At 38.8% G+C, this 288358-nt stretch overlaps 1 non-coding gene across 1 annotated transcript; it reads left to right on the plus strand.

Annotated features, from left to right (window-relative positions):
- Nucleotides 1-96573: 96573 nt before the first annotated feature.
- Nucleotides 96574-96706, plus strand: LOC142438361 (small nucleolar RNA SNORA63). The gene has a single exon (XR_012782746.1). It is a non-coding gene; the product is annotated as a small nucleolar RNA SNORA63 (small nucleolar RNA).
- The last annotated feature ends 191652 nt before the right edge of the window (nucleotides 96707-288358 follow it).

The raw sequence follows: 288358 nt of genomic DNA on the forward strand, positions 1-288358 counted from the left end.
TTTTATAATATTCTACTTCAGGGAATTCAGGTGATAAATAATCCTTTATAGTACAAGAAAATAATATATTCAAAATTCTTGTAAGTATGCATTTTGTACCTTACAACTTTTATGTAACATTTTTGGGCACATAATTCACATATCTCACAATTCAGTCACTCACTTCAAGAAGAATTATACAATCATCACCATAGCCAGTTTTAGAACAATTTTTTCATATTTTTACCCTATTTAAAAATTTTATCAACTCAATGACACAGTAAATTGGACAGCTAACCGCCACTTTAAGTGAACCAAACCTACCAGCCATTTCATTGGAGGAAACTGAAGCTGTCTGCTCCCACAAAGATTTACCATCTCATGACCATCTAGAGGAACGCGGTAAGGAAACATCAACCTGTGGGCAGAAGATTTGAGTTTGCATTCCTCCTAAAGATGATAGTGGTGGGAATTTCTCCAAATACATATATTTATTGAAAGAGAAAACTAAATGTCGCCTTAAATTTATCTTATTCTAAAGAGTAGTTTCTTTCTTACTTTCTTTTTTTTACTGAAAAATGTGGGTGGGTGTTGAAATGGAGAGTCAGGGTAGCCCACCTACCAAAACCACACACCATGTCTCCAGTGTGCAGCTAGATGGCAGCTGGGCTGTTTGGACTAATTTCCCGGTGCTCCAGTATGGATACACATTCATGCACTGGATAGAGCCTTACCACAGTGTGGTAGTCAACTTTAGTTATGTATATATTAAATAAGTAAGGAAGCCATTGATTCATAGATTAACTCAGAAATGATTTAAAAGGCAGCACTACAGTTTTCCATAAAGTACTGCTCATGTGTTGGAAATATTGGAGTTGCAGAAATAATTATTATGACCACCATTATTTAGAAGTGCTCTAATCTCATTTATCCCTGTTGTGTGTTCCCCCAGGAAGATGATTTCCTATTCTATTTCTAGGACCTAAGGTTCTCAAATAGTTTTTCTAAAATCTGTCCTAATATTATAGCTGTTGCTATTTAAACCTAATATACATTAATAATTTAATAGTAGTAATTTACTGTTCTGGAATGCATGAAAATCATTTGATTAATTTACTTTTCATTAAATGGGAGCTCTCCCTTCCCGGGAAGAACATCGGTTATATTTGGAAACATATATGGCTTTGCTTTGACAACTGCCAGAGCTACCGTATTCAAAGGCTTGATGATCTACTACTGAATGTGAAAGAGAGAAACCACAAAAAAAATTACAAGAACACTACAGAAAGATGTCAAAATTTCCCAGAAGAGGTAGAAGTGACTGAATAGTTTAAATGTACTGTCATGAAATTCTAGACACATGGAAGTTAATGCAAACGAGTAAACTCATGAATTGAAATGAAGTTACACTTCTTAAAGGATGCAAATTAAAAAGAAAACATCAAAATAGTGAAATATGCCATTTTTTCCTCCACTGAGGAAATACTTTACCATATCTCAAAAACAAGCCAGGCTTCTCTGAAAACAATAATAGAAAAAGGTATTTGATATAGAAATGGGTATTGTGAACTCTCCCAAGATACTTCAGTTAATGTTTTAATAATCTTATAAGAAGACTTCTGTAATTAGTTGTATTTGTTACACATAGTTAAATATTCATTAAACCCAAGCAATTTCAGAATAAAAGTGCATTTACTTTTAAACAAATGCAGAAATCAATGTCACTGCTTGATTATCTCCACAGATTGGAATGATTCCTTCGCTTTAATATATGTGTGTATCAATGACATTTTCTATTGAATGATGCTTAAGGATTGTGTGTTCTAAATATTTTGAGAAATTATGAAATTGAATTTTAGTAATCTTTTAAATATGTCCATTTTGGGAATACAAAAGTGATATTATGGGCACATAACTGAGTAGTGGAAACCATATGAAGCTAACATTAGGAAATAAAAATCTCCATAATGTCATAATTTATAAGTAACAATATTTAATGAGCTGACATATTTCCTTTCAGTTTTTTCCTATACATGAAATATGCAGTTATACAGTATATAGGACTTCCATCTGTTTATTGTAAATGAATTTAATATCACTTTGCACTCACAGTAAAAAGTTTTATTTAAATCCCGACCTCCTCATCAACTGTGTTCCTTTCCCCTAGGGTGAGTATCTGGAAACAATTATTAGGGAGAATGCATGCAATGGATGGGGTCAGATAGGGTAGTGGAACTTTATGATGTATCCATAAGGTTTTTAGGCAATGGTGCTTCTTGAAATCACAAGGGGCTCACCATGTCTTTTGTTAGTCTTTTCTTAGCCACAGGGCATACGATATCTGCATTTTCTAATGTATGGTCCATCTGGCCACCTGAATTGCATCTTCCTGAGTGTGTTCGTAATACAAATGCCTCGGACCATCTGACATGTACTAGGACAGTGGGATACTAGTTGCTACCAAGTTGATTCCAACACATGATGATCCCAATGGGTAGCAGAGTACAAGTGGCCTCTGTCAGGGTGATTTCATAAGCAGGTCTCAGAACTTTCCTCTGACATGTCTCAGGGCAGACCTAACCCTGTCATCCTCCTGTTCACAGTAGAAAGCATTCGATCTTGGGCTCCAGAGACAGGGAGCCCGTGGTGGCTGTTGTCAAGGTCCGTCGAGTCCATGCCAGTGACAGAATAAAGCACCGCCAGCCCTGGGCCATTGCACAGGGGCGATGTTGGAGCCCATTGTTGCCGCCACTGCGACAGTTTACCTCCTTGAGGCTCTTCCTCCTGTTTTCCTGACCCTGTGTCATACCAGGCACAATGTCCTTTTTCAGGAACAAGTCTTCCAGCTAACACATCCAATGCAGATGAAGCAAAATCCTGCCATCCCCAATTCTAAAGAGAATCCTGGTGGAACCTCTTCCAAGGCATGTTTGTCTGTGCTTCTGGCAGCTGAGTGCTTTCAATAGTCTTGGCCACCACCATAATTCAACTGCACCAATTCTCCTATTGTCTTTCTTTTTTATTGAGACTTGGATAGTACCCACTCTTCCACACTCTGGATTAACATGCATTTTAAACAAATTCTCTTGATATTCACATGCGATCTAAAATTTGAGAAACACTATTGGTACTACTCTGGTTCTCCTTAATTAATGGAAGGAATCTAGAGTCTGATTTTTTTCCCGCGTTCTTTTTCTCTCTCTCCTTTCAACTAAAAATATGAAGCAGTCCATCCAAAATTGGGGTTGAATTCCAGATTCAGCATGAGTTGTAAGATCTTGGTCAATTTTGTCTGAATTCTTTCTGTCCAGGTAAAGAAGATAATACTGGCAATCTTTATTTTAATAATAAAGTGAGATGATATATGTGTTTGGTGCAGTGAAATTGCTTGGTATATATTTTCTATCCATATTTTTGTAACTTCTATCAAATTATTGGTGGAATCATGCTAACAAAGTGTAGAGGACGCTCTCTCAGGGAATAGTCAATTTTGTCATCCCACTGGGTATAAGTAAGCCATTTCAGAAGCAAAAATTGAGGATTCCACAAGTAACAAGGAGAAACCAGGAGTGAAGTGTAACTGATATCCATTTGTGGAGAAGCAGCAGAGTAATTGCATCATGACCAGGAACCCACGTAGAGAGGCAGAAGAATACTCCCTGCAAGGAGTAAAGCAGAGAGGCTTTCAGCATGAGGCTGGCTTCCTGAGTAGGGTACCACTTCAACACTTACTATTGCTATGAGCTTGTAACACTTGTCTGATTATGACAGAGGACATGGGACTACATGCTTATGGACCAGCATGAGATATGGCTGCTGGAATGACTGAAAGAAGCACTGCAGACAAAAGGACTGTATCTTCAATATTCAGTGGTCCTATTTTCTAACATGTTAGCTTCCCTAAGCATTTGGAACCAACTCAAGGGTGGTTAGTTAGTTAGTTAGTTAGTTAGTTAGTTAGTTAGTTAGTTAGTTAGTTAGTTAGTGTAACTTCCTAATAAACCCCATAATCATAAGTACTGTCTGTGATTTTTGTGTGTGGCCATTGCCATAAAATAACAAACGAAATAGAGAAGTAGAGTTCTATGGGAGGTAAGGATGGTGGAGTCAGAATAACATAAAGAATTTCAGAGAGTGGAGGCATGTCTGAACTCTGTCTCACAGAAATTATCCTTGTAGAGATAACAGTTTGGATTCTCCTCCCTTCTGTATCCAGATGAGGTCACAAAAGGCTTCCGTATATTTTCTTAGAAGGGCAAATTCATAAGTAGTATAAAGTAGGCACTCAAAAATGTAGTTGCATTTTTATCATCATTAGAAGTGAAAGAAGACAATTATATTTCTGATGGAGAGAAGACTGGATGAGGCACCAACCCTTGAAACAATATCAGAGAGCATTGTAAAATGGACAATTATATTTCTGATGGAGAGAAGACTGGATGAGGCACCAACCCTTGAAACAATATCAGAGAGCATTGTAAAATGGATTTTAGCTGCTGCTGTTAAGTTGAAGTGTAACCTCTTGTGATTGGATTTATCTTTTTACCCTTTTCAAATTTATTCAGGATTTTCAATATTCTCTGCTTTCTTTTATTTTTTAGCAGTGTATTGGCACGTCATCCACATATCATACAATTCATTTGTTCAATTATATCCAGAAGAGTTGAATAATCATCACTACAACCAATTTTAAAACATTTTCTTCTTTCTCGAATTCATTGTTATTTATGTAATTATTTTTCAACTGTGGCAAAAATATACTAAAACAAAAACATTCTCCAATTCAACAACTTCTACATGTATAATTCAGTGCCACTGATTATACTCTTGGTGTTGTACAACTATTACTGATATCCATCTCTGAATTGTTACACCACCAATAAAATAAACACAATGCTCCTTAATCAAATCTCTTCCTCCTCACCCACGTTAACCATTGGTCGAGTTTGATTTCTTTTTAGTAGATTTTTGGATATGATATTCACATGTCATGTATTCCATAGTTAGATCCATTTTACAAAGGGCTGTGTATACATCATTACCATCAGTTCTAATGCTATCTCTCCCTTCCTGCATTCATTACATTCTCCCAATTCCCCTCAAGCTCCCCACCCCGACTCCCCTTCCCAATAAACCATTGCATTGGCTATTGTGTCTTTGAATTCTTCTGTGGTTCTTAAACTGGGAAGCCTAATAGGATCAATAAGAAAACAGAACAAAAAATGGAACGGAAAGAAGAAAATGATAACAATAATATAAAGAAAAAATAAATAGTAACCAAGAGGTGACCACCAACAATATTTAAAATGCCTAAGAAGATATTTCTGTGGTGGGATAAGTGAGAAATATTTGAACCTATAGAAAATTCAGGTTGAGTCAAGAGAGAGAACAACTTGTTAAGTACCATATTATACCATAGTCTAACCCACCATAATCAAATTTATAATAATCTCTGTCTGATAGCAACGTTATTTGAGTCCTTTGCCTGTGAGCAGGGGGATCTACCAGAGGCTTATTCTGATGAGATACTCTGCACATGGATTTTTGCAATCCCATTGTTCTCCGTAGTTTTCTACAAAGTAAATGTTCACAATTTAAACTCTGATACTTTTTCCCTTCATCATATTTGGACTTGGTTACTGCCATCATTGGATTACACAGGCTACTGTGCTGGTCCCGCTGGTCTTAGCTGATGCCTCCTTTAGATGGGTGAGTGTCTGAATACAAGCCCTCAAGACCCCAGCCATTATTCCAAAGGAGAAGGGGGCGTCATCGGCTTTCCTCAGCACACATTGCTGCAGCATCCTTATCTTCTGTGATCTCTGCATGAAGATGAGTAGCAATAAGGTCATCTTATAAGAACTAACTATTCTTGGATCTGGCTAGCCTTATGTGGAACCCCCAAATCCATCGGCTCGTCTCCAAGTTATGGACACTTTTATTTTGGAAGTCATTTTATAACACAAACAAACAAACATCCTCCATAAAATCCCAAAAGAAACAAAAAAGAAAATTGCTGTCAATTATCCCCCTAGGATATAAGACTATTGCATTGATAACATTAATAATTTATCCAATGTCATAGAATTTAAGGTACCATTGATACGAGGAGCTTATGCGAGGATAGTCTAACTGAAAGCCGCACTCCATGAGTTGGTCCTTGGTATGGATTGATTTCTTACTTGATTGAGGTCTGTTTCCCTCGAACATGGGGGTGGGTCCAAGGGTGAAATTTCCTGTATCATTTCTTCCAAGGGTAGACTTTTGCTTTTCAGATTAAAATATGCCTGTCCTATTTATATAGGGGGAGACTTAAGGTACTAACTATATGATGGTTCTGGCTTTCCTTTCACTGGGCATTCACTAAGCCAGGGGCACCACCACAGGTCCAACAACCACCGTTTCCACAGTCTGGGGTGGCTACTCTTTGCTTCCTCTCTCAACAGGGTATTTCCCTCCTAAATCTACATGGTATATGTAATTTTGAGGTAAAGCTCAGTTTGTTCAGCCAGGTTCCACATTGTGTCCTTCTGGTGTGGCTCTTGGGGAAAGCCATGTTCCCTGTAAGGTCAGCTTCTAAGGTCATCACGGTGCTTAGTTTGTGGCACAGTTTATAGAGGGCTGGGTAGTTACATAATCTGTGTCAATTTGGGATTTGAGAGGATTAACAGTGAAGGTGTGGAGTCTAGTCTGTCAATAGGATCATCACCAATGAGGCCTCTGTGTGAGCGTGGCTTTCTCCTGAAAATTCTGGAAACTCCTGGATTTTCCTCCTTGGAGACAGGAGACAATTTCTCTCTTTGTTGATTCCCGGAGAGACATCACTGAGGAGAAGCCACATGGACCTACCCTGATGCCGCGCTGGAAGCTGAAGAAGCCAAATGGAGACCCCTGCCGGTGCTGACATGCTTACAATACAACTGGATCCAAATACTTTGTACCCACTGGCCTGTGATCATCCTGCTCTTGGCCTCAGTGTATGTGCTTCATGAGTCTGAAGAGGACTTTATAGATTGGTATCACATATATAGACTAATATCCGATTTATGGACTTTATCTGGACTGGGCTGAGATGTTTTTCAATATTCAATTGCTATTGTATATAAACCTCTTTCTTATACAAGAATTTGTGTCTCTAGTCTACCCAGACTTGCACAGGTTGAAACCTTTTCAAAGTGTTTACTCAGGGCTGTAGATAGAACCAGGTTCTTTGTTCACTTAGGGTCCCTACAATTATTGTTTGGCATTCCTTTCAGATGTGAGGTTGCTCCTCCCCATTTAGCCACCATCGCCAGCAGTAGAATTATCAGTGTCTCCTCAGAGATGTAGACGCATCCCTTCCTCTCGTCTGAACTTGGTTTTCCATTAAGGTGCTCCTCTCATTCCTGTGGAGGGCCTGTGGCTTTGTGGCAGCTTTGTCTGAATGTTGTTTAGCATCAATGGATGGTCTCCCTTTTCCTGTTCTTGACGGGATGGCCCCAGCCATTGTGAGTTCTGCTCTTTCAAGATGGTTCGTATGATATACATATAAGGGGGGTGATGAATGGTTCGTGATCAGTAGGTAGACGTTCTACCTCTTTGTTTGGGAATTGGTCTCTAAGATTTGTTAAATTTGTGTTTCTCTTTATAGTAGTGGATTCATACAATATTTGCCTTTTTTGTGATTGACTAATTTCACTCAGCATAATGGTTTCCAGGTCCTTCCATGTCATATGGTGTTTCTTGCTTTCATCACTGTTTTTAGGGATGCACAGCTTTCCATTGTGTGTATGTACCACAGTTTCATCAGGCCATTCTTCCACTGCTGGGCATTTGGGCTGCTTCCAGTTTCTTGCTAGCACTCAGGCTATAAATAGGAAGACCTCCCTTCGCAAAGTAGAGTCTCCCATAATGAAGTTAATACTGTCTTTGGGAGCTTAGTTTTCAGAACTTTCATTTGCTGATGGGGCACAGTTCAAATTGAGAAACAGCAGCTGCAAACATATTAATGATTGGAACTTGTATAAAGTATGAATCTAGGAATGTTGGAATCATCAAAACTGAAATGGAACACATAATCATTGATATCCTAAGCATTAATGATTTGAAATCAACTGATATTGGCAAATTTTTAATCAGAAAATCACATAGTTTTGATTCTGGGAATAACCAATTGAAGAGAAAGATGTTGCATTAATAGTCAAAAAGGACATTCAAGATCTGTCTTAAAGCTGTGTGGGACAGAAATATATTGGTTTGCATATATTGCAATCCAGACAAGACTATTATTATTACAAGTCATGGAGCAAGCACTATGTCTAGTGATTAAGATATTGAAGAATTTTAACAGTCTTAAGTCTAAACATGAAATCAAGGTGCATTGTTAATTACTGGCAATTGAAGTGTAAAAGTTAGAAGAGCAAGGGACAATAGTTGGAAAATATGGCTTTGGAGATAGATGCAGCTGGAGATCACATGATAAAATTTTCTTCTTTGAAAATAACTTTATTCAATAACATAAAATTAAACTAAAAACATAGACATCTCCAGATGTAATACACAGAAATCAAATTAACTACATCTGCAGAAAGAGATGATGGAGAAGTTCAATATCAGCAGCTAACACCAAGCTAGGGGTGGACCATGGAACAAATTATCAATTGCTCATATGCAAGTTCAGGATGGAGCTGATAAGTTTTCAAACAAGTCCACGTGATCCAAAATGCAATTTAGATTATATCCCACCTGTATTTCACGAATAGATTAAATGCCATAAAAACTAAAAATAGAGACTTGATGGGCTGTGGGGTGTCATACAGAATATCACAAATGAGAAAACAAAGATCATTTAAAAGGCAGGAAAAAAATAAAAGATTAAAATGGATATCAGAGGAGACTCTGAAACTTGCTCTTCATTGTTGAATAGCTGAGGCAAATGGCAGAAATTTGAAATCATCTTCTGAGCAGAAATGAATGTCAAAGGACAGCTCCAGAAAACAAAATCAATTACTGTAATGAAATGTGTGAAGATGTAGAGTTAGAAAACCAATAGGAAGAGCAAGATCAGCATATCTTACAGTGAAGGAGCTCAAGAAACAACCCAGCATCGAATTGAAATAGTTAACGATTCAATGGGAAAAATATTGAATGATGCAGAAAACCTCAAAAGAAGATGCAGCACATACCCAGCCTCTCTTCAAAAAAGACTACTTGATATTCCACTATTTCAGGCGACAGCTTATGATCAAAAATCAATGGTACTGATAGAGGAAGTCCAGCTGCATTGAAGACGTTAGCAATAAACAAAGCTCCAGGAGTTGATAGAATGCCAATTTAAATGCTTCAATAAGCAAATGAAGGACTGAAAGCACTCGCTCCTCTAGGTCTGGAAATTCAGAAGACAGCGACTTTTTCAACTGACTAGAAGAGATCCATATTTGTACCCATTCCAAAGAAAAGTGCCCCAACAGAATGCACAAATTACACAACAACATTATTAATGTTTACTAACAGTATATGTTAGTAAAATTTTGTTGAAAATCATCCAACAATGGTTGCAGCAGTACACTGACAAGGAGCTGCCAAGGGATAGCACAGCTGGTGTCAGAAGGATCTTGGCTGAAAGCAGAGTGCCAGAAGGATGCTTACTTGCCTCTCTGTGTGTGCATGTGCATTTGACTATGCAAAGGCATTAGACTGTGTGAATCATAACAAACTATGGATAGCCTTGAGAAGAATGGGAATTACAGAAGACTCCATTGTTTTCATGTGGAATTTGTGTATGGATCAAAAGGCAGTTTTGAAAACAGAACAAAGGGTTATTGCATAGGTAAAAATTAGGGAGAGTGTATGTCAGGGTTTTATCCTGTGACAACATTTATTTAAACTGTATACTGAGCAAATAATCAGAGAGCTAGACTACATGAGGAAGAATAAGGCATAACAATTGGAGAAAAGCTTATTGAAAACCTGAGATATGCAGTTGGCACAACCTTGGTGCTGAAAGTGAGAAGGACCTGAAGCACTTGATGATGAAGTTCAAGAATTGCAGCTTTCACAACTGGACCGATAGGACCATAATGATAAATGGAGGAGAGGGTGAAATTGTCAAGGATTTCATTTTTCTTGGCCCTGCAAATTAATGTACACGGGGCCAACAAAGATCAAAGGAAACATTGCATTGGATAAATCTGTTGCATAATACCTCTTTAAGTGTTATAAAGCAAGGATGTTACTTTGAGAAGTAATATGTGTCAGTCCTCAGTCATGGTATTTTCAATTGTCTCATATGCATTTGGAAGGTGAGAATAAATAAGGAAGACTAAAGAATGATTGATGAATTTTAATTGTAGTGCTGGTGTAGAATAGTGAAAGTACCTCAAACTTCCAAAAGAGAGACAGTTCTGTTTTGGAAGTCCAGGTGGAATGCTCCTTAAAGGCAAGGATGGTGAGACTTTGTCTCAAGTACTTTGGACATGTTATCAGAAGAGACCAGTCCCTTGAGAAATACATGATGTTTGTCGAAATGAAGTGGCAGTGAAAAAGTGGAAGAGCCTTGATGAGATGGATTGGCACATAAGAATAATTTTGAGGATGGTGCAGGATGGGAGATGTTTCATTCTGTTGTACATGTGGTCACTATGGGAACCAAATCATGGCCTTTAACAACAACACCCATATATACGTATGTATGTATATAATACACACAAAAGTTTATACTACTATATACATTATATATCTCTGTGAATTTTATATAAATATATAAAATATACATACATGAGGGGATATGAAAAAATGGATTTTTTTGCATAGCTATGTATTTAAATTTTTTTTACAAACCAACCTTATCACATACAAAGTACTCTCCATTCCACTTAATACATTTGTCAATCTGTGATTCCATTATTGGAAGCATTTTTAAAACTCATGTGTTTGGATGGTTAACAGCACCTCTCTCATTTCCCCCCCCCCCACCTCTCCTCCATTGTCAAATCGCTGCCTTCGTGTCCTTCTTCATTCATGGAAACAAGAAGTCACAAGGAGTGAGGTCAGGTGAGTAAAGTGTATAGGAAAGAGAGGAATGCTGCTTTTTCACCACCCCCCCCAAAAAAACCCCAAAATTGGCATCTGAGATGGCTCTATGAGCAGGTGCATTGTTGTGGTGGCAAAACCAGTCCCCTGTATGACACAAATCAGGCCTTTTTGTCACACACTGTTACCAATCTTTTCAGAACCTCTAAATAGAAAGCTTGATTAACAATCTGACCTGGTGCAACAAACTCCACATGCACTAAGAGTTGACATTTTCATTCATTCAGAAAGTCGACAGATATCCAGAATGAGGTTTGTCATCAATTGACTTTTCTCCTTTTTGGAAACAAGAAAACTACTTGTTCACTTGAGTTTTCCCATTGCACTATCCTTGTAAGCTGGGTTGACCATGACAATAGTTTCTGAAGTATTTTTCGTGATTAGGAAACAAAATTTCATAGATGCATGCTGTTCTCTTAAATTGCCATCACAAAAAAGGAGGTTCAAAAGAAACTGCTTTCACAAAAAAGTGTACTGTGACCAGAGAGAACCTTCCCAGGTGATGCCACTGGGTGCAATCACTGTGCAAATTCCTTGATGTTTGCCTAGCAAGAAAAATGGGTACTATGAAAGTTTGGCTTTGTCTACTGCAATTCCATTTTGGGGGTATATATATTGAACCTCAACATTTTATTTTAGTGGAATTTTATAATATCTCCTGAAATTAAAAACCTACTTTTCACTTCAGCATTTATTTTCTTTGTATGCAAACGCTCATGATATTGGTCAGTTGGATAAGGTCCTCACAAGGCAATCCTTTTTCACTTCAGCAGCATTTACTGAGTGATCTACTTCACAGCTTTTATAACATGAGCAAGAAACCCAAAGCTGCTCCTGGGGATCACAGGAAGTAGACACAGTAGAAATATAAAATCCTAAAGTCAAGTCACAGAATCACCTTCCACGTATAAATCTTCAGCTACAGATGCTTTTATCTGTGTTCAGCATCCAGGGAACTGGACATTACAGAAAGAAGTGTAGAGGTTGGCATTAAAAGAGATCAAATGTGGTTAATTTGAGATACCTTTATATGAAGAAATACAATTTTTATTTGTTTATATAAAACATAATCTGGCTGCCCAAAATCTTTCACTTTTTGTGGTACTTGAGTTAGGGTCAATTAATGTAGCCCTACTAGCCATGGCACCTGCTTGGATTTTCGCTTCCCGTTTTGGAGGGTGTTTTCTGCTAACCTGATGGGCAGCAGTGCAGTGGGATTGAGACCTGGTCTTGGAGGAGGATGTGACTAAGTCACACCCTTTGTTTCCTTGATGGCATGTTCTTGCAATGCCAAAAAAAGGAGGAAAAGCCTCCAGGAATCGATGGAAAACCAATTGATATGTTTTAATAACTGACGAGACTGGAAAGACCTGTGCATGCCAGGAATTTTTTTTTTTTTTGCAAAGAAATTTTTAAGACAACTATTTGGCCAACTGACTGGAAAGGATTCTCCTTTGTACCCATTCCAAAGAAAGGTGACTCAGCAGAATGTGAAAATTATAAAATGATATCATTGATATCCCATGCAAGTAAAATTGTGCTGAGAATCATCCAACCTAGTTGCAGCAGTTCGTTGACAGGGAGCAATCAGAGTTTCAGGCTGGATTCAGAAGAGGATGTGGAACAACGGATATTGCTGATGTCAGAAGGATCTTGGATGAAAGCTGAGCATATCAGGAAAATGTTTACCTGTGTTTTGTTGACTATGCCAAGGTTTTGACGATACTGATCATAATAAACTATGGATAACCTTGAGAAGAATAGGAATTCCAGAACACTTAATTATGTTGATGCCAAACTTGTTAATGGATCAAGAGACAGTTGTGTGAACAGAGCAAGGAAATAGTGCAAGATTTAAAATCAGGAGAAGTATGCATCAGAGTTGTATCCGTTCGCCATTCTTATTAAATCTGTATGCGGAGACGATCAACAGGGAAGCTGGATGATGGTAAAGGAAGGTGGACTCAGGATGCAAGAAGACTTGCTGAGACTTTGGGGCATTTCTGGCTGCTGGCTCTGGACCTGGCATTTGGCTCGCTTCTACCTGACTCTTGGGCTTTCAAATAAATAGCACCCACCACCACAGGAGACACGTTCTCAGAGCTCCTGAATTTCTGTGTGAGGCTGCAGTGGCTCACAGCACCTAGGGGCCTGCGGGAATGCATTGCTGGTGGAGTAGGGAAAGGGAGCCCACTAGTGTCTTGGAAGTGTTGGACATTTGGGACAACTGTGATCCCCAACTCCCTGGCACAAGTCTAGTCTTAAATCTTACAAAAGAGATTATTCCTACAGTGTTCTCCAACAGAACTCTCCATTCTACTTGTGTGGCTATGTCTCTAGGTTCCTCATTTTTATCCACTCCATTTCCTTTAGGGAGTAGCTTGGTGTCATGGTCACAACTGTATTGATTAAATCTCCAAAGCATTTTCATAATTTATTCCATGCATAAACATGAATGTGCACTCAAATAAGAGGTCTTGATTACAGAACTCTCTTCATTTCTGGTCTACTCCTAAACCCTCATATTTCCCCTCTGTCTTACACCTGAGGCTACTCTCCTCACAAAATCAGAGCGTTTATCCAAGTCTCTCTTCGCTCGATCTTCAGTGCTTAAACAATGAAATGCAGGCAGTTGTTTCCCTACCCTTTACAATCTACAGGGGAAAATAAATAAACAGTGAGGATCACCCATACAGTGAATTTGTTTTGTCAGGAGACGAAGCTGAAGCTATTCAGCTTCCTCAGAATCTCCTTTCCTGGATATTCATGAAATTTGGAAGCAACCACCATATTTATTTTGTAGTTGAAATGTCATAGCAAAGCATGGGACTTTGGAAACCCAAACACATCCTTGTAAATCCCCTGGTTGATATGGGCACCCGTCATAGCTATGGCTCCTCTAGTAACCACCTGATCATCTCTGTGTCTCTGGGCCAGGTGCAATTTGTCCCTGTGAGAATCTGCGTGAACTTCTCCAAAACCCTCACATCGCCAGAGCTGGGAGCTTGTAGGCGGTGATAAATAACATGTCACATTTTAAAATCATAGGTTCTACCCAGTTTATTTTAGTGAGTTTCAGTTGTTCTGGACGGTTATTTATGTCATAGCTTCCTTCCGTTCCTGATTGACTGCCTTTCACCACGTGCAAAGACAATCATCTCTCAAAGACAGTTAAATGAGCTCCACAGTTGTCAAAGAATAAAATCCTCCTAATAAATCTACATACCCTTACACGCACGAGTATGCGCGCATTCACACACCGACGTTATCTATCATCTATCTAGCTGCTGGTCTATCTTTCTATATTTATCTATCCATTGGTTTTGATTTATATACATTTTTTCGGCTTCACATCTACGTGCCGACACAATGTCTTTTAAATTTTGGACTAGATACATGAAGAGTGCAGAAATATTTGGCCTCGTTAGCTCCTTCCCATTCCTCATTCTGTATGTTTACTCTGCACCAATAATTGCCTCCACTAAGCCTAGCACCTGAAACATTCATTTCTAAACTAGCTCTTCTTCCTTACATAAGAGTCTGCCACCTTTGACATCATCATCTCCAGGTACACCTGTTCCATCTTTCTTCCTTTGTCTTCTGACTGTATATCTGTGTCCACAGTATTACTTTCTAGAAAAACCATCCATTATGTTTTATATATTCATTTGCATATGCATTAATTCAACAGAAAATTCTTAAAGTGTTCAGAAGTGCCAGGCCTAGGCTTTTTAATACAACAATGGGGGTCTAGATTGCTAATTTTCTGTGTCAAGCTGTCAATCTTGAGTTAGTTCCGTTTAACTCAAGCAAGGAAAGGTGCCTGGGTGAACACTTTCTATGCTATCACCCTCTTCTCTGGAGTTCCTGGCTTTAGATTCTTCATGCACATCTTAATGCACATGAATTCCAAAAGATGAGATTGTTTATACACATGGTATTTGTATGAGCTGGGAAAAATCGTAAGGCAGAGATGACTGAAATACTACAGAGGCTAAATGCAGTTAATTATTAATATTACCCCCATTAGAATAGAAAAAAATAGTAACCATAGTCAGCATCGACTTGATGGCAGTAAGTTTGAGCCTTGAGTATACTTTCTGTGCTGATCTTGAATTTGTACATCTGGTCCAGCAGACCCCCTTGGAAGCAAGTTTTGCCTGGACTGGTTCATTGAAGGCATCCTGAGGAGTCTGTGTCTTTGTTATCATCTCTTCTCTTTATGAAAAAAAAAACACTAATTAAGTTCAATAGGCTACTTTCTTCCCTTGCACCAACACAATATATAAATGTTTCACCTTTTATAATGCTTAGTCTTCGTGAGGAGGCAAGGAAGGATGTTCTCAAATAGTATGAAAATCCTAAGCTCCCTCCTTGATATCAAATTAATTCTGACTCACAGTGACCCTATAAGACAGAGTAGAGCTGCACTTGTTGATTTCCTACACTGATCATCTTTATTGGAGTAGAAAGTCTCATCTTTCTCTTGCAGAGTGGTTCGTAGTTTTGAACTGCTTACCTTAAAGTTTAAAGCAGGAAATCTGCTATACTACCAGGACTCACAAACCACTCTGAATGGAATGTAAATTACTATAATGTTTGTGAAAGTTAAATTGACAGTAACAACCAAAACTTGAAAATATTTTTACTATAATTTCACTGGGAAAACTCATGTTTAAATGTACTTAAAAGAAGATTGACACAAAATATTTTTAAAATTTAAGGTATTAATAATAATGTAAAGTATTAAATGACTGCCAACAAAGAGTGATGCATATTTATGATATGTGTATACAATGATATACTACATAGACAGTAAGTATAATATAGAAGATATATATATGTATATATATATGTATATATAAAGTTCTGGAGACACTTAAATGTAGCATATTGTGATATTATTTGAGTCATTTTAAATAGTGTATATAACACAAACATTTCTTTAATGAAATATAATTCAATAGATAATTTATTGGTTATCTTTGGAGTAGAGAGGTTAGTGGTATGAAATTAGATACTTTGATTATTTTATAATTCTACTGTTTTTGCTTTTGTTTTAATGTTGCATTGGCTTACATGGGGGGAAGTACAACTGTTTCCATGAATATTTACAGTGTTGGAAATCCTACTCAGGGTCTCTATGTGTAGCAATCAACTCAATGGCGGTGGCTCTTGTTTGGTTGATTGCTTTCTAAGGGGTGATGGTGGCACAGTGGGTTAAGCACGTGCCTACTAACCTACGGCTGTTGGTCCCACCAGCGAGTGAGTCTCTGGGAGAAAGAGGAGGTAATCTGCTTTCCTAAAGACTTACCATCTCTGGAACCCTGGGCATTCGTTCCATTCTGTTTGCAGTGCTGCTTCAACTCGCGACACTGACTGTGTGGATGGTGAAAAGTTTGGCAACAGTTAAAGGTTTCTGAAAGGAAGGATAAAACAATAACATATATACTCAACTATAAGCCGACCCGAATATGAGCCGAGGTACCTACTTATTACCTGGGAAACCAGAAAAACTTGTTGACTTGAGTTTAAGCCTAGGGTGGAAAATGTAGAAGCTATTGGTGAGTTTCAATAATCAAAACAAATGAAAATAAAATTACTAAAGTTTGAGACATCAGTGGGGTAATGTATTTAAGTATTTATTTTAAATAAAAACATAAATAAAAGGAAAAAAGTCCTTTAACAATAGTAAACCAGCACAGTAAAGTGGAAATAGGTTCAACAAAAACAATAAGGTATCAACAATGATACCTGAAAAGTACTATTCCCTGAGCTCAATCAGCAACCAAGCTAAAATACAAAGAGTTAAAATCCTTCAAAACTAGATCCCTCATCATCATCTGTATCCCAATGCGGAGCTTCAGCTGGCGTGAGGTCATCATAGACGCTGTCCTCACTGATATCACTGTCATCACCATCACTGCTGTCATTTTCATACAAAGCGCAGTCTTTACTGCCATCCATAACATTACTAATATTACATTTCTGGAAGGCACGTCTCACCATGTCTTCTGGAATGTCTTTCCATGCATCTCGAACCCACTTTGCTATTAACTCAATCTCAGGCTTCATGAGATTTCCTCCTTTTGGTAGTTGGGCTTGACCAGATGACATCCATCCATGCCACATCCTTCACACACAGTCTTTAAAAGGCTTATTCAAAGATACACCCAGAGGCTGCAGTACAGATATAAACCCACCTGGAATAACAGCTAAAGTAACTTTACTAGATTTTACCAATTTTTTTTTGTCATTCGATAGGTGGGCTCTGAACCTATCCCCCACAAGTAGCGATGGCTTTTTCTGTAAGGCTGTTCCTGGTCATCGGTTCCAAATTTCTTCCAGCCATTTTTTTGTTCCGTCTTCATCCATCCAGCCTTTAACATGTGCACACACAATAATTCTTGGTGGGAAATTGATCTTTTTAAGCAAGATCTTTCTTTTAAAAATAATGACAGGACGCAGCTTAGTTCCATTAGCCAAACATGATAGAACAACTGAAAAGTGTTTTGTTTTTCCATTCCTGTGGTTTTGAGAAAAATGTTTTATTCTCCTAAACTTGCCACAGTTCTGTTGCTTGGAAGATCAAAAGTCATGGCAGTTTCATCCATATTCCCAATATCTGCCAGGTCATAATTATAAATCCTTTTGGTTTTATAATAAATGACTGGAATGACATAATTTTTTCTTCAAAGTCTTGTGGCAATCTCTGGGAAATCTTTGTTCTTTGTCTCAAACATAGTAGGCCGAACCTATTCATGAAGCGGGTGCACCATCCTGCTGACGCAGCACATATTTCAATGTCTGGTGCTTTATATTTGTCATCCGTAGCCATTTGTAGAGCACGTATGCAGATTCCCAGGCGTTACATAGTAACTATTTTGATGACACTCCATAACCCATTTATGAAATTCACTCTTTTGAGCCCCGTAAAAAGATGTTAAACCACGACGAGCTTTTTCAGCTTTTGGAATCTGTTCCAAGTCAGCCTTCATTTGCTGCCACTCCCTCACTTGCCTTTCATCAACACAGAATTCCCTACTTGCAATACTGTTATTGCTCTCTTCTGCTCTTGACACAACCTTCATTTTGAAACCAGCCTCCTATGACAGGCGTTTTTGTTTTGGTTCAAGAGTATCCATTTCTAATAGGATAAAAAACAAGACTTTGGAAAAGAACTTTCATGGTAATGCCTCCCCACCCAGTGCCATGTGTTAGCCGGGAGGGAGCAGGGGAGTTCATGCAGGGGGTAGATGCAGGATGTGAATTAACACAGAGACCAGAGGGGAGAGACAGAGTGCAGCCACAGACACATCCTTACCAGTTCAGCTGCCGGAGTAAGTGAATCACTACAGGGTGCTTCTGTGAATTGGAGCCATCCACATCACAGGACAGCTCTGATTGGTTAGATGTGAGTGAACAAACATTCAAAGTCCTGCAGTGTCAGTGGGGCTTTGAATGAACTTCGGAGAAACGACAATCACCCGCAAGATAAAGGACGCCTGTCCAGTTACGGGGGAGGGGGGCAGCGAGATGTTACACCTTGCTGGGGTACAACTGACCTGTGTATAAGCCGAACCCCAGTTTTTCAGCACCTTTTGTGCTAAAAACTCGGCTTATACATGGATATATATGGTAATTCAAAATCAAATGCGAAATGAATACACCAGTATTGTATCGTATCACAGGATTTCTTTGCAGCCTTGGTTCTGAAAACACAACATCTGATCATAGCCCCCAGATGTCACCAGAGTCAGACCTATCAAAATTATGAATTTCGTCCAAAGCATGTTTTTTTACAATAATATTTTATATACTGATCTACCAAAGGTCATGTGAAATTGTCTCAGTCAAATAGATGTCAGATAAGAGTGGGGAAAAGTTTAAGCAGCCCCGCTATGTGTCAGAATTGACTAGATAGCAATGGGCTATCAGGAATTCAGTAAATTGACACTCAAGCTTTGATCTGGGAACACAGGTCCCAGGGGGATGAGGTGCTGTCATGAACTGGAGTGCGTGTTGTGTTCAGAGGCAAGGTAGCAATGAACTTGTGGGATGCAACACTGGCAAACCCTGCCACAAACTCCTGCGATTTATTACCATTTGATTTTGAATTAATTTTTGTTCATTGCTCATTTATAAACCTCAGTGTTGCCAAATTCCCCACACACACACACACACACATCAGCGATGCAATCACAATGGAAGGGTCAGAAGCACAGGATAGGACATTTTGAGGAGGGAGGGAGTCAACCGTCTCGTTGGGACACGCCTCCATTTTCACAGCAGTTTCACATTCATATTCATTTTTCTCCACCCTTCTCCCACCTGCTGGCCTATAGAACCTTCTCTCATTTCTAGTCGGTCCCTCTCCTCACAGTTTATTCCTAACTTCCTATAAGCTGTTGATTTTGCTTCCTATTCATTAAAAGATAATCAACACCCAAATGCAATCATCTTGATTAGTATCCATATTTTCTTCTGGCAACTCTGAGAGCATCCCTCCGGGCTTCTGTTACTCTAGGAAAAGGGGCTCCAGCCCCTGCTCCAGGCCAATGCAAGTATGTTTGTCCTTCATCCGACCTATTGCATATGAGGCAGCCTTGGTGGGGCTGTGCAGAAGCACTCAGCGGCTATCCAAACACTGGTGATTCAATTACACAAGCTGCTTCTCAGGAGATGGTACTTTCAAATGAACTTCACAATAACAGATATTACATAAAATACCCCCTTCCCTTCTCTCTCCCAATTGGTTGATTATTCCCTTATATTATCATATTTAAGGCTTTGCCTTCTTAAAGATCATACATAGATAAATCCGATTCTGACTGTGTGTTACTTTGATCTTTATTTTAGTCAAAATTGATGACACATGTTACCAATATTTTCCAGATTAATAAACAATTCTTAATTAACTGACATGTCATTTTATATTTCTATAAAATATACTAAAGTACACGTTTTAAAATATATAGATGAAATTCAGTTCCTTTCCATGATGTTAGAAACTGTTTACCACCATGGCTGTCTGAAAAAACTCCCCTCAGTTTCTTTCATTCTTGAATGTCTCACTATTACTTTTGCAGCTATTTCATAGATGCTCTGTCTTTGAAAAAAAATTTCAATCCAAAGTGCACCATGGCAGCCATTTCTTTGGATATGTAGTATTTAAGAAATATTTTAAATTGGGGAAATATTTTTAAATCATTAGATTTTATGTGACCTCTTAGACTTTAGACTTCCTCTTGAGAAATCAAATGATGGCAAACCTGTCCATATCCCCCATGACTACATTTTGTAGAACTGAGTGAACATTACCTTCTTATTCAAGCCAGACCCAACCCATTGCTCCATGGACTTAACTTGACATCAATGCATGCCATTTACTTATGCTAATTATAGAACAGTTTCAACATTGAGTCATATAGGGAGTGATCTTTACTTCACTATTACATTTGCAATTTTTAGACGTCCTCTTTGGTTGTTTACTTTTTACTGTATTTGAGCTCTGTATTTTGTTGAATGTTTGTAACTACATTTTTTTAAATCGAAAAGATGAATCTGATGATTTTCTGGAGTCACTCTCAATGGTGCTGCTATCTGAGGTTTGTAGGAAGCCTAGCTCTTCTGTTTATAATACTTGCTACTTTTGTCAAAGTTAAATATTTGTCTCCCATTAAAAAGACAAAGCCAGCTGTCTTTAAGAAGTAAGGCCAGAGTACTCTTGTGAGGCAAGGATGGTGAGATTTGTCTTACAAACTGTGGACATTGTTCCCTGGAAAAGGACATACTCTTGGTAAAGGGGAGGGTCAGCAAAAGACAGGAAGGTCCCCAGGAACGGAATTGACGCAATGGCAGCAACAAGAGGCTTAAGCATAGGAACAATCGTGAGGTTCGCCCAGGACCTGGCCTTTTTTTTTTCTGCTCAGTATAACATCTCTTTGGTTCACAACTGATTCCATGGCACCTCAAACCGAACACAATGAAGCCTTAATTTTATGACTGTCTTCAATGAAACTTTTTTGTAGAGTCCCATGAAATTTAATCTTGACTGGAAATAAGATAATGCCAGACAGGCATTTATATGTCTTTTATATACTGTATATAGATCCATATTTGACTATGTGAACCCTAACAAACTATGAATAATGCTGAGAAATGTGGGAATTCCAAATCACTTCATTGTGTTCATGTGGTGCCTGTACATAGAACAAGAAACAGAAATAGAAAAAGGTAGTACTGTATGGTGATACTGTGTGGCTTAAAATCAGGAAATGTGTGTAGCCTTTCACCATACTTATTCAGTTTGTAGGCTGAGCAAACACTCTGACAGGCTGAACTACATAAAGAAGAAAGAATATGGAATCAATACTGGAGAAAGGTTTATTAACAACTTGCAACTAGCAGATGACACAACTTACCTTGGTGAAATCCAGGAAAATTTGTAATGCTTGCTCATGAAAATCAAAGACTACATCCTTTAATATGGATTACAATACAATGTAAAGAAAGCCAAGTTCCTCAAGAGTGGATCAAAATAAAGGGGAAAAAGTTTTAAAGAAATTCATTTTACTTTTATCCACAATAAATGTTCATGCAAGCAGCAATGAAGAAATCAAACATCACAGTGTATTTGGGTCAATCTGCTGCACAAGACCTCCTTAAAATGAGAACTGAAGTGAACCTAGCCCAAATCATGGTATTTCAATTCTATGAATGCTGGACAATGAATATGGAAGACTGAAGAAGAACTGATGCATTTGAATGATGACGTGACAGAGTATTGAACGTGTTGTGGATTGCAATAAGAAGAAATAAATCTGCCGTGCAGGCAGTGTAGCCCAGAAACTACTAGAAAGGAGAACCGGGAAAATATGTCCATGTCTTCTGAAAATGTTATCAGACAAGATCTTTCTCTAGAAAAGTCCATCATGTTCAGTAAAATTTAGGGTCAGCAAAAAAGGAAGACTAAAAATAACATGGGTGGATAAATGGGCTGCAGGAATGGGCTTAAACCTAACATCGTTGTGAAGAAAGCGCAAAACATCCTGTTGTACACAGGACCCCTAGACGTCTGAGCCAACTTGATGAATCCTAAGAAGAGCCTGATGCTTCAGTGAGAAGCGTGGCTCTCCAAGGTCGATGGCCTCCGAATCTGCCCTGTTCCCAGAAGATGGCTGGCTTTAGAAAAGACCTTATGCTGACTTGTTTTCGTAGAGGATTCAGGGATTGTTGTGACTTGTTTGTTAGGTGCTGTCGAGTCCCTCCCAGCTCCACTACCCGTGTGCAGCAGAAGGAAGCCCTGCTGTATCTTGTGTCACCTCTTTCCTTTGTTTCCACCCATTATAACAGTCAATGTGTCAACCCACCTCCTTTGGGTCTTCACTGTTTTCCATTGTCCGGTTTTCACATACGTTTGCACTGATTGAAAAGATGTCTTGGGAAGGTTCGCCTTGGCTCTCACGGTGGTGTCTTTGCATGTAAGCATTTTAAAGAGAGCATTCCCAACAGTTTTACCCAACGCAATGCACAGTTTAATTTCTTGACAAGTGCATTATCATTGATTGTGGATCCTGAAAAGAATAAAAGCATTGACAACTTCAATATTTGGTCTAGTTTTCAGAATTTTTGTTTTAAATTAATGCAATACAAAGTGAAGGTGATAGTATTTGATTTTCATCAGTCATGGATTGGGCTTCAATGCAGGTTGAGTCCTGCAGTAAAGAAACAAACGTGCTGCCATTGAGTCAGTTTCCTGACGACCCTGGCAGACAGGGTAGAACTGCCCCTGTGGGTTTCTGAGACAGTAACTGATACAGGAATAGAAAGCTTCATCTGTCTTCCGTAGAGCTGCATGTGGTTTTGAACTGCTGATATTGCAGTTAGCAGCCCAACAGTTAGCCCTGCCCTACCAGAGTTCCTAAGCATAGTGCAGATTCTTAAGGAATTTTCCTCTAATCTTCATAACTTTTTCATTATATATTCCAGTTTCTCACATTATTTGCTCAACATAAAGATTGGATAATTGGGCAAGGTATACAATTCTTATGCACATTGTGGTAGTTACGTAATCTGGTGTCAACTTGTGGAGGGGTGGAGTCTAGCCTGTCAATCAGGCCGCAGCTTGATGGCCTCATTGGGAGGCACCCTGGAGATAAATAGCCCACTGGAGGCCAGATACACTCACTTTCTACAAGACATTACTGAAGACAATCCAAATGGAGCTACACTGGTGCAGCCAGAGCCCTGGAGCTGGAAGAGACACGTGGAGACCTGCACCAGGACTGCGATGCTTCTACAACCACAGGCTCCATCCATTCTCCACCCACTGGCCTGAGCTCCTCCTGCATTCCACATCATTGCATGTGTTTCATGAGTGTGAAGAGGAATTTATAGATTGGTATCAGACATATGGGCTTCTACCAGACTTATGGACTAGATATGGACTGGACTAGGATGTTTTCTGAATATCCAGTTGTTATTGTATATAAATCTCTTTCTTATACATACATGAGTGTCTATGAAAAAAAGGTTTTCATGTGGAAGATTTTTGGAAACAGCTTACAAATGATTCTATTTCTTACTTTTTAAGGTGTTCAGATAGGGGAATTGTAATGAGAGACAGACATCATTATCATTACAAAGGTCTTTGAAAAACAGTTTCTGACTTGTTGCCAAAATTTTATCTTTCCCTTGAAGGGAAAGATGGAGTGTATTCATTTTTGTTTTCTCCAAAATATTTGCTTGGATACATGCTCTTGACAACTACTTATTATAATAAATGTCAACCATTTTGAAGCCTAGTCTTTTGAAAATTAAATGTTAAACAGCTCTATTTTACAATTCTATATTATGAAAAAATTTGGACTTTTATAAAGTAAAGAGAATACTATAAACAATACCAATGTATCATTCACCTAACTTCAATAATTTTGTCTCATTTATAACTTCTCCCAGTTGAATCAAACATTTTATAGTAAAAAATCAAGCATCATTTATTTATAAATAATAAGTATATTCAAGAATAATTCAGAAATATAAGTATAAAACCATAGCACACTTTAGTAAACAAAAATATCAAAACATGAAGCTTTGCTCTTTGAAAGATTTTTTATTTTTGGATATAGTTTCCGAATATCATGTTACCATCTCACTAATCTTTTCCTGAAGAATCCTGGGCTTTTCAATTTACAGTACATTGAAATAGCAATTTTGGTACCCTTCAGGGACTCAAATCATGTTTCTTTAAATTTTTCTTTGAATTTGGGGAGTAATTGGATGTTGGAATTTATGAAATTTATATTGCTGGCTATACACACAGTTAATTGACTAGGAATCAGTTTAATCCTTTTAAAGTTTGTTTTCATATGGGCACTGTAGCCATAATTTTTATGTGATTATAAGTTGTGACTTCTATGCCTGTGGTAGAAGTTCTGTTAGCATAGTGGGTTACACATTGAGCTGCTAATCACAAGGTCAGTGGTTCAAACCTACAAATTGCTCCACAGAAGAAAGATGAGGTAATCTACAACTGTAAAGATTTGAACCCTTGTTAACCCAAAAGGGCAAGTGTATTCTGTCCTACAGCATCACTATGAGTGGAATTGACTTGCAGTAAATTTGACCTGCAGTAAAATTGAATTACGATAAATTTGGGTGTTTGGATGTCAGTGATTATAATCCCATATAGAGAGTTCTCTGTTGTGCTAATAAACAGGATTAAGGTGGGATGTATTCTGAGTGTCTACCTTACTAGAGAGTATGAATCAAGCCATTCCCTTTTGATTTCCTGGAGAAAGGACCTGCTAGAGGATAGAGTGATACCTCCACCAAAGCTATCCCTCTGTGTATAGAGTCATCTAGGAGATTGAGAGGGAGAAATAATCCCAGGACCATCAGGAATAAGAACCACCAATGGAGCAGGCTGGAGATGCGTGAGTGAAGTGGCAGAGGCTGAGACCAGAGAAACCAGGGGCTTAGGCAAGGAGAACATGAGACAGAGCAAAGGAGCCACATCTGAGACCAGAGGCTAAGGCAAGGAGATCAAGAGACAGAACAGAGGAGCAGTTCTGAGGCTACAGGGTGGTGACAGATACAGAAGCCGAAGCCAAGGGACCATGGGGCTGAGAGGCAGGGCATCAGATAAATACTTGACTGCCGGTGGAGAAGACTCATTGCATTAAACCAATGACTATAGCCTTACTGCTGACTTACCCTGACTTGTGGAAGCACATTAGCTTTCACAATATTCAAACCCCAATGAATGTGAGTTGTGTGTGGCCTCTCTAGTGAATTACTGAACCAGGCTGTCTGGGAGAATGACGCAAGGTTGCTGTGAACAGAAATGTCAGCATTGACTTACCGTAATAACAATTAGTTGAGTTTTTTTGGAGTAAGAAGGTAAAAATGATCAGGAAACAACTAATGGCCAATGGTTTAAGCATGAGACAGCTAACTACAAGGGCAACTCTTCAAATCCCCCAACTGTTCTCAGGTGGAAGATGAGGTGTTCTGCACCAATAAATATCTGCAGTATCAGAACCCTTAGAGAACAGTTGTACACTCTGGCCTTTAGGGCCACTGTGACTCAGAATCACTAATAGTAGTGGTAGCAAGATCAGAAGGAGTCAGCTAGGGGTCAGAACTCAACTCGGCAGCAATAAGGTTTTTCAAAGTTGGTTGTATCCTTTCACTAAAGTTAGTCAATGCCTATGCTGAGCAAAACTCCCAAGAAGATGGACTATTTGAAGAAGGATATGACACCAGGATGGACAGGAGACTCAGTAACTATTTGCAACATGCAGACGACACAGCCTTCCATTCTGCACATTAAGGTGATTTGAATCATTGGCTGTTGAAGATCAAAGACTACCACCTTTAGTATCAATTTCATTTCAACATAAAGGAATTAAAATTCTTCACAACTGCACCAACACCCATCATGACACTTGGAGAGAAAAGACAGAAGTTGTCAAAACATTCAGTTTACTTGGCTCCTCAATCAGGGTTCTGGGAGCAGTAGTCAATAGATCAGATGACATATTGCATAGGGAAAATCTATTGCAAAAAATTCTATATAATATTAAAAAGCAAAGATGTTCCTTTGAAGCCTAAAGTGTGTTAGACCCAAGCCACTGTCTTTTCAATTCCTTTATATACATGATTGTGCCCATATGCATCATACCTAGATAGTGATTAGAGAAGACCTAATAAGGTTGATGCTCTTGAATTATGGTGTTGACAACATTGAAAGTACTTTGGACTGACAGAGGGATAAACACAGGCTTTTCAGAAGTAGAGCCAGAGTACTCTTGTGAGATTTGTCCAAGTACTTTGAACATGTTATCAAGAGAGAAAAGTCGCTGGGAAATTATATAATGCTTGGTAAGGCAAAAAACATATAAGACGGTTTGACACAGTGACTGCAACAATGGACATAAGCCTAGTAACAATTGTGATGACTGTACAGGGCCAAGCCTTATGTTCTGTTTTACATGGAGTTGCTCTAGGCTGAAACGAACTAGCAGGCACCTAACAATACAAACAGCAACAACGCTAAGTTGATACTATTATATACATGCTACTTGGAGAAGCATGTGCCTTAAGCCTTTTAACTCTAACTTTTGAGAATAACTCTGACTTTTTGAGAGACATATGTGAGCTCCAGACATTGCTTGACTAACTTCTTCTCGGTTGTTCAAATGTTATCTTTTTTTCTGAAACTTTTAATTGTACCAAAAAGCAAATAAATACAAGAAAGTCTTTTGCTGTTAATATTGACTCAATGACTCCATGTGTGTCAATGAACTGAGAAGGCATCTTCTTTCGAAGTAACATATTGATATGCACTAACATTTATTTTTCTATATTCTACTCAAGCTGATTTTATTTTTATTCACATAGCAGCATCTGACACTTTGAATTATAAATATTAATATTAAACAATATTATGAGTGCAAGTTTTCTATCATGACATCATCTAAAATACCTGGGTGGTGCAAATGGTCAGGGTGCTCAGTTGCTAACTCAAAGGCTAGAGGTTTGTGTCCACTCACAAGCAGCTCATAAGAACAGTCTGGCATTCACTTGGGAAAAACAATCAGCCATTGACAACACTATGTAGAACAATTCTACTTTCAAAACCAACTTGATGTCATCTTAATGGATTTTCAGTAATTCTTTGATGTTTCTAAATATAACTGTTCATTTACTACTTCATATTGATAAAATATAAGGTTAACTGTCCTTTCAATTTTTTCCTCTTGAATATATTCATCTTTTCTAATACCATTGGTTAATAATTCAGGTATATTAAATGGTGATGGGGATCGTTTGCATTTGAGTCTTAAAAAATTAAATTACAGTAAGAAAGTCTTTAGTATTTCTTCACGAAGGTAATTTTTCAGTGGAATATTTTTCTACTCTGTTGAATGTTTTTAAATAAATGGATGATTCATTTTATTAAATGCATTTTTGGCATCTTGGGAGGTGATAATATTTCCCTGTGCTCTCTGAAATGGTAACTTATGTTAATGGATTTCCTAATATTGAGTCACCTCCGCACCTCTGGCATAAACTTCACTTGGTAATGATTCAACAGCTCTTTTTTTCAGGCCTATTCCATGAGGTAACTTGAAAACTTCTATTACTACAATCAATTTCAAGGTCACCCTTATCTCACTGGAAAGTATTATACTTTTGTTTTTTAAATAATATAATCTAGAAATGCACATAACAAAGAAATATTTTAGATTATGCTGAAATTAAATAAATGAGGGCAATTTCTATTGCCATATCCTATTCTTCTTGGAACTTCCTCTGTTCTACCAAGATCCTGACGTGGAGTTCCTGATTTCTGATATAGACACCAACTAATGGGTGGGAGCACAATATTCATATTAGAGAGCACCCACGGGATGTAAATATAATCTTCATCACTACTGGTGCTCCATCGGCCCCCCCTCATCCCTGCTTAAAACCCTTCAGTTGGTCAGAACCCTTCCCTGCATTTGCTGATTCAGCATACGATAGCAGGCCATCCAAATGGGATCCAGAAAAGCTTCTCAGTCTCTTTTCCCATCGTTTCGTGTTTCAGCTTCCTATCATCTCGAAGAGATTCATTCTAATCACACATCGTTTTCCTTCACATATTTTCTCTCTCTAGATGCTCTCCCCTCTGCCTTCCCCTCCCTGAACTGTCATCATACTACAACACCCCGTCTAGGCACTGTTGCCTCCACAAAGCCTTCAGATGAACACATTTGAAGACATTGCTGTTGCCTGGCTTCCTCACCATACTGTAAATGCCTAGAGGGCAAGTACACATTTTATTCCTGGTTTCAAATCCCTCACACAGTACTGGTTCATAAGCACTCAAGCTCACTGCCACTGAAAGATGCCAACTCATAGTAATCCCCTCCATGGGTTTCTGAGTCTGTAACTGCTTATAGGAGTAGAAAGCCCCATCTTTCTCCACCGCAGAGGGCAGTGGTTTTGAACTTATGACCTGGAGGATCATACACAACACATACTCACAGCATAAACACTAAGTATTTTAATAGAATTTAATAGAACTTGACATTTAATAAATATCTGTGGATTTTATTTTATTTGTTATGACACAACATTTATGAAACTATCATTTAACTGAGGGGGAGTACTCCATAAATACGGAATTTTTTGGCTCCCATTTTCACTGAACATTTGCTTTTAATTGACTAATTTAAAGCTTTCATTTGGGGGTTATTTGCTCTAGAAAATCAGGTCCCTTGACAGCCAGATTCCGTTCATTTCCCCCCTCTAAGTCAAGGGGAAAGGAACGTTCTTTATTTATGAACCTTACAAAACATTGTTATAGCATCTGATGCACAAATATTGATCCAGGAAGGTGTTGCCTCCTGTGGTTACTCTGTGGGTTTCCTCTTTGAATTGCCAGGGACTCATACTGAAATGGGAAAGCAATGGCATGTTACATGTCCTTTTTCTGATTCTTAGCCCTGAAAGTCACAGATTTTAAAATATACAATACCGTCTGTAGTCATCTACCATCACAAAAACAAAACAGTAGCATTTAAGAAAGCTCGTGCTTTCTTTGAAATCATTGTCTGAGCTGATAGAGGAAAAATGTTGACTAATTAATTTATGAATACTTGATAAGACTACAATTTAAATTTGAAAATTGCCATATTTGAAAATTGCCATATTTACTAATAAAAACTGTCTTGGTGGCTAGATATTCCATTGTTGCCCTCTCAAAATGTGTGCTTCCTTTTTCAATCCATACACTTCATAAGGGGGAAGAGTACAAAGAATTATGTACAGAGATAAAAATAGAAATAACAGGTTTTAACAGTTTCTGATCTAAAGCCAAAAATCCATTTGGTAAGTATTTGGACTTTGCCCAATCCATGTAAGGAAAGTTACATTATTTTAAATTTATTTCTAGATAACAATGTTCTTACATTATTACTTTAGTAAATTTTAGAGAGCGTAATATAAGTTCCAACTAATTCTTGTTATATATTTACACATAGCAGCTTGAGATACTTATTCAATGAAATACTATTGGATCATAAAAAAATAAAATTTTACATGTAATATCAAAAACCTAAATTTATAAATAGAGAAAAGTAAAGTTATCCAACAGTTTAAAACTGGTCAACAATGCAAGTACCTGTCTAAAAATTATTTTTTTCAATTAAGTGTTATTAACTTTAATTAATTCAGGAATACTCTCCTCTCCTCAAATTGGCAGGATCTAGAGCATTAGTTGATAACTTTAAGGGCCAGATTTCCAGTAAACTTGAAGATATAGTGAGACTTTGCCTCTTGTTCTTTTGGACATGTCATTGGGAGGGACCGGTACCTGTAAAAGGAAATCGTACTTGATAAGGTAGGTAGCTCACAAAAAAGGGAAGATTTTAATGAGATGGTTTAATATGGTGACCAGAACTAGATGTTCCAACATAACAGCAATTGTAAAGATGGTGCAAGAGTAGGCAGTGTTCCGTTCTGTTCTGCCTTACAGAGTCACTATTACTGAGAACAGCAACAGCATACATAAAGGGGGATATACCTACTTTTGGAAGAGTTAAAGTCAAATAAAATAAGAGAGAGAAAAAACTCTAGTATAGTGGGCAGAATTCATCATATTGGTTAAGTTATTTCATGAGAACAGTGTTTTTCAAATTACCGTATATACTTGAGTATCAGCTGACCTGAATATGAGCTGAGGCACCTAATTTTACCACAAAAAAACTGGGTAACCTTATTGACTTAAGTATAAGGCTGGCGGGGGGGGGGGGATGCAGCAGCAACTGGTAAATTTCAAAATAAAAACAGATACCAATAAAATTACATTAATTGAGGCATCAGTAGGTTAAATGTTTTGAATATTTATTTCAAAGAAAAACAGTAAACTAGCTCTGTAAGTGGAAAAGAGGGTCAACAAAATCAATATGGTAACAGCAATAACTATACAATATCTATACTGTGTTACCACATGCCCTGCATTAGTATATGCACTGCCTTACCACAGGTACACAACGCAGCTTGTATAGTTGGAGGTCTAATGTAGGCTGGTGATACTCCAGAATGTGATGACATGACAGTTTGCATAGAGCTCATACTATACTATACCCGCTGCGTGTGTACGCACTGTGGTACTGCATGTGCCACGTCACTGCATACACGGGGTCACCGCATATGTATGGGAAGTGCTAATGCAACGCATGCAGTAACGAGGTGCATACACAATGCAGCGTGTGTATTATGAGACCTAACACAGGCTGTTATCTGCATGAATAGTCAACACTGGATCCAGATAGAGGTTAATAAGAAAATAAAAAACAAAAGTACTAAGTACTAATTACAGACTAAGTACTGTAAACAAATGTACTGTATATCCAAGACCAGAGATATACTAGTATTTGTATTCAGCAATGCTTGGGCAGAGCAAGAGGGAGTTACCAAGCATCATTGGTCATGGCCCTAGAGAAGGGTGGAAGAATAGTGGCCCTCGACATTCATCTGACAAGGATGCAGTGAGTCCCAGGTACCAGCACACAGGAGAGGGCGGCTGGACAACACAGAGGCTGCAGGTGTCCTCAGATGAGTGGGAGAGACGAGAACACCCGCACTGCACCAGAGAACAGGTAGGTGAGCCCCTCACTTGAGTATAAGCCGAGGGGGTACTTTTTCAGCATAAAAAAATGTGCTGAAAAAGCTTGCTGAAAAAGCTTGTCTTCTACAAGTGTATATAGTATATCATCGCAGGGTTTTTACAATTAAAAGTTATATAACTGTTTCATTGTTTCATGTATGAGCTATCTTTTAATATTTGTGTTTCGGGAAGATTTTCTATGAGACTTTGGAGGCTTTTATTTATTCCCCCCACCCAGACACACACACAATAAAAGGAGCCATGTCAATCCACAGGATCCCGAGCAGCCGTTTTAGATCCTCTGCAGAGTTGGGTGCTTGGAAGGGGAAGAGAGCTCTGTGGTCTCCCTGCTCTCAGCTCTCAGAAAAGGAGATTTGAGAGGGAACAAAGCAACAACTGTCCCCATTCGTCTCAGGAGAGATAAAAAATAAGAGCCTATGAAATTACTGGACTAACAGACTATTTTAGCTTTTTTCACTCAAGACAATAAAACTTTGTTTTGAAAATGCTGCTAAACATGGATGCCGACGGTGTGTTTCTCCTGCAAGTGACCAAGCAGGTCATTAGTCAGCAAAGGGCAGCGAGCCTGTGGGGGTCGACGACAATGTTGCACACACTGTGCCCGGTCGAGCATGACAGCTTGATTAGGGAAACAAATATATATATATATATATATCTTTTCGAAAGATGCATTTGATGGGGTGACCATAAAATCTAGATACAGAAATAATGCTATTTTGTTGCACATGGTAATGTCATATACCAATAAACAATTGATTGAGTTGTCTGGTTAAAAAAAAGTTATATGACTTTTGCACATATAATTTATACCTATACTTAGTATATTGTAAAACAAAACAGAATTTTAAAGCTTTTCCTTATTTATTCACTTAAAATAATAATAAAAACAAATAGCACCTTTAAATGTCTCTGTTTCAAAGATTTAGTGAAAAGTTTGTCATTAAAGTTCAAGGCTAGATGGTTTCACTGGGGAATTCTAGCAAGCAATCAGAGTAAATCTGACACCAATTTTGCACAAACTATTCTACAATATGGAAAAAGACAGAAAATTTTCATACTCATTTTATAAAGCAAGCATAATCAATAACCCCCCATAAAAACAAAACAAAGAATAAGAACCAAATGATCATTATGCCTAAAAGGCATTTGACACTGTCTAGCATCCATTCCTGATTAAAACAAAAGACAAAAAACCTTAACAAAATGAGTAGAAGGGAGGTCTCAACATGACAGAGACCAGATATTAAAGACAATGGCCATTATCTCACTCAATGGGGAAAACAATGCATTCCCTTCACACAGGACCTTAGTGGGGATGTACATTATCACAACTCAATCATCATTATCTTTGAAGTCTTAGTCAGAGATATTAGTCAACAAAAAGAAATCAAAGAAATAAAAATTAGAAGTAACAGACTTTTTGTAAATGATATGACTTTATATATAGAAATGCCCAAATGTTTAAAAACAACAAAAATTGTTGGAAAATGATTTTTCAAAGTGGCATGTTATTAGATAAACATACAAAAGTCAATTAGATTTTGGTATCCTAAGAGAGGTCTGAAAAAGACACAAAGAAAACAATATAATTTACAATAGCCACATAAAAGATGAAATACTTAAGAGTAAATCTAACAAGAGAGACAAAAGATTTGTATAAATAAAATTATAGAACACTTTTAAATGAAATCAAAATAGAAATTGAATATTCCACATTCATGTATGAAAAGATGTACATTGTGTAAAATCAATACTACCCAAGGTAATCTATAAATACAATGAACATCCAATCCAGATTCCAACTCTATTCTTTAAAACATGGGGGAAATTTTTCTAACTTTATGTGGAGAAAGAAGAGACCCAAAGAAATGGTTAAGAAGAACAAAATAAGAGGTTTCTTGCTATCTGACTTCTAAACCTTTTCTACATCCACAGTAGTCAAAACACACTGGTACTGATACAGTGATAGATAAATACACCAATGGAACAGAATAGAAAACCTAGAAATATATCCATCCACCTACAGACAGCTGATCTTCAACAAAGGTCCTGAGACCTTAAATGGGGCGAACAAAATACTGTCTTCAACAAAGGTGCTAGGACCTTTGCAGAAAAATGAAACAGCACCCATTACCTAATCCCATGTACAAAGCAAGCTCAAGATGGATCAAAGACTTAAACGTAAATCCCAGAGCTAAAATGTGGCAAACAACAACAACAACAATAATAATAATGATAATATATATAATATAATAATAAGTGTCCCTGGAAGGTAGGGTGAGAGAGGTAGAGGATAAAGGGGAGCGGATATCAAGGGGTTCAGGAAGAAAGAAAATGTTTTGAAACTGATAGTAGTAGCAATTGTAAAATTACACTTGATCTTATTGAATTATGGATTGCTACAAGATCATTAAGAGCTCCCAATAAAACAGCAGTTCTCAATCTGTGGGTCACGACCCCTTTGGGGGTCGAATGACCCTTTCACAATGGTTTTAGGAACCAAGACATTTCTCCTCTAGCCGACTCCAGGCGGGCCTGCCACATGCAGATTCGTGCACATATGAGTACCAGGCATGAAGACTGTTATCCATGCGACACCATGCTTCAAGACAAAATTTCACTTATTTGTCATTAGAAATAAATATTCCCCAATATATAATTACATATTGTTTTTGTGATTCATGACTATGCTTTCATTATGTTCAATTTGTAACAAAGAAAATACATCCTGCATGTCAGATATTTACATGATGATTCATAACAGTAGCAAAATTACTGCTATGAAGTAGCAATAACATAATTTTATGTTTGGGGTCACCACAACATGAGGAACTGTGTGAAAAGGTCACAGCAATATGAAGGTTGAGAACCACTGCAATAAAATTATTAATAAAAAAGAGAACATTTAAAAATATTAATCATCTGTGGGTGAACAAGTAAATGTGGTGAAGAAAGCTGATGGTGCCCGGCTATCAAAAGAGATAGTGACTGGGGTCTTAAAGGCTTGAAGATAAACAAGCGGCCATCTAGCTCAGAAGCAACAAAGCCCACCTGGAAGAACACACCAACCTGTGTGATTGCGTGGTCCCAAAGGGATCAGTTATCAGGCATCAAAGAACAAAAAATCATATCATTGGCTGCACACCTCCATGATACGATCTCCGAAGACAAACGGGTGCATAAGCAGATGTGGCAAAGAAAGCTGATGGTGCCCGGCTATCAAAAGATATAGTGTCTGGGGTCTTAAAGGCTTGAAGGTGAACAAGCAACCATCTAGCTCAGAAGCAAAAAAGCCCACATGGAAGAAGCACACCAGCCAGTGCGATCACGAGGTGCCAAGGGACCAGGTATAAGGCATCATTAAAAAAAACAAGAATATATATATATATATATATATATATATATATATATATATATATATATATATATATATATATACACATATATACCATATTGAATGAAGGGGGAAGTGCAGAGTGGAGACGCGAGGCCCAAGTGTCGACCACTGGAGATCCCCCTCATAGAGGGGTTTAGGAGAGGATATGGGTCAGTCAGAGTGCGATGTAGTACTGATGAAGAACACAGCTTTCCCCCAGATCCTGGATGCTTCCTCCCCCCAACTACCATGATCCAAATTCTACCTTGCAGGACTGGATAGGGCAGAGGTTGTACACTGGTGCATATGGGAGCTGGAGGCACAGGGAATCCAGGGTGGACGATACCTTCAGGACCAGGGATGTGAGGGGCGATGCTGGGAGAGTGGAGGGTGAGTGGGTTGGAAAGGGGGAACTGATTACAAGGATCCACATGTGACCTCCTCCCTGGGAGATGGAGGGCAGAGAAGGGGGGGAGGGAGACTCCAGATAGGGGAAGATATGACAAAATAACAATCTGTGGATTATCAAGGGCTCATGAGGGAGGGGGGAGCAGGGAGGGAAGGGAAAAAAAAGAGCACCTGATGCAGAGGGCTTAAGTGGAGAGCAAATGCTTTGAGAGTGATGAGGGCAAAGAATGTAAGGATGTGCTTTATACAATTGATGCATGTATATGTGTGGATTGTTATAAGAGTTCTATGAGCCCCTAATAAAATGTAAAAAAAGAAAAGAAAAAAAAAGAAAATCATTAGGTCAAAGAATGTACAGATGTGCTTTATACAATTGATGTATATATGTATGGATTGTGATAAGAGTTGTATGAGCCCCTAATAAAATGTTTTAAAAAATATTAATCATCAATGAGAAAATAAGGACAAACCTAAGGGCCTTTTTGCATGGCATAAATACACTATCAAATATAATGAAGCACACAGAACAGAAGACAAAATCAATGACTTACACCTACTAAAAATATTATATGCTTCAAAAATTTTATCAAAAGTGTAAGAAGTCAAAGACTGAGAAAATAAAATTGGCAATGACACAATGTAGGAAGGACTAATTTTTAAAATCTATAGCAAATAGAAATAACTCAATTTTAAAAATCCAACTAAAATGGGCAAAGGATATGAATAGTCCGTTCATCAAAGATGACATCATGACATCCAAATGGCTAACATACAAATGAAAAAAAATTCTTACAATCATTAGCCATCAAGGAGAGGCAAAACAAAGCAATGATTAGATATCATCTTCCACTAACAATGAGCCCAGTTTACAAAACAAAACAAGAAACAATAAATTCTGGAGAGGGTGTTGAGAGGTGCGGACTTTCCTCCATTGCTCATGGGAATGTAAACAAGCATAACCATTGTGGAAAGTAATATAGTGCTACATCAAACACTGAGAATAGAAATGTCATGTGACCAATAATAACACTGTTGGGTTTATAACTTAGAGAAGTAAGATCCATAAACATATGCACATCCAGGTATATCACACACAAAATGATTTAGCTTATCAAGGAGATGGAAACAACCCAAATGCCCATCATTAGGCAAGTGGATAAACTGGTAAAATTATGTATTTGCCACATACACTCAGTGAAAGACTTCAGCTTGCTAAAAGCAAATGCTACAAATTGTGGATGAGCATAGCTGGAGAGCAGCATCTTGAGTGAGATTAGCCAATTACAATAACACACATATGGTATTGAAAATGACAATGGCAGCAATTGTACAATTATGCCTGATTTAATGGAAATGTGGATTGTAATAATATCTGTAAGAATTCCCCAAAAAAGTTTTAAAAAAATACAAATATTTTCTTAAGGCCATTGTTATAAGAAAAAAATTTATAAGGGGAAGAAGCACTGTCATAAGGAAGAAGAAGAGCAACAACAAAACCATAGACTTCTAGTCAAAAGAGCAAACAGACTCTGGAGGCTATCAAGGGAGGGAGATAAGAGAAGCAGATAGAGCAGGTATGCACATGAGGATGATGAGGAATCAGAGAGGAGGGGAGGGGAAGCTCAGTACATAAACTGAAAAACAGGGAATCCAGGACAGATGAAACCCTCAGAACCAGTGGTAAGAGTGGTGATACCAGGTGGATGGAGGGAAGGTGGGGTAGAAAGGGGGAACCAATTACAAGGAGGTACATATAACTTCCTCTCTGGGGGACTGACAACAGAAAAGTGGGTGAGGGAGACGTCGGACAATGTAAGACATGACAAAATAATAATAATTTATAAATTGTTAAGGGATCATGAGGGACGGGGGTGTGGAGGGAGAGGGAAAAATGAGCAGCTGATACCAAAGGCTCAAGAAGAAAGCAGATGTTTTGAGAAAGATGAGGGAATCAAATGTACAAATGTGCTTGATACAATGGATGGATGTATAGATTGTGATAAAAGTTATATGAGCCCCCAATAAAATTATTTTAAAAACTGAACACAAACAGATGTTTGAAAAAGTAAAATGTCCCACTTGATTCAAAATAAAAATAATATGTAATAGACTGTAGAGACTTTGATGGCCTGATATTATGCATAGAATGAATTAAGAATGGCATTTATAAAGCATTAAACTATTAGCTTAATAAAGGAAAGAAAAGAATGGCATTGCTTCCATCAGATTTTCTTCAAGGCGCTTTGGTATCTGGCTTAATAGATGACAGGTGGAATCTTGTATCTCTTTCCACATGCAATCTGTTGTGTTATCACACTTCATGGAATCTCTGGAAGACTCTACTGTTCACTTGTAAAAGAGAGTGAAAAAGATAAACTATATTTTGGTTTTGTTATGAAAATAGTTTTGACATTCATTTTCCCTGAAATTGTCTATAGGTCTCCCAAGGAAAGCAGAGCACCCTTTAAAAGCCACGGCACTTGAAATTCTCGACAGTCTTTCCATGGATCTGCTTCTATTCCAAGGAAGTCACCCTCCTACCTTTGATTTCTAAGCAACAGTAATATGTGAGTTTTTAAAAGTTGACTTAAATATAACATTGGATATTTTTCCCTGCTCTGTTTCTTTGATCTATGAATTTAGCAATGAAAAAAATATAAATAAGCATGCACCAACATATCTCTTTAATTGGTGGAGTTGATTATGCCTCAGAAACAGCATTCTGTCGCAGAAACAATATTCTGAGTTATATTTCAGCCTTCAAAATGTTTCATGAATGCAACCTTGGGGGAAAACAACCCTATGTTTTTCAGAGCAGAATTGTATTCCATGGGGTTTTCAATGGCAATGGTTTTGAGCATGAGATCATTGCTTCCAAGGTGCTTCTGAGGGGCCTAGAACTGACAACATTTTAGGTATCAATTAAGTGCTAAGTCTTAGAGAATGGAGCTATGGTAGTGTAATGTTTAGTGTCTGGGTGGGATCTGCATGTCCATCAGTTCCAAACCACCAGCAGTTAGTTGTGAGAAAAACTGGGGTTTCTACTTCTGCAAACATTTACTGTCTCACAAACCCACAGGGGGTCACTATGAAGCACCAGTGACTCGATGGCCATGAGTTAGTGGAAAGTCTTAGAGACGTCTTTTAATCTCATTTTTGGTAAGAAAAAAGGAGCATTTTTTCACTTACAAAAATAAATTTTGTATATAGATATATATCTGCCCTTTAAGTTGAGTCTGATGCCTATTTATCCTAGAGAACAGAGTAGCACTGCCTTACAGGATTGTAAATATTTATAGAAAAAATTGCCACATCTTTCTGCCATGGAGAAACTGTTGGATTTGAACCAAGGACCTCTCAGTTAGCAGTCAAATGTTTAACCCCTGTGCCACCTGGAATCCTTTATCAATAGAAGATCATTTTATAGATGTTTTAATTTATGAGGGACACCCACCAAAAACCTGAGATATTTTTTCAAAGCTATGTATTTAATTTTTATTACAAAACAACCTTATCACATTCAAAGTACTCTCCATACACTTAATACATTTGCCAAATTTGAGATTCCATCCTTGGAAACATATTTCAAACTCATCTCTTTGAATGGCTGATAACAATTCCCTTTTTGATGAAAATCAGCTCTTCTGTGTCTTCAAATGCCTGTCCTGTCATGTTCCTCTCCATGTGCAAAAACAAAGAGAAGACGCACGGAGCAGGGTCAGGTAAGTCAGGTGTGGGGAGCAAGAGAGGCATGCTGCTTTTTGCCAAAAACTGGCACATTGAGATGACTGTCTGAGCAGGTGTTTTGTCGTGGTGGCAAACCAGTGCCTTGTCAGCCACGGATCAGGTCTTTTTGTCATCACATACTGTTACACAATCTTTTCCAAACCTCTAAATAGAAAGCTTGATTGATCACGCATTTTGATCATTTCCGTGTTTATCTTCTAAAATGCCGTAATCATTTTGTAACTTGTTAGCTAGAGTTGCCTTTTATATCCTCGCTTTGGTAGATGTGAGTATGTGTTTATATTTTTGGAATTTTTCATCTTGCCAGTGAAAACTCAAACAAAGAATGACATGCGATCTAGCATGCTGTCTAGCATAGGAAATTATTGAGATAGCCCATGTTGTTGTTGGGTTCCAGTAGGTTCTGCCTCTTAGGAACTCTCTGCACAATAGGAAAATCTTAAACTTGAGCTATCCTCACAATTATTATTAGATTTGAGCCCATTGAGATAACCACTGTGTCGATCTATCGTGTCTGGGATCTTCCTCTTTTTTTTTCTGACCCTCTAATTTACCAAAGATGATGTCATTTTGGTCTCTTCTGATAACATGTCTGAAGTATATCAAATTCTCAATGACTTCCCTTCAAAGGACTATCCCGGCTGTCCTTCCAAAACAGATCTGTTTTTTCTTAAGACAGTCCACAGTACTTTCAACATTCTTCCCCAGCATTATAATTTAATACACCAGCTCTTCTTCTGTCTTCCTTTTTCATTATCCAGCTTTTACATGCATGGGAGGTAATTGAAAATGATGTTTTGAGTGAGGCATGCCTTAGTCTTTGTGATTCAATACTTTAAAGATTTGTTCACGCAATGTGTTGTTTGATTCCTTGACTGCTACTTCTATAAGCATTGTTTGTGGACATAAACAAAATTAAATCTTGAAAATATCAATATGTTCTCTATTTATCATGATATTACCTATTAGTCCAGGTATGAAGATTTCTCTTTCGTTTACACTGAATTTCAATCCATACTTTGTTTGTTTGTTTTTAACAAGTGCTTCCATTTCTCCTCCCTTTTAGCAAGCAAATATGCATATCACAGATATTAATAAGACTACCTCAATCCTTATATCATAATCTTCTTCATATAGTCAACCTTCTGAGATGGTTTTCTTAACATGGGGATGGAAAATATGGTTAAAGGATAAACAGAGATGCACAGCTTTCTTGCTTTTAAATGACTCAGTTATTCTTTTTCCTCCTCAAAAGACTGCCTCTGGGTCCACACGGAATTTCTGCATGAATATGGTGGAGTATCTCAGACTTCCCATTTTTCTCAATGCTTTCCATAATTTTTTATGATCCACACAGTTGAATGCCTCTGCTTAGTCAATAAAATACAGGGAAACATCTTTCTGGTATTCTCTACTTTCATCCAACATTCATCTGACCTCAGCAAGGATATCCCTTTTCAACAGTCTCTTTTGGACCTGGCTTGCACTTCCGGCACCTCCCTGCTGCAAATTTTTGTGACACATCTTAGCAATGTTCTACTGGCATGTGAAGTGATATGATATTGTTCAATAATTTCCGTACTCTGTTAAGTCATCTTTCTTTGGAATGGACACTAATGTGGGTCTCTTCTAGTAGGTTGGTCCAATAGTTGTCTTCCAAGTGCTTTTGTGTTTCATCAAAGTGTTGAAGCATTTCAATTGGTATTTTGTCATAATATGTCCACAGCTTTATTTTATTTTACTAGTACTAAAACACAAAATATACTTTATTTAGCATAAGCGCTTTGAGGACAAGAACCTCCTTTATTTTATATCATGCTAGGTTCCTTGGAAGAAGCAAGCACAGTTGCTCAGTCCATTAAGTGGGGGGTTCTTAACTGTCGTAGATGAAGTTTGTGTCATCTGATAGAACAGGATTCCGAGTGATTTGGCAATTATGACCTAGTAATTGCCCATGAGGTGATCTAAGAAAAGGCAACTATCTCCATAATGGGGTATAATTTGAGCAGTATCTTCTTATTTTAAAATCATTTTATTGGGGGCTCATACAACTCTTATCACAATCCAAACATCAAGTGAATCAGGCATGTTTGTATATATGTTGTCTTCATTCTTTCCTAGACACTTATTTTATTTGAGTCCTTGGTATCAGCTCTTTCTTCCCCTGCCTCCACCCTCCCAACCCCCTGATAGATTATACATTGTTATTATTTTCATCTCTCACACCGACCGCTGTCTCCCTTCCCCCCATGTTTTCTGTTGTTCTTCCCCTTGTAGAGGGGCTTATGGTTATGTGTTGATCATTGCGATTGGTATCCCCTTTCTCCCTTCCTCTCCCCCACTTGAGCAGTCTCTTCTTTGTGAGAAGAATAAGGTGAGACATAACACTGTTACTCAGATCACAGACAATATCCAATCAATCGAAAAGAAATATGTATGGGGGGTGGCTTGTTTCCGTATAAGTGGATGCAGTGCAAAGCTTGCTTATTTTTTGTAGGTCTGTATCCTACATCTAGCTATCCTCTGACATCTGATTTTTGGGGGGGGCTTGAGTTAGTGTCCTGACCTGTTGTCTGTCGATTCTTAGAATCATCAACCACCTGCTCACCATGGATTCATTGGCCTCTGCAGTCAGAAACCTGCCACCTGACCTGCCAGAATTTGAGATCATTTGCTCCTACAGCAAGAGAAGGATCCAGCCTGACAGCTGAACCATGGACTCGATGTTCACCTGCCTCGACAACTGTGTGAGTAATTTCTTTGATATAAACGTCTCCATATGTAGACATATATAGATTTCACTGGTTTTCTTTTTTTCATTTGTAAGGAACCCAGCCTAATACATTAACTAAAAGGCTGTTGGATTGAAATTGCCAGGACACTCTCTAGGATAAGGATAAGGCAGTCTGGTCCCATAACGGTTTATAGTCTCAGAAACCCTATGGGATATTTCTACTTTCTCCAAACCACTCAATGGCAGTGGGTTTGATTTGTTTCACTTCTAACCACAAGCCTGGCAATTGGAACCCACCAGGCACTTTGCGAAGTATTTTGTAGTTCAGGCCAGTAAAGCTCACAGCCTTGGAAGCGCCACGGTGCATTTGAAACCTCGCTAGAACATCTCCACCTGTTGAAATCCACTCCACGGCTATATGGTTGTGGAACTACATGCTTATTGAATGAATGATGCTGAATCAACAAATCAATAAAAAATTCATTTATCAATCACTAGAACCCATAATATCTGATATTTTTGCATTGGAATTTAAAAGAATGATATAATCGATTTCATAAAAAGTGCATCTACATAGTACCGACATAGTGTAAGAAGGAACTTCAAAGGTTACTTGCATTTTCAATTCAAGAATTCTCTTTACAATACCACCCCAAAATGCTCATGCCTTGTTTTTTATTATTTGCTCCAGAGAGCTCTTCATAAAGTAGCTCATCCCACCCAGCAATATGTGCCATTTTTATGTTGATGAAATATTTTCTTTCCATTGTTTTCTCATCTCTAAATGTTAAGTATCTGTAATTTCAACTCTGGAATTCCTGAGTAGGTAGTCATTATAAACATAGCCCCCAAACCCAAATTGACTCCCTTGAGTTTGTTAAATTACTTGTTGCCTGATATGTCTGATCATCACAGATTGCCTTTCTGTGCTGGCAGCAGAGGTACAGTGAGCTACATAAGTCTTCCAAGTGACACCTTAGTTTCTGTTTGACCCTGTGGTCTCTCCTGAATTCTGAATATGTTTTCTTTCCTTCATCACTTATTATCATTATCATCCTGTTGATCTGGGTGACACATGTGAATTTGAAAAAGACTCAGAAGGAACTATGATCAATAAAGGTAACATTATTCTAGCTTCCCCATAGGCCAGAGATAGCTATATCAAGAGTTGTTTTTGTTTTGTTTTCTCTTAGAGTTTCTATTTAGTGAAAGGAAAAGACATGAATATTATACATTTTACATAAGTCAAAACAGACTTTGAGAAATACTGCAGGAGATACCAATATAAAGCACGCAGGGGAGAATGCTAAATTCATATTGAAAGGATAGGGAAAGAAGAGTATAAATGATGGGAAACATTGGAAATAATTATACATATAAAAATTGGACATTAATTAAAACAGAGATTAGTGGAATCCCTGAGACTATAGCCCCTAGAAACACTTCAGATCTGAAACTGAACCTATTTATATAGATCACCATTCAGCTAACTAGACAAGCATCCAAGTCAAACAATAGCACTATCTAAGAATATAGTTCTCAGAAAAAGCAACCACACAAAACCAAAAGGACAGGATTTTGGTTCAGAAGATTAACAGTAGTGGGAAAAATGGGCATAGGAAAACATGAACCCCAGGGAGTACAACTACACCACTTATATCTGATTGTATCATAGGGTGGTGACTTGTGTGTTGCTGTGATGCTAGAAACTATGTCACTGGTTTTGTAAACATCAGCAGATTCACACAAAGTGAAGAAATTTCAACAGAGCTTCCAGACTATTACGGACTACAAAATAAGAAGACTGCCCACTTCAGAGATACTAACCATTGAAAACCTTGTGCGTAGCAGCAAAACATTATCAGATACTAAAATCCTAATAAGTTGTTGTTAGGTGCCATTAAATAGGTTCCGACTTAGAGCGAACTTATGCACGGCAGAAGAAAACACTGCACAGTCCTGTGCTAACCTTACAGTTGTTCCCATGTGTGCGCCCATTGATGTAGCCACTGTGTCACTCCATCTCAGCAAGGGCCTTCCTCTTTGTCTCTGCCCTTTCCATTTTACCAGGGACTGGTCTCTCCCGACTGCAAATTCAAAGTATCTAAGATGACGTCTTGCCAGCACTCTGACTTTACTCGCTGATGAATAGCATCAGAAACCCATCAAAGATAGTTCCAGAAGATGAGCCCTCTGGCAATGATGTCCTCTCTTTCTTTTTTAAAAATTTGTTTTATTAGGGGCTCATACAACTCTTATCACAATCCATACATGCATAAATTGTGTAAAGCATATTTATACATTCATTGCCCTTACCATTCTCAAAACGTTTGTTCTCCACTTACGCCCCTGGCATCAGCTCCTCATATTTTCCCCTCTCTCCCAACTCCCTCGTCCCTCATGAACTCTTGATAATTTATAAATTATTATTTTGTCATATCTTGCTCTATCGGACGTCTCCCTTCACCTACTTTTCTGTTGTCCGTCCCCAAGGGAGGAGGCCACATGTAGATCCTTGTAATTGGTTCCCCCTTTCCAACCCACCCTCCCTCACCACTCATGCCACTGGTCCTGAAGGGATCATCCGCCCTGGATTCCCTGTGTTTCTGGTTCCTATCTCAACCAGTGTACATCCTCTGGTCTAGCCAGACTTGGAAGGTAGTATTAGGATCATGATAGTGGGGACTGGGGGAGGAAACGTTTAGGAACTAGAGGAAAGTTGTCGTTTTCATCCTTGCTATATCGCACCCTGACTGGCTCGTCTTCTCCCCCAAACTCTTCTGTAAGGGGATGTCCAGTGGCCTACAAATGGGCTTTGGGTCTCCAGCCCGAACTCCCCCACTCCTTTATTTTTTGTCATTTTCTGAATCCTGCCTAAGCCTCTGGAAGATCATTGTCAATGTTGTACTACAATGGTTGTTAGATGATCTCCAGCAAACTTTTACTTACAAGTGATATTAGTAATATTGCTCTGTAGAGTGAGCATTGCTGATGTCAGGTGGATCTTGGCTGAAAGAGGAGAATACTAGAAAGGTGTTTACTTGTGTTTTGTTGACTATGCCAAGACATTGAAATCTGTAGACCATAAAAAACTATGATAATCTTTATAAAATGACAATTCTAGAACACTTCATTGTGCTCATTCAGAAACTACACATGGTTCAAAAAGCTATTGTGTAAAGAGAACAAACAAATACTACATGGTTGAAAGTTAAGAAACCTGGGCATCCGTGTTGTGTCCTCTCACCATACTTTTTCATCCTGTATACTGAGCAAATCATCAGAGAACTTGGATCATATAAAAAAGAATATGGTATCAGTATCGGGGGAGAGCTTATTAACAATCTGCATGGGTAGATGACACAACTTTGCTTGCTGGCCGTGAAAACAACTCGAAGCATTTGCTAAGGAAGATCAAGGATTACAGTCTTCAAGAAGGATTATAAGTCATTGCAAGGATAACAAAATTCCTTACAAGTGGACCAATCACAATAAACAGAGGAAAGATTGAAGTTGGGAAGGATTGCTTCTGGCTTGCATTAAGACTCCCGGCGAAGAATATTGAACGTGCTGACAAGAGAACCAATGAGTCTGCCTTGTAAGTAGTTTAGCCCTAAATTCCCTTATCATGAAGAGTGGCAAGACCTCATCTCATGTCCCGGGGACATGTTGCCAAGAGACACCAGTTCCTGAATATTGACCTCATGCCTCGTAGAGGGACAGTGAGAATGAGGAAGACCGAGGACAAGATGGATTGACTCTGTGACTGTGTGCTCCAATGGGAGAAGAATTGTACGGATGTCTAAGGACTTCGGTTTCCTTAATTTCTACATAAGTTTTGTATGAGGCAGCACGCAGCAAACACAAAAGGAATCCCAACTAATGTCACGAAACAAAATGTACATAAATGGTTGAATGGGAAAATAATTTGCTATGTACACTTTCATGCAAAGCACAATACATGTTCTCAAAGGGAGGAAGCCATACTCTTTGACGTTCAAGTTGATAGATCCAAAGAATTTCATATTTTTATGCAGTTGCAACTGTTTGCATGATTTGACACACTCAAATATTCTTCCTTCTTTGTTCTTGAAATATTCCTCCCAGTTTGACTCCCATATCACCCAATTCCTTTAAGCCCTTTCTTTCAGGGTTGTGGTAGATATATAATCATTTGTCAGTTTGAGGATTAAGAGTGTAGGGGTGCAGTCTAGCTTGTCAATCAGAACATAGCCAATGAGACCTCTGTGTGGGCATGGCCTTCTCCTGGGAGAATTCTGGGAAATCTAGTACTTCCTCCTTGGAGGCAGGAGACACTTTTCTCTCTCTCTGCCTCTTCCTGGGAGATATTGCAGCAGACAAGACACATGGAGCTACGCTAGTGCCATAAGTTGGAGAAGCCACATGGACCTACCCTGATGCAACCAGACCTCTGAGCCGGAGAAGCCATGTAGAGACCCTGCCAGTGCTGAGATGCTTACAACACCACTGGATCCAAAGACTTTCCATCCACTGGCCTGTGATTCTCCTGCATTTGGCATCATTGCATGTGTTTCGTGAGCCTGAAGAGGACTTTATAGATTGGTATCATACATATGAGCTAATGTTGAACTTATGAACTTGATCTGGACTGGACTGGGATGTTTTCTCAATGTTCAATTCCGCTTGTATATAAATCTATTTCTTATACATATACGTGGGGCCAAGGATTTTTTTCTCTAGTCTACCCAGACTAACACAATGGTAGTAATTATTTTCAACACTCTCAATAATTTGGGCATAGGAATTGTCTTTTTTAAGGAGTTTAAAGACTGATCACAACTCCATCACACTTGCTGTTGGATTTCATCGATATCAATATCTTTCTAGAATATATTTTAATGAGTTGTCAGCCAAGAAATTACTACTTGCAAATCTGATGACATCAATTAGATCATGTGCCACAAAGAATTCATTATGCTTAAGTATTTGAATACCAATATTCTAAAAATATTGTGGGCAACACGTGTCTATTCCTACAATGTTCTCAATTATTCATACTCTAAAATTCGACAGTGACTGGGAATGAAACCAGTGAGAATAACACACAATTCTCAACCTGCTTCATATTCTACTACATAATTAGTTTACTTTCCTCAACATTTTTTGGAAGATTCATCAACACAGTGGGGATGTTGCACACATGTGTTTGGCATTTCTCATGTGCACACAGCACGGTGGCATCAATATTCACCATCCTCTCAATATGGCTCTATGTTGAGCCAGCAATATTTTACATTACTTGTTCAGAAAGGGCTTAGTTATCTATTATGAGGATGATATAAATTATTTAGGACCAAGTTCATTTATTTGGGGGAGCAGGTGAGACTATGACATAGCCTAAGCCCATCATTTATGTTTTCCTATCTCTTCTTCTCAGCTGTCCCTGTTACTAAGTGCATCTCCTAATCCTTCTTAATTCAATTAAATGAGCTATTGGCCACCCAATTAGTCTACCAGAGTCAAAAGTCACAAACAGTCTGTTTGGGATCATTTGCTCATTAATAGGACTAACTTCTAACCAAATGATTAAAGGAAATAGGTCTGTAAGGAACACTTTCCAAAGCAATGTCAAAAATAGTCTTGAAAAAATGTAAAAGGATAAAATTAACTAATTGAAGTGCTTATAACTTCTAACAAAATATCAGTGATTTCCACTGTTCATGATTAGCTGGGTTTGTGTGACTGTGTATAGCCACTCACATTTGAAAACCTTTATAGAACTCAGTTTTGTAAACAATAGGCTTTTGTGCTTTGCTGCACCTTCCTTTTGCCTTATACGCACAATAGTGGATTCCTGTAGATGCCGTCTTATTTATAATTTAATAATTAAATATGAAATTATACATGGTATTTGGAATGTTTTTAAAACAGTAATTCCTAAGTGTCAGTTGTGTTTATAAAAGTTCAATTTGGGTTTCAGTAATACCTCTCGGTTACGTCATCCTTGGTCATGCCCTACCAGGCCTCCTATACTCTCCTCACCACCGATTTGGATCACTTACTGTTCCCTTGTCCCTGGGTTTGTTAACACCACTTCTTTTCCCACCACCTCCCCATCTCCCATGTCCCCCCAGAACTGTCAGTCCCATTGTTTTCTCCTCCAGATTGTTCATCCAGCCTATCTTATTTAGACAGACCTGCAGAGATAATAACATGCACAAAAACAATACAGAGCAAACCCAAGCAATGAAATAAAGCGAAACAGCAACAAGCCAATGACAACAAAACAACAAGAAAGAAAACCTTGTAGTTAGTTCAAGGACTGTATGTTGGCCTTTAGGAGTGTTTTCCCATCGAGTCTGATGTGGTGCCAAGGCCTAGCCCCAAATGAAGGCTGAACATGACAGTGGGATGCTAGGAAAGTAAATGTTAATAGAGGAAATACCCAGAAGGCAAACGGCATTTATAGAAGTCTAAATAACGGCATGTACATATGAAAATATACATATATATGAGGATGTGGAAATAGATTCATGTGCATGTATGCATAGGTTTAGTATTATGGTAACAGATGAACATTGGGCCTCCACTCAAGTACTTCCTCAATTCAAGAATATTTTGTTCTATTAAACTGGCATTCCATGATGCCCACCTTCCTGACACAAGTTCTGAAGACAAAACGGGTGCATAAACAAATGTGGTTGAAGAAAGCTGATGGTGCCTGCCTATCAAAAAATATAGCATCTGGGGTCTTCAAAGCATGACGGTCAAGCAGCTATGTAGCTCAGAATCAACAAAGCCTACATGGAAGAAGCACACCAGCCTGTGTGATCACAAGGTATTGAAGGGATCAGCTATCAGGCATCAGGCATCATCAGAACAAAAAAATCATATCATTGTGAATGAGGGGGACTGTGGAGTGGAAACCCAAAATCTATCTGTAGGCAATTGGACATCCCCTTACGGGAGGGTCTCAAGGAAGAGATGAGCCAGTCAGGGTGCAGTGTAGCAATGATGAAACATAAACTTTCCTCTAGTTCCTAAATGCTTCCTCCCCCACCACACTCCCACTATCATGATCCCAATTCTACGTTACATATCTGGCTAGACCAGAGGAGGTACACTGGTATAAATAGGAACTGGAAACACAGGGACCCAGGGAAGATGATCCCTTCAGGACCAGTGGTGAGAGTGAAGATACCAGGAGGTTAAGGGATGTTAGGGTAGAGAGGGGGAACTGATTACAAGGATCTACATATAACCTCCTCTCTGGGGGATCGACAACAGAAAAGTGGGTGAAGGGAGACGTCGGACAGTGTAAGATATGACAAAGTAATAATTAATAAACTATCAAGGGTTCAAGAGGGAAAGTGGAGTTGGAAGGGAGGGGGGAAATGAGGAGCAGATGCCAAGGGCTTAAGTGGAGAGCAAATGTTTTGAGAATGATGAAGGCAATGAATGTACAAATGTGCTTTACACAATTGATGTATGTATGGATTGTGATAAGAGTTGTATGAGCCCATAATAAAATGATTTTTTGAAAAGTTCAATTCTTGTAAATGTTAAAAACTTGATGTATATAGCAAAAAATAGCCTTTTAATGATGTAAATTTATCTTATTTTAAATAAATACTATGAAATTGAAGGTTTAAATATATCATTCTCTCTTTCACACAGCAAAATACCTCTCTGTGTTTACATCTAGACCTGTTTTAGTGTAACTGTTTCATAATGAGCGAATCAAAGAGTTGAGTGTAATAAAGAGCATAATTTTCAACATAAAAGACCTGTTTTAATATTCTTCATAGATTTTCTTAAACCATGAAAAATAGCTTAACTCCAGTGTAATAAGGTGGAATTTATTGCTAGAGAGTTGCTGAAGCTGAATATGTTGTTTCTGGAAACTGGTTATTACTCTGGAGCCAAATAAAATTGGGATTTGGATATGTCTACTCAGTATAACATGTCCTAGAAATATAGCCAATATATAGCTTATTTGATTAAGCTAGACACCTAATTTAAAAATGCAGGTTCTTTAGTGTCCTATTTAGCTTGACTGTCTCCAATGATCCCATTATAGGAGACCTGCCAAAACTTGACTTCATTTTGGGCTGTGGAGACAGCCGTAAGAAAAATGTATGGGAGTTATTTTGTTGTGAGTTTTTCTAATCTTTTAAGTTTTCCACTGAAACTTGTTTCATTAAAATGGGAGAAACCTGTCAGAGGGCTGCCTCTGTAGTTTATATTATTCCCTTAGATTTAGTCATCTGCTTTATGTATTGAATCCCCCCATGAAGGTTGATTGTGCTTTCTAAGCCATATGTTTTCCTGGCCATGTTTTGAATTTGTGATGACATTGATTTGGTTTAATTTGACATTTAATGTATGTTTTTGATTAGCTTGATTCTCACGTAAGGTAATATTTAATAATAGCCAGAGAACTTAAAAGTTTTTCACTAGTCACATGTATAATAATCACTAAAGATGCCAATTTATGCCACAAAGAACGCTATTTATTCTTTCAGTATCTGCTAAATTGGTTTTTTTTAAATGAATATTTTGATTTGAGGCAGAATCTGTCCTTTTCCTTAGTGAAAAGCTATTTTCAAATTTTACCTTTGATCCAATTCATAAATACCTTAAAAAGTAGACTAGAGTTTTTTTTTGGTATGGTAATATTTTTCTAAAAAATTTAAATGTGATGTTTCATTTTGTGGCATTTATTTAGGAATAGTACATTAGGGCATGGTAAATGGAAATTTCTGGTCTTTAGATTCCTTTATTTTCTATTGCCTAAAATTTGAGTTAAGACTAAGCTTGTGTTTTTTTTTTTATTTTTGTCCCAAGAATGCTCATTTATTTAGAGTTTACATTAAAACATGCCAGGTACATGACCTGTCTTTTTAAAAAATGATGTATGTATATGTATGGATTGTGATAAGAGTTGTATGAGCCCCTAATAAAATGTTTTAATAAAGAAAGAAAGAAAGAAAAATCAAGCATTCCAATAAAAAATTATGATCAACTTAAACGGCTTTTTGTTTCCTCACTTATTCAATTATTAATCACGATTGTATTTGATAATTTCCCACTTTAGAGATACTCAAAAATTTGTTCTCTGGATATCATTACCTGGTTGGCTGCAAGTCCATTCACCTCTCTGTGGTATGGAGAGTCCCTGAAAAGCCTTATTCCTGATCTGCCATCTTCATCCCCAGGCATCCCAAACCTGACCTGCTCCTCGGGATTCAAGTATCTCTTATCGATCAGATTCCATAGCTCTGTTCAGGTACCACTGTTAAGTTGATTGGCTGGGTTTCCCGTCACCTGTGCTAGGTAGGAAGCCAGGCAGCGTGCTGGTTGCTGTTTTACGTGACCTTCAGTTTATGCCAGTAAGCCTGTGTTTGTTGTACTTCCTTTCCGGCACAGATTCTGTCTTTCAGGTGCTAGGAGCACATAATAAAGCCTACGTGTCATCAAAGGTTTTTTCCAGCCATCAAAAGTTGTAAAAGTATGAATAATTTTAATAATCCTCTGTTACAGCATCCTTAACTCTTCAGGGGAAATATCAGATGACTAATCTGATGTCAAAGAGCAGCAAGGATGAGAAGTTAATGCTTAATAGTTTGCTGAGCTTAAAGAGCTTCCTCAAAAGTGATGATTAATAAAGTACATTCCTCAAACACGCAGCATCTACAGTAAATTGTTGCAGAACTTGGAATTTAGAATGAAGTGCAATAGATTTTGCCTCTATTTTCAATAAAAAATTAGGGACGTGGCTGAAGAACATGCACGCATGTCAATATATTTATGAGTATAACGTGAAGTAAGACACAATGCTGAAGACCTAGCATGCACAAACAGATGAGATAAGTTATAGCTTCTATCTTCAGAGAGACATATAAATCATTACATTAGAGGAATAAGATATGTGATATGATATATTTTGGAATGTACCCAAGACAAGTGGAAATGTGAAAAGACTCAACCATGTGAAAACCATATTATCTGCACTCCATCAGAATGGTATTTTATCTAGATGATAAATATACTAAAGGAAGCGTCTGCACCTCACCTTTTGTTGTTTTTTAAAAATCTTCCCCAAGATCTATATTAGTGCTATATTTGATATTTGCATCCTTGAACTCTAAAGAATGGTTCAAAATAATTTCAACTTCCAACTTTGATAGTACTCTTTCCAATATGTACACATATTTGCCACTAGAAATTAGTAGTAACAATACCAAGTATTCTCTAGCCAATGGTTCATCTCAATTATTTCACAAAGCAAAATACTTTTTTTAGACCAAAGATCTTTTGGTTTAGTTGTCTTTGTTGTTGTTGTTGTTAAATAGCATGAATTTTTTCCCACCCATAGAGACTCTATGCACAACAAGACAGATCACTATCTGTTCCTACTAATAATCAAGCTTAAATGTTGTATTGTTTTGTATCCAGATAATAGAAGGTCAGCAACATTTGGTAGTTAAACTAATGTAGTTCATTATAGACCACATTGTTAAGGAATAGGTCCATAGTAAATCACAAAAGTAGTGAACACATGAAATACCTATTGATGTATTTTGCTGAATTAGCACTCCTGGATAGTTTAAGACATTGTTGTTCTTAAACAATTCATTTCACCTGTATATTCCATGACACCCTAAGCACTGATGGTCTAGAATATTAGATCAATGTACCTGCCCTGCTCTCTCACAATACTAGAAACATTGCTCTCTGTGGCCTAGAAAAAAGGCGATTCAGATGCTTTAACCTAAGTACAAACCCAGTTCTGCCATTTGTTAACTGTGGGATCTTGAAATTGTAAAACTTTTCCTAACTGGCATAACCTCCTTATCTATAATATGCAAATAGTGACCTTTTAGCGCATCTGTGAAGATTAAATAATATAATACATGTTAAGTAAACAACAGAGTGTGTACTCATAATGGGTGGTAATTAATTTCTGGTACTGAGACTATAGAAGTGATTGCATAGGAATTAAGAAGATGGAGTATGTCACCCTGCTTAAAAAAAATTTCTTGATGTTCAGAAGAATGACTGAACATTTTTCTTTGAAACAAAGTAATCAATTGTCCTAATTTCAAAAAGAAACATGGAAAACTTAAAAAGTGACCACTTTAATTATATTATTACCAAGAAATTAATTTCACTCAAATTATCAAAATGAATGATTTTGTGTAGAACTTTGTAAATATTTTAAGGAAACTGCTTATGTGTTTATCTTCCCTGGAGATTCAATGATTGAATTTTGAAATTTGGAAGGTTTTGTAAACAGTGAAATGTGGGGCTATTTGACAGTGGTCTTTTCCTCCAGAAAACAGATTCTGTTTTTACATTTTTTAATTTAGCATGGTATCAGATTATCTCATTATTAGATTACCTCTAAAATTATATTATTGTGAGATTACATAGTTTTAAAATAGCATATTTTAGAGATAGGAAGAACAATCCCAAATTGGGAGAAAAATATTCACAGTTCCTATTATAATCCATCATCCAGTCTCCTTTTCTCTCAGGGTTCCAGATCCCAGGTACCCCTTACCGAATAACACATAGATCTTTCAGTCGTCATCTTCAGTATTTGTGTCCAAGATGCACACGTCCGAAAAGTCCCCACTGCTCTTCCTACAGTCAGGGATGGAGCACCAAGTGCTGCCACCCCACCCCATCCCAAATCAGAAGTCTACAATCGGGATTCCTCAGGGACTTCTTGGCTTCGCTCCCATCACTGGTGAGTTGCACTCCTTTCTGTTGGTGTTGTCTTTCTTTATCTTTTTATTTGTTTCTTTTCCTATACAACATAGGCAGGATATACACATGGACCGTCAGTTACAGGGATGGGGGTGAGGGTACGGGAGCAGATTGCTAAGGCTTCTAAAATGGATGGCAAGCAGGGTATATCTTTTCTAGTCATGTTTACTAAATTGAATTGTAGTTGAGAGGAATTACTGAGAGGCAAATGATGGGCAAACATGGCAATGGGGCAGGACAAAAGAAAAAAAGAGGAAAGTAGAAATAAGGAAACAGATGGACTTTGGTCCTCTGCTTAATTTTTACCTAAGAACAAGAGCACTTTTTTTCTAATAATGTAGATTGTATGAGAATCATAAAGTTGGACGTGCGCAGCAACACTGCATTGTTAAATGGAAATGGTATAAATGAGATCAGGCTAGAGTAGGACCTGAAGGTACAGGTAAACTGCATGAAGAAGTGGCCCAAATGTCCACAATCTCCACTCCTGTCAAAGCACTGTCTTTCCAGTCTGCACCTATGGCTTCCTGGGGAGTTCCTTATGACAATTTAACAGAAGAACAGAAAAGTCATGCTTAATTTACTGATGGCTCTGCACGATATGCAGGTGCCACTCGTAAGTGGACTGGAGCAGCACAACAGACCCTTTCTGGGATCTCCCTAAAGGACAATGGTGAAGGGAAGTCCTCCCAATGGGCAGAACTTCATGCAGTGCATCTAGCTGTTCAGTTTGCCTAGAAAGAGAAATGGCCAGATATGAGATTGTATACTGATTCATGGGCTATGGCTAATGGCTTTGCTGGATGGTCAGGGAATGGGAAGGAACATGATTGGAAAACTGGTGACAAGGAGGTGTGGGGAAGAGATATGTGGGTAGACTTCTCTGAAAGTTCCAAGAAAGTAAAGATGATTATGCCTCAGGTGAACCTTCACTAAGGGGTCACCTCAGAAGAGCAAGATTTTAACAATCAAGTGGATAAGATGACACGCACTGTGGAGCCTTGTCCTCCTCTTTCCTCTGCCACTCCTGTCATGGGCGCTCCCAAGGGCACATGAACAAAGTGGACATGGTGGCAGGGATGGAGGTTATGCATGGGCACAGCAACATGGACTTCCACTCACCGAGGCTGACTTGCCACTGCCACTTCTGAGTGCCCCATCTGCCAGCAGCAGAAACCAACATTATATCCAATATATGGGACCATTCCTCGGGGAGGTGAACCAGCAATCTGGTGGCAGGTTGATTACATAAGGCCACTTCCATCATGGAGGGGACAGCGTTTTATTCTTACTGAAATAGACAACTACTGAGGATATAGATTTGCCTTCCCTGCATGCAATGCTTCTGCCAAAACTATTATTCGTGGACTTACAGAATGCCTCATCCACTAACATGGCATCCCACATAGCATTGCTTCAGATCAGGGAACTCACTTCACAGCAATGGCAGTGCGGCAATGGGCCAATGCCCATGGAATCCCCTGGTCATATCACGTTCCTCATCATCCTGAAGCAGCTGACTTGATAGAATGATGGAAAAAAAACACAATTATGGCTCCAGCTAGGTGGCAAGAACTTGTGGGATTGGGGCAACGTTCTCCAGGAGGCTGTATATGCTCTAAACCAGTGGCCAATATATGATGCAGTGTCTCCAATAGCCAGGAATCATGGGTTCAGGAACCAAGGCTTGGAAGCTGGAGTGGCGCCACTCACTATTACTCCTAGTGATCCCCCTTGCATCATTTTTGCTTCCTGTCCCAGAAACCCTATGCTCTTTAGCCCTGGAGGTTCTGGTCCCGAAGGGAGGAACTTTTCTACCTGGAAGCACAGCATGGATTCCACTGAATTGGCAGCTGAAAATGCCCCGTGGACACTTTGGGCTTCTCATGCCTTTAGATCAACAGGTTAGGAAGCATGTTCCTGTACTGACTGGTGTGATTGATCCTGAAAACCAAGGAGAAATTGGACTGCTGCTACATAATGGAGGTAAGAAGAATATGTCTGGAATCCAGGAGATCCTGTAGGCAATTTCTTAGCACTACTATACCCTATGATTAAAGTAAATGGTAAACTATAGCAAACCCACTCCTGGAACCACAATGTGTTAATCTGGGTAGACTAGAGAAACAAATTCACAGATACTCATATGTATATGAGAAAGAGAGGTTTCTATACAGGAACAATAGTATATTGAGAAAACATTCCAGGGCAGTCTAATATTAGCCCATATGTCTGATACCAATCTATAAAGTCCTCCCTAGACTCAGGAAACACATTAAATGTTGCTGAATGTAGGTTAATCGTGGGCCAGTGGATAGAAAATCTTTGAATCCAGTGGCTTAAGAATCTCATAACTGTCAGGGGTCTCTACGTGGCTTCTCTAACTTCAGAGTTCTGGTTGGATCAGGGTAGGTCCATATGGCTTCTCCAGCTCAGGGCACTAGCATGTTTTCTCAGGTCTTTTCAGTAGAGCGTCGTCTCAGGAAGTGAGGAGAGAGAGATAGTGTCTCCCACCTCCAAGAAGGAATACTGGATTTCCCAGAATCCTCAGGAGAAGGCCAGACCCACACAGAGGCTTCACTGGCTATGATCAGATTGACGGACTAGACTCCACCCCTTCACTCTAAATCCACTCAAGTCCAAAATTGACACCAGATTATGTACCTGCCACACAACAAAATCGATGTGAAGGACTGTGGTTGTAGTGGAGACCCAAAACTCACCTGCAAGATAATTGAACAGTCCTGCTCAAAAGGGCCACATGAAAGGGATGATAAATCCAGGGTGTGGTGTAGCACCGATGAATCACATAACTATCCTCTAGTTCTTTAATATTTCCTCCTCTAACTATTGTGGTTTTTGTTGGCTTTACCCCATTAATCATGTAAGACTTGTGTATGTTTATTTGCATAATTAAAATCATTCAATACATAAAAACCAATATAGATAACCCTTCAGAAACAGTGACAGGAGTAGTGATTCCCTGATGGTATGGGAAGAGAGGGAAGAAGAGTGTGTGAGAGTTGTGTGAGAGGAAGGAAGAGGAGTGTGTGAGAGTTGACAGCATTGTTAACTCTATAAGCCCACTCTAGGGGAGCGAACAACAGAACTGTATATAAATGAATATATAAGATACAGCCAAAATCAATCAATAAATAATGGTTCCTGGTAGGTAGGTTGGGGAGGGGAGGGATAAATGGGAGCTGATATCAAGGAATTCAAGAAGAAAGAAAATGTTTTGAAACTGATTGTTGTAGCAATTATACAATAATGCTTGGTGTGATTGAACTATGGAATGTTATGATATCTGTATGAGCTCCCAATAAAATTATTTAAAATTTTAAAAGTTTCAGAGTTTAATCTGTGCTCTTGTAAGAGACAGAAGTGAGAAAAAATCCCAGCTTGTCTAATTCCACAACCCATGCACTTTACTCCATGTTGTAATGGTTAGGTGCCTTCAAGTCAGTTCCAGCCCATAGCAACCTCATGCACAACAGAACGCACTACTGCGCCCCACCTTCGCAATTGTTCCTATGCTTGAACCCATTGTTGCAGCCCCTGTGTGAATCCATCTTGTAGAGTCTTCTTCTTTTTTGCTCACCCACAACTTTACCAAACACCATGTCCTTCTCCAGGGACTGTCTCTCCTGGTAACATGTGAAAGTATATAAGGCAGTCTTGCCATCCTTGACTCTAAGGAGCATTCTGGACATACGTCTTCCAAATCTTTTTAGCAGTCCATGGTACTTTCAATATTCTTCTTCAGTACCACAATTCAGATGCCACTTGTCAGAAAAAAATAATCATCAGAACAAAGCAGAGATTTCTGGTCTCCGTGAAGGTTTGTTTTTAAAGACAACCCTCATTGTTATAAATGGGACATCTCATTACAACTACACAAAAGCCTTGTTATCATCTTTAAATTTAGTGCTGTCATGGTGAAAAAGACAATTTTATCTGTGATGTAGTGTTTGCTTTACTAGTTGAGCTAACGGGAAAGGCCAAAAGTGATGACATTGTTATTTATTTCTGACTTAGTTGTGAGAAGAAAATTAAAAATAGACCACACAAATTTACTGATGTTCAAATGAGAAGTTAAATTATATTCAAATATATTAACTTGACAAAGAAACAACTTAAAGCCCAACTTCAGATAATCATTATTTTTCCTATTTTAGAAGGAAATTTTGGAAATGGGTAGAAAGTTCATTTACCCTCCTGCAAAAAGTAGAGGTTAATGTTTCTGATCATTGTTATCTCTTGGGAAATATGAAATTTCAATGTGGCACAATTGATGTACAAATTTTAGCATTATATTTTTAAAAGCACTAAAATCATGCATAAAACATCTGTGTTTCCAGATTAAGCCATCATTTATTTTATTTCAAAATCCAGTTACATGTAGACTTCTGCTGGACTAATTCAGGAGAAGAACATTGATGAAGGAGTTTCTTGAATACAGAATAGCAAATGGCCACTGTGTTATCATGCTTGGGCAAAAAATTAATAAGAGCCTCGATATCGTCAAAGATGTAAAAGTATCAGGCTTGTTTTGAGCCTAATGGCAAACACTTTATTTGGATTAGTAATTTCCAGGAATAGTGGTGCATAAAAAATTTCAAATGTCAATACAGTTCTTAGCAAAATATCTTAAATATAGAGTCTTCAGTGAATAATTATTGAATAAATAATAGAACGAATGGAAAAATAATTAATTGAGAGAATATTTCTTTTTCTTAATGCATTTCAGACTATGTGGTGTGGTTCTGATCAATTTTTTCCCCTGGTGACATGTTTTGAATGTTTTCCTCTCTTTTGTGGCAAAAGAGTCCTGTTTTGATTTGTTTTGTTTTGTTTGTTTCTGAAGTTTGCACATGTTGAACATCTGGATGTCGAAGCTTCAAAGTCAGTTGACATACAAAGCCAATAGACACTATTTTTGCTCATAACCAAATGAGATGTGTGATTGCCTTTTATCAAGCTACTTCTTAACTTGGTGAGCAGAATCAGTCTCTGATCAATAAATAACAAATCATCTGTTTCATAAATCCGACCTGTCAAAGCAAAGCACTGTTTCATGCTGGGTACACTCTCCTGCGCTTACTCGGGTCCGCTAGCATCTGCTTAATAAAAAGGGCTGCTTCTGCTGTTGACAGTTGTTTGGATCTTCCATTTCCACACTGTTCACGTTGGCTCACTCTTTCTCTTCCTTCATCTCCACCTTTGAGCAAAGTTCCTCGTCTCACATGAAGGAAAAAGCAATAAAAAGGAACAGAAGAAGAATACATGCACAGATGTTCCATTGCCATTTGTTTCTTTTAAAGCTATACTTCTTCATCTAGTTATATATCCTTCTCTATCATTGAAATTGCCAATCATTAATCAAGTGGTAATAACTTGCTAATCAATTTTATCATTTTCTTCTATTTATAGTTACTTCTCTGTAAAAGTGACAGTAGTGGTAGTAGTAGCCATGGTAGTAGTAGTGGTGGTGGTAGTAGTAGTGGTGCTGGTAGTAGAGATGGTGATAGTGGTGTTGGTGGTAGTAGTAGTGATAGTATGGTGGTGGTAGTAGTAGTAGTGGTGGTGGCAGTAGTAGTGGTGGTAGTAGTGGTGGTAGTGGTAGTGGTGGTGGTAGTAGTAGTGGTGGTGGTAGTAGTAGTGATGGTGGTGGTAGTAGTGGTAGTGGTGGTAGTAGTGGTAGTGGTGGTGGTGGTGGTAGTAGTTGTGGTAGTAGTGGTGGTGGTGGTAGTAGTATTGTTGGTGGTAGTAGTAGTGGTGGTGGTAGTAGTAGTACTGGTAGTGGTGGTGGTAGTAGTGGTGGTGGTGGTGGTAGTAGTTGTGGTGGTGACAGTGGTGGTGGTGGTAGTAGTATTGTTGGTGGTAGTAGTAGTGGTGGTGGTAGTTTTAGTGGTGGTGGTAGTAGTTGTGGTGGTGACAGTGGTGGTGGTGGTAGTAGTATTGTTGGTGGTAGTAGTAGTGGTGGTGGTAGTTTTAGTGGTGGTGGTGGTGGTAGTAGTTGTGGTGGTGACAGTGGTGGTAGTGGTAGTAGTATTGTTGGTGGTAGTAGTAGTGGTGGTGGTAGTTTTAGTGGTGGTGGTGGTGGTAGTAGTGGTGGTGGTGGTAGTGGTGGTGGTGATAGTGGTAGTGGTGGTAGTAGTGGTGGTAGTGGTGGTAGTGGTGGTAGTAGTGGTAGTGGTGGTGGTGGTAGTGGTGGTGGTGGTAGTGGTGGTGGTGGTGGTAGTGGTGGAGGTGGTAGTAGTAGTAGTAGTAGTGGTGGTGGCAGCAGCAACATTAACAGCTGGCGTCCATCATTCCCGCTTGGTCGTTCATCATTCTTGATATTAAATTCACCACTAATTCTTCTTAAGAAAGGAGAAAAAAATCTGAAACAGATACCATCATTATCACCTTTTTTAGAGAATTTTGGAAACTGTAGTTCAATTACCTCATAAAGTTCTCATATGTATTAGGCATTTGAATTAGGAACATCTAACTCCAGCACTGATGTTTCAACCCCCTGACTCTGTGCACTGTCTTTTCATCTGCTTAGAGCAGGACACCCTCGGATCCTTTACAACTGAGATCTAATACTTCCTCCAATGCCCAGATTATTCCCTTGAAGAAGCAATCCCAGCCCTGCTATATACATCTAATCCCTTTAGCTTCTATGGATACAGTAAATACTCCACCATGTCTTGCTTTTGCTCTTGTTCTTGAATTTGTGAATACATTGATTCCGGTACATTAATCTGTACTCTCTTTTTGATGAAAGAATTGTATTTATTAACACTATCGGTGATGCCACATCACCTATTAGAGGCAATTGATTGTGTGTGAGATTAGTAGACATTTCTGTGGTTTGTATATTTCATATCACTGAAACGGAAATTTCTGCATGTGATGAACAGTTTGGGTTTTGGACTATATTATTTTTTTAATTTGTATGTGCGCTTTCTTCTATGTGCAAGTTCTCTCAGTTCTGGAGTACCCCACTAGACATGCTTGCCTCGAGTTAATTGTGACTGAAAGCAAACCTAGAGGACGGAGGAGAAATGCTTCAGAAAGATTCTGGGATGAAAACTATTTTCAGAGGCAGAGATCATCTTTATTCTGTTGAATGGCTGGTGGGCTTGAACTGCCATGTGGGGGGAGGGGTTTAGCAGCCCAATGACTAAGCCACTATTCAATGAGATATTACATTTAAACTGATTTTAGCAACAACTAGTTAGTGTTATAAAATGAAAAAATATCCCTGTTAACCCTCCTAAATTTCTCTTGTTATCAGTGCTTTATAGTATTCACTATGACTGAAGATAAGCTAGATTTTTCCTTCTTTTTCATTTCCATGAAGACATTGAATATATTTCTATGGCTCATCTTCAAATATTTAGAAACTGCAATTCGATAATAATTGGATACTCGGCTTGCCTGTCTTACCTGTTTGGGATGGCACACAAAGCTCTTGTGTGTTCACATCAAACCACTTGTTCACATCAAAGCACTTGTTCAGCTACATAACCCTGGGCAAGTTACAACACCTTACTGTGCTGCAACTCTCTTCTCGTGAAGAAGATGACAGCAATGTGCGCTTTGTAGCGTCGCTCTTGTTAGATGGCCTGGCGTCTGTTTCAACTGCTCAGGACAGTCTGCTCAACAGAAGGGACCAGTTAACCAGTCCTGGACCAACCTCACAATTGCTTTTATGTTTTAATCCCTGCATGCAGCAGCTATGTTGATCCATTCTGTCAAGGGTCTTCCTCTTTCCTGCTGCCTCTGTCAAGCATGCTGTACTTTCCCAGTGACTGGTCTCTCCTGACAACATTCCAAAAGTGTATCAGACAGTCTTGAAATCCTTGCTTTCAAGGGCATTCTGGATGCACTTCATCCAAGGCAGATGTGGTGGTTCTGTTGGCAGTTCGTGGTATTTTCCACATTCTTCACCAACACCGTAATTCAAATACATCAATCCTTCTTTGGTCATCCTTATTCAGTGTCCAAGTTTTATATTCATATGAGGCCAATGAAAATATTTTGACTTGTCTCAGGTGCACTTTAGTCCTCAAAGTAACAGCCTTGCTTTTCAACACTTTAACGAGGTCTTGTCCAACAGATTTATCCAATTTAATATGTCATTTGATCTCTTGACTGCTGCTTCCATGAGCATTGATAGTGGATTCAAGTATGACTTGAACTCATGAGAACTTTGACCTTTTCTCTGTTTATCATAATATTACCTATGAGTTGAACTGCAAGGATTTTGCTTTTCTTCAAATTGAGTATATTCCATACTGAAGACTGAAATCCTGGATCATCATCCGCAAATTCTTCAAATCCTCTTAACTTTTTGCAAGCAAGTTTATGCTCTCTGCATATCACACAGGTTTTTAATAAGCCTTCCTCCATCTCTGAGCCCACATTCTTTTTCACATGATTTTAATAAGAGTTAAAATAGTGAATCATTTTAAAGCAGTTACAAAGAGAATATGACACATTCTAAGTGTTCTACAAGTATTTGCTAAGTGAATAAAAATTTAAATTAGTATTGAGAATTGATCCAACCCCTTCTATGCATTTACAGAATAGGCTTCATAATACCACTGCTAAGTGATATTTATTTGACAGAAAGTGATGAAGTATAAATCTAAGAGGTTGCTTAAAAATAGATTCAGCTTTTTGCTGTCATTCTTCTACTTTAGCACTCATAGTTTGTGATTAAATAGTTATTTTCTGGAGCTATGGGGCACATCTTTCATTTTGCATGATATTCTGTCATTTAAAGAACGACTACTCTTTGCTTCTGCATTGTAGGATTTTTTGCACATGTATCTATCCTTTTTGAGTACACAGCTCAGAGAATTATGAGATTAAATGTTCAGTAATGTTTTCTGAATATCCTTTTTTAGTACACAGCCCAAAGAACTATTAGATGAAACATTCGGCAAATTCTACATACTCTGGCATACTTGGTACTTCTTGACTTGTTAGTATTCTGATTTTGAAATTATTGGGAGTGTATGTCCTTTCTCTCTTGAATATAACCCATCTTTGTAAACAACACAATGTAACTATTTACTACTGCTCATTGTATTGTTTGAAGTTAATTTACTTTTTATTAAAATTGGCTTCTTTCTAATTCATTCTATTCATTGACTATCCAAATAATCAGTGACTTAAAGAAACATATGCACTGTGTTTCAAAAACTGATCCAAACTCACTGTTAAGAAAATTCTAACTCAGAGTGATGTCATACAGGGTTTCAAGGTTGTTAATCTTTATGGGGGCAAACAACCTCATCTTTATCCTGTGGAGAAACTGTGAGTTTTAACTGGAAACCTTATGCTTAGCAGTCAAACAAATACCCAACATCATCACCATCATTAGGCTTAGATAATAGCAAGTGATAGTTTGTCTTCTAAAACATAAAATGGTACAGAGATTTTGTAGGTTTAGTTTTTGTTTAGTTTTGTTTGAATAAACTAAAGTTGATCCCAAATAACATTCACGTTGAAGTTTGACACAATTGGCTCTGACTGGCGCCTATAAATGCACTCTTTTGATCTAGTTTAATGAGCCAAGGCCAATTTTATTTATCACTTATAATGAGACTTTTTTTCTGAGCAGCAGTTCAGTATATGTTCATTTGGTCAGAAGTAGAAAAAAATTCCTCAATTGCCTGCATAAATAGTTTAGAAACAGCAGTCTTGAATCGATGGATGAATGGATAGATATATAGATGAATGTATGGATTTCACACACTTCAACTCTAGTGTACATTTTACTACATTTGAAATTTTCAAAACTCTTCATTGAAAAAGGAGCATATCACTACATGTTCCAGCTTTTTGTTTGGTTTTTTATATTAATGTTGGTCCATGATACATTTGAAGATTAGAAAGCCTGATTGTGGACATTTAAAAAAGGTGTAAAGGTCAATAATTCAGTGATGATTCTGGAGTTCAGATCATATTCTGAAAGAATGTAAACAAATCAAGACATTTGCATCAGAACTAGAAGCCAAAGCAAGTACTTAAATTATACTTGTGATCATTTGTTTGTTTTTGTTTATAGATGTTTGATTTTAACAGCTGCAATTTCTTTTCCTGGTGTTTTGGAAAGCCTTACATACCCTTATTGCTGCATTTTCTCCTCACCACAGTCTCTAAGCTCACTGGGTTGACTTTCTACTTTAATATTTCTTAGTATCAAAATTTCCAAATACTAGTTTAAGGAATAGCTTAATAAATGTTGTCATAATCATGATAAATCTTTGGAGAAATTAATGTTTATCATATTTTGGTTGGATAACTTTGTAAGAATAAAGCATTTCAAGTCTTAAATGTACTTTCTTTGTGATAGGTCATTTTATTGTGCCAACCTGGCCATTAGGAACATGTGGGATTAATAACATGATAGTTTGATTGGATGGCAAAGAGACAAATGGCTTGGCAAGCCCCACCTGTCTCTCTCTCTCTTGCTCTCTTGCTCTCTGGTGATCCAACCAGTGTTAACTTGTCCTTAGTTAGTTCTCTGCCTTAATTTGTGAGCTACACTACCTGTGGGACACCTAACCCGTGGATCGTGTCACTAGAGCTTGAGATTCCTTCGAGACCTGCTTCACCATGCTGCTGGTGTATATATCACTTGAGCTGGGGACTGTCAGATCCTGTCATTTTGCTGACTGTAGTTGACCTGCCCTGCCGTTTGCTGCCTATGGCTGGACTACCTGCATTGCTTTAGGGAAGACTCAGCTGTCTGCTTCCTTGACCTTGGACCCAGCAGCCCCTGTGAGTTGAAGGACTTCCAGTATATTAACTGTTCCACAGAAGTGAGTTGAACTGAGTCATTACTGTGAACTAATTAGCTGTTATATTCCTTCATACTGTACATATCTATCTTTATCTATATATAAAATCATAAGTGTCCTGGTTTTGTATATCTAGAGAACCCTGTCTACACATTCTTTAAATTCAATTTCCCTCTTCTTTCCTTCTTTATTTTGGATTTTGCACATAGCATTCCATATGAGTTTATACCGTATGTACTTGTGCAGCCATAAAGTACATTATTGATTTTCATGGTTTCACATTTATATGGATTTTATCACACTAAATGTATTATTTTATAACTTCAGTGAATGTGTGCAGTGCCAAATGGTTTGTTTTAATAGCTGTACAGTCTTCAATCACATGCTTTAAAAAGGTGACTCACTTTCCTATTGTGTAATAGGTGTTTTCAATTATTACCTTTAAACCAATGTTGTCATTAGTATTCTTGTATATCCTTTTGAAATGTTGCATTGATATTTTTGTAGGAGTAGGATTACTAGGTTGAAGCATGCACTCTGCTTTTGCTAAGCATAGACAAAATCCTCACTAGCGTGGCTGTGCTTTATGAATATATTCTTGAGTATCAAAGCTTGTGTTTTCCTACTCCTGTCTCATCTTTATTTTTTCTGAGTTGATGCCTATCATAATATTTTAATACATTTCTCTGATTAAAAGAGAAGCTTACCGTACCTTTACAATGACCTCAAATTCTTTATCCAGATTTAAATTGATTTGTCTTATGATTTTATCTTTTATGTCTTATGATTTTCATGATGTATTCAAAATAGTAACCTCTTGATAACGACATACTTTGGAAATATTTTCTCCTAGGCTAAAACTTTGCATATGGTGCATTAACACATGCAATTTTTCCTATACTGTTATTATTTTATGCATTTTCCCTTTGTTTATTTGTGACATCTGAGCCATTTTTCAAAAATCTTTCTCTACAATGAATTTAAAGAATGTGTCCTTAAACTATTGTAAAATTTTTAAAATTTGCTTTTCAGTTTATGAATAAAACCCAACATTATTTTGTGTTGGGTGGAACAGATTATCAAATCATCCCTAAGTGCTTATTTAGCATAGAGCCCTGGTGGTGTGGTGGTTATGTGGTGGGCTGTGATTTTCATGCTAGACAGTTCAAAACTCCAACAACTCCTTAGGAGAAAGACTGGACTTTCTACTCTGCAAACTTTTCCTGTCTCATAAACTCACAGGAAGTCTCTATGATTGAGAATTGACTCAATGGCAGAGGGAGTATTCAACATTTCGTGCTTCCTTTCTCACTGATCTGTAATACCACCGTCGTTAGACATCTAGGTTTTATATGTGCATAATTCTAGACCACTTAGGAGTACTTCTGGTTTATGTATTCATATCAGAAAAAAGCACAGTATGCTAAAGTAAATCTTATATGTTTACCTATGATAAAGGCATTCCCCTCCACTGAACTATTATTGCTATTAAAATCTATCTCATGAGTCTTATTTTTGTTCTTAGTGTAGAATTAAGAACTGGTTTGTCAAATTCCATGATATTTCTACAAGGATTTTGCTTGGAATTTCATAAAATTTACTAATTTGAGCAAGCATAATTATGTTTGTGCTTATAATTTTTCAACATGCGTTTTCATCAGCTCGCTTGGCATATTTCTTCAAATATTTTGGTCTGCTTTAATCTCAAGTGGAGCCTTAGTGGTGCCACGGGTTAAGTGTGGGACGGTTGAAACCCACCATCTGCCATGTGAAAGAGAGGGCCTTGTGGGCCTGGAGAGATGTTAGTCTCAGAGACTGCAGTGAGCAGTTCTACCCAATAGTTCTACCCAATAGTCTCTGACTTGGAGTCAATTCCTCCACAAGGGGATTTTTGTTTTCTTAATGTTGTACAATGTAATTTTACTATTTTTATTTTAAAATAAGCATATTTTAGTATTGTGTCAGATATTTTTAAGTATTAGATTATGTATTTTTTCTTGTTTAGTCCCAGTCCCCTGTGTACCTAGTCATATTAGATACATATTGCTGATTTGTATTTATTGAACTCATCTGTAGTACACTCACTGAATTCACTTGTTAGAGTTTATTTCTGTACATTTTATTGTTAAACAATCATTTCAATGGGCAGTTTTTTTCCTTTTCTTTTCTAAAAATTATACTGTTGGTTTTTTTTCCTTTGTTGTTTTTCTCTTGAATGGACTTTGACCATTGATACAATGTTGTCTCAAGGTAATGATTTAAAATCTCCTTTATCTTGCTGAGGATAAAATTTTAAAGTTTCTGAGATTCTGAGTAATGGTCTTTAAGAAGAAACTGGATTTCCCTTCCCCCTACCCCAACCTGGTGAAAAAGCTTCCTTTGGAATTCATCATTGTTGCTGTTATGTTGGTTATTTATTTTGTGACTTTCTTGAGCTCATTCTGTAACGTTTGTAACCACCCAAGTCTCTTTGGTTGACTTTCTGATCAGCTAATGGTTACTCAGAACTTTCCTTAACTGCCTCGAACCATTAAGTCTTCCCGCCTCCCCTGAGGGTCTATCTGATGGTTTCCTGACTTCCTATGTGTGTGGCAGCTGCACAGTGACTAAAGTGCACAAATAACCGACAGCACGTCTGAGCTATCGTGCTGGCCAGCTATGTTGACTTTAATAATAGTAGCTTCACAAACTACTTTGCCTTTGCGATTGCCTTATTGTGATGAGATATACAGCAAGGAAGAAGACCATTGTGTTTGGTAGAGTAAGTAAGAAAAACGAGCAACATTTTCAAGAAGATGAATTGGCACAGTGGTTCCAGTAATGCGCACAAACTAAAAATTGCACGAGTGGTCAGTGTTTTGTTGTCTTGTACATCGGGTCACTCTGGATTGGAACGGACGCCATGGCCCAAAACAATAACAACATTCAACCTGCAGACTCTACAGCTTTTCTTCACTCCTCACTGGCTCGGCAGCAGCAGCCGAGCAATCAGACAGCATTGCCTTGGGTGAAACTGCTGTGCAAGGCTTCTTTCCAGTGCTGAAGAGCAGGGATTGCACTTTGTGGACTAACACAGGCCCAGCTCAAACCAGGGCACGTTCTATCCCCTCCAATGCACATGACATTTGGAAAATGACTATGGAAGACACCCTGGAAGAATAGTTGGTTAATTTGAAATATGGTGCTGGTAAAGAATATTGAAGCCACCACAAACAAACCCATCTGTCTTGGGAGAAATACAGCCATCGTGCTTCTCAGAGGTTGGCAAGACGTCATCTCATGCACTGTCATCCGAAGAACTAGTCACCGGAAAAGAACACCATGCTTGGTAAAGTAGAAAGCAAAGAATGAGGAAAATCCTAAAGTCGATGGATTGACACAGTGGCTAAAACGATAAGCTCAAATATAACAATTATGTTCACGGTGCAGGATTGGGCAGTGTTTCAATCTGTTGCGCATGAGGATTCTCAAAGTCAAAAGCAAGCTGGTAGCACCCAACAACAACAGCAGCAAGAGCATGGGCACGGCATTCCCCAGAGCTTTCTTTACCTTTTGTCTAAGCTCTCCTTTGCTGAGCTAGATTCACAGCCTCAGACAGCTACAAAGTTAAGTAATTTTAATTTACAAAAATACGTCCTTTCTTGCAGAGGAAGTTCCAAGTCAGGTCAAATAATGACAATATTTTACAAATGGGGGATAGATCAAATAATAAAAATGTACTGAAGATGCACTTTTAAAAAAGTGTTCCAATCCTGACCTGTCTCCTCTAGAAGCATACCTTCTCATTTTAATATTTGCCATTTGAGATGCTGCTAGAATGTAAAATACTGCAGAGTTAAGAAGAGATAAAGTTATCACACTTTAAACTTTGTTGTTATGAAAATGACCAATATTTTTAATAAATAAGCATTCCTTAAAGTATTGCAAATCTTTAATTTATAGAGTCTCAGAAAGTTGATTATGAAATATCCTCAGATTTTTTTTGTTTTATGAAGAGATAAGATTATGGAGGAACTAAGTCCATCATTTCAGAAGTCTCAACTTCAACTCAAGGTTTTAAGAACACTGAAGATTTGATTTTGACTATACCTATTGGAAATTTACTATATTAAAAGTTCTTGTTCGGAGACTAAAGATATTATGCATATAGAATAATAATAGTAGCCTTTTTCAAACATATCTTTTATTAGTATAAATATATCCTGACTATAGTTAAATAGTAATATTATATAAATATACTTTAAAAATTATCAATCATATCCAATACATTTTGACTACTGGACTAGCATTGATATTTAAGCAAATGTTACACTGACATAATTAGGGTGATGGTCAATGAAAACCCAGGACACGCTTTAAAGAGAATAAATGTCACAATTCTCCTGAGGGACCGTATCACTTTAATGTAAAGATTGGAATAATTGTATTCATTACAAACACAATTGAGTTTTACCAAAACTGGACATTGAGTAATTTTTTGATACAGTGACTGCTCATCTCATGCTCTTGTGCTGCTTCTTTCTTTTTCACGATCTTACCCATGGACTCCTTCAATGTTACAACTCAATATTGGGCTCTTTTTCTTCAGTTCTTTCATCTGGAGAAATGCTGCGCATGTAGTTCTCTTTTCGTTTTATAACTTTAGCAATTGGCACATCATACATTGCTTGGTTGTATCCAGGTGTGAACTTTTATGTCATCACGTCCTCCATTCACTCTAGTTACGTTGCATTCAACAGCAGTTTTCAGACGCTCTGCTGGCATACATGTGGCATTTTGTTTGTCTCTTATCTTTCTAATTACCTTTGGCTTTCTTCAATATGACATCCTTGGTGGTATCAAATAGCCTGTACGTAGACCAGGAGGCAGTCGTTCAAAGTGAACAAGGGATATAGTATGATTTTAAATTAAGAGGTATATATATATATATATATATATATATATATATATATATATATAATTTCTCCATAGCTATTCAATCTACTTTTTGAAGAAAAAATCTGAGAATTTATGATATCAGGATTGGTAAAGACTCATTGACAAAATAATATAGTATTCACTATAAATTGGAACTAAATGTAAACAAAACAATTATCCTCAAAACGGTAGTAAGAAGTAACATCATGATAAGCTAAGAAAAGATTGAATTGTCATGACTTTTATTTTATTTGGATCCACAATCAACACCCATGTGAGCAGTAGTCAGGAAGCCAAACAATGCATTGCCTTGGGAAATTCTGCAGTCAAAGTCCTCTTGAAAGTGTTAAAGAGCAAAGACGTCACTTGGGTGCTTGGATGGGCCTTATCACAATCATGGTATTTTCAGTCACCTCAACTGAATATGAGAATTAGCCAATGAATAAGGAAGAATAAAGAAGAAAAGATGCATTTGAATTATGATGTTGTTGCAAAATACTGAATAAACCATAGAACGGGAGAAAAATGAACACATTTGTCTTAAAAGAAGTATAAACATTTTGTTGAAAGAGATACAACCAGAATTCTCTTTATGGTCGAGGTAGTAAGAATGCATGTGCATTGGACATGTTATCAGCAGAAGCCAGTCTACGTAGAGAACAAACTTCTCAGAATAACCAAGCAGAGAATCAAAGCAATGGAGGAAAATTCTCGGCGTGATGGGCTGACACAGTGAGGAACTGGCATGGGGGCCACATCTGACCTCTTTTGGAGTCACACCTCCACATCAGCCCAAGGCTGCATGCCCCGAGGCCGAAGTCAGCCATGCCTCCACTCGCCATACTTCTTTACCCTGTCCTGGCGCTAAGCACCCTTTCCACAGCGCTCTACTTCTCTACTGGGTTTGGTAATTCTTTGCAATGGCCACCCAGAACTCACAGACAATACCTAGCCTTTTGGGTACTGTTAGGGAACAGTTAAAGATCTAACCCTTTTGTCAGCAGCATCACTTCGGCTCTACATTGCCAGCAGACACAACCCTCCCTCGTCCTTAGCCTCTCCACCACTACACCCCTTGACCTCTGTCTTGCTTATGCAAGCGGTACAAACGCTCCTGAGTACCAGTAAACACCCAAAGGGCACCTCACTCTGCAAAATAGCCTCCTACTGAGGGCACGCCAGGTAGCTCATTCCACGATCCAGGAAGCCTGCCCCTTCACCTCCCAGCCTCAGTGCTGCTACTCGGTGCTGTTTCCTGGTCTCAGCTCTTTAACCTGCATTGTCTCTGCCACTTTAGGCAGTGATTTCACATGTGCTCCATTGGTGGTCTGGGGCTACCTCTCTTCCTTGTTCCAAGATGACTCATTTTTTTACCAGGAAAGTGGCAAACTGGCAAGTCCCTGAGTTAGGGGCCTCTCCACCTTGTTGGTGTGATCGTACACACTCACAGGTGCAGTGGTTACAGGCTGTGCTGCCAATGCAGGGTCAGGATTTAGAGCTGCCAGCCACTCCTCAATAGAAATATGGGTTTTCTACTCTCAGAAAGAGTTACAGTGGGAACACACAATTCTCCCCTGCCCCATAGGGCCATTATGTGTCAGCAGGACTCAGTGGCAGGGAGTGCACAGTCACTGAGTGAGAGTTATAAAGGCTATGTGTCTAAGAAGAGAAGAGCCATAACAAATAATTTCACTTCACCAAACATAGTGATGGCAACTATAGGTTCAAACACAACAATGATTGTGAAGAAGGTACACGGGCTTCTTTTTCTTTCTGCTGCCCATGAGATCACTAGGAGTTGGAACTGAGTCACTGGTCCTTAATAACATCAAGTGAAAAAGAGAGATCAGGCTGTGTGTGAAACTTGTAATTTCAAGAAAGCAGAAAAAAATATCCTCAAGTTCAATTTTCTGTTTCGTAACCAAATAACTCACAAAGCAGTGCAGGAAACATCAGGAAATAAGAAACAATCCCCAGTGAAAATCACTAAGAAAACATTTTGATCTTTACAAATAGCGAGATTTCAATAAACTGAATGCAATTTGTGTCTAATGCTTTGATATAACACTGGAATATTTTACCATAAGAAATGACTAGAACAAAGGTATTAGTCAAAGTTAAATTAATTTAAACACTATTTCTGCTACTATTTATTTTCCTAGAGCCTAGGGTGTCCTAACCTTGCAATGACCTACTCATTTCAGTTTATTATAGCCTTTCTTTCCCAATCAAAACCAATTTCTTGAAACAATATTTCCCTACATGAAATACTATTTTTCATTTTTTGAATACTCAGCAAGAAAACGTTGCCTAAATGTATATTTTTCAGAGTTAAAGGTTTAATTGAATCCAATATTTTTCTAAATGGTTACTTAATTGCAATTAAGCAAAATTGGGAGTGACCATATAACTGATATTTATCTTAAGGGTATGACTGTACATTACTTTTGCTACAATTAACCATATGTTGATTCCTTGGTGCTCAATTTCTATTCTTTAATTATTTCAGATTTCTCTAATTATCTTTAAAACATCTGGCAGTAACTTTTAAGAACTTATCATGCTCATGGAGTGACAAAATGATAGAATTTTGTAATTCAAGAGTTTTTATAGATCAAGCAAAATGTTTTGCTAATTTTATGTATAAGGTACTGCTGCAGAGAGCTTAAGAAAGATGCCCAAGAGTAGATTATGGCATTTTCAGGCTAAACCTTGTTATTCTATTTTTATGTAATTAAAAAAATACATTTTGATAAGAGTTATAGAAATGTATACATCCAGTCCAGTTCCACATCCTTTAGTCAGGTATTAAACTGGAGGCTTCTCCTGACCTATATAACTTCAGAGGCTGATAAATCCTAGATTGATATGAACACCACAGACTTGTGACTACAGAAGTGGATAAATGCAAGATAAGTTGGTTAGGCTTGTGACTGACAATGCCAATGAATACAGGGAGACAGGTCAGAAGGCTAGCTGCTGGTGGTTTCCAAGATCAGTTGATGCTATGCCAAAGAACTGGAGGTCCATAAGCCAGATGCAGGACAATGACCCAGCAAAAAAGCAAGCAAGTGTTCCCACAGCAACCACTTATATAGGCAGCAGGCCACACCCTCTGGGAAGGTTCTTTCCAGATGCATCCGGACTGTGACCCGAGTAAGGGAGCTTCACTCTAATATTCTAACAATTGCTTAGCATCTCACAGTGGATTCCATTATGGAGTTGATTACATTGGGTTCAATTACAACATGAGTGATTCGTACGCCTCAATGACTGAGTCACTTAGAATCCTACCACTTTTCACTCTACTCACCTATTCAAAATCAAGATTTTTAATGCAGTGTTAGTTAGCCTGATATAGAGTAAGTACATAGTGGCTTTATTTAAAATAATTTGTGTCATACTAGATATTTAGAACAAGTTATAGTGCACATGATGTCTTTGGCCCAGTGTAAATTTGAATAGTGCAAATTGTATGAACTTGTAATTTTCCCAAAGTATCATTTCACTTTTATAAGCAACTGAACATCAGGTAATTCTTAAAAAAAATGGAGGGGGCATAAATATGTCACTCTAAAATAAATAAGGAATCCTAGTGGCATGGAGGGGTATGTGTTTGACTGTTCTGCAAAAAAAAGATGACAGTTTTTGTTTATATAAAGATTTACAGCCTTGAATACGATAGTGGGACAAGAGGAAAGGAACAAGAAATAGAGTAAAGAACTAGGAGGCAAAGGGCATTAATTTAGATCTATATACAGGCATGTACATATGTAAATATATTTATATACGGCAAGAATGAAATAGATCTTTGTACATATATTTATAGGTTTAGTATTAAGGGAACAGATGGATAGTGGGCCTCTACTCAAGTACTCCCTCAACACAGAACACTTTGTTCTAACAATTTAGCAGTCTGAAATGCTCACTTTCCTGGCATGAACTTTGAAGACAAAGCGGGTGCACAAGCAAATGTGTTGAAGAAAGCTGATGGTGCCCAGCTATCAAAAGATATAGAGTTTGGAGTCCTAGAGGCTTGAAGATAAACAAGCAGCCATTTAACTGAGAAACAACAAAGTCCACATGGAAGAAGCACACCAGCCTGTGAGATCACGAGGCATTGAAGGTATCAGGTATCAGGATTCAAAGACAATAAAAAACCCAAACATCATAGCATTTTGAATGACGGGGAGTGCAGAGTGGGGACCCAGGGCCTATCTGTGGGCAATTGGCCAACCCTTGCAGAAGAGCCACAGGGAGGAGATGAGCCAGTCAGGGTGCAATGTAGCAATGATGAAACATACAATTTTCCTCTAGTTCCTAAGTGCTTCTTCCCCCTCACAATCATGATCCCAAGTCTACCTTACAAATCCAGCTAGACAAGAGGATGGACACTGGTACAGACTGGAAACAGGGAAACCAGGACAGATGAACTCCTCAGGACCAGTGGTGAGAGTGGCTATACCAGGAGGGTTGAGAGATGGTGGGATGGAAAGGGGGAACAGATTGCAAGGATCTATAACCTGAGGGACAGGCAGCGGAGAAGTGGGTGAAGGGAGACAGCAGATGGTATAAGATATGACAAAACAATAAAAATTTATAGATTAGGGTTCATGTGAAGTGGGGAGACTGAGAAGGAGGGGAAAATGAGGAGCCGATACCAAGGGTTCAAGTAGAAAGCAAATGTTTTGAGAATGATGAGGGAAACAAATGTTCAAAAGTGATTGACACAATGAAAGTGATTGACACAATGGATGTATATATGGATTGTGCTGAGTTGTATGAATCCCCAATAAAATGACTTTTTAAAAAAAGATTTACAACCTCAGAAACACAAAAGAAGTTCTACTCTTTCTTATATTGTCACTGTGAGTCATAAATGACTATCATGAATTTATTACAATAAATACACCTTCAAAAGTTGTGAAATGTAAAATGGGTCTGTCTGTGTTCAAACTCCCTTAACAAAATTAAAATGTTTCTGGTTTCTTGTAAGATGGCACAACTTCTCCACCTGTGCACAGTTTTAAGATCTAGAAAAAGAGGGTGAGAATCATTGTCCCACTTAAAAAATAGAGTCTATGTAACTTAATTGCACATGTAGAAATTGTTGCATTGATATATATTCTTCAATGTATGTTATCAACAATAACAACATAAATATATAGATCCCAGTCTCAGGATTTGGGAGATTAAAAAAAAATTTTTTTAGCAAGAAATTGGAGTCAACCTTATCTCAAAACATTTATGAATTTTCTATTGACTTCTATATACTAAAATGTTTTCTGAAATATTTACCGGATAATTTGAAGAAAAAATTTAGATCTTCAAAATATTTATGAAAATTGCTATGAATTTTTGAGGCACACACTTTTGTTATATGTGTCTTTTCAATTTTCTTTTTGTATTTCCCCACTGTTCTCAGGTCTCCTCTGGCTTTCCAGTATCCACATTGCAGTCTGTATATCTTGCACAGCCTCCTGTACCAAAATGACAAGCCTGCTACCATCCAATCATTTCTAACTCATGGGGACCCGAGAGGACAGAGAAGAACTGCCCCATTAGGTTCTCAAATCTTTATGCTTTAGATGCTGCAGAGTGACTGGTGGGGTCGATCCACTGGCATTATGAGTGACAGCTTAGCCTCCTTGGGTCCAGGTAGTTCTGTTTTTTGGAAGTCTGCTAATAATTAACTTTTTTCAAATATTTCTTATCTTTTTTCTTTTTTGTCTTATCCTGAAATTTGTGAGTCCGAACTGCTTAGATAAATTCATATATTAGTATATTTAATAGCATATCTAAGAAACCAGAGCTGATGCAGTCTATCCGATGCAATCTTCTAAATCAGCACTCCAAAATAACTATAGAACCAGGCTGACAAACCAGGACACCAAGAAAAAAATTATTTTTGATTATATGTGTTATCAACTTATAAATATTCATTTTAAATCTCATTTCAACAGAATTCAGAAATGGAAAAATAGTGTGAATAGGGTTAGCTTTTTACTCGGTTATTATTTTGCATGTAATTTACAAACGCGTTAAAGTGGAAACAGCAACAAATCTATACAACATGAAGAAATAACAGAACCAATGGATAGCGTTAACAAGGTTCAGATAACAAAGATACAGGACTCTTCATCTTCTCTCCTGTATCAGTTTCCCAATGACTGCCATAACCTATAACCAGTTTCCAAAATATACAATCAAGGCATTCATATCACTATGGTCTCCCTGAAGACTCTTGGGAAGAACTGCTCCTCGCCTTCTCCAGCTATTGGTTGGCCTGGGGAGTGGTGGGTAAGTCGAGCTTTAGCTTGTGGCATATTTGGCTCTTGTCTCTATGTGTCTTCACAAGACTCCTTTTAAGGACAATAGTCATTGAATGTAGAGCCGAACATTACAGTATGACCTTATCTTAACTAGTTATGAATGCACATTCCCTGTTTCTAAATAAGATCGTGTTCTGCAATTCTGGGTGGGCATACCATTTAGGAGCATTGTATTCAACCGTGTTTACTGCCTTATTCCTGGCTTTAAAAGAAAGTTCCTTTGCGTGACAATTGAAAGCAGTGAAGGCTTACTGAAGCCATCCCAGGTCTGTTGTGGAAAGTGCAGTTTGCCTTTGATTCTGGTTCCCGCGGGCTACTACAATCCAGAAACCTGCACATGTTTTGCTCTGGACTCAAAACCAGCATATGCTTTACAGGTGAGCTGGGTTAAGAGGAGATATTTCTGAATGTTTGATTATGTGGTCACTTTATTTAATCTGAATGCAAATTCTTGCATTTAAAAACACATTTTTCACTTTTTATTGAAATGAAAATGAGTGTTTATGAGAATGTACAAAGATAAAAGTGAAAAGATTAGAATGCTACCAAACAATCTAACTTGAGGTCTTTTCCCTTGTTTCCTGTGGAGAAGGAACTGTGCTCTGCTACTCATGTGTCATGTCTTAGTGGAGAGCGGCACGGCACTTTAAGTTGAACCATTGTCCTCCTCTGTCTCTTTTGACCTATTTTGTCATCTTTCTTGTAACCTCTATGAACAGTTCAATTATGTGTAGAAATTGAGCTCATCCTTAATTCAGTGCCATTGAGTATTCTATGAGAGACTGAGCTCTCCAATATCAGATAAAAAGGGGAATTCTAGGAAAAACATGATTACTGCCACCAATGTGTATATTCTATTTAAGGGTATTTAGATTCAATTTAATTATTACAAATTTGAGTGGAGCTAAAGAGTTATGATTTGACCAATCAATCTACCAATTACTACAGAAATGAGACAGTTTGCATTACTCTTTTCTAAAGTCTACAATACAACATTGTGTACACCTATTCCATTTCTTCCAAGGGATCTGAGAGCACTTGACAAGCATTTATTTCCATATCTCACTCCTGCTCCAATGACTACCATTTATAGACATAGGACCTGAGACCCCCTATAGCATCCTTGGGCCTCCTATGCTTCAATGTCTGAAACATGGCTACATGATAAGAGAGTCTTGTATGCATGTCTAGTGACTATGGTTATATATATTCTCATATGTAAGTTGCTGCTTTCAGAGAAACTTGAACCTTGGGTTTTTGCCAATCACACACACACACACACAACGTAATCAACCAGATATATTTCTGTTCTTTGAACAACTAGTAAGTTCTATATATCAAATGATATTTCATTTCAGAAGTTTCTAGAAAGAAAGTTAGAAATGTCCATGATATATTGACTAGCTTTCTTGGGAACTTGTTCAGGACCCAACTTCAAATTCATCTATTTTTGTGTGTTTTTTGGGTTACTCTGCAGTTAAGTCTTATCAATGTCTATGTCAAAAGCTGTTGAGGAAAAATAGAGAGCAATGCTTTCCCCTCCCCGTGCCACTCCCCCTGGAAATTCGACCTTCCTTTTTATTTGTTTGTTTTGTTTTAGTAAATAGCTACATCTGGTACATTACTGAGCCTGGTTCATTTTGGTAATGTTGGCATCATTAATAGGATTTTTCTCACATTTCGCAGTTTTCCACCCTACTGAAGGGTAATTCTCTTGTTTTCTCTGAACCAAATGTGGCGTCTTAGAGAACCCTCCCTGAGAAAATTGGCTTAACATAGATTGACCTATATTGAGACTTGCTGAGGTCCTCCTATTTAGAGGCATTGGATATGGAAACACTGTTTTGTGTTCTCAGGTTCCTTACAGCACTCCATTGTTGACTACTAGAAGGACTAACAAGGCTGGGGCGTAACGTAAACGCCACTGTGCCCAACCAGAGTCCTCAAGCAAGCCGGTGCACCAGCTAGATGGTCTTCCTGTTGCACGTGTAGGGAAACTCTCTCAAAGATGATGACGGTATAAGGACAAAAGAGTATTTTACGCTTGTTTAAGTGCTCACACCCGAATTACCCCTATATCACGGAGTACTATGGAAGAGGTGTTAGACATTTTTTAACGGTTCAGTCACCACATATATGGCCTCTTCCTGGTCTCCTTCACAGCACAAGTTAATATTTTACAGAGTACTAGTAAAATAATGGGCACGTCTTCAAGGACTGGTGCAAGAGCGAGCACCAAAACACTTTCATTACCAAAATTGGAAAAGAGACTGAAAGTGAACTGTTTTACAATGATGGAGACACTGTGAGCTAAATCCCCAGTGAGATGGTCATCTAAGAAGAATTCAAACTAATAAAACAAGCAAATCAAACTATCATGCTTATGCTTATCATCCTGTGTTAAATTGTGAAATAACACCTTGGAAAATAGAATTACCCCATTTGCCAGAATTCTTTCATTATTCATTATGATGATTTCACTACAAATATATTTTCACTTATATGAGGTTAAATGACGCTGGGCAAAGGTGTATAGCAAAACTGTTAGCTTTTAATTTTGTCACAATATGCCTTTGAAATGTAGCGTGAAATTCAGAATCCTTTCTCAAATTTCTTCCAAAATAGAGAAGTAAATTCTTCCATCTATACAAGAGCCTTTATAGGGTGTTATTTTTAGTCAGTAAAGTATAAATGTTTGCATTTTATTAACTATTTGATCATCATTGGAAATGAATTTTATCATATAAGTGTTTATGGTATTCATAAAAATTACATCTACAACTCTGTAAAAGCTTGCAGTAGAAAGAGTGCCTGATGTTTAACAAAATATTAATTATAATAATAATTTTTATGAGGAGATAAATAATTTGCACAATTTTACAATTTAATAAAAATAAATCCCTATATATATACACACACATAGATAGATTGGTAGATAGATAGATAGATCCTTGGGATAGACATATATAGATGAAATAGATAGAGGTAGAAATAGAGATAGATATACACCACTGCCATCAAGTTGATCTAACTCATGCGAACCCTATAGGTCAGGGTGGAACTGCTCCCATGGCTTTCCAAGACTCTAGCTCTTTATGAAAGTAGAAAAACTCATCTTTTTTCCTCAGAGTGGCTAGGGGTTTCCAACTGCTGACCTTGAAGTTCGCAGCCCAGTGTGTAGCCACTCCTCCACAAGGACTCTATATCTACAATTATTTTTAATAATTGACTCAATGGTATTGGGTTTGAATTTGGGGTTTCTTTTGACCCAAAACTTTGATTTCTAATTAGGTTTAATTTTCTTCTTGTAGTAGAGAAATTAGGTTTTCTTTAGGTCTCATGTACCCCAGATGAGAAAACCCAGAACTTCTTCCAACAGACAGTGACATTCCACCACCAACAGTCAGCTCTTTCTAGATGAAGGGCTAGGAAAGGGCTGCCTATGAAGACAGACACTTTTAGACAATATTACAATAAACAACAATAAAACAGAACAAAACCCAATAAACAAAACCCTCCAACACCACTAATGCTACCAAAAGCCAGGTGAGATGTCACAAAGCAACCCTCCCATCCCTGATTAGATAAGGTAACAAGAGTTTTCATGCCTGCTTCATGGTACTGCTTCATGGACTTGTCAATAAGACTTGTTGGAGATCCTGGACTTGAACTCCACCTAGTGGCAATGAGATTCTTCTCTCCTTAAATTGGGGGTGTATCAGGCAAGACTTACTGGAGGGTCATAACTTTCACCACTGACCTACAATTACAAGGCCAATCTCCCTCATCCTAAGAGTGGCGATGAAAGAACCTAAATGAGATGCTACAATTCCTCCCACTCAGGGAAGTATCAGAAGAAGTTGACAGAGGACCCAAAACTATTTGGTCCACCCAGTGATAACAAAAGTACCCCCATATATTTTAATAAAGCCTAGTGGAACACCTGGATTTCCTTCAACACCTATTTAAAAAAAGAGAGAGAAATGAAATGGTGAAATGGTACTCTACTCTCCTGCTGGAGTGTGATCAGAGGAATTCTCTAAAATTTAAGATTTAATATGACCTAGAGTCTTATCAAATGAAACTCAAAATTTTCTGTCCGCAAAAAAACACATTATTTCATAAACTAGGAAGATCCCAACCCAAACGGAAAACAGAAAACCAGCTAACAGATGCCAACACCAAGAAGATCAATAAGAGAAATGTTTGAAAATAGCCAGCACACAATGCTTTATCAAGCATGCTAGACATAACACACTAGGACGTCTCGCCAAAAGAAATGAAAAGTCTCAGAAGAGTTTTAAAAATCTATAGAAAAAAATGAACAGTTATAGAACTTACAAAGAAAAATAAGCCACGTTAAAACACTCAATGGATGGAATCAAGAGCGGAATGAAAGGCTAAAAGAAAATACGTTCACAGAAATAAAAGCTAATCACTGTCACTAAATCCATTTCAACGCACTCTGACCTTTTCAGACAGGGAAGAACTGCACCTGTGGATTTTCAAGACTGTAAACTTCTAACAGGTGTAGAAAACCTTTCTCCAGTGTAGCAATTGGTGGTTTTGAACTACTGACCTTATGCTTAGCAGCCCAAGCCCTACCCGACTACACCAGGGATCCTTGAACTAGAAGACAGAACAATAGAAATAAAATAACCTGAGCAGAGGGAAAACTGGCCGAGTGGCAGAGGGAAGAATATAAAAGAAACAAACATCAGGAATGTGTGAGCCTACAACAAAATATTAACGTTTGTTTATTCTGGATTCCTGAAAGGATAGAGTAGGGGGTGGAGCTAAAAATGTATGTGAATAAATAATAATATAAATTCATGAACCAAGAAATCCCTTAAGAGGTTTAAGCCAACAAAATTCACAAAATCTGAAATCTGAAGAGAAGGAACAAATGTTTTGAAATCTGAGAAATGCCACCTTACTTATAGGAGAAAAACACTTCCACTGACAAGTGGGTTCTCAACAGAAATCATGAAAGACAGAGGGCCGTAGCACAACACTGCTCAAGTTCTGAAAGAAAATAGCTGTCAGCGCAGAATTTTCAGTGACTATATCCTGACATTGACATGAGGAAGGAATCAAGCAATATTCAGGAAAACGAAGATAATTTATTGCATACACGCATTCCATAATGGATGGGGAAAGAATATCCTCTACAGAAGAATTAAAGAATAATAGAAATAACTCTGGAAAGTCAGAAAGAGCATGGTAAAGTAAAAATATAAATAAATACAATAGATTGTTTTCCTGTTGACTCTTCTAAATTATGTTGAATGAGTTAAGCAAACATAACACTGCCTGAATTGATTCTAAACACATGTTAAAATATCTAAAATAATTGTATTATAAATGATGGAGGCTAAAGGGATATAAAGGAAGCTAAGATTTCTGCACTTTATTCTTAGTGGAAAGATAAGAAGACCAATGAGTAAGATTATGCATAATTTCCCATGAACTTTTGAAACCTTTTATGTATACACACACAAACATACAGACAATTACCACTAGCATCTTACACAATGATAAGGTACTCTCGAAACACTGTAAATCAGTCAGCATTGAATTCTAAGGAATGTAAGGTAAACCGGGGGAAATTAGGGAACACTCAGCACACATGAAGTGAAGGAAACAAAAATGTCATTATCCTACTTTTGTAGATTAATGCTTTCACTCTAAGATTGAAATAAAAGCATGGGTGCCTGCTCTAGGCACGCCTATCCAATATAGATGTGGAATTCTAGCAGCTACCCCAACGTAAGTTATGAAACAAAAGATATTTATATTGAAAAACATGAGCTAAAACTATTTGCCCATGATATCATTACATTTAGAAATCCCAAATGACTCATAAAAATGTCCTAGAACTAATAAATAAGTTCGGCAAGATTGTAGGATGTAGGATAGAGACACAAAAATTCATGGTATATCTATATACTACCAATAGTATGTCAACATTGAATTTGAAAATAAAATGCCAGGGGGGTGGAGGAAAAAAAAGAAAATGCAATACCACCTATAATTTCTCCCAATGGAAACATATAAGTGGAAAACTAATAAATTATGTACTGACATTTTAAAATTAGATTAGAGAAACCAAAGATGATATTAATAAATTAAAAGCTATAGTGTGTTCTTGTTTTGGATGACATAAAATAGTCAAAATATCAATTCTTCCCAAAGTGAAATACAAATTTACCATAATTGCTATTAAAATGTTAACAAAACATTTTTCCATCTCAGACAAGGTAATTCTAAAATATCAATGAATTGATAAAGAAAACACAATCATTACAATAATCTTGAAAAAGAAGTATAGGTGAGAGGGAAAATCCTGAAAAAATTAATGCTTGATCAATAACTGCAGAAATCAAGACTGGTATTGTGGGAGACGGGTAGAAATGCTGATCAATGAACAGAATTGAGAATACAAAACTAGCCCCATTCTAGCTATGTTTTGACAAAGATGAAAATATAATTCAATGAAGGAATGACAGAATTTTCAATAAATGGTGGTAAGGGATTGGGCATTGATCAGCAAATAAGATAGAAGAATCTTTGAGTAAGAATCACATTTTATACAGGTATTAACTCACCATTTGACCTACAAAATTGTAAATGCAAAATGAAAAACTATATTGAGAAAAAAGTATAGATATAATTCTTTTACACCTAGGATTAGAAGAGTTTTTAGAGTTGACACCAAAAGCACAATTCATAGAAGGAAAATTGATAAATTAGACTGAATTAATTTATTTTAAGTCCATAAAATTCTATGTTAAGATTATGAAAAGACAAGTTACAAATTGGGGGGAAATATTTGCAAATATTATCCATCATAGTGGTAGGTCTAGAATACATGAGAAACTCTCAAAACTAAATAGCTAAAATCAAGCGAAATCCAATTCAAAAACATGTAAAAGACATAAATAGACATTGAATCAAAAAGGCCAAATTACATTCCTTAGACTGTTTTACCAAAGTATCAGAAACGGAGTGATTTATAATGAGCAAAAGGTATTGTTTCACAGTTCAGAGATGTGTCGTCGGAGCCGTGTTCTCGCGCAGCTCAAGGATTGAGCCATTCTTCTCTTCCGGGACTTCTGGGAGCTCCAGTGTTCGCTGACATGTTCACGTGGCTCTGTCCTGGATAAGTCGGTGTCTTTTCCTTTTTCACAGCATACTGCTCCAGCGACATTAAGATCGGTCCTACTCTGACGGCTCCAATTCAACTGGGAACATCTTCAAAGTATGTATTTCAAAAGAAGGTTTATTGTCACAGGTATTAAGGGGGGATGTTAAAAATCTCCTTTCAGGATATACAATTTGATCTACAACGGATGATAAGAAAACACTTGAACAGATTTTAAATAGGATTAAAGTCATGATGAAACATTACCGAAACCTATCAAAATGGCTAAAATTAAAAAAACAATGTATTAGCACTATTTGTTTCTTGACAGGAATACTGAGAAACTGTATCATTCAATACTTTGATACTAAGACAGTTTAAATGTTAAAGGGAGTATGGAAAACAGTTTGGTTGTTTCTAGAAAAACAAACATGCTACTACCATATGGTACAACAATTCCCCTCTTGGGCATAACCCCAGAGACACAGGAACTACGTTCACAGGGAAATCTGTGCATACATGTTTCTAGAAGGTTTACTTCCAGGAACCAAAACACTGGAAAGAGCCCAGGTATCCTTCATCTGAGGAAATTCTAAGTAAATCGAGGAACTTCTACAATATGGAATGTTGTTGTTGGGGTGCTACGGAGTTGATTCTAACACATAGGGACCCTACATAGCGTAAGATAAAACAATTCACAGTACTACATCATCGTCACAATTGGTCTTATGCTTGAACTCATTGGTGCAGTCACTGCATCATTCCACCTTGTCAAAGGTCGTCCTCTTCTCTGTTCCCCTGCACTCTACCAAGTCATGTGTCCTTCTCCTGGGACAGGTCTAGTGCTGGGAGTCATCTGGTTCCACTGGTTCAGCAGAACTAATACTAATACCTCATGTTTTGTTTGGTGAACCAATTGTTAAAATGGCCCTTGCCATCACGGTTCTCTCTAAGGTGTGCAAAAGCATATTCTAAGAGCCCATAGTAATGCCAGTTGAATTCATAGGTGTAAAAAATAAGACAGGACTGTGCCTGTAATATTTATGTATTCATTTCATAAAATGTAATATTTATTTATTCATTTCATACAACTTGTTATACTTTTGATGAAATACTGCATTTTTATCTAGGTCTGTTACTTTGGTAAACAGACATGTAACATAAAGAGTAAAAGAGCCTATAAGCCAGAGGATGACATGCTGTCGTTTGCTTCAGCCTCAAATTCTCAAGAGAAATTATTAGTGGACTACACAATTTCTGAATATGTTCAAAGAGCTGAAAATATTGTTAGAAAAATGTTTTTCAGTTTGGCAGAAGCAGAAATGATTTTTCCAAAGACGAATATAATATTTACCAGAATATTACAAAAAATGAATATTACTCAATAAATAGAAATAACTATTAATGCACTAAAACCTGTATTATCTATAGGGCATTATACCAAGTTTAAAAAGTTCAAATAAGTTACATACAGCAAAATTCCATTTATATAACATTATAGAATTGGAGAACAGTATAATGGTAACCCAGTGGTGTGGAGAAAGGTGAGTTAGGAGATCAGTGGGCCTCACTATTAAAAGAGAGTACCCAGGATTCATTCTGCAATGGAAATATTCTCTATCTTGATTATATCAATATTAATATCCTGGTGGTGATATTGTATCATAGTTATGTAAGATAGTATCACTGAGGAACTCGGTAAAGCAAGCAACCACTCACTATTATTTCTTACATCTGAATCTAAAATTACCTTATTATTAAAAAGTAAAAAAAAATAGACACAGAATAAAGTATATTACACACGCACACATGAGTGAGCAAATACTCAATGACAATGAATTTGACTTGGGGTTAACTCAGAAGTTAGTTTGGAGAACTAAATGACTAATTACTTAGAAAACACTTAGAATAGCATCTATCACATGAGAGAATTCAAACATGTTATCTATCTCTCCCATGAGATGGACATTATTCTAAATTCTTTATATGTATAAAATTATTTAGTCCCCAAAATTAACCTGTAATTTAACTCCAAACCAAATTCACTGCTATTGAATGGACTCTGGCTCATAAGGACCCTATGTAGGGTTTCTAACAACTGTAAACATGTACAGGAACAGCCATGCATCATTTTTCTCCAGTTGAGCAGTTGGTGGATTTGAACCACCAACCTCAAGGTTAGCAACCTGACATCTAAGTCAAAGCAGTATAAGGTATCTAATTTTTAAAAATTGTTTAGATGATTAATTGAATATTTAGTAACTTTCCTAAGGCCATCTGATACTTAGATTGAAACAGACAAGTGTAGTTTTTTTATTTAGGGAAAATAAATTTAATAATTCATCATCTTGTTTCAATAATCATTTATTCATGGTTATTTTAAAATAAATATCTATATTCTCCACAATCCGTCAAATTATTTTGAATCAAATTTTATATGTCATGTGTTTTTTTGTTAAGTATCAAGTAGGCGCTGATCCAGAGCAAACCTGTGCAAAACAAGAGGTACTGCCCAGTTCTGCGCCATTCTCACAATTGAGCCCATTGGTGCTGCCACTGCGTCAATCCAGCACATTGAGAGCCTTCTCTTTCTCAGTGCCCTTGTACTTTACATGATGTTCTTTCCTGGGGACTGGTTTGTCCTGATAATATTACCAAAGTATGTAAGACGAAGTTGTGCCATCGTTGCCTGTAAGGATCACTCTGGCTTTACTTCTTAAACAAACAAACAAACAATAAAAACAGATTGCTTTGTCCATTTAGCAGTCCTTGGCATTTTCAATATTCTTACCCAGCACCACAAATCAAATACATTAATACTTCTGTGGTCTTCCTTATTCAACATCAAACTTTCACCTGCATAATGATGCAATGGAGAAACATTAAAGGCGGGAAACAGAACAGCAAGTGGAGCAGAGCAACGAAGTCCCCAGGGAGCACCAAAAATAGACTTTGGGGCAAGGGCTTAGCCCCCCAACAGACTCGACTGGAAAACACTCCTAAAGGCCAACAAACAGGCCTTGAACTAACTGTAAGCTTTTCTTTCTCGTTGCTGTGCTTTGTTTTGTTTTGACATTGGTTTATTGGTCTTCTTTTATTGTTGTTGTCTTATTTTGTTTTCTTGGTTTTTTTCTGTCTTGTTTTTGTGCATGTTATTATCTCCGTAGTCTGTCTAAATAACATAGGCTGAATGAACAATCTGGAGGAGAAAACAATGGGACTGACAGTTCCGGGGATCCAAATCGGTGGTGAGGAAGGTGTAGGAGGCCTGGTAGGGTATGACCAAGGGCAATGTATCTGAGAGGAATTACTGAAACCCTAATGAAGGCTGAACATGATAGTGGGACAAGAGGAAAGGAAAAGGAAAAGGAGGAAAGAGCTGGGAGGCAAAGGGAATTTATACAGGTCTACATAAAGACATGTATATATGCAAATATATTTATACATGAGGATGGGGAAACAGATCTATGTGCATATATTTATAGCTTTAGTATTAAGGTAACAAATGGAAGTTGGGCCTCCACTCCCTTGATGCAAGAATACTTTCTTCTATTAAATTGGCATTCTATGATGCTCACCTTCCCAACACAACCACTGAAGACAAAGAGGGTGAACAACCAAATGTGGTGAAGAAAGCTGGTGGTGCCCAGCTATCAAAAGATATAGCGTCTGGGGTCTTAAAGGCTTGAAGGTAAACAAGCGCTATCTAGCTGAGAAGCAATAAAGCCCACATGGAAGAATCAAATCAGCCTGTGTGATCACAAGGTGTCGAAGGGATCAGGTATCAGGCATCATCAGAACAGAAAATCGTATCACTGTGAATAAGCAAGAGTGTGGAGTGGAGACCCAAAGCCCATCTGTAGGCAATTGGACATCCCCTCATGGAAGGAACTCGGGAAGGAGACAAGCCAGTCAGGGTGCAGTGTAGCAATGATGAAACACACAACTTTCCTCTAGTTCCTAAATGCTCCCAATCTCCCAACCCCCACTATCATGATCCCAATTCTACCTTACAAATCTGGCTAGACCAGAAGATGTGCACTGGTATAGATAGGAACTGGAAACAAGGGGAATCCAGCATGGATGATCCCTTTAGGACCAGTGGTGAGAGTGGCAATACTGGGAGGGTGGAGGGAGGGTGGGGTGTAAAGGGGGAACCGATTACAAAGATCTACATATAACCTCCTCCCTGGGGGATGGACAACAGAAAAGTGGATGAAGGGAGACATCGAACATTGAAAGATATGACAAAACAATAATTTATAAATTAACTAGGGTTCATGAGGGAGAGAGGAGGGGGAAGGGAGGGGAAAATGAGGAGCTGATGCCAGGGACTTAAGTGGAGAGCAAATGTTTTGAGAATGATGAGAGCAATGGATGTACAAATGTGCTTTACACAATTGATATATGTATAGATTGTGATAAGAGTTATATGAGCCCCCTAATAAATGGTTAAAAGAATGAGAATACAAAGTGCACCTTATCCTCAAAGTAACATCTTTGATCTTCAATTTTCTAAAGAAGTCCTGTGCAACAAATTAACTAAGGCAATACATCTTTTGATCTCTTCCAGGGAGCTTCCATGAGCATTGATTGTAGAACTAAGCAAGACAAAAATCTTGGAAAACAAAATTTTCTCCATTTTTCATGACATTTACCTATTGGTTCAACTGTGAAAAGTTTGGTCTTCCTTACATTCAGTTGTCATCCACACTGAAGGCTACAATCCTTGATCTTCATCAACAAGTGCTTCAAGTCCTCATCACTCTCAGCAAAAAAAGGTTGTGTAATTTGCATACCACAGGTTGTTAAGGACTTTTTTTCCATTACTGATGTCACAGACTTCATGTAATCCATCTTCTCTGATGATTTGCTCAATATACAGACTGAACATGTATGGTGAAAGGATACAACACGTATTTTAAACCATGTATCATTCCCTTGTTCTTTTTGCACAACTGCCTCTTGATTCGTGTGCAGACTCTAAGTGATCATAATAAAGTGTTCTGGAATTATCATTCTTCTCAAGGTTATCCACATGCATTTGAGTAGTCAATAAAACACAAGTTAACCACTACATGCATTTGAGTAGTCAATAAAACACAAGTTAACATCTTCATTGAATTCTCTACTTTGCGCCATGATCTATCTGATATCAGCAATAATATCCCTTGTTCCCTGTCCTCCTCTGAATCCAGCCTGAACCTCTGGCAGTTCCATGTCAAAGTACTGCAGCAACCATTGTTGGATGATCTTAAGCACAATTTTACTTGTGTGTGGTCTCATTCTATAGACTGAGGATTCTGTTGGGTAACTACTTATGGGCATAAATATGGATCACTCCCAGTCAGTTGGCCACATCATTGTCTTTCAAGTTTTCCTAGCCTAGATGGGTGAGTGCTCCCCGGACTTCTTGAGCATTCTGAAACATTTCAATGGGTATTCCATCAATTCCCTGGATTCTTGTTTTTGCCTAATTCATTAAGTGCCATTTGAAATTCTTCCTTTAGTGCCTTGGCTCTTGCTCATGTGCTACCTCCGGAAATGGTGGAATGCCAACTAATTCTTTTTGATACAGTGACTCTGTGCATTCTTTCCATCTTTTCTTGAAGTATCCCACATCATTCAGCATTTTGCCCAAGAACCTTTATGATTGCAATGCCAGATTTGAATTTGTTCTTGAGTTCTTTCAGTATCCAGTTTGCTGAGTGTGTTCTTCCCTTTTGCTCTTCAATATTCTAAAGAGGTCTTGTGCAGCAGATTTATCTAAGGAAACATGTCTTTTGATCTCTTGTCTGGGGTATCCATGAGCATTGATTGTAGAGCCAAGCAAGACAAAATCCTGGACAACAACATTTTCTCCATTTACCATGATGTTACCTGTTGGTCCAACCGTGAAAACATTGGTCTTCCTTACATTGAGCTGTAATCCACACTGAAGGGTACAATCCTTGATCTTCATCAAGAGCGCCAGGTCATCATCCCTGTCAGCAAGCAAGGTTGTGTCAACTAGATCCTCACACTTTTCATTATAATATTTGGCTTTGTCTTCTCTAACTGCCCTTTGACATTTTCTATTCATCTCCTTGACTCATCCTTTCTTCCATTTGCTACTCTACAATTCAGCTCAAGTTTCAGATTCTCTTCTGATACCCTCTTTGATCTTTTCTTTCTTTCTTTCTTTAATCTTTCCTTTTCTCTCTCCTGTCTTTTTAATGACTCTTTGCTTTCTTCATGAATGGTATTCTTGATGGCATCCCACAGCTCATCGTGTTTTTTGTCATTAGTGTTCAATGTGTCAAATCCTTGACACAAAGTCCTTGAGATATTCTCAAATTTCAGGTGGAATAAACTCAAGGTCTATCTTGACTCCTGTGATTTGTTTTATTTTTTTCAGCTTTATCTTGAGCATACATGTGAGCAATAGATGTTCTTTTCTACAATTGACCACTGGTCTCATGTTAGCTGCTAATATTGAGCCTTCCTATAGTGTCTGCTCACAGATGTAATCTGATTTCTGTGAATTCCACCTGATGAAGCCCATGTATATAGTCACCTTTTGTATTGTTTAAAAAAGGTATTTGTTATGAACAAGTAATTGGTTTTGCAAAATTATGTCACATGATCTCCAATTTCGTTTCTATCAAGTCCATATTGTCCACCTTTGTTGGAATATATATTTTAACTAAAAATATTTCAGTATAAATCCCTAAAAATAAGAAACCTTTATTAAAACAACCCCAGTACCTTTACTATCCCTATAAAAATAAAAAATATTTACTCAATGTACCAAACATTCTGAATAGATGTTTAAAATCATGGCTTCTGACTCTAGGTTGAAGTATGAATTGAAATGTGATCGAAGTACAATTTTACTGATCGAAGTACAATTTTAGGAAAATTAGAGCTAGAAACAAAACTGAAGATGGGTTTCATAACAGACTATTATGGGGAAGCATCATGTGTAAGAAAATAGACTCACATGCCATTTTATTGTTGTTAGGTTATAATGGTGAATTTAAGTCAAGTTCTGCTTAGATTCTTGATTTCTCATGCATCTGCCATTACTTTTCCCAAGTTAGATTCAAATGGTTTTATGCAAAAATCATTTCACTTTCAAGTGATATCTTCAGGTCTTCTTTTTGGCTGCTTTTTTGATATTTCTGGTCTATTGATCTTTAAGCACACAGTGCAGTATTTTGCTTTTCTATTCAATTTAGATCAGAGATGTGTTTCTTTATTTTCCACATGCTTAAAAGAAAGTTAGTTAAATATTTGTTATATTTGTGAACATTAATATTTTGCATTTTGAATATTCACATCCTCCTAATTGTTACTTTTACCGAATTTACATATCTATGATACTATATTCTAAAAGTACAACAATGAAAGTTAGGAAAACTTCAAACCTGCACAGCATTTTAAAACAGGATAAATTATGCGTGATGTTAAATGGCAAGTATTTTAGGCAAATTTCACAGCAACTGAAGTTTAGAATGTAAAAGAGACAAATTCCACAGGTGACAGAATCAAATGATCTGAGAACAAAATGCAGTTTTTAAAAGCAGTTTTCTTCATTTAAAAAAAAGACAAATCAAACTAAAAAAATGATAGTGACAGGACACACTGAAATATAATTTAAAATATTTTGATAACATTTAAACATATTTAATGTACTGTACTAAGAAGTTCTGGTTATTTTCTAGAATTTAATAACAATATTCAACATCTCTCAAAACTATCCAATAAGATCTATTTACTTTCTCTAATCAGGTAGCGTTTCTATTTAATAAGTGTAGTAAATTGGAGTCATGCTATATTTATGTATTTATTAAAGAACACACCATGTTGGGTTCAGCAATCTCCTTTTCCAGGACTCAGAGACAAAATCTACTGCTAAATATTTGATTATGATTTATTTAACCACTAATTCCCCTTGACCTTTTCTAAGTCTGTATTCAATTTAATGAAAAAAAAGTAAAGTTTACACTTTACTTTTGATAAGAGTTTTTAAAATGTCTTTATAAATTAACATGTTTCAGGTTCAAACTTTGTTCCTTTATACTAATTGAGGCTCAAGAGGGGATGATGCTGTCTTAACCTTTGCTCTCTATTTGCATAATTAGGCCTTGAAACATGTCTATGTCCCACAGCCTTTGAGATTTTAAATTGAAAGGTGAATGTTTTTGTTTTGCTCTGTTCTGTCTTTTCTTCACTACCTTGAGAGTGAACCTGGTGGTAGAGTAGGTAACTTGTTAGGCTGCTGACCACAAGCCCAGCAGCTTGAACCCACGCACTGCCTTCTGTTCCCATAAAGATTTGCAGCTTCAGAAACCTACGGGGGCATTTCAACTCTGTGCACGGGGTCACTGTGCATCAGAATTTACTCAAAGGCAGTAAGTTTCTTTTATGGTTTTTGCTACTTCTTTCTTGCTTTTCACTACTAATGTCCTAAAGAACTAGTTCAGAAAATGACCAAGAGTAGCATGGATGAGACATTGTAACATGACTAAAACAACAACAAAAATGAGGGGGGATCTATTCCACCAGAGGACTTAGGACATTGGCATAGACAAGAAAAGGACAATGATTCTAAGAAATGGGAAATAAGGAAGGGGAGTGTTATGCTAACCCCAGTCTGCTGACTAAAAAAATGGTCCAAATGTGGTACAAAGTAGGAAGAGACAGATCTGGGAGCCCAGGAAATACAGAGAGGTTCTAATTTTCTGGGAAGAGTGCTGGAGTTAAGCGACACACAGAGCAAGTTTAGCAAATCTACAGAAGGGCCTTCTGGAGAACTCAGTTGAGAACTGATCAACACAATTTTGTGAGGAAACGATCCAAGAATTGGGAATGAACTACCTAAAAAGATTAGCAAGAAGAATACCCAGTGCCAGAAATATCATGTGTTTCCAGCAAGAAATACTGAAAAACTCACAAATTAGTAGGTATTAGTAAGAATACTAAGAGTTTGTTTTGTTTTGCTTTCCCATTCCTAGAATGGAGGGCACGTTTTAACCCTAGATTAAACTCTAGTCTGCCCACACCTAGCAAAACTGAAAAACAACACATGAAAAAAATCAATATGAATCTAAGGAATAAACATATCCTAGAACAAAGGTGCATAATATTTAAGGAATTTTTAAATAGAAATATAATTCACAATGTCTAGAATACAATTAAAGATTACCAGGGAAGTAAAGAAGGGGAAACACAAACCCTAATAACAGTAAACCATCGATTAAAATTGATCCAAAAGAAATGTCTATGTTAGCAGATAAGGATAGAAAAATAAATATGATAAATGTGTCCTATAAGTTCAAAAAGGTAAGTGTAGAAATAGAAAATACCAAATGACAAAGAAAAGGGAGAAAGAAAAACAAAGCAAAGTGGGAGAGACAGAAGTATACTGTGTGTGATTCAACCTTCACTGTATGTGGCAGTTTTCAAGGACGAAAGGCTGGTGACTTGAAGATGGAGATAACAATGACCTAAAATGAAATGCAGAGGAAAACTATTATATAGTATCAGTGAATTTGGAGCCTAGTTCATAGTTCAACTATAATCTGACTCTCTAAGTAAAATTCCTTTAACTATTGCTTACGTAATAGTTCTTGTATTTTCAGTTTTGAGGAAAATTATAGTAAATACACAGACCCAATAATTGCAACAAACTCCAAGCACACAACATGGGGGAAGTTTAAAACTATACTGGCACATTTATAAGTCAATTACTTAAAATGTGTGATAAGAAAATAAAGTTTTAAGAGCATCTAGAGTGGGGAAAAAAAAGATGTTCTTTTTATAGGAAACAGAGGTAAGGACGGAAGCACGTTGTTTCCTCTTAGAAGCAATGAAAACAATGGAGCAGCAACTTAAAAGGATCAGAATTTAAACACAAAACAAGCAGCAATAGAAACAACAAAAGTTTTAAAAAATCGTTTTATCAGAGGCTCGTACAGCTCTTATCACAATCTATACATCCAGCCATTGTGTCAAGCACATTTGTACATAGTTGCCATCATCATTTTGAAAACATTTTCTTTTTACTTGAGTCCTTGGTATCAGCTCCTCATCCCCACTCCCCCAAGGAACACTTGATAGTTTTTTCCCATATCTTACACCGATCACTATCTCCCTTCACCCACTTTTCTGTTGTCCATCCCACTGGGAATGGCATTATGTAGATCATTGTGATTGATTGCTCCCTTCCCTTTACCCTCCTGGTATCATTACTCTCATTATTGGTCCTGTTTATCTGTCTCGGATAACCTGTGTTTTGAGCGCTTATCTGTGCCAGTGTACATGCTCTGGTCTAGCCCAATTTGAAAAGCTGGGGAGGGGGGAGCATTAAATAACTAGAGGAAAGTTGTATGTTTCATTGGTGTTATACTGCACCCTGACTGAATTGTCTCTTCCTCGTGTCATTTCTGTTAGGGATGTCCAATTGTCTGAAAATGGGCTTTGGGTCTCCACTCTTACTCCTCCTTGTCCACATTGATATGATTTTTTTGTTTTGGGTCTTTGATGCATGATACCTGATCCTATTGACACCTCATGATCACACAGGCTGGTGTGCTTCTTCCATGTGGACTTTATTGCTTCACAGTTAGATGGAAGCTTGTTTGTCTTCAAGACTCTAAGACCCCAGATGCGATCTCTTTTGATAGCCGGGCACCATCAGCTTTCTTCACCACATTTGCTATGCACCCATTTTGTCTTCAGTGATAGTGGCAAGAAGATGAGTATCATGGAAGGCCAGGTTATTACAACAAAGTGTTCTTGCATTGAGGGAGTACTTGAGTAGAGGCCCAATATCTGTCTGCTACCTTGATACTTAACATACAAATATATGTACATAGCTCTATTCCCTTATCATTATATATAAATATATTTATATGTTCATGCCTATATTTAGACTTCTATAAATGCCCTTTGCCTCTTAGTTCATTCATCTATTTCCCTTTACTTTTCTCTTGTCCCACTATCATGTTCAGCCTTCATTTGGTTTTCAATACTTCCTCTCAGCTACATTGCCTTTGATCAAGCCACACCAAGTATCCTATGCCCTCCTGACAATCCATTTTACATCACTTGTTGTTCCCTTTTCGTTGGGTTGGTTGACACCCCCCTTTATTTCCCCTGCATCCCCTTCTCCCATGTCCCCCTCCCCAAAATCATCCATCCCAGTTTTTTCACCTCCAGATTGTTTATCCCGCCTATCTTATCTAGATGGACATGCAGAGACAATAATAAGCACAAAAACATGACAGAGCAAAACAAAGCAACAAAAGAAAACAAAACAACAACAAATGAACAAAAATAACAACAAAATAAAGAAAAACCCCTAAATAGTTCCAGGTCAGTTTGTTGACCTTTAGGAGTGTTTTCTGATAGGCCAAGTGTGATGGGGTGCCACAACCTGGCTCCCAAGTCTATTTTTGTATTCCCCGGGACTTCATTGCTTTGTTCCCTTTGCTACTCTTTGTTATGCCCTTAGCGTATCACCCCGGTGGAGAATATAATTTTTAGCTAGCATATTCATTATTTTAAATTCACTTTTCCTCACTAGAAGCTCCACACTACAATAAATGTTAAATATAGTCCTTTAAGTAGAAGCCAAATCCAGGGCAAAAAACAGTCTCAGTTCTTGTCCTAATGGATATTAACTATCAGATATCTTGGGTGGCCCTGGTGGCGTAGTGGATTGCCATCTGGAAGAGCAGCAGTTGAAAACCCCCAGCTACTCCATGAAAGTAGGACAGTGCCTTTCACTCAGTAAAGTCTCTCGGAAACCCACGAGGACAGTTTTATGCTGCTCTATAGCTGACCCTATGAGTTGGCATCAACTCAATGGCAGGGAGTATGTGATTAGAGATCTTAAACCCCATTGTTTCAGGCACACCATAGTGTAATACCCAGGGAAAGCAGCAGCCGTCCCTGAAAGTTAACCACAGCCACAGGTGTCATCCTGACGGAAAGCCCCTGTGTTCCTGAATAGAAATGAAACGTTTAATGTCTTCATTATGGAAACTTCTCTCTGCCCGCTTGCAGACTGATTTGTTAAGGAGCCTTTGTGGCATCATAAATGAAGTCTTTGACTGCTAAATGTAACATTGGTGATTCAAACCCACCAGCTGCGACACAGGAGAAAGGTGAGGTTGTTTCCACCTATAAAAAGGGAGAGGCTCAGAAAGCCTTATAGAGTGGTCACTAGTGAGAGTGATACAATGGCAGTGGGTTTGGTTTTCAGGCTTTTATTTGCTCAACTCCTAGACAGTTCTAATAACACACATCAAAGAAGTTCTTTGAATTCCATTCTGTCATGATTCAACTCATTTACAACTTTAATTACTTTACTGGAACGTCCTTTTAGCTCTTTTTCTAACAGAATCTGACTGTCTCACGTTTCCTTACAATGCTCACCAAGTGGAGGGTGCCTTCTTTACCCTTACTCCTAGACTCCTGGGCTGGGTGCACACGGTGGGACCTTTCCAATGACTCATATCTGATTAAGAGCCATTCTCATATGTCTACCTTCCAAAGAGCTAGGGACTTGAAGTCTCAGACATTGACTTTGTATACTTGCTAACTATAGCAGTAACTTCCATGTACCAAACTTCAGGATCTTACTCTTCTTAATAACAGATGGCATTAACATCCGCTCCATTCTCTTTTCCAAAGCAAACCCTTTGGACTTTCATCTCTTCCAAAGATCTTTAGCTCCACCACACCTTCAACTATATATCTGTGAAATACTGTACAACAATTAAAATAAATTAATATGATACATGGATGAAAACAAATCCAGGGGGGACCCCTTCTTTTCATCTATACTGAATATTTCTTACTGATTTCTGTCCATAGTCTATTATTACAAGTTTAATATGTAATGAAGATGTGCCTTGCCGGTTCAGAATTTAAGGATCTTGAGTTTTTGAGTCATTCTTTGAAGGACATTGTTTCTAAGTTTTCTCGCATTTATAGTGAGAATATTCAACTAATATTCAACTAATAAAATGTTTCAAGTTTTGGGCCCACGTTTTGCTGGAAGCATACAATACTTCAAAATTTTCAAATTTCTAAATACCTCCGTGAAAGGTAAGTCCTTATCTGTTTTTCTTGCTTTAAAATGTCAAGTTAATAATTCCTGTTTCTAACAATCATTCTGTTGTGATTTACTGACTCCAATTAAAGTCTTCTCCCATGCCCAACCGCATGAACCATGGAACAAAATGCTGCCCAGGACTATTGGGATCATAGAATGTTTGGAACTATATTTCCATCTTTTCTTCCAAAAGTATGTGTGTGTGAAATATTACCAGAATGGGGAACAACAGACATGTTCCTGTTCATCATTGTTTTGATGTCTGGAGCTCTTCCCGCCATTCTGACTCAGAGTGACCGTGACAGTTAGGATTTCTGCCCATTTGACTGAGCCAGGATTTTCAGTAGTTTGGCAGTTAAGTCATAGTAATATTCTATGATGGAACCTCACACGATGTAATCAACCCTATAATGGGATCTACTGTGAGCAGCCAAAAGATTAGGAAGGAATATAAAGCCCGTACTTCGGTCAGCGCCCTCATGCAATGAGGTTGAAATTAAGTTTTGTCAGGTGTGTGGCCTACTTCCTCTATAAGACAACGCTGTGAACAAAGTATGTATGCTTTGATGGGTCTGGTCCCTGCACCTGGGCTACTGACTTCTGGTCCTTAGACTTGAGTCACTGACTTGGCATATTATCTGCTTCCCCCGGGAATTTTCTGATCTGCTGACCTTGGATTCATTGGTTTCTCCAGTCTCAGCCTGACATACTGATCTTGATTATTCCACTTCTCCAGGCCCCAGCTGCAGTCCTGCTGATGTTGGGTTCATCAATGACCAAAGCTGTACGAGTCATAAGAAGTGTCCAGCTTATCAGCTTATCCAAACTTAGAAACTACCAGTTCTTGCCCACATCTATAACTGTGTGAGCCGTACAATTGCATATGTAATTACATGTAAATATATACATAATTACATATGTAATTGCATGTAAATACATGGCTCACACACTTGTAGATGTGGGCAAGTACTGTCACTTTCCAAGTTTGGATAAGGTGTTTGTATATAACAGCAGGATTTAGACTACAATGTAGCTGTTTAGTGCTATTTTGTCATTCCCCCTGCTCAGAGTAAAGCAGTTTCTTATCTATTCCTCTCTGCTGGTCTCTTGCAGCAGCCCAGGGACACTTGGTCTCATACATACTGAAAAAAAAAGATGTTTGTATATAAATGTGTGTGTGTGTGCGCGTGTATGTGTAAAAACACATACATATATAAGTATCACTTGCTTTGCTTCTCTGGAGAACTCAGGCAAAGACACAGACCCTCTTGTACAACAGAATGAACACTGCTTGGTCCTTTGCCTTCTTCACAATCAGTGCCATGAGTGAGCCTGCTGTTTCAGCCATGGTGTCAATCCTTATCGGTGAAGGTCTTCCTCTTTTCACTGATCCTCTATTTTTTCAAGCATAGTGTACTTCTTCTGGGACCAATCTCTCCTATTTTTCATAAACCGGAGTCAAAAACTAGTGTCTGTACTTCAGAGCCAGTGAAATAAATGTTGGGTTACATAGACACAAAGATAATTAATAGTGAACCTAAAAAAATGATGATATAAATATCTTGGAATATAATTAGAAAAAAATGAATCTGGAAAAATCTTCATCTATTAAGCTCAACCATAGTCCTAAAATTGATAATATAGGAAAATATAGAAATATTATTGTGATTATTATTTTCTCAAGGGGGCAATGAAATGGGACTGGGAAGACAGATTAACTTGTCTAAAAGTCATTGGTATTTATTTATTTATTTATTTATTTATTACTTCACACAGGCAATATTTAATTTGCACAGTACAACGAGATTCTGAAAATGATTGTGTGAATTGAAATCCTGTAATTATAATAGTCAATGAGAAAACTATATGTGTTCTGTAATCTCTAATTAAAATTAAAAGTCTTGTCAGTTATAAATTTACAATGATATAAAAGAATTGTATGATAATTATATAGTCCATAAAAAGTGAAACCGTTAGAACCATTCAAAATTTTTTCCTTTCCTTGTGAAGTTATCGAGACTAGATACAGTTTCAGAAATGCTTACCTTCTTTTAAACAGGTAAAGTGTGATGCAGAGCAAGAACCTTGGCAAATTGTGATATTTCAAGTTTGGATCATCTTCCAGTGTTGTATACTATTTGCTCTCAAGGTCATAAATTATCTTCGAGAGGTCCTTTAATGTGGCATTTGTTCCTCCTCTCACTTACTCTAGGACATCTAATCTTTTTTGTCAAAGGTATTTTTTCTCATTTATGTCGATAAACTCACCTTCATTAAATTACTCTGGTTCCATTATCTAGAATCTCTCCGTGGCATCTCCGTCAATACAGTCAGCTTTTTCTTCTATCATTTCATTTTTGTCTTATTTGAATTCCAATATCAGCATTATCACATTAGGTTTCTTTGCCCCATTCTCATCTATGCTGACCAATTCCCTTTAGAGTACCTGGTTTGTTTTTGTTTGTTTGTTTGTTTGGTTTGGTTTTAATACTTGTCACTAGGAGACAAGGAAACAACACAAGTACAAACTTCGCTATTTGCACATGAACTGAACTGTAGAGAGGTAGTGCTCAATTAGTGGGTGACTTTGAGTAAAATAGCGAGGTTAGTTACTGATTATGATGTTCCTCTTTTATTTGTATAGTGATTTGTGCATTGAAGATGCAATATTAACAAAATATTTTCATGAAAAATTGCTTTAAGCAATTCTTAGATACTGTACTGAGGCAACTAAAATTTGAACCACGTTAGTGAAAAATTGATTCAATTAAGCTACATTGTTGTAACTACAATTTGGAGCCATACAAAATGAGGACTGCCTGAGATTATGATTGCATTGTTTTCTTTAATTATGTATCAATTCTTTTATTTTGGCTTGCTTGTTTTCTCTAAGTTCCAAAAGGTCAAGAACTATACCTCTTTACTCACTATTAACTGGCAGCTCACCTAGTACCTATACTAGCTCTGAAAATGCCTGTTGGAGAAATGAAGGAAAGATGTATCGAATGGCAAAAAAGTACATTCTGACTTTCCCCTGGTGGCAGCACACGGGCCACACAGGCCTGGAGTGGCTGGAACAGATCTGAACTAGCAGGACTCCATCTGAACTCCAGCAGTCTTCCCCCCAAAGCCTGGGGAGCTGAAAGTCCCTGTATGGGCAGACACTTTCAAGCTGGTCAAACATACGGAGTTTGCTCCCTACCAGGACAAGTGGTTCTACACAGGCTTCCACGGCCTAGCACCTGCACCTCTGAGCCATGCAGGGACTGGCTTCGTTAGCAAGATTGCAGGAGGGGGCAGAGAAACAGTATCATGACCAGACGCCTCAGCTGGGGCCTCCAAACTGGCCCCCGAGGTCCCCAAGTCATGGAGGGGCTCAAAATGGTGGAGAAGGATCAGGCTGCTGGTCACAAATGAAAACTTCAGGGAAAGAGAGATCTGAACAAAGTCCCCAGACGGGTGGCAGCTGCCAACAGGAAACATTACAAGAAATAATGCTGGGTTAATAAATTGCCTCATTCGGGCACAAACAAACAAACAGAAAAAACAAATGTGTTCTGCCATTATAAGAGGAGAGAGCTTGGTTGCCCTGTGTGAGTATTCCTGGAAACAATACAGTGCTGTGCTTCAGAACATGAGTGCTAATAATAAATGACCAGTACGAGAGCCCCAGCATTGCTTTATGACACTGGGCAAGCAACTTAACCACTCTGTGCCTCAGTTTCTCATTTATAATAGAGAATCATGAAACTGGCTATTTAATTGAATGTTATAAATAGAAAACTGTGTGTTGAAAAATAATAGTTTAACATCCAAAATAGTAACCACTATAAAATAATAGTTATTATGCTATAGGAGATATGATTTTTGAAGCAATAGTACTAATATTGCTATAAACAATATACAGTCAGCATCTACAATATCATGAATAATGGTTACAGGAAAATTAGGATGTTGTTTTCAGGAATGTAAGAACATGCATGTGTATGTGTGTGTTATGAAAGTTAAGGATATTTGGTGAATATGATTGCATTTTAAACACCTTTCTATAAACTGAAATCTGATACTCATCTCAAAAAGTAATATACTGGTAACTTATCTAAAACTATTTTCATGAGAAAAGTATACTTTTCTTCTTTCTCTGCTATTAGAAGATTATTTCCAGAACTTTTTGTTAAATAGCTGAATTAGAAGGTGGTAGCTAAAGATTTTTTCCTTCTTTTTATCATAAAGAGAGGAAAAAACAAATGTCAAGCTTCAGTTTTAATTAAGCAATTAACTAAAATGTTATATTGAAAAGACAAGAACAAGTTCAATTGTGTAATTTAATTTTAATTGAATGAAATAAGTTAGTGGAAACAAGCTGCTATTCCATGAGACTTTTCACAGTCTTGAGAATGGATTTTGACAGCAGAGACAGGGGGTAACATTGAGTCTAATTCTATTTAATTAGCAGTGTCCAACCTTTCTCAACAGAAAAGCAATACTCTTATTAAATAATACCAAGAGTGCAATGGATTTTGGCCCAAAGAAATGAAGAAGTGACCTCTACAAATAAACATTTCCTAAGACGGAATTCAGAAGGCATGCAGAAGGGGATATTCAAGATAAAAAAGAAAAGTAATTATATAGCTTTTAGTGACATTGGATGACAGAACCAGCATAGCTTGCCACCACCAGAGAAAAATTAGATATCCTTTGATGTAGCATATAGCTGCGCTGGAGCTGTAACCAGGCATTTAGTTAGTATTTGAGAGCAGAGACCAGCCATCTTTCTCCTCTTGGTACGCACAGGAGCACTAAGGAACAGCAGAATTTCTTTTTTAAGGGGATAAAATATGTATAAGATAAGATTTGCCATTTTAATTGTACGATTCATTATCATTAAATGCACACATTATGTTGTTTAAAGTTTACAACCATTTGTTTCAAAATCTTTCATCACCCTCCAGTGACCCTCAGTTCTATTAATCAAAGACTTCCCATTATCCTCTCCTCCAATCTTTATGCTCTGTGAATCTGCTTATTCTAATATCTACTGTAAGAAGAATTATGTACTATTAGCTCTTTTTTGGTCTGGCTTCTGTTATCAGCATAAAATTTCCATTATATGGTTAAATATTCAAAAGCAAAGGTGTCACTTTGATAATTAAGGTGTGCATGACCCAAGCTATGGTCTCTCTATCCACTAAATATGCACATGAAAACTGAAAAATTAATATAAAAGACCAAAGAAAAATGGATACTTCTAAACGATGTTGTCAAAGGATATCGAATATCCACGGTTTGCCAGGAAAGTGATGGGAGAAGCGCATTCAGAATGCTGAAAGGGAAAGACGACACGACTATCGCATTTGCTTTGGGCATGTGCTCTCTGGAGGGACCCGATCCTGGAGGACTTCAGTTGGCTCAAGTCGAGGGCCAGCATAAAAGAACGTCCTTCCATGAGACCACTTGCCAGAGTAGATAGGGCAGTGGCACCAAACCTAGCAATGATGATAAGGATGGGGCCTGAGCAGGAAGTGTTTCCTGTGATGTACATGAGGTCTTCATGGGATGGAATTGACTAGATGTCACAGAGCAGTAACAGTGATTTCAAGGTTCAGTGATGCATCTGTGTGCTTTAGAACTTTGCTTTGTTTGAGGTCTGAATAACATTCTAGTGTAGGCATATACATTTTATTTAATTCTTTATTCATTGATGAATATTTGGGTGGTTTCTACCTTTTGGCTATTGGGAATAATATTGTAATCAATATTGAGCTGTGCGTATCGCCTTGAGTCTCTGCTTTAAATTAGTGTATAGACCTAGAAGTAGAATTGCTCTCATACAAAAATGTTTTCCAATATTGTACAGTTCCTCCAGTAATGCATTCCTTCTACAGCCTTGAACATTTTTCATTTTCGCTTTATGAAAATGATTATTATAGCTACCCAAGTAAGTGTGAAATGAGCCCGGTGGCGCAGTATTTAAGCATGTTGGACTCATCAAATTTGCACTGTTTCGAAACCAATAGCCTCTCTGTAGGAGAGTGATGTGACCAATCTACTTCTCTGAAAGTTACAGTCTTGGAAATTCCCTGAAGCAAGTCTACTGTGTCCTATAGGGTCACTAGTAGCAAGAATCAATTCAAGAGCAATCATTTGATTTTCAGTAAATGGGCAGTATCTATCTGTAGTTTGGATGCAAAATTTCCCAATAACGAATGATATTGAACATCGTTGTATATTTTTGGAGACATGTTCATATAGCTTATTTTTAAATGGGTTTATTTGCTGGTTCTATAATTTTATAGGGGTTGTTTCTATGTTTAATGTCTTGTAAGATTAAATGGTCAACCTATGAGCTTAATCTATGAGCTAAATCTTTTTCGCTCATCTGGAGGGTTGATTTTCCATTTTCTTTATAAATTCTTTCATTCACAAACATAGTTGGTTTTTGTTTTACACTTAGTTCCCAAATACTCTATTTCATCCGGAAGGTTGTCTTTCTATTGTCTTGATGAAGTCTTTCATGGACGAGCATTTTGTGTTATTTTCTGCTGTCGTGATAAAGCCTTTCATGCGCAAAAGTGTGGTTTCTGTTTGGGTGCTTTCGAGTCACATGTGAGAATCAATTGATTAACACGAGACCCTGGAGTTTTGCACTTATGCCTTCTTCCTGGGGGTTATTGTTTCGGGTCTTTTCTTTGGGTTCTTGATACAGTTTTAGTTACTTTTTGAATGTGGTGAGATAGGGTTCCAACTTCATTTTTTTTTTTAAAGGAGAATACATTTGTCCTACCATCATTTATTAGAGACTGTTTTTCCCAATTGACTAAACTGGACTCCCTTGTTTAAAGTGAGCTATTTATAGATATAAAAATTTATTTCTAGTCTTTCTATTCTATTTGCTTGGTGTATGTGCTTATCCTTATATCAATACAACAGTATTTTGCTTACTATAACGTCATAGTATATTTGGAGATATGGAAGTCTTAGTCTTTCAACTATGTAAATCTTTTCCAAGAATGTTTTGGTTATTCCTAATATTTTGAAATTCCAAATTAATTTGATATTGGGATTTTCTACTTCTGTTAATAGATATTGTCAGAATTTGACTAGTTCGTGGAATTTATAGATGACTGTTTTGTTTAGCATTTACATATAATAACAGTAAGCTCTCCAATTTATTTATCCAGAATTTCTTATAGCAATATTTTATTTTTTTATAGCATGTGGGACTTTTAGCTTCTTACTTCAGTTACTTTCTAGATATTCTACTTATGAAGATGTTATTGTAGGAAGAAGTCCTTTTGTGATCCATTTTAAACCATGCATTGTTGGTGTATAGCAAATATAACTTACTGTGCATTGCCTTTCTAACCTGCGTCTCTGTTGAATTCATTTATTAGCTCTGGTAATTGTCCTAGATGCTCTTTTGGGTTTCCCTCTGATAGAATGGCATCATCTATGAACCGAGATGGTTTTATTGCTTTCTTTTGAATTCTTACATGCTTTTGAGCTGATTAATTAGGCCTTTAAATATAATGCTGAAGAGTAGTGGTGACCTGACCCCGATGTTTCATTTTTCACACCTAATTTGATTTCACCATAACTTTTTAATAAATACCCTTTAGCAGATTCAGGTGTGTCTCTTTTACTCTGTGTCCTTCGTTTAAATCATGAAATTACATTTGGTTTTGTCAAATTAAGATGTCTATGCAAGGTTGAGTCCTGTCATTCTACTATTGTGGCATGCTACATTAGTTAACTTTCTGGTATTGAACTACCTGTGCTTTGCTGTGACAAACCCCACTTGGTCGTGGAATATATTCTTTTTAATATGTTCCTTGATTTGCTTCCCTAGTGTACTGTTAATCATTTTTGCATTGATAGTTATAGAGGACTGTCATTTTCTTTTCTTGTATGTCCTTATCTGGTTTTACTATTAGGGTACGCTTAGTCTTGTAGTTTGAGTTACGAAGAGTTTCAAGAAGGAATGGTGCTTATTAGAAATCAGGAGTGGAATCATTTGGGCCTGGGTTTTTCATTTTGGTGAGATATTTTATGATTAATCCAATGTCATTGCTTTTCAGATATCAAGATTTTCAATTTTATGTCATTTTATGTGTCTCTCAATTTTTTATTATATGTTATCTGATCTGTGGTATAAGATGGTTCATAATATAAAAGAGCTTCAAAAAGTTCATTTAACTTTCCCCTTTTTAGAGAATCTAAGGACGTCTTCTCATATTTCCCTATGATTTTTTTAATCTCTGATAATAATGTCTACACTTCAGATTCTGGTTTTAACGATTTGCATCTTCACTTCTTCTTTGTCATTTTTAGTGGTCTTTTTAAAGATTCAGGATTTAGTTTCATGGATTCCATTGTTTTTCCATTCTCAAATTGATCCCTCTTCACTGTGTTCTTACTCTTTCTTTCCTTCTGTGAGCTATGTGTTTTATGTTCCTCCCTGGGCCTCTTCCCTCAAGCTGTAACATTAGGCTACTGACTTAAGACACTGTTCTGTTTGTAACATAGGAATGCTTAGCTGAGTCACTCTGGGCAGTGCCTTCCTCGCATCCATTCGTTCAAGTGCGCTGTTTTCACTTTCCTTTACCTCAAGCTACGAGGGGCCTTTAAAAAGACCATGGGAAGAAATGAATGGAAATGATCATCTGGTTTTTTCACAAACTTTGCAGTCTCTCATATTTTCTAATTTCTCTCATGATTTCTGTAAATGTATTATGGTCCTTGCAATGGACTATATTTTCTATTTATTTTTATGCCTTGTAATTTTTTTCCTTAAAAAGTGGATATAATATAGAATAGTTGTAATGTGTTAACTCTGGAAATCAATTGTAATATTTTTCCTAAGACTTCATTTTTAACAAATCTTAATTTTTATTATCTTCATCAGTGTTTAGGCTCTCAGTTTAACAATGTTTCCATTATATTTTCAGGCATTTCCGGAAGGGGCTTAAAATGTTTGCAGAGAAATGGAATGAAAAGATAGTGGACTTTTTGAAGCCCCCTTCTATTTTTGTTATGTGTTGCCACTGAACTCTTGGTTCCTTATCTCCTGTTCAGCTACTGTGTTTACAGAGATTTCCTGGAATGTCAGCAGGTTAAAACTAACAAGCAAATAAAAAGACATTTCTTGGAGCATTTGTGGATTATCGCTGGGTCTTTCTTCAACATTTAGCCAGGCTTGAAGTGAGCACAAATCCAGATCACCAAGGTGAAAGTGTAGAATCTTCTCAAGGCTTTTGGTGATATACATCTGGGCCTGCTTATGTGCAGGATTTTCTCATTTTTGGTGTGTACATGAGTGATCTTCAATTCTGCAATTTCACACACACACACACACACACACACACACACACACACTTTCCCTACCTTGCTACTCGGGTCTTTGGCAGTCTATTGCATGTTTCCATCATATTTCTTTGCCCTCAGCATGTGAAGCTGGTCTCCACACCTTACAAACTTTTCAAGCAGTGGTCATAGCTTTTCAGATATGGTGAGTTCTGAGTTCGGAAAAAAAAGAAAGCAGAGTGCTTGGGTCCTTTTGGTGGCCCCAGGATACATCAAAATAAGGTATGAATGATTAGAGCAAATACAATATGTGATGGATATATTTCACACCTTTGTCTCTAGAACCATTTAGGCAGTGATGTTCAAAAGTATCAGTAAGCCATAAGAGACATGGATGAAGTAAAAACAATATGACAACTTTATACTGTGATTGTTGTCTTCGTCCTGATCCGGTGTTCCCTGGATCATTAACAAAATTTGATTATTTCAGAATTCTGAAAAAGTTAATTATTGGTTATTTTGTTTTTATATGTTCCAATGGGAGATGGAAGTTGGCTGATCTCACTGTGTGTTTTTATTTTTAAAAACATTTTATTGAACCATAGCACGAAGCAAAGAGCATAAATTACAAAACAGCAACAACAACAAACAACTGACCACTGTATTTTCATGAAATTAACAAGTGTAACAATTTGTACTGAGACAGAACACAAATAGAAATAGAAATTGCCCACCCCAGTCAGTTTGAATATATACAGGAACACCTTTGCCTTATAACATCATAGATTTTAAATGGGTTTTAAATTATGTAAATATAACATACTTTGGGGGGTGGGGGTCTGGCTTTTTTTGTCGTAAATGTTACTTATGATATTCCTCCAAGTTACCACTTGTAGTCACAGGTGTTTGTTGACAAAGAAAGGAATGGTATCGGAGTGTAATTGTGACCATCTGGTTTTCAGAAGACCGTGGATGAGGGTGGAAGCCACTGTTGATTGCAGGGTCCCCGCATGGACAAAGCCTCCTGTGAATCCCCTCTGATCGTGGTCCGTGGATGTGGATCACCTTGTAAAGTCGATTATAGCATATGTATTTAGGTAAACATATAACACCCTATCATTAGATTCCCCTCTGGTCAATTTTTAAGCTCTTTCAGCTTTTAATAGTCTCTACTTTCTTTTTGATTGAGGATTCTCTCTCTTTGTTTGGTTTTCTATATATGAAATATAGGATAGTTAAATCTTTGGAGACAGTAAATGGATTAATAATTATTTAGGGGCAGGGCAGGAGGTTGGGGAAAATGGGGAGCTAACAACAATTAGTACAAGAAGAATATAAATGTACTGAAATAGATTGTGCTGGGGATTGCACATCCCTTCTTAATAGAACTGAACAATGATAACATGTTATATGTGGATCATATACCAATAAAACTAATGAAAAATTCATTTTCAAATCATCTATAACAGATTAATGTATTTGTGTTATGTAGATATATGGAATTACTGATTTTGCAAATGTACAGCTTTCTTAGATGCATCCAGAGAATTTTTAAATGCAATTATAACAACTTACTTTTCCACAAGAAGTATATAAGAGTTCAAGTTATTCCACATTTGGTCAAATGCTTGGCATAAAGAAATATCTATAATTTAAAATATTTTCTGAAAATGAAAATGCATTGCATCCGAGTTTCCATTTCTATTTTTGGGTTAAGTTATAAGTAGGTAGTTTATACATTTATTGTAAATATTCTCTTTTCTATGAGTCTATCTTCTATTTTTATTTGTAGAAGCTGTTCGTGTGTGTAGGGTAAATTGCTCTTGTCAGGTATAGGTATTAAAAATACCTTCTCCTCTATGTCTTGGATTTTCACTCTATTTAGCTTTCTTCAATGAGGAAAAGGTCTTAATTTTGGTGTAGAACAAGTTATTGAGTTTTATTTTCTTCTGAAGGCAGTAATTTATATATTATTGAAAAAAATCTTTTGTACCTAATAACTTAAAGATTATTTTTCTGAAAGCTATATTATGGCATTTTACATTAAGCGTGACATATCTGAAATTGATTATTGACTTTGTAGTTACATGAGAGAAAGGAGATAAGTATTCATATTAAAAAATTCACAGTTATCTCAGAAAATTTTATTTGGTTCTCTGATTTGGAAAGAAAGTCTCCACCAAAGAAAAAAAATGGTACTAGAAGAATCTGAGGATTGTAGAGAAGGAACCTAGAAAATTAAATGGAATAAAATCATATGTAATATGGAAAAAATGATCGGTTGCTTATGAAAAGACCAATCTATAAAAATATGCTATGTAAGCAAAGAGGAAATTGAAAAGCACCACCTTATAGTGCACGCTCTGGATGGAAACAGAAGTCTGTCTGGAACATGGCTTAACTTCAAAGTCAAAACGGTTAATTTCTTATTCCATTTAAGTAACAGAAGCCGCAATTGTTTTATTTCCTGAGAATTCTACTTCTATTACTCAAGTAAATGTCTTTTGCTTTAAATATAGAAATTAAAAAATATACTCAAGCTCCGTAAAATAGAAGAATATTCTAATTACATAACACTTGTCCAGCTAATAAAAATAAAAATGTACTGAAAAATGAGATAACAAAGCAGGAGAAAACTAATCAAATATTTCAAAATGAGCTAACAGATTAAGGAAATAGTGAAACATGATAAATCAGAAAATATAGGTATGTAATTTAACACTTCTTTCTCAGGTTCCTCATCTAAATAATAAGGAAAGCAATTAAGCCTTGACTAATCAGTCCAGCTTGTTCTTACTTTCACTCATTCTCTTAATATCGACATATCTCAAGACATTTTAGATACAGGTTGCTCACACACAGCCACTTGGTGATCTAATATCTTTTCCTTCATTGTCAATGCCATCAAGGTCGTTTCAGTGAATTCCAAATTTCTATTTATGATACAAAAATCTCACAAGTTCCAGACTCACACACATGGAATTGCCTAGTTGATATGCTCACCTTGTTTTTTTCCTCTTTCCACTTTTTTATCTTCTTGGATTAATTGTTTTTGCTACAAAGTGTGAGCATTGCCGTCGGGGGAAACTGCTGCACAGACAGGTGGGTGGTGTTGGGTACTGTCCAGTCAGGTCCCATTCAGAGCCAACCTGTGACTGCTGCTTCCTCGAGCACTGACTGGAGCCAAGCAAAACGAAATCTTCAACAACTTCAGTTTTTCCTCCATTGGTCAGGATATCGCTTATTGATTCAGCTGTACTTTGGTTGTCTTTGTATTGAGGTGCAATCCATACTGAAGGCGGAAGTCTCTGGGCATCATCACAAAATTCTCACGGTCCTCTTCGATGCCAGCAAATGAGATTGAGATAGACTGTGTAGCTAAACATTTTAGGCAGAGCAAACTGTCATTTCAAAAGAGCTACATCTTTTTCAAAGTGGTTTTCCATTAGTTAGATGCATTTTAATTTATTTTAATTTTATCTATGCAATATGGAATCACCTTATGTTTAAAAAGCAGTTTGCCTCGGGAGACTTGGTCCGAAGTCTGATGAGGGAAACATGGAATTGACCTTTGCACAGGTTATCTGGGGGCCTGCTCAAGGCTGATAAGCTGCTCAAGGCTGAGAACATGGAAGCACGTAGGGGCTCTACTGACTAACAACAATCAAGAGAGGCACTTCCCCTCGGGTTTGGAGCCTTGAGCTGTGACTTTCCCAGGTCGGTAAGCCTGAAGTGGCAACAGAGACAGTGACTGAAAGAGTAACGGACAAAGCAGAGCACCGAGTAGACCCAGAAAGAGTGTAATGACCAAACCTTGGCCAAGACCTAAAACTCTCTGAGAGCTGGGGTGTCCATGGCAGGGAGTTTGGAACCAGGGACTGCGTGCACACTAGGGCGATCAGAAGGTTACACTGGGTTGGGCGGAGCGAAGCCAGGAGCCAGCTGAGAGGAGTGACCTGACAATAGTGAAGCCTGCCAAATGACACCATGAGTTTCCTGTTTGACAATTTCATCATGAGTGAGAATGTCCATCAGATTTGGGAAAGAGTGAACAGGACCGTTTAGTCGTCAGAGCCTACTTCCTCCAAAGTAGACAGCTGATTCCTTCTTCTTGGTCTGTTCTTTGCCTGGAAGCTCCATGGAAACCAGTTCCCTTTGGCTGCCCCAGCTGCTCTTTGCAATGCCGGTGACATGACTGCCAGCATCACGGCAACTCACAAGCCAAGAATACTCTAAGCCAGTGGCTCTCACACTTCCTAATGCCATGACCCTGTAATACAGTTCCTCGTGTGTGGCGACTCCCCAGCCAGAAAATGATTTTTGTTGCTTCTCCATAACTGTAATTTGCTACTGTTATGAGTTGGGAAATCCCTGTAAATGGGCCTTTCAACCCCCAATTGGGTTGTGGCCCACAGATTGAGAACTGCTGCTCTAAACTATTTTAAACAGAAAGAAATACAGAGATAAATTATAATCTGGAGTAGCAATATTGAAAATTCTTCAGGAAAATTATTGAATGATGCAAGAAGAATGAAAAAAGATGGAAAGAATAAATGTAATAACAGTACCAGAAAAGATTAGTCAGCATTCAACCATGTCAGGCGATACAATCTGAGTGAGGATCAACTGTATGAAGGAAGACCAAAAGCAAGGTTGATGAATTATCAATTAAACTGTTTCACCAAGCTGAGGAAGCGCTGGTAGTGCTTCCCGTGGAACGTGTACATGGATCAAGAGGCAGTTGTGCAAACACAACAAGAGAAGACTACGTTGTTTTAAATCAGGAAAGGTGTGCATCAAACATGTATCCTCTCGTCAAGCTTCTTCAGTCTATAGGCTTCTCTGATGACAGATTCAATTAAGTACGGTGAGAAGATACAACCCTGACACACACCTTTCCTGATTCAAACCGGGCTCTATTCCCTTGTTCTGTTTACACAACTGCAACTTGATCCATAACAGGTTCTCAGTAAGCATAATGAAATGTTCTGGAATTGCTATTCCTTCCAAAGCTGCGGGGACAGGAGTGGAGGCTGTGGGCATTTGGGTCACTTTTTCATGCAGCTTACTTATACCTTCAGGCCCTGCTCTAGCCTGATGTCATATATAACATTTCCATTTCACAATGGAATATTGGTGTGCATGTCCAACATTATGACTCTGTGGGTCAGACAATACCCAGTTCACGATGGAAGCTCAGGCCTCATGGTGACTTGATGGCCCATGGTGAAGCATTCAATCTCCACTCAGGCCTGTATAATAATAGGCCAACAGCTGTTTTTCATGAGGGGAATCGTTGTCTGCAGAAGATTGCAGGACTTTACTCCAAAATCCCAACAGTCTATTCTGTGATTCACCAATAGGGGCCTAACAAAGATATCACACTGCATCTTTGTCTACAACTGCCACCTCTAGCACCATCGGGCCAGCTGGATCATATGGTCCCAGTGGCAAAGCAGCTTGCACAGTGGCCTGAACCTCTTGTTTTGGGGCCCATTCAAAATCAGAGACCTTTCATGTCACTTGGTAAATAGGTTGAAACAGAACACCCAAAAGAGGTATATGTTACTTGCAAAATCCGAATGAGGCCCACTAGGAGTAATAGTGAATGGTGCCACTCCAGCTTCCACCACTTGGTTCCTGGACCCATGAAACCTGGTTGTTGGAGACATAGCGCTATATATTGGTCACTGCGTTAGAGCATATACAGCGGTGGTTTTCAACCTTCTTAATGATGCAACCCTTTAATACAATTCTTATGTTGTGATGACCACCCCAACCAACAAATTATTTTTGTTGCTACTTCAACACTATAATCTTGCTGCTGTTATGAATCAGGCGACTGCTGTGAAAGGGACTTTCTAACCCCAAAGGGACCACAACCACAGGTTGAGAACCACTGGTACACAGCCTCCTGGAGAACATTGTCCCAGCTCCGCAAGTTAATGCCACCTAGCTGGCGCCATAATTGTGTCTTTAGGAGATGATTCCATTGTTCTATCAAGACAGCAGCTTCAGGATGATGAGGAACATGATACGACCAGTGGATTCCATGGGCATGGGCCCATCACCATACTTTGTTTGCTATGAACTGAGTTCCTTGACCTGAAGCAGTTATAAGTGGGATGCCATGCCGGTGGATGAGGCATTCTGCAAGTCCACAAATAGTAGTTTTGGTGGAAGCATTGCATGCAGGGAAGGGAAATCCATATCCAGAGTAGTTGTCTATTCTAGTAAGAACAAAACACAGCCCCCTCCATGGTGGAAGTGGTCCTATGTAATTAATGTGCTACCAGTTGCCAGTTGATCTCTCTGAGGAATGCTCCCATATCTTGGACTCAATGTTGGCTTCTGCTGCGGGCAGATGGGGCACTCAGGAGTAGCAGGGATGGAGGTTATGCATGAGCACAGCAACATGGACTTTCACTCACCAAGGCTGACTAATCCACTTGCAGCATTTTTGCTTCCTGTGACAGAAAATCTACATGCTTTAGGCCTGGAGATCCTGGTCTCAAAGAAAGGAATTCTCCCACCTGGAAACACAGCTTGGATTCCACTGAACTGGCAGCTGAGAATGCCCCCTGGTAACTTTGGTCTTCTCATGCCTTTGGATCATGAGGTCAGGAAGGGTGTCACAATACCTTCTTCTTCCAGTCTGCACCTATGGCCTCCTGGAGAGTCCTTTATGATAATTTAACTGAAGAACATGAAATTCAAGCTTGGTTTACAGATGGCTCTGGTGGATACGCGGGTGCCACTTGTTAATGTGATTTCATGAATGTCTGGAAATTATATATGGCTTAAAACTTGTGTACAGGTGCCAAGTTGGCCAGGGGTGAAGTGTGATTGGTAGGTTTATTGTGCCAACCTGGTCAATAGGAACATGTGGGATTAATAAGGTCTCAGTTTGATTGGAGGGCAAAGAGATAAATGGCTCAGCAAGCCCCACTTCTCTCTCTCTTGCTCTCTGGTGATAGGGCAAGCATGTGGCTGCTAGTTCTCTGCCTCAAATTGTAGGCTACACTCCCTGTGGGACTGCCAACCCTTGGATTGTGTCACTAGAGCTTGTGGTTCCTTTGAGACCTGTTTCGCCACCTTGCTGGTGTATATATCGCGTGAGTTTCGGACTGTCAGATACTGTAATCTTACTGACTGTTGGTTACCCGCCCTGCTGTTTGCTGCCTGTGGCCAGTCTGCCTGCATTGCCCTACAGAAGACTCAGCTGTCTGCTTCCTTGACCTTGGACCCAGCAGCACTCGTGAGTTGAAGGATTCCAGTATATTAACTGTTCCACGGAAGTGAGTTGAACTGAGCCCTCTGTACTGCTGTGTGAACTAATTAGCTGTTATATTACTTTGTGATATATATATATATATATTTATATTCATTAGCGTCCTTAGCTTTGTTTCTCTAGAGAACCCTGTCTAACACAGCTATCCAGAGTTTTTTATGGTCCACGTAGTTGAATGCCTGGGCATGGTCAATGAAACTCAGTAAACATATTTCTGGTTTTTGTTGCTTTGAGTCAAGACTCAGCTGACCTCAGTAATGATAGTCCTTGTTTCACACCCTATTCTGAATCTGGTCTCAACTTCTGTCAGTTCACGGACAATGTACTGCGGCAACCTTCATGGGATGATCTCCAGCAAAATTTTACTGGCATGTGTTATCAATGATATTGTTAGAAGGCTCATTAACAACCTGCAGTATGCAGATGGTAAATGCTTCTTTGCTAAAAGTGAGGAGGACTTGAAACACTTGCTAATGAAGATTAAGGATAGCAGCCTTTGGTATGGAAAACAACTCAATCTAAGAAACAAAACAAACATCTCACTGCCTTTAAGTCCATGCTGACTCATGGCAACCCCCTGTGGGTTTCCATAACTGTACTGTTTACAGGAGTAGAAACCCCAGTCTTTCACCCATGTGGATCATAGCCCAACTCATAATCAGTACACCACCAATGGAAGGAAGACCAATAGCCTCACAACTGGACTAAGAAGTAGCATTGTGAAAAATGGAGAAAAGACTGAGTTGTCAAGTATATAATCTTGTTTGTTCCACAATCAATTGAAATAGAAGACACAGTCAAGAGATCAAAGACTTCATCATTGCATGAGGTAAAAATGCTACACAAGATATATGTACAGTGTTGAAAAGCAACTATGGTACTTTGGGAACTAAAGTAAGCCTGACCGCAGTCATGATGATTTCAATTGTGTTATATGCATGTGAAAGTTGGAAATTCAACGACGAAGACCAAAGAAGAATGAATGCATTTGAATTGAAGACAAAAGAAGAATGAATGTATTTGAATTATGGTACTGGAGCAGAAGATTGAAATTACCAAGAGCTGCAGAATGAACAATCAAATCAATCTTGAAAGAAGTATAGCCAGAATAGAATGCCCTTAAGAGGCAAGGATAGTGTGACTTCATCTCACATTCATTGGACCTGTTGTCAGGAGAACCCTATCCCTTGGTAAGGACCTCATGCTGGGTAAACTAGATGGGGCCCGCATAAAAAAGGAAGGCCTTCAACAAGAATGATTTACCTAGTGGCTTCAACATGAGTTCACACATAAGGACAATTGTGAGGATGGGACAGGGTGGGGCAGTGTGTACAGGGTCGCTGTGAGTTAGAAGCGATTTGATGGCACCTGACAGCATCACCACCAAACAGGACACTGAGACATTTGTATGACCGTGAAGGCTTCAGACCTCTTACTTGGCCCTTCTCTCAAACTGTTCTGAGCACAATTATTTCAACTTATATCTTTTGTTTGTATCATTCCTTGTCATCATTGACAATGCTGTGACAGTTGTGCTGTTTTCAAAAGCTCTCTGTGACCATTCCCACCCTGAATTTCAAAGAGAGAAAATAATAAAGCACATAAAAAGATAGCAAACAGCAATGACAACAAAAAGCAGCAATGACAAAACAGAGAAAAATCTCAATAGAAATGCTTTTTATCTAATAACTAGTCTATTCATATCCCTGGCCTCTGATCAGAGGGGATTCACCCGAGGTTGAATTCATATGGGTCCTTTGAAAATGGATTTTGGGCTTCCACTGTCATCCACAGCCTTCTGAAAACCAGATGTTCACAATTACGCGGATACCATTCTTTCTTTTGGATTGGGGTTTTATTATTTATAATCCTTGGCTCACAAAGACTGGTGCGCTTCTTTCATGGGAACTTAAGTGACACCTCTCTTAGATGGCTTCTTGCTTGGAGACAAGCCGTTAAGACCCTAAATGTAATTCTTTCTGAAGCCTGGGAACCATCTGGGCTCACGTCTTACTAATTGTTCTTAGACCGGGGCTAATATTCAGTGTGAGCCCAAATTCTTTTTATATATCTATGGTTTATATATGTCTCCGTTTCAATTTAGAGTCATCATTATTACTTTATGATAGAGAACATTATAAATCATTGCCTGGGGCATAAGGTAATTCTATTGTTAGCATCATTAATTCAACCAAGGGTATAACATTTAAAACACTGTTGAGAAAAGGAAATTATACATGTATAGGCCAGCTTTGCCGATCAAAATTCATGAAGTGTTGCCTTGTACAGATTAGACACCCAAGGGACTCGACATTATTTATAGGAACATGGAATTATTTATAGGAACATGGATTACTGATAGGCCATAACTTTTAATAATTTTCATTTACAGAGGCATATACCTGCCTACCAAACTGATGAATGTAATCAGAAAGCACAGTGAGCATTAAAATGGCAAACAAATGTATGCTAGCCCTAAGCCACCATTCACTGGGCCTCCTCAAAGCAAGAGATCTGAACCAACAGCCAACAATCCCATCATCTCAGATTAGCAGTCATCTGCTTCTTCTCACACTAGTGAGTTTCAGCTTAAATCCAAGGGAAAATGTCAGTTCTTTCATTGTGCTACAAGTGAGTTTAAGGGAAACACCAGATTTCTTACCAGAGTCTCCTTCTGGCGAGGTCAAGGACTATTCCTGCCTTAAATCCCAGTACTCTATAGCACAAGGCCTGGTCCCCAATTGCCAAATAGAAACTCGGTCAGATGTTCCCATTAAGAGCACAGTGTGACATGTGTCTCCTGGTGGATTCTCTTCACGTCTCCTTCAGCTTTTATTCTCAAGGACAGGTTGCTCCTCCCATTTGCTACCAACCCAAGTATCATCCTCTTCTTTGAGCCATTCACGTCCCTCTCCCCAAACTTGACTTGAATTTCCACTTTGCCTATAACTCATTAGAAGTGCCTATTGATTTAGGGTGAACTGTTGTACGGTAGCAATGGAATGGTCTTTCTCTCCCTTCCTCTGGGCCCCGGGAGATCTCCTCTGTCGAAGTGGTTTTGGAGATGTCTGTGGAAAGGGGTGATCTGTGGCTCACAGGGACCAGGCGGGCCCTCTACTTTGTGCTTTGGAGATCATATTAGACCACAAAGCCTGCCTTTGTCTCAGTGCTTATCCTTACATTAAAGGACTCTTACCAATATTTGTCCTTTTGTGATTGACTAACTTCACTCAGCCTAATGGTCTCTAGGCGCATTCCTGGTAAGAGGCATTTTGTGATTTCATTGTAGTTTGTGAGGGTGCCTATTATTGCTTTGTGTATATTTAGCAGAGTTTCTATATCCATTTATCTGCTGACGTATGTGTGGGCTTTTTCCAGTTTCTTGCTATTGTGAACTGTGGTACAATGAACACAGGAGAGTATACATCCGTTCATTTTCTGTTTCGTATTTCTTTGGTATCTTTGCCTAGTAAAGCTATTCCTGGATTCTATGGTATTTCTATTCCTAATTGTTTTAGCTATCACTATATCGCTTATCATAATGGTTGTCCATATTTATAAGCCCACCAACAGTGTACAAGAGTTCCAATCCCTCCACATCTTGTCTGCCATTTGTTGTTGTCTGTTTAATTAAATTGGACTGTTGTGGTGGCTGTACAACTATATATTCTCTTCCAGAAATGGTGCTGGAACAATTAGATCTCCATCTGCATAAAAATGAGACAGCACCCATGATCTGCACCATGCACAAAATGAGCTGGAGATAAAGTAGAGACCTAAACAAATTTCTGAGGCATAAAAATGGTCAATGAGAAAAGCAGAACAAATGTAAGGGCCCTAATGCAAAGAATACACACATCACTAAATACAATAAAGAAAGCATACACAATGGGGAACAAAACAGATGACTAGAACTTATTAAAATAAAATTTTACATCAACAACTTTATCAAAATTGTAGACTGGAGCCTATAAATTGGGAAAAATCATAGCAGTGATAAAACAGGTAAGGGATTACTCTCTAAAATACATGGAATTCTGCAACATCGCAATTAAAAAAACCCTAATAATCTAATTAAAAGAGAAAAGGACAGGAATAGACAATTCAAACGGGGTTGGGGGGGGGTGGTCATTGAACGGCTGACAAGCACATGAGGAAAAGCTCACTATTTTTAGCCATTTGAGAGATGTAAACTAATGATTATTTTTACAGAATTTAAAGTTTTAAAGGCAGTATGACCATGTATAATTGACAAGCTATTATCACAAAACATTAAATGAGAAATAGTGTTATTGCAAAAATACAGCTATTTATAAAAATTAGGATGACTAAAGTATGCAATGGGAGAAAGCCATAATGACATTCAAGAATTTGATTCCAGTTCAATTTCTAATAGCTTGAGTAATTATGATCCAGTGAATGTAATGTTTCCATTAGATGCTTCTCAGTTGTCCGTTTCCATATATGAAAATGTAATATGGACAGAAGCAGGCACTTCCTATAGACAACAATCGCTTAATTGGACAGAGTCTGATTTTTGGGCATTGTCTGTAAAAGTGGTGTTGGGGTGATATCTGACCTCCTCTGACTCCACATGGGGAGAAAGAATCCCCATCATCAGCATCACTTACTTGAAGCGAATTTCTAAGAGGCTGAGGTCAGACTTAACCATGTCTGATACCAACCGGCCTTCCTACAGAACTCTATCAGCTAGGCTCGCACACCATGTCAATGGCCACAAATAATTCACAGACTGTACTCATGAGTATGGAATTTATTGGAGATGTGAACAGTTCCTAATTCTGTGTCAGAAAATATTTGGGACATGGTTCTTTCGTCAAGACAGCCACTTGTAAGCCATGTCTACAAGTAGGCTTCTTTGTGGTTTATAGCTTATTAGTCACATAACCTGCTGGCCTCTGCCTTGTCTGATGATGTTTCATAGATCTTTTAGTACTGATGATAAATATCCCCAAATCATTGTACCCCACCATAAGCCTCACCACCCAAACACTTTGCTCTAGTCCCACGTCTCAGCAAATGTTCCAATTGAAGGGCCTGTAGGCACTACAGTCAGCACGCTAACTCCTTGTCCACAGGCACTCAGATTCACCCACTGGGGGCTATGAAGTAACTGCGCTGCCTTTGTGCTGAGTACTAGCATGGAAGTCCATGCCCCTCAGCTGTAGCTTCCCTGGAGCCATAGCTTTCAGTCCCTGGATCCGGACGTTCAATGTGTAAGGGTCTTGAGTTCTGAAAGATTCACTCACCTCCTGGTTCTTCATTCTTGATGGTGGTCATTTCCCCACCTCTGAGATGATTCACTTTAAACCCAGCTGGATAGAAAAAGTGATCAATTCCTACGTTTGACATCCAAGAGTTAGCAATCACAATAAACAATGTTAACAATCACTGAATTATGTAATCCTATCTGTACAGTACCCCACCTGCTCTTACCCTGACCCATTAGCAAACCGTCTTTTGGTGGGAGTTACAAAGATTGTCTAGAACTGGCATATTAAATAATTCACAACACTTCTGTGTCTCACAAAAAGCAATAAATTCCTAGCTTTGTCTATCAAAAATGTAACCAAGTAGCAATAAATACTCTCGGCATCCAAATTATGGACATTGAACATCACTTACACACACACACACACACACACAGCGGGAAACAACAACAAAACACTCCCTATGATCAGTCATCAGTGTAGAATGAGCACTGTTCATGATCAGTGTTGAAATAAGTGATCCCAGATTTGGGGAGGAAATTTTCCAAGTTGAGTCCAAAATGCTTCTCTACTAGAAGGTAATAAACCTGTTTAAGACTTTTAGGATCTTGCTACAAAGTCCAATTGCTGACAATAAAAATAGAGGTATTTGGCCATCAAAGAGACAATAATTGCAATGGGTTTATACATCTATTATGTTGAAATTACTGGGTTTATAATATTGGAAATGAACTGTACTTAGGTTTACCTTTTTATATCTGGTTCCCTGCCTTGATCTTAGGGATACAGCCCCTTATTTTGAAAACTACTAAGATAGATTAAGGATCAAGCAGCTCATCTAGCCTTCTGAACAAACTCATTTAACAGAAATAAAATACATGATAAGAATTTTTTAGTAGAATTCTGTAAAATGTAGAATAAAACATTTGGTCATGCCTTTAGTCGTGTGATGTATTGGGGTACAGTAGCAGCAACATTTCCTTTCATTTGAAAACAAGGCTAAGATCCTGGCCAACTCATCCCAGGTGCAGCCACCACCTCTTAGTAGAGGTTAGCATATCGCTAGGTTTGCATAGGGTGCTGGCGCAAGTTTCAGCAGCATTTCCAGACTAAGACAGACCAATAAAGGCCTGATCATCTACTTCAAAAATTAACCAAGAAAACCGCATGTGTTGCAATTGTCCAGTACACAACCGATCATAGTTTGTGGCAATATTTTGTTCTATTGAGAATGGAGTTGCCAGGAATCAAGGAACAATCCAATGTCATATATGAACAACAGTGAATTCATAAGTTTTATACAATGATCCTCAATGTATCTTAAAACCCAGGGGGCACTTTATAATTAGTTGGTCAGACTGGCAACACATGAATGGAATGTTTCACATTAACATTGCTAAAAGACCTTCAAGCAGACAACACATAGGGTACCCAACACAGTGTAGCATGCAGTCCGAGGCACTTCTTAGAAAGTCATTTGCTCAAACAAAAGAAAGGACAGCAGACATTTTGCATTGCTACTGTTGCTGCTGCAGTCCAATATTCCAGGTCTAAGACATAGGATCACACCTTGTGCATAGTAGGCTATAAACTTTCATTGCATTGGTGATTGTTCAAATACAGGCAGAGGACAATGTTGGGACTATAAAAGCAAAATCAATAACTTTTGTTACTGATAACTTTATGCTTATGGGACTGTCTTAAAATGGAAAATTATAGACTAAATATGTAAATAGGGCCTCTGACTAGGAAGTATTTTTTTAAAGTTTTGTCATTAAATTCTCATGTGCCTGTTTACTTTTTAGAATTAGTCTTAATTCTATCCATGAAATGGATTGGGATGAAATGTTTCTAATATTTTTATATTAATGCCATTTAGCATACTGTAGTCTTACAGATATATTTTATTTACATCTTCTTTCTCATCATCAGGGATCTCATATTGACGTCCTTGGAGAAATTTAACTGCCTCCACAGCATTCCCTCTTTCAGCCTTTTGTTGAATTTGAATTAAGATTCCCGGCAGGAGCTTGCAAAGTGGTTCAAAATGGACTCCAGGCATCAGAAGAACCCTAAAGCTTCGGAGGGACCTGATGAAAACTAAGGCCCAGTGTCTCCTGAAGGAAAACCATAAGTCAGGCACATTCTGTGATAATGGGGGGATTGTAATTCAATTTGAATTAAAAACTAAAGTATCATTTCCTAAATAGTTTCTGAGTTATTTTTCATCAACATTGTTTCTCAAAATGAAGCTAGTCGAATGTGAATAATAAAATTAAAATAGTGTAAAATTCCACATGAGTTTTTGTCCCATGCCTTGTTTCCAAATAATAATAGCATTTCTCTCTGTTACACAGACACAGCTAAGACATTACTGTCGAGATAATAACATTTCTGAACATTGCTATAGATTTGTTCTCCACTTGAAAAATTCTTGTTTACCCTCGCATTGTTAGGAAACGAATATGATTATCTCTATTCGCAAATTACAGTAAAAAATCTTACTTGTTTATATAAAAACAACCTGACTTTCAATCTTTTCTAGATCTAAAAATAATAACAACGCATCTACTTTAAACTTAGAAGTGAAAGATTAAAGATAAGTACATTTTGGTTTAATCCTTAGTCTGTAGGTCTTAATGGTCAAAATATAGTGAATATCTGCTCCAGCTGTTTTGTTTTTCTGTCCACATTCTTTAAGAGGAAGTTACAAAAATATTTTAGATAACAGAATTAATCTTTTAAAACCGTTTCTCCTTTCTATCCTTATAACAATCATTCCCAGAATACCTTATACATTAAAAAGTTATAAGTCCAAATATGAAATTCCAGATAGTTCTTTTATGGTCTGGCATGAACTATGTTGTTATTATATGCCATTAAGTCAATTTTGACTCATCGAAATCTCATGTGACAGAGTAAAAGTGTTCCATAGGGTTTTCTTGGCTAGATTCCCAAGGCTCAAAACCTTTAGGGAAAAAGATGTAAATAATTATTTGTGTGTGCTACATAGATATCCATAAATATTTTAAAAGTACGTAGTGGGTAGAGTTATGGAGGCTTCCTAGCTATAGACAAACAATTCTTGTTAACTTGTTCATTGGGTTGAAAAACTCAAGATCATAGTTTCAAGGAATAATTGAGTCAGTTAGAACATGTTTCATAAAGTTAATGTGCTATACCTTAGTTTGGTAATTAATGCCAGGATCTCAAAAACTTGTGAGCAGCCCCATACGATATAACTATTGGTCTTTAGTTCTCTAGAGCAGTGGTTTTCAACATGTGGCTGTGACCACTTTGGGAGTCAAATGACCTTTCACAGGGGTTGCTACAGTTATGAAGTAGCAACGAAAATCATTTTATAGTTAGGGTGTCACAATAACATGAGGGACTGCATGAAAAGGCCACAGCACTAGGAAGGTTGAGAACCTCTGCTCTGGAGTAGGAGAGAAGGATGGAAGCTAAGGGCTGGAATAAGAAGTGGGTAGTCAGAGGCCGAACAGCCTCCTCTAGTCTGAGTCTCAAAGAAGTGGCTGATGGTAAGTTACCACGATGGCTTGCTGACCATGACACCACAGAAGGTCCTGGTTAAGCAGAAAAAATTTTAAAAGAAAATGCAGATTCATAAAAATGACCAAACTTATTGAACTGATAGACATTAGTAAAATCCCAAGATGATTGAGCTAAGAAACAGTTTTAAACTAAAACTGAAACAACCTCTGGAAGTCTTTTTTTTTAATCAATAGATTGTATTATAAAATAAATTTATCTTTAAAATTTGTCTGCAAGTAATGTGAGCCTTAAATATAGTCACAGTTTACTCAAAGGCAAAAATGTGCATGTTCCAGAGAAATCCAGCAAGATGCAGAAATTACCAAACGATGTTAGTACCCCATGCAAATAAATTTTTGCTGAAGATAGTTCAAAATCTGCTGCAGGAGTACAAAGTCAGAACTGCCTGAATTCAAGACCGATTTAAAAGAGGATGTTGAATGAGAGATATGATTGCTGCCATCAGATGTATCTTGGCTGACATTAGAGAACAGCTGGGAGACTGAGTGTCATTAATATAGGGATACCAGAAAGAACACCCACCGTACTGTGTATTCAAGGATAATTCCCTGCACGGACCACAAAAGCTACGAATGGCACTGTGAAGCATGGACATTCCGGGACTTTCTTTGTGTTCCGGCAGAACTTGTAAATGGGTCATTTGGAAGTTGTCCAAACAAAACAAGGTGATAGTGAATGGGTTCAATGACAAAAGATGTGCCAGTGTGGTATCCATTCACCATGTTTATTCGATGTGTATACTGAACAAATAATCTGAAAAACTGAGCTATAGGAAGAAGAGTGTGACATCAAATTGGAGGAATACTTCACAAACTTTGATTTGTGGATGACGCAGCTTGGCTTGCCTAGGTGAAGAAGACCTGAAGCAATTATTGATGAAGATCAAAGAATACAGTGTTCTGTATAAAGACTACAACTCACCAGAACAGAAAACTGCACCACTAGACAATAAGCATCATCATGACAAATGGAGAAAAGATTTAAGTTATCCAATTTTTCCCCTTTTTACTTAAACCAACAATCAATTCTTAAGGAGGGCGTCGTTAAGAAATCAAATAATGCACTGCATTAAGCAACTGGTCCTCAAAAGAGTACAGCCTTTCTGAAGAGTTACCATGTGGAGAGGTCACTTTGAAGATGAAAATGTGCTCGCCTTCCTTCGTGGCATTGTCAGCTCTTTCCTACGTGTGTGAAAGCTGGACAATTGAGAAGGAAGAATGAAGAGAAGCGGGACATGTGAGTTACAGTGTGGACAGAAATACTGACTACACCGTAGAATGTCAAAGCAAGATCAGCACAGCCTTCGAAGGTAGAGGAGGCTAAGTAATAATTCTAAAATACTTGAAAATGTGATTTCCAATCCAAAATTTTCAAATTGCCACATTAATTTTGCAAATTATGATATTACTAACTTCTTAGATACCCAGAAGTTAACATAAATTCAGTTATTTGTGAGAGATATGTATAATCTATGATGAAAGGTATATCAACTGCCTTGATTAATATGTGTAGCGTATTGTTTGCATGAGATATATATTTTATATTTAAAATATAGTATATATAAAAGTCTTTTAATTTGTTAAATTGTGTTCAAACCCACCTAAAATAGATAAAGTCCTTATGAGCAATGAATGACTAATTTATTGCTGGCTGTGAATAATGTAAATGATATAGAATAGCATCTCAAAAATAAGCATACAAGTTTATGTATATAATACAATGTGTGCATAAATAAAGTTTGTATACATTGATTATGGATTCAAATGACTTAACTATATCAAAGCACTATGCATGGACTAGATGAACATTCATCTGTATTCTGTTAGCTCATTGATTTTCCAATGTATACTTATATGCAATAGAAAGTAAAATACTTAATTAACCTAATAACATCACTTGAATTATTTGTATTTCAATTCAAATGCATTCAAATTAAGGGCATTACTTTTGTTTATTTCTTCTGCTACAAGGCTTTCTTAGGTGGCAAGATCTTGTTTGAAAATGGTAATGTTATATCAACTTGAAAATTTTTAAAATGGAAGCTTAATAGACTATAATCAATGAGAAAAAAAATCTAAGTTTAAAAATTGTTCTTGTGCAAATTTCTCTTCACCCGTGTGTCTCAGGAATCCAAAAATTGTTGTGAGTTGTAGTTCTCATTGACTTTGGAGAAAGTGGTCCACAACCAATGGACTCATCATGACAAAAGCTCCCGCCTCATGTGCTTACGGCCCCCAAGTCAGGCAGCAGTCTTAATAAGGATCAGGTAATTTACCTAACAAAATTCAGGCCATAGGCCTAATGAAGCTTAGGTAGTGAGATTCATGAAAACCTGGCAGTAGGCCTAATGAGACAGAGGCAACAGGCCCAATGAAAGTCAAGCAACAGGCCAAATGAGAAATGCCTTAGACTTCATTTGGTTTGTTTCTCCCTGGCAGTTTGCAGTGGACACGAAATGACTAACTCCGGAAAATACTTGAGGTATATTTGTCTAAGTACAAATTAGTTGCCGAGATCGTGGTGGTAGTACAGACAGTAGAGGCAGGGCACGGCTGACCTGTGCTATGGAATGGTTGAAGCCTAATGATTTTGTACACACATTAAGGCGGGCATCTCACCACCGCAATAACGTTAGGCTTGCCATAGCTCAAACTTGAGAGTTTTCTGAGGTCTGAGTTTGTGTCTTCTTATCAATCTCTTCTCAGATATTTCCAGCTGCTGTATTCATTCATATTAATTTATTTCATCACTCAATGGAAACACTTAGCAGAATCTACGACATGCCACCGCTCCTTGTTTGTCAGTTTATTGTGTTACGGTGGCTTGCATGTTGCTGTGATGCTGGAAGCTACGGCGTTATGATTTCAAATACCAGCAGGATCGGCCAGGGTAGATAACTTTCAAAGGAGCTGTCACACTAAGGTAGACTATAATGGAGGACTTGACAGATCTCTTCTGATAAAAAGAAAAAAAGAAAGAAACATGACCACGGAAAGCATTCTGAAGGGCAGCGGAACATCCTCAGGTCTAGTGCCAGCCTTAGGTTGGAAGGCACTCAAAGACAAATGGGCAAGAGCTGCTGACGCACAGTGAAGCTCACCTTAGTGCCACGAATTGAACAAAGCTTTGGGGATCTTCACTTGCTGACGTGGCTACTGGAAACAGGGAATGCATGAAGTGTTAATCTAGGAACACTGGAAGTTGTCCAAATGAAATGAAACACAAAAAATTGATATGCTAGGTCTTTAGAAATCAAAAACCCAACTCACTGCCATCAAGTTGATTCCAACTCATAGTCACGCTATAGGACAGGGTAGAACTGTCCCTGTGAGTTTCTGAGACTTCAAAACTTTACCGCGATCCTTGTGGTCAGGAGTTCAAAACCACCAGCATGGGAAAGGGAACGCTTGATAATGCAGAAGGTCAGTGAGAGAAAGACTAGTGTCCAGGAGATGAACTGACACAATGACTGCAAGAGTGCGCTTACACACAGCATTCACTGTGAGATGGTGTAAGATGGGGTTTCTGTTGTGCACAGAGTCGTTCTGCAATGGAATCAACATGACTGGACCTAACAGCAACAGCAAATTCCAGGTGAGGCTTCAGAAAATTAGATAAGTCTGTGAAAACCAAATGCGGACACTGATTATATCCTACACAGACTTAGAAATCATCACAAGATTAGATTTGACACATGGAATACTAATGACTGAAGACCAAAGTAGTTGAAGGAATTGATGTGATTGAAGAATTACAACTTGGAGGGGCTAAAGCAAAATAAAGAACTGATGAAGCAAAATATCTGAACAGAAGGTTCAAAAGGCGACTTTGGAAGATTAAGGAGCAAGTGTTACAAAGCAAGAGGGATGAACAAGCATGGAATTTCTCAAGAGAAAGCAACTGATGAGACACTTTCAAGTCTCTAGTTCAATTTTAAAGGATTTTATACGCAAAAATATTGAACCATGCAGAAAATTCCATTTTTTAGAAGATGGAAAGATAAAAGCTCTTGACACACAGAACCCAGGACAGATGGACCCCTTAGAAAGAGTAATCAGAGTAGCAATACCATGAGGGTAAAGGGAAGGTGAGGGGAGAAAGATGAGAAAGGGAAACCGATCACAAAGATTAAAGTATAGACATAAATCACTCCCGTCACTCTGGGGGAATAAGAACAGAAACATGGGTGAAGGGAGACAGCAGACTGTACGATATGAAAATAAATATAATTCATAAATTATCAAGGGTTCATGTGGGTGGGGGTGTGCAGGATGGAGGTAAAAGAAGAGGAGCTGATACAAGGTTTTAAGTAGAAAGAGAATGCTTTGGAAATGATGATGGCAAATGGATACAATAGACTTGATATAATTGAAGTACGGTTTGTTATAAGAGCTGTAAGAGACCCCCCCAATAAAATGATTTTAAAATAAATTAATTAATTTAATTAAAAATCATTTTGAAAAAATAAAGATGGGAAGAATACAAGTCATTTTACCAAAAATAATTGGTCTATTTTCTACAATGTAAAGAGGTGGCATATGTCCAGTTTCTTAAGCAACTAACCAGAAGGTTGGAAGTTCAAGGCACCCATCACTTCTCTTAAAGAAAATTATGTCATCTGCTCATTAACGATGTACCTTGTTGGAAATCCTAAATTCTATTCTCTTTGATAAGGTAGCGATGAGTTGAAATTGAATGGATGGCAGTGGATTTGGTTTGGGTTTATATGAATAGGAGCCAGCTGCATTACACGAGGAAGTCCAAGCTGCACTGAACACATAGCCCCCAAACAAAGCTCTAGGGATCCATGCGGTGCTAATGGAAACATTTCCACAAACAAACGTAGCGTAGGAAGTACTTACTGGTCTATGTCAAAATGGAATGCAGCTATCTAGTGCACTAGCTGGGAGAAATTTCAGTGCCTTTTCCAAAGAAAAGTGATTATCAGACTGCTAAAACTTTTGAACAATATCACACGAAAGTCAAATGCCGATGAAGACAATTTAAAATGGTTGTAGCCGCATATCAACATGTCACTGTCAGAAAATCTGTCTGGGTTCAGAAGATGTGGTGTGAGTGATATTGCTGTTATCAGATGGATCTTGGCTGAAAGCAAAGGCTTCAACTGTATTGATTATAGAAAATTATGGATAAAATAGAAATAATTCCAGAACTGTGCTCTTGTGAAATCTCTCCGTAGACTAAGAGGCAGCCAGTCAAAGAGAACAAAGGAATGAATGCTGCATGGTTTCCAGTCAGGAAGATGGCCCTCCGAATTATACCCTTTCCTCATACTTAGTGTATAAGCTAAGAAAATAATGGGAGTAACAGGACAAGATGAAAAAAAAATGCGGCATGAGGATAAGAGAACGTCCCACTAACAGCCCACCATATGAGAATAACCTAACTCCACTTGCTGAAACTGAAGCAACAGGATGATAAAGGGGGGAAATTGAGGTTGCCAAGAATTTCAAATGAAGAATTCCATTTGGAGCCATATTCAGAACTCATAGAAGTGGCCGGTCCGGAAATCAAACAACATATTGCATGGTTCAGTTTGCTGGCAAAGAGCTCTTCAAAATGCTAAAAAAAAAATAGTGAAGACTGTTATCCATGCTACATCATGCTTCAAGACAAGATTTCATTTATTTGTAATTACAAATAAATATTTCACAATACATAAAATATTTTAAAATAATAAATTTTAAAAGCAAGCCATGGCATTTTCAGTTGCCTTACGTGCCCGCAAGAGTCGGACAAGGAATGAGGAAGCTGACAAACTAAGAGTTTCAAAGGTGGTGTACTTGGAATCATTAGGTGTGACACAGACCGCCTGAAAACACACAGGTTTGTGTTGAGAAAAACCATCGCCAGAGTGGCCACCAAGAGTGGGGGTGTTCTGTGGCGACAGCATGGTGACCCATGAGTCCCTGGAAAAAGACATCATGCTTGGTAAAGTCGGGATCTGTGAACATGAAAAGACAGTGGCTGGACCCAAGAGTTCAAGCATGGAACACTGGTGAGGATAGGGCAGGCTGGGCTGTGCTTTGTCCTGTTGTCCACGGGAACATTGAGCGGGATGCCATCTACCAACAAAAACCCAAATGGCAGTTAGGCACTCTGGAAAGAAGATTCTTCAGTTTCTAAAATTTCATATATAGAAGACAATAGTTTGAGTTTCATAATTTCTTTGGTGCCGAGGTTTAAAAGAATATGTGAAATACTGCAGCTATATAAGCCCGGCATTAACCTGATATTTCCACCCCAGAAATTATTTCTATCACCCTGTGCAAGATGCTCAGTGGCAAAGGGAAGAAATAGAAATAGGGTTTGTTTTTTTTCCCCATTTAGGGCTTTCATTCCAGTGGAGGAGACTTAAAAAAAAAAAAAAACACCTCTGACCTTTTGCAGGAGAAAAAAAATCCTCATCTTTTCCCCAAGGCTGGCGTTTTTAAACTGCTGATCTTGTGGCTATCTACCGAACACATATTCCCCTAAACCACCATGGTGCAGCCAATCAAGAAGAAGTAATACTGTTGAAACTGTGAAAAGTTCTAGGGGTGAAACAAACAAGTATGTTGGTATAGGATACTGGTGCAGATAAACCAAGGCTAGATGTGGTGTTGGGGAAGGCTTGCCTAGGCTGGGAGGGTTTGCCTAGGCTGGGAGGGTATGCCTAGGCTGGGAGGGTATGCCTAGGCTGGGAGGGTATGCCTAGGCTGGGAGGGTATGCCTAGGCTGGGAGGGTATGCCTAGGCTGGGAGGGTTTGCCTAGGCTGGGAGGGTATGCCTAGGCTGGGAGGGTATGCCTAGGCTGGGAGGGTATGCCTAGGCTGGGAGGGTATGCCTAGGCTGGGAGGGTATGCCTAGGCTGGGAGGGTATGCCTAGGCTGGGAGGGTATGCCTAGGCTGGGAGGGTATGCCTAGGCTGGGAGGGTATGCCTAGGCTGGGAGGGTATGCCTAGGTTGGGAGGGTATGCCTAGGCTGGGAGGGTATGCCTAGGCTGGGAGGGTATGCCTAGGCTGGGAGGGTATGCCTAGGCTGGGAGGGTTTGCCTAGGCTGGGAGGGTATGCCTAGGCTGGGAGGGTATGCCTAGGCTGGGAGGGTATGCCTAGGCTGGGAGGGTATGCCTAGGCTGGGAGGGTATGCCTAGGCTGGGAGGGTATGCCTAGGCTGGGAGGGTATGCCTAGGCTGGGAGGGTATGCCTAGGCTGGGAGGGCATGCTACAGCCCCTGAGAGTGAGGAGGAATCGTCCACACATGAAGTAGCCTGGGCAGAGGAAGGCAGCAGGCCCCAGGATGGAAGGACTAAGAAGATCAATTGGCGTTGTCAGTCGTTGGTGACATGGGAGTTGAGATATAATGACAAAACATAGAGACAAAAATATTCCTTTCTTCTATTCCTGGCTCATAAATTTAGTCATTTATAATCTTTTTTATAAATCATCCTTTTTAGCTTTACATACTCATTGCATATAATTTAGCAGATAATAGTTGCATGGTTTTGTGAGAATGAAATATAATAAAGAAATATTGGCACATGGCACAAGTAAATAGTGTGTTCAGAGCATCTACTAATTAATTGTTAAATTTTAATTCACAGTTCATGCAAACTCAGCAAGTGAAGGGAGTTATGAAAAGAACTACTTTCTGGGATTCATCCTGACAACAAACAGTGAGTATGGAAATGAGTTTGTGACTGCTAATGGTGGTTCCGATGGCCTCAATTGCTCCACCGGGTTGTTAGGAGTTGGAATTGACTGAATGGCAGTGGCTTGGTTTGGGTATAGATATAGATACTTCTATCCCTATACCATGACGCACTCACATATGTCTTTCTAAAGGTATGTATTCATACAAGTCTATCTAGGCTATCACATAAACCGTTTTTGGTTTTTATTACCATTGTAGAAAGATGGAAGGTTATAGTATTCACCAAAGTCCCCCTTGATTGTATACTTCTTAGTATCGTCATTTAATTTAGACAAGAACTGTAGACTTCACCATTTTCTGGAAATAGATTTAATATCATAAAAAGCAAACTTCACATTTTTTCTTTCTTTTTAAGATCATTCTATTGGGGGCTCATGCAACTCTTATCACAATCCACACACACATCCATTGTGTCAAGCACATTTATACATTTGCTGCCATCATCATTCTCAAAACATTTTCTTTCTACTTGAGCCCTTGGTATCAGCTCCTCATTTTTCCCCTCTCTCCCCATCCCCTCCCTCACAAACCCTTGATAATTTATAAATTATTATTATTTTGTCTTGTCTTACACTGTCCAATGTCTCCCCAATTTTCTGTTGTTCATCCCCCAGGGAGGGGACTACATGTAGATCCTCATGATCAGTTCTCTCTTTCTCCCCCACCTTCCCTCCACCCTCCAGCTATCGCTGCTCTCATTATTGGTCCTGAGGGGTTAATCTGCCCTGGGTCCCCTGTGTTTCCAGTTCTTACAAGCTTCATCTTCTTTTGACGTGTCTGGTGTCACTCAACAGTTTCCCCAGAGAATTCTTCACTATTGCAACTCGAGGGAGGAGGTGATTTTTTTCCTCATTCCTTTCGACTTTAGAAATGCTGAGCAGGTTCTTTCCTTTGGGTTTGCTGACCCCCAGTCTTCGACCTTCTCCTCAGTATCCTTCACTTTGCCGTCTTCAGCCACTCTGAAACCTCCAGTGCAGCTCTTTTATTACACCATGTCCTCCTTTGCCTGGAGTTACTCTCCATTCAAGAGCAAGTTTCGGTCTCTTCCGACCTTCGCTTTTTTCTATTTCTTGTTCTTTTCCCCCTTACTAATTATCACTTGATTTATTCGTGAATGATGGCTCATCAAGATGCTTTCTTCTTCATTTCCTCCCACAGCTATGTAAGACCCAATGGCGAACATTCAACCCCAGCAAAGACGAGAAGGCAAAGGAGAGCAGGGACCTATGCCTATGGGAACAGCAAGAAGAGAATATGAACAACGAGAATGTTGGCAAATTGCAAGACTTATGAACAAGGATACAAAACAATTAATAGGAACATTTTAAAAAGAGAACCTACTTTTTGGTGTACACTTTTTCCAGAAACAATGACATTTTCAAAGTTGCTGATGTCATAAAATTAGTCATATTTAAAATTTTTCAATTTGAACATTTAAAACAATAGCGTCACTCATTCTTGAAAAGGAAATACTTAAATTCCCTTATCTGAGATGCTACCTTTGAATGAAACTTCATATATTTAAAATATAAAGGATTTCCCTCCTACTAAAAATAAGCATCAGATATAATAAAAAAGGGAAAATACTTATAAACCAGATGAGAGCCAAGACCCTTGTGCCTGGGGCACAAACAGTTCACGGGCTTCACTGCAAACCATGATATCATTGACACTTCGAGTCTCTCCAGAGGTTCCTCCGAAAGAAGGGCCTGGGGAGATCCAACTGAGAATCAGCTACGAAAAAACCCTGTGGGACATAGTCTTACCTTGATACACACGGGGACACCATGTGTTGGAATCAAATGTATGACAACTAGTGTATAGAACTTTTTTGTGTTTTTGTAAGTTGGAAATGATACATTATCATAGTTTTAGATTTAGGGTCAGCAATTAGTTACGAATTCCTAGTTAATGCACATTTGGATCATCTCTGTTTTCATCTAGAGAGCATGGTGAGACACATCTTTTAAATTTCCAAATGTTGTTCTTAAATAGCTTAAACCGTGTGCTAAAAGAATGGAAGGGTCTTCCTAAATGCAGGTTAGCATGCTCACCTGATGAGGTCTGGAGGCTCAAACCCTGTTAAAAACCCTTTATTTTATACACCCGCAGTGAAATCAGCCAGAGACCTTGAGAGCTTTGATCTTTAATTTGTCACTTTATTAATCACTTGCATGTGGGAAGCTGACATCCAATAACATTCTCTCTTGACAGTAGTGTTTAGATGAATTGTTCATTAAACATTGGGCACAGGAATTATGAGAAGCACATTTTGAAAGACATATTTTGACGAAATGTTTTATTGGGGAGATTCATGTGTCACCCATGTCCACATACATTGATTTATTCCTTGTCAAAACACTAGCTTGCCAACACGTAGTCACAGGCTTCTCAGGATTAAGTTGTATTTAAACTTCCTAGAAAAATAAGCACTTCCCTAAAATTCTTCTGGGAAGGCAATGGTAAAAATAGGGTAATTACCTACTGACATTTATTCTGACACTCACGTTGAACTGCGTATTGTGTACATCACGCTCATGTTGATTCAGAGAAGTCAGCTTGGAATAATCAGGCCCCTTTATTCACATAAACCACAATTTTTTTCCCCAAACGCCATCACCGTAAGTAGAAAAATGAAATCAGCCTCCTCTATTGTTTTTTTTTAAATCGTCCTATTTTTTTTTAAAAATAATTTTATAGGGGGCTCTTACAACTCTTCTCACAATCCATACATACATCCTTTGTGTCAAACACCTTTGTGCATATGTTGTCATCATCATTTTCAAAATATACTTTTTCTACTTGAGCTCTTGGCATCAGCTCATTTTCCCTGATTTCCCACTCTTCCTCCCACATGAAACCTTGATAATTTATAAAACAAAATTTTTCAAGTCTTATACAGACCACTGTCTCCCTTCATCCACTTTTCTGTTGTCTGACCCCTTGAGATGGAGTTTTATGTATATCATTGTGATCTTTAGCCCCCCACCGCCCAACTCCCTCTTACTCTTTTGGTATTGCTATCTCCTTACTGTTCCTGAGGGGTTTATCCATCCTGGGAGGAAAGTGTATGTTTCATTGCATTCCATGATGCTCACCTTCTCAACACAATTGCTGAAGAATTATCGCTGAAGACAAAGTGGGTCCATAAACAAATGTGCTGAAGAAAGCTGATGGTGCCCAGCTATCAAAAGATATAGCATCTGGGATCTTAAAGGCTTGAATAAAAACAAATGGCCATCTAGCTGAGAAGTGAAAAGGCCCACATGGAAGAAGCACACCAGCCTGTGTGATCATGAGTTGTTGATAGGATCAGATATCAGGCATCAAAGAACAAAAAATCATATCATTGTGAATGCGGGGGTGTGAGGAGTGGAGATCCAAAGCCCATCTGTAGGCAACTGGACATCCCTTATAGCAGTGTCATGGGGAGGAGATGAGCCAGTCAGTGTGCAGTATAGCACTGATGAAACATATAACTTTCCTCTAGTTATTTAATGCTTCCTCTCCCCGACATTCATGATCCCAATTCTACCATACATATCTTGTTAGACCAGAGGATGTACACTGGTACAGATCAGAGCTGGAAACACAGGGAATCCAGGACAGATAAACCCCTCAGGACCAATAATGAGAGTAGCGATACCAGGAGGGTAAGGGGAAGGTGGGGAGAAATGGGGAACTGATTACAATGATCTACCTATAACCTCCTCCCAGGGTGACTGACAACAGAAAAGTTGGTGAAGGGAGGCATCAGACAATGTAAGACATGAAAAGATTAATAATAATTTATAAATTATCAAGGGTTTGGGAGGGAGGGAGAGTGGCAGAGAGAGGGTGGAAGTAAGGAGCTTATACCAAGGGCTCAAGTAGAAAGAATATGTTTTGAGAATGATGATGGCAAGAACTTTTTGAATGTGCTTGACACAATGGATGTATGTATGAATTGTGATAAGAGTTGTACAGCCCCCAATAAAATGATTTTTTAAAAAGAGAAATGATGCAGGTAAATCTGGATATCCATTTGAAGGAAAATGATACAGGATCCCTATCTCACTACAAATAAAAATGTACTTCAGATGGATCAAAGGCCTAAATGGCAATTGGGAAAAACCTTCAAGACCCAATGCATGGCATACAGATGTTATCAAACACAATACAAAATATAGCAGATAACACACTAGATGAGTGGTATGTCTTGAACATTAGATACTTATTCACATCAAAATATGTTACCAAAATAATTCACATACGTTGGGAAAAGTTTTTGATATTGGACTAGAGATTAATCTCTAACATGTATAGAAAAATCTAGCACCTCAACAAGAGATGTAAAAATGATCCAATTAAAAATGGGCAGTGGCCTCTCTCTCTTCCGGTCCCACCACTCCGGGAGCAGCAGGCGTAGGTGCAGACCTGGCCAGGTCCAAGAAACATGTGCAACCAATCCAGGAAATGGCACAGAAACAGCATCAAAAAAACCCCGATCACAGTGACACGAATCTCTTAAGGGGTGGACCCCAAGTTCCTGAGGAACATGCACTTCCTCAAGAAGCACAAGAAGGACCTGAAGAAAATGCAGGTCAACAATGCCAAGGCCGCAGCTGATCGCATGGAGGCCATCAACATGGCCCACGGAGGTCAAGGCCCATGGAGGTCAAGCCCACGGAGGTCAAGGCCAAGATCCCAATGGACATCAACCACAAGCTCAGCCCAGGGGTCTGAGACTCTGCTGGCCCAAGGCCAAGGCCCAGAGCAAGGTTGATGCTCCATCCAAGACCTCGACTCCAGCAAAAGCTCCCAAAGGTGCCCACAAAGTAGAGCTCTCCATGTCAGGGCAGGGGACTGGTGTGAGCCTTGGGCTGCCGCCTGCGTGGCACTGGTGTCTTCATGTGCTGTTTGTACAAATAAAGCCAGACGGTGCTGCAAAACTAAACAAAAACAGGGCAGTGGATAGGAAAAAAATGCTTCCTGAAAGATGTTCAGGCAGTCAACCAACAAACAAAGAAATGCTTGGAATGCTTAACTATTTGAGGGATGCTAATCCAAAGAGTGTGCTATCACAATACTGTACAATCATAGCAAAATCCACAGAAACGGAAAGCCACAAAGGCAGTTGAGCAGTTGATGAAATTGGAACTCCTATACACTCTTGTGCATAACCCTTATGCCCTCTTGTGCACAACCCTTACACAACTCTCAAAGGGCACAACCACCGTGGAAAGCCATAGAGGGCTTCCTCACAAAGTCCGACTGGAAATGCCATGTGACCGATCATCTCTCTATTTGGTATATATGCTAGAAAAAGAAGAGTCGGAACACAAAGAGATACACTGTTTATTACTTCACTTTTTTACAACAGCAAGTAGATGGAAATAACCTAAATGCCCCGCTGTGAAAGAATAGGTAAATAAACTTTGGTACATGCACACAATGGAATACTACACAATGTTAAAGAATAACATCGAATCTGCAAAACTAAAACGCGATGAACCTGCAGGATATTTGACTGAGTGATAGTTGGCAATCGCAAAAGGATAAAGATTGTACATCACTGTTACAAAATATCAAGAAATGATTTCCACACCAGAATAAACCTTCTTTATTGGTTATCAGGGATGGAGGTGGGGGGTGGATGTCAAGGACTAGAGCGTGGATTAGTATTAAAATGGGCAAAGAGGAAGGGGAAAATGATCAAAGAAAAAATAATACAGACCCCAAATCGATACTTCCTTCTTGTAATGTCCTGGGGTATTTGGGGTTGTTTTTTTGTAGCCTGTTTTTCTCTTCGGTCACTGTGGTTGTCTGTTGTAGGTTTTCTTTATTCTATTTCCTGCCATCCTTAACAAGTTAGCAAATGACTACTGACCTTGAGCAACTCATTTCCTCTTCCGTGGCCATAAATTTCTATTCTCTATCATGATGACTTCTAATCCCTTGCCAAACAAAGACTATATTTCTCTCTTTTCCCCAAATATTGGAGAGACTCCCCCGAGGTACAACGCTCAGAGTTCATGCTCTCACCAAGCACGTATAAGTAACATCAGCCCTTATAAGTGCTTAAAAGTACCTTTCTGTAAATAACAAGTATCACGTACTAAAATATGAAGGCTCAACGCCTGAATATGCTCCTCTCTTAAGGAATAATATTTCAGCAGTGGTCACTAGCAGTTAAACCTATTTTGATGCTTACACTATAAATCCTTTGTTTTAAAAGTTAATGTCTCAGCTGTAAAAATTCTCTTTGTGGTTAAACTTGGCAGAAAGGTTGACACTCTGGAGTGATATTTCCCTCTACTCAAGTTTAGAGGAAAACCATTAGTTTATTTTAAAGATCTTAGCAGGAAGACAAAGGGAGGGGTGGCAAAGGAGATGTTTCAGAAATGTGTTCTTGCTAGAAAATTCAATAACCAGTGGGTTATATATTATTTGTAGCATACAAATTGAGTTTCACTTCTGAGTATTCTCTTCCATATAGAATATCACCGACTAGTCTAATCAATTGTAATTAAAAATATATATTTTAAAGGGATTCTGGATCAGGCACAATTTCTCATTTTCTTCAGAAATTTCATAAGGGTTTTTAGTATGGAAAGTTATTGAGCATGCAAGGTTCTGCGGATGAAAAGCTCCCCAAGCATGCATTGACAAGGAGGACCAGGGTTGTTACAGTTTGTTGTGTCAATGATTTGCAAATAATGGGTCTCTGGGAGATCTTTAAATTGCAGCTTTCACTCCAGGCCATGGTGCTTTTTAGGATGAGCTGAGTTGCTATGAGGCTTGGCACTCTTCAATGCACCTTAGGCAGGGGCTCTAATACTTCCATAGAGATCACAATAGCTGGCCATTACAATCAATCTCAATGACATATTTTCCTTGCATTTTTTCTTTTCATAAAAAACAAAAAAGTGCACTCAAAAGACAATATTAAAGTTGTAACTTAAGTCAACTAAGTGAAGAGCCTTCACTGAATGCCTTGAGCACCACAAATCAAGCCTTTACAGAACCATCTGTAAGGCACACATTGATTACACTGTAGACACTGGGGTACTTAGTCCTAGAGAGGATAAATTTGAGACTTTAAAAATGGTGTCAAAAGACATGACTGCTACATTAAAACATACCTGGAGATAGAAGACGTGGGACAGTCAGAGCAAGCACTGTGTCAAAGTGCATGAAGACCTTAATAATGTTGATAGTTCAAAAACCTGCAATATTTGAGCTAGGCTACAAATTAAAATTTTTCAAGGCCCCACTTCTGTTTTCACATAAACCAAGCTTGAAGGGGTCGACCTGTCCAACCAAGTATCCCAGAGTTTAAAGTGTTTTTCTAGAATGGAGGATAGTTCAAGAGATTCTTTCAGACCATTAGATCCCTTTTGATTTGAGCATTGAAGGAAGTCCTCGTGGGAAAGATATAATATGTGGAAGGCCTCATGATATTTCCCCATATGAAGAAAAATCTTATAAAATACCTTAGAGAAGACACTTTTACTACATATAATTTCACCCTTTGAAATATTTAAACAACTGACTTTTATCTCTAAATGTTATTTGTGAACATGAAAATAGATATGCAATGCTTATGATTTGTAAAGGTAACAATGCAAGTTGTTTTTACTTGGATATTGTAAATTCCCTCAGTGCAAAGATACCATCTTCTTTGTTGTTTACTCTGCTCTTGGCATCCATCATAAAGGCTGGCACAGTGGACAACAAATATTGGTTGAATTTTGAGTTATTGTTGAATGACTGCTGGGTCTGAGCCAAAACTTCTGTCAACATTTCCAAAGAGATCTGGTCAAAATTGAAAAGGGAATTTGAGAGTTATTTAGAAAGTTAGAAAGAGCCAGTGTGAATCAGAGGCTGACTGTTATCCACTGGGATATGAAATTACCAATAAGACATCTGAGACTGCATCAGCAAGTGAAGTTAAGTCAAGAGTTGAGGGATAAACATGAAAGTACAAATTGTTAAACTTTAACTTCCTACTGAACTAAACCAGGAGCCCTGGTGGCATTGTGGTTACTTGTTGGCACTGCTGGCTGCAAGATCAGCAGTTCAAAACCACCAGCCCTCCGAAGGAGAAACATCAGCCTTTCTACTCCCATAAAGCGTTATAGTCACGGGGCCGGGCAGGGGGTGGTCTGTGAGGGTGGGGTAAAAGGAACTGATGTCAAGAATTTCAAGAAGGAAAAAAAATATTTCAAAACTGAATATGGTAGTACTTGTTTAATACTGCTTGATGTGCTTGAACTATGGAACGATATGATATCTACATTCATTCCCAATAAAATGGCTTTGGGGGAAAAAGTAAAAGCAAATATGTGGTTTTTAAAAAAGTTACAGCCTTGGAAAGTCACAGGGGCAGTTCCACCCTGTGCTGTAGGGTCGCTGTGAGCTGGCATCAATTCCACAGCAACAGTCTTCAGCTAATTGTTTTCTGATAGGAAACAAGAAGCCTGATGTAGTGGTTACACGTTGGGCTATTGACTAGAGGATCAGCAGTTCAAAACCACCGCCGCTCTGCAGAAGACAGATGAAGGTTCTTTCTCCCTTCAATATTGACAGAGTCAGAAACTCTGGAAGCAAGTCCACTCTGCCTTGAATGGTCCCCACGAACTGGAATCGACTCGGCGGCTGTGGCATTCTTATTCCTAACACAATAACCAGGAGAAAGATGTTACAAATGAAAAAAGAAAAATAAATTTATTAAAGGGCTAAGGATTTTTCTAAGTGAAATATACTGATGGTAAGCTTATTTAAACCTTATAAGAAAAAAATAAAGAATTGTATTGAGTTAGCAAACAAAGAAAGGAGTTGTGAGTTGACTTGATTTATCCCTTTGCAAGAACATCCATTTTGTCTTTCACACTTTCAACAAATAGGACCTTTTTATTTACAGACAGACAGTGGACAGAGTGCCAGTAATGAGTTGAAGGCTGTTGCTGAGTTATGGAGACAGGAATTCTAGCTGGTTGTAACACTTCGGATTACAGTGAAGGCACAGAGGGAGGGGAAAGGCTCCTGTCTTGAGCTTCTAAGAGCTGAACACATAGTCAGAACAGATTGATGGACAGACTTGGAAATGTGACAGATAAGAGGATGAGATATTTTCTGAAAAACAGAAATTAGAACTTTGGGGAAGGAGGTTAAGAGAGAGAGAGAGAGAATAACTTAGGTTATGGTCATGCTTTGTTTTGCTTTCTAATGCACAATGACAAAGAAAAGAAAAAAATAAAATCAGAACTACTTTCCTTCAGGTAAGTGAGCAAATTCAAAGTTTCTCAGAAGTAAGAATTATGTAATTATCTCAGTTGCAAATTTTCAAAATTAGGCATGATCACAGTTTAATGTTAAATCTATACTCTCAGAGCAAAGTGAGGAAGAATTCTTTTGCAATCCATCTCTCACTTCTGGAATTCCAAGCAGGTACATCAGTCTTAGAGTCTCTTTTATTTTTCCTTTCTCTCTCTCTCTCTCTAAGATTTGTATGTCTTAATTCTACATCCTGAAATCAATCCCTAAGAATCAGAAACAGGTGAAAAGCCCTTTGTAGGGGGCTCCATGAACTCAGCTGCTTTAGATTAACTGTGAATAACGGCCCATTCAACACAATTAGCCCTAACAAGGTGCACGTGGAGACGAGGGGCTCGTGATGTAATGCTGTCATCTAAACTCCCTTACCTGCCTTCCTTCCTTCCCTCAGCTGCTTCCACCTGACCATTTGAGAGCTTTGGGAGCTCAGAGGACTGTTTGGCCCAGCCACAGACTTGCCCACAATTGCTACTGAAGAATTGATGGATCTAGTAGAAGGGCAGTCTCCGTAGAAACATTACTACCTATGGGATCTTATTGCTAACAAGGATGTGGCTTTTAGAGTTCGACTCTAGCATGAGAAGCGATTCCTGGGTGAGAACATTTCTCAGAGCTCAGCTAATAACCAAACTTTGCACTCTGAATTTACCTAGTAGTGGGAGACAGGTGTGGTGATCAAACTGAAATATAGGCTCTGTGTTAGTCTTACAGAGAAATATGCATTTTTCCTTTTTAGTATTTCAAATATTTCCCCCAAAACATGTTATCTTGGGGTCAGTTTCACAAAAGTAAATTTTGAAGTGCAGCAGTAGTGTAGATATAATAAATATTGAAACAAAGTAAACAATGATGCAGTATCAAGAAGAGGCAGATTTTCATGTTGATGTGAAGGAGGGGGAGGGTGGAGTGGAGACCCATAACCCATCTGTAGACAAGTGGACATCCCTTTACAGAGGGGTTACAAGGAAGAGATGAGCCAGTCAGGGTGCCATATAGCAGTGGGTTATTTTAAATGGTATTATTTTCCTGATTTATGTTGTATAGATGTATTTTTATCATAAAGGGATCTCACTGATTTGTATATGTTGATTTGCGCCCTGTTTTGCTGAATCTATTAATTCTAACAATTTCCTCCCCAAATTAGTGAGCTTGAAAATACAACTCTTAATAATAGTCTGTTAAAGAGCAATAAAAACAAATCTGAAGAAAGCCCAATTGCTATGTGAGATACCTTATGAGACATAATGTATGTGTGATCAGAATACTTATAAGAAATAATAGAAAGCATCGAGAAAACTATTAAAGAGTTGTTACTAAAAAACTTCTCTAACATTAAAAAAGACCAGAAGAATCTGAACAGACTATACCCCAAATGAAAATATATCCTAATCAAACTTTTCATAACCAAAGACAAAGACAGAATCCGTAGAGCAGTTCAGTGGGGAAAAGGAGGGTGGGAGTGGATTTGTTATCTACAACAGAGAACCAATAAGATTAAGCTTTAATGTCTCCCCGGAAATTGCGATGACAAGAAACCAGTGATGCGGCACATAGAAAAGTTCAAAGAGCGAGAGGAAAGACCCCAACCGAGAATCACATACTCAGCAAAAGTCTCTCTCAAATGCAATGGTGAGATTGGCACGTTGCCAGATAAACAGAAATTAAAGGAGATCATATGACCCAGACCAATCTTACAAAAAGACTAAGGGAAGTCTTTGGACAGAGACCCAACAACAACAGACCACACTTGAGCTTGACAAGCATGACACCACCCAGAAGTCATTCCAGGCACTTGCATTTTGCCTACTGCCATGCAGTCGATTGTAACTGATAGTGACCCTGCATATTAGATTTCCAATGTTCTAAATATTTATGGGAGCAGATAATCCTATCTTTCCCTTACTGTTTGGTTGACGAGTTTAACCCACAGGCCTTCTCATTGTCAGTCCGACACGTATTCAATAGCACAACCCAACCTTCCATGACCCAGGTATAAATTCACACCAACTTCCTATTCCTCATGCAGACACGTGCACAGCAAACAGAGGGAATGCTGCAGTTACAGAACTTTTGAGTGGAGAAGGAAAGTCAGTTTCAAAATAGAACAGACTGAATCAAATATGGGGAAATAATCAATTATAGGATCACCTCAAGAGAGCTTACTAAATCTCATCAAATTTTAAAAAGGAAAATCATAAGGTCTTAGTTAACACTGAAAGTACAGCAATAAAGTAAATGACAAGAAAACCTCCAAACAGAATAAATTCAGTACAGAAAAATTGCCTCATGGTGCCCGGCTATCAAAAGAGATAGTGTCTGGGGTCTTAAAGGCTTGAAGGTGAACAAGCGGCCATCTAGCTCAGAAGCAAAAAAGCCCACATGGAAGAAGCACACCGGCCTGTGCAATCACGAGGTGTCAAAGGGACCAGGTATAAGGCATCATGCAAAAAAAAAAAAGATATATGTGTGTATGTATGTATATATATGTGTGTGTATATATGTATATGTATATATATACATGCCATATTGAATGAAGGGAGAAGTGCAGAGTGGAGACCCAAGGCCCAAGTGTCAGCCAATGGAGATCCCCTCATAGAGGCGTTTAGGAGAGGAGATGGGTTAATTAGGGTGCGAGGTAGTACCGATGAAGAACACAGCTTTCCCCCAGATCCTGGATGCTTCCTCCCCCCAACTACCATGCTCTGAATTCTACCTTGCAGGGCTGGATAGGACAGAGGCTGTACACTGGTACATATGAGGGCTGGAGGCACAGGGAATCCAGGGTGGATGATACCTTCAGGACCAAGGGGGTGAGGGGCAATGCTGGGAGAGTGGAGGGTGAGTGGGTTGGAAAGGGGGAACTGATTACAAGGATCCACATGTGACCTCCTCCCTGGGGGAGGGACGGCGGGGAAGGGCTCAGGGAAGGGAGACTCCGGATAGGGCAAGAGATGACAAAATAACGATGTATAAATTACCAAGAGCACATGAGGGAGGGGGGAGGGGGAGGAAGGGTGGAAAAAAAAGAGGACCTGATGCAAAGGACTTAAGTGGAGAGCAAATGCTTTGAGAATGATTGGGGCAGGGAATGTATGGATGTGCTTTATACAATTGATGTATGTATATGTATGGATTGTGGTAAGAGTTGTATGAGTCCCTAATAAAATGTAAAAAAAGATAAAAAAAGAAAAAATTGCATCAAATAAAGAAACCAACCTCAACCACACACACAAATGACATACATTAACATTATTTCTCCCACTAATCCTTAAAATTCTACATTACTATCCTAGTGCTATCAATAAAGATCTGAACACAGAGGTTATTTGGATTATTGGCCCAGTTATAGATTACTATTAAATAGTCAAGTTACCTTCAAAATAAATATAATGATCTCATACCCTTTTAAAAATAAATCACTTCAATGCATATTTAATGTTAATTTGTGTCATCAAAGAACTTCAAAATCAAATTATAATTTTCTTTTCATTTCACTATTATTTTGCTTTTGAATCATGTTGGCACGTTTTAATTTTGAAAGGATTGTCATATTGGTTATCTCCCTTCAGCACATAAAAGACTCACACAGAAGATAAGGTAGGTATTACTGCCTCCATTGTACAGTTGCAATTGAACTAAGGCGGTTACAAACACTCTGTTTAGACTTTTGTTTCTTTAGGAAACAAATTCTTTTTTATTGGGACATAAAATGATAGAAACTATATCTTTGTATCTACCACTACTCTGTCGTTTCTTGGTAGTTCAGTTTCTGTGGTGCTGAAAGCTATGCCACCAGGATTTCAAATACCAGCGCCATGACTTATGGTAAGTGGGTTCCAGTGGCGCTTTGGGACCGAAAGCAGGTTATGAAGAATGCACAGGTTGTCCGTTTCTGAAGAATTTATGTACTGAAAACTTTATAAATAGCAACGGATTGCTGTCAGATAGAGTCCTGGAAGTTGAGCTTCTGAATTCAAAACAGGACTGTCAAAGAGAGCTGCTTCCTTAGGGTGCAGTTGTCCTTAATCTCGTGGCTGGACTGAAGGGTTCAGAACCTTCATGTCCTGATGTGGCATGGCACACCAAGAGAAGAAACAGCGGCAAACCTCCATTAATCCTTGCAATGTGGAATGTGCAAAATACGAATCTAGGAAAATTGGAATTCATGAAAAATGAAATGAGATAGATGAAGATCAATATCCTAGCCATTAGCAAGATGAAATTGATAGGTATTAGTAATTTTGAATCAATCAATGGTTTCTGATGCTGGGAGAGACATTGGCAAGAGACACACTCACATATGAGGTCAGTTGGATTCCTGTGTATTTCATCTGGCCAGGTTCAAGTATATGGTCGCCATTTATGTTACCGGGAAATAAATTTACAATAAGGAAGTTATTGGTTTTTCAAAAATTTCCTGTGTGATCTGTAGGTTCATTTCTATCAGTCTGGCAATGTTTTCCAAATACTTCTCTTTCTGTTTCCAACTTTCCCATTCCAATTACCAATAATTATCACTGCATCTTGATATTGTGTTTGATGAACTTATTGCATATATGATACATACCTGTAATTTCTGCTTGTTCTAACACTTTCCTTTTGTCTTCAAGCATCCCAAGCTGTTTAGGGTCCTATAATGCTATAGTCCAGGATCACGTTGCCATTCTTAGCTTTGAGATTAAGTTCTGGACCACTATCCAGAACTATTGAAGATCTACTGGTCCCCAGCATTCATGATCCACCAACATTCCAGTACTACTGTGTAAATCTAGGCTTGGAAATAAGTAAAGTTATGGCTTTAGTCTTGTTCCCTGTGTTTCTCTTCTATTATATGTAGGAGTTGGCGGGGGGGAGGGGGGGCGGTGAAGCACAGTATGCATTCGCTACACCATCTTGCCTGTTTCCCTACCTTTTTAAAAATTTAATTTAACTCATCAGAGTTCATACGTAACTTTTAGTGAAACTGTTTATACTTCATTTAATACACAACATGATGAGAGACCAAAGAAGGCAGAGAGAGAGAGTGAGACACTGAAACAAACTAATTGTATTGGAACCAACTTTGACTCTTATTACTAACTAGAGAATGAATAGGAACGTTCAGGGACTATTACACAGCTGATGAAAGCTGAGCAATTGCCTCTAGGAATGGGAAAGACGAAAAAGAAATACCGGGGCTTGCAATAACCCTTTCCTGAGTGGAGAAATAACTCAATAGGTTTTAGAAGCAAGTAGGGTGCTGTAATGGACATCAACAAGTGATGTTCTCTCCCTTAAAATACTTTTACATGTCACACTACTACTAGAGTACATCCACTTTACACAGCGAGCTGATGCTTCTGAACTACGAGGGCATGTATATCACTTTGATATGTGTTATATTTTACTTCTTAGATATTACTTTTGAAATTAATGTTGCTATTTATAAAATCATTCTACATTTGTAAAAAGCCCACATGAACACCTAGGAACGTGAGAAGGCCCACATAAAAAAATACGGTTTTTCTTTCAATTTTTCAGAAAGAAAATTGAGTGAGAGTTGGGAGGGAGGAAGCTTGAGAACTTTTCCAGATGAAGAGTCTGGATCTTATCAATTTCACAGCCCAGGAAAATTCTTCACTGTGGGGAGTTATATTTTATTATGGAGTTGAAACAAACAGTGCAAAGGTAGATCATATTACAGAATATAAGATATTTAAAATTTTTTCTCATGCTTAAGACCACATTTTCCTCCCTAAAATTATAAAATGAAGTTTATGCTCACCAAAGATGGCAAATGTATCTCCTGAAGAGTCCTGATTTCTATTTGAGGGCTGGTCTCACGTGGCCAGTTATGCCTCTCCTCCTCTCTGTCATGGGAATATTTTCCAGTGTTTGATTGTAACACATTAAAGAAACTAGGTAAACTCAAACAAAATATATGATTAATTGTCAGAAACTGCAATCCATGTACAGCAGGGTGGGTTCAACATGATCCTAGTACAGTTGGTATAACAACATTTGTTTGTTCCATAAAATACCAGATAGTAAGTAATTTAGGTTTTGTGCACCATGTGTTTGAATAACTCCATTCTGTAGTTTTACCATGAGAACAGTCATAGACAATGGGTGGATAGCGATGATTTTGTACAAATAATACTCTATAAACTCAGGCGCCGGATGGATTTGACCCGGGTTATAGTTATGGCCACTGTCCCACACCTCCAGTGAAGCTCACAGTGAGGTGTTTTCTATCTTTAGCCCCAGAGTCCTATCAGTCCCACAGGCCGCCGTTGTGCACTCCCCTGGGAGAGCGCATGCAGCTCATGGTGCCAGAGCGCAACGATGGCAATGGACACAGTGCTCCCGCTGCTGGTTTCCCTGCGACCAGTCTGAGACATCCCATTGCTACCTTTTGAAGAATGATTCAGAAGGTGAATGTTTTTAAACCATTCATACTATATCTACTGTGATATTTCCAATATTATGATCACCACTCTCTGTTTAAAATTGCCCCCTTTATGCAGATTTAGAGGGCCTGAAGTAATGTGGAGAACTGGCAATTTTCTGGTACACTGAACTAAGGATGGAAACCAATACAAGTAATTTAGGTCTACAGGTGACTATACTGTTCTCAAATTTTATAGTTTACTTAATAGTTATGAACTTCATTTTGTGCTTAGTACATTATGTAGTTGTTTCTATCAAAATGAAGTAAAGAAGTGTCCTAATTGCTCTAAGGATTCAAGTCTCTCCAACCACAGTGGGGTGTTAAGAATAAGACAGATTATGCTCCTCTCTCAGACATTAATATAAATTGTTTTGTCCAAACACTTGGACGGAGGGCAAAAGAAACCAATAACAATCCAGGCTAATTATATGACCCGCACAGTCTCAGTGAACTTAAGTCTATGAAACAGAATACAGAAACTTACTATCAAATGATGCACATTAAAATGCCCACCCTATTTCACAGTGCTTCTTGGGTGCCAGGTACCACAGAAAGAATACGTATTGCATAGTCTGGATTACGAGAAGAGCTCTGGTGATGTAGTCATTACGAGTTGGGCTGGTGACCGCAAGGTCAGAGTTTCGAAACTACCAGGGGCTCCTCAGGGAAACGGCGGGCTTTCTACTCCCGTAAAGAGTTACAGTTTCAGAAATTCACAATGGGAGTTCTACCAGGTCTTACAGGGTGCTCTGAGTCAACATCGACTCAATGGCAGTGAGTTTGGTTTTGGTTGATATTACAATAGCACACGAAAACAATCAATTTCACATATTAACTTTTTGTTGTTGTTGTTTTTCGAAGGGAGGGGCGGGAAGGGAGAGGGACAGGGAGAGAGACAGGGAGGGGGAGAGAGACAGGGAGGGGGAGGGAGAGGAGGAGGGAGAGGAAGAGGGGGAGGGAGAGAGGGAGAGAGAGGGAGGGGGAGAGAGAGGGAGGAATGGAGGAAGGGAGGGAGAGGGAGAGAGGGGGGAGGGGGGAGAGGGAGGGAAAGGGAGGGAGAGGGAGGGAGAAGGAGAGGGAGAGAGGGGGAGAGGGGGAGCCACATATTAACTTTTAAAACATGATTTTATTTTTATATAATATTTACTATTGTGCAATATTTGAAAGGATTAAAATATCTATCCCACATCTATGGCTCCTTAAGCTGATCTAATCAACATGCTTTCTTTTGGGAGGATTGGGTGCAGGTGGGTACAGGGAGGGCTTTCTAACACATCACCCGCCACTTGCCCGCATGGACCGGGCTATATCAACAGGTCGGGACTGTGCTCTTTTAAGGAAACATGAAATGGCCTGGAATGGCAAAAATTTTAGGAAAAAAAACAGATGTTAAAATGTTCCTTTAGGAAAACTACAATAATAATATGCCCTTTATGAGATTTACCTGGAAAATATGGAAATCACTCTTCTTCCATTTGGCTATGTTGACTGACAATGCCGCCCTCCATCATTACTAGGTTTCCCCCTCACTCAGTCTCACATTGCCTGTCCTTTAAAAGCTTCAAGTCTACCTCATAGTGCCGCTATTCAGATACGTGTTTTCTAGTGCATGTCTTTATTAATATTACACCAGAAAAACCGTTTAAACATTCCTTAGGTCGCTGGATGAGTGGCTCAAAACTTTGAGAGCGTCATTCGGCATAAACAGAACCTAAAGTATTCATTTCTACAGGTACCCACAGATACTGTACAGAGAAAGAAATATGGATGATTAATAACAACCTACAATTTTTTTACCATTTATCATAAGTATTCCAAGTAAATTAAATCTTTAGTTTATAGCTAGGTATAAACTTTTTCCCTCTTCAAATAACTGATACAAAATATGACTTTTTCTGTTATTCAATTTTTTATTAAATTGGTTTCATTGATTCACAAATTAGGTCAATGGATAACATGCCACATAATTGTGAAAAATAGAGGAAGATGGGAAACCATATTTCTTGAAATAACTTACTCTGACATCTTATGCTTTATCTTTCTAGATGAATAAAATATACACGCATATCCACAACAATGATCAGATTACATGAAGGATTATAAGATAAGCATGCACATCCATATCATACAGATGTAGTTAATATCAGAAATCGTTAGCAATCCTTTGAAATCTTCTCTCCCTTTTTATACAACACAGAATTTTTATCAAGTAACACTGTCACCTTGAATACAGACTTGATTATGAAGTTTGAAAACCATAGCTGGGTGTTGTCACATAATTGTGTTTCAACTAATGCCGATTAAAAATATAAATATGCTATTAAGTCAATTCAGACTCATTGAAAGTCATGTGTTGCCTTATAAAACTGAAGGTAATAGGGGTTTCTTGGCTTTAATCTTTACGGAAGCACATAACTTGGTGTTTTTCCACAGCAAAACTGCGCATATTCAAGGACCAACATTTCAGTCAGTAGCTGGGTGCACACTATACTAGCTACAAAGGTGTCCCTTAGTGGCAGTTAACATGTTCATTGTGAACCTCAAGTTTGGGCACTTGTTTTACTTGGAAGAAAGTTCTGTCAATCTGCTTCCTAAAAACAAGTGAAAAAGGAAAGTCCCCCCCCCATGAACCCTCCTACCCACCCCCCACTCCAACTCCCACCCTATGAACCCCTCCCCCCACATTCCTGCCCCAAGCACAGCCCCACCCTACACACACACTCCCACCCCAAGCACTATTCTACTCTGACCCACCTGGGTTGCCTGAGTGGAACAGGCTTGAAAGCAAGTGATCAACGGGATTGGCATACCGTGGAAAGTTAGCATGTGCCTTGTCCCCTTCTGTTCACTGTCAGCTGGATTGCAAAGGTACTTTCAGCAGCTAGATGAGCTAAGGGCCACCACAGTAAACCCAAAGCCTAGAGAGCCATGGGTCCCTGACCATTTGTAAACCACAACGGCCCCAAGCATCCAGAACTTTATTTGAAATATAACACTGCCCTCTTGGGCCTCTATTTTCATATCATTGCTAAAGATGTATAAATACACACACCATAAAAACTCACAAGCATCAATGGGACGTATTCTAAATAATATTTACAATCACTACGTGTTAAATATTCATGAATGAATGCTTACTTTCATAGCAATACCATTGCTACCTTTAAAGTAATTGATGTTAACGGTAAATGTGTAGTCTAGGGCTCCTAAAGATTACTTGGACCTCAACTTCTGAGAGAGAAGGTACAGGTTAACACATTGGTTAATACGGTTTGGTTCCCTGGAAATTATATACCCTCTCTTAGTTTGGGATTTTTTGCCACTTCTGTCTCATTTCCCTGGAGCCCTTTCCCTCCGTGTACTTCTGCATGCCTTCCTTTGTCCTCTCCCTTTGGTCTCTCTGTGAATTCGCTTTGTTTGTCAAGTCCACCCTGAATTTTAGCTCCAGATGACTTGGTTACTTTTGGCCTCTGGCCACCTCTGTTCCCCCTAACGTAGCATATGCCATAATATAATAAAATTTCCTAGTGACCCTCAGGAGAGAAGAAACTCCGTAAGAGCACAAGGGTCAGGTCCATAGTCCAGACTATAAATAGTGCTGGGGACTGTGTGGATTGAGCTACATTTGTTATCTCCAGTCCAAGAGCACACCATGAGCCAGGAGGACTTCTTACAGTACTTAGCATTGGCTTTCCCTTTCTCCCAGCCCTAGTGGCCCTGTCCGGTAAGTGTTAGCTAGTCGCAACACCAGTGATTCAAGCCTGCCAGCTCCTCTGTGGGCAAAAGGCTTGGCTGTCTGCTCTCATAAATCAACTGGATGGCAGAGGGATTAGGGGGTGTGAATATATTTCCAAATCCACTTTCAACTCTTCTCTCTTGTTTATCAGGGCACCCTTGGGGCACCGTGTTTAAAGTACTCAGATGCTTGTCGAGTGGGCAGTTGAACCCCACCAGCCACTCCACTGGGGAAAGATATGGCAGTGTAGGGATATAGACAGTTGTCGACTTGGAATCACTCGGGGGCATTTCTAGTCTGTCCACTAGGGTCTCCATGAGTCATACTCCACTCCACGGCTATGGACAGAAATAAAAACATCTTGTCATGGGTGCATTTCTTTTCTCAGTCCCCTCAAAAATAAAAATACCATTATTCTTTAACTTATTCTACTGGTTGATGAGTTATTTTCCTTTTGATAGATCAGAGAACAAATTTTAAAACCCAACTAAAATTCACTGCCATCAAATCAATGCTGGCTCATAGAAATATAATAGATAGATAATGTCATCCAAAGCTCCAGGAATTGATGGAATACCAACTGAAATGTTTCAACAAGCTGATGAAGCACTGGGCATGCCCATTGGAAGACAGCAACTTGGCCAACTGCCTTGAAGAAATCCATATGTGTACCCATTCCAAAAAAAGTCACCAAACAGAATATGCAAAAATTATAGAATAATATCATAGGCAAGTAAAATTTTGCTGAAGAACAGAAAGCAATGGTTGCAGCAGTACATTGACATATCCAGCTGACATTCGAGCCGGATCTAGAGGAGGACTTGGAACAACGGATTACTGCTGACATCAGATGGATCTTGGTGGAAAGCAGAATTTACCAGAAATATGTTTACTTGTGACTACCGACTGTACTAAGGCATTACACTGTGTGAGTCATAACAAGCTACAAATAGTCTTGAGAAGAATGGGAATCTCACAACAGTCCTTTGTGTTCATGCATAAGCTGATCAAGAGGTGGTTGTGTGAACGGAGCTTGGGAATGATACTGCATGGTTTAAATCATGTAAGGGTGTCGGCGTTGTATCCTTGGAACATACTTAATCAATCTGAATACGGAGCAAATAATCAGAGAAGCTATATAAGATGAAGAAGAATTTGGTGTCAGGATTGAAGGAAAACGTAACAACCTGCCATATGCAAATGACACAACCTTGTAAGGAGGATATGAAGTATTGCTGATAAAGATCAAGGATTGCAGCCTTCAGTGTGGATTGGCCTACAATTCAACGTAAAGAAGAGCCAGATCCTCACAACTGGACCCGTAACCTCATGGTGAATGAAGAAAGGATTGATGTTGTCAGGAATTTCATCTTGCTTGGATCCTCAATCAATGCTCATGGAAGCAGCAGTCAAGAGATCAAAAGACACATTGCCTTAGGTAAATTTGCTGCACAAGACTTCTTTAAAATCTTGAAAAGCAGGGAGTTTTCTTGGGGGATTAGTGTGCCTGACCCACCCCAGGGCAATCACCTAATAGGAGGTGGTACCCCAAAACTCCACTGGACAGATTTTTCATAGTACACAATTTCCTGCCCAAGGATCATTAAACAACTCGCTCTGAGTTAGTGCACCCAGTGTTGTCACCTGAGAAGTTTCTCTCTGGTCACAGTGAATTGTTTCATAGAAGCAGTTTCACTCAAACCTCGTTTTTCATGATGACCAATTTAAGAGAACGGTGTGCAGATGGAAAATTTGTTTTATGCTCAGGAAAAATGCCACAAAAACTGTTGTGATGTTGAGCACAACTGATAAGGACAGCACTGTGGGAAAAACTCAAGTGTGGTTTTCTCATTTCAGAAAAGGTGAAATATGATTGATGACAAACCTCATTCTGGACCTTGGTCAACTTCCCAAACAGACAAAAATGTCAACTCATAGTACATTTGGAGTTCATTCACAAGGTCAGACTGTTAATCAAGCTTTCTATTTAGAGGTTCTTAAAAGAAAGCATAATAAGGTGTGACCAAAAAAGGCCTGATTGGGGGCAGACAGGAGACTGTTTTTGCCACCACAACAATGCACCTGCTCATGCAGCCATTTCAGTGAGCCAGTTTTTGGCAAAAAAAACCCAGCATGCCTCTCTTTGACCCCGCACACCTTATTCACATGACCTCACTCTGTGAGATGTCTTTTTGTTTCCGCAGATGAAGAGGGGCATGAAAGGTCAACAATTTAATGATGTAGAAGAGGTGAAAGGAGAAAAAATTGAGGGAAGTACTGTCAGCCGTAAAAACAGATGCATTTGAAAAATGTTTAGAAGAATGGAATCACAAATTCGACAAATGTATTGTGTAATGGAAAGTACTTTGAAGGTGATAAAGTTGTGTTGTAAAAAGATTTAAATGCAGAGGTTTGAAAAAAATTGTATTTTCAGGGGTACCCCCTTGTATGCATGTAAAAGTTGGCCATTGAGTAAGGAAGACAGAAGATGAATGGATGTGTTCAAATTGCGGTGCTGAGGAGGAATTCGGAAAGTGCCATGGACTGCCAGGAGAGCCAGCTACGCTCTTGCTCCTTGGAGGCAGCACGGTGAGGCTTTGTCCCACCTGTTTGGGCATGTCAGGAGACACCCGTCCCTGGAGAAAGATATAATGCTTGCTAAAGCAGAGGGACAGTGAAAGAGAACACGCCCCTCAACAAGGTGAATTGAAACTGCCTGCACGCGGGCTCCAGCATGAATCCCACTGTGAGGATGGCACAGGACTGGCAGGTGCTTTATTCTTCTGTACACAAGATCGCTGTGAGTTAGAGAAGACTTGATGGCCCTTAGCAACAACAACCAACCAAACAAAGAAACAAAACTGCAAACCTCACTAACATTGAATGATGCAGACTCCTAGCAATCCTATAGGACAGGTCCTCACTCCCTCTTTTGAGTTTTGGAGACTTTAGTTCTTTTTATGTGTTTGTTTGTTTGAGACTGTAGCTCTTTACAGAGTAGACAACCTTGTCTTTATCCCTCAGAGCTGCTGGTGGTTTCAAACTGCTCACCTTGCGGCTCGCAGCCCAACCCCATGCGCCACTATGTCACTGGGGCTCCAAAATATGCAGAAGCAGCACCAAATGCATAGACTCTTGCGTGTACTTAATACTGATAGTTAATGCTGATGAAAGGGGAAGTTGTTATAATGAAGTGAATTTCATTGATAGTATCTCTCTTTCAAGAGCTATCAGCTGGACTGGAATCTCCACAGTTTTGCTAGTACAGGGACAAGCTGACCGAGTACAGGGACAAGCCGACCGTTTGCACCGCCCAGCACTGTCAGCAAAGGCACATATTTATCTTCTCAGTTTCTTAGTCAGGGCCTCCCTAGAAGACTCTGAAAATAATGAGCTTTCCTGAGAAGATCCTCAACAATTTTACTACAAGGACAAAGAACTCCTGACTTGAATGTCACTAATTATATTCCTGACGCCCCTACCACCATTTGTCCTTTAAAATGTGCAAAGCTGATCTGCCAATTTCTGACCCTCTGAGCTGCGTGTTAGAACTAAATCAACCTATTGTAGTTTGTAAAGTATGTGTTAGTACTTAATGGATTTTATACAATATAGCTAACATCTCAACAGTGATAGGGAAGTAGAGTAAATATTAATCTCCCAGGTCAATTAATCTAAACAGATTGTCACCCTAAAGTAAATGAGGTTTCATCCAGTGGTGTTGCCTTGTGTCAAAAGGAATGGCATAAATTAAATCCTCATTTATGGAGCCAGCAGAGTGTCAAGTGTCTCAGAAGCTGGGCCTTATGCCTGTTAAAGGAGCATTTGCCCCAGTCCAAATCATTTTGCATTTGATGCGAGTAGAAATACAAATCTATGCACAGAATTGGTGAGGTAACTGCATACCTGCGCAGTAGTAATTCAGCGGTTTGTACCTAAGAACCTCTGCAATGGCCTCTAATTCTCATTAGCTTGTGTTTAGGCTTGAGTGGTGTTGGTATGTATAAGATTGCCTGAAAGTGGAGCCAAGTAAGCTGGGAACAGTAAGAGGCAACAATTACAGGCAGGTTGCACTGAGTAAAGTATATAGAAATTAGGAGAAGGTGGTAGATAATGGGATATATTGATTGATTATTAACATGTTATTAAATAAACAGTATTGAATTGATTGGCAAGAATGGTCTATGAAGCTATGAATTGTCACACAAGGTCTATGTTAACCACATATTTCTATTGTCTCCTTACTAGTTGAAATTATTCATTAGTTCACCCCATGCTTTGTATGACACACATGCCTCAATCCCCTCTGTCAACCGGATGAAATCCAAACCCAGCCCCTCCAGAAGGACACAGCCATGTTGCGGTCCATTACACTGCTCTGTCTTTTGAATTTGCTGCAAAGGTTGCCCTTCACCATGCTTAGGGGAAATCCAAATACTTTTTTTTCTGCTCACTGTCTTCCACTCTATTTCTCTGCAACCATTATGCTTGTTTACCTTAATTAACATTCTGTGTGTGCCTGTCAGTAGTGTGTATGCCTATCTCTTTCCTTGGAGGGGAGCTCACAAAGGGCAGGAACCATCTAGATTTCATCATCACCTCTCCAGCACATACTAAAACGCAGTGCCTTCAAGTCGATTCTGACTCATAGTGACCCTGTAGGACATGGTAGTTACACGAGCAAAAAGCCTCCTCTTTCTCCTGCAGGATGCCTTGTTGTTTTGAACTGCTGCCCTTGCGGTTCGCATTCAGGAGAAAATGACAATGCCACCAGAACTTTGTTTGAACACATAGTCAAAGGGCGGGCCTTCGTATAAATACGGTCATCAGTGGAATGAAATGTTCTGTGAAAATTGGCCCAATTTGTGTTTCTTATATTTAGATCAGATTCAGAGACCAGCTTTCAAATTATATTATATAAATGCATATTATACAAGCACAATGAACAGAAATCTAAAGTAGATAATCAGCTGTCTCCATATATACAAACCCAAACTCTTTGTCATTGAGTCACTGTGGACACATAGTTCTCCTATACAGGGAGAGCTTCTGGGAGTGTATGCTCTTACAGGAGAAGACCGATTCACCTTTCTCTGGTGGATGTAACTGCTGGCTTTGCAGTTAACACCTAATAAGGCTTTCTTTATCCAATATGATACTCAACAGAATTAATTACCAAATGAAAGGCTAAACTCGGAACACGATTCCCACGGGTAGACCGGCGATTACAAAGGGTCAGGGGAACCAGATCTATCCAAAGGCAAGGAAGGAGGCAAAAAAACTGAGAAGGCGAAGCTGGGTAAACTCCGTCTCAAGAGTTGGGGAGCAAGAGTTATAAGAAGGAAACATACTTCTTCATAGATCTTTTGGTTCATGTGAACCAAAGGACAATCCCTACTTAACTAGACCAGGATGAAGGAACGTGAAACAAATGCTTCATCTGTTTCCCAGATGCACATGCTAATATTAACCTCTTATTCAGCAAACTTTATTGCTTTGTTATAAATGAGGGCTTTAGTTATTTTAAGATCTTGATCTCAGACCTTTTTGAAGCATGTTTGGAGGGAAGAAAAATGAAGATGGAAGAGATAAGATTTTAATATGTTGTCTAATATCCTAACTTAGAAGATATTTATATTTTTCCTCAAAACTTTAACTTGAAAACCGATACATAAAATTGTGGGAACCAGTGAGAAATGAAAATATGGTGCCCTTATTTGAAAATATATTAACTATTTTAAGACATGACATCAGAGCATTAAACCGAGCGTAGTTTCCTTCCTCCAGCAGAGGACTGACTCAGCTCTGCAGACCATATGCCAGGAAGCGTGGCCTGTCCCAGCCTTTGCTTTTTAACCACAACCACTCAGAATAACAATGGCTTTCTAGAACTTTTAAAGAATGAATATTATCCTTCATATCCTCCAGAAATTCAGATTTTTGAGATTGAAATGAACTGTTCCATCTTTATCACCTCTAATAACCATCTTACTATATAGAATGCTACGGAAAGCATTTGAATCTCATCTCTTATCCTCTACAGCTGGTGACCTTGGGAAACGCATCTGGGATTTAAAAGTATCGGTCTAATAAAATATATGTAATTCATAGAGCTTGGTGAAAATTAAATGAAGTAATAAGATATCGTGCATCACAGCAGTCCCTGGCATGTTACACGAATAGTTTACATGTGAGGAGGCAGTAGTTGGGTGTGGAATTCTGGCTTTCCATGCAGGAGACTCAGGTTCAAATACTGGACAAGGGACAGCCACCACTTTGCCAGGGGAGGTTTGTGTGTTGCATGAGGCTGAGCAGGTTTCAGGAGTTTCTAGACTGAGATTAGTAAGAAAAGCATGGTGATCTATTGATGAAAATTGGCCAATGAAAATTATGCATCAAAACATTCCAACCCATAACAGATCGTGGGGATGGCCTCGGTACGGGCAATGCTCCTTATGGGTGAGCATGGGATGGAGACCCAACAGCAATAATATTGCAATGTCGGTATCGTTTATTATTTACATTATGAAAGTAACCTCTCAAGATTTAATGGAGTTGCCTATCTGCCCTGCACTAGGAAGCTACAGAATGAATACCTCACTGAATAGAATTTTCCCCCCATATTAGGGTGTTCAGCTCCATAAAATTACTTTTAAGAAACCCAAAAATGGGTTATGTGGTAGAAAATGAGAAGCCATAAGTATTAACATAAAATTCAGATAGAACTTTTGAGACATGAAATTCAAGTCCTCGTTTCTTCATTATTATTGTTTCTTTCAATGTGTCTATTGGGTGCCTGCTTTGCACAAGCAACTGTGTTAGACAATCCTTAAAACTACAAGGTCTGTGTAATCAGAAAATGAATTAGGATGAAAAATACACGGGCGTCTACAATATCAGAATGTGAGATCCAGCACATCCAGGAACTGCAGATGGAAAGGAGAGAGGCATCTGTTGGAGGGGTCTGATTCGGGCTCCAGGAAGCAAGGGAGAGAATCCCAATAGCAAAGATCAGAATAAGAGGTTCATCCCGGGGGAACTGCATAAACCAAAAGCAGCGGCTGACAAATATATTGAAAGGCCACTAACCAAGTATCTTCAATGTTTTTAACTCTACCTTACTCAATAGCAGTGAGCCCAGTTGTTGAGCTGACTTCCCGAGACAACTTAACCTATCCCACAATGAAACAGGAATCACAACCTGGTAATATGATTAACTGCTTTATAAAGCAGCCAATTCAATTGTTTTTATCGCTTGAATTCAGGATGAAATACTGCAGTTAATTGTCTGATCTGATTTCAACATATGGTAACCCCAAATGTGCAGACTAGAAGAGACTTTTAGGGTTTTCAAGACTGTGATCTTTGGAAAGTGGGTAGTCAAGCCTATCTGGGACCTCCAGGTGAGTTTGAACAACTGATCTTTTGTCTAGAAAGCGAGTGCTTAATCCGGTGCAGCACCCAGAGAGTCTAACAAGTTGGAATAGTAACAAGCAAAGCTAGAAAAGTGAACGGAGACCAAACATAGCGGGTGTGAGAAGCTACACTAAGAAAGTGGTATTTCATGAATGGGCAGTCAGGAAACCGGATGTGGGAATGAGAGCTGCGTGTGATTGATGGTGGCCCACTCGCCAGGCCATTCAAGAAGCAGGCTCCGCAATCGTCTCAGTGAGCTTTCAGAAAAGGACTGCCGGAGAGGGAACTGGCTGGGAGAAGAAAATCATGACAAGTGAAAACATTTCGTGAGAAGTTCGTGGCAGTCCGGGATGAGGAGCAAGAAGCGAGGCATACGAATAAAAACATCCAGGGAAGGAAAAAAGCCAACCAAAAAGAACACGATGCTTTTGAATTATAGCAGGAAATAAATATCTACTCCGAGTAAGCGGAGTCCGTTTGGCTTGTACTTGCTAGTTTTCATTAAAGATAGATGGAGATTTTCTGGGTTCGTGCTTCTGTTGTTGCCTCCTTCTTAAGCACAACTGCCTCCAGCCATGGGAGGGGGGGAGGTGTACAAGCAATCGGTCTTCGTCTTCATTGAGGCGGGAACGAGAGACTTGGTGGAATACAGATGTGCGCAGTCATCAATCTCAGCAGAGCTGCCCCAGAGAGATTCACAGCCCAGGATTTGGGCTAGAGAGATGAAAATAATTCACTTTGGCACGCTGTAGCTATAAAGAACCTTTCAACTGAGAAAGACTGAATACATTCAACTTTCAATTAGCTATGCTAATCAACCTTCCACACTGCAGAAAGAAAACATAACAGAAGGTAGCAGAAACTCACCTTGGTTTTCCATTCACGGGACAATGTGGACCTGCACACCAGGCGACTCCTCATTTTCCCAATGGGAGGATATACGTGTGTGTGTGTCTACATGTGTGTGTCATAGAAATTTGAATGTATATGCTTTGAGATATGTAAATAGTCAAATGACTACTTATTATATTTATTAATTTAATTATACAAGTTTAGGTTCAAATGTTCCGCAAAACAGTATTTAGTGAAAAGCTGTTTCCACCCATACGATTTGTTGCATGTGAAACTGATGCATAAACTTTCCTCTTATTCACAACAAAATGTTTATAGGAAAAAAGACAGAACTTTGGGGGGGGGGAGGAAAGAAAGCGTTTCCACACCTGAATTTTGTGAAGTAACTACATCATACTCTCCACATGCTCCCTCCACTGAGGGACTTCTCCAGAACAAAGCTGCTTTGAGACATCTTCAATTTCCCAGAGCGCAACCGCAAAGATGATGAATTAATTTTGAACCCTAATCTGATGCTTTTGCTGGAAAATTCATCTCCAAATGCAACTACTCATTCACAGAACAATATAGCTTCATTCAGGGTCTTCACGGACAACATAAAAGGTCACTATTTATTGTTTGACGGGAGAAGGATGAGGCTTTCTACTCCCATAAAGAGGTGCAGTCTGAGAAACCCAAGGGGCAGGTCTGCCCTGTTCTACAGGGTTGCCATGAGTTGGAATTGACCATGAGTTGCATTTTGTTTATTTGTCTTTGAAAGTGATCTTTATAAGGCTTTAAAGAACAAACATACAAATAAAAACAGTGACATCCAACACTTAGAATTGTGTAATACTTTACCCAAGAATGATTAAATAATTTGGCCCTCTTTTATAACTGATTCTGTCATGAAATAAATGTAAACATAAACAAACTACCCTGAGTTTATCTCAGGCTGGGGTTCCAAATAAAATATTTGGGAATGTATCTAGAATTCAAATATATGAATTTTTAGAATGTGGTTTTCAGCATGGAGGAGGAGGGGTGCACTTCTTTTATATTTGGGTGTAGATTATAATTATTAATATGTCTAATGCCTTGCAAGTATACTTTTCAAATTCAAAAAACATGGAAACTTTTCATCCCAATTAACTTCTCTGACTGCCAACATGGAAACTTTTCATTCTAATTCACTTCCCTGACTGCCATTTTTCTGAGTTCCTTTTTGCTAGCTCTCTCTCTCTCTCTCTTGAAATGACCCTATCTACAATGTATAACAGGGCCATCGACACAGCACGAGTGAAAAAGAAACATGGGAAAACACCTGCTGAGAAAGTCACGAACAAGACGGCAGCGTAATAACAAAGCTCTAGGTCCTTCAAGGCGCTGTCTTGTCCGACGGCACAAGTCACGAGCCCAGAGGTCTCACCTAAGAACCACCGCTGCTGGCTTTGTCTATACCTGGAAGCTACTGGGGTAAATTAAATAAGGCGAGGACTTTGAAAATGCTTCGGCAATGTTCAAAGGCTACAGTTTTTAAAATCTGAAATGGCACGTGTAAACATTTTCTTTCACAATTTCTTTTTCACTTAAATTTATAAGCACAATTTTAGTGAAAAAGATCCCAAATAACTTGTAAGATATCGGTATCAAAATAGATATAGATTAGATATAAATAAAGGTATAGATTAGATGGAATGATAGATATGGCTATGAAGAGGAGGGAAGGTAAATTAAGCATAGAAGAGGGTGTGATCAATATTTCATATTAAAAACTCTATGGCTAATTGAAATTTGCTATTGATATTTTCGTGTGTGTACAGGGGAAAGAAATATAATGAACCACTATACTTTATTTGTATAAATTATGACGACACGACTGCATTTTCCTACAGAAACTAAGCAACCCATTGGTCAATAGTAATAACTCACTTAAACGGATTCATCTAAAAACCAAACTCAGTGCCATTTAGTCAATGCTGACTTATAACGACTGAGGATTATGAGATGGTAACTATTTAATATGAATAAAAAATTTTTTAAGTCTTCCTTCCTTTCGTGAATCTGCTGATGGTTTTGAACTGCTGACCCTATGGATCAGAGCCCATCATAACCAATATATCACTCGGACTCCTAAATGGATCATGGGAGCACTTATAGCTTCTCACGAGAAATTTAACATAATCTGAAAACAAATTTCATTAGATAATCCCCTCATTTAAAGGAACAGCATTTCCACAAAGACATAAAAGTCATTGCTGCGACTTCAGAAAGAAGGCAGGTCCGGTTGAAGAAGAATCAAACCATCATTTCTTGTTACCTGTAAAACTAGCAACCAGCTCCGAATTCAGATACAAAATCTCACATGGGAATCTCGAATGGGAATAACCAATTTAATTTCTCAGATGGATTCATTTGGGAGGGGGGGGGAGCTATAAATTTACATTGCTTTAATTTTGTTTTAATTCTTAAAATATGTGAAGCCATGCATTTTATAAAATTATATGGGCCAAGGTTTTTACTGATAACTTACAGCAGTGTACTGTAAAAATAAAATATCTTGAAAGAGAATATATGCAGGCGTGCAATACTTTCTTTATGGCTTCATTTATTTGGGCTAAATAAAGAGTAGTTAGCTTACCAAGCAAGATAGACCAGCTTGTTCTGCCAAAGAATGAAGTGAACCACTTGCATCTGAAGAAAGGTTCCACTAAACTAATTATAACATAAGGAATGGAAAAAGTGAATTTTCATGAAACTATAAAGAAAATATTCCATGCAGTGACATTATTAATTTTAACATATTTCTAAAAACTCAAGTTTTTCAACGACTTTTAAAAGACAATGCTTTTAAAAAATAAATCATATTATTGGGGGCTCTTGAATGAAATACATGTGTACTTATGCTGCCATAATTTTTGAAACATTTTCTATTTGAGCCCTTGGTATCAGCTCCTCATTTTTCCCTCCCCTCCCCTCCCCCCAACCCTCGTAAACCCTTGATAAATTATTATTTTCATATCTTACACCATCCACTGTCTCCCTTCACCCACATTTCTATTGTTAGTACCTCCTAGGGTGGTGATTATATGTCAATCATTATGATTTATTATATATAAACAGGCAGAAAATAGCAGCAAATCATACGTATCTCTTAAAGAGACTGACTCCAACCACTATAACTGAGTCCACTCAAACTTTTCAAAACTCAAACTCATCATTATTGAGTCGATTGTGACTCGTGAAGGACAGGATAGAAGTGTCTTTGTGGATGAGATAGTTTATTGTGTCAGCCTGTCTGATAAACACAAGTGGGATTAATTGAAGGGTGGAGAGATAAATAGCTCAGTGAGCCTCGCCTTTTTTGTCTCTTGCTCTTTGATCACCTGATCAGTGTGCAACTATCTTGCTTGTTCTGTGCCTCAATTTACAGGCTACACTACCTGTGGGATGCCTAGACTGTGGACTGTGTCGCTGTGAGTTGAGGTCCCTTTAAGACCACATGATTGGAATTTACATCTCTGGAGCTGGGGACTGACTGTTGGTGACCTGGCTGACAGTTGGTGACCTGCCTTGCTGTTTTGCTCCCTGTGCTGGGATAGCCTAGTTCTCTCTACAGAGGACTACCTGGTGGCCCTCAAGACTTGAAGGATTGCCAGTGTCTCACAACTCTCTCATGGGAGTGAGTTACACTGAGTCATTTGTACTGCTTTATAATGTAACTGTTCATATCTTGTATTATGTATCTATCTGTATATTATTTAACAGTTCATTTCTTGTGTTATATATCTATCTTTAGAAAAAATATAGAAAATTATCAGCAATCTGGTTTTATCTCTCTAGAGACCCTTGTCTAACACAGTGGATGTTTGAGATTGTCGATCTTCATAGGAGTAGAAAGCATCATCTTTCTCCTGATAACTGACCCATTAGGTTTCCAGGTTGTACATATCTAAGGGAGCAGAATGCCTCCTCTGTTCCCCAAGGAGCAGCTTGTGGGTTGGAAACTCTGGCTTTGTATTCAGTGGTCTAATGCTTACACAGTTTCAGCATAATAGGCTCTGAGTCTTTGTGTGTACCATGTTTTTCTCCCTAAATTTGGAGATAAATTTTAAATTTGAAAAACAGAAAAAACAGTCCTGTATTGGCATTATAGGAATTAATTATGCTATATCTCATTGATTCTGTATCAAATCAACCAATTATTGCTTTCACATTGCAGCATATCAGAAATGGGAATGCACCTTGAACAGGAAGTGAATTTAAATTAAATAGTTTGTGATTTTTTAAATTCCTAGTACTTGGAGGTACTCACTAGCTATCCATTATTTGTTTAGTCTTTTATCTTAATCCTTTTCATCTTCTATTTTAGAAATCTTGTGCATTTCTAAATCATCCCCTATATAAGGAAGATTTTCAAATATAATATCTTCAAACTCAACTCTTATCCTGAATTTGAATAGAGGGCATGTACTTCACCAGCTATGTGAGCTAAGAACTGGCTTAAGGCTTCTCAATTTTGGTTATCTAATATATAAATCTGGTAAGATTATTTTTCCCATAGTGCTGTTGTGATGACTATGGTTTAAGGTAAATGTTTTAACCAGAATACTCAATACAAGAGTGAAATGGTATAATATTTGGAAACAACCATATACTTGCCTGCAAATACAAGCGAACCATTGACTAAGTAGTAAATATGTGTAATTACTTTTTCTTTTGAAAACTAGCAATTTATAAATTTTCTCACTATTAAAATCAAATTCTAATGTAACTAGTATAAAAACATGTATTTATATGTAGTACATTATATTCTATAATTTATTATTTAAATTTCATTTGTTTATATATTCGAATATAAATTTAAGTTATATTATTTATATACAATACATTATTTATATAATAAAAGTATACATTTACATGCATTATTTTACATATATACACTTTCTCTTCTCTCCACACACAGAAACTCACCTGTTACATGTGGTATTAAGTACTCTCTGAACACTATGAATTTCTAGACCCTGGATTCAGACATAATATATGTAGGGTTCTTTGTAATCATGCTCTTCCTTGCTCTGCCTCCATTTCCTTATCTGCGAAGTGAAGAGAAAAATATTCCCTACACCACAGGATTGTTCTCCTAAGTAAATGAGCCAGTGTGGACAAGTGCTTGCATGAGGGGCTGACAGAGAGTAAGGCTCCACTATTGTCATAGTGATCAGCGAATAGGCAGGACTGTCCCTCCAAATTATGAAGTAGTTAGAAAACACACTCCAGCTAGGCTTGCTGGGTTAAAATTCCTTTGGCAACTTCCCGCTGTGTTATCGTTGACTACTTACATAACATCTCTGCTCTTCTGTGGTATTCTTTGTATAATTGGGATGAAAATACGCACCTCATGGTGGTTATGAGGGTCAATGGACACATTCGTGTATTGCTTTCTACATGGCACATAGAATGCTGAAACAAATACTTGTTAAATCAAACTGTTTCTATTTTTATGAAGTTCTAGATCTGGCAAATCTGATGTTGAGGGACATAAATCAAATCAATGATTCCCTGTGGTTTTAGGATGGTAGGTTTTTGATTTCTTTTGTTTTGCAAAAGAACAGGAAAGAAAATTATAGAGTGAAGAAAATGGTTTACATCTTGATTAGAATTGGGATTGTGGGAGCATTGGTAAAATTCAACAAGATGTACCCTTAAAGATGTGGGCATCTTATTTGTTGTACATTAAAGCACAATTACAAAACAAACACCATGCTTCCTTCAAGTTGATTCTGACTCAGAGCAACTCTATCGGAGAGAGTAGAGATGTCCCTGGGGCCTCCTGAGATGGTCAGTCTTTACGGGAAGAGAAAGTGCCAACCATTCTCCCCTGGAGTAGCTGGTGGTTTCAAATTCCTGGCCTTGTGGTTAATGGTCTAATACATACACCACACTAAGCCATATGTGCATTCAACTTCAATGAAGTGGTAAGAAAAAAGTTACTGACCCAAAACAAAACAAACAAACAAAAACAGCGGTCAGTGTAAGGCATGAAAAAAATATATAGATTATCAAGAGTTAATGAGGGAAGGAGGGTAGGGAAGGGGGAAATAAGGAGCTGATACCAAGAGCGCAAGTAAAAAGAAAATGTTATGAAAACGATGATGGCAACATATGTACAAATGTGCTTGACATGATGTCTATGCATGGGTTGTGATAAGAGCTGTAAGAGCCCCAATAAAATGATTTTTTAAATAAAAATAAATGATGATGGGGACAAACAATCCCCCCCCACCACGATACTTCTCTATTGGCTAAAGTTGAAAGGAGCAGAGACGGGTGTAACCTTGTAGAGATCTATGAGATGGCGCTATTTTGGATGCAGTCATCCACCTTACAGGATTAAGAGACCGATGGACCAAAGGATGCTCCCCGATACAAAAGAATAAACACTACAAATGGATAATGTGCCCTTGGGCTGATCTGAACATTAGTTTCCTCCTTTGTAAATTATGAGAATTGGACCATTGCTGAGGTCTTTCACTTCTAAACTTCTGTAGCTCCATTCCTTAGAGAAACGCCATGGTAACTAGTCAGTGACAGAACGAGAAATGCCTTCTTTCCTTTCCTCCGTTAACTTTAAACCTTCAGGATCAGCACTAATTGGGGAACCTTAAATGAAGACAAGAATGAATAATTTACCTTTGAGTCATCACGTGGCAAACCTATGGAGTTAAAAGCTTTATTTATAAAATGCTGTATATATGTATGTATATATACATATGATTATTTCTTAAAACTGCCATTGTCTGTGAATGCGATGCCTGTTTCAGAGAGGTTCAATGTGCTTTGGGGGTCTTGGAAAAATAAACTGCACAGCGGCACCATTAGATTCCTGAAATTCCATGTGATGTAGCATCATTATGGAAAGGTTAAAGCCACAAGTGAAACTCGCCTCACATGCCCATGGCTACGTGTTTGCGTGAGAGCAGGTGAGCGGCTGCTTGTAGGACAGACACCTTATTTCTGTTTGGAAAATGTTCGGAGAAGCATGCTGCATAAGTATGAAGATGCCATTTGTGGGGAGCATTTTCACTTATTCCACATCTAATTTATATTTCCGCAAAAATCAATATATATTTTTAAAAACAATCCATGTCCGTTATATATAATTAAGTTTATTTTTTAAGTGCACACAATTATCTGTATATAGTTGCTTTTCTCCACTTTTGCACAAATGCTTTTGTTTACCCTTATTTGCAGACAGGCTTTTTAGAATTGTGCAATACACGTTTTTGTGCAGATATTTAAGACAATTATGAAAAAGGTTTCCCTTGGTATATCATTATAACTGTATCTTACTATTGTGCAATATAATTGAGAAATTTTAGGAGGGTATAGCCTGGTACATGAGACAATAAATACATCCTAAGCACTCTCCTTTTTCCTTAATAGTTCCAATTACCTCATTAATATTTTTTTTTTCAATGCAGCAAGCAGAGAATATACTTTGTAACATCTGTTTGTTGAATGGGGTTTTCACTGAATCACAATTGGCCACTAATAGCGGCAACAAAGAAAATTATGAGAAGATTGTTTCTAAAGCACAAATGCTTTTTGCCATTGTTTTCCAGCAGCGAATATGCTTTTGGAAAGAAAAGAAATAAACATTAGCGAGAGAGGCACTGTTGCCTCCCCGGCTGTCTGTGTCACATATTCTGTGAATGGGAGCATCATTTTGTTACTGGATAGCAAAACAACTGCTTACGTGATCGATAAAGAACATTATCTTAAATCATAGCATGAATTCCCAATATTATACATAAAATCAATAAAACACACAAAGAACAGGGCTGAAATTTTCCACTAAAACATTGCCTGCTGCTTTGGAAAATAATATTTAGTAGGTTGGATTTTTTTTTTTGGTTTTACTAATTATGAGCTCAGTGGCAGTTTATTCTGCAGTAAATCTGCTGGTGTGAGATTAAACCTGTTATTGAACAGAGTTTTGAATCTACTGCAAGGCACTCATCACTGCTGGAGAGTGAACATTGCTGTTATCTCATTTAAAAGTTGGCCAGCAAAGCAGCCCATTTGTTTAAAATGCAATTAAGCTGGTGTCTTGAAGAGAAATTAGCAAGGAGTACTTCATTTTGGAGGCATAAGAGGTCTGTTCGTAGACACATTAATCCTGCGATCTGGGACATCATTGTGATCTGGGACTCTGCTCCGAAGGGCTGTTCGGGACACACAAGCACAACAGGGGAAAGTCCGGGCTGAGAAGGGTCGGCGCTGCTCTGGATCAAAGGAGATCGCAGCCACGTGCCCACGTCTCCCACCTTCAGCACAGCCTTGCATTTTACGTGCACCCATTGAAGAAATTTTAAAAAGCAAATTTAATGAATGTTGCTGCTGAACTGAATAAAAAAGGTCAGCCATTTTTCACATAAATGTATGGAATGATGCGACCCGGTTTTAAAGGAAAATATATCATAATTTCACCGCTGGATAATTGTTTTTAAAATACTTAGAATTGAAGCTGTTTTAATTTCACGATGCAATGATTACTGTGAAAACCATGGCTGGGTATCTGCAATGAAATTCTCATAGAACTGGTTATATGACACGGGAACATTTTCTCTTAATAAGTACACCTTCAAATTTCTTTGGTGAATGCTGTTTCTAATTCTGTGAAGAAGATGGAAAAAAAGAGAGAGATGGTTTATGTATTTGTATATTACCAAATACAGTCTTTTACCCCCCCCCCAAAAAAAGCAAACCACTTACAGTGTTCTATTTATTTCTTTAGGTAGTAACACTAACAGATTATAGCATGAGATTAAAAGGATGAAGCACAGGTTTGGGTAACTGGTGATTCAAACAAAAACAATCTAAATTATGCTGATTGTTCACAGAAACAAGAGACTTTTGTGGTTTCTGAAATATCAGCTGCCTCTCCTTACTTCTGTTTGACTTTTCCTAGGGTGGCTGTCATACAGGGTATTTGTGTGCTGTTAAAATTAAACAGACCCCCATCTCTCCCAATCACCCCTCTTTATTGTGGTCTGTAGTCCCAAAGGCAGCAAAATAAACTGCTCATTTGAATGGTTCCATCAATCTCCGATGCTGAAGAACCGTGTGCACAAAAATGTCAGCTCTGCCGAGCCCTCAGTTGACTCAAAGAGACCTTAGCAGATTAACTCAGTCTGAACCAGAATTATATTTAAATCAGTTTTGCCACAAATCTTTCCAAAACACGTCCTGTATCTCCCTGTTGTATTTGCAGGAAGGTACTGACTTCTGTTTCGTTTCTTCTCACGAGCCAGGATCGTCATCACCAACAACTGGTCCTGAGAGGAACCAAAAAAAAAAAAAAAAAAACCACGCCAACAGAAGGGACAGCTTGTGCTTTCAAGGGACCGAGGTTGAGTTGCCTCAGGCAAATTTAATAAAATCCTATTCAAGATGCGAGGTTGTGCCCACTTTAACAATATTTTATTCAAATTATCTGCTAACCTGCCTAAGCTCCTTGAGGGCAGGGGTAGGGTACATTCATCTCTGTCAAGGACACACTAACCCGAGTGCTGGGATCGTTTGTTACACTTAATAAATCTCCATTTCTCTCTCTCTCCCTCTCCCTCTCCCTCCCTCCCTTTTTCATATGCCTCCCCTCACCTCTGTACATTGACATCCATTTCCAATAATAATTAACAACCATTGTCTTGATTTTCCCCAAATTCTTTGTTGTATACACACACACACACACACACACACAATTTTTTTAGTTTTGTTTAACTTGCTCTTGACTCAGTCTCAACACCCACCTTCCCCATGCTGTCCCCAATCAGCACAGGAGTCCTTTCTGGCTGTAGAGGTGAGGGCGAGTGGGGGGTGCGGAGGGCGCTCACCTCTGCTTCTGCTCAATGGTTGGCATTTTGCTACAATGGAAGCTGGATTTGTTTCTTAATTCAAATTACATTTGAGTCTCCACATAGTGACTCTACTCAATATTAGCAATTCTGTTTTTAAAGGGATTAACGTGTATTTCTTTGACTATTTCTGCTGTTCTTTTAAAAAAAGTAAACTTCAAAAAAAGTTAATCGTCTGTAGCGCTTCCTATTTTATAGGGACCTCGGTCCTTATCCCGTATCCAGTTGTCCGTGATCTATGTCGCAAATACGAACTCTGGTTGTCACACTTCTTGAAAATATTGTTTGGCTTGTTTGCGTTTTCATTTTTTTGCTATTTAACTCAGGCTACTTCTAGCAGTTCAAAAGTTTCCCTTTGGAATATAGTTTTATCTGTATATCTTTTCTTTTGCTGTTTCCCCTAGCCTAAATGAATCAGAAAAATACTAACAAATAGTATCTTCGTTTTCTTCCTAGTATTTCTATATCTAATTTTCTATTCCACTTGGAGCTTATTTTCAAAAATTGCTTGAGATCAGAATTTGAATTCATCTTTATCCAAGTAAGCAACCAGTTTCCTCTTAAAAAACAAACATAAGCCATTGTAAATTAGGTGACGATTTACAGAGCCGATTAATTTTCTCTTCAACAATGTGTACATTGCTTCATTACATATCATTGAGTATAATCCCCACAAGGTCACATCTCTTGGCTTCCCTTCCTGTCTGGGTTCCGGGTTTCCATTTCTCCTTCTCTGCTAACCCTTCTGTACTTTATCCTTGGGGAAATGCTGCTATTTGATCTCCAAGAGTCCATTGTTCTAAGGTATGCATACCTCACTAAAGGAATGGTGCCCTTTACAGACTTGTCTACTGTTGGGTTGAAACTTGAGTCATGGGGATGAATTCCTTTCCAGACCTACATGGAGTTAAGAGCCACATTATTCATGCTTCCATTTTCATCGAGACCAGTGGTTCTCAACCTTCCTAAGGCCATGGCCCTGTAATACAGCTCCTTGGGTTGTAGTAGCCCTCAACCGTAAAATCATTTTCATTGCTACTTCATCACTGTAATTTTGCTCCTGTTATGAATTGGATGACCCCTGTGAAAGGGCCTTCCGACCCCTAAAGGGATCGTGGCCCACAGGATGAGAACCTCTGATCTAGTGAGTACTCGACTACTCATACATCACTCATTTAAGAACCTGATTAAAAGGAAGAAGGACCATGGTGATATAGACAGGATAACACATAAAAGTGTTTCCAATACCAGCATCACCTCAGATGCATTAAGAGCGCAATAAAGCTCTGCTACCCATGCAATTAGGCATCATTAAAAAAAAGACATTTAAGTGGTTTATCTAGGAAATGGGAAGAGAAAGAACATCTAAAAAGCAATTAAAATCAATAATCAATAAAAGTAGATAAATCAATAGAAATGAGACAAAATTGTATATAAAGTATGTATCAAATAGAAAACGGAAAGGCTCTCAACTTCATTATCAATAAAGTATTTAAAACACAAAATAAAAATTGTATATTAAAATATCGATGACATACCAATCTTACCCCCATCAGATTGACTAGATATAATGTGAATATCAGGTGGTCTTTTCATGAAGATATTAAGAAGCTGCAACTATTTTGTCTTTTAAAGAGTATAAATTATGACCATCTGAGTAGTTATCTGACAAAATCTATCTATTAAAACTGAACAAACTTAATAACCTATAAATCAGAGTATACTCCTGGGTATTACCTACAAAAATATAATTTTATCATCACTGGAAACTTACATTAGACTCTTCATAGCTATTTATGATCATTTTTAAACTGAAAACATCCCAGCTTCTCATCTACTGAAGAACAATAAATACCTTGTAGTATATATAGATAATGGAATACTATATAACAATATGTGTAAATATCAGTATATCCAGATTCATCTGGAGGATGAACTAAAGTACTTACTGGTTTACCCCGGCATGGCTTTCTGAGTCAGCACTGCTGGTGGTAGGGGAGGCTCACTGCCCAGGAATTCTCGTTTCTAATCAGTTCTCATAATGAAGATGCTACTGGTCAGGGACACATTTTGAGAAGCACTGCAGCAGAGCAAGGAGAGCGAGCAAACAGCAGTGACTGCAGAAATGTGTACGAGCATCACAAATCTAGTGCCTGGCAAAAGAAGCCAGTCTTCTGTTTATGATTTTATTTGGTTTGTATAAAATTGAAAATAATCTAAATAAATCCGTGGGACTAGGAAGGAGACTAGTGACAGGAAGGGATATAGCCAATGCTTCTACGGTTCTGGAACTGACATGCTTCCATTTTTACCCCCAAATCATTTTCTTAGGATATAACCTAGCTATCATAAAATTCAATAGTTCATTCACGTCAAGCCGTGTTGTACGAATGCTACCACAATCATTTCCAAGACACTTGAAGAGACTAGACATCTGCTACTATAATTATTGCTATCCTTCTCACTCCCTTCCTGCACTCCTTCAGATCAGCTTGTCGTTACCCTCTCTAGCCTCCGCATGCCCCTTAGGAACCTTTATTCTAGTTATTGTCTCAGAAGATCCACCCAACATTGGCTTCATATATCAACAGACATAGAAAGATGCATATCAACGTGTCCAGAACACTACCAACAATAACAAAATACGACAGCAAGGATAAGCACCAATTTGGGGAAAGCAAAGCAAACCAAAATAAACAGAAAATATAAACAAGCTGACCAAGCTCAACGTGTATCCAAAGGGAGACCATATGACAAGGTATTAACCCTTCAAGTCAGATTTTAACCCTTGTTATCTACTAGAATAATCTATATGATAACAAGGCTATTTCCATCTCATTTATGGGGGCGGGGGGTAGCAGGACACATATGTCCTGTATACTTTCCATGCATGGATTGTGGCTCCCATTGTTATCCATAGCTTTCTGCAAAACAGAGTTTCACACATTAAGCTCCTCTGCCTCCTTCAGATTGGATACCATTTCCACTCCTTGGATCCACACATTGGTGGGCTTCTTCCATGTCAGCTTTGTGGACATCTCCCTTTGAAGGCGGCTTTTTTTGGAAACAAAGCTTTTAAGACCTCAGTCGCTATACTTTCTGATAGCTAGGCACCATCCAATTTCTTCTCCTCCCTTTCCTGTAGCACCCACTGACAAGCTTCTTGGTTCAGGGGCCTATTATCTGGCCATGTTCTGTTTATAGAGGTTATCTATGTTGTGTGTTCACAGGAACTTCAAAAATTCCGTGGAAATATGGAAATAAAATATAATGGTCTTTTCCCATAAACTTTTAAAAGCAGTTTCATATAGTATGTGTGCATATCACAATGAAAACTAAATGTGAACAATCTCTATATTCAGCAAACAGTTATTAGTAAGTCAAGCAGCCTTTCTGGAATCTGACCTTTGGGAAGTAGATCACCAGGCTCCTGAGGCAACTCAGAACACGTTGAATCTGCCAAGCCTTCAGCTAATAGTCTGTCTGGTTCAGCAGACTCCCTTTGGGGGTCAAATGACCTTGTCACAGGGGTCGCCTAGGACCATCAGAAAACACATTATTTCTGATGGTGTTAGGAACTGAGACACCGCTCCTCTCTGTGTCTCCAGGCGGTTCTGCCCACGTGCAGATAGGCCCACATAGGAGGAATCAGCATGAAGACAGTTACTCACGCTACAACATGCTTCAGGACAAAATTTCATTTATTTGTCATTAGAAAGAAATATTTCACAATATATAAAACATAATATTTTTGTTATTCATCACTATGCTTTAGTTATGTTCAATTTGTAACAATAAAAATACATCCTGCATATCAGATACTTACATTACAATTGATAACAGTAGCAAAATGACAGCTATGAAGTAGCAACGAAAATAATGTTACGGTTGAGGGTCACCACAACATGAAGAACTGTACTGAAGGGTCACGGCAGTAGGAAGATGGAGGACCACTGGTCTAGTGTTTACCCATTTACATCTCTAAGGACTCACATAGATCTCTGCTGACAGAGTGGACAGTTCAAACCCACAGGCTCCTCTGTGGGAAGAAAAGGAAGCTACTTACACGTAAAGATTTACAGCCACTGAATCAACTAAGAGAGAATGGCTTCTCGTTATTGCTCATTGGTCCAAGATTTTCATGATCTTTACACTGAGATGCAATCCACAACTGAGGACAATGGTCTTTGATTTTTATCAGTAACTAAGAGTGTATCGTCTGCATACTGAATGTTTCCCTCTATTTCTAATGTTTCATTTCTTCTTCATATTTTAAGATGCTAAAGTCTATTTGCTCAGAACAGATATTGAACAAGTATGATAAGAGGATAGAACCTTTGCATATGCTTTTCCTGATTTTAAATTATTCAGTATTCCTTTGTTCTGTTCAAAGGACTGCCTCTTAGTCCACATGCAGAGGTTCTATAGGAGCATAATTAAGGGTTCTAGCTTTTCTATTCATTGCCTTGTTGTCTATAGTTATGATCCACACAGCTGAATGCCTTCTCTCAGTCGGCATAGTCAGTAAGAAGCTTTATTAAAGAAGAAATGACAACATTAAAAGGGAAAACAATTGTTTTTCTTCATGCCCCAGATGTAGGTCCATATACTTCCAAAGGATGCATTTGAATCTTTTTAATCTTTTCCTCAAGAATCCCTCATTCTTAATTTTACGCCAAGTCCAAACAGCAAGTAGGACATACTTGAGGGACTCAAATTGTGTTCCTTGTAGCTGTCCAGCGACTTTGGAAAACTAAAAGAAGTCTGGCCTGTCATGCGCAGGGCATGTGGGTGGTTATGGTAAAGTTTCTCAACCAAATTTTCTCAAGACAGCTCTTGTTAACCACGAAGAAGGGGCAAGTGCGTGGTCTTTGCAGCGCAGTAACTTATGTATGGTTAATCATTGCGACTCCCACCAAATGACTTCTCCCTGTGGGGTCTGAATAAAGGCTGTGAGGCGGAGATTAATTGGATTCTATGATTCAGCTGTGTGTGATTGCTCACAGGGGTAACTGTGATCACCATCTCAGAGGGTATAAAATGAGTCATTTCAGAAGCTGTGGGTGGGATTTTAGTACTGGCAAGAGAGGAGAGCCAGAATTAAAGATATCCTTCAGACCCTGCATCTGGTTTGCCTCTTTGCCGAACTTTAGGTTCTTGGTACTCAAGTTTTGACCTATCATCTTACCTGATTTCTTCTACTTTCTCAGCCCTAGGATTCTGGACTTACCAGTAGCTACAACTATGCTAGCCTCTTCTGTCCCTTCAGGCTGTGAGGTTTGTGTGGCCACTGCAGCAAAGAGCATCATTTGGGGATGTCAGGGACTGGGTTAAGAGGAGGTGTTGTGGCTAATCCCAGAGAAAATGGAGGGCTATGAACAGCTGTCCTGATGGTGCAGTTGAGGTCATGAGTTGGGCTGTGGTCTGTAAGATCCACCTGTCACTCTGTAGGAGAAAGGCAAGGCTTTCTACTCATATGCACAGTTGCCATTTCCGAACTTCACAGGGGTGATGCTCCACTGTCCTATGGGGTCACTATGCGTCAGCATGGGCCATATGGCCGTGAGAGTGATATTTCCCAAGCGTTGGATGTTTGAGACATCTTTCTTCTCCAGCTTCTTGAAACTAGTCTCATATAAATTTTTCAAAAAGTAATTATTTCCGAAATCTTGATGAAATAAGTAAACAAGCAAATAAATAAATAAAACCTCCCTGGCTTTTTAATATATATATATATATATATATATATACAATTTGCTATTTGGGGGTGAAAACATTTTCTCCCTAGCCTCCATTATTGTCTTGTGCCCTTTGCAAAAATACATAGAAATGACCCTTTTGATCCCCCAGAAAGAGTTTCCACCACCTTCGGATTAGAGGGTACTGCTTGAAGTGCACAGGCCTGGCAGGTCCCCTCACAGCCATGGCTTTGAGACATCCTAGAAAGACCAAGACAAACCAATGTGTTACGGAGAGAACTTCGCTCTAGCCATCCCCTGATCACAGAGCCATATTTAAACATATTATATTTGGAACATACACATGGATTAACTAGAATGCTAATAGCATTTTTTACTTAACTACATATGCATGTGTAGGTAGATTGGCGTGTGTATCATTACCCAAAATAGAGTAAAAGTGTACACCTACCTTCCAGATTAAATCATGAAATTGATGTACTGTAGGTCATGTAATTGAAGTCAGATTTTTAAAATCTCAAACAAAAACTTCTATTAATGAAGTTATACCAAGAGCTATGCGAGCATCTCTTGTTTCTGTTGTAGCCCTGATGTGGTGAGAGTCTTTCCAAATGAATCACAGAGCCTGGCAAAGGGCTACAGGACCAGCTCCACAGACTCTACAGTAAGTTACCTCCCCGCTTCCCTAGCTGCCGCAGGATGAAGTGGCAGCTGGGCATCTCCCATGCAGCTTTCCAAGGAATGAAGGCCCGGGAGCAAGGAAAGACAAAACAAGGAAAGAGAAGACAATGCAAGGAGAGTTAGGGAAAAAAACAATATTCTAAGAATGCTGGGAAAATGTCTTCCAGCTGAAGCAGGGCAGCAGAAAGGTCATTCACAAAGAATACGTGAACACGGAGCTCATTCTTAGCAGAGAGCGGGCATACTTTATTGCTCTTGATGTCTTTTCCTTAGGCGAGCATGCTTTAAGATGGCCCCAAACCAGACTCCAAAGCAGGGAAAAAGGCTCATAGGAGTTTATTGCCCTTACTCTTTGCTGCTGCTATTGTTTCCCTCCTCTCAGGGTCATTCCTCTTCAAAGCCAGGTTAACAAGACAAAAGTATATCTCTTACAAGGTTAAAGTTGCTTTCACTGGGGACAAAGGAAACCTTCCAGATAGACCCTAAATTTTCTCCATCCACTTTCCCTTGGTACTCAATATTTTTCAGTGGCTTGACGGTTAAATGCCTCCAGCTCCCGAGATGTAGCATCATTTTACCTCAGCCTCTGCAGAGTTCCTTTTATTTATCTTTTCCAAGATGGCCTCATCAGACACGGGAGCTAGAATAAGCTAACTTTTCAAAGTAAAAGCATAAATGCTGTGTATTTAGAGCTTAAAAATAGCATTGAAGTAAAATTAACAATGGAAACAGATCATGGGGGAAAAACAGGCTGAATGTGGGGATCCTCTCTTGCTGCTCGAAGTCTGGGCATTTTATGTGTAAACTAATAGTAACATTCCCCAGCCTCCTGTGTAGAAATGCTGGGTCTTTCACTGAAAAAAGATGCCCTTCTTTTATTGACTGAAAGGGAGAAGGACTAAATAGAAGGAAAACAAAATGAAGACATGCTGATTGTCCTTGTCATTTCCCATGCAAATGCTTGGGAAAACTACTTATCAGTTCTCCCAATAGGAGTCAACTATAAACAATGAATATTTTTGAACATATACAGTTGTATCAGGTGAACTCATATTATTTTTCTAGGTGTTCCAGGCAGGGAAGGAGCTTAAAAAAATAAGACAGATGAAAAGCAAGATGCTCGCCTTCAAAAGAAAGACTGCGGAATAGCTATCAGTTAAGAGAACAAAAGTGCCTGATTCACAAGTTGAGAAAGGAAAGAAATATGAGAGAGAGCATCTATCTACAGTCAAAAAGGTGCTCAATGAGGTGGACTAACGTGCTCACAGCTACTGACGGGTTCGAGCCCACCTCCTTTTTGTAAAGGAACAATCCGTGTTCATTAATTAACCTGTGAATACGTAACTCTATTTTTTCTTTTACTCAGAGCTATTTCTTCCCCATTCTTTCTCTAATATTTCACATATATTATTTATATTTTTCACAATCAAGATTGGTTCTCTTTGCTTTTAGATCATTAATCCCTCACTTCATTTCATAAACATTAATATGATTATAAAGACATGAACAAAAATTGAAAATGCTTAGTAAGAAAAATAGAGCAAAGGGAAATTAAAATGACTCTATAGTTAGAGACACATGAAATGATTGCCATCAACGCTCAAAGACTTATGAAAACATTGCGGGAAGATTTGTTCTGTGCTTCCTGGTAGCCTATTCAAAAATGTAGGTCCAGATTTTCAGAACACACATCTAATCATGTCACGCTCATATATGAAAACTATCAAAGGCCTCCACTTCTTCCCTAGCCACACACATGCAGCCAAGTCTCTTGCGATGTACCTTTATGGCACAATGGAATAAGCCCGTGAGACCATGCCAAAGCCATTACCTACTGACCAAAGTGACAGTGATTTGAATCTACCTGTGGCTCCATGGGAGAAACGACCTGAAAGTCGCTCGGTAAACACTGCAGCTTCAGGAATGGCACGTAGCAGAGATATTCTGTCCTGGAAGGTCACTGAAATGGAGAAAAATTTCTGAATATAACTTTTCTAGCCACGTCTCTCTAACTCCCACCAAATGATTGAATGGGACTATGAAAATGGGGCATGTGTAACACTACTAGAAGGGAGGGGTCAGAGTTCATTACCACTCCTTGGTTGTATGGATTAACAATATTTGGAATTGTAGCAGGGAGAGAAAGGCAGACCATGAAGTTTTAGAGCCTACTGAGAGCAGAAACCCCAGAAGCCGTGCTGGAGATTCAGAGGAGGAGAACTGGGAAGCTTCTCCGCATCTGGCCAAGACAATAGGACTGTAACACACAATGACAGGAGGCTGGAGCCAATGGTCCTCATGGCTGAGTGGCTGGGAATTGAGAGAGAGCTGGCTGCTAGCTAAGGAGACCAGTGGCTGTGTCCACCCTATTTGTTGATCCTAACCTGGTAACCTGGTAACTTCCCTATAATCCCTCTACCAACTGCCTGGTTCAATCCTACCTGCAAGAGCTTTTGGAGTATTGTCTGTACTACGGAGCGCCCATTACAAAGAGTATTGAAGCCAGCATAAATGTAGACTAGCATGGGAGGAACAACTGTCATTTGGAATTGACTCGATGGTAGAACAGCATGGACTGATAGAACTCTTCTTTATAGTACTCATTTCAGTTACACACTAACAATTTACGGACTAGCATATTGAAGGCCTGTCTCACTGACTTAGCAGTAAGCTTCATAGTGGTTTAGACCATGTTTCCATTGGCTCATCATTACATGCTGAAGACTTGTCACAGTGGTTAGCACATAGTAAAAATTCAATAAGAATCTCTTAAAAGAAAAATAAAAGCATTGTGTTGCCAGCAAGTGTCCCCAATATATCATCAAAACAAGGCAGGGCCAGGGTGGTACTGTCATCTACACCTCCCTCATTAAAATTAAATGCAAGCTTAGGAGTTTTCATAAACATTCTTCAATATCAATTTGACAATACTAAGGTATAATGTCATAATAATTTAGCTGTTTCACAATATTTTAGAAATATTCCAAAATGAAAAAATAAGACTGGGCAGTGAAAAATATAAGAAGAGTTTATATCTTTCAAACTATGCATCACAAATACTTCTTATAACAAACATAAATGTATGGCATCAAATAGAACAGAATCACCAATTAACTGTGGACAGATCTATAGCAATTACAATCAGTAAATAAATCTACGCGTCTCTCTCCATGCCCACCACCACCTCCCCCCATCCAACCCCCCCCAAAAAATCCACTGTCATCCACCTTGTCTGGAGTTTCCATGACTGTAAAGCTTGGTGAGTGGGTGGCCTCATCCTTCTCCTGGGGAGTGGCTGGAGATCACATGGGAAACTGTGCTTAATTCACAGCACCACCAGGGCCCCAGAAAAGCTACAGTATCTCTATCTGCTTATGGAAAGTTAAAAAAAAAACAGTGAAAGCACAGATAGAAAAATAGTTGGAGTAAAGTAGATGCAGTCAGGATTTGTGATAAATATTTGAAATATAATTATTATTGTTCAATAATTATTATGTTATAAATATATAGTTGTTATATTTCAGCGAGGGGAAGGAAACGCCCCTCACTGCTTGCAAGGTGACGGGCTCTGCCTAGCTCTGTGCATGGCGTACCTGCAACTCCTTCCCCTAAGTGATTTAGGAAACCTTGGTGATTCTGAGAAAGTTTCCACATATTCCCTTATAAAACTATTGAGTTAAAATGTTTAAAAATGTATCTCCTGGAAATTAAAATAGAAATAATCTTTCATAAGCATTTTATGGCAACTCAGGTCTAAACGGCTGGTAATCATAAAACGAAGCACAACGACAAATGTATGGATTTCAGCCTTAATAGGAAGGGTTGGTGTTGGAATGAATAGGAATAACTGACAAGAAAAGCTTGTTTCACCTGGAAATGAGGGATCACAGAATACTTCATAGAACCTAGAATTCAAAGCAAATAAAAGTCTTCAGGAAGTTGTGATAGATAAATGGTTATTTTTTCTGCTTAGCTGAAAGGGAAAAAATGGAAAAGAAGAAGGACCACAGAATAAGGGTCACTTTCCTCATATTAATGCAATAGAGTGAGTTATTGAAATACTAATTTCTGCTTTTGTTCTCTTTTTACTGATTAAGAATTTTTCTTCCCTTCTTCCAAGAAGGTTAGCAGGCAGAGTGAGAGGCCACGGTTCTGCGGAGGTGGGAAGCAGGAAGTGGAAGGAAATCAGGAGGGCTAAACTGTAAGTCTACCGATTAAGTGAGGAAGAGAACAAGGATGTATATAAAACTCACTGTTACCAAGGTAATTCTGGTCCACAGTGACCCTGGAGATGTAATTCTTCACGGGCATAGAAAGCATCATCTTTCTCACCTGGAGAGGCTGGTGGTTTAGAACTGGTACCTTGCACGTTAAAGTCCAGCAGGTAACTCATATTATCAGCAGGAATTCCCTCTATGCAATGGTATACTTGAGTCCTACGATAATTACTCTGTCAGTAGAATGGTAAAATTTTTAAAAGGGGTGGGGCATGTGGGGTAGAGAGGCGAGGAGGAGTGAGTGGCCCCACAGTCCTGTGGCATTTAACCTACCTCGCTGTTCTTGCCACTTGTTCCAAACAACTCACTCAGAGAAATATAGAAGACAGTGGTGGGAATGGGGGGAGCAGCATCCACTCATGTGTAATTCATCTCCTTCCCACAGATTGTTGATTTGGTTTAAAGCTAAAATAAAAGGCGTTTTACACTACCCCCGTGCGATGATTTCGCTGGTCCTTAGAATCACATAACATGCTAGGATTTGTTGGCAAGCTGAGGGGCACTGAAATATTTCCGTGTTCCAGGGAAATTGATGAGTTTCTGTATTTTTACATTTGAAAACGTCTGCATCGGCACCTGGAAAATTGTCAGTTCTTCGGAAAGGAAAATGCTCTAGGGGTGTGACACCAGGAATTCTCTGGCGTAACACCTGTGAGCTGGCATGATTGTGGATGAGGTAGCAGCAGCATGAAAGACTGGCTACTATATGCCAAAGCTTTGGTTGCAAAAGGGAAGGGTTGTCATGTGTAAATTTGGCACTAAGCAAGTTGATGCCACCAACGGATCCATCTCCATTCCACATGGGTGCCACAAACACGTGGCCAGCATATAACAGACACTATTCGTGGTCCAGCACAATTTAATTCTAGAAAGAGTGTACAGTTCAGTGGGGAGGGGGCAGAAGGAAATATTTGAATTAATGATATTAGAATTCTTGTCAACACTGATGAGTGGGTACTCAAAGCCAGATTTTTCCTATAACCCAGTGTTGTAGATACCTGTTGCACCGAGCGCCTCAGGGATTTCTGACCTTTCTTGAGATTGAAAAAAAAAAAAACCAAATGTGTTCTTAATAGGGTAATTAGAACTAGAATTAGTCCAGTTTATTTCATCATCAAAAGGCAGTTGGGAGATGCAGCCAGACCAAATAACGTCAAGTTATAGGAAAAAGAAGAAAAAACAAGACAAAGTTTAGCAGTAATTAATTACTACAAGAGTTTATGATAGGAAAGTACTTACCTTTACCAAGGTATTTCTATTTTTAATTAATTGTTAATCTGAGGGCTATGATTTGAATATGGTATATGTGATGATATTTTAATAAATTAATCCCTGACATGAAATTCTTTAAGCTCTTCTCATTACTTTGAGAATAAGATAATAGCCTCCTTAAGTAGTCTCCTTATTTTGTTTACTCTCTCCCCCACCCTTAGCAGCTCCTCGAAACATAAGTTGGAGCGATCAGTTTAAATGTGAATTAAATGATGTTACTTGGCTACTCCAAACCACTATTAGCTTCTTATTTCACTCAAAGAAAGAGTCCTACAATGTCCTAAATTAGTCTACATGATTAGATACTATCGCTTCCCCATATACTATCTTTCTAATCTAAGTGTAGCAGAGACCTGACCTTGCTCAAAGAGCTTAGCCTTTGCCTTTGGGAAGAAATCTGTCATCTCAGAAAGACCAACGAAGTGATGTAGAATGGGTCACCTATGATATTAACTCTTCTATATAGATGATTATTTAATTATACGAACATAATGAAACAATTAAAACTCAGGACACTGAAACTTGAGTGAACTTCCCTGGGTGGCGATAACCCATGTGTGTTGTTAGAGAGCGATGCTGTAAGAATACTGCATGTTGCAAACATGCATGGAACCCTGCTCGACTCTGTCCTTTGTAGCGCTTCTTTTAATTAAGTTATGTCTGCATAATTTCGCAGTAGTAAACTACAGCCAAGCACATAATAGATTCAGTGATTTCCATGAATCCTTCTAGAAAAGTACTTCTAACACACCACTTTTGAGTGCTTTTGAGAACTACTGACATTGAACTCAACAGAAGTGACAGTTCTTGGAAGACAGTGCCCTCAAACTTCACTTTGGCTAACCTGAATACCTAATTCCTTTCTGTTCTCTTCTCGGCTACTTGGGCCTGAAGACCGCCTTGTTGTTCTTGGAACACCTCACTTACGTTCTGGCCTCGGAATCCGTGCGATTGCTTTTAACTCTGCCGCCTTCTTTCACATAGAAACTCTTGGTTTGCTCTCTCATTGACTTTGCTCTGTGCCGAGTTCCCACTCGATTGGGAAATCCATCTCTGACCACCCTGTATTAATAGTGACCACAGCTCAATACTCAAGCTTCCATCTTTTCTCAGCCCGCCTCTTTAATCCCCATGGTTGAATGTAAATGTGGAATACTAAGAATGTGCTTGTTTATTTGTTTGCCTCCCTGATATATGCTCAACAAATGGATGATACTTGGAATTTTGTTTGAATACTTAACTTTTCTACTCCTTCATAAGTTCTGTGAAAGTGTATTTTGTATCTCTGAAGAGTTGAAAAAATGGCTAGCTCCTTTTGATGTTGTGACAGGGTGGTCTTGGGGGATTGGGAATGATGAATGGACCACAGAAGAAAGTGCATTTTGATAGAGAATTGTTTGAATTATTTGATTAATAGTTTGAATCCATTTTCAGAGTTACCTTTTTTCCCTCTATTCATATTGTAAGATCAACCAGGCATCATTTCCGGCACTAATGGCAACAAAGTTTCTAAAGGAACAAAAGTCAGCATTATCTGTTACAGAAACATGAGAATTATTTACATTTTCTCCCTAATGGTGTAAAAACTAGACATCGGGACAGTTTAAATGGAAGAAAACACCCATGTGAGTGGCCTGTCTAAGAAAGCTCTCTAAGAACATGGAGAGAGACCGAATGCCAGGGTTCCTCCCCAGGAGGACGACCATGGTGAATGCGCTTCATCTTTGAACTCTCGAGTCAGAAAATCTGAATTTACAGGCAAAGAAAGAAATAATGAGATTCATGGAAACAAATTGTAAATGCGATGTTTACTTGAAACTGGTAAGTGAACAAGAAAGCCCAGTTATTAATTTATCAGCAAAACTATCTTTCTGACAACTAAGGCGCTTATATCTTCTATTACGGTGTCATCTAAAGGGAGGATTAATCAGAATGCTGCTCAGCAAATGCAGGATTCAATCCAAGACATCGACAAGGCTGCATACTCGACTCCACCAGACCCGGTGTCCAGTGTGGGAAGCACTTCCTGATGGCTCTTCCCATCTCCGGTGATCTCCGGTGAGACAGCAATTGGACCCTCTGAAGCAAACTTGTGTCATGACTACTGCCTTTAGATGACACATACTGACTATCGATGTGTCAATTCCACTGATTAAGCAGTATTCTGGTATGGTTCCATGGAACAAGAAAACATTTTGCTACGTGTTGTTTTCATGCCATTTAACTCTCAGAGGGTAAGCTCATTTCCCTTTTCTCCAAGAACCTGGGGAGGTCTCATTACTCAAGCCTATGGGCTTAGAACTCCTTGGAAATAAACTACTTCTACCCCCTCCTAGGCAATGGAAATGTGCTATATAACTCAATAGCTACTACAGCGATATTTTTAAAAGTTGCTGTCTTATATTAACATTTTCCTATTCTAATGGGAAAAGATGCTTAGAAGCTGCCCTGTTCCTACTAGATAGCGTCTGGCAGAGAACTCAGGGGACAACTAAGATGGCAGAGCCAAGAGCACACGGTGAACCTCCGGGCACTCCTTCCACAGCTTCTTCCATGGGAAAGAGGTTGCTCTCTCTATCTCCACGAAGTGGGAAATGATGTGATGGTGAAGCAGCAACACGTATGTGTTCATGTGGTACAGGTGTTCACAGACGGTGACGGTGTGTGCATCTGTGTGATTTATGTGACCATTTCAGACTCCTGGATCACCATGCAAACTACTGCATATTCCCTAGCAAGACATAATAGCATTTCTTCTCCTCCACTTCCACTCAGCCCTGCGTGGTGGAGATCTTGGTGCAGCAGTAGATGCCTTCCTAACCGAGCCCGAGCAGTAAGAACAGGCAACGTCTCTGCCCGATGGTGGAGAAGGGGCGCTCATTGCGGGTCTGATAGTAGCTCTGGCCTGGAGGTTGTTGTGCAGTTCTTCTGGGTTTCGTGCTAGCAGTGTGCTCTTAACCGAAAGCTTTCACAAATAGACTGAGGAATACTATACAGAGGCGCTGTCTCTGTCCTTGCATAAGGGACAGTGACAGAACAGGGCATTTGAAAGCCTTTATGCGGCGCCTCCTGAGTCAGAATGAATAGCTCTCAGCTGAAATTGCCAATGGATAAAAGCTCTCTTTAGAAATACCCCTTCGATGAAAAGTTTTGGAATTCTTAGGATTATAACCCTTCAGCCAAATCCCATTATATTCCATTCCTGCCTTTGAACTATAGGAAACTACAGCGATAAAGCTATTCTAGAGCGAAGGGAGGGGGAGGGAAATGACTTAGTGGCCTATCCTGGCCGAAAAAAGAAGGAGAAGTCTAGTTTTTCTTTCTTTCTTTCTTTCCTTTTTTAGCAGAGGCTTAGATGAAATGAAAGCAAATCTCAGGGGAAAGTTCGGACACTGCTGTGCTTGGGAACTTGGCTATGACGGCCGCCTGGCCATGAAGCAGGTGTGGAAGACCCTGTTGTCACGCACCATAAAGCTTAGGCCATGATCGGAGTTATAAGATCAGGCAGTCAGCAATTAGTGTTAGGACTTGTCTCTCACTGCTTTCCCCAAGTAACCTTTAATAAACCTTCCAATTTTGGCTACAGGCCCGCTAACTGTCCGTTTTCTCCTTCTTTACTATTTTACCATGCATTTCTTTTCATTTTATCTTCTGAGAGCTTAATAGTCATTAATCGGGTAATTGTCACATTACTGCAAGGAAATTCACTACCAGTGTCATCAGATGCCAGAAGAAGGAAATGGGGCCATGCATAGGTTAAGTGAGTTGCCCAAATTCACTTAAGCTAGTAACCAGAGCAGAAGGGTGAACACTCTTTGTATATGATTCCATGTCTGTGATGAACCCAATGAATGGGTGGCCACCTTAATTTAAATTTTTGTTTGGAAGAATTTTTTTTGCTCACATTTGTCCCTAGTTATTATGCATTTTCTGGGTGACTGAGGTCTGTTCCCAGACATGTGTCATGATTGCCCAACTGAAGCATTGCCAGTCATCACATTTGGACAAGGCACATTTTAGAAATTGCTATTATAACACACAAGAAAATATTTTAGGGAAAATTTTGATACTTTGTACCCATAATGCATAACCCACAACGCATACCTATTGCAACCCACCATCATAAGAAAGGTCCACACAAACACATGTAGGAACATATGGTCTTAACAATCTCTCTCTATCACACACATGCAAATACATTCTTAATTTATCTTAAGTCACTGCTGTTGTTCAGTGAGGTCCCACCCTAAGACTGAATTCGTTGTTGCTCTTGTTGTGGTTAGTGACTACCCACTAAGTGCCAATGCAGAGTGATTCCATGAACAAGCTTTTCTAGGCCAGGCCTAACATCAAATTCTTAACAAACCTCATGTAGACATCTTCCCTAAATCACGGAAGCTTCGCCACAAATTTACTGGACTGCTGTTCCACATAAACCAACATGTTTTCTGTGGCTCAAGCATTTTAAGCATTCTGATTTCGGCTGAGAGCCAAAAGCCTTATGCAAAAATCACCTAGCTCAAACAATAATTTTTCATCAGTCTTCCAAGTAAGATCAAAGCTAATGAAGATGACTTTATGGAACAGATCAAAAGCTGGCATGAGCGTTTTATTTACCAACACGTTTCGGAGAACGAGGTCCAATCAAAACTGTGGCTTCCACGGATATCTGCTGAGCCAGGGAAGGTCAGGGCTGAGAGATCACATGAGAAAAGTATGGAAACTATTTTTTGGTGTAGCAGAAGGGTAATCATAATAGATTGTCTCAAAAGACATGGGGCACACCCTGGGGCTTATGATGTAAACATCTTAAGAAAATTGACAACTGTTACTGAGGCAAAGGAAAATAGCACCCAGGACTTGCTTCTCCATTAAGACGCTCACTCACCACCGTCCAGTCCATTTGGACTCATAGCAACCCTATTGGCAGTGCAGAGCTGCCCCTGTGGATTTTAAGCCTGTAACCATTTGGAGGAGTAGAAAGCCTCATCTTTCTCGAGTGGAGCTGCTGGTAATTTCAAATGGCTCTCTGTCGACAGCCCAACAGGTAAACAGTATTCCACCAAGGCCCAATGAATAAGGAAATAGGCCAATGTATTTGCCTCATCGTTGAGGCAAACAAGGGCTGCCCTGCAAGAATGGGCTGAATAATCCTTCCTCCATTCACCCTCCACCCTATAGCCTTGATATTACCTTCAGGCTTCTTGTTGTTCCCAAATCTCAATGAGCACTTCAAACAATGTGGTTTCAGTCCTTCAAGCATACCCAAGCCATGTCTGTTTACTTATTTGTTTGGTGTCTGTCGCAGTATAAATGGAAGCGTGAGTGATTATTTGAGAGAAGAGTTAGAGAGATGGATACACGCCTTTCAGAAATGAACAAACCTAGAGGAAGAATCCGGCAAGAAACAACAGCTTCACATGTTGATATTTGTATTGGATAAGGGTTTCTATAATTTTGTACAAAAACTTTTGAATTTACTCTAGTAGAAGAAATTCAGATGAATGTGCAATCCCATCTTGAGCCTGTATTTGAGCAAGATAAGCCGTCAGTTGCAGAGCCCGTAATATGGTGGAAACTCAGAAGTAGCTTTGCTGGTCAATCGAAATGGAGCCTTAGTTCATTTGTGAAGCTATCTTCTGTACAGATAGATATCAGCTTCTAGGACCAAGACTATCACCCTCTCCTAGTCTCGGCAGAGTTTTGATTCTAGAATTAAAGAATATCCCTGTTGACTTTACATCTATTCCAACCTTAGAAATCCCATGGCCTATTATAATTTTCCAAATATATCTATGTCAAGTCTAGCTTCATGGATGTCAGAAGTTAAGAAACTCGTGTATTTGGGTATAATGTTCTAAATCCACTATACTGTCGTACAATTTAGATACTTTTTGAACAAAGCACACTGTTTTCGGTTTGCACTGGCTTCTGCAAACTAAAAAGCTCTCGCCATGAAAAAGGGAAGAAGTACTTGTAGGATGGTATGGGCTATGCGCCGTTGATTTCATGCCAGCTCGTGGGTACCCTGTGCACATTAGAATGGAATGCTGCCCAGCCCTGCACCAGCCTTACCCTTCCTGCCATATTTGAGCTCATTGTCGCAGCCACTGTGTCAGTCCATCTCGACAAGGGCCTTCCTCATTTTCACTGCCCTCCACTTTACCAAACATCATGTCCTTCTCCAGACAACGGTCTCTCCTGACAACATGCCTGAAGTACTTGAGGCAAAAGCTACCATCCTTGTACTACTTCTCCTGACAACATGCCTGAAGTACTTGAGGCAAAAGCTACCATCCTTGTACTACTACTCTGGCTGTACTTCTTCCAGACAGATCTATTTGTTCTTTTGTCACTTCATGGTACTTGCAATACGCTTTACTGGCACCACAGATCAAATACATCAATTTTTCTTCTGTCTTCCTTATTCGTCCAACTTTTACTAGCTTAGGTCAGCTGTACTTGAATCCTCAAAGTAACATCCTTGCTTTTCAACACTTAAGAGAGGTCTTGGGTAGCACATTTGCCTAATGCAACACACTTTTTTTTAATTGTCTCTTGCTTCCATGCAAGATGAAATCCCTGACAACATCAGCCTTTTCTTCCTTTAGCCTTTTGTTACCTTTTGGACTATTTGTGAAGATTTTGGTCTTCTTCGCCTTGAGTTGTAATCCACACTGAAGTCTGCAATCACTGATCTTAAGGCAAGTCTGTCAAGGCCTCCTCCCTGTCAGTGTGCTTGTGATAGCGGAATGCTGTGGGCTCGCCTCTGCTAGTACAGAATCCTGGTTTCCTCATTGACACCAGACAGCCCAGGCACACAGCCACGATGTACCTAGTCCACTGTGCCCTGCAAACGACAGCTACAACTGAGCCTCTCAGTGATGAGTGTGTCCCTCTGACTTGTCTATGTTCTATTGCTTTAGTGAAGGCAGTGGATTTTGTATCTTTCTGTTTGAAATGGAATCAATTAGCTGGTGGGTTCTTGGGTCTAAAACAATAAATCCATTTGTATATGCTAAAACTCAGTCTTTTACCTCCTTCAATATTTAGCCATGGCAGCCCAAAGTTGTCTACTTCTTTCACTAGAGACCATCATTTTTTCTCCAAGCCTCAAGGAGCCATCCAGTAATATATTAGGCCTGGCTTCAGGCGTTCTTGCCAGGAAATGAAATTCCGAGTCACGGGAAAATGTCCCCATATCCATGTTCCTCAGTAAGCCTGATCTTTAATGTCTGCACAAACCCCAATACAGCACCCTCAACATGCACTGTTTTCAGACATAATATGACAATGTCATTTGCAATGTGTTTTCTGAGTTGTTTGGCTCTTTTAATGACTAATTCCTTCCTTTGCATACTACAGATGGGCTCACCATGAGACACATCTTTACATTCTGGTCTGAAAACAGTGAAATAATCAGGGACCAGAGCTTGAGGAGAGCTATCACCTTGTGGGGGAAGCACTTCATGTGGGGTCAGAACCTCTCTTATAAAAAATGGGTCACACACAAAAACTGGGCTCTAGGTTTTTAAGAACATCAAACCAGATGTCTTCATGTGAGGTCTCAGGGACCTCATCGACACCCTGATTTAACATAGGAAATGTTTGCCAGGGCTATGAAATTATCTATGTTTTCCTGGTTATTATTCAAATCCTGGTCATAATTTTCAAAACAGCCATCCCTCCAGAAACATAAATGTAGTCTCTTTAAATTCAGCCAGATATATTTTGGTTTTCACACCATGCCTTATCTAAAGAGCTAGAATACCTGAATGAGTCCTTTGCTTTCTTCAGAACTTTAATGGCAGTTAGTGAAAACCAACTACTTGATTCTCAAATATATAAACCAAGGCATTTCTAACTGCCTGAATCCAATTTCATATGTGTAAAAGTCTTAATACGGATGGCACTACAGCCTGGGAGGGGTTACCATCACCCAGTTCATCAATGGCAATGATGCCTGTGGTCCATACATCAGAAGAAGAGCCTATTCCTGATTTCCACTCTAAGATGTAGCTTCCTAAGACCACTTCCAGTGCCCACTGTCCTTATCTCATCCTTCAGAAGCAGAGCGTGGGACTGTAATTCAAGTTCCAATAGTTTATTTGGAAAAGTGACTCATGAAAAGGCTGTATGCAAGTGGGGAAGTGATTACAAAGAAAGAAAATCAAGAAATGGTGTATTATCAAGCATGTTATCATAGTGACAAAATGTGATCATACTGAGCAATATAGGAGCTAATATGTGACCCCTTGCCTCAGAGTCATACCACCTGAAGATGACAGAAGTGAGAGCGAGCAAGATGAGAATACTCATCCATCCCGCAGTGCTCATTCATCACTCATCTTTAGTGGAGTGCAGATCCCACAGTGCTACATGCCTTCCCTCGTACTTCTGTCCTACTCTTCCCACCCTAGTGACCAAGCTTACGTGCACACGCGTGCGTGCGCACACACACACACACACACACACACACACACACACACACACGAGACATCCATGAGGAAGCCTTCAGGCAAAGAGTAGCAGACATTCACAGTTGGATAGGGGGTAGGGTTTCACATAAATGCTGTATGGAAAAGGAACTAAGACTATCTGCTTCAGTTTGATTATACATATATAATAAAACATATCGTATATGCTCGTGTACAAGCTGAGTTTTTCAAGACATTTTAATGCAGTTTTGTGGTAAGATTAGTCGCCTCGGCGGACATTCGGGTCAGCACATACTCGATAAGGGCTTTCTATTTCCATACTCTTGATTATGTAAATATCCAGCTCCGGACTCACAGTGTCTCCTCTTGTCTAATGTCCCGCCCTTCTGTCCCCTTGTTTCTCTGATTCCAGTTGCCTACAAATAATCTTTCCCCTTTCACATATGTCTGAGTCTTTTCTGATATTGAATTACAGGCCATATTTTCTAACTAGCTTTCATTAACACTCCACAGTATAGCTCCAAGCACTTATGGCGAACTCCTCACTTGGCAAGTGCCTTCCTATACCCAAGAATGACTGAGAATGGAACCCTCAGGAAGAGGAAGGAACGAGAGGAAGCTCAGCTGAACAGGCTATTTCTCCCTTGGAGGAGCTGGTCGTTTTGAACTGCTGATCTTGTAGTTGGCAGCCCGACATGTAGCCCACCACATCACCAGCAGGGGGAGCTGTCAGGGAACCTATCTGATGGATAAGAAGGGGAGCATGGTGGATGGCATGTCTAAAAATGTTGACTGGACTCAGAATTGTAAGATTGTGAGAATCTGTAATATTGAATTTTGGTTTTTTTATGTAAGAAAAAGACTGCTTAATTGCATAAATGGCTTAATCATATTCATATTTTTTAATATTTGGAGATGAATAAGAATACTTAGCAGAGACCAATAAGACATAATTGGAATAGCTTTAGGTGACCAAGTGATAAATGTAGGAGATTGATATGAGACATTTTCAGAAACATCATTTTGAGAAGTTTAGAAATACCATTGAACAAGTGTATCTAATCTAGTTTTAATAATGCTATATCCTTTGCATGTATAACAGCCATGGGTAGACAAACCAAAATAAGTAACCAAAGTGATATAGTAGATTTTGACTCACAGCAATCTTAGAAGGACAGAGTAGAAATACACCATAATATTCCCAGGCTGTGAGTCTTTTTTTTAACATAGCATCATGATTTAATTTATATTGTCAATAAAACTTGATGAAGCTTAGAAATGGAATCAACTGGCCCTTTCTCTTCTCACTGCCTTCTACTTGAAAATGCTTGCATCTCTTAAGAGCAACATTGGCTTAGATCCGCAATTAGGCTCAACACACTCAAGACTCAACACACACTCCTTTTTACTTTTAGCTTCTTCTGGAACAGTGGCACAGTCTGCCCACCATAGCCAATCTAGTGTGTCCTAATGCCACATTCCCTGGATACAAAGAACCCTGTCCCTCTTGTACTGTGTCCCTTGGTGAGGCTGGTGCTGGCCACACTTTATAAAGAAAGTGCGACAGGTTTTAGGAACATGCGCCATGGTGGCAGGAGTGCCACCAGTACTGGAAGAAGCAGGATGTGAACATTTTAAAAAGCCAACAGCTTCCTCTTTCTTCTGATAAGTGGCAGATGGGTTTAAATGGAAGACCTTGTAATTAGCAGTTCAACACTTAAAGGGTTGAACCATCAGGACATCTTTCAGTCACACAATAGTTGAAAAAGTAAAAGGAAAAAAAAGACACTAAATGGTCATTCTTTCAAAATTTAATATAGTAGCCATGAAGTCAGTTATTTATATACTAAATGTGTATGAATTTTCTTAACATTCTACATCTTATGCAGTGCTTGGCAAAAAGTTTTAAAGATGCTAATACACAGAAAGAGAGTCCTGATTACACATCTGGCTGCTCGCCACATGGTCAGCAGTTCAAATCCATCAAGCCAGATATTTCTTGGGAGAAATGGAGGCTTCCTATGCCTGTAAAGAGTACCAGTGTTGGAAACATTCAACAGCAGTTCTGCTCTGTCCTGTAGGGTCACTATAAGTCAGAATCGACTAGTTGGCAGTGAGTTATCTTTTTTTGGTTGGTTAAATACACAAAAACTCTATTAATATAGTTCACGGGAATTTAGACTTAGAAAATCATTACATACTTTTACTTTATGCTATATAATGATGACAATACACAAACTATGAAGGAAAATAATAAAAATGGAGTTTGTATAAAATATGCATTAAAAGCTTTTTCAATTAAAAAGAGAGATTCTATACAAGGGGAAACACAAACATTTATTTTCAAAGCTATGCATTTACATTTTTTAACAAAACAATCTTATCACTTTCAAAGTACTCTCTATTACACTTAATACATTTGTCAAATCTGCGATTCCATTCTTGGAAACATTTTTCATACTCATCTTTTTGGCTGCTGGTAGCACCTTCCCCATTTTGTTTCTTCACCCCGTCTATGTCATCAAAATGCTGCCCTTTCATGTCCTCTGAATTCGTGGAAACAAAAAGAAGTCACACATGATGAGGTCAGGTGAGTAAGGTAAGTGGGGCAAGAGAGGCATGCTGTTTTTGCCAAAACCTGGATCACTGAGATGTTTCCATGAGCAGGTGTACTGTTGCCATGGCTAAACAAGCCCCCCCCCCCATCTGCCACAAATCAGGCATTTTTGTCGCACACTACTTTACAATCTTTTCAGAACCTCTAAAAAGAAAGCTTGATTAGCAGTCTGACCTGGTGGAATGAACTCCAGATGCACTATCTCCCTCACATCAAAAAACAAAGGACATCATCTTGATTTCACTTGACAAGCTTTTGTGGGGTGAGATGATGATGGTGTCTTACACTGGCTTCTTTAGTTTTTGTTTTTGGGATCCTAAGAATAGTACCATGTCACTTCAACAGTAATGACCTTGGGGGGGGGTAGTCTGGGTCCCTTTGGAGCTGTTTTTCAGAGCATAGCATGTTTCCAGTTGATGTTCTTTTTACTGGTCAATCGGAACCTGAGTCACAAATTTCACAGAGAACGTTCTCATTCCCCAAAACTGGTATTGGCTTGTCCCTGGCTTGTACAATAATACATGCCTATCTCTGAGTTATCACAATAACAGAAACTGATCATTGCTACATTGCAAAGCAATTGTAAGATAGTGGAAATGGCAAAGGTGTCAGAGTGGAAGAAGTAAGCTAAGTTAAAAACATTATTACTTCTAACTAGCTATTCTAGTTTACTTTAAATATTGAACATTTCTGAGTCTGCAATGTGTTCCTTAAAAAGACATTAATGCCTTGTTTCAGTATGAATAAGAATAAATATGCATAAGTTTCACCTATAGCAAACAATCTTATTCATCAGCTTCTCTGTCTCTATTCATGGTGTTTTCTAATTGTAGAGTTGACCGAGAAACAGCTAAGGCCTTTTAAGAGACAATTAGAACTGAAGGACCCCGAAGCTGGTATCTCTAAGAATCATTGTGTTCTAATGCAAACGCACTACAAATATTTAGCCTTGATTTGCAAAAATAATCAAGTGTTTTCAACACATCTATAGAAATAAGTATAGTTATATCCATATGCCATTACCTTTGCTTACATGTATTTATGGATTATGTGCTATGTCCTTGAAAGAGTTTCAGTTCTAGGAGATATGGTGCAGGAGATCTTCGTGTCATGAGTGTGTATAATTCCGGTCTGTGTAGGAAGGGCATGAGTGTTGGATGTCTAGTTACACAACAGACCTCTAAAATGTTACATTACAGCACCCTTACTTAGAACTCATCACTGAAATGGAATGGCAAGGATCTATTACTCACACATCTTAATGGTACTCTTTTGAAAAGAGAAAAGAGCAAAGCCTAAACTAAGACAACACTAAAGTTAGCGTTACATGCTATCAGCCAGTGAAAAGGCGGTGGGGGTAGGCGTGGATGAACAAGAGAGACAAAGGAGACAAAGCAAGCTGAGTGATGAATGAAACGGTATTAAAATATCTGGCAGGAAAAAATAGGTCACACGGAACACAGAAAGGGGAGACTCATTTTAGGGCATAAAAATATGGGATCCCCATTCCCAGGAACTACTCCCAGCATTTGCTCTATTACAAAGCTATTAACTTCTATTAAAATAACTTCTATCAAATTCTCAAGCTGGAAAAAGCTGATGGCATTAATTATGCTACGTGAAGGGAAAAGAGGAGGAGTTTTCGAGGGGCTGCAAATGTATTTAAAAAATGAATAGAACGGAAACTATGTGTCCATTTGGAGTTCGTAAAAATGACTTTCCAGGAGGAATTATTCAAGGGTTTAGGAGTGGCGCAGGGTTGGTTTTACATATAAAATGAGTCTCCTCAGGTAATTTCATGTAAATTGTAAAAATAACTGATTCCCCCCCCCCCCCGCCACTCCCTCCACATACCTTCCCACAATCCTTTGGAATTTTCCATCCGGACACCCACCCTACGGGAATTTGTGAACAGGGTGTGGAAATTTTTCTGATGGAATGATCCCAGAGGATCATGCTTCACAATGGAGGGAAAATGAGCGCTCTAAGTGGCTTTCAATCAAACATGGAAAAATGAAGCCGAACGTGTGACACCAGTGTGATGCATCGTACTCTGGGAGATTTCGAAAATGAACTCCAAACTCAAATCAAGGGGCAACATCTGAATGCTGGTTTTGAAAACGTGTCTCCTTCATCCATATTCATAAATTCACCAGCTGCCCTTTCACTTCTCTCCTTGTTTATTTGTTTGCCAGAAAAGACAGCCCAACTAATCACAAACAATGGGGGAAATGGCCGTTTAAAAGCAATAAAGTGAGGAAGAAAAGCATGAGAGGAGAATTGAAATCAAAAGATGAATGTTTATAATATAGTGCAGGGCAGGGGGTAATCCAAGCAGACTCCATCAGACACAGGGCAATGAGAAGGACTTTATTAAACTCTTCAAAAAGTCTTTTGGGTCTTGGACACAAAGAAGTCACCAGAGGCCTAAATGTGTTATATGTCATGACTCTAGAATTGAGTTTCACACCAGGTTGTGGCTTATTAAAAACACAGGCACTGGCCCAATTTTTAGCTATTTTGCTGAAGGGTGTAGAAAACGCTTAGGTGACACAATGCATGAAAATGGACTAGAGCGATCTTCAAATCATACGGCATATGACATATTCTCTAGTTTCAGATATTATGAATTCTGCCAAGTATTTTCTAAAGGTGAATTTAATATTCATAATTTAATAAGATTATACGCAGAACTTCAGTCGCATGTAAGAGGGTTGAAGTCTCCCATAGTGCAGACTTCAAGTAGGAACAAAAATTGCTCAAGGTTGCAGGATGGTCTCCAAACGTTAGAACACACACGCCATGAGATCTTTAATGTCATTACAAAGCAAAGGCGTCTAAGTTTATAAGTTCCCATCTGAAACACCCTAACACAGGGAAGTGCGTGCTGGCTGATTTATCCCTTCTGGAGGAATGAAAGGTTACATTGGACCCGGTGAGATTTTAACCTGTGATCTTGGAGAATCTTCCAGAGCTTCAAACCTGAAGTTTGATGTGTAGCCTACTGGTTTAAAGGGACCTAGCTATCACTACTAGAGTCTGACATAGTGCGTGGGTACATCAGACATCAGAATGAGCAATTTAGTCAGAAGGACTACTACATTTCTGACTCTAATTATAGAAAGGCTATCTTTCCAAGAACTAACTCAAGACAAATTTTGAGAGCCACTGAATGAAAACAACTTGGATTGCTAGGATTTTCATTCTGGAGTGTTAGTCTCAATTGAGAAAGATGTCTCAATTATTTTTGATAAGACAATGCCTTATTTTAGTTGTAAAATATTTGAGGCATATATTATCCTTGAATTTGTACAGTATTGTTATTGAGCATACCTCATACTTGAGGTCTAAGTACAGTGATCTTATTTACCTTGATTGAATTAATAATCCTCAATATCATAGTTCATGGATTCAGGCAGACAAATTACCTTCCTGAAGCACAATTCAGTATGTTAAATGATGCTTGGAGAAATACTAGATTATTGGCTCTTATTAAAGGGAGCTTTTACAAATGACACTCCTACCCATAACCACTTCCTATTACCAATTCCACTTAGAGAACCAAATCCCAGCTATTAGAAAAGGTATGCTTCCTTAATTTCCTGGCTCTGATTTTTTTTTAACCAAACCTACCAGACTTATATACTATTTTTCAAATTTTATGCCTGTATCATAATTGCCATTTGTGATAGGGAGAGGGTAGGAAAGGGGGTGGAAAGAAATTTGGTAGTTTGATAGAGAAAGAAAAAGAATAAAAAATAAAGAAAACAGAAAGATTTAGAGGGAAAAAACAAGAGCAAATGGTATCATGGTATAAATCCCATTACAAACAAATATCCTTGTTTTCTGTTTTTCTTTTATCTTCTAATCATAAACAGTATTGATTTTCATGATTGTTTCCTGGCCTTTTTGTTCGTTTAGCTCCAGCCACTATTATCAATGTTTTCAGGATGATTCAATTTGGTGTGGCATAAAGACAGATTAATTTTAAAAATAGCTAACGCAGATAGCTTTAAACGTACATATTTTTAAACCACCTTATCTCATTTGTGTTGCTGGTTTCCACCCACCCCTCTTCCTTCTCACCTTTTCATCTCTGATCTTGCCTTTGTAGATGACACCTGGCCTTCAAGGAACGGAACTCTCCCTGTATTAATGGGTTCACGTTTGTTATGACTCCTGCAGAAAAGCAAAGAACGTTTCACTGAAATTTTGCACACATTCCTCCTGCGGGGTGCTCTTTCATTTCCACACCCCTCCCTCTAAGCAGGAATTAAGACTGAGGCTTTAAAGGTGGCCTGGACACGTCGATATTCAGCCCACTGATAAAGTTCATTTAAAAAGTGTCATATTAAAAGTAGCTGTTTTACCTCTTGGCTGTCTTACCTGCCTAGTGACAAGTCTTCGTCACTTAAAATTCATACTGGAAAACATCTTCAAGCACACCTGTGATTGTATATCATTCACGGTGTTCAGGGTTCCCAAATCAAATACAGGATGCTCACCCAAATGTGAATTTCACATAAGCAACAAAGATCTTTTGCATATAACTATGTCTCAAACATTCCATGTGACATACTAAAAATTAGTGTTTATTATTTGAAATTCAAATTTGACTGGATTTTCCAATTTTTCATTTGCTAAATATAGCAATTCTAACTTCCCAAAGATGAAACTGGTGAAAAGAGATTTATGCAGTGCTTTTGATGTAGTACAAGGGTTTCATAGAGACGTCATTTGTAATATACATAATCCATTGCTTAAGACTTAGATTTTAACATTACTTCCAAGACATTTGTGCTTATCATGATGACTACCCAGATGCGCCTGCTTTTTTTTTTTTTTTTTAACAATCAACGGTGTGGGCCAGAATAAACTGTTGATTACTTTGAGAAGAACGGGAATTCCATTGTGCTCATCCAGGACTTGCACATGAATCAAGAGGCAGGTGTGCAAACAGAACAAGGAAACAATGCATGCTTTAAAATCAGGAAAGGTGTGTGCCAGGGTTGAATCCTCTCATACTTGTGCAAACTGTATACTGAGAAAATCATCAGAGCAGCTGGATTATGTAAAGAAGAGTGTGGCAACAGGTTTGGAGGAAGGCTTACTAAAACCCTAGGGTATGCAGATGACGCAACCCTGCTTGTGGAAAGGGAGGAGGCCTTGAACTACTTGCTGATGAAGATCAAGGATTGTAGCCTTCACTGTGGATTACAACTCACTGTAAGGTTGACCAAAAGCCTCACAACTGGACCAATCAGTCACCTAATGACAAACAGAGAAAAGTTTGAAGTTCTCAAGGATACTGTCTTAGTTGGATCCACAGTCAATGCTTGTGGAACGGGGAAGCAGTAGTCAAGACTTATTGCGTTAGTTATTAGTTAAATCTGCCATGCAAGAACTCTCCTTGAGTATTAAAAAACAAGGATGGTACTTGGAGGACTAAGGGGTTCAGGACCCCAGCAATGATATTCCCCCAGCGATGATATTCACATGATATACATGTGAAAGTTGGGCACCGAATAAGGAAGCCCTTAGAAGAATCAATGCAATTGAATTGTGCTTCTGGAGAAGAACACTGAATGTATCTTGCCCTGCTTAACAGACAAACATGGCCATTTATCTTGATCTGTTGTTGGAAGAAATGCGGCCAGAGTGCTCCTGAGAGACAAGGATGGCAAGACTTCGTCTGACATACTTTGGACATGTTGTCAGGAAGGACACATCTCTGAAGAAGGACATCATGTTTGGTAAAGTGGAGGAGCAGTGACAGAAAGGAAAACCCTCAAGGAGGTGGATGGACACAGTGGCTGCCTCAATGGGCTCACGCACAGGAACAATTGTGAGGATGGTGCAGGACCGCGATATTCCGTTCTGTTGTGAAAAGAGTCGCTATGGGTCTGTGGTGCATAAATAATCATTTGTCAATTTGAGGATTAAGAGTTTAGGGGTGGAGTCTAGACTGTCAATCAGATCATAGTCAGTGAGGCTTCTGTGTGGACATGTTTTTCTCCTGAGAATGCTGGGAAAATCTGGTACTTCCTCCTTGGAAGTGGGAGACTCTGCTCACACACCCTGGGAGACATAGCAGCAGACAAGACACATGGCCCCACCCTGATGCAGCCCTGGATGTGTGCAGAGAGCCATGCAGAGACTCTAGCCAGCGCTGAGATGTTTCCAACGGCACTGAATCCAAAGACTTTCTACCCACTGGCCTGTGATATTCTACATTGGACACCATTGCATGCATTTTGTGAGTCTGAAGAGGACTTTATAGAGTGCTGTCGGACATATGGGCTAATATCGGACTTCTGGACTTGATCTGAACTGGGCTGGGATGTTTTCTCAATGTTCAATTGCTCTTGTATATAAATCTCTTTCTTATATACAGATGTGTGTCCATGGATTTGTTTCTCTTGTGTACCCAGACTCACACAGGGTGGGAACTGACTTGCTGGCACCTCACAATGACATCAACGTAAAGGATTGGGATTCTGAGTCTGTGTCCATTTATCTTGGTCCTTGTGGTGAAAGTGATTGTGAATCCAAGTCAGACAACCTAATTTGATGGCAACTAAAAAGATTACAGCAATAAAGGCTGATAATGTTTATTCTAATAAAATTATTTGTCCTACGACTGGAAGAATCTTTTAAAAATTAAAAATAAACAAAACAAAACACTGCTGAACTCTGCTAAGAAATAACCACTTTATTAATGACAGGAAAGAAATCATCTGGTTATTTAAAATATTTGGCAATAGCATAAAAATCATCAATCTTATTTTACAATTACTCTAAATTGTAAAAATGTCTCAGGATAAGTTTATCTGTATTAATACATAATTTATCGATACTGAAATTCTCTCACCACCCCACGATTTAATAAAACAAGCAAATATACATCTCAATGGCAGATTAAGGCTTTTTGGTAGCTAAGCCTAATTAAAATGGCAACTTTCCAATGGTTTCTTTACCAGGGAGCAAGGACATCTGTAAGGGATAAAACGATACCATGCATTTGATGCATTTATTTCCAGTGCTTAAATGTGGCAAGAGAAAAAAAGGATTGATACTGGCAAAGCCACATGCAACATTTGAGTTAGATGTTTTAAAAGAGCACAGGAAAGCAAAGCAGTTATATGAATTTTTAGTTAGGTAGCTGTTTATCTGCTAATTCTGCTTGATTTCAGTAGCATAATCTCTCCCAAATTGTGTCCCAGCATATTATATGCCTCTCTCTCCGAAGTTCTATATATACATAAAAGAAACTGGTTCAACCTTAATTGACTCAACATTTTCCAAATTCCAATGAACTCACTACTTACTGCTTTTTTTTTTGTTTCAGCCCCAGAACCAACTACATCATTTTTGCACATCAGTTAGAAAGTGTTGCTTCAGCAGCACAACTTGAAGAGTCAGTTGAAATCTTAGTGAATTAAATATAAGGTTGAATACTGAGTGAATTGATTTTAAGAAGTGAGATAGCTTTGGTCTATTTATTGTAATTTCATAGCTCCTAAACTTCTGGAATCAAAGCAGTTGGTAACTGACCCTGACTTTTTTTTCCTTTCAATTTCACTTTATGTTCATGGTACAAGTACACACAACTACGCTAACCCTGAATTTTAAGCACACAGTTGAGCTATGGGGTGCACATAAACCAAGTGTCCTATAGTGCTCGACTTCACGTTAGGATTGTGAACACCACGGGACTTCTACTGATGCTCCTCCTCACTTTCATATTTATTTGACAAAAACTGAGACATGAATTTTTCAAATGCATAAATCAACTCAGTGCACGAATTCTCCACTAATTTCATCATTTCATAATCCCAAGGATTTCTAAATCACAGGAGAAGGATAGGGAGACACCGCTGGGGGCATTTCGTTGGAAGCAAATATTTCAGACGAACAAACTTCACTTAGCAGAAATAGTTCAAAGCCGAAGTTTGTTTTTTTTTTCTCAGGTTACATTTTTTATCTGTCATGTGGCACAAGATGAACAGATAGAAGGTCATAAGTGCAGGCTCGGGAACAGGCTTTCTTTCACACATGGTGTCGCGATGCCTCGAGCTAGTCAAATCCTGCTCTGACAAGCAGGTAATGAACACGTTCTTTAATGCAGTCACATTGTTTTCCTCTCGGAAACTTTATTATAGAAGCACTTCCCTGGAAAGAAAAAAAAATCCCCCTCAGCATTCTTTCAGTGCTAAAGGAGAAAAAATATTCAGTAAAACAGTAATTTAAAATTTCTCCCCTGATATCTACTGTCACTAAGTAACTTTGCTCTTTCTTTAACTGATAATCTAAAGTTTTCTACAGGACGCTAACCTTGAAATCACTTAGCTAGCGGGACAGGATTTTGAGATTTAAATGAGTACGTAAACGAGAAATGCATATGCAAAAATCCTTAACAAAGATATGGGGCACCTGTTTAATGACTATTGCTATTTGTAAGGTTTTCAATGGCTAGTCTTCCAAAAGCGTCTCATCTGTTCCTAGTCAATCTTAACGTGGAAGCTCCTCTGACACTGGTTCGCCAGAGGTGGCCATTCTGGTGCTCTGAACATTGGCGGCAGAGCTTGCACACACCGCACCACTGCACACGAAACTGCCATTCGTGTTAGTAACACTCACCGCAGTTATACTCGGAGGTGTTCACATATTCTAAGTTCATTGTTAACTTGTTCAGATTGAAAATTTAGTCAGAAGTTTTCCCTTTTATATAGGAACTTGTTTCTCTGATGTTCGTTGCTGTCTAGTTTGCGCCTAATTTGGGGCTACCCTGTGTGTTAAAAGAACTACTCCATAGGATTTCTTGGCTGTATCCTACAAGAAGTAGATTCCAAGGCCTTTCGTTCATGGGACCTTGGGGTGGGTTTGAAGGCCCAAGCTTTTTGATAAGCAGCCAATCACAAATTGCTTTCCCACAAAGACACAGATCTACACTGGTGTCTGCCTACGCTCCTTCTTTTCTACTTTAAAAGATATTGGCTTAAAAAAAAAGTCCTGGTAACCAGCCGAGAGGTTGGGATGTACAGGTAGGTAGTTAAAGATAATCTGATGGAGCCAGAGATTACAGTCTGCACAGGGTCACTCGAGGACAAGCTGGAGCTGGCTAGGAGAGAGATTGCATAGGGACAGTAAGCAAGATGATGATGCATTAGGAAAAGGCATTAAGTGAACCCGCACCAGATCATTGGTGCCACTGTGAAAACTGAGCGAAGAAACACATCCAGGATACCTCGGTTTGCTAATGCAATTCATTCCAAATCTGTGTTTCAACACCGAAGAGTATGAGGACGGAACACATTTTTTTTCCCATAAGAAATAATGGAAAACCAAATAATTGGTTCAGAAGGTCAAAAATTAAACTTATAAATTTGTGTTTTCTAGAACTTTAAATCACTTTGGAGGCTGTTAGCCATCATTGTTTCTGAGTAATCCAAAATAACAATAATTTTCAACCTCTTCGATGGTATGTTTTGTTTTGTTTTTTTGCTTCGTGGTTAACAATTTCACACCTCTCGTTATCCACTTTAATCACTTCCAACCCACCCCCAAATGTTGACATAGGTTGAGTGTTGCATTCAGCCATTTGAGTAGTGGAAAGTTTGAGATTAGAGCCATTGAACAACCCAGGTGTCGCCCTGTATTAAAAATAATGAGAGCAGGGTTCTCACTGGAAAAACAAAAAATCAAATGTACTGCCATGAGCCTATTCTGACTCATAGTGACCCTATGGGGGAGGTTTGCAACGCTCCTGTGAGGTTCCAGGACTAGAACTCTTCACAGGAGTAGAAAGTACTGCAGTGGTGGTTTCAAACTGCTGACCTTGCAGCTAGTGTCCCAACAAGTAACTGTCATGCCAATAGTTCTAGTTCTGTTTTCTAAGAACATAATCCTAAAGTGTCATCGATCTGTAAAGTAGAAATCCAAAATGAGGATGCTGGCTGTGTTTATTTTTCCTATGGGCTCTGAAGCAAAATCTGCTCCATCCTCTCCTATAAGTTGGGGTTTGATGTGAAACTGCCTTACTGTTGCTCTTTTTGTGACAGGTGTCCTCAAGTCGGCCTGACTCACAGCAACCGTGTGTCCAATAGAAACACTGCTAATCCTGTGCCATCTTCCCAATTATTCCCATGCTCGAGCCCACTGCTGCAGCCACTGTGTGCTTCCATCTTATTAAAGGGCTTCCTCTGACTGGAGCTCACTCTACTTTTACCAGACATGATGTCCTTCTCCAGAGACTGGTCTTTCCTGACAACATATTTGTGGCAGCTACAAAATCTCCTGTCAACTTGTGAAGGGGTGGAGTCACGCCTGCCAATCAGATCGCAGCTTCATGACCTAATTTGGAGGTGTGAGGGAGAAAAATAGCTCACTGGAGGCCAGCTACACTTGCTGCTTCATATTCCTGCTGACAAGACACATGGGTCTACGGCTGATGGAGCTAGACCCTGGAGCTGGAGGAGCCACATGGAGACCCCTGCTAGAGCTGAGCTACTTCCACTGCCACTGGATCCACAAGACTTTCCACCCACTGGCCTGTGATATTGAGGCATTCGATGTCATTGCGTGTGTTACGTGACTCTGAAGAGGAATTTACAGACTGGAATCACACATATGGGCTAATATAGGACTTATGGACTTGATATGGACTGGGTTGGGATGTTTTCTTAATATGCAATTACTGTTTGATACAAAGTTCTCTCTTATACACATGAGTCTCCCTTGATCTCTTTCTCTAGTCTACCTGAACTAACACATCACTCAGTGTACCTGAAACAAAGTCTTACCATCATTGGCTCCATGGAGCATTCTGGCTGGACTTATTCTAAGACAGTTTATTTTTGTCTTTTTGGCTGTCCCGTGTACTTTCAGTATTCTTCACCAGCACCGTGGTTCAGATGCATCCATTCTTCTTTGTTCGTTCTTATTCACATGGTTCTAGGGTGATTGAAATATGATGGCTGAAGGGGGAAGGGAGTGCTAGAACTAATTGCCATAACGTTTATGCACTTCTTGATTATATCATTCCTGGCATAGTAAACTGTATTATTTTCTGATTCAAAGGAACCAGTTACAGTACATTTCAGCACACCAATGCCCAAAATGTCAATGTTTATGCATTACATTTCCCTTTTGACAACTTCTAATTTTCTTAGATTCATACTTTGTACATTCCAAGTTCTAATTAGTAATTGATGTTTGCAGCTGTTTCGTCTCATTTTGAGTTGCTCCCTATCAGCAAATGAAGGTCCTGAAGGCTTTACCCCAAAAGATTTTACCGCGTCCACATCATTATGGTTGACTCTGCTTTGAGAAGGAAACTCTTTCTTCGTCATATTTTGATGGTTTTCTGACATGTGGGCTCATCTTCTGGCACTAGCTACAACACTGTGGATTCTTCCACAAAGTTCTCAGTATCTGACAATATTTCAACTCTGTTCATTAGGTTTTCTGTGACTAATTCCTGAGAAGTGGATAGCCTATTCCTTCTTAGTAGTCCATTCTTAGTCTTGAACTTCTACTGAAAACTGTTTGCTTTGGGTGACCCTGCTGGCAGTGGAAATGTTAACGGCATAGTTTCCAACATCACAGCAACACACAATCCACAACAGTACAGCAAACTGATAGACAAGTGGCAGGTCTTGATAAGAAGTTTGTATGTTTTTCTAAAAGAATAACAAAAGAGCAATGATGCAGAGCAATGCTGTGATGTGACCGAGTTTAAAAGCATATCTGGGAACCTAGTAAGCAATAGAGTTTGAGGAATGGGTGAAAGGGGGGGAGTGAAGAGATGGTTTTAGGCTGCCGAATCTGAAAGCAAAAGTATCAGGAAAAAAATGTTTACTTCGGTTTTATTGACTATGCAAAACATTCCACTGTGTGGATCATGCAAACAGTGGATAACCTTGAGGAGAATGGGAATTCCAGAACCCTTCATTGTGCCCATATGGATCTTAGACATGGACCAAGAAGCAATATTCAAACAGAACTAGGGCATACTGCATGACTGCAAATCGAAAAGGTGTGAACCGGGATTGTAGCCTCTCCCCACACTTACTCCATCCGTATGCTGAGCAAACAATCCAATGCTTAAATTGTAAGAAGAATGTGTCATCGGGAATAGAGGAAAGCTTATTAACAACTTGAAATAGGTGACACGGTCTTGCTTGCTGAAAATGAGGAAGACCGGAAGTACTTGCTGATGAAGGTCGAAGATTACAGCCTGCAATATGGGTTACAATTCACTGTAAAGAAAACCAAAAGTCTCACAACTGGCCCCTCGGTTACATCATTCTAACAGAGAAAAGATTGACGTCGTCTTTATATTGCTTGGATCCACACTCAATGCTAGGTAGCAGTCAAGAAATCAAAGAACATTGCATAAGGAATACCAAAGATAAATCGATGCATTTGAATTATGGTGCTGGTGAAGAATAGTAAAAGGACTCCCGCACCCCCAAGCAAGAAAAAATCTATCTTGGAAGAGCTATAGCCAGATTGTTCCTGAATGTTTGTCTTTGGGCATATTGTCAGGAGAGACCAGTGCCTAGGGAAGGACCTCGTGTTTAGTGGAGGGCAGCCAAAAGCCCCTCAGCAAGATAGGCTGACTCTGTGCTCCAACAGTGGGCTCCACGGAACAACCCCCAGGTTGAGGATGGCGGTGCTTGGCACTATTTATTGTACATAGGATCGGCTGTGAGGCAGAATGTGCTTGATGGCACCTGACAACAGCAATAAAATCAGAAGTGGTAGTGAACTCCAGAAATAATGAAGAGACTAGATAAAGAAGTTCTATGTGGTAGAATGACCCTTTCCATCTCTGTATTTGGTCAATCAGGACCCATGGCACTGGAGTGGTTTGGGGTTAGACAGCTGACTATCAGGTCAGCAGTTTGAAACCACTAGTATATCCACAGGAGAAAGATGGGGCTTTCTACTCTCATAAGGAGTGATAGTCCCAGAATCTCACAGGGGCAGTTTGACCCTGCCCTATAGGGGTCACTATCTGTTGATATTAGCCTGATGGTAGTGAATTTTATTAGGTAAATCCTGGTTTTATCTGGTTGGTTTGGTAGCTGGGAAAATATTCTATATATGTAGCTACAGAAAATATTCTCTAACTGCATGGCAAGATAATTAAAAATTTAAAGTCAAAACAATTGCTTTAATATACATAGAATTATGTTACCCATTTTGTACTATTAATGAATTGAATTATTGTGTCTCCTAAATAGATTATGTGGAAATTTTAACTTCTGTTACCTGTGAACTTGGCCTTGGTGGTGTTCGAATGCATCCAATCTGAGCGATATCCTTATTTAAAGGAGACACTGGGAGGCATGAAGGGGTCACATGGCCTTGTTACAATGGAGGTGTGCTGCAGCTTCCAGTCATGCAGTGCCTGAGGCGACCAGAAGCTGTGACCTACAAGGAGGGTTTCCCCTACAGCATTCCAGGAGAGCATGGCCATCTGGCCCGGACTACGACTCCCAGCACACAAACGCGGAAGAAACTTCCTTTCTCAGTATAAGTCATCAATTTGGGCTACTCTATTATAGCGGTCCTAGGAAACGAATATAATAGCAACATCCAAATTTATACTTATTTTGCGTTTCCTTTCTCAGGTGACTTGATGCCAAGGTAATCAGTCCCTGATAATATCACCAGTCCGTAGGCACACCTGTCCAGCGATAATATGTAAAGATTATAGTAAAGCCATAGAGAATAAGAGAGATAGGAGAGAGAATAAAATAAAGGAGTCAGACACATTTCATAGTAGCATGCTCACCTCAGGCCCTCTTTGGGCCATGAGGAGCTGGGAGAAGAGAGAAAGAGAGGGGAGAGGGAGAGGAAAGAGGAGGGGTCTTTATTGTTATGGGGATTTTATGGACAGGCATTAGTCATGCATATTCAGGAGTTACAAACATCACAAGGTGGGTGGAAATCACAGTAAAGTCCCTAAGCTCACTGGTGAGGAAACCTAATACCTGCATTGGGGGAAGACAATGCAAGGGCACAGGGATGGGTGCCTCAGGGGAAGGAGAGAATCAAGGAATGCTGCTTCTACAGGAAGGCAGAACCAACCATGCGCTCCCTTTAAGACAGCATAGCCGGTAGCGGGGAACCTGTGGGAATGCCATTCAAAGCACGATAATGTGCTTGGACTTTGTCTCTAATTTACCAAAGGGGTGGCTCTCCTACTGTGAAATACGAACTCTCCAGATTCCTTGTTATCAGTTAGGGAATATAGTCCTGGTCATATTTCCCTCAGTGTTAGTTTCCCACAACTTTACATATCCAATTCAAATGTACTGCTGTTCAGGGGCTTCTGACTCACTGACACCTAGTGAGATGGGGTAGAGCAGTCCCGCAGGGTTTCCAAGGCGATAATCGTCACAGTGGCAGAGGGCACATCGTTCTCCCAAGGAGCACATGCTGGATCTGAACTGCCAACCTTTGGGTTTGCAGCTGAGCTTGTCTTTGTACATAACAGACATTGGTATGTTGTTTGGGTCCGTTGAGGTGGGTATGGCGTAGTGCCCTCTGACTCAGCACACTAGCTCAGCACTGTATAAAGTAGGATCGTGGAGTGATCCAGTGTTTCCAGTGGATAACTTTTGGGACCAGATGACTAGGCTGATCTTCCTCAGTGATCCTTATGGGGAAGCCCAACTGAAACCTGTCCATCATGGGTGACCCTGCTGGTATTTGAATTTCTCGTGACATAGCTTCGATCATTAAATATGACAAATTGACCAACAGAAAGTAGTTCCCTTTTCAGGTAGTCTTTCACATGTTTCTTTGAATATGTGGGATTTCCAGTATCTTTCCAATAAATTTCTTCTAACTTTACTCATCCATCCTCACTTTCTGTGGCTTGCAATGACCTGGTGCAGTAATTTTCTAGCACCCTATCACTTTTAATTTGCAGTGTAAAAAGGTGTTAAATTTTTTTCTTTTGAAAGTGCAAAATAGGAAAACAAGCAGATATTGAATTAAATTTTCCATTACTAATATGCACAAGAGAAAATTAAATAAGAGCCTTTATCTAACTTTACCTAAGAAAACAAACAAAACTAATCTCTGCCTATGACTATAATAGGTAAAAATACAGAATATTTATAAAAATTACTTGGCTATCTCTGTCTACCTCCAATTCCAGTCCTTAGAGGAAATCATTTATGATTTTAACATTTAGGTGTCTGTTGCTATTTTATATAATGTGCTCATTTTGCTCTTACTGAGTTCATCTGTTATAAATAAGATTCTTAGGATATATGGACATGTTTACATCAGAATATTTAGCTATCAATATTTATCATTACATTTACTTATATTTCAAAACTGAAAGCTTAAAATACCTTTAATTATTCCATCTACCAAAGAATTTCTTTATCCTCCACAGTCTAAAATGAGGATTTTATTGTTCACAAATTTTTCTTCAGTTCTTAGTGCCTGTTATTTCTTTACACACTTTTACATTTTTAATATCAGTAAATTGCATATTTCATTAAGTAACTTTAGGGTTATTGAATATTGACTTTATATGTTGTATGTAAAAGCTGAAAATAAATAAGCAGCACTTTTATTGCTGTAACCACTTACTTTCGCTCTTCCCTTCACAGATCCTCAATGAGCACCTGCTTATTTGTGTTAAATAAGGTACTGGATTTCTCATACTACGGTGAAATTTTTTATTATTCATGAATATATCTTCTTCAATATTTTTATTTGCCCAGTCTCCAATTATTCGCCCGTCCCCCACATGTGTGTGATCATTTTCTATGAAGTCCTTGCGTATGCTCTCAGTCTGCAAATCTGCTCAGCCTCTGACCCCTACCCCCACTCCGCTACTTCAGCCTTCTCTTCTGGATGGCTCCATCTACTCAGTCTAACCTACACCTATCACGCAATTATCATACCAGGATTTGCTTTCATCCATTTGTTGGCTTATATCCACTCCTTCTCGGACCTATGATTGTATTCTTTATTGAATGCATCACTATATAATTGTACTATGTCCTCAATTAACTTCCTAGGGAAATATGTAAGGGACACGGCACTATCACAAAGTTTTTGTTTTCTTTTGGGTGTAAATTCTTGTATTGGATCATTTACTGCCATCTAAGTACAAATTCCTCTATAGATCGAAGAATAATTCATGCATTTAAATGTTGGTGCTAGTGACGAATATTGAAAGTACTGTGAACTGCCAGAAGAACGCAAATCTGTCTTGGAAGAAGTCCACTAAGCGTGCTCCTTCAAGGCAAGGATGCCGACACTTCGTCTGATGAGCTTTGGACATGTCATCGTGAGAGACCAGTGCCTGAAGAAGGATATTCCCTTGGTAAAGTGGTGGGGCCGTGGGAAAGAGGAAGGCTTTCAACAAGACGAATGAGCAGAGTGGCTGTGCCAGTGGGCTGAAGCACAGCAAACACTGGGAGGATGGCGCAGGGCCAGGTACTGGGTCCTTCTGATATGCATGGGGTTGCTTTCGGTGGAAACTGACTCAACGGTGCCTAATAACAACAGGTACACATTCTTATTCCTCATAAATCTGAAGGCATGTGTCCATCAATTATTTTCTAGAATCTAATGTAGCTGAAGGTAAGTCTGATGGAGTCTTTTGGGTTTTTTTTTTTCAATGCCATGCTATGTTTTTCTTTTGATGCCCTGAACTTTCCAAATCATGTATTTCGTTTATTTTTTAGTTTATCATTAATTATCATTTTTCTCCTGGACACAATTTAGAAAAGAAAATCCTGTCTATTGTCTGCTCTGGCATAGAATGGAAATTCCACATTGAGAGTGTAATTGAATTCTTTCTAGGTATTTTTAATGTGGAAATTATAATGTTTAAATACTGAGTCTATTAGAGTGCATTCTTATCTCTCTATTGCCTGCTTCCATGCCTTTTATTATAAATTTTAAGAAATTTCTTGATTTTATATTTTTAGAATTTTATTGATTAATTTAGAGAAATGAAAGCCACAAGTTTAAAACTGAAAAGGCTTTTCAGTCATTTTTTTTTAAATAGATTTTTGTTTTTTTATAGAGGTAATACTTTGAATTTCCAGGAGCATACTAGAGGGTTTCATATCCTTTCTTGAGAGAAAAATAAATCTTAGCAGAAGAAAGTTGTATTTCCCTGTGAGCACTTCCCCCATTGTTTATATTTACCGTTTTCTTTATCCTGTAGCTCTCTTCAAATGACTGACTGACTGGTAGCCTTGGTTAAGAACATTCAGATTTAGAAATGAGGCAATTGAGAGTCTGGTTGGAAGTGGGAGGGGCAGTCGTGGAACCTGTCAACTGGCATTTTGCACGTCAATGTTTGGAATCGATGTGACTCTGAGCTTGCAGAAAGCGGAGAGTTCGGCTTGATGTTGAATCAGGTACGGTAAGAGATCCACTTTCCTAGGACAAGCTGGGTAATTGTATGTTTGTGTTGGATGTGTGCCATGTGTTTGTGAGACAGAGATGGGAATAGAGAGAAGAGAGACCAATTGTGGGGAGATATAAAGGACTCAATTTTTTCTAGAAACTGAACTTTAATTAAACAGTTCAAACTCTACTTCCGCTCCCTATTACAGCAGCTGAGTTTCTCCCGCAACCTTGCTGAGCTTCCCGGAGTTGCAGATCTGCCTTGCAGCTGCCCTGGTTTCACTTCCTCACTCACTACTTCCTCAGCCGCCCAACTTGTGCACATGGCCACACAGAGAAAACGCCCCTCATGTGATGGTGACTTTTGTGCTTGTTTACATTGGAATTGGATGCCATCATTTCAGATTCCTTTGCTGGTATTGTAGCTGAAAACAAACTGGCTGGTTGCTGTCAAATGGATTCTGACTGGTGGCAACCACAGGTGTGTCAAAGTACAACTAGGTCCCGTAGGGTTTTCAATGGATGCGCTTTTTTGGAAGATACTGTCAAGACTTTCTTTTGAGTAGCCCTCTCGGGGGGAGCTGCTCATCTTTGATGGTTAGCAGCCCGGCAGGCACCCCACTACGCCACCAGGTTCCCTACCATTTCTCATGACCTAAATTGAGGAAATAACGTGTGTGTGCTATATTTGACTGAACTAGCACTTTTTCATCATCCTGAAGATGTATCATTTTGTTCAGTTCTGTAGATGAAGGATATTTATTAACATAATTATAGTTGCTATTAGCTCTGACTTTGCATAATTCTGAAAGCTATTCAGAGATTTAATATTTAAAATCCTATGATTTAAAAGCATCACTCAGTCATAAAAGTATTATTCAATGCTTATTATGTTGTAGTTACATTGGGAAATGTTCCATTCCACCTGACTTTTGTATGAATAATTTTATTGGGAGTGCTTACAGATATTATCACAATAAAAAATTCAATTAGATCAAGCATGACTGTAAAATTGCTGCCACCATCAGTTTTGAAATGTTTTCTCTCTTCTTGAACTCTTTAATATCAGCCTTTATCCCACCTATTCTCCCCCTAGCCCCCAGGAACCCTAATTACTATATTATAAATAATTCTTATTTTTGCCATATCATTTACCATCCAGTGTATATGGTCATCTACAGTTCTGCTATTCTTTCCCCCCAAGCGGGGTTAGACGGTCATCACTGCTATCAGCTCCCCTACCTCCCCCTCTTCCTGTAACCTCAGGAAATCATTACTCCCATTTCTGTTTCTGAAGCGTTATCTATATTGGCTCTCATGCACCAAATAGTCTTCATTATACAAATAAGCATATGCAGGCCTAACAAGATTAATGAGGTAAAACGAAAACCATAATAGTAAGGGGAAGAAATATTAAAGAACAAGATGATAGTTATGTATTTCATCAGTGCTATACTGCACCCTGGATATGTCATTCCTTATGTGTGGACTTTCTGTGAGGGACTGTCCAATGATCTTACAGGTGGGTTTTGTGTCTCCACTTTGTACCCACTCCCTCACCTCAGTTGATTTCTTGTTTTCAAACTTCTGATACCTCTTCCTGTCAGCATCTCATGATTACACAGACAAGTGTGTTTCTTCCAGGTGGGCATTGTTGCTTCCCTGCTAGATGGCTGCTTGTTAACTTCAATCCTTTAAGACAACAGATGCTACATATTTTAATAGCCGGGCACCATCAACTTCCTTCACCATATTTGCTTATGTACCCATTTGTCTTCAGAAATCATGTGGGAAGATATCATTCAGTGAAGCATTATTAGAAAAAACTGTTCTTGTAGAGAGGTAAGTGTTAAGTAGAGGCCCAAAGTCCATCTTCTTTGTTGTGTGTGTGTGTGTATGTATATACTGTGTATGTATATATATATGTATATATAAATATACTTATCTTTATATAGTTATAGATATATAAATATGCCTATCTTTATAAATTTACATGTGCACACCTATATATATGTAAATATATATGTAGATATATATATTACTTTCTTCTACTTTCCTCTTTTTTTTTCTTTCCTCCTGAGTCACTATCATGTTTCCACATCATTCACCTCTCAGTAAGTTCTCTGGGATACATGGCAATTATCAAACATGACCAGGAATGTTGCACCCTCCTCACCGTCAATTGCAGAACCCTTATAACCCCCCTGTCCTTGTCATTTCTGGCTTCTACCTAACTCTTGAGTCACTTTTGGACATAAATGAGCCAAAAAGAGCACTAGGAACAGCAGAAAGTCTTTGACTTGGGGGAGCACTTCAAGGATAAGGAACAGAAACCCCCAAAACACCTCCCTAGTATTCCATGAACCCAAGAAACATTTTGACACACCAGATGCCCATTCCTGAGAAGCGTGATGCTCAAAGATTTGCTTTGATACATGGACCTCCCTCTGCAACCGAGGATGGACTAGCTGCCTTCTGCTGTAGCCCAAGAAGAGCTGTCTGTGAGCGTGGGAATAGCAGGGGCCTGAACAAAACCAGTAAGGAAAGAAGGGGACCAGGAGACTGAAAAGACAGCAGAAAATAGTATTATACCAGCCAGCCATTTACATCATATAATGTTTATAAGCATGTTGCAGAGGAGTGCAGGTTGCACCGCGGGTTAAGCTTCCAGCTGCTACACCCAGGCTGGCAGGCTGTCTACCAGCTGCTCCTCTGCAGGAGGATGAGGCTCCCTGCTCCTATAAAAATAGCCAGTCTCGGGAACCTTAAGGAACAGTTCTACCCGGTCCAGTAGGGTCACTAAGAATCAATATGCATATGAGGGCTATGGAGTTGATTTTGTTTTGTCATGCAGAAAGCACTTGATATGCTTTAGTGAGTGAACTATGATAGTAAACTTAGGCTAAGACAGTGAACCCAGAGAGAAAAGCTGGAGCAGGGAAAGGAGAGTTTAATATAGCAGTATGAGCAAGTTGGAAGTTAAAGAGTATTGAAAGACTTTAGATAGAGGAGCAATGTAGTGCATTGTATCTTTTAAAGCTATCACGTAGGGACAGCTGTTTGGTGCGTGGACTAACTGAGATAAGGATAAGAAGCGGGAAGACAATGCAGGACACTTCAGTAGGGTTTACCTCAACTTACAACAAAAACAACACATTGTGAATTCCAACTCACTTCATTCGTATATGTTTCTGAGATGGACGCTTTCTGAAGCAGACAGCCTCATCTTTGTCCTGCGGAGAGGCTGCTGGGTGTGAAACACCCACCTCAAGTTAGCAGCCCAATCATCTACAGCGCCACTGGGATCCTGCGCTAATCAATCACTCTGTAGTCACTGTGTCTGAATGCTAATTGTTAACATCTAAACACAGGTAATGAGCACTACATGAAGCCCACTCTTGTCGGTCCTTTTGGAATATTTTACCACTGCGTGAATATAGGTGCCCTGGTGGTGTAGTGGTTACGCATTGGTATATAACCACATGAGATTAGCAGTTCAAACCCACCAACCTATATGTGGGGGAAAGACACTTTCTACTCCTTCAAAGGAGTAGACAGTCTTGGAAACCCACAGGAACAGTTCTTTCCTATTCTGTGGGGTCACCAGGAGTCAGAATTGAATTGATGGCAGCAAATGTGGTTTGGTTCACAGATCAAGAAACAGCCCTCTCCGTGTCCTGTAACTTGCTCTGCAAAATAATTTTCCCTTCCCCTTACAATTTATCCTTCAGATATAGCCTGCTATTTAGTTGACATTTAAATCTAAAATATGATTAGCTTACTAATAGCATGTGATACAAATGCAATTGAACTTTCTGTCTCATTTTGGTTAATGTTACTCCCACATCGATTGACAATCTCAATTTCAGACATTTTGTTGTCTGCAGTTTCTAAATATGTGCTAGAAACTGTTATAACAAAGTTTAAAAAAGAAATCTAAGTTAGGCATGTCCACTGGACATGGTTTAAGTTTTCTAAATTATTTTATTTCTATTGCGAACTTTATTCATTTTGCCTTTTCCTAATTATTTCTGAACTACATCTTTTTAAACGTCTGTAGTATTGCTACAAGCTGGCATTTTGATTTCTAAAACGATTATTTGAAATTTAGATTTGGTATCTGTCAAGAAAAACTCTATCATTCTATTGCATATTATTATACAGTAGCTAATGATGGTTGAAATTTAACCAACACACAGAATGACAAGGGGGGAAACGCCCAGGCAAGAACTTTATGTCAAAACCATGTAAGTAAAGGGGCGGGTGGGGGGGGTAGGGGGGTGAGAGGAGAGCAACAGTACTTCTTCAAATTAATACCTCCATGGTCTAGTACATTTTATTCTGATGAATCCATGCAAAATGTATGGTGCCGGATAACCTGTAAACACAGACAATATAATATTTCTTGTAAAGTACTGTCAGAAACTTTTACCCTGGTCCCAGTAATACAAGCTTCCATTCCAGGGCCTGTCTGGCAGTCTAGGACACAGAGAGCTGTCAACTCAGGGCAGGCCAAAGATGATTGTTAGGGGGATTTGGTACTCCTTCTATTTGCCTAATAGGGAGCCTTGTGCTCAGCATTTCCTGAAGCAAAAGAAGACAGATGAAATCTCTGGGCACTTCATTGCTGCTGCCTCTCAAAGATTTCCTGTCAAAACGGGCCTATAAGGGGAGAAAGGTTTTCAATAACATTTTTTTTTTGTACCTGGCAGGATTTCCAGCCTAGCTATGAAAAGAGTTTGAAGGTGCTGTCTTTGTTAAAAGGGGGGTGGGGGTGGGGGGAGAGGAAGAAAGAAAGGGAAAAAAAACTGCTGCCAAACTACCAGATCTAGTTGTGTTTAAAAATAAAAAGTAATAGAGCAATATGGCTCACATTACCATAGCATATACAGAAAAACCAGTTTTGATTGACACTTTATTCATATTTTATGTCGTTTTTTTCCCTTTTCTTTTCTCTTTTTTTCCCCCTCAAATGAAGGAAGTGACCTTGATGTTCTTACCTCTCAGCTGATGTGGGGAAAGCATGTTTGTTGTAACCATTTTCAGAATGCTTTTCATAGCTCAGATTTTATTTCAGGGAAAACAATTGTTGGCCAATCTGCCTTTCTCTTTCTTAATGCCTTCCTCCCTTAATGCCACTATCTTGTCAGTCAGTCTGTCCACAAATAGCTTCTGATCTCAAAGGCCTTATATTCTAACGGGAAGAAACCACTGTGCTGGGGTATGTTTCTGAGTTCCTAGGAAAATACAGTCACATTTTTCTTACTAGTCAACCAAGTTGGTCAGAACCATGTTTGTTTGCCCTCCCTTCTGTTTGTTGTTTAGCGTGATTCCTGTACAGTCAGAGCATCCCTGGCGCCTGCCTTATACCGTATCCCTTTGAACGAGACAGAGGCTGAACAGGGATCCTAAGTGGCGCATGCCAAGTTTCTCCAAACGGTAATTTCCAGAGGGTGCAGAGGAAATAACTAGTGCTAGTTTTTCCTGACAGCTTGCGTCTCTTTCTCTTCGCAATGATGTTAGCCAAGTGAAAACTGGTAAATGCCATATAAGAACAATCCAAAGTGAAAACAAGCAAGCAATAAAATTTCCGTCCCCTGTGGGCATTTACCATGCGGACATACACATCAGGAGTCCGGAAAGAGCATGGTATGAGCAGAACCGTCGAGAATGATTCCTTAAGTCATCAAGAAAATCTTACATCACGCTGGCAAAACTTTATTTGCTGGGAAATCAAAATACTTCAAAAGTCTAATAGCATTTTAAATAAAACTTCTAAGACTAAGAAAGGGAGTATCAACTGTGTTCTTGTGATATGAAATTTTTACTTAGAAGAAATGTCTCATTCCACCAAATAAGTTAGAAGAGTGAAAGGTGTGACTCTATATGGAAATAAACCATATTCTATTGGAGGAGATTTATTTCACAAGACTGTTTTATACTTCTTTTACTACGGGGAAGTTTTAGGAATGTAAGGGTCAAATCTGTGTAAGTTTAGCACTTAAGTTAACACAATAGATAACAACAGGCTGGGAAAAAAACTTCCTCTCCAAAAGCAGTCACAGTTAGGGAAGCAGACTAATTGGCAGCCTGGAGGCGATGTGAAGCCTTTTTAATGGGGAGTTCCCAGGCGGAGGGAGCTAACTTAGAACAGCGGCAGCTCTCAACAAAGGGCTTCCTTTTTTCCTAAGAAGAAGGTGAAGATGTGAGGCAAGGAAGGTCATGGAGTACATGGTCATAAGTTAAGGATAAAAGAATCTCATGGTATCTTTTTGACAGTGCAGGGACAAGAACAAAGATATATGGGCTTGAAACAATTATGTATAGCTGTATAGGTAAACATGTATGTTTCACTATTCCAAAAAGACTGGTGTCATGGTGAAAAATGATAAAAAACTAAGATACGTCCTTTTCATGACAAACCACTACCATGGTGTCTGCGTGTTATAAACTCTAGTCAAAAACAGGTTGACAAATATGCTTTTCTTATTTTTTATTAAAACCCCAAATCATTTTCTTAGTGATTTTCAAAATAATAATAATAAAATGAATGATTCTAGGCCATCTCTGGAAGTTGTAATAGGATTTGAGACCTGAAACAAAGGTGGACCATGAAAAAGAGTGAGTGGTCAAGAGGACTCTCAGTAAGCTGGGTTTCCAGACAATAGCAGACTGAGACATTGTCCTGAAGAGTGCCACCGAGTTCTCTTCTGAAAATGGAATAATAGTGAAACCACAGAGGCAGAAAGAAGTTCATCTGAGTACCAGAAACTGGCAGAATAAAGACATTGTATACAAGCAGAGATTTCAAATGAATTGAGGTCATGATGAACCTCTTTTTGGCTATTGATTTTGGGGGAGGGAAGGGGTAAGAAAGGCCTAACGGATAGGCATGTTCATCTTTCTGACGACTTGCTGAGTTACCTCTGACAGTGCTCATGAAGCAATGTCAAGTTAGTGCGATGGGCAAGGCGAGACTGCCTCCAAGAAACAACAGAGCAGTGAGCACGGCATTCATGTTCAAATAAACGCTCTCAGAGGCAGCATGTCAATTCTTTGATTCCTGAGGTCTGAGTGTAAGAACAATTATTGGAGAGTCTGTGGTAATACTAACATCGACCCAATTGTCTGTTGGAACTATGAACACACGAACAAATCTGGGGCAATTAATAAAGAGTATAAACAGGACTGTATAAATAACTAACATTCTTCCACTTCAAACAAATAATGTTTTCTTCCTTCCATTGCATCGTTTAGGATTTTGAAAGCAAATGCAGGAGACTTAACTTGGCTTTGCCTCCTGCCTTTCTGGGATCCTATTTGACTACGCACTGCTATTCCTAGAATTAATGAAATATCAAACCTGGCTAGTGGAAGTGCTGCTAATTTGGCGTGTAATGAAACAAAAGAATCTAAAACACATATGTATGCTTCTTCTTTCATCCGGAAAGACAATAATAAAAAAAGAACAAATTACACTTTGTATCATGGGACATGAAACAATTACAGGAGGAGGAAGTTGGAGGATACAAGACTCAATGGACCCTTTAACGAAAAGCAGCAAAAAATGCACCCCACGAAATGACATGCTTCAGACTGCAAGGAGAGAAGTTGGTCTGCTTCCATTCAAACTGTTGTAAAGCAACCCGTATCGCTTTCCCCCACTGACTGAGTGTCAACTTTGGGAATCCGTGAGCTCTCATAAGAGGAGGGGAGACACATCACAGCAACTTTTATATTTTCCTGATCGTCCCTTCATCTGGGACGGAGCTCATCCCGGGGAGCTTCCACGGTCATCTGACGGCAATTATCGCAGGTCCTGCTGATGTCCGATCCATGTCATCATAATTAACTGGTATCGAATACATCCAAGTTTCATAAATAACATTCGACTTGTCAAAATGTCTCCTCAAGTTTTGCCAACTATGGACACATGTTAAGGTATAGAGATCCTGCTCCTCAAAGGCTCTTCTCTTTCAGCCGTTAATTCGCAACACTGTTTAAAAGCCATTAAGCTTCAAATAACTACACAAGTGAACTTTGTCAAAAGTGTTTGACATGAACGAAGAGGAAAATAATGTCATGAAAAGGAAACATCCTTCAAATAGACCAGTTTGTCTTAAACTTGAAAAGTCAAATAATCCTTCAAAAACTGTTGCTAACCCATATTTTCTGATAAACAAAAGAAAATAATATTTCCTTAATTATTACTTCCTGTTTGGAAGAATTAAGGAAATGAATGTTTAATAAATATAATTCATAAATAAGACATAGAAACCAAACACAAGGACCATACTGCAGAATTTTTAAAATATATACTTACTTCCCAAAACAATGGCATACAAAGAAAAATTTGAGAAATTTACAATTCAAGTAAACTTTGAAAGAAGAATTATGTATCTTAAAGCAAGACTAGTAGCAGAAATGTAGTCCTCTTAAGTCTTCTAAATTATACAACAAATTTTAAGGCAAGCTATTCAAAAGAATATTAATCCTATACCTGTCACTGAATTGAGTGCATGATTGACAGTAAATTTGACAACTAGCTATGAGCTAGCAACCTGAACAAACGGTCCATTACATATTGACAGCTTGATTTGATCTAACAATAAATGAACCTATAATTTGACCTTTCTTTTCCAAGTTGTAACCTGAAAAAAAGTGTCCTCTAGATTCTAAATTTCTGTTTTAAATTTAAATCTGTCACAAACAGATTAAAATGGCTATTAACCTGTAAAGGACTTAGAACTGAGGATACACAATTAGGCTCATATATTTAAATTTCCAAAATCCTAGGAAAAATCTCTCCATTATGTTTTTCACATTACAGAAGTTGTTTTAATTAAAAATTAACTTCTTGTTCACTTATGACGTTATAATTTCTGCAAAAGCATATAGGAAATCACAAAACAAACAGAAAAGTGACCAAAAAGAAAGAAACAAAGCTTCAGAACTCTAGTAAGGCTCCGCGGCGCAGGTTGTGGGGTATTGACTATGATGATGCAAGCGTGCATGCATTTTACAGCTTAGGCAGCACTTCTGATGGTGACGCGCAGACTATCCTCCAGCATGTACAGAAGAGAACTGGAGAGAAGGTGACAGGCTCAAGACGTCGTGGCTACAAGGTGATAAGCCAAGAGTTCAAATCCAGACCTTCCCATCCTAAATCTATCACACCAGGCCACTTTGAGGACGCAGAACAGAAGGAAATTGTGCCCAGCTTCTTCAGATGGGAAAGTTGTAGCTTGGTGAGCTCAGGAATACATAATCTATGGCTCTCCCTTTCTGGGAAGAATTTATTCTGCTAGGTCTCTTGCATCTCTGAAAAAAAAAGCTTTGTGTACTCCAAGCTCCTCTGTTCCAAGTTTCTTTTCACATTGCTATTACTACAGATAACCTATTTCCATCTGCAAAGGAATCTCAGAAGTTTGATCCAGAGGGGAAAAATTGATCCAGAGGAAAAGACAACAAAAACAAAATGAACCTGTGGGATCACCCCTTTCTAAAAATAGATAAGCATACAAGGAAAGCACCCAGAATAAAACCAATCATGTAGAAAATAGCAACCTATTCGACCACAGGTGGAGAGGTGACCCTAGTATGCCGGAGTCTGTTTCAGCTTAAAAGTCTGACTAAAGCCGGCAACCAGAGACTCCAGATACTGATGACATCAATGGCTATTCAGTCAGGAGGACAGAGTGCTACATATGCTCAGTGCACATTTCGCTTCAGGGAAAAATGGAGGACCATTTAAGTGACTCCTTGTGTGCATTGAACTGTCAACTTGCAGAAATGCCGACCAAATCTTCAGAAAACGCTCGAGCGCACTTGAGTGGTGAGTGAATGTAAATGTTCCAACATATTAAATATCTACTACATCAAAACTGCCAACCAGTGGGGGTGAGTGACTTTACAGTCAACTCATCCACACACTTCCAAAAATAATATAGACTGTATATAACGTTATGATATACTACTGAATGTTTCCTTCTTATGAATAGATAACAAAATATGCTAGTTGGGAAACATGCGTTGTATTTGTACAAGAAGCCCGGTTATTAAAGTGCGAAATGGTTAAACCAAAAGGCAGATGGTTCTACCCGCCATCCATTCTGTAAGAAACAGATGCAGCGGCCTACATCTGCAGCAATGTACAGCTTTGGAAAGTTCTATACTAGGGCAGTTTGATTCTTCACTATAGAATCCCCATGAGTTGGAATTAAGAGAACATTTAAAAAATTACATTTCTAGTAAGTAATATAATTTCCACTTCATAAATCACCTTTTAGCAAGCATTCATACTAAAGTAACCACATTTACCCCATGTTCTTACAGGTCTGGTTGCATAAAGCAGTATGCAACCTGCTTAGCAACAGAGCAAGATGGGGATCACAATCAAAAGATGCTATTTCTGTCTTAAACACAACCATAGCTGCTGAACAACCATATGCAACCCTACAAGTGAGTTACAACAATCTATGACCGGCACCATTTGTGGAAATTGTAAAACAATTTTATCAAAATTCAAATCTGCCTTTGATAATATATTTGGAGAGACCAATTTCAAGGTGTTCTTTTTTAAGACTCCTATATTTCAAGTTGGGAAGCATGATTTTTTTTTGTATCTCCCTTAAAAAGGAATGGGGGTGGGGGACACAGAGGGCTCCTGCCAGGTGGGCTGTCCAAGTCCTGATTATTAAACAGTAATTTTTCATCAGATTTTAAATGTTTCCACCAATGGCAAGATGGTCGAGGGGTGAAACAGCTAAATCAGTGCCAGTACACAAAGAGTCCAGTCTGCTGTCTCCAGCCAGAATGGCAGAGCCTGCTCTCTCCTAATCAAAGTCCTCGGCATTTGCCATTCAAGGCGGAGTCTCCTCCGGAATGCTGTAAGCCACACTGAAGAAATCCAAATGGCTAAGCTTCTGCAGTCACACCCTCCCACACTGGCCCGTGTCATTAGAAAAATGCTACATCTTCTTCCTTGCATAGTGAATACGACAGAGTGTTCATCATTATGGTTACAGGGTTTATCTTAAAACGTTCAAATCCATGAGCACTCTATGAGTTCGCTCGAGGAATTCAAACATGTACACTATCTGAGCACATACTGCCATGTCTTTAGCTTATCGATTTGTTTATAGTGTGTCCTTGGGGAAATGACGCACAGCAAAAATTAGGTGCCAGAAATACTGAAGAAAAAAAACTGCCCACAAATGCACAAACATGTTTAATGGAGTTTGCACCATCTAAGGAAAACATGCATTTACATCACATGAAAATATAATTTCACATTGAAATAAAAATGTGAAACATTAAAATGCATCATAAAAGTACTTCTAGTAAAGCCTGTTTATAACATGTATTGTGAACGATATTTTATCTGTATTTTACACCAATGTAATATTGATTTCCTACAAAAACACATTAAATAAAAGATTTCTGAGGAGTGTGGCAAATCTCATTTGGCCAACAAACCGTAACTCTTTTGTGTGTGCTTTATGAACAGGAGCAAAATATGCCAATGCTTCACGTATTTTGATAATCTGTCAAAAATTTACAAATGTCCATCATTTAAAAATATTTAAGAGAGGAAGATTAATAAGTGAGTAATGGGAAAATAACAAGAATTTTTTAACTGTCTAATACCCTTAAAACAATAAAAAGTATATATACACACACAGAGGGGCTTTGAAATTTGTGGAAATATTCCATTCAGCTTTTGCATGAAAGGTTGAATATGTATGTGTGTGTGAAATGTATATGTGTGTGTCTATGTTTGTACTTTTTAACAGTTTATAAGTAATAAAAAATAAAAATGAATAGGCAGAGAATATAGCTTTGGAAATAAAATAGGCTTTGAGACATATCAAGTAACAGCAATTACTTAAAAATTACAAAACAGACAGCTTGACTTTGATTGAAGTGGTTCCACAGCGTGCAAGCCCAAGGCCGCAGGAGCCTGAAAGAAGTCTAGGCAGAGCACCCGAGAGCCCGGCTGGAAAGCGCAGAGGGCCGGTCCATCCTCTTTGACCTCTGTAACCTCCACTCTCCCCATTTTACCTTGCAAAGTTGTCCCCCTGACCCTGCAGCAACAACCAGGACATTTCTGTTGGAGCTGTCCTTCCTTTCCTGAATCTATTCTCCCACATAATTAACTGACTGACTTATTTGTCCTCTGATTTTATCTGAGGAGCTGGTGGGTTTCGCTAATTCCTGTAGTTACCACATATCCATGTTAGAGAAGTATTTAATTCCCAAGATGAAAAGTAAATATTCAGGGTATGCGTAAGAAAGACTGAAATACTGGGAAGTTAATAAGCCTTGTCACTCTTGTAGCACCTTCCAGCCATTGCTTTCAAAGCCCGTAAAAAGCAAAGGCTTATCGCTCTCATTTTACTGAAGCCGAAATACAGAAAGGTTAAGTGATTTGTTTATTTATTTATTTGTGATCTCCTTATTCTGCCCTAGCAAAGCAGTAAAGGAACTGAGAATAAGAGACACGCTGTCGGATTCCTTTTCTCTTTTGGACCGCTCACCTTGCTTAAATGATCATGGTGGAAGCCGGTGACATTTATTTTACTTTGGGAAATCAGGCATCGTCATTAAACTGGCGTGCCTGCCCTATGCTTAGAAAGAGCCAGCCCTGGTAAGGGCCCATGCTTTGGAACTCAGTATTCACACCAGAGTTATTTTGAACAATTATAACTTACAGAATTGTAGCATTAACAGAGACATTTATTCATTGGGTCCCCAACGTGATGTCACAAATCCCGTAACCCTTTAATTTGAACTCACTATGTGACAGTCCCTGTGTGCTAAGTGCATTGAGTCATTAAATTAATTAAGCCAAATCACAACCTTATCCACAGGTACTGTTGCCTTTCAACTTTTCAGAAAACTGAGCAACAGAAAAGCACTTTGTCCCTGCCACAAGCTCATTAAGCTCAGGCGTAGAAGGTTCATGGCTTCTGACTTCAGCACCTATGGTCTTTAACTACTGCTTCCTTTTGCATTTCTTTGATGGATCAAAAAATTAACAGCATGAAACACATTTAGTACAAATGAACAAAATTGACCGCCAATCTAAATTTGACTCTGTCCAGGACAGTACTTCACAGCACTCTTTGTTTACAAATGTAAATATAATACAATGCCAATTAAAAGTGAACAACAGCAAAGAAAGAAGTAAAGCACAGAGATTCTGATGTTGATTAGAACAAATAAAGAGTTCAAAAATTGAAAAGTCAGTTTTAACTTCCAATTTGTTGCCACATGGTTATAGCCTTTTGCTTTTTAAAGATACTAGGTAATATTTTGACAAGTCTGTATCAAATAAAGGCATATTTTAATGAAAACTGCTATTTTACTGCTAAAGATTCCACTTTTAAAGTCATTAGATTTTACTCAGTAGTTAGATATATGTCAGAAAGATCTAAATCAATATATTTATTTAGATGTAAATAAAATAAAATTTTAAATAACATAGTGGATAGTATACTGAAAAGAGGACAGCTCTCTTCAGACTGGTTTTAAATCTTGTCCCAACTAGAGATGAGAGTGACCTTGGATAAATTGTTTAACCTTGCTGAGCTCTGATGTTGCATAGGTCCAGCATAGTGATTCTCCTACAGGCTTGCTCTAAGGAATTAATGTATTTTCAACTCCGAAGGAGCAGGACTCCTATATGTCTTGTTCATCATTTCCTAACATCCAGACTAGCAAACTCTTGGCTTATTTTACCTTCTAGGGAAACACCTCTTGATTGGCCATATTTAAGCGTTCCATGATAGTATCTTCCCTATTAGGTATCCAATATATGTTATCTATATTTAATCTTGCTATTGTTAGTCATATCTGTGGCAAAGAACATGAGGGCCTGATATATTACCTGGGTACTATGGTTTCAGGGGCTTGGCAAAAGTGCACTGTCTTGGGTGGTGACTCCTGCCTGGGGAAGAGCCCAGATCTAGTTTATGTCTCACAGCAAAAGCTATATGTAGATTTCCAGCATTTTTGCATTAGTTCCCTTAGTCCCAAGTCCCTGGGAATACCACCATTGAAGTCAATGGGTGACGTTTCAGAAGAATAAAATCAAGACGCTGCCCTTTGCTCCAAGAGGCAATAGCTTTCTCTTCCAAGGCTGCCAGTGACTCATCCTTTGTTTAGAGACACCCACCGCTTACTAAGGTTATTTGTCATACAAACTTCCAGAGCCTGAGTCACAGGTAAATGCAGTGACATGGGAGACCCATGCAGAATTGTCACCCAATAGTATCAACACTTAATCTGAAATGTGATTTTCAGTTATAAAAGGACAGTATAGAATATAACAAAGTTATATTATTGCTTTATTTCAATGAGTTTTGACGGTAGATTTAATTGGGTCAGATGTCTTGATAGCTACATTTTTTATTTTACGATTTTCTCTTACCATTTTCTAAGAGCATAACCTTTGACCAGAGCACCACAGAGTTTGTAAAAGGGTGCCTATAAAAAACACGGGAATCAGGACTTTGTGGTTATTATTCTTGGAGCTGATGTGAGCAGCCACATATTTGCACACTGGAAACAGAACAGATGGCTACACAACATCCTATATAACAATGTGAAGACTAATACTGATATGCCTGTGGTGATCTCTATCAACTACCTTTTCTTCTGGTTTTGTTGGGTTTATTTTTTTTACTACTGAAGGAGAGTAGTGTACAATTATGGTTTTCATATCAATTGCCATCCCCTTTTTAATCGTGAGTGCCTCACTTACATATCACCGACTCAAAAGCAATCCTGAGATCATCAAAATGGCACGGCTTGTCGGAAGTCCCCTCCTACATATGCTTTTAGCAGCGGTCATTCCTTTTTGACATTCTATGACCTTTGAATTCTATCCCTTTTGTAGAGAGCGCTTCAACTTTTGCTTTCTTGCTTTGGTTTCTCATCCCAGCTCATAAATGTCAGTTTTGAATTTGCTATCTTTTCTTCTTCACTCTCCGGGTTCCCTCTCTCAATGGCCAAAACGCTTTTGAGTCTGCATCGAATCGATGGCAGTGAGTTTGTTTGTTGTTTTGAGTGCTCTGTACAGATGGCAATACAAAGACATATTGCCTTTTGCTAAGTATTCTATTGATTTTGGCTCCTTTAGACACGGAGACCTGGTGCCAGAGAAGTTTTGTATTGGGCTGGAAACCACGAGGTCAGCAGTTCAAAACCAACAGCCACTTGTCTGGAGTAATATGAGACTTTCAACTAAAGAGTTAAGTTCTTGGAATCCCCTAGGAGCAGTGCTACAGGGTCACTAGGAGTCGGAATTGAAGGGTGACTATAAGAGGCACAGCTGCTAGCCATTTGGATTTGAATATTGTAATGACACTGTCAACAACCCTACCAATCAGTTCCTGCCCACAAATGCCTGATGTCATTTCACTGCACTGATGATGGCTGGCCATTAGATAAGACCCTTTGTCAGCATGCCAAACAATAATATCTCTTGTCCATCATGATACTGATTCAGAATACTGTAACTCTACCTTTTGAGAAATATAAGGAGTTCTAATGGTTCAGGGGACAAAGTAAAGTCTGCTAACCAAGAGACTGATAGTCCAAACCCACTAGCTGCTTGCCCTCCAGGCTTTTGAGAAAGATCTACAGCCTTAGACACCTATGGGACCCTTCTACTCTGTCCTTCCTACTCAGTAGAGCTGAGTTGACATTAACTCAATGTTACTCACTTAGTTGGGCTCTCTGCTTCTAGGCTGCACTTGTGCACAATGCGTCACGTATGTTCTTCCCTTCTATGCAGATAGACCCTCAGGATCCCTCAGTGCTTTCTGGACAGCGGTGTCTCTAGGAGGTTGTGGTGGTGTGTCCTGCACTGATGTACTTAGAGAGGCGATACGAAAATGTTCGTATTATTTGTGTGTGGCGTTTCAACAGAAATTTTCTATTTTATATAAACATCTCAGTAATTAGTTACCACATAATCATTTTTCCTAAACCTAGTTTGCATGTTTCAATGTACTTACAAGGCTGACATTATATGCGGATTCACTTTTTGGACCTCCTAAAGCACTTTGGCAGAGCTGCCATTACTATCCAGTTATTACAACCTTGTTTCTGATCACATGGTTTCATCTGCACACACAAGGCTGGCTATTGCTGTTGGTGGTTTTATAGTCATTGCGAACAGCAAGGAGGGCAGTCCAAACCCGCCATCCACTCCACAGGACTAAGATGAGGTTGGCTGCTTTGCTCATGACTTACAATCATGGAGATCCCTGTATCTGGTTTCTATGACTTTTAGTCAACTTGATGAGTTGATTAGTGAGTTTTGGAACCTGGACAAATTTTCTGGGGTTTTAGCTACAGTACTGTATTATGGCAAGTAGCATTTTTGAGCCTCTATCAACAACTTTTTTGGAGAAAGAAGTAGCAACTAAAGGAAAATTTGAAAATGGACTTCTGCTCAGTTGCTTATGATGTGGGTGAAGTTATAATTCTAAGTAGAAAGATTTTTACCAAAAAACTTTGATAATGTTCACATAATCTCAGAAATATTACACTTAAACCTTTTTTATTTATTGCACAGTATTCTATGATTCTATTTATCGCAACATATTCCATGATTAAAATGGATAACAACATGATCAAGGAGTCTAGATGGTCTTATAGGAGGAGAGGGCCACGGGAGGAGAGAGTGAGACTGGTGACATTCCTGCACGGCACGATTTTTTTTTTAATCTGACTTCAAATCTCTACATTACCTCTCCCTTACTTACATTCATTCAATTAATGCTTATTGCATGAGGAATAATATAGTCAATATAATCAGATATGGTTCTTCTTTGGAATAGACAAGCAGAGGAGAGGAGAGGTGGAAAAATATTAATCAATGAATGTACTATTATAAACCACAAGAAATGATTCTATGGAAAGTTATATGTCTACCTTTACATTCCACGACTTTCCTCCATCCAACTGATATTTTGATCAGTTAGACTGCTTAATATCTATCCAACATTTTCCCCCTTTACCCGCCCCAAATACAGTAGCTATATATGGTATCTTTTAAAGCTTCCTCTCCACTTCCTTGTCTTTTGAATTACTGCCTATTCCACAAGCCCACTTCAAATATCCCTGCTCTCAGAAGCCATGTCCTTGGCCTTCCTTAGACAAAGCAGCTCTCTTGGTATAACCCTCATGCCGTCTGTCACACATCACACCACACTGCAGTGCTGGACACACAGCAGGTGTCCTGGCTATGTGGTGGGAAACATTTGGGGCCAAGCCCCATGCCTTCCTTTTTTCAATCCCTCCAGACCTAAAATCATGGCTAGTTTGTAGTATACTTTCAGTACTTGCTCATGGATAAAATCAATTAATAAAACACCCTTAATATCCCCATTTTTCCATTTGCTCTGAGTGAGAAAACATGAACAAATTGCTACTTCCTAGAAATGGCACCAGTGGTTGTTGCTACACGTCACTGACTCTCCTGGCCAAGTACGAACAAAGGTGTTATAGTAGGAAGATGCTCTGTCTGTCCAATGCCAGCCACTAGGACGGTCCGTTGCTCCACGGTGTGCTGAGCAAGTAGGTGGAGGGTCCTCTGAATTGGGAAGGAGAGAAAGTCTATAAACAATTTCACTCAGAGTGGAGGTACCACAAGGATAATATTATCGCCTCTTAGGAAACGCAGCATTACTAGAAAGGCTATCATTAAAAAAAATCACTTAATTGTCCTGCTATTTCCATATCATTCTAGGAAATGTTATTTGTAGAAACACTGAAGTAGACAGAGCTTTGCTAAGTCCCAAAACCTCCCCCAAACCAGAAGCCTCTAATTTTCTATGCTCATTAAGCCACGCTGTAATTTATATCTATCTGTGGTTTAAAACAATCATAAGCTTTAGCATATTATATCTTCAGAGTTCTTTGCCCAAGTTAAGTAATTCTCCATATAACACCCCTGTGGTGCAGGTGGTGTTATTCCCATTCTATAGATAGGGATCTGGAGACACTAGCGAACTAATAATTTCCCAGAGGCAGTATAGCAGGCCAGCTGTGGGAATGAAATTAAAATAGAATTGTCTGACTCTTTGTCCTGACTTCAGACTAGAAAATTCCACTGATGCCAGGCTTTCCTACATGTCCATATTTTATAATAGCTACATTAGTATGTATTGGACTAGGCACGGATCGTACAAGATAGGCATTCGCATTAGTTAACAGCAACATATATATTCCATATTTTGCTGAATTTTTTCATATCAGAAAAATAAATATTATCTGTGTGCTTGAGGATTATAGATCAAATGTATAATTCTATTTAATAATGTGTTCCTCTTAAAGGTAAAATATTTCACACTGTAAGCAATTTTCATATTCTCACAATAAGATGATTTCAGCCGAAATGGCTGGTTTGAAAAAAAGTGTCTGCATACGTTCATTGTGTGCTATAATATCTCATCGAAATGGGGAGGACATGATAATCCTGTACCTTATGCAAAATCAATTACATTTTAGTTCAAGATTCTCAGTGGCTGAAACAGGATATTATTTCATGTCCTGAGCAATATGTTGTTCCAGTTACTAAGGAAACCAGTAGGAAAAACTAAGTTTACAAGGATGCATTATCAAGAAATTGGCTACAATGTCAGTCCCTGGGGCGTCATTACGAAATGCTGTTTGCATTCAAATTTCTTATAACCCTTGAGCAACTGATACATTTGTTTATAAGCATGAGCATGCATCTATATTGATTTATATATTTATTAAGTTCTGGAAATTCTTTTTAAACATCCAACCAACCAATACATTGATACTTAACCATTTAGAGAGCAACCCATTAGGAGCATGTCTCCTGCTGAATTGTTACGTGTGGCTTGTGCTGCCTTGGGTTTCCAAGGAGACCTCTGTGAAACCCGCAGCGCATGATGGGCTGCTGGCTAATGGACGCTGCACATTCTGTTTCACACACGGCGACACATAGGCAACGTCATGCTGACTTACACTGTTGCATGTCACAAACAACAAGAGTCTACAGGAATCAATGCGTCTATTTTGCACACCGGGTTGCTGGACTCTATGGCTATTCAAGGGCGACTCCACATTCCTTAGAGAAGTCGAGGAAAACCCCAGATTTTCCTTGACAGACACTTGCCTCTATTGTCAAAAAGAAACAACAAATATTCTGATGAGTTACTGATGCTTTTATAGTTGAAAACTCTCCTGACAAACTACTCTACTGACCGAAGATGACAAGGCCTTGACATGCTGCCTCTGCCTTCAGAGTATATAGAACTGTTACAAAGCTGATCAGAGTGAATGCAGCCGGAGAGCGAGGAGAGTGATTGACAGGAACAGTCAGAGTCTCCAAGAGGCTGTTTTCCCTGAGTGCAATCCAGATCCACTCATTGCCCCACCCCCCATGCCCTACCAGGATTTCTTTCCCAGCACTGTCCTCTTTCTTAAGGTTTTGTACTTAGAACTTTGTAATTATTTTTGTCTAAAAAACATTACTTGAGCTGAAAATTTATTCTATATTTAGTGAAATAAAACCACAAGAAGAGTATAAAATGAGCCTTTACTAAACAAATCACTTTTATGACTAAGCGATTGTCCTCACCCCTAGAAACACAAAAACGAAATAGAAGAGGCCCGGTTTCTACTCTGAATGGCAGACTGGCGATCGCAAACACAGTCCTCCACAATAAAACAAATTTAATTAAGTGACTTTCTAACTTTGGAATAAGCGTAAGCATCGCCACTGATTTAGTTCTGATTTAGTTTGTGTCTTTGGGGTAGGGAGAGCGAAGCAGAAAATTATTTTTTGCCAGTAATTGTGAGCCAGTCTTTGGCGTTACTCATTTTTTCCTTCCCTCCTACTCCGCTCAGCACCCTCATGCACGGTAAATATATTGCTTTTGAAGAGTAGGAAATTATGAAGAAGAAGAAAAAACCAAAAGAACAGAGATCAAGCGTTCCTGAGTCTCTGGGAAACCAGCACACCGGAGGCTAACTTTGTGGAAGGTTTCTTATTCTTCCCATCAATATGCCATAAGCCTGACCTGGAGGATCCCCTTCAATTGATGCAAGAAGGTAATTAAGTCTCCAGGCTCATCACAACCTGTGCAAAGATTGCACTTTGAGTCAAACAGCTTTTAGTTTCATGACAAAGACGCCTGTAATGTAGGGTTAACAATTAAAGCCAGGCAGTGCGTTGCTCTCCTGGGGCTTGCCGTTCACTCAAGTGCTACAAGCACCGATCTCATTTGAAAGAGTGGTTGAAGCCCAGATCTCCCTCTCTTTAGAATTCTTCTCTCTCTTCTCCTGTTTTAATAGGCCCGTTTGGGTTTGTTTGTTTGTCTGTCCTTCTGGTTGACCTGATCAGTGTCTACCTTTCCTGACACCTCAGTCCATTTTTGTCTTGCTCAGTCTTCCATCTTCAGGAACCGCTTTGGGGACAGTTCCTTCTTGACATAAACGTCATCATAGGGAGTACTACCTTCAATGCTGCATAGGGTGTTTCCTGGCTGAGCTACATCTTAAAAACAAAAGGGACCAATGGCAGGCTTAAAGAGATCTCTTTGATTGCGAGTTCAGCTGAGTTTCCAGGGAGAGAAGGTGATAATAACACAAGCCCGCTTTCATGGACAGTGGTGGGGGATGGGGATGGGGTTGTGCTTTAGTGCATTTTCTCACTAGCTTGCCTTCTCGCTTAATCATGTGGAAGACGCACCCGCCTCATTAAAAGCGGAACAGAAGGAAAGGCTTACCTTGCTTTCTCTTCTTTAATTTGGGTTTGCCTTTCTCTTCTATCTCCATGTTAGACATCTGCTTGCTTTCTATGATACACCCACAACATAATGATTCAGTGGATATTTTTTAAATTAGATTTTGACAGGGAAAATGTATGCCATTTATTTTGGGACTAATAACATGGCAACATGTTGCTAATATAAAGATTGATTTAATCAATTAGCTTAAGAAATGTGTAAAGCATTTCTAAATGCGTTTTTTTTTTTTTTTAAAAAAAGGAAGAAAGGCACCCGGGCAGGCAGGATGCTCCCAGACACACATATTAATCGATTTGGGGCAAGTTTGTTTGAAGAACTGAAAAATATAACAGAATTTACATAGACAAAGTATAACTTTTTTTTTTTGGTTTGGTTTTAAACCTGAGGTTTGGACAAATGTTTGCTTGCTTTTTTAAGAGAGACATTAAGAACTTGAGTGGATATATAAATTCTCTCGATATAATTTAGACCATTAAAGGTTCCTTTAATGAACTTTTTGGTGTTGTTATTCTTATGCTTTTAATATTTCAGAAGAACAGAATTAAAACCACTTAGATGGGAAAAATAAAGGTCATGTGCAGTTCACAAATGGATTGAAATGGTCTCTCCTGTGCTGCACCTTATTGCTGAGCACAGCCTCCTGACGAAGTTTGTCCCTGTGCTCCGCACACTGCACACAATGACACAGACTGGCAGCAGAAGGCAGAGTGTTTTCTCACCTCCATGACAAATTAGCAGATGCCCATTTTCCTCAAACTCTGTTCCTTCCCAGGCCTAATCTCGGTCGGGACCAGAGGACAGTGCTGCTTTGAAGAAAGGGCTGTAATACTAACCAGAGGGATTCCAGACTCTGTGCCAGTGTTCTTCTCTGAACATCCGTCGTCAGAATTTGGCTGTTTGCATGTGTAATTGCAGGAGTAAAAGGTACAAATACCGAAATCACAACAGGAGCTCCAGGCTGCGATGGGAGAACTTAGTGACAGCTGCAGATGGCCCCTTTGCTCAAGCTCTAACCTTGACTAAAAGAAAGTGTCCCTGCTTTCAATCAGATTTTATCAAATTCTTTCACCTTAACTCTGTTTCAAAGTCATAAAAAAATCTTCTATCTTAACCTTGGCATAAGGTCAGGAGAAAAGACTTTAGAAGGTGCAATGAGAGTTTTTTCATCCTGCAGTCTCTCAGGAATAGATTCTCCAGCCAGCTGGACCTTTTGAAGTTTCACAAAGATTCTATGTTCTTTCTTGTTACAACTTTCTGACTGGAGGGTGGGGGGGAGGGTTGGTTTTATTTTGTTGTGTTTTTTTAAATAGAATGCACCTGATTATTTAACCCTATTTTAAAACCATTTCATCTGATGCAAGCAGTTTAGGTTAAATTGTCTGCTTTTTGCCTCACAATAATAAGATCACATTTCCCACAATCCTCCTCTGATGTCATCAAAGTTGACGTGTTTGTATTTCTGGTAAATTCCAATGCAATCTATACGATGATAAAGAACCAGAAAGAATTTGCATAGTTGAATCACTTCATTCCTCTTTAAAATAATTAAGAGAGAAGACAAGTATTCTCATTTTTAGATGTAAAGATTTAGATACAGCTAATACTATATTGAAGCAAGGTAACATTGGAGCCAATAAATTGCATTATGATAAAAGATATTTTTGTTGTATTTCAGATGTAATTTTGGCTGAGCCCTTCAAAAAGAGCTCAGAAAATGAAAATTTAAAATAACGGAATTTTCCCATAATTGTTATATTACAATTATAAATATATACTTTTTAAATTTAAAAAAAGTTTTCAACATGCATGCTGTAAGCAAAATAGGATATGACACTGTTCTCTTAACGATCAGTTATGGGCATGATAGGATTTTACTCCCCTGACTCAAGTTCAAGGAAATGTGATTTTCTCAGACACTGCTCAGTGTAAGTTCCAGATGAACAGATGGAATTTGGAGGGTTATTTTCCCAAATATTCTCAACCTCTATCAGCATTCCTACCAATGCCTTCAGAAAAAACACTAAATCTAAAATTTGTACTCTATTATTAACAATGATAAGCTATGTTCTGGAGGTCAGCCCCAATATTAATAAATAATGGAAGAAAAAATATACAAAAGTCATTTTCAGTAGCACAAAAATAAAAGTAGCAGTAGCAGCAGTGTATAACCAAGTGAAAATATGTACAATTCCACATGTATTTTCTTGGTTTGAATATCATAAAGCAATAGAGTAATCATAAGATGCCTCTAAATGGCAGAAAAAGAGGTTTCCATAAACATCTCTGATTTCAAATTGGATTTGGGGTAATAGTGCAGAAAGAATAAGGAGATTCCACAGGAATGGTGCCAATCAGGGATGTAAAGAAACAAGCACAGTTTGAAAGGACCTGTAGGCTTATGAGACAAAGCTCTGTGATCCTCTAGCGGTGCCAGGAAAATGTACCCACTGATGGAAATGGGGAAACCAGGAAGATGTTAATGGCCTCAGTTAACCCACGGTAGGACATCTCCAGATTACCCCACATGACATAAATTCTAGACAAGACTTCAGTGTAGCACACTACTCAGTCACTTGGTAAGTGCTGCCAAGTAATAGGAAACAACTGCAGGTCCCGGGCCCGCATCAGGGGGCTGAAGGGAAGTGCAGCCAAGTGCACCCTCGTTTGCAGCTGAACGCGGGAACTAGCCCCTTCAGCTGGTTACCTTGTGACCCAATCTTTCTAGGAAAAGTGGGACCTTCCCAGAGAAGTTGGCATTTATCTTTAACCTTAAAATGCCCCTCCCACAGCCAAAACAGAACAAATAACCGACACGCCTCAGTCCTCTTACTTCGTAAATTGTATCCATGCCTCCATTACAGAAAATGTCCCATTTTATGATACTTTTGGAACGTGTATATCTACCTCAATAAATGCCGGACCCTTTGAAAGTGATATGAGGTTGTGAGAGACTGAAATACTTGAAAGTATGGGCGATGATTGGAATCCTGCCTAGAGTTCCCATTTCCTATGTATGTAACCTTGGGTAGGTCATTGATCTGCTTAGCTTATCCACATGATGAAGCATTACTCACACCTCCCTGATTTGGTAGTAGTGTGACTTAAATAGCAGAGTGCAGGTAAAAAGGTTTGGGGTATAATAAATCACAAATAGGAACTATTTATAATATTAATTCCACATAGAATGCCTTATAGTAATTCTTCCAAAATAAGTATTATACAATCAAGAGTCTATGGTTTTTATTTAACGTGTTCATTTTGACTTATTTCATGTATTGCTGTTGTAAAAAATTAAAATTCATATGTATAAAGCTAGAAAATAATATATTTTAAAATATAGGAATCACATTAGGGAAATTTAAAAGTACCGAATGAGGGTTTATTCTATATTTTCATTGAAGTAGTCAACCTTAGTGCCCAAATGTTGCCTTATAGTGATTTAGCAGTGTAAAGGCTTGCTATTAACAGTGATCCTCAAACCAAACCAAACCGGTGAAATCCTCTATATATCCGACATTGAATATAGTCAATAGAAACACTTTTGATTTCAGACTTTTTGAGATGACAGTATGCTGTCATTTCATTAGATGAGCAAACCAAAGCCTGAAAAGATGCCCATCATTTGTAAAATGGGTGGGAGCGGATCGCATGGCCTTGATTTTGGATTTTGGGCAATTCAAGAGTATAATAACCTTCCTAACAAGATGCCTGGGGTGGGGGCGCCAGGAGCGGTGTGAGGGGGGAGAGAAAATTTACTGCATTTAGGTGACAGAGTCACAATATAGAAAATAGCTCAGAAATTCTTCTTTTTTTTTTTTAAAGAAATTCTTATTTTGGATTTCTATGATTAAATCTGTCTTGGAGAAGGAAAAAAAAAAAACACCCCGTCGGAATGTTTCTTAGAAGCAAAGATGGCGAGCCTTCGTTCATGTACATTGGATATATTATCAAGAGAGACCAGTCCCTGAGGAAGGTCATGCTGGCCAAGTAGAAGGACAGCAAAACCGAGGAAGGTCCTCCACGAGATGAGATCCTATGGTGGCTGCAACTCAGAGCTCAAACATCAGAACAATTGTGAGGACGCTTCTGGACTACGAGGGGTTTCGTTTGCTCGTTGTGCCCAAGGGGCTCTGAGCAGGGACCAGCGAAATGGCATCTGACAAGAACAACAACAATAAAGAAGAGCAGAACTGAATTCTTTTTCTGAAAGAAAAGCTTCGAGCAGTTTGTATCCACCAGCTGCTCCTCGGGAGAAAAATGAAGTTTTCTCTTCCCAGAAATTGTTGCAGCCTCACAAATCCAAAAAGACAGCTCTACTCTGTTGTATAAATTTGCTATGACTCAGAATTGACTCAATGCAAGTGGAGTGGGGTGAGGAACAGGCAAATTAGGTACAGACCCAGGATTAGAATTTAGAGCTCAGAACTTAGAGCATTATCTCTCAGAAAAGTAAATCAAATAGTCACTGAAAAATATTCAAATATTTTAAATGAAATAAATTTAAGAGTAGGGAGATTATAGAAAAATTTAATTTATCAGGGACTATTATACATTTCTATTTATAATTATCACTTCCAGATTTTCATTGTAATAATGTGCCTTATTACCTGAAGTGTTTTGCTTTGTTAGCCTTATATTTGCATAAGAAAGTTCAGGTGTTTCCTTAATGTTACCAGTATGCAGATGTGCCTTGAATGTTTGCATCCTTGAAAATGAAGCAGTTCCAAAGTGTGTGAATCTATGTAGGCAACTCCTACACATAAGCATATACAAGTGTTTGTGGTGTTCGATTTAAGTTTTCATTAAACGTATATCTATATGTATCAAGTATCTATTTAAATTTTTGTATGAAAACAAAATTCTTAATTTTCAGAAGGATAGTCATGGTAGTTTAACTTTTGTTTTTAAAAAATACTGTTTCCATAAAATATACACATAAAAAATACACAAGGAAAAAAAGGTACATCCATAGCTCCATCATAGCAAGTCTGGCTCTCCGAATCATAGTAAACTGATTTCAAACCATATTGATGGCATAAAATAAAGCTCTTCACAGAGAGGAAAGAAATAATAAAATGATCATTTTCTGAAACAAGCATAGAAGGGAAATTATTACAGCTACTCTTAACAGCTACTCTTTCTGAAGACTTCTAACAGACACTATTAAGTAAAGCAGTGACGAAATCTTGTCATTTTCTAAATTGAAGATGCTAAATGAATGTATCATAGGTTTCTTGTTCACTGGTAGCATTTAGTACATTCTGCACAGCATCTGAGCTCATTTCATGTGGACTTCAACTATCAGAAACCTGAGGTCGAAGAACAGAAGGTTCATTTGAACTAAATGAGAAAGTCACTTCCTTGAGGAAAAAATCAAAACAGGCTGAATCAGCTATTAAGTTAAAGGGTCAACACAAACAGAATCTTTGTGTCACACAGTCTCTATGGGCTCTGGTGTTTATTAATTAATCACACGGAATACTGTCATAGATTTACTATAATGGTAAATTTACTAGTTGGTTGCAACTTGTCTTTCATTTGATTCATCTGCTCGGCTTCTTAGAGGTTGACATCCAACTTATGTCTCTCTTTTACAAAAATGTGCACAGAGAATGCATCTTTATACACATGATGATCACCTTAGGGCTGGGATACTCTCTGTTAGCGTCACTCACGTGTGTCACATGTACCTGTCCTACATCCAGAACATTCCATGTTCCCCCTAGGCAAGAGACATGGAATTCAGATTTTATTTTATTACACAGCAACAAGCCAGTGCGTGCCTCGCTTCCTATGTCTGAACAGTTGACCGAACTTAAGAAACAACACCCCGGCAACCTTGTCATTTCAATTTTTCACACTTTTGTCTGTATGTGTTTTATGTCTCAACAAAGACTTATCTCCCCAACCCACTGCCACAGGATAATTCTCTGTAACAAAGCTCAGTCTCAATCTCCAGCCAAATGAAAAAAGGGCAAATCCCCAAAGAGAAAAGTAACGGTCACAGCCATTGCTACGGATCCCAATCTCACACACACCAAGGGGGAACTGGTGACAGTTCACTGCTACCATAAACTCCCAGAATATGCCCCAGAGGGATTAAAGGTCCTGTAAGGGGATTTTGTATGAAGAATATCTTTCTGAGCTCTCCAGCAGAGAGAAGCATTTTTTACAAGTCAGGAAGCTGTGTCGGCACAACAGACAACATTGTCAAGCTGGGCGGAGATGAAAATAGCCACCGGTGAGCGAATGTTGGTGTCTGTCATCCACAGGGCTTCCTGACCATTCTGCTTCCCTCCGTTTTGTGTAGCAATCTCTTGAGGGAGAAAAGGCACCCCACTGTGCAAACACTTTTGCTATAAATCACGACAGCATCCAACACCTCAGAACCTCCTACCCAGGCCTGCCAACAAGAACGACAATAGCAACATACAGTTTGTCTCCCTTTGCTGGTAGCGCTTAACATTCAAGTAAACAGCCAAGGAGTGAAAACGAGGCAGAGCGAGGTAGTGGTTGGCCAAAATATTGAGTAGTACTTAAACTGCTCCTGGAACATCCTCACCCATTTCTACCCAACAAATCTGGGAATAAAATAAAACTCTGTTTTATGTAATGCCTTGATGCCAAAATGCATCCCCAAATACTTTTCAGACTTAAATAATACATTTAATACAACCACCACGTGGTGTTATGGTGTCCCAGATCACTAGGAATCTTGAATTAATACACTATAATGATCTGTCCCCAGAGGTAGCCAGAAGTGTGTCGTTGCCAGGCAGATTATGGTAAGGGGTTTGGGGTAGCATAATTAAGGGGAGGTGCTTGTTGGCAGGCATTCCTCAGAGTCTCATTTTCTGGTCTCTATTTTAAAAAACATGTAACAGACGGTTCTGTGGATAAATGCTAAATCAGAGAAAACTTTCAAATGTGAACAAACGTGCAGCTCTTTTTCTTTCAGAGCATGGGAAGATGATGATTACATGGACGAGTTATGAATGTATCGTGTTCCAGGAAAACAGACAAAGGCTGGGTCATGCTCTACCCAGCATCTTCCCGGAAGTGGGGAAAGTCCAAGTCCACTGTGGAACTATTTCTCGCATGTGACCTCCTAAAGGCCCCAGAGTCCCTCGTGTACGGTGTATTTCAACAAATACAGGGGCTTTTGTCTCTTTCCATATGGTGCACTGTCTCTCCAACACAAAAGCCAACTTTTGAAGTGCAAAATAAATGTGTTCAAGGCCTTTTAAACTAAACTCACAATGATATAATCACTTAAAGGCGTTGATGTAATCATTACAAGCAATTTGTCCTTGCCAAAGATTGAAAAATGAGTCCTAAAAGGGGAGAGCCACACCGAAGCCTGCCTCTTGCTTCGCATACAAGGGCAGAAAATGCCTCTTACATATTTTTGCATAAATTGTTCCACTGCCTAATTGGGCATGAGCGCAGGAAAGAATTTATGGCTCATCATTCTCCGCCAGCCACAGGTGTAGAGTGCGATTGGGACTGTTAACAAGCTAATGTTGGTCTGCAACCCAGGTTAAGCATGTCGCTGCTAGCCGTTGGAGAGATGTCACACAGTCTTGTACCGCAGAATGTGCTCTCCCTCTTGCCACGGAGATTAGCCACAGCCCGTGAGGCCGTCCTTTGCTGGAAGGACTAGGACAGGAGCTCCACTGCTGAGTTATTATCCGGGATCTATTATGTTTTTACATTTTTCAAACATCTTTAAGCTAGATCTTTGACATTCAACTGCCTATGAAGACATGCACCACCCGATGCGACGCTTTGATGTTGATTTTGAGGATTAAATAATCTAGATAGAAAGCAATGTGTTTCCAGCCAAGAAGAAAACTATGGAGAAAATTTTGCCTCCTGCAGCTAAACTCTGTTGGCAGTCAATACCTTTTAGCTTACCCTCTATATTTGATTTCATACATATTTACAGACTATTTTTTTCCTCTTACTGTTAATTCTTTTGAGACCAAATTAAGAACAAAGATAGCAGGAACAGGCTTCATCAAATAAAAATGTAAATATGCTGCATCTCATTTGTGCTTGGAGAACTTTATTTAAATATTTTTTATGTGAAATGGAATCGTCTGGCTCTATCATTATTACCAGCAACAGCGAAAGTACTAACCCTCACACGTCAGTGTCAGCCATGGAAGCACATGGCATTTTATACATTCTGGAAAGGTGGCCTACTTGTGAAGGAGATGTCACTCCTAATTTCCCAAAAGAGAGCGATAGCAGTGTTGATGCACCCACAGTCAGTGGCATTTGTAAAATAAAATCACTGGTTTTATTTTACCATGTATCAAATGATGAATGATTGGCTTTGACTAATTTTGTAAAGTCGTATTGGCATACTTTGAGGGAATAAAATGGGCGATGATATCTGTACTTTTACCTATCTTATTTAAAACCACTACTACACTGTAATTCGAGAGGTTATTTAGAAAAAGTCCCGGCGAGTCACAAGGTATATAAAGATCTGGCTGTATTTGAATCCCACTCACTCAGATCCAAGTAATACAGTTCATTGTAGGCAGTGACTAGGAAGCGACACAAAGACTCCTGTTTGCTGCATAAATCATGCAATAAATAATACGGCAGAAAAAGAGATATGTTTAAAGGCTTATGAAGAGAAGTATTCTACAGTTGTGTCAGACATCATTTTGCATTTCTTCGGGTGCTTACTCTTCTCCAAATTTAAAAGGAAACACTTAATTTGCTCTAAAGCTGGGCTCTTTTTCTAAATGTGGCTTGAAATTTCATATTTAAAGTAAATGGATTGGTCAGAAGAGTATTTTTAGAGGACCAGGCTAAGTGTCAACTGTTATGTTATAAACAACCTAGTGTCTCTTCATCTTTCTTTAGGAAATACCTCCCCTGTGCCAACACATTCTTGTTTTAAACAAAGTTATTTTTCCTTCAAGGGGCAATGAGTGTAAGTGCACTACTGTGTCTGAGTGGTTTCCTTTCTGTTTTTCTTTTATTTATACATTTACCCCAAAATGCTAATTGTTTAACTCACTCCAATGTGTTATCCTTAAAAGACTTCTAAATGAAAGAGAGAGCTAGTTAGCCTTTAAGAATTAAGGAGAAAGTCTAAAACTCATGGTTGTCCACGACATTCAAATCTGAATAGATCCACCAGCAGCTATGGTTTTGGGGGGGCAGACAGTTCACACACAATGAACCCCTACTCAAAAGCAAGCCAGAAAGACTGCTTCTTCTGAAAAGAAAAAGATTTAAGATTGACCTCTGAGAAAAGAGTCCCTGGCTAAATACTTTCTTTCTGGCTGCGCTTGAATAACTGTCCTCTACAGTTGCGCAGACGAAGTGTGTTCAGGCTTGCAAAAGGGAAAACTTTAAACGTCTCGAGTATGAAAATAATGAAACTAGTATTTCTCATCTACAACCCTGCAATCAAAAGCCTTTGAAAATACTTTCCATAATAGCTATGGAAGCGATTTATACAAATAAGGGTTTCGAAATCTCAAAGGGTCCACCACAGTAATTAAAGGTGTAACTTTTGCATTTAATTTTGCAATTCATGTCTCTGGAGGCTAATTTAGGGCACGTTTTACACAATAATATTAATTTATTTCTGCGTGCCACATCTTACAGGATTTAAAGTTAACATCTATGGTGTCCTTGCTTTCAAATGTAGATTTTGCCTTTCTGAATCTTGCTTGTCAGAAAGCCTTGTGTAAGATGCATTCAACATTCCCAAACCACTATTTTCACACATTCCCATTCATACCCACACTGTCACCCTCACAGAACACACAGAAAGGCAGACCCCTTTCTTTCAATGCCACATAGGCATGGCCCGGCTCTAGGGTGGCAGAGTGGCCCAGAAGATTGAGTTCTCCATCTAGAATTCAAGTATATTCAACCATATTTACCTGTTTGAAATTTATGTTTGAAAGCAGTAGATGATTACCCACAGAGCTGACTTTTTTGAATAGCTAGTTTAAATCATATCAAACCTATATTCACTGGAGAAACACTCAATCCTGAAATTACAAAAGGAGATATGTGGAAAAAATTAAAGCCAGACCCTTCTGTGTGCTAGATAAGTCATTTCAACCAACACTGCCTTACCGCTTGCTTCCAGAGAGTTGCTGGAAGTCCCGCTCTTCCAGGACTTTTGTAGTCTTCTGGAAACCTCCCTCCTTGCCCCTGGATTCTAAGTAGCCTAGTTAGCATATCCCCTTTGCATGTAAAAAGGGATGTACATTGTAACCTGAGGCCAGGCCCACCTTAATTAACATTTCAAATCAGACACTCTAAGCAGATATTTTACTGAGGTACAAAAAGGAAAAAAAACTCTGGCAGGATGGGATAAAGACAAGCCTATGGAGGCCTAATTTACTGAGCATTATTAAACAAAGATTTCCTAAAGAGACAGCAGAGAAAGAAATGGATTTCGATACAGAGTAATGAGTGTTAGGAAACTAAGCTCGGGTCTTTTAGAATGGGAACTGCAGTGGCTGCTCTTATTCTTCTAAATTTTCATAAATAGATTGTCCAGTAGGAAACTGGACAATCAGTGTGACCTGCTTCTGGTGATTTTGAAAACAAGTCTCCCACATCATCTTCCCCTAGCAAAACTACTTTAACCCTTTCAGTGACTACGTAATTGTCTGCAATTCTTTTTTGCTATGATTTGTCTATGCACCTATGATATGATTTATGGTATATGGAATTAGTGAGTGGGTTGTCTCAGTGTAGACTTGTTAATGGGATAAGTTAGGCCATAAGTGGGCTGCTTTTGTTTTTCTGTTTTAGACACTTTATTCTATTAAGCTATTAAAATTCATTAAGCCATACAGTTTTTAGGTAATCAATGCCAAATTAAATGGGTTGGAAATAAGGAGTACAGTTCTGTAATATTACTGTCTGTTTGATTTTTTCCAAAACCAATTGTTATTATTACTCTTTATTTGGTATAACGTATTTTTCTAGAGGCAGGTGGGTTATAATGTATATTTAAATCAGCAACTACCTGTCTTTACAGAGTTGAACCTATTAAAATGTTTCGCTTCCAATTTGTTTTCTCTACAAATATAAACACAGCCACCAACCAGGACTATGGGCATAGATACATAGCACAAAAGTAGGTAAGTTAAGTAAAAGTAAGTAAGTAAAAATATTATTAAGTGAAAGAAATATATTTAGCAAAGGCCATTTTTATACTGATAACATTGGTATAACAAATTTATGAAGGTGTTATATTAGGTTATGGAACTTACACAACCCTGTCTTACATACCTTAGGCAAAAATTGTTGCAATTGATTGATGATGTCTGCCACACGCATATGATGGGGACAAAATGCACCTGCCAAGTGTGCGGCACGTCTAGAGACTTACCCTTATTTCACCATGGAAAGTGAAGACAGGGATTTCTGGTTCTAATATCTGTGTCAGCTCTTTTACTAGAGTAGGAGAGCTTAAAATAATGATACCAATTAAAGGGTTTGAAGTAGATATAGTTTTGCCTTTAGCAGGAGCTTATCCCTGTTACTCCAGAAGTTGAACTGATGCTCATTCAATTGCCCCAACTGACACAGACGCTGTCCTGAATTATTGGGTCTTGGAACAATAGCGCATCTCTTGAAGAGTCACCAATATGGTCGTTGTAATCATAAGAATTCTAATTCCCATAAAACAAACCAAAAACGAATAGATTTTTAGAATCATGAACATATGATTCTAGGATGATAAGAGTGTGTGGGCAACCAGTTTTTAACAGGAGATTATTTGTTAAAATATGCTTTGCTAAACTGATGTTGTTCTTATACCTACATATTGAAATAAATAATTCCTAAGAAGCCATATCCTTTTCTCTGTGCTAAGTACCAAAACAAAAGTGTTATGGAAAATATTTACTTTACATAGTACTCAATTAATGAGTATTCAGACATGAGATAAATCGATTTGCTTTCTGTACTCCAGAAAACATACCCACCAGGGAATAAAAGCATTTTACACAAAGCAAGTCAGTTAAAGTTAATTAAATAAATATTTATTGTTTACCACTACTCGACTTGAAAGGGAAATGGGAGTGAAAGCAAACTGGAGTGATCTGTGGCCCAGAGTAAAGGAAAGCAGTGAGCCCTACATGGCAAAGCAAGGGGAATCAACATCTCACCAATCACCCGAATTTTCTTTCTGACCTAATGGCAGGGCATTCCTTTTGAGGTAGTCTACTAAAAGCCATAGAGAGGGAACCCATTGATACAGTTCACAAGAATCAGTGTCCAAAGTTATAAGGGTGGAGAGGGATCCGGAATGGAAGATGTTAGCACTCCTGAGCATTATTCAAAGGGCTGATGGTGTCAGGTAGCTGGAAACAGGGACAGGGTTCTCCCTCTTCATGCCTGGAGGCCCCGCCTACAGGAGGGTGGACGCCATAAAAACTAACTGGGCATGCTCCAAATTCAAGCCCCAGTCAGGTAGGCAGTGCACCTGGGTGGGCCCAAACTAGGCCAGGTGGGATTAATTCAGGCAATAGGGTCAACCAATACCTTCAACCACACCTCCCAGCCAAAGGCCCAATAAACCAGGATCTGGAGACCAACAGCCTTTTGGCTGCTTCTCTAATTTTTCTCAGCTGTGCTTCTTCTTCTTCTTCTTCTTCTTCTTCTTCTTCTTCTTCTTCTTCTTCTTCTTCTTCTTCTTCTTCTTCTTCTTCTTCTTCTTCTTCTGCTTCTTCTTCTTCTTCTTCCTCTCTCTCTCTCTCTCTCTCTGGCCTCAGGTTACCATGGGTGAGTGTGCAGTTCCACAAGGATGTCCGTGTTCAGTCACTGAAAAACCTGAAACTTCTTCTGTTATAAACCCCACTTAATCACCAATCAAGCTTCGGGCATGAATTCTTTCATGTGCAAAGCCAGGAACCAAGGCATTTCCCACCCAAGAAACCAAGAAACCTCACCATGGTACAACAAAGGTTATGGCAGAGAACTGATAGTTTTGCTGGTAAGTGGAAAAATGAATAACTACTTAACATCTCCAAATAGAACAAGAGCAGCAGTATAAATCCTCCAACAACAAAAGAAACGAAATAGCAAAAGAGTAGAAATAATTTAACTGGAAAACAGGAAATCAATGGGAAAATAAATAAGACAAGAAGTTGGGTCTTTACTGTGTTAGCAGAAGATAGAAACCCATAATTTGCAGGGTGCACACATGGATTAAGCCTCTGGTGATCCCCCTGACTATTGATAATGGGATGTGTATCGCCTTCTTATCAGACAGACAACATTGTAAATGCAATTAGGGCAGCTGTACTTAGGTTAAAAAGTATTATCTTTTCATCTGATTAGCCTTGGAAAAATTGGTTTTCAATCATTTTATTGGGAGCTCTTACAAATATTATAGCAACCTATAGTTCAATTAGATCAAGTATAATTGTACAATTGCTGCCAACATCATTTTCAAAATATTTTCTTTCTCCTTGAACTCTTTGATATGAGCTCCTATTTATCCCTTCCATCCCTGACCAGGCTCCCCAAGAACCCTATTATTACATTATATATTTTGATGCTGCTGTATTTTTTACCATGTAATTCATCCATTTACCTGCAGTTCTATTGTTCATTCCCCTCATTGCTATCAGCTCCCTCTTCCCCCGCTCCCCCCCTCTCTTCCCATACCCTTAGGGAATCACTACTCCCATGACTATTTTTGAAGTGTTTATCTATTTTGGATTCCATGCATCCTAATTATATAAATTATCCTAATTATATAAATGAACATACACAGGTCTCACAAGATTAATTAGGTAAAGCTAAGACCATAATAGTAGTAGGAGGAAATATTAAAGAACTAGAGAAGAGTAAGGTGTTTTATCTGTGCTATACTGCACCCTGAATTTATTATCCCTTCCATGTGGTCCTTCTGTGAGGAACTGTCCAAGTATCTTACAGGTAGACTTTGGGTCTCCACTTAGCCACGCTCCCTAATGTCAATTAGATTGCTTGTGGGGTTGGGGTGGAAGATGTCTTTAATCTTTTTCTTTTCGTTCTTTCTTTTTCTTTCTTATTATTTTTGTTGATGTATGCATCATTGTGTTTGGCCTGACTCTTGCCAGTGTATCTCGTCCTCTGCCCAGGAACTGTGATTTCCCCTATGCTTGTTCTGTTGTTTGAACTTACTTCAGTGGACTCATGTTGTACTCATCCTTTAGTGCTTGGCTAACTTCGCTCAGCATAATATCCTCCAACTCTTTCCATGAGATGAGGTGCTTCATCATTTCATCTCTATTTTTTTTAGGGATGAGTTCTACTCCATTGAGTGCATATACCAGGGTTTTTTAATCCATTCATTTATTGATGGAAATTTAGGCTGTTTCCAATTCTTTGGGATTGTGAACTGTGCAGCGATGAACTCTGGAGCATAGGTGTCTGGCTGCGGCATGTCTCTCAATTGTTGTGGGTATATGCCCATGCAGTGAATTTGTTGGGTTATAAGGTAACTCAATTTCCATCTGTTTTAAGTATCACCAAATCACTTTCCACAGTGCCTGTATGTATCTACAGAACCATCAGCAGTGAAGGAGAGTTCCTCTCTCACCATATCCCCAGCAATATTTGTTGTCTTCTGGTTTTGGGGGCTTTTAAGAAGAGGCCTATCCTTGTGGGTGTTCAGTGGTAACTCATGGTTGATTTTGATTTGCATTTCTCAGATGGCTAATAATTGGAAACATGTTCTCATATGTTTATTGACCATTTAGGTTTCTTCCTTTGTGAATTTTCTTTTCAAGTATTTTGCCCCCTTCCTCACGGGTCTATTCAGTTGTTTTGTTTGTTTATTTTGTTTTCCTATTTAAGGTTGCAGGTTTCTATAGATTTTAATCATAAGAAGTTTGACTTTGATGCATTTTAAAGTTTCAGTTAAAGATAAATAAAGGGAAAATATATGTGGATTAAGGCTCAGGTGAATCCCTTTCATCCATAGAACAGGGATGTAAATCATCTTGATATCACACAATGTGCATTGGAAAGTGGAATAATGCACATATGGTTAGGTTAAAGTTTGGCATGTTTCCATTGAATCTTCCTTTTGACCTATTTTAAATGTGTTCTATTTTTCTTTAAGTTTTCTTTCTTTTCTTTTTTAAATGAGTCTCTCTATCTCTCTGCTTTACTTTGTTATAATTTTGTATTTTTTCTGTATGTGAAATCCAGGTTATGTAAATCTACACATAGTAACTGGATTAATGGTTTCGGGGTAAGAAAGGCAGGAGGGAAATAGGGGATCTAATAACTGTTATAATAAGTCTGGAAAGAAATAACATTTCAAAACTGATTGTGATGAGGACTGTCCAACTCTTTTTAATATAATTGAACTATTGAATTATATGATATGTGACTTACATGCCAATAAAATTGTTTTTAAGAAAAGAAGTTGGTTCTTTGTAAAGGATCGATTTTGTAAACAAAATTGAAAATGTGCTGTCAAGCTTAAAAGGGGGAGAAAAAAGAGAAAAGTATTTAGAATTAGCGAAGAAAGGGGTGAAATCGCGACAGAGCTAAGTTAGAAGATGAAGATGGAGGAGGAGACTGTTATGAAAGGCTAAATTCCAAATAGTTGCATAACTTAGAATAAACGGACAAATTAAAACACCACAGCCACCCAAGGATGGAAGAAATAAACCATCCAATCAAGAAGGAAGGAAAAAGTGTCAACAAGCTGATGGAACAATAGAATCACTTACTCGACCATACCGGGAAATGTGATGATAGCTAATTGGAGGAGATCATTATCTGTACCCATTCCAAAGAACGGTGGCCTAAGACAAAGCTCAAATTATAGACTAATATTATTAATGCCATATGCAAGCAAAATTTTGCTAAAGATCATCCATTAACTGTTACAGCAGTAAAAGGGGGTTTGGGGAACCTGAGCCAGAAGTTCAAATCCCATTTAGAAAAGGATGTGGAACAAGGGATATCATTGATGATATCAGATGATTCTTGACTGAAAGCAGAGAAAACCAGAAAGATGTTTACTTATTATGCTTTATTGACTATATCAAGGCATTTGACTGGGGATCATAGCATATATTAACTAGCACAGTACTATTAGCAAATAACTATCTTAAAGATAGTCTTAAAAATAATGGAAATTCCAGAGCATGTCACTGTACTTATGTGGAACTTGTACATGGATCAAAAAGCCACTGAGTGAACAGAACTAGGAATACGAGATGGTTTAAAAGCAGGAAAGGTGTGTGTCTGGGTTGTACCCTTTCACCTTAATTATTTAATCTCTTTGCTGAATAAATAATCAGAGCAGCTGGATTATATAAAGAAGAATGTGGCATTTCACTTGGAGGAAGGCTTATTGACACCTGTGATATGCAGATTCACATACTTGCTTGCTGACAGTGGAGAGGACTTGAAACACTGATGAACATCAAGAACTCCAGCCCTTACATTGCTCAATGTAAGGGAAACCAAAATCCTCACAACTTGCCAAAAGGTAACATCATGCTAAATATTGAAACTCTAAAGAATTTGTCTCCTTTGTATATATAATCAATGCCCATGGCAGCAACAGTCGAGAGATCAAACAGCGTATTACATTTGGACAAATCTGCTGCACAAGACCTCCGTAAGGTGTTGAAAAGCAGGGAGGTCACTTTGACAGTTAAGACACACCTCACCCAAGCCATGGTATTTCCCATCACCTCATATACATGTGAAAATTGGAACACTGAATAAGGAAGTTTGAAGAAGAATCCAAGCATTTCAATGGTGGTGCTGGCAAAGAATATTCAAAGTACCACAGAAAGCAATATGGACAGAGTGCTCCTTACAAGCAAAGAATGGCAAGACTTCATCTTACATCCTTTGGACATGTTGTCAGGAGATACTGGTACTTGGAACAAAACATAATACTTGGTAAAATAGAGGGCCTAAAAATAAGAAGGCCCTTCGTGAGATATGTTGGCACAGTGGCTGCAACAATAGGCTCAAGGACAAGGACCAGTGTCATGAGGGTGCACGACCAGGACCAGACAGTGTATCCTTTAGTTGTATATAGTGTTGCTATGGGTCAAACCACCCCAATGACAACTAAAAACAGCAACAACTCAAGTTAACAGAGATGGAAGCAGAGAATTTTAACAGACCCACAACAGAAGAAGCCATCTTGAAGGTCATCAAGAAACGTTCATTCAAGACAAGCTACAGCCTGATGATGTCTCCATGTGGGTGTGGTCATCTCATAAGGAAGGCTCTGAGGCCCTCCACCTCTCTCTGTCTTCCTCTTTCTGCTCGCTGGCCACCCAGAGAGCTGCTGGAGCCCTGTCCTGTTTCCACCCACCTTGATCCGCATGGCTTCACAATCACCTGTCTGTGATCTTCCTGAATTTGGCATCGTTACATGTGGCGGTGTGCATCTGAAGAGGGACTTGTGGACTAGCATCAGACTTATGAACCTGAGTTGACTGGGCTGGGGTGTTTTTCTTGATGTATAATTACTTCTTGATGTACATCTCTTTCTTATACATATATCCGTGTCCTTGGATTTGTTTGTGTAGTCAGCCTGGCCTGACACAGGAGAAAACGCCCACTTTCGCTAGCCATCCAGAAGATGTAAATCAAAACAACAATATCACCTTAAACCCACACAGATAGCTCAAATCAAAAAACAAAAGCACAAAACAGGGAACAGCAAATGCTAGAAAGGGTGTAGAAAGATCGGAACTCTCATGCAGCGTTGGTAGGATTGTAAACACATACTATTCTTGTGGAAAGCTATATAGCACTTTCTGAAACAATAAACTGTTGGGAATAAAAATATTGTTTAATTCAGCAATACCCCTGCTGGACAGCATGCTCTCCCATGTTCATTGCAGCATAGTTTTCAATAGCAAGAAGCTGGAAACATGCTTAGCATCAAAGAGGAGATAAAGAAACCCAGGTATAATAACACAATGCAATACCATGCATCCCCCCAAAACAGTGATGAACTACAAAATATGTCACGACTTGAATCAACCTGGAAACCATGATGTTGAATGAAGTTAGTTAATCACAAAAGGGAAAACTTTGTGCGAGCCCGCATTGTGTGAGCCCACTACTCTGTGGGTAAAAACCAAGACAAAGACAGTCTCTAGTTCCCAGGCCAAGTAAGTTTTAATCTGGTCCCTCTGATGGCAAAGTAGTGTACCTACCTAGTTACCATAAACCTTAGATGATCCCTTCATTGGATTCTCTTAAAAACCATTACAAGAGAGGTAGACTCGCTCCCGATGCTGTCCGTTTCCCATGTTGCAGGGAGGGGGAGAAAGACAAATAATTCCTACAATATAATAATATTCTATAGACATTCCAAATCAACAGATAATCCTAAAAGAGTAGTGGTGAAACTTGTGGATAATTGAATGTGAGCTTGTGGGCGTGTTTGTATCAGAGAAAGCAATTATACTTCTGATGGTGGGTAAGATGGGTGGGGCACCTAGCCGTTGAGAAAAGTGCTTCACATTAGGTATAGAGATCCCAAAGGGAGAATATACCTGATATTATAGTCCTAAATGGGCCCGTTTGACTTAGTTTCCAACCAACCCCAGGTGACTCCACAGCATACGATAGTCAAGGGAAACATGGGATGTGGTCCTTTCTCCGTACACAACGCTGTCCATAGATCACCCGAGGATGTGAATTGGAAAGCCCACTGGAGTTTGCCTTGAATTCCCTTGTAGTAGAAGAGAGGCAGACTCCCTTTAATTTGAGGCTGGAATACCATGAGGAAAAAGAAGCAGCCACTTACTATCCCAAGTTTAGGGAATTGGTGGCTGCTTAACTTTGGGTGGGTTCAGACCTAGTACTTGATGACCTGAGACAAGCATGTATTTGCTCTTGTCATGCGCTCTCTGTGATATGTGTTCATCTTTTGTGAAACGTGTGAGTCTACCAGGCACGGTTCTGCCTCTGTAAATGAATGCTTCTAAAAGTGGGGCTGTATCTCCAACCCTCATGGCTTGTTTGACCAGTGTCCAGTTCCAGCCGGTCCTACGGGGTTGCTATTAGCTGGCATCTGCTCGATGCCGGTAGGTTTACTTTTTTTGGTTTATAAATAATGTTACATCAATAGAATTATTTTATACTCTATATGAGGACTATAAAAAATAATGATGTCTCTAAAAATTAACCAGAGGCATATAGAAACCATAGTTATATGGATGGGCTTTGAGCTATCAGTTAATAGTGGTCATAATATCAGAGCAGTTCATTCTCTTGACATGACCCTGCCGGGTTCTCCTCCTCAGGAGGAGATCACTGAAATATGCATATGATGGAAAATTATGATGAAGATATCAGGTGGTGCCCAGCTATCAGAAAAAAATAATGTCTGGGGTTTTAGAGGCTTGTCTCAACACAAGCTACCATCTAACGAGGTGCCAGCTAGGTCACATAAAAGAAGCACACCAATCTGTGTGATCCAAGGATTGTGAACAATAAGATCCAAATCCAGAGGAAGGAACAGTACCAGTACATACATTCTAAACAACCGGAATGCTATGGGTGGTAGTGAAAGCACAAACTTCACTTGCAGTGTCCCTCCCTGTATTGAATCCTTGGGGAATCTCACTGGGAACACATACAGCCTTAATGTCAGACAAAAAGCACTGGATAGAGGTTCCTAGCAACTTCACTTAGACTGAAAGGTAACACCTTGACATTAGATCTCCATTTGGGCTCATTTTCCACTTACTATAAAATTTGAATATCCTGTTTCCTCTTAAATTGAAGTCTTTCATTTCTTCATATGATCATTGTGGCTGGGTCCTTTTTGGTTTTTTTAAATCTCTGTTTTATATATATTTCTATATAGAGAAGTCAGGAGGGGAAGATTTATGAAGACAGTCACTTAATTAATAATTACCTGGGGACATGGAAGGAGTGGGAGGGGAAACAGTGAACACCAGCAGGTCCAAAAGGAAAGAAAATGCCCCATGTTTATTGCAGTGATGATTGCACCATCTTCGTTACATTGACGGAATGATTGCATTGCATGATACTTGGATTCCAGCTCAGTTAAACTCATATTTTAAAAGGAAAAATAATTATTATGAAGTGGACAGAGGCTTTGATGGCATCTCAGCTAAACACTCAACTGGCAAATGACAAGCTGGAGGTCAAGCCCACCCAATCACTCTGCAGAAGACAGATCTGGTGATCTGCTTTGTAACGATTCCACACTGATAATTCTCTGGAGGAAGTTCTGGGCTGTTATATGAGGTCAGCATGAGTCAACCTTGATTTGATAGCAGTTAACAGCTTCATCTTGGAGTGGATGCTCATATGATGCATGAACGTGGGTGATGAGCCAGTCTAGGCGGCCCAAGAAACTCTTCCTAGAAAAACAAAAAAACATCTAAATGGAGGAACCACAGAGAAGTAACAGAGAGACCCCCCCCGGAGGGGATCCATATGTATTTAATATAACTGGGGCATGGCATACATTGGGAAAGGAAGCAGACAGGTGGAGATTTCAGGAAAGTTAAAAAGAGAATCAGGAAATACAGACATTTTGAGATCATCCTTCTTGTTAGTTGCAATTAAGTTGGCTCCATCTGGCTCCGACGTCTGGTGTTCCTGTGTATAACAAAAACACAACAAAATGCCCTATCCAGTCCCATCTTCAGGATGGCTGGTCTGTGTGAGCTTGTAGACATGTTTCATCCTTGTGGTAATGGTGAGCCATGGAAAACAGGTAGTGACGGCAGCCTGGCTCGCTCTCAGAATGCTTGCCCTGTACTGAAGAAAGGAACGACTGAAGTTCAGATCATTTAAAAGCCTACTGTTTTAATAAAAGTAATGGGTAATGGTGTGCAGAATTGAAATAGTTCACGTGGGATGGATTAACAGACATGTTTAAAAGATACTATCAACAAATTTTGATGATTTGTAGAAAATGAAATAGAATAACTCCTCACCCCCATTAGACCAAACCTTGCCAAATCAATTAAGTTCACGTACCAATAAGCCTATGGGACAGATAAAACATATATTTCTCCAAAAGTTGTAATTTCCTATAGTTTCTACATATGGAATTTTTTTTCCAAGTTACTTTTCATGATGCAATTGGGGATGTAGTGTGAGGTGGGTGACATGGAGAATGTATTTGAAAATATAACAAAATTTACTCTTGAAAATTTTATAAGAACATTGAAAATAATGTAGTTGAGGAAGAAAACTGTCTGGAACATATTAAAATATTTCTGATCTAATACTATAAGTATATTTAAATTGGTTGGATTTTACAAAGGATGTAATTACAATGAATTATTTCTTATAGTTGGAGTAAGAGATTCTTGGGATGGGGTTCAGCATGGAGCAACTCCAGTTCATAACAGATCATAATGACAATTCAAATAAATCACTAAATAACGAAGACATTTTGAGGATTATTTTCATATTTGGGAGCACACTATTTTAGGGTAAACTGTATGCTACATCATTTTTAATACTCTCCAGGTCTCTTCTGAATAATGAGAAACAGTAAGAAAGTATTGTTAATCATCTGTTCCTACAACTTTGAAGAAGCTGCCATATTTTAGACATAAATAAATTAGTCTTCATGTAAGGGAGGAGACCTAGACCTAGAAACAGCACAGGAATTGATTCAAAATGTAACAATGAATAAATAAAGATTACAGCTACATTGATGCTGTATATTAGCATAACACATTTAGGCAAATGCTATCTTCTTCATTTAGCAAATTAAAATATCGAGACTCTGAGAAATTAAAACCACTTGTTCAAGATGAGTTGATTATTAAATTTGCAGAACTGAGAATCCAATTCAGGAGAGTAGATTTTGTAAGGACTATTTAACAATATCTCTTTGCTTTTAGAGCCAAGAGTATTTGTATATGTTATGACCAAGTTTTGATCATGAATATTTTATTATTAATTAATATAAAGCCATTTATTAACTTGGGCTTTATTTTTTAATTCTTCATAGAATTTCCAAATTCAAGAATATTTTGGAACTCTAATCTATGTAATCATTTTAAGGAATATTTAAGGGTAAAATCAGCCATTTGGAAATTTTGTTGATGGTATGTAGAACCACAGCTACTGAGTTATATGCCAATGCAAAGAGCCAGAAACTTGATCTAGAAAACTTTAGATAGCAACAGATTAAACAGTACAGAAATCTCTTTGCTCTTTAGTAAACTTTTATAAGGGTTGCAAATGTAGTGTCCTTCCTTTCAGCGCATCTCCAAAGTATGATAACGTTAGAGTCTGACTAATCTATAGTTGAATTATGATGCAGTTATTTACGTGGTGGAATTTGAAATATATTTTGTTGTTGTTGTTGTTTTTAAATGACTAAACAATTTGGAGTGAAACAACAACTAAAACTAAATTAACTAATTGCCACGGAATCAACTCAGACTCATATCAACCCTACAGAATGGAATAGGACTTCCCCTGTGCGTGTCTTCATGGGAATGAAAGTCTCATGCTTCTCCTATAGAGAAGTCTTATAGGTCCGAATTGCTGGACCTCAGATTAACAGCTCAACATGTAAGCACTATGTCACCCAAACCAAAAGAAAACAAACAGAAAATCCCTCATTGCCATCAAGTTAATCCTTACTCATAGCGACCCTATCCAACAAGCTAGAACTGCCCCAATGAGTTTTGGAGGGCATACCCCTTTCCTGGGAAGAAAGCACCCTCTTTCTTCCACTGACATCCAGGATGATGGGTTCTCATCTCACACCTGACAGTTCGAAGCCCAACGCAGAGTGACTATGCCACCAGCACTCCTTCCTTATACCTGCAGGACTCCTCAGTTGGGACAGTGGCATGAAAGAAAAGGGAAATGATGGATATGACTAAAAATTCCATAAAGGATTGAACGCTTGCATTGAAACCAGCACTGAACCATAGAGAAATTTTTCTGAGGGGATATATAGTGGCCAAAGGGGGGGAAAACACCTATTCATTAAACTGGGAATTTACCAACTTAAGGTAGTCCATCAGCCTTTCCTATCAGCATTTCTTAAAGAGAATTTTGTTTCCTCTTAGACTGATACATGACAGCATACAGAGTAACTAGGACAAAAACAAAGCGTGAATCACTGATTACCAATCAGCAAAGATTGAGTCGCTATCTGTCCTTCAGAGACACCCATCATTATGACTCTGTCCTAAACTGCTAAATAAATGAGTAGGTACATCCACTTTTCCATCTTCATAATTTTACTTAAATAATCGATGCAATAAAAATTAGATATTTAAGTTTACAGATATATTTGTAAAAAATCATATCAGTGCTAAACTGCAAAATATGTGGTTAAAGAGATTATGGTCAAATGTATAGAAACCTATCTATACGTTTCATGAAAATGCCATACATAATGAAAATATTTGGGAAGCAGATATTAAGGCATCAATTACACACTTGATTGTTGAGCCTGGAAAATAGTTGAAAGTACCCTTGTGATCTTAAATGGAGAAAAACAGGATTAATTTCTGACAAGGTAGTATTCATAAACACAGCTAAAGACTCCTTTGCAGCTTTTTGATCTTAGTAGAAGGATGACCCAGATTTCTTGTCAGTGTGGAGCCTTATTCAAGTCAAGTTAATTAATTGATAGAAAGCATAAAGTTATTTGCAAACTTGCAATGCATGGTAAAAAGGTATGGTGACAGACTTTCTATAGTAATCAATAATGTACAACACAGAGATAAGGCTCCATTCTCTATATAAAATTATAACATTAATATAGTAATTGCAACATACCATGAACTTTACTCAAACTCCCAACAAACTAATAAATATGTCCTCTTAGCATCTCAGGATTCCTGGTGGTATAGTGGTTTACAGGGAGGGCTAACCATATGGTCAGTAGCTCGGAACCACCAACTCCAGGGGTGAAAGATGAGGCTTTCTACTCCTGTAAAGAGTTAAAATCTAGGAAACCAACAGGGGCAGTTCTACCCTGTCCTAACAGGATTCTATGGGTTGAAAATGACACAAAGTCAGAGTGAGCAAGCAAGGGAGGGAGAAAGAAAATTTGATTAGCATCTCAAGTCCATGCGACCCAAAATATAACCGTGAATAATTCCCACCTGAAATTTGAGAAAACCTCAAGAACCTACTTAGCACATTGAATAGGAATTACAGAAGACATCAAGAACATCAAGATGACATCAAGAACATCATCTATGAAGAAAGCGAAAGGTCCTTAAAGACACAAGAAAGAATGAAAGCAAACAAAGTTGATGTCAAATGAGACTCTTAAACTTGTGCTTAAACATAGAACAACTACAGCAAATGGAAGGAAGGATGACTATAAAAATGAAGCAGAAGTTTTAAAAGGCAGCTCAGGTAGACAAATACAATTTTATAATGAAATATGCAAAAACATAGAGTTAGAAAGCCATCAAAGAAGAACACATTCTGCACATGTTAGGGAGAAAGAAAGTAAAAAAATACTTCAAGCCTTGGGTTTTGCAGCGCTAAAAGATTCAATGGGCAAAATGTTGAATGATACAGGAAGTATGAAAGGAAGGTCAAAGGAATGCACAGTCACTGTCCCCAAAGGAACTGAATGCCAACCATTTCAAGAGGTAGGATATGATCAAGAGGCATGATATTGGATAAACAAGTCCAAGCTGCACTCATAAAAATAGTGAAAAACAAGAATCCAGCAATGGACAGAAAGCCAATTGGTTTTCAATATGCTAATGCGGAACTGCGAACATCTACTTGTCTATGCCAGCGAATCTGGAAGAAACTACCTGGCCCATTGACTGTAAGAGATTCACATTTCCGGGTATTCGAAAGTTAAGAAATTCAACAGAATTCTGAAATTATCAAACATTATCATAAACAGAAGATTTCCATTGACAAATATTTCATTTTGCTGGCTCCACAATCAGTACTCATGGAAACAGTAGTCAAGAAGCCAAACAGTGCTTGGTATTGGGCAGATCTATTGTAGAAGACATGTTCAAAGTGTCCAAGAGCACAAATGTCACTTTTTGGACTAAGGTGCTCCTGATACAAGCCATAGTATTTTTATCACCTCATATGCATGCGAACAATTGATCATTAATAAGAAAGAATGAAGACAAATTGATGCACTTGAAACATGATGTTGACAAAGAATACTGAAAGCATCGTGGACTGACAGAATAAACAAATCGGTCATGGAAGAAATATTGCCAGAATGCTCCTTAGAAGTGAGCTCAAACCCTCAGCAACAGTAATGGGAGCAAGGATACCGTGAGGAGAGGGGGTAGGTGGGGGAGATAGAGGGAACTGATCACAGTGATCAACATATAACTCCAGCCCACCCGCCCCCTGAAAGGGAAGAACAACAGAACCGTGGATGAAGGGAGACAGCGGGTGATGTAAGACATGAAAGTAATAATAAATTATACTTTATCAAGGGGTCACCAGTGTGGGAAAGTGGGGAGGGAGGGGGAGGAAGAGGAGCTTCAACGAAGGGTTCAAGTAGAAAGAACATGCTTTGAAAATGATGATGCCAACATATGCACAAATGCAATTGATGCATGGTTGGCATAAGCGCTGTAAAAGCCCCAATAAAGTGATAGCAAAAAAGAAGTGGGCATTGCATCAGTGTCTCTTGTACTTTAAGGAATCAGGAGACAGAATTCCCTAAAACATCATATCCTGATTGGTAGAGCAGAGGGTCAGCGAAAACCAGGAAGACTGTCAAGGAGCTGAATTGACCTAGCAGCTGCAAACATGGACTCAGCATAACAAAAACCAGGATGCTGGACAGTCCGGTGCTGCCTTCGGTTGTGCACAATGTGACTAGAGTCAGAACCTCATATAAGGGACCTAACCGCAATGTTACCATCGATACTACATGCACGTGGGATTTGTTGAAGATGTGTATTTTGTCAATGGCTACAGCCGTGTATTGGTAGGGACTTATGAGAAATCCAAACCAGAGTCAGACGTGAACACGGAATGCAGGACATCTTTGCTGATATCACATGGATACTGGCTGAAAGAAGAGACTACAAGAAAGATATTTACTGATGCTTTATTGTCTACGTGAAGACATTAGACAGTGTGGATTATAACAAAGTAAGGCTAATGTTGAGAAGAATAAGAATCCCGGAACACTTCATACGTGCACTAAGGAGGAACCTGGACTCTGGCCAAGAGGCAGTCATGCTAACAAGACAAAGGACTACTGCCCTGTTGAAAATCAGGAAAGATGCGAGTGAGACTTGTATCCTTTCACCATACTTATTCAATAAGTGTGTTGCAAAAATAAACAGAGAGACTGGACAATAGGAAGTAGAATGAGGCACAGTATGAGAAGAAGATTTATTAATAATCTTTGACATGCAGATGACATAGCCTTACTTGCTGATAGAAAGAAAAGACTGTATATATTATAATGCAATGGACACAAAACCTTCTCAACTGGACTAATAGACAACATCACGGTAAATGGAGAACACATTGAAGTTATCAAGAATTTTCTTTAATTGGATCCACAGTTAACAATCAGAAGAGCAACAGTCACTACATCGAATGACAGTGCACTGGCCCATCTGTTGCACAGGCCCATTGAAAGTGCGGAAGAGCAGAGACAGCACCTGAAAGACTAAGAAGGGCCTGATCCACCCATGGTCTTTTCAATCATATTATGTGCATGTGGAAGTTGAATATTGAACAAGGAAGTCTGAAGAGTTATCAATGCATTTGGACTCTAAGTTTTGAAAATATCATGGACTTCCAGAAAACTCAAATTTCTAGAAAACATTGCCAATGAATGGATTCCAATTCAAAAAACAAATATTTGTCTTGGAAGAAATACAGTTAGTACATTCCTCAGAATTGAGGATGGCAAAACCTTGTTTCCACTACTCCTTCAGGTTTTCAGGCACTGATGTTTCTGAAGTAAAGTGCTAGGTTTTCAGAGATGTCTAACTACCAATTTTCAATCAAACTAGAACTTTCATGATGAGTGAGTTCAAGCTATGCAGACAAGAAAGGTTCTCAGAAGTGATTGCATAATCATGATAAAGCCATCCCCACCCCAACCCACCCCAGCAGGCTGTGTATGTAGATGATGAAGCCATCCCCACCCCACCCCAGAAGTCTGTGTATGTAGATGACAAAGCCATCCCCCCCCCCAAGCAGGCTGTGTATGTAGATGATGAAGCCATCCCCCCACCCCAGCAGGCTGTGTATGTAGATGATGAAGCCATCCCTGTCCCACCCCAGCAGGCTGTGTATGTAGATGATGAAGTTGTGAGTCAAACCTAGGGAAATTTTCCAAGTCCAAAGAGAATTAAAGGATCATATAAGAAGAGGTTGGAAAAAGTATTGCAAATGCATTCAGGGAAGATCTAAGAAGTGCAAACTAAGACAATAAAACATTTTAGACAGAAGGAACAGAATGAATATGATTAGGGGGACAAATGCAGATCCTCCCACCTCAATTCTAAAAAATGTTTTTTATTCTAACAACCCAAAGTAAGTATGTTCTAGCCTACTTAATTCAAAATTATTTAGAAATGGCTTAGTGAAATTACAAACTTCTAAGACATAGAAAAATTCTCAAAGCATCTAAACCAAACCCAACCCACTGTCATGAAGTCATTTCCAACTGATAGTAACACTGTAAGACACAATAGAACTTCCCCATAAGGTTCCAAGGCTGTAACTCTCACAGAACAGACTCCCCCGTGCATCTCCCATGGAGCAAGTGTTGGGTCTGAACCATCTTTTGGTTAGCGGTCAAGTGCTAATCCATGGTGCTACCAAGATTACTTGATAACACGAATGGAATAACATTTTTAAAAAACAATATATTCAAGGAAAGAAAACTAAGATATGCCTGCATATCTTTTCAACCCTAAAGGATAGAAGAAAATAGAGCAATTGTGCTACTACTCTGAAGAAAAATGTTTTGACCCAATGAGTCTATTGCCAACCAATGTATCACTTATTTTAGAAGACAAGAAGAAGCTATTTTTATATGTAAGAGTTCAAAATAATTCCAATAAGTTTATGTCCTGTTCAGGGTAAAATATTAAACTGTCAGAAGATCCATTCCAAAATGATGACATATGAGCCAAGTGATAAAGAAGATACTGTGACTGAAAACAACTGAGCAACAAAATGTATGAACTATATTGAAAAACATTTCAATATTGCACTGAATATGTTAAAACTTGATAACATATTTTTTGAGATTAAAAACAAATAAACATAAAAGCCACATCACTTATTACTTCTAATGAGAATTCAGTAAGTACTAGAAAGAGTGTGTATGTATAGGTTGGGAAGATCTCAAAAATGTTAACATTGGCAAAAGGAAGTGGTAAATGCTTCAATTAATTCCAGTGATAAGTTTAATTTAGATTTAAGCACATACTTGGGCAATTTTAGCTAAACTGTGGAACTACGCGGAACAACAGATTCCTCAGCGTGGACCTGAGTGTGACTTCCTTACCTGGGGTTCTGATGTGCCCGCCTTTCTTAGCACAGACTGTCATTCCCATCGAGAGCATTTACAAGGAGTGTCTTGCCACGTAATCTTGTGCTAGTAAGCAGATACACCCAGAATGAAACTATAACGCACTCTATCCTTGGAAGAACTTGACCCAGTAAGTATATAGCTCTCTCAGGATAAGCTCAAGATAGTTATCCCTTCAGTGAACATGATAGCAAATTTCAAGAGGCCAAGAAGCAGCTGAATGGATGGACGGTGCCTTCTTACCCTTGAGCTCCGCCTAATCCCACACAGCTGCACACACAAGGAATACATTCTTCAATATCTTTTTGTAAATGACATTAATTAGGAGCCTAGAACAACCCGACTCAATTCCCAATGAACTGAAAATGAAAAATAACCATTTAACCTGAGATGCTCAGTAATCCTGATAATATCAGTCAGAACACATGACTCATGTCCATTAATTCAGAACTGCTGGGGAGAGCGAGACACATTAAATGGCATAGAAACACAGTCAGAGCATCATAAGGGAAGCACACAGGTATAGCCATGCATGAACACACCGATTTACTGGACAGGAAAAAAGCATCATGAATTCCCATTTGAATAATTTAATGGAGGTGTATAACAAGAAGATGGATACAGTTGAGAGAAGTGAATTGGTAGGTTTGAAAAGCAGATAAATTGAATTGTAATTTAAAATTAGAGAAAATTTTATGAGATATGACAATTGCAATGTAGTGGGAGGAGATCAGTCATGCGATTAATAAAAGTCCCACAAGATACAAAGGACCAAATGAAAAAAACTAAACAAAAAATTGAAGCAATGTCCCAGAGAGATGAAGTAACTGAACTTGCAGAGTCTAAGGACTCAGTCTCTTCTAGGAAGGAGTGATCAGAAAAGCACACAGCTGGGCACACACACTCAAGTATTTTGTTTTTGCTTATTTTAATGCTAAAAATGAGAACATGTTATATACATGTTTCTTTTCTGAAGAGAAAGACTAAAGGCAAATAAATGAGATTGGCATCAGAGTTCTCACTTGCAACACTGCAAGCTGGAAGGGAGAAAAACTCCCAGCTCTTCTGAAGCCTGTAAACAATATTTACCCCAATAATCTTTTAATAGACAATTTGTCAATTATCTGGTAGGATAAATAATTGTGCAAATGGGCACTATATAATTGAAATGGCAGTTTTATTTAATAAAGAGAATAAATCTAAAAAATGTGTGCTTCTTAAAATACTTGCTAACTAGTTATTCATTTACTCCAAACCAAATTCACTGTCATTGATCAATTCCTACTCATGGCAACCTTATACAGGGTTTTGAGAATTTAAAAAGATGTGGGAGCAGAAAAATCCCATTTTTCACCCTCAGAGTTCATGCTAGGTTGGAACTAAAACCCACAGCACTTCCAGAGTTCCTTAGATTTTCATTTAGAAGATGATAAAACTAAATTCTATGCTGTATTTCAAAATGTCATATTATAAACCCGCTAAATCTTTAAAAGGCAAACACGGGAATAAATATTCTGCAAAATAATCTAGGAGTGTGTACAAAAAATTTGAGTGAAGGATGTCAACTTCCATACTCTAGAACCACATGAACTGTCAAATGAAAGAAATGCATGATGATATAGAAATTTTCAAAACACTTTGAGTGGCAAGTGATATCATAAACAAAGATAATAGACCACGATGTAGATTTGAAAAAAATGTTACAACATAAAAGAAGGACATAGAGTAAAATTTTTTATGTACAAATTTACTTGATGTCCAAAAACATTGTACTAGAAAAAATGTACAGATAATGGTAATAAGCAATTCATAAATTAGCAAATCAAAATGGCTAATAAACACAAGAAAATGAAAGTACCTAAGCACTTGGACCCACACTTTCATTCCTGGGAATATATACCATAGGGGAGGGGTGGGGGGATCATTTAAAGGCTTCTCTACTTAGATATTGCCAGAGTATTTTATGTCATCTAGTATGGCGATACAAAGATAAATCTGTAAATATACTGAATTCACGACAAATAATTAGACAATGATGTAATAAATATGCAAAAGTGACAAAAGGAACTGAAAAAGAATAAATCATATGTCCGAGAAACAAACTGATAGTCATTAATGAGACAAATTGGCTCATGTGCTTTTGGATGTGATGCTGTGAACAACCCACTCTTGCCTGGTGGCTGCTAGTGTGTAACCCTCCGCTAATCGGACAGTGTGGGAGTTGAGTGCTTTAGCAAAAGCTGAAGTTCAATGTTCCCAACAGACCAGTAGTTCCATGGGAGAAAATGTAACAATCAATACTACACTGCACCATCTATACCATGCCCTGTCCTATAGGTTTGTTATCAGTCAGAATTGACTTGATGGTACATGACAAGACAATAATGGGGAGACAATTGTAAAGTAGTTCACATTTTCAGAGAATTGAGGTTTTCTCAGTTGTTAAAACACAAAAATTGTCATCTCTTCTGCTAATAAACATTTGGGGGAAAACTGACCTGCATTGTTCATGAAAAAGTAATGACAAAAATATGAGAGGAAGGTATGACAAGACAACTAAATTAAAGAAATGCCTTTGATTGGATCCTGGATAGAAAGCACAGGTGAAAAAGACAGGTGGGATAAATGAGGAATTGTTGTAGCTGTTTAGGAAATTTCAGGTGGGTGACTTCTGACCTCCTCTGAGTACACAAGGAAGAAGAATCCAACACCACAATAGCCCAGGACAGGAAGAGGTTGGTCATGACTCCATGCCCTTATCCTTCTTTACCCTATTCTTTCTTGCTTTTTTAATAAATAATATCATTGGCAGTTTTTGCAGCTCATATAACCATCCACACATCAATTGCATCAAGGATATTTGTACGTTTGCTGCCATCATAATTTTCAAAACTTTTTTTTTCTACTTGAGCCGTTAGTATCGGCTCTTCTTTTTTCCTTCCCTCCTCCCCACCCTGCCACCCTCATGAACCCTTGGTAAATTATACACTACTATTATTTCATATCTTACACCATCTGTTGTCTCCCTTCACATTTCTGTTGCTGTCCTCTAAACCCACGGGGAGGTATGGAAACAAGAGGAGCTGAGACCAATGCCACCAAGACATGGATTGAAGAGCCATGTCAAGTAACTTCACTTCAACACCAATATTAATGCTAAGGCAAACTTTAGTGGATGTAATATTTGTTTAATGGTTATGTAGAAAGATGCCTTAATTCTTAGGCACTAAAAGTGGAATAACTTAAGGCTGAAAGATGTAGGGCTGAGATAACACCATGTCTACTACTCACAAATGTTTCAGTAAAATTTCAACAATTATTAATGTGCAAGATAAATGGATGTTTCCAGGGGGACTTGGGATAGGGGGAGGTGGGGGTTAAGGAAGTGATGTTAACAACCCAGGGACAAGGGAACAACATGGGATCAAAATTGGTGGTGAGGGGGAAGTGGCAAGCCTGGTAGGGAATGATAAAGAAGAGGTATAGCTGTAACCCAGGTGGGGATGGAGCATGATAGTGGGGCAGGAGGATAGTCAAAGGAAATAGAGGAAAAAGCTGGGAGACAAAGGGCATTTATAGAGGTCTAGACAAAGACATGTACATGCAAATATATATATGGGGATGGGGAAATAGATCTTTGTGTCTATATTTATAGGTTTAGTATTAAGGTGGTGGAAGGACCTTGGGCCTCTACTCGAGCACTCCCTCAATGCATGAATACTTTCTTCTATTAAATTGGCATTCTATGATGCTCATGCTCCCGACACAACTGCTGAAGCCAAAGCGGGTGAACAAGTAAGTGTAGTGAAGAAAGCTGATGGTGCCTGGCTATCAAAAGAGATAGTGTCTGGGGTCTTAAAGGCTTGAAGATAAACAAGCGGCCATCTAGCTCAGAAGCAACAAAGCCCACATGGAAGAACACAGCAGCCTGTGTGATCACGTGGTCCCGAAGGGATCAGTTATCAGGCATCAAAGAACAAAATACATGTCATTGGCTGCACACCTCCATGGTATGATCGCCGAGGACAAACGGGTGCATAAGCAAATGTGGTAAAGAAAGCTGATGGTGCCCGGCTATCAAAAGAGATAGTGTCTGGGGTCTTAAAGGCTTGAAGGTGAACAAGGCATCATCAAAAAAAAAAATCTTACCATAGTGAATGAAGGGGGAAGTGCAGAGTGGAGACCCAAAGCCCATTTATCGGCCACTGGAGATCCCCTCACAGAAGGGTCTAGGGGAGGAGATAAGTCAGTCAGGGTGTGATGTAGCACCAATGGAGAATACAGCTTTCCTCCAGTTCCTCCCCCCCAACTACCATGATTCAAATTCTACCTTGCAAGTCTGAATAGAACAGAGGTTGTACACTGGTGCAGATAGGACTGGAGGCACAGCGAATCCAGGGTGGATGATACCTTCAGGACCAGGGGGGTGAGGGGTGATACTGGGAGAGTAGAGGATGAGTGGGTTGGAAAGAGGGAACCAATTAGAAGGATCTACATGTGATCTCCTCCCTGGGGGACGGACAACAGAAAAGTGGGTGAAGGGAGATGCCAGATAGGGCAAGATATGACAAAATAATAATCTATAAATTATCAAGGGCTCATGAGGGAGGGGTGAGCGGGGAGGGAGGAGGAAAAAAAAGAGGACCTGATGCAAAGGGCTTAAGTGGAGAGCAAATGCTTTGAAAATGATTAGGACAAAGAATGTACAGATGTGCTTTATACAATTGATGTATATATATGTATGGATTGTGATAAGAGTTGTAGGAGCCCCTAATAAAATGTTTAAGAAAATCTTCAAAATAAAAAGTTAGGAAATAAAGAATTGCAAAGAATATTAAGAAATTACCTCAAAACAAAATATGTTCAAAGTACAGTGCTACTGAATTCTAAAACTTCATGGTGAGAGGGCATGATGGGTTCTTCGTTCTCAGGAAATATGTTTTCAGTTTTCTCTGCTGGGATCGTTGTGTTTAGGGTGGGACTGCTAGCAGCGAGATCAGCAGTTTGAAACCACCTGCCTTCCTACAACAGAAAGACAGGGCTTCCTAGTCCCAACGAGTTAGTCTCCAGAACTCACAAGGGCTGTCCTAGCCTTTGCTCCTCGGTCACTGTGAGTCATTGTCACTGTGCATCAGTGTCAACTCAGGGACAGCGATTCCCACCACACCCATACCCCTCCTTGAGAAATATAGTCCTTCTGCACATGAAAAAAGAAATCAAAATACCAGGAGCCAGACTTCTTTTTTTAATCTTATGTCTCTAATTAAAAGTAAAATATGAACTCCAAATACACAGAAAGAACATCCCTAACCCACTCTACTTATAGGAATAAGGATGAGTCCATATGGATGGACTCAGTCACGTGTCTATTCAGAGTGATTTTTAAGAAAAAAGCAGTGTGACCAGATCAGCCAGTGAAGCAGAGGGAAAGGAAGCAACAGCAAACGCTGATCTTTCAAGTTGTGTTGCCTTAAGAATTAAAAAAAATAATCAAATCACACTAAATTTAATGAATTTGTACCCTATAAAAAGTGCACTAATTCAATTGGAAATTCACCAGCTTTTCTTTGAGAAAATGGATACTATATATGTATATATTCACCGACACCTGGCACATCTGAGATCATGTATGCCAAATTTTAGCCTGGAGGGAATTTTTACCAAGAAGTTATAAACCTCTGAAGATGGAGGTTAATGGGAAATGCTGAAACATTCTTAATGACAAGGTTGCTAAGGCAACAATATAAGCTTACAAGTAGCATCAAATATCTGCCACACTTAGGGCTCCTTGTCTCTTTTGATAAATTTTCCCTGAGTGAAATGAAAGCATCATTTGACTCCCTTGGGAAGGCTTTGCCTTCCGTGTCATAGAATTGGAGACTTGCTGCGTAATTAGGTGAGCTAGCCACATGAGCAGAAGAAGACAGAGAAAAAGAAGAAGATCCTGGATTTTTTTCAAAGGAGCAAACGTAAGGGCACTGTGACCCAGTACATTGAGACTAACAGTGCTAAGAAGCAAGGCCCAAAGGGGGTGGGAATACAAAACAGCCGAATTAGCATACAAAAAGTAATCAGACCCAGGCCTTTCTTGGCCGACAGGCTCAAAGTAAAAAGAGTCATATTTCCGCAAAATGCTTTTCTCCAACACTTTTAATCACTGGACTACCTTGAGTTGCAGCGGGCAGTCAAAAGCACGTCCAGGTGCTCAGCAACCTGGCGCCTTTGGGGACTGCGGCTTCTCAAGGGAACCTGTGGTCCTTCTGTTTCCGGAAACTGATTCTAACAAACTGATTCCATGTTAGCCACCCAAAGATGGCCGTTCCTCGGAAGAGACACGGTGAAGGTTGTAAGTTAGACAGGGGTAGGAGTCTGGATGGATCATCTTAGATAAAGTGCATGAATTTTAATTCTTTAAAAGGGTGTATTTACAGCTAACTGGACATTAGGAAAAACTGAAGTAACCCTTGTTTTAGAGATGACGAAATAGAAATAACAAAATCAAGCTGGTCCCTTCAGGACTGGAATGGTGGCGTGTGCAAGACAGCCCCAATCCCTGGGGTGTCCTGTCAATGGCAGGAGGGTCATGTTGATTCCAATTTGGGGGCCTAGCTCCTTGAGGAACTTCAGTAATTTTGGAAACCATGAAGAACACCTTTCGTATAAGCATGCCTAAATCTAGAAGCTGAATGGCAAAAACGAACCATTGGAACTCTATATATCTGGAGTATCAATTTGTACATCAATGATGCCTAACACATTTCCATAAATTAAGGAATATTGTCCTTGATACGTCTTTTGATGTGTCAGGAGAGACCAGTTCCTAGAGAAGCCCATCGTGTTTCACAAAACGGAGGGACAGAGAAAAAGAAAGGCCCTGGCCTAGATGGACGGGCAGAGCGTCTGTAACCGTGGGCTTCCACATAAGAACCGCTGTGAGGACGCACGGGACTGGGCAGTATTTCCGTCTGCTGTGTGTAAGGTCACTATGCGTTGGAACTGATCCGAGGGAACCTAACAAGAACAACAGCATTAATTTAGGGATCACCATACAGTTGCTAGGAGTTGGAATTGACTATGAAAGTGAATTTGGAATTTAGGGTTTTTTTTTTTAAGGTGAATGTTAATTTCATCTTAAAAAAAAGTTATTTCCTGTCTTTCTCCTGTTTTTTTTTAAACCATCTTATTGGGGGCTTGTACACCTCTTATCACAATCCATACGTACATCCATTGTGTCAAGCACTTTTGTACATTTGTTTCCCTCATCATTCTCAAAACATTTGCTTTCTACTTGAGCCCTTGGTATTAGCTCCTCATTTTCCCCCTCCCTCCCCTCTCCCCTCTACCCCATGAACCCTTGATAACCCCTCAAGACCAGTGGTAAGAGTGGTGATAGCGGGAGGGCGGAGGGAAGGTGAGGGAGAAAGGGCGGGACAGATTACAAGGATCTACATATAACCTCCTCTCTGGGGAATGGACAGTGGAGAAGTGGGTGAAGCGCAATGTTAGATGGTATAAGATATGACAAAATAATAATAATTTGTAAATTGACATGGACTTTCATTTTGTTGCTTGTTTTAAGAAATAAGTAGGAACTGTTTGGTCCTATCTCTCTCCCCGCCTAAACCAGCTGAGGTGAGTCCTCTTCTGAAGATGTGTTTTTAATATGTCCAAATATGGCATCAGGAATGGAGCGAGGCGTATTAGTCACCTGTGTGATGTAGGTGACACAACCTTCCTTGTTGAAAGATCAAAGACTGTAGCCTTCAGTATAGATTACAACTCAGTGTACAGAAGACCCAAGCCCTCACAAAAGAACCAATACAATAAATGAAGAAAAGATTGAAGCTGTTAAGGATTTTTGTCTTACATGGATCCACAATCAATGCTGCCGAAAGAAGCAGTGAAGAGATCGAGAGACTTACATTGCATTAGGTAAATCTGCTGCACGAGGCCCCTTTAGTTGGGAAAAGGAACTATTAATTTGAGGACCAAGGTACATATGACCCCAGCCATAGTATTGCCCATTGCATCATATGCATGTGAAAGCTGGACGGTGAATAAGGAAGACCATAGAAGAATCGATGCATTTGAATTGTGTTTCCACAGAAGAATATTGAAAATATCATGGGCTGCTAATAGGCTAGAAAGAGATCTTTGTTGGAAGTAAGATCAGAGTGTTCCTTAGAGGCAAGGAAGCAAAGAGTTAGTCTTAACATACTTTGGACATATTGCCAGGAGAGACCAGTTGCTGGAGAAGGCTGTTGTGTTTGGAAAAGTGGAAGGACAGCAAAAAAAGAGGAAGGCCCTCGAGAAGATGAATTGACACATCGCTGCATCCAAGGGCGCAGACGCAGGAACAATTGTGAGAGTGGCACAGGACCACGCACTGTTTGCTTCAGGTCTCTCAGTGGGTCAGAACTGACTCTATGGCACCGAACAACAATAACCTAAATTAGGGAGTGAGAACTTTATCATAAACCTTGGACAGACACACCACCAGATCATTTGGGAGACTGCATTTAATGATTCAAGATTCTGAGAACAGTTGCCCGTCTTTGTCTTGGTGTTTGTCCATGGAGTAATGGTCTCATATCATATTTGTTCTGGGATTGACTAATTTTGCTTTGCATAATGTTCTCCAGGTACATCCATGTTGTGAGGTCCTTCATAGTTTCACCAATGGTTTTGTATTCCATTAACTGTATGTACCAAAAGTTTTTAAATCATTCTTCTGCAGATTGTCTTTTTGGCTATTTACAACTTCTTGCTATTTGAAACATTGTGGCAATGAGTACAATGTTGTATTATGTACCCAGCAGAAACATTGCTGGGTTGTATGCTATTTCTATCCCCAAGTGTTTTAGGTAGCATCCTCTCACTTTCACAATACGGTGGAACCTTGGACCTCGACGCTAACCTGTTCTAGAAGGAGGGTCAAGATGCGATGCGGTCGAGTTCTGAATCAATGTTTCCCATAAGAAATAACTGGAAATGGCTTAATCTGTTCACGATCACCAAGTTTTTACCCTAATCTTGCCTTTTTATAGAAAACATTACACAGAAATTTCAAAGTAAATAAGTTCAGACTTAAGTAACATAAATTAAATAGGAAACACAACATTAAAAGAGGTGTCAACCACTACAGGATGGCCCATACCTTGAGACTGATGAGGATCTGGATCTGCGGACACAGATGTGGAGAGGAGGGATGGAGAGAGTGCTTGTTTGGAAGAGGAGCCCCCTCCCATAAAATCATCAGGTAGCTGCTTTTCAGGACTCCCCCAACCCCCCTTCTTTGCCTTTTTATCACTCGGACCTGATTTGCTTTCTCTTTAAAAAAATGTCTAATGTGGTCTGCTGTTGGCATTTCCATAACTGTTTTCTAAAAGGGTTTACTAAATTATCATCAACAATATTGATGATGTGGTTTACTAGATCCTTATCATGATGATCTTTTCAAAAAACCCTTTCTTAGGACCCATTTTAAGTAATCTAAAAACAGTACAAAAAGCCAAGAAACAAAGAAAACTAAAGCAAAACACTTGGAATATACCCGCAAAAGGTTTAAACAACACATACTACAGCACCTACTAACACCAAGTGACCAAAACACAAACTGCTTTTGTTTATGTCAGGATAGATTCCAATGTTTTGTATAAGCTCCAATGCAAAATTCAATCAACATTTCGTGTCAAAATCCGATATCAAGTACTGATGCAGTGAGCACCGGGGTTCTACTGTAATTGTGAACGTTTCATAAGTCCATCAGCAGTGTGTGAGCGTTCCAATTTCCCTGCACCCTCTTCAGCATTTGTAGTTTTCTGGTCCTGTTTTGTTTTGGTTTTTAATTGTGCTGTCGTTGTCAATGTAAGGTGATCTCTCATCGTTGCTTTGATTTGCATCCTATGGATGGATAGTAATTCTAAACTGTTTTTCATATGTTTGTTAGCCACTTGAATACCATTTTTGGTGAACTGTCTGTTGATGTATTTTGTCGATGTTTTAATTGTATTATTTTCCCCTTATTGTGTTCTTCCAGGATACTATAGATTTTATAGAGCAATCTTTAACTGTTGTGCCAATTGCTAAAAGTATCTTCCATATCTGTGGGCTCTTTTTTTACTTTTGATGACATCTTTTGATGTATATGACTGTCTAATTTTTAGTAAGTCCCAGTCATCCATTCTGTCTCCTAATGTCTGTTCTTCCTAATCATATGTGATAGTATGTGAGTGTCGTCACACGCTAGGGCCCTATGTTTGCCCATATTTCATAAGTCATGATCTTTCTAGCTCTATAATTTACATACAGGTATTGAATCCATCTTTAGTTCATTTTTGTACAAGAGGAAGGATATGGCTCCTGTTCTTTTTTCTCTGAATGGAGATTCGATTTTGCTTACACCATTTGTTGAAGAGACTCCTTTCCATTTATTGTTTTTGGCCCAGTGTGTAAGATCTGGGGCCTATTGGTGGATGAATTTATTTCTGGATTTTTCTATTTTTTTCATTGGTGTATCTAGCATTGTATCAGTACTATGCTGTTTTGATTACTGTGTCCGTGTAATATGTTTTGAAGTAAGGTAGTGCTTGGCCTCCTGTTAAGGAGTTCTTTGCACATCTCTGGTCTCTTCCTTTTCTATATGAAGTTAGTGATTCATCTTTGCATGTCTTTAAAATTGAAGTTGGGATTTGAAAAGGAATTGAATTTATTTATAGATTGTTATGGGTACTATTGAAATTTTGACAATATTATACCTCCCTATCCATGAACATGGAACATTTTCCCGTTTATGTTTGTCTCTTTTGGTTTCTTGTAATAATGCTCTGTAATTCTCCTGTACAAATCTTTTGTTTCTCTGGTGAGGTTTATTTGCAAGTATCTCATTTTTGTGTAGCATTATAAATGGTATTGTTCTCTTGATTTCTTTGTCAGCACTCTCCTCATTAGTATATAGGAATCCAATTGATTTCTGCTTGATAATCTTGAATCCTTGCACATTGCCCAATATTTCACTGTTTCCAACAATATTTTGTCAAGTCCTTGGGGTTTTCTACATATAAAATCGTATCATCTGAAAGTAGTGAGTTTCATGTCTTCTTTGTCATTTGAATTTCGTTGATTTATCTTCGTTGTCTAATGGGTATGGCTAAGACTTCCAGCACAAGGTTTAACAAGAGTGGTGATAAGGAGTATCCTTGTCTGCTTCGCATTTTCAAGGGAAATGATTTAATTTTTCCCCAGTGATTGAGATGTTGCCATTGTTTTCTAAATATATTGCTTTTATTGTGTTGAGAAATATCTGTTCTATTCCTATTGTGTTGAGGATTTTTATGTTGGATATATTCCAATACTTTTTATGCATTGACAGATTTGATCATGTGTTTCTTATTTTTTGTTTTGTTTGCATGGTTGATTACGATGATGATTTTTCTAATTTGAACCATCCTTGTGTCCCTGGTATGAATTCCATTTCATCTTTCTTTCTTTATTTATTTGATATATTGTTGGATTATATTAGTCAGGATTTTGTTGAGAACTTAATCCTGTATTCTTCTTAACTGACTGTGTATCAACATGGAAGCCACTTAAATTTATTGAGTTGTAGTTTCATCAATGTGAATGAACTGACAACTCAGTGAGGTATTCTGAGACTCAAGTGATGAAAAATTAAAATTTAAATATAGTAGTTATAGTCATACAGTAAAATTAGATTAATATTTTAAATATAATTTTGAATGATTTTTGTCTAAGACCCATTGATATGTGGATGTATATATCTCCTGCTAGAAAACTACCCCCAAACTCACCTACTTTTGCAGAATATTCTTTTATAGATATTGTTGTTCAGTGCTGTCAAATTAGGGCTACAATTGAAAGCTTACATAGTAGAAGGAAGCATGTCTGATCTTCTTCTATCCTCAGAAAAACGGATATCTTTGAGATCGTTATTGTAATCATTCCGTCAAACCATATCCTTGAGGATCTTCCTCTTTTTCACATTATCTCCTTTCTTGATCCATCCCTCCTTATAACCTTTCCTAAGTAAACAAGAAATTGAACACTTAATACTTTGTGTGACCCAAAGGCTCGAACAGAGAAGGACTGGAATCTGTCAGTCAAGACAGAGCCCTTGAGACACTGCTGTGAGGACAGCCATCTAAGCGAGAGGGGACAGAATAATGGGAGGGAGGACTGGCAGGAGTGCAAGAACCATAAGAACCACCAAGAAAAGGAACGACCCCGTCAAAACGTGAGAGAGACAGAAGACTGAAAAAGGAAAACCTTCAAAATTATTGAAAAAAGGGGGGAACCTTCAAAGGGAAATACAAAATAATGCTATACACTTAGGTTGGTAATGAATTCTAATGTACTAAGAAGACCACCTATCTAAGAACGAAATGACTATCACTCTAAAATTAAATCATGAGCTATGATTTTCTATAAGATAAACTATTACTATTTTTCTGAAATGCTTATATGTAAGATGATATAATGCCTGGGAGTTGCTTCAAAATAATAGTGATGCAGTGAGTATGGGTATAAATAAAATAAGGTTAACTTTGAAGTGATAATTGTATAAACAGGTGATGGGTACATTCATTATACTGTTTGCTAGTTTTTGTTGTTGTTGTTAACATTACTACCTTTTATCTTTTTCTGTTTTGAAACAATTTTAGATCCAAGAAAGTCCCAAAGAAATGTACCTGGAGAAATCATGCACCCTTCACCTTGCCTCTTCACTGTTAATATCTTACATAACTAAAGTATAATAAAACCAGGAAACTTGGACAACCCCCACCAAAAACCAAACCAAACAAAAAGTCAAATAAAACAAAGTAAATAGACAGTCTTTCTATCCTTACCCTAACAAACATTCTGAACGTATTTCTTCCAAGACACATGTTTGCATTCACCAGTTGTCCATGATATAGTAAATAGTCAACAATATCATAATTCAAATGAGTCAGTTCTTCACACTTCTTTCTTTGTTGTTCATCTTGGAAAGCACTTAACATGATTAAAGCACTAGGGCACAGATTAAACATGGCATGGACTAAAAGGACTTTTGCATCAGATTTTCCCAATACATTCATTGCTTTGATTACTTGACTGATGTTTCCATGAATGTTGACTGCGAATTCCAGCAAAAGAAATTTCTTGACTTCAATGTTTTCTATTTGTCATAATAAGAATGTGTTTTGGTCTAGTTACAAATATTTCGTTTTCTTTAATTTGAAGTATAATCCATACTGAAACTTGCAATTTTTATCTCTATCAATAACTGCTACAAATCATTTTCATTTTATGTTAGCAAGGTAGTGTCACCTGGATAATGCTGTTTGTTACCAAGTATTCTTACAATCCTGTTGATATATTTTTCATATAGTGTGCTTAGCCCATACATTTAGCAAGCATGGTAAAATAATCAACTGTAACACACATTTTCTAATATGAATTATGCAATATTCCCTACTATAGTTTGAATGCCAGCCTCATGGTCTTTGTATAAAAAGAGTGGGATTTCCATTCTTTGCCATAGTATCCACCATTTGTTATGATCCACACATTCAAATGTTGCTGCATAGTCAATGAAACAATGACAAACACCATTGTAATATGCTTTGCTGTTAGCCAAAATCCACTTAACATTGCCTAAGATACACTTCATTCCATGTCCTCTTCTGAATATGATATGAATTTGGAGTAGTTTCCTTTAAGGTACGGCTGCAGACACTTTTTAATTATCATCAGCAATTTCTTTACATGTGATATTAACGATAAAGCTCAATGATGTCCACATTTTGTTGGATCACCTTTCTTTGTAGTAAGCTCAAATATGAATCTTTCCCAGCTGGTTGGCCAGGAAGCTGTCTTCCTAATTTGTTGGCATGAGAGAATGAGCCCTTCCAGAGTTACATCTCTTTGTTAAAGCACTTCAGTTAGTATTCCGTCAAGTTGTAGAATACTCTGTTTCTTTGGTACCAGTGTCTTCATGGCAGCTGATACTTCATCCTTCAGTACCATCTATATTCCAACTCCTGAAATGATTGGACGTTGACCAATCATTTTTGGTACTGTGAATCCATGTGTATTCCGCTGTCTTCATTTGCTTTCTGTTCTATTGACTCCCCCCCCCATAAAATCCTTCACTATTACAACTTAATACTTAACTTTTCACTTCTTTCAAATTGTAAAACACCATGCATAGTTTTTCCTTTAGATTCCTAACTTGGGCCTTTGACATTCCATTATAATACTTTACTGTTTGTTATCAATTTACCCTTTGAATATTCTGTTCAGGCTTCTCCCACCTCCACACCGGCACCCCAGAGCTGCTGGCCCTGCATTTCTATGGGAGCCACGTAATGTTCTCTGTTCCACAAGATTGGGTTTGTGAAAGTTGTCAAGAACAAGGCCTACTCCAAGACGTATCAAGTGAAATTTAGAAGATGTCAGAGGGAAAAGGGGCTTGGTAGTCTAATAAAATTAAGTACAACCCACCCAACAGGGATATTATCATCTTCCAGAATACGTATGCCCGTACAGAAGGTGGTATGATTGACTGTGTAGTTTATGCTTACAAACATCCTAAGGATAATGTGAAAGCTGGCCTGACCAATTCTTCTACAACTTATCATACTGTCCTGCTGCTGAGCGAAGGTGCTGAAGATGAATTCAATGTTTGATGCAGAACGCAGTGAGTGATGATAACTGGCTATCTGCCTGCTGGTCTTGCAGAACCACCACTAGAAACAAAGTTTTAGGGGCTTTGAAAGGAGCTGTGGACAGAGGCTTGTCTTGAGAGCGATGCAACTCATAGCAACCCTTTAGGAAAGTGTAACTGCTCTATGGGTTTCTGAGACTGTAACCTCTTCCCATGAGTGGAAACCCCTCCTTTCTCCCATGAACCTACTGGTAGTTTCGAACTGCGCACCTTGCAATTAGCCCAACAAGGAATGATTTTGCCAGCAGAACTCCCTTTCGATCCTTCATAGCATCAAGCAATTCCCTGGTTATGATGCAGGAAGCACGGAATTCAATACAGAAGTACCTGGGAAATACATCAGAAATGAGAACACGGCAGATTATAGGTGTCACCTAATGGAAGAATATGTAGGTGCTTACAAGAAAACATTCTCTTGACACAAACAACATAAGTCATGGCATGATGGAGAAGATGTGTAAGAAAGGACATGTTACTTTATGAAAGAATCCAGTTTATGAGACAGGAAGATGGTAACATACTAAGAAGGATGTGAACAAGAAAAGGTGGATTCATCCCAAAATGTCTGTTTTCCAGAAAAAAGATCAGTAGCTAAGGAAAGCAAGTTTCCTCAGAGATAAGGGAGCAAGCTACTGAAAGCTAAAACAAACCATACTTTCTCTGCAGACTTTCCACAGAAGGGCAACAACTTAGCCAATAATAATAATAATAATAAATTCTATTCATTTATTTCCATTAGTTCTCCCATGTACTTTAACGACTCTACCATTACAAAATGTCTTAGAGATTTTTTTCTCACATCCATATTGTTCTTTTTCCCCCTTTTTCTTCCTTTTCTGTCTTTTAAATAATTCTTTGCTTTCTTCATGCTCGTTATACAAATATTTCTGAATTATTTTCAGCAGACATTTACTTTTGTGTTATAGTACTGATATTGTTTGATAATGTTTGTGTTTCTTTGATTACCATGCTTTAGACTGGAAATGTATATGAATGTGTTGCAGGTGGCTGACCAGGTAACTGTCTTCCAAATTTCTTGTAATAGGTAGATGACCTCTTCTGTTTCATCTCAATCAGTGTATTTCAGTTTCTGGATCCTGATGGTATTTACCTAAGCCCTAAGTACCTAAAAGGCAGGGGATGGTATCATTGCCTCCTTAAAAGTGTCAGGCTTTATAGGCAGGGACAGAATTAGGGAACTAAAATCAATAATGTGGAGGACATAGATATCCCAGCAGTGTCTCGATGGACACCACCAATCTAGATATAAGAGGAAGCAATAAGCACTAGCAACAGCAATCTAGCTGAGAGGAAGTACTAAGAGGCAGAAGAAGTATGAGCATGATGGTGGAGCAGGAGGAAGGTAATGGAAACACAGGAAAGATCTAGGAAGAAAAGCTATGGATACAAGTGTAAACAAAGGTGTGCACTTATGTAAATATATTCATTCATAAAAATAGCGGCATTGGCCTAAGTATATATATTTATAGGGCAATACATTGTGGAATGGACAGACTTTGGGTCTCAGTTCAAGCCCTCCCTCAACTCAAGAAATTTTTTTCCTAACCTGGCATTCTGTGATGCTCACCTTCCCGACATGATTGCTGAAGAAAAACGGGGTACATAAGCAAATGTGCTGAAGAAAGCTGATGGTGCCCACCTATCAAAATATATGGCATCAGAGACTTTAAATATTTGAAGTTGAACAAGTGGCCATCTAGCAGAGAAGCAACAAACCCACATGGAAGAAGCACCGGCCTGTGCGACCATGAACCGTCCACGGAATCAGTTAACAAGAACTAGAAGACCCCAAACAAACAAACAAAAAACATACTGTTAAGAACAAGGGGATTTGAAGCAGAGACCCAAAACCCATCCGTAGATAAGAGAATATTCCCCCACAGAAGGTGACAAAGAAGGGATGAGTCACAGGGAACAGTGTAGCACCAATGAAGCACACAATATTCCTCTGGTTCTTTGAGGCTTCCTCACCCCCCACTATCATGATCCCAGTCTTGACTTTCAGTTCTAGCTAGACCGGAGCATGTACACTGGTACAAATAAGAACTCATGACATATGGAATCCAGGTCAGATAAACCCCTCAGGAACACAAATGGGAGTAGCATTACCAGGAGGGTAGGGGGAATGTGTGGTGAGAAGCGGAGAAAGGGAGAACCAATTGCAATGATCAACACATAATCTGACGCTCTGGGGGGGGGGGGATGAACAACAGAAACATGGGTGAAGGGAGACACTGGTTGGTTTAAGATATGAAAATAATCATAAAAAATGTATCAAGGACATGATGGTGGTAAGAGCAGAGAGGGAGGGAAAACAAGGAGCTGATGCCAATAGCTCAAATAGAAAACAAATGTTTTGAAAACGATAATGGCAACACATGTACAAATATGCTTAATACAATTGATGTATGGAGCGTTATAAGAGCTGTAAAAGTTCGCAATAAAATGATTTAAAATAAAAAGTATTGGGACTTGATGAATTGCAGGAGGCAGTAGAAGCAACAAAAGTACTTCAAACATGAACAGGTAAAGGATTTTCACATTTTTGTGACTATAATCTATAGATAATAAGTATTAAAGTATATAATCTGGGATGAGTATATTTAACTAACAAGGGGGAATTCATAGAAATGAAAATGGTAACACTGTTAGGGAATACCATCCCTAACAAATCATATTGTGTGGCCTCATTCTGATATTTTTATTCAAGCAAACGTATTTAAATTGAGAATCAGTTTGGACTTTTAAGTAAGTGCATGTTAAATTTGGCTGATGAGTGAGTAAAGGGGGGGTCTATCTATGATGTCTTGGAGATAGTGTGGGAGGCCACGGCCTGACATGAGACTTGGTTCTTATATAAGAATGATTTTTAAAGGATGCTTATATTTAGATTGCTAAGCAGAACTCAGAAGTGGTCACCAGTTGGGGACATGGCGCTGGTTTCCTGACTGCCTTGCAGGAAAAGATAACCATTTACATAAGACCCTGGTGGCAGAGACTTCGGTTGTCTACCAATACCCAGTTTTTCATCTTCTTTCCATAACAATGGTGCATTTCCCAGAATTCCTTTCATGAACAGACAGTTCCTAGCTTATGAATATCTGACTAATGGCCAACTCATTCTTTCTCTCCAGTGTTACATAAATTTGTCCACATTCTAAAGTCGTTTAATAATCTCTATTGCAACAAATTCTTCATCGCAGTCACTTTTCCTAGCTGCATATGCAACTGAAAACCCCCTGAAAAGGCTTTGAACTGTTCCTGAGCCAACATAAAGCTAACTAAGACTCAAATGCATCTATTTCCAATTTACCCACCAATTGGACTCAAAGACAAGCTTAGGAATGGATCTCGTTTGTAACCCTGAGACGGGACCTCAGTTTCCTGCGGGAACATGAGTAGTTCTAAAGCATGGCATTTCTAGACCGTGGCCTTAGAAAGCTGTGTTCACACCTTCATGTTCGCCTTCTTTTCCAAAAAGCTTCAAAGGCCCCAGATCGAACTTTGCAGGTGAGAAAAACAATCTAGGGGCTGATGAAGCAAAAATATGAAAGAAATTTTGTCTCAGAAGAATATGAATTTATAACTTAGCCTCATCCCACAAACCTGGTTTTATACTTTAGGTCCGTTATGAAGAAGAAGACGCTCTTTTCTTGAAGTCATTGCATTTTTATCTCCTGTATAGATTATTCTTACTTTAATATACTTTACAATATTGGGTTTCTAATATACAACAGGTGGGATTCACTTATTCTTAATTCACCAGAATCAAGCACCACCTGAGGAGTCTTGGTAGTGTAGTGGTTTTATAGAGGGCTGCAATCCTCATAGCTGGCAGTTCTAAACCACCCTCAATTCCTTGGCAGAAAGACTGGGTTTTCTATGCCTGTAAGCAGGTGCAGTCTCAGAAACCCCAAGAGGGTCGGTTGGAGTCCACATAGACTTGATGGTGGTGAGTTTGGTTTTGAGAAGCACTTCATACTTTCTGGGTAGTGGAAAATGGAAGCGACTTTGGGAAGATAATTTTACCTCCTGAATTTCTCTCTATTATTACTAGACAATAATGTGTGCCACATCAAGCAAAAAATGAATATCGAGAATGATGGCATTGAGAGGGTATATGAATTACACTGTGTTTGATAATGCTTACATACCGTAAGACACGAATAAGTCAATGTGGGATTGATAAAGTAGGAAAATTGACAATAAAAAATCCATGAAAATCAAATTCAGGAAAGAGCAAGATGTAACACTCAAAAGTCAGAAAAAGCACCCTAAAATACAGAGATTAAAATAAGGACTACCTGCCTAACTGCAGCTATACCAGCAAGCCTGGGCCTGGGTGATCACAAACCTGCATAAATAGCAGTGAACAAAACAGTGGTGTCATTTGAAAGACTAACACAGTCATATATTAACAGGAATACGGCATGCCAAATCCAGGAAGTACTATTTCCTCTGTGTTGGCACCAGTAAAAACCTGATTAAAGGAAAATGTCTACTTGTGTCTCAACACTTTAAGAGGGATGTGACAAAGCTGGAAAGAGTCCATGAAAGAGCAAAGCAAACAAACAAACAAATAAAAGAAAGGGGAAATAGAATCTGAAAGGACAGTTTAATAACTGGTTATTAATAAGGGTTAGCTTGAAGGAACAATAGGCTGAAGGGTGATTCAAACATTTCTTTAAATATATGCCTACTTATTATAATGAGCAAGCTGACTAGCTGTAACTACGGACCAACTGATAGCATTGCAGGGGAGGGACTTACACTACAGCCTTAGAATTGTGTTAGAGACATCTTTTTGACAGCACAAGGTTATTTTCCACTTCGCACTCTGTGAAGATGGCCACAAGGATTGTTCTGTGGTAGGACGCTAACCATTCCTACAAAAGAGTCTGGTTCAGTTCATGTTGTCATGAACAGATTTCCATAGAATTTCTAGACTAAAAGGAACTAGGAAGAAAATCCTGGTAATCTACTTCCATAAAATCATCCAATGAAAACTCTGTATTGCACAATGATCTAATTTGCTACAAATTATGGAAACGGTGCAGAACTGGCAGCTGTGTTTCCAGTTGGTCATGAGGTCACCATATGTCAAGGACAACTTGATGGCAGCTAATAATGACAGGAACTTTCCCCACCTCTTTTTTACAATAATATTTTTTCTTAAATTTACAGCAGGCTCCAAGACAACACTTCATTCTAACTACAGGAGGCAACAGATGTGATAGCAGGGAATCCAGATGTTTACACAGGATTGGAATCAGGGTTATAATGGTTTCAGTCACCAATCTGGCTTATTTTTTTTTGCCAGATTTCTTCATTCCACCTGTGGTCTGAGGGCCTTCATTTGCCCATGGCCTTCGCTTTGAGTTCCTCGAGGTTTCTTCTATCTGTTTCTGCTTGAAAGCAATATCTTCCTCACCCATCTGCTTGGTCCTTCTTGCGTTGCTTCAGGGGCTTCTTCTTGCCACCTTTGCAGCCTGCCATGGTGCCTGCCGCCCTTCCCCAGCCTGTGCTGAGCAACAGTACTTCTTTCAAAGAAGTTGCTGTATTCCTTTTTCTTTAAGGTCCTAAGACCACAACTCAGTGGCTTTTGCTTGGCCTTAGAGGAAGGATACTGAATACAATACTTATTTTCACAAGAAAAACATTAGAAAGACTTACTGGAGGTAGTTTATAAAGCTGTTACTCCACAGGAAAAAATGTTCCCATCTTTTAACTTCATCATTCTCAATGCCGGCTTCCAATCCCAATGTACTATGCAGGTTTTACATGCAATGGGGCAGAAGAGGATAATTTGGATTTGAATCTTGACCCTCCCATTTCCCTTGTATAAGACTCTAATGATACAGAGTAACATTAGACCCCAAATGCCACTTTTTTTTTTTTGGTTTGGTATTTTACCCTTTGGCCAGTGGGTATCAAAATATAATTTGCTGACCTTTGGGTGTACCTTACAAAGTTCCAGCAGGTCCACAAGGTCAAAGCTATTTTTACACAAAGACCAGATGTTATTTGTGTCATCCACTCTGTTGACTTTTGCACTGAAGATACGCAAGCTGCAGTGAATAAAACTGGAGATGTCTTCACAGGAAGTAAGGGGATGGCAACAAACCTGAGAATAATCATCAGATTCTTCATTAACAGATACTCATTTAAAAAGAATACTGATTTAATTTTTAAAATGTCTTGATCCAGTAGGAAAAATATTAATTTTATTATGCCTTGACTCTTCATTATACATGCTCTTAATATTTAAATTGACAAAGTAGAAAGCATACAAAAAGTATTTCAGTGATCATGAGGTGTCGATGGGATCAGGTATCAGGCACCAAAGAAAAAAGAATCAAATCATTTGAATGAGGAGAGTGCTGAGTGGAGACCCAAAACCTATCTGTAGGCACCTGGACATCCCCTTACAGAAGGGTCACAGGAAGGAGACAAGCCAGTCAGGGTGCAGTGCAGCAAGGATGAAACATACAACTTTCCTCTCGTTCTTTAATGCTCCTCCCACCCCACTATCATGATCCCAATTCTGCCTTACAAATATAGTTAGACCAGAGAATGTAAACTGGTACAGATGGGAACTGGAAGCACAGGGAATCCAGGACAGATGATCCCTTCAGGACCAGTGGTGAGAGTGACGATACAAGGAGGGTAGAAGGAGGGTGGGGTCGAAAGGGGAAACCGATTATAAGGATCTACATATAACCTCCTCTGTTGGGGATGGACAACAGAAAAGAGGGTAAAGGGAGACATCAGAGAGTGTAAGATATGACTAAATAATAATAATTCATAAATTATCAAGGGTTCATGAGGTGGGGGCAAGGGAGCAGAAAAAATGAGGACCTGATACCAAGGATTCAAGTAGAAAGAAAATGTTTTGAGAATGATGATGGCAACAATTGTACAAATGTACTTGACAAAATTAATATATGTATGGATTGTGATAAGCATTGTATGAGCCCCAATAAAATGATTTTTAAAAAGTTACAGTCCCAAGAGCTCAACTAGAAAGTAAATGTTTAGAAAATGATGTAGCAACATATATATACATATACTTGATACAATTGATGTATGGAATGTTATGAGAGCTGTAAGAACACCCAATAAAATGATTTAAACACACACAGACACACACACACAAGAATTTCTGTTTCATGCTAAAGCATCATGGTTGTCTTAAGGAAAAGGATCTGTCTGATTACCCAAGTTGAGCTGAACTAACTGTATTATTCGTGGAACATCATTTTTTATTTAAAAGAATGACTGTCAGGCAAGTTTTGTTATTCATACTTGGGTATTTGGCAGATATTTTGTCAAAAATAAACTAGACAAACTTGTCACTTCAAGGAGATGACATAATATTTGCTTCAATGAATAAATGAATTATTCAGGAAAAAAGAACTTGAGAGAAATTAGAATTTAGCTCATTAACTACTGCTTACATACTTTTCTGATGTTATCAGTGAGGAAATATGACACATTTTTTATTACGTAAGGACATTTGCCAAGTGTTCAGAAAGACTAAAACACTCTTTAAATGAATATTTTATAAATCACCTATGTGTAATCCTACAAAATTGTGCACCATGAAGATTCCATTCAAATACAAGCCTGCCAAGTAAAGTCTCATGGTGTCAAGTATAAAAAGTTCATAGGGATGGATTCAGATCCATATTGCAACTAACTTTAAGAAACTAATAGATGTCAGATTGAGATGTAATGCCAGAGGAATATCCACACATGTACCAAGGCCAGATTTTCATTATATACATCTAAATAACATATTACAAAATATAGCCTGCATAGGTAGATATAGGACTCTTACAATATTTTTTCTTGGATAAAGATTTGTTTATAAAAATGTCATTCGTGTTAATATGCCAAATTTATTCTTTCTATTTAAATTAATAACTATTTTAAATTATTAATTTTAATATACATAAATAATTTATTTTCCTATTTGGTCATTCCAATATAGCTAGAAGTCACATAACAAAAGATCTTTGGCATTCCTCAATAGTTTCTAGTGCAATGGGTACCTGTGACTACACAATAAGAACCACTGATTTAGAAATTCACTGTGTAGATCATGAATGTCTAAATTAAAATATTAGACTGTTTATTGTGGAATGTTTTGGTTATCTATGTTCTTCCCTGTGGAGTGTTGGAATTAGTATAGCTTGGGGGTCCGCAAACTTCAGCTTGCAAGCTCTTTAGGTATGTATATGTGGCTTTGAAGTAAAATTGAATAATTTGAAAGAATATATTCAGATATGTTGATTTCATTTGCCTCTAAAATATGTTTATGGCTCTCAAACAATTTTTAAGTTGTTGTGAGCAATAGGATTGGTTCTTCCATTTCTTAAAGTTTGCCAACCACTGGAGCTGGTTGGGTCACTTTATTAGCTGGCACTTTAGGTGTTTGGGATACGCATGAACACTGGCTGATAGGGCAGCTACCAAATAGACAAATCATTTTGTTTTCATGAGATTTTGAGAGGTACAGAATAGTCTTTTTACTCACTGATTATTATGGGATTCTAGACATTACACATTACAGTGTACATATTATTTATCATTAAACTTAGGAAGGTGCGTAGCATTCTCCGTAAAAATAAATGAACTTAACAAGTGCAATTGTTTTGTAAGTGAAGAAAGCCAAAGTCCCTAAGTGTCCACTGGTCTTTTAGATGAAATTAGGGGTCCACTCACCCACAGTCACTGGGTTGATTCCAACACATAGTGGGCCTATGAAAAGTTTCCAAGACTATGGATCTTTATAGGAGCAAAAAGCTTCCTCTAACTCATACCACGTGCACAATTCTTTATATTACACATCCTTACTCCCATATAGTAAATGCTGACTCATTGCGGCCCTCTGTGATTTTCTGACACTATAACTTTACAGGAGTAGAAAGTCCAGTCTTTATCCCTAGGTGCTGCTAGTGAGTTGTTGTTTTTGTTTTCTAGTATTATTTTTTTGGCTTTGTTGTTTTCTAGTATTATTAAAAGATCATTTTACTAGGGGCTCTTACAACTCATTACAATCCATATATAAATTGTATTAGACATATTTGTACATGTTGCCATCATTCTTTTCTGAACATTTACTTTCAATTGAGCCCTTGGTATCAGCTCTTCACACATACCCATGACTCCTTGACAGATTATAAATTATTATTATTTTCATATCTCACACCAACTGTTGTCTCCCTTCTCCCATGGTTTCTGCTGTTCTTCTCCCTAGAGCAGAGGTGGGGGTATGGGGGTGATTTGTTGATCATTGTGATTGGTTCCCCCTTCCACCACACCTCTCCCCACCTTCCCCTGACTATTCTGGTATTGTTATTTCCATTCCTGTCCCTGGATTCCGCATGTCATGAGCTCTTCTCTCTTAGCTATACCTGTGTACAAGCTCTGGTCTAGTACAAAGTGAGAGGCAGCACTGGAGTCATGATAGTGGGGGGTGAAGAAGTCTCAAGGAACCAGAGGGATATAGTATGTTTCATCAGTGCTTTACTACTCCCTGATTGACTCATCCCTTGCCTGTGAACTTCTGTAAGGGTCTACAGATGGGCTTTGGGTCTCTGTTCTGACCTCCCTCATTCTCAATTATATGCTTTTTGTTGGTTCGTTTTGGGTCTTCTGATGCCTGTTACTGAGTCCCGAGGACGCCTTGTGATTATACCTGCTGGTGTGCTTCTTTTATATGGGCTTGTTTCTTCTCTGCTGGATGGCCCCTTGTTTAACTCCATGCTTTTAAGACTTCAGATGCTATGTCTTTTAATAGTTGGGCACCATCAGCTTTCTTCACCACATTTACTTATGCACCCATTTTGTCTTCAGCAATTGTGCCAGGAGGGTGAGCATCACAGGATGCCAGTGTTTTAGAACAAAGTGTTCTTCTATTGTGGGAGAGAATGAGCAAAGGCTCACAGTCCATCCACGGTGTCAGTATATCACCATAAAAATATAAGTACATAGGCCAAGACCTCTAGTTTTATGGATTGATGTATTTACACATGTACACACCTGTCCATATACCTCTATCCATAGCTTTACTTCCTAGATCATTCCTCTGTTTCCTTTTACCTTCTTCTGCCCCACCATCACTTGCCCTACTTCTGCCTCTTAGTACTTCCTCCCAGCTAGATTGCTGTTGCTCAAACACCCCCAGGATCTCTAAATCCTCTTTGTTGTTGATATTAATTCCCTAGTTGTTCCCCTGTCTATAGTGTTGTTTACTCACCGCACCCTTTCCCCACAACCTTCTTCCCCCAAGTCCCTTTGGGACGATCTATTCCATTGCTTTCTCCTTGAGCTTGCTTCCCATGCCTGTCTTATTGAAGTAAGCAAACCAACAATGACATAGACCAAACAAAAAGAAAATAACAGATTGAAAAAAGAAAAGGGTAAAAAAAAAAAAGAAAAACACATACAATTCCATATCTGTCTTCCGACCTTAATGACTTTCTCCACACTAGTCCTGAGGGAATTCCGGGAGCTGCCCTCCTAACCTGAAGTCTGTTTTGGAGGCTCATTAGGGGCTTTGTGATTTTGCTTCACTCCAGTTGCTGATCTGTTATGTTCCCTTCTTGGTTTGCCCCGCTTCAGGGTGTCCAGACCACAGCACTTCCCCACTGTGTATTCCCAGTGTTGTCCTCTGTCCCAGTATGCTCCAGGAAGGGGACAAAGGCACGATCTGTTGTCAGCACTACAGTCCTCTCAGTGCCTTAGCAGTCCCATGCAGGGTCCAGGTCCTCTGGACTTGGTGTGCCAATATCAGGTCTAGACCCACCATTCCTTTCTCTTTTTCCTTCTTAGCTTCCATCCGTATAGCATGGGATGCTGGCCCCTCTCCCTAACCTGTAGGTTTAGTGTTGTTCTCCATAGCACACGCTTCTAGGGAGGGAGTCAGTTTGGCTCTGGTTGGGGCTGCTCCGGTAGCCCAATCTTTTCATGCATTCCTCCTCATGGTCATGTTGCCCTCCTGGTTTGGTGTTCCCATGGTAGGGTCTGTATGCCTACTCCCAATTCTGTGGAGACATAACTAATACTCTCCCACTGGATGGGTTAGTGCCTTGCTCCCCCCAAACATTCATCTCATTTTCACCGCCCGCCTTTTCTCTCTCCCCGTTCCCCCCTTTCCCCCTTCTTTGTGTTGGATTAACATGTACCTCTTTGGGTTTGGTCTGATCGTCACCAGACTGCCGGTACCTCAACCTGCATATTGTGAGATAAGTGACTTTTCTTCTATACCTACTGTGCTGATTATACTAACCTTGGGGATTCATGTTGTACTTATCCTTTTGTGATTGGCTAACTTTGCTTAGCATAATTTCCTCCAACTCTTCACATGAGACCGTATGTTTCATGTGATCATCAATGCTTTTTAGTGAAGCGTAGTACTCCATTGTGTGTATGTGCCAGAGTTTACTAATCCACTCATCTATCGATGGAAATTTAAGTTGTTTCCAACTCTTTGAGGTTGTGAATTGTACTGCAATAAACATTGGAGCACAATGTTTTATTCCTTCATTCTTCGGGTAGATGCCCATTGGAGAGATAACTGGATCATATGGTAGACCGACTTCCACTTTCTTTAAATATCACCAGATCGCTTTGCACAGAGGCTGTACATATCTGCATGACCACCATCAGTGAAAGAGTTTCGATCTTGACACAGCCCCTCCAACATTGGTTGTCCTCTGATTTTCTGATTGGTGCTAATCTCAAAGTGTCAGATAGTATCTCTTGGTTGTTTTATTTTGCATTTCTCTAATGGCTAATGATCAGGAACATTTTCTAATATGTTTATTGGCCACATGGGTCTCCTCCCTAGTAAAACTTCTTTTCAGTTCTTTTGCTCACTTCCTCAAGGGGTTAACTGCCAGAAGGGTATTGTCGATTTTAGTAATAAAAATTGTGTATTACGTCATTGCTAAAATTCCTCTCCCAGTCTGTGGGTTGCCTTGTTGCCTTCTTGGTAATGTCTTTTGACGCACACAGGTATTTTATCCGTACTAAATCCCTTTTGTTAATTTCCGGTTCACCTGTGTGTATACCCTTCCCTATTGCAGTTAGTCTAGGTGTTCCCTGGGCTAAGTTTCTTAGGTTTGTCCCGATTCCTTCATTGAGGTTCTTTATAGTTTAGGGTTTTACTTCTAGGTCTGTGATCCACCTTGAGTTTGTTCTTGCTTATGTGGTGAGGTAAACATCTTGTTTCATTTTTCTACATGTGGATATCCATTGTTTCCAGCACCTCTTGTTAAAGAGGGTATCCGTCCCCCACTTGAAGTTTTTAAGACCCTTGTGGAAGAGAAGTTGTCTATATGCTGGTGGTTTTATTTCTGGGTTTTCTGTTATTTTCCTTTGGTTGGGGAATCTGTCATTATACCAGTACCATGCTGTTTTGACCACTGTGACTCTGTAGTAGGTGTTAAGTCAGTTAAAGCGAACCTTCCAACTTAGTCCTTCTTGAGGAGGTCTCTGCTAATTCTGGGCTTCTTCCCTCACCCTAGGAAATTGGTGGTTAGCTTTTCCAATTATTTGAAGAAGGTTGTATTTGATTCATGATAGCATTGAGCTTATAAAGTGCTTTGGGTAATATTGACATCTTTACTATATCGAGTCTTCCAATGTAAGAGCAATGGGATATTATTCTTCCATTGGTGGCAGTTGCTTTTAGCTTCCTGTAGTAGGGTCTTGTAGTTTCCCTTGTATGAGTCCCTTGTTTGTTTGTTTGTATGCTTTTGTTAGATATATCCCTAGATATTTCAGGTTTTTCTTGCCTATTGTGAAGGGTGCTGCCTTCTTGATCTTCTCTTCCATGGTCTTGTCCAATGTATACAAGAAATCAATAGATATCTGTTTTTTTTATATTGTATCTTGCCACTCTTCCATATTCTTATATCACTCTCAGTACTTGTTGTGGAGTTTTGGGGATTTTCAATGTATATAAACATGTCCTCTTCTCCCAATTGGATAACTTTAATCTCCTTCTGCTTCTTATGTTTTTAGGTAGAACCTCCAGTATGATATTGAATAGAAGTGGGGACAAGTGGCATCCCTTTCTGGTCCCCTTTTCATTGGGATTGATTTTGTTTTTTCTACATTGACTTTAATTTGGGCTGTTGCTTTTCTAGATAGTTTGTATTACTGTAACTTGAGGAATTTTCCTTCCATGTCTATCTTCTTGAGTGTCTTAATTAGGAATGGGTGTTGGATGTTGTCAAATGCTTTTTCTGCATTTATTGATGTACTTTTTCTAATCAATGTGGTGTATAATATTGATTGATTTTCAGATGTTAAGTCATCCCTGAATCCCTGGGATGAATCCTACTTGGTCATAGTGGATGATATGTTTTATATACTTTCGCATGTTATTGGCCAATATCTTGTTAAGGATTTTTGCATCTATGTTCACTAGAGATATTGGTCTGTAGTTCTCTATTCTTGTGGGATCCTTGTCATATTTGGGTGTCAAAGTTATACTGGCTTTGTGAAATGAGATTGGGAGCTTTATACCCTTTTCTACGATCTGAAATAATTTGGGGAGGATTGGTGCCAGCTCTTCCCTGAATGCATAAAATTCTCCTGTGAAGCTGTCTTGTGTGGGAGCTTTTTTTGTTAGTAGCTTCTTGATAACCATATCTGTTTCTTATTTTGCTATGATTCTGTTGAGGTATTTTTTCTCCATCTGGGATAATCTATGGAGAGTGTTTTTCCAAGTATTTTTCCATGTCTTCCACTTTTTTGAATTCATTAGAATACAGACTTGCATAGTACTTTATGATTATCCCTTTAATCTCCTTGGGGTCTGTTGTGATTTCCCCTGCTTCATCCCTCATCATGGCTATTGAATTTTGCTCCTTCCTTTCCTTGGTTAGGTTTGCAGGCGGTTTGTCAATTCTGTTCATCCATTCAAAAAACCAGCTTTGTGTTGCATTAATCTTTTGCATTTTCTTTTATCTTCCCACTGATTTAACTCTGCCCTGATTTTTATTATTTCTTTTCTTTTGCTATTGGAGGAGTTATTTTGTAGACTCTGTTCTAGTTGCTGGAGCTCATAGTCATCTATAGAGCTTTCCATCAAATGCAAAAAGGTTCACATTCTTTTCAAGTACGTATGGCTCATTTTCAAAAATAGACCACATTCTGGGACACAAGTCAAGCCTGAGTAAACTCAAGTACATAGAGATTACTCAGATGTGCTTTTTAGATCACCTCACAATAAAGCTCAAGATTATTGAAAGGATAACCAGGAAAACATTTGGAAGATGAATAACGATCTTCTGCAACAAGAATGGGTACTAGCCCAAATTAGTAAGTAAGTTTCTAGAAACTAATGAGAATGAGAATACAATGTATCAAAACTTATGGAATAAAAAAACTTATGGAAAGCTCTATAGATGACTATCAGCTCCCGTTGCCTAATTGTAGTGTTTTTCTCTGTAGTCTCCTTGCTGAGCGTCTTTCCCAATGACCTATCATTCTCTGACAGTGGTGTATAAAAGTCACCTACTGTAATTGTTAAGTGTGTGGTTTCTTTTTTCATCTGTTGAACAGTTTGAAGAATTTCATGATTCTCTTGTTAGGTGTGTATATTTAATTATGTCACAGATTCTTGATTTCCTGACCCTTTGAGCATTATATAGTTCTAGGTCCCCTCCTTGCCACTTTGTATGGTTTGAACCTTCAAGTCAATTTTGTCGGAGATTAGAATTGCAACCCCTGATTTTTTTAAGTTGCTGCTTGCCTTGTATATTATCTGCCATCCTTTATTCTCAGTCTATTTTTGTGTAGGAGTGTAGGATGTGTCTCCTTCAGGCAAAAGATTGATAGGTTATGTTTTCTGAACCAGTCTGCTAGCCTTTTTCTATAAATGTATGAATTGAGACCATTAGCATTCAGAGTTATTATCAAGATCTCTGGATTCACTACTGTCATCTTGTGCCTTTTGTGTTGTTTTCCTATGTCCCTTCATATCAGTGTACTCTTTTGGGGGGGATGTTCATTCTTGCCTTATTTTCTTTCTGAGGCCATGTTATCTTGGTAATTGTTATCAGCACATTGGCTTCTGAATGGAGTTGGCCTATCTGGTGGTCTCTTGCTTATGCTTGGTGGATGTTGGTCTTCTGACCATAGTGAGTCGACAAGGATCTTCCACTGTGTTTGGATGTCTTATGGTGTATTCTTTGAGATTTCCCTTGTCCTGGAAGACCCCTATCTCTCCTTCTATCTTAATAGATCATTTAGCAGGGTAGAGGATTCTTGGACAGATGTTTTTTTCTTTCTTTCAGGTTTTGGAAGATAGTACTCCCTCTCTCCTCTTCATGGTTTCTGCTGATACGTCTGAGCATATTCTTACCTGATTACCATTGTATATGACCACCTTCCTTCCTCTTGCTACCTTTAAAATGTTCTCTTCCATGAAGTTGGATAATTTAACTATTATATGCCTTAGTGAGTTCTTCCCGGGGTTTAGTCTAATTGATGCCCTCTCTGCTTCCTGCATGAGTGTCTAATTCTCACTCATTAAGGTGAGAAAGTTTGCTTCCAGAAATACCCTTCCTAATTTAGCTATTGTCTTCTTCATTGTGTCTTGTGTGGGTAGATCAATTATTTGAATATTGTTCCTATTCATAGCATCTGTCATTAATCTCAGGGTTTCTTCAGCCTCTTTTATTATCTTGTTTGATTTTGTTTCTCTATTAGTGAAGTCTGCCTGATTGTCTTTGAGATCACTGGTATGATTCTCTGTCTCTTCTAGCCTGTTCATGAGATTCATGATCTTGTGTGTAGCTTATTACCTCATCCATTAGCTCCTTTATTTCCCTTTGGTGCATGGACTTCATTCCCTGAATCGTGGACTTCATCCCTTCTATTGTGGAATTCTATCTCCTCTATCATTGCATCCTTATTCTGCATTGATTCCCTCATCTCCTGTATTACTCCAAAACAGCCTTCTGAAAATTTCTTTTTCTGGCAGATCCATGTCTGATTTTTCTATAAGTGTCATTAGAATTGCTGTTGTGCTTTGTCTTTCTCGTTTTTTGTTGTTGACATGTTACAGTATGCTGTTGTTTACATGACAATTTATTAGAAATTGGTGCCATGTTTCTGGGAGATAAGGGGGCACTGAACTCTTTCTCTATGTGAATAGTGAGGGCATTTTGAGGTCTACTTGTGACCTACTATGGTGGTTGGTCAGACTGCTGTGTAGGCAAGATACTGCAGCGATTCAGTGGCCAATGGTGATGAGAGACCTCAGAGACTGGAGCGAGGCTGCTGACTCTTTGTATGCCCCTGGACTGGGTTGGTCTAGGCTGTCAGGCTACTGTTTTCAGCCTTGTATTTCTTTATTTTTAAAATGAACCTAATAGAAAAGAGCAGTTATGGAGGCCTCACTGCCACCGGAGGGGGTGTGCAGAAACAGCATGGCTGGCTCATCCTAGAAAATCCCTGAGATCAGGTTGGAGATCTCTAGGGCTCTCAAGCAAGGCAGATGTTGGGAGGGTCACCTTCTGGACAGAGGAAGCACTCTGAGTTGTCATGAGGGTCTTTTGACTTACCAGAATCCTCCCACTTGTCCACATAGACACTGGGCTCACTGATCACCATGTAGCTCCCAGTATGGACTGCTTACTTAGGTGCTATCTTGTCTCTTACCTCACAGGCTGTCAGAGGAAAGGTGAAAGGTGGCCACTTCCAGAACTTGGTTCTCCACAGGGCATCATCAGATCCTGCCCACCTCCGGTTAGGCCACTTCAGACCCACTGGGCTCAGAGTGCCTGCCTCAAACTCCATGGCTTCATGCTGCTGGTGGTTTTCACTTGTTAACGATGCTGATGACAGCCCAACACATAAGCACTACATCAACAGGGCTCCACATAGTATTATATAAAACCCAGATTAAAAATTTATTTAGTAGATGCCCAGGATTTTACCTTATGCTGTATATCTGTAGAAGTTGATTGAATTAAGATAAGCATAGTAATGTGGATTAGAAGGCTTTTAATACATTTCTAGGAGTGATGTTGAACTTCAAGCTTATCCAGAGCATGCCGGATTTTAAACTTATTTTAAGAAAATGCCTCACAAATATTTCCCAATATTTAACAATATGAGTATGGTAAGAGATGTTACTGATGGAACAGACTCAAAGATGGAGACCAATATGTCAATATTTTATTTATAGAGAACATCACCTTTTAAGGGGTAAGAAAGGAGAGAGTATCAACAGAGAGGAGTTATTTGAAAAACCTCAGTCAGTCCCATGAGGATCCCTGGAGTTGAGAAGGTCCTTGAAAACTCTCCTGAATAGATAGAAGAGAACCAGAAGAGAACACTGAATCTGCTAGTAATTGAATGCTACCAGCCTCCAGGGAGGGGACTAAGGCCTCATCTCCACAGGCTCAGTAAATGACATTCCCACATCTGGGAGAAGATGTGCCTCAATCATAATGGGAGAAACTTGATAACACACTATAGCGTCCACTATAATATACAAACTGTATTTGTGTCATTTTGCATTTTCTTATCGTGAAGTCAGGTAATAT

Source organism: Tenrec ecaudatus, chromosome 1 (assembly GCF_050624435.1).
Source record: "Tenrec ecaudatus isolate mTenEca1 chromosome 1, mTenEca1.hap1, whole genome shotgun sequence".
NCBI lineage: Eukaryota > Metazoa > Chordata > Mammalia > Afrosoricida > Tenrecidae > Tenrec > Tenrec ecaudatus.